We start from the raw sequence: 274,493 nt of genomic DNA on the forward strand, positions 1-274,493 counted from the left end.
ATTCACATTACTTTTTGCTAGCAGGAGGTCCTGGCCCGTTCTCGCTTTTACCAATGAAACAATATAAAGTGGTGGTATAATGATGAACATGGGAGTCGGGGTTCAAGTGAAGATAATAATTTATGTTTAAATTTAATCAAACAGATTGATCAAAACGCTGATGGGGGAAATTGTTTTCTCAGTTCCTTTTTATTATTATTTACATTTCCATGCTATTTGCTTGCATTACATGTTTTCAAAAACCCATAAAAATACTGCCTCCCAAAAAGGCAACTAACTCTTATATAAGTGTGCCAAAGGTTGGGCTGTAAAGATGGCTTCATTTAAGTCAAGGCAATTTTAAATCACTGGTCTAACTCACCATTAAATTAAATGAGACCAATTTCAATAATTGATTTCAACCAAAGTTTCCCATTTCAGTGCACTGAGAAAACATGCCTACTAATTTGTTGCTATAATAATGAACACATATTGGTCTGCAACATATTTCGAAAGCTGTGATTCAGCAGCCCACATGACGTTTGCACTGTGGGGACTAATATATAATATTTGGTTAGAGTCACAGGGAGGCGGGAGTACAAATGCAAAATGACGTCAACAACGGAGCCCAATTTTGCTTTCTCTGTGAACCAAGACCACTTTGGGTGAAAGTGAAACCACCAAGTTACATGTTTGGGGGGGACTTCCCTCCCTTTTGCTACATTTGAAACACCAGCTCAGAATAAATATTTTAAACTTTTCCTGCAATAGCTTCACCTTTCTGTCATCTATGGTTATGTTGTGCACAGACATCAAACACAGATTTAGGTTAGAGTGGGGCCCTGGATTGAAAACACACTCTTTTGCCTGACTTTAACAACACAGGTTTCTATAGGGTGGTCTTTCACCTAAAGTCACTTGAACTGATTAATCAAATCAATATGCATACATTTGCATGAGACTATAAAACAATATATTCCAACAAGGGGGGACGGAGCCCAGGCTTTTGTGTGTGTTCTGAAATGTCGAATGCCATCCTAGAGGAAGCCTCCAAAATAAGGACAAAAGTGGGCTGCCTCTTCTACGACAGTAATTGGCACCTGCAGTTATTATAATTTCATGATCAATACCTATATTAATCTGCATTATTTGGGAATGTATTTTTAGTCAGTCAGAGAGGGTTTCAGTGGATTAATTGAGCCAACTAATCAATTAAAGGTGCATGTGTTTTTTGAGAGGCAGGGCAATGCCTCCGTTTAACATCGAGAGCCTGCCCTCCTCAATGCTTTCCTGTATTTTTGCTCCACTCTTTGGGCAGGCTCACTTTGAAGCCACCTCCAGCTTCCCCGTGGCTTCTGATGGGCAAAGTTCTGGGAATCAACAGGTCTCAAGCTCTGTCTCCTTCCTTTCCAAACCAGCTTCTGGAGCCCTTCAGGTCAGAACTGGGCAGGCCAGGAGGGGGGAGGCATTAGCAGGAGACCTGCTGTGGCCTCAGAAGCCTGGCCAGCTGGTTTGCTTCATGCCAGCACCCAGATCCCATCAAATGCAGGCTGTCACCAGAGCTGTGATCCTCAGCAAGCACTCAGCACTGTGATCACAGCATCCCCTCACACCCCAGTAAGAGCTCTGCGACGGGAGGGTGTGGAGCCAGCGCTTTAGCAACAAGATACGGCAAGAGAACCGGAATGTCTACAAATACTGACGACTTCCCAGGCTGGGTTCTTCAAGCACCCACTTCCTAAGCCACAGGATGTGGGAAGCTTCACAGCTTTGTCTTTGACTCAACGTTGATCCTCCACACACACCCTCTTGAGCAAGAGGCTGTCTGTTTCTTAAAGAGAAGGGAGCTCCCCGTGTGACTGGGAGCCAACAATAACTGAGCAATTGCATTGTCGTGTGGAGCTCCCATGGTCACCTGCTGAAACTAAGGTAGGTCTTCCCCTGAAAGTTACCTCCTGCATGGGAAACATGCCCAGGGAGCTGTGCAAAAGCCGCTCTCAGCAATTCAGGTAGGAGTATAGGAAGTATGAGGAATAAGCGGTGCTATTTTTCTAGAAAAAGAGGTGCTAGAATTCACCCTTGCACTCTTATAATGGCAACGGCGCCCACCTGAGAGGTGCCAGAACTGAGTTCCAGCTGAAGAAAAGGCCCTGGAAATAAATAATAACAACTCTTAACTTCACATACTTGCTTGTTGTTGTTTCTTCCAGTTATACATGTGTAATTAGTCCTCCAATACCTAGCATGTTAACAATTCTAGTCAATGGACATGTGTGTGAAAGAGCAGGACTATTTGGGCCCAGGCCACAAAAAACTTCCCTCCGATCTCTTCTTTCACCACTCTTACTTTCAACAGAAACTTCATTGCCACGTTGGCAGTAGCAGAGGTGGCTAAAGCGAAATTGCCAGAAGGAGCCAAATTAACGCAACTTAAATGAAATTAACACACACTCTGACAAGCCAGCAACATGACACACTGATTATTGCATCCCAATAGCAATTAACACTTAATAAAGCATCTCCCATCTAGAAGCAGCCATGTAATTTTCAGAGGGGGAAGGGAAGCACTTCCCTGAGCAAATAATTAATCTGCTGAGAGGAGAAAGCACAGTATACGGTAGCAACCTTGTTTGTACCTTTCTGGGAGCAAGCCCCCTTGGAAAAAGTGGGGCTTGCTTCTGAGGAATCACACCACAAATGAATTATGGCCCCTAAATCTGAACACACACAAATAAATACCATTTGAAATCATGAAGTGGCAATAATAAATCAAGGGACACAAGTAGTGCATTGTTATTAGAGAACTTCAGTTTCCCCAGTTCTGTTTTATGGAGCCAGTGTTCTCTTCTGAGTTTTCATTTCAACACTTACTGAAGAAGCAAGCTGGACCAGGTTTGAGAGCTACTGCTTCAGTTAAAAAAAAAACATGAGGAGGGGGGATTGCTGTGGAAGTAGCATCCGGTGGTGGCCCATGCTCTGAGCACGTTCCTGGTTTTATTGCACACACCTCCTCAATAGCTCATTCAAACATTTTAAAGGGTTATTTCAACCTTGCTCTTCTTCTAATAGTTTGCACCAGGGGGCGCTAGACTCAGGCGGAACAGAGAAAGTACGGTGCTGTTATTCTTTAAAGCAAAAACCTCATCCGTCAGTCACAATGGTCCCTGGGAAAAAGCCTCCTTCAAGGGAGGCCTGTTTTGTTGTAAGATAGGAATACAGTAATGTGACACTAGTTTGATTGTCCCCTAGAAGTGATTTGCTCCTGAGATGGCATGACTGTTGGTCCTGCCAACAAGGAAACCAGTGCCTTCTCTATGTGCACAGAGCGGGTGCCACTACTGAGAAGGTCCTCTGCCTGGTCCCCTGTGTAACCTCACTTCTTGCAGTGAGGGTGTGGGAATGCCCAGAGGGAACCACCAGAACCACGGGAAGGCCCTCAGAGCTGGATCTCAGTGTCTGGGCTGAACGATGGGGGTGGTGATGCTTCTTCAGGTATACAAGGCCGAAGCCTTTTAGTCAGTACAGTACTGAGCTTGATGGACTGATGGTCTGACTTAGTATAAGGCAGCTTCCTGTGTTCCTGTGTAAATCAAGGGTGGCCAATGTGTGGCACTCAAAATCTTGTTGGACTCCAACTCCTACCAACCACAGGCAGCATGGCTGATGATCAGGGAAGATAGGAATTGTAGTGCAGCAGGATCTGAAGCGCCACAACTTCCCAATCATAGCTGTCAACTTTTCCCTTTTCTCGCGAGGAATCCTATTCGGCATAAGGGAATTTCCCTTTAAAATTAGGGGATAACTTGACAGCTATGTTCCCAATTCTTGTTGTATATGCTCCCCAGCACCACATTCCCATTATCCTGGCAAATGGAGGCTTAGGTGTATGCCTTTGCTGCGATAACATCTAGCTCAGCCTACACAATCTCACCTACCATAATTGCTTTTTTAAGTGTTCTGTTACAGAGGCTGCATAGGTAAAGCCAGATTATAAATCAATTGCATGCTTGAGCAATGTACTGTGAAGGCAAATCCTCACAACACAGGCGACAGAGAGTTGATGCAGAGAACTTCAGGTGCTCTACTTGCTTTCAGGAGCTCACAAACTGTGCTCAGAGTGGGTATGTCTGAACAGTTTGTGGTGACATCGCTACTGACACAAGCAGCCCATGACAAACTCATTTGAGCCTGGATTTCAGGTAAGCAGATGCCAAGTGCATCTGTCAGGAACACAATGTTCTGTTGCAGCTTTCCTCGGGGGGGGGGGGGGACGACATACTGTATTTTTCACTCCATAGGACGTACCTGACCATAGGACGCACCTAGTTTTTAGAGGAGGAAAACAAGAAAAAAAAATATTTTGCTTTCTTGAATTGTCCTAGGCATAGCAGCCAACTCCTAGAGGCCTAGGTGCCTTTGCCCCCCCCCCCATTAAATATTTGAGGAAGCTTATTTTGCAAAGGGGGAAAGCTTCATTTTTTTTAGGATCAGTTCAAAGTTGTGCAGCTTTTTTGCACATGGGAAAAGCCCCGTTTTTTGGGGGGGGGTCAGCTCAGAGTTGTGCATCTTTTTTGCAAAGGGGGAAAGCTCCATTTTTTTAGGATCAGCTCAAAGTTGCTGAGTTTCCTTACAAAGGGGAAAAATCCTGTTTTTATGGGGTTCAACTCACAGCTTCTCTGCAGCTTCTCTAGGAAAGGAAAGGGACCCGTTTCTACAGTTTCCAGACAGATAATCTACAGCAATCAGCCAGTCACATGTCTTCCTCTGCATACAACAATTGAGGCCTAGGCAAGGGGCCGCGAAGGGAGCTAGCTCTCTTATCTCCCTCCCTGATCTCTTGCAATCAGCTGCTGAGCTGGTTCCTTTCAGCTCATTCCCTCTTGTTAGCCTTTAGCTCTTAAAAAAAAAAAAGCACGATCTGCCTTTAGCCCCAGGGCAATTCGGCTCCAGGGACCACACATTCGCTCCATAAGACGCACAGGCATTTCCTCTTAATTTTTTAGGAGGGAAAAAGTGTGTCTTATGGAACGAAAAATACAGTAAATCCCTCTCCAAGTCTTTTTTTTTTTTTTTTAAAAAGGCAGCATTTCTCAACCTGTGGGGCAAAGCCTGCGAAAGTGGGGTGCAGGGTTTATAAGTAAACTCCAAATAATAATTGCTTGTAATCCATTACTGGTATGAGCTATACCTCCGATTTGTTGGCATAGTGTAATGTTTAATTGACACTTGTAACTGAATGTCAAGAAGGCTCGAGTCTTATATTCTGACCCTGGGGAACTGTTGTCTGGGGGCAGAGAAGACCTATGATCCAAAATTCATGTGACAATAAAGCAGTAGGTCATCATACCAAGTAAATTTGGGGTTGTGGGTTACCACACCAACAAAGTTGGGAACCTCTGCCTTAAGCAATGGAAGCAGCTATTGCACAAGTTTCATAATGGCAAAATTCCACGTACCTTCATGCTACTTGTATGGTTAGGAAATGATGCCATCTGCTGGCAAATAATCTGAATTGAAGCGGGACCAAGCCCTCGCTCTCCATTCTTCTCAGATGGTGCTTATCAACACTGATGTCGTTTCTTTCATTATCATTACTTCATCTGGCTTCGGGGTTGCTAGGGCTTCTCAGGTTTATCTTGTCTCCCTTCTCCTGCTCAGTCTTCATTGAACCTGGCTGAAGTTTCAAGCAAGGGCATGTCCTACCTATCAGCCTAAAGTGTAGCAAATGAAGCAAGGAAGGTAGACGTACAAAATACCGGTATTGGTCTCCACTTCTTCCTCCACCCACCACATCCTTACTAAATTTCAGTGAGAATAAAGCACACACAGGCTACTAGTCCCTGACATTTCTCCTTAACCTGTGGGCTGAGTCTCAGCTCCTATTGCTTATTACAACACAGAAGGTGTTTCTTATTTGATCTGCCATCTTAAGGGGAACTGAGAACAAACAGAAATGTGGTCACAATACTACCAGGACCATCCCAGTTCATTCCCCTGAAGGAGAGTTGCTTCCTGCTGAATTTAGTCCCCTTATTTCATCACCAAACTTGCACCCTGCGTGACATGATAGAACTGGAAACATTTCCTGCCCCCCCCCCCCCAGTGTCAGAGGTGGAGGGGTGTCGGTGTTGTTGAGAGGGTGATAGCCCTCAATGGCTTCTCCATCTGTTGATTTAAAGGGTCAAAAGTCAACACCTAGTAACATCCTGAACGGAAACAGAAATAAAAACAAGGACTGAACTTGGTGCGTGGGGTCAGTGGGGTCAGGGCTACAAATAATAACTTCCTGCACCCAGCGCATGGTCAGAGAAAGTGCTTGCCAACAGATTAATGGCCAATGACATCTGCCTTTGTCCCTCCTGCTGCAAATATTAGTGCCAATAACTCTGGGAATAAGTCTCACCTCTCTCTCCTGGGCATTGCCATTGCCCATTTGATGGAACACCAAACCTTTCCACCATTGGATACATGAAAAATATTTTGTTTCTCCATACCCAATAACATAGGAAACTGACTTTTACCCAGGCAAATGAAATAGGCCTTTTAGATCAGTGTTCTGTGGCAGAGGCTTTTTTCAAGATTTCAGCCTACTTGGAGACACCAGGATTTTAACCTGGAACCAGAGGCAGATTTAGGGCAGCGCAACCAGTTTCCTCGCACTGGGTGCTGAGCCTTGGGGGCACCGCAGGGCATCACAATTATAACAGTAGTGAAATGAGCAGAAAGGAAGGTGAGAGGCAGGGCAGGGGCACCAAATTTTGGCCTTGCCACAGGGTACTACTGAAATTTGAAATACCAGAACCGCCCCCTGCCCCCTCCCCCCCGCTGGGACCTTTTGCATGTAAAAAATGAGCACTACCACTAAGTTGTAGCCATTCCCAATTTTAAGTCAGGGACACTTACTGTTGACTTGTTTCCCCAACCACATGAGACATGCTCTTCTCTCGAGTGAATATAGTTTGCAATAATGAGTTGTGTGTGTAAAGGGATTGTATCACTGATGCCGGTTAGATAGTGATCAGCAACCCAGTTTGTTGCTCTCAATCCCCAGACCATTTTATCTGGGGGTGCACAGGATAAATATTTAAATTCTTTACAGAAAAAGTGTCCATTGTTGAGGCTGAGCTGTTGGCATTAGATCAGGGTTTAGCTTATCATGATATGAGAGAGAGAGAGAGAGAGAGTTTAATTAGTTGAGAACTGAAAGATTATTTGGATGTCCATGAGAAAAGCTTTTCTTTACCCACTTTCTCCATGCTAAGAGTGCGCTTCTGAAAACGATGCGCTCTAGGGTACATTTCTACAAAGAATTGCTTTAGCTTGTCTTGCAAAAACAAAACTCCACCAAAAAAAATTGACAAGGAAGAAAAAAACAGAGTTCCTGGAGCCTCAAATATGCTAAGGAGGAAGGAGACAACATTCAAAGCAAATTCCAAGCTAGGAAATGAGTGGTATTCTTACGGTAGTGTCTTTAGCATGTGTGTGTGACGAACTGGCGGGGGATGAGACCCAGCATCAAAGGAGAAGGGTCGTAGTTCAGTAACAGAGAACATGCAAAAGATCCCAGGTTTGAAGCCTGGCATCTCCAAGTAGGCTCTCTAGAAAACACTCCTTGGCCTGAGACCCTGAAGAACCACTGCCAATCAGTGTCAATACTGGGCTAGAGGGAGTGGCTCAGCATAAGGCAGCTTTCTTTGTTCCTGGGGACAGCAATGGAACACTGCCCTCTGCTGGAGACTGTTCAATTCAACAATGCTTTCCATATGATGCTGGTGCTACCAGAGCATAAGAAAATGGCTATTGGCAACTTTCTTTCTTTATTTTCTTTCTTTCTTTCTTTCTTTCTTTCTTTCTTTCTTTCTTTCTTTCTTTCTTTCTTTCTTTCTTTCTTTCTGGCATTTATACCTTACATCCCCCTCCCCAAGGGACACAGGTGGTGCTGTGGGTTAAACCACAGAGCCTAGGGCTTGCCAATCAGAAGGTTGGCGGTTCGAATCCCCGTGAGCTCCCGTTGCTCAATCCCAGCTCCTGCCAACCTAGTAGTTCAAAAGCACGTCAAAGTGCAAGTACCGTGTTTCCCCTTTTTTAAGACACCGTCTTATAACTTTTTTCCTCAAAAAAACACACGGTGTCTTATTTTCAGGGGATGTCTTATTGTTATTATGTTTTTATGGTATCTATGGTTCCCGGCGGTGGGGCGGCAGGCCTCCTCGGCCGGGCCATGAAGAGGCCAGGCCGCTGGCTAGGCGCTCCGCCCGGCGATGCCTTTGTCTCAGTTTTTTAATTCTGTCTTCCATTTCCCCCCTGCCAACCGCTCCAAGGTTCCTGCTACTATATTTGGGGGGGGGTGTTTCGCGAAATAAACGCATGAGGATGAGCAGGGCTGAGCGATCCCGCCCGGCCTGAGACAGGCCACCCGCACGCCTTCCGAGCTTGGCCAGTCGAGCTTGGTGAGGCGAAAGGCCTCCGGGGAATGTGGGGCCCGGGCAAGGCAGCACTGAGAGCCCCCACAGCCGCGCAGCCATCACCCTCGTTACCGCATCCCTTTCAAGGCTCTCGCTCAAAGCGAGGCGCTCACTGCGCTTGGAAGGAGCCGCGCGCCCACGGCTCATGCAGCAAGGGCCCTCCCGACTCCTTCCCAGCCGCCCCTTTCCCCTCCTCCTTGCCGGCTCCGGGCGGCGGGCTGCAGGCAGGAAGAGGCCAGGTTGCTGGCTCAGTGCTCCGCCCGATCGGCGCTGTGGAGCGATCGGTGCTGTGGAGCGATCGGCGCTGCGGAGCGCTGCGCTCTGCCGCCGCCGGTTCTGGGCGCCGGGGCGGCAGGCCTCCTCGCCGGGCGCTCTGGCAGCGCAGAAGGGGCCAGCAGCGCTCCCGCCGTGTGTCACCCCGGTGGTGCGGAAGGGCCTGCGGGCCTCCCGTCACCACTCTGCCTTGGGCCATGCAGCCCACAACACTCCGGCGTCGCGGAAGGGGCCAGCAGCGCTCCCGCTGCCGTCCGTCACTCCAGCGGTGTGGAAGCGCCCACGGGCCTCCCGCCGCCGCTCAGCCTTGGGCCATGCAGCCCCCAGGGGCAAGCAGCGGCCTCGCCTCTGCCTGGCCCGGCAGCAGCAGCAGCAACAGCAGCGGGAGGGCAAGGACGGCGCTGCTGCTGGGTCCCGCTGCCTCTAGGCGAGCGGCGCTGCTGCGCGGAGGTATGGCTTATTTTCAGGGGGTGTTTAATATTGCACAAATGCTTAAAAAGCCTGCTATGGCTTACTTTCTGACCGTATTAAAAAGGGGGAAACATGGTAGATACGGTGTTTCTGGTTCACCAGAAGCAACTTAGTCATGCTGGCCACATGACCCAGAAGCTGTACGCCGGCTCCCTCGGCCAATAACGCAAGATGAGCGCCGCAACCCCAGAGTCGGGCATGACTGGACCAAATGGTCAGGGGTCCCCTTACCTTTACCTCCCCCCCCCAAAGAGCTCTGAGTGACGCAAGTGGTTATTATTCCTTTCTCCCATACTTCATCCACACATCAACCCTGCGAGGCAGGTTAGGCTCAGAGCGAGTGATTGGCTGCCCTGGTTACTCTGTGATTTTCATGGCCAGAACCCTGGCCTCCCAGATTCTAGTCTGACACTCCATCCCCCCCTACACATCACATGGGCTCTCCAAACCACACTGGCTCTCTCATGGTTGCTGAGATCTGGTGTATTTTAGCAGCAAAGGACACAGAGCTAACAACCATGCAATACTTTTACTCTTAAAAAAAAAAAAACTACCACCATGCAATACTCATTTTGACTATCACCCCTACCCTGAATTTGCTAACTTGTGGGTGGAGGGCTATTGTTCATACTTTCTGTTTTCTTGTTTCCAGTTTGGCTACTTCATTGAAATGGGGGTGGGGGGGCTGGAATGGAGACACGCTTTGAGAGATGGGGTGTTTTACATAACATAGTGTTTTTGTGTGCCAGACCCCTATAATCCTAACAAGCGTTAAAAGCTAATCAAACCAGGCTAGCTTCCCGATGAGGCAATCTCTTGGGTGATGGGTCATTAAGAGAACAAAGAAAGGGGGGCTCTGTGCCAGGTGACAAATGGATATGGCCCCTCCTCCAGCTGGTTAGGACAAAGCCTTAGTTAGAACAGTGTTTCTCAACCAGTGTGCCTCCAGATGTTTTGGGACTACAACTCCCATCATCCCTAGCTAGCAAGACCAGTGGTCAGGAATGATGGAAGTTGTAGTCCCAAAACATCTGGAGGCACACTGGTTGAGAAACACTGAGTTAGAAGGCAGAGTTTGTTGTAATGTGACCTGGGGGATCTGTAGGCTGGAAAAGCGGGGAGAGAGAGCCATGGCTGATTTCTGCTTGAATCCAAAGCTGCAGCTATGGGAGAAAGAGGACTTTCATGGGGTGTTGATGCTGTGAAACCCGCCATTGTAGGCTCAGATTATATATATAAACCATATATCATAATGGCACCACTATGGCTCATTCCAAAATGAAACACAAACTCTGGGTAAGTGCTTGGAAGCCCTGGAATCTCATGCCGCTTGGAGATTGGGGTGTCATGCAACAATATTGCATCTGAAGTAGGGACAACAAACACATACAATGTTGTAACTCTACACTTTTAATATGGAACTATTTCTCAAAATGATGGTTTAAAATAGTAATGGCTGGATTGTGAATATGTTATTGGAATGTAAGAGGATAAGGAAAACCAATTAAAAGACAGAAAGCCTGGGATTCACCTTAAACAAAACAATATGACAAAAATTTCCAGCAAGAAATGCATCGCACCCCCTCCAAAAGAAAAAGAGGTCAGACCACTGTTCTATGCAGAAGGGAGAAATGGCACCCTGCCCCTAAATCAAAGAGGTATACATGAGATCATTTGAAATTTGAAGAGAATGTGGTTTTGGAAAAACCCAACAGAAGACTTACAATATTAAAGGAGATTCATCTTAAAGATGAAGTAATTTAAGATTTATGGGGGTGATAGCAGAGAATGCAAGCAAGTTGGGAAATATGGGACAGCAAGGGAAGGGACTTAAAAAATATGCTTCAAACATTTGGTATAGCAGATGTGTGGCAAGCAGTAAATCCCCCTCACTAAGACTTGTCTAGCACTTATACGTCAGAGCTCCTGCTTGGGCTCCCTGTTTAAAGCCTTAGCAAATAGGTTCTGTAGCAATTTCTGACTATGCCTCCATTATGGCTACATTCGAGTTTGCCAGCTGCAGCAACCCAGAGCCCTCCTTGCAGCATTTTTATTACAGGGTTGTTGCAGTATAAAAATAACAATGGACAAACCATTATGGAGATTTTGACTCCTCTGCATGGCTTTCTGTGGAAGGTGGTTCTGGGCTGACATATTGAGATGAACATTCCTGACACCCTAGTAGCAGAGGCTCCTAAATCATATTTCCTCACATCTCTTTTTTTCTCTGATCTTGCTAGGTTTCACTGCATAGTACAGGCACAACTGAATATTGTGTGTATTTACTGAGAATTTAAGTCCCACTGTGCCCAATGGAAACTTAACTCAAGTGCAGGGCCACCGGGTTATTTTGCTGCCCAAGGTGGCTGCTTCATGTCGCCTCATGGCTAGGCTGGGCTTGCCCAAGTGTGTGTTCATAAGACATGCCATATCTAGCAGGGTCTTTTGTCCCGGGCGAAGCCTCCAGAGGGGCGCCATTGAGACTCCCAGCCCGTGTGGGTGGGTGTGCTTGATTTGTGCTGGAATTCAAGGCCATGACTAAGGGAGAAGCAAGATCTGTTGTGGTGTTGATGCTGTGAACCCCCTCCATCTTAGGCTCAGCTTGTATACACAGTGGCACCTCGTGTTACTTACTTAATCCGTTCCGAAGGTCCATTCGTAACAGGAAACCGCTCATAACATGAGGCGCACTTTCGCTAATGGCACCTCCCGCTGCTGCTGCACCACCGGAGCGTGACTTCCGCTCCCATCCCGGGGCAAAGGTCGCAACAAGGGGCATCTACTTCCAGGTTAGCGGAGCGCGTAACACGAGGTACCACTGTATGCGTAAATAAACCATATATCCTAAAGCAGGGGTCAGCAAACTTTTTCAGCACAGGGCCGGTCCACCGTCCCTCAGACCTTGTGGGAGGCCGGACTATATTTTGAAGAAGAAAAAATATGAACAAATTCCTATGCCCCACAAATAACCCAGAGATGCATTTTAAATAAAAGGATTCTACTCATGTAAAAACATGCCGATTCCCGGACTGTCTGCGGGCCGGATTTAGAAGGCGATTGGGCCGCATCTGGCCCCCGGGCCTTAGTTTGGGAACCCCTGTCCTAAAGACACCACAGTCTCTGCTGACCCTCATTCCAAGGAAACCGATCCCTGGGTAAGCACCTGAAACCCCTGGAATCTCTTGCCACTTGGAGTTTGGGCTGTTGCATAACAATATCACCCTTCCAGCAATCCACCTTGTCTTCTCAGCTCAGGTAAGGGAGCAGATAAAAGACCAATATCCAGACCACAAATGCAGGCAATACAGTGGTACCTCGGGTTACAGATGCTTCAGGTTACAGACTCCGCTAACCCGGAAGTAGTACCTCAGGTTAAGAACTTTAGCTCAGGATGAGAACAGAAATCGCGCAGGGGCAGCCGGAGCCCCCATTAGCTAAAGTGGTATCTCAGGTTAAGAAAAGTTTCCAGTTAAGAACAGACCTCCAGAATGAATTAAGTTCTTAACCCAAGGTACCACTGTATTCAAGCATAGTAAGATTATGTTTGCAACATTGTGTAAATAGATGCACAATCATTTGCCTCAGTGTGCATTTTTCTCCACTGAATTCCAGCAGAAAGTGGTACTGGAAGTGTCCCAGTAATGCCAAAATTCTGACTCTGCATATCCTGCCATACCCCAGTTTTCAAGCGTTTCCTAGGATATGGGGGTGAGTGATGTCGATCTCATTATGTCAGAGAAATTGCCAGAGTGCTTTGTCAGAGATCTCTTTGGCACACTTAGAATCATAGAATCATAGAGTTGGAAGAGACCACAAGGGCCATCCAGTCCAACCCCCTGCCAAGCAGGAAACACCATCAAAGCATTCCTGACAGATGGCTGTCAAGCCTCTGCTTAAAGACCTCCAAAGAAGAAGACTCCACCACACTCCTTGGCAGCAAATTCCACTGCCGAACAGCTCTTACTGTCAGGAAGTTCTTCCTAATGTTTAGGTGGAATTTTCTTTCTTGTAGTTTGAATCCATTGCTCCGTGTCCGCTTCTCTGGAGCAGCAGAAAACAACCTTTCTCCCTCTTCTATATGACATCCTTTTATATATTTGAACATGGCTATCATATCACCCCTTAACCTTCTCTTCTCCAGGCTAAACATACCCAGCTCCCTAAGCCGTTCCTCATAAGGCATCGTTTCCAGGCCTTTGACCATTTTGGTTGCCCTCTTCTGGACACGTTCCAGCTTATCAGTATCCTTCTTGAACTGTGGTGCCCAGAACTGGGCACAGTACTCCAGGTGAGGTCTGACCAGAGCAGAATACAGTGGTACTATTACTTCCCTTGATCTAAATGCTATACTCCTATTGATGCAGCCCAGAATTGCATTGGCTTTTTTAGCTGCTGCATCACACTGCTGACTCATGTCTTTAACTTTCTGAAATATCCTCCCTCTCTCTGCTATAGCTGCTCAGGTTATGGGAGGAGTAGAGAAAGCTTATTGATTTGATGATTTATTCTGATTACATTGTTGCCTGCCACCCCAGGAGTGTAATACAGAGGAAATTTGTGGCCATCACAAAAGGAAGATACTTTTGCTAAGGTCAGGAAAGTAGCACACTACCTACCGTACCTGTAACTAGGAAAGTAGCACTATGCCACAGGTGGAATAAAACATTTTCAAACATTTGCGCATGCGTACACACAAATACAGTGGTATCTTGGTTTAAGAACAGTTTGGTTTATGAACAACTTGGATTCAGAATGCTGCAAACCCAGAAGTAGGTGTTTTGGTTTGTGAACTTCGCCTTGGAAGCAGAACATGTTGAGTGTGTTCCATTTGTAAATTGAGTCCCCCGCTGCTATGGGAAAGCACGCCTTGGTTTAAGAACGGACTTCCAAAATGGATTAAGTTTATAAACCAAAGTACCACTGGGACGCGGGTGGCGCTGTGGGTTAAACCACAGAGCCTAGGGCTTGCTGATCAGAAGGTCAGTGGTCCGAATTCCTGTGACGGGGTGAGCTCCCGTTGCTCGGTCCCTGCTCCTGCCAACCTAGCAGTTCGAAAGAACGTCAAAGTGCAAGTAGATAAATAGGTACCACTACAGCGGGAAGGTAAACGGCGTTTCCGTGTGCTGCTCTGGTTTGCCAGAGGCAGCTTAGTCATGCTGGCCACATGACCTGGAAGCTGTATGCCGGCTCCCTCAGCCAATAACGTGAGATGAGCGTCGCAACCCCAGAGTCGGTTACGACTGGACCTAATGGTCAGGGGTCCCTTTACCTTTACCTTACCATTGTACACACACATACGGTACAAACCCGTATCCTCAGAGATGCTGCCCTTCCACTTTGAGACACCAGAGGGCAGCAGCTTCAGATAGCAAAAGCAGCAAAATTGTGTGGTGTGTTCTGGTCTCAATAAAGAACTGCACACAGTAAGAAGCTGTCACAAAATCCAGGATGTGCCGTTTCCTCAGCTTCTGCCTGTGACCAAAACATTTATTCTTCCCCCATCATATGAGCAGCATAATATATGGGAATGGTTTCTGTTCTGGACAGCAATGCTAGATAAATTCCAAGGAAATACAGTGGGAGCTACAAAAAGCAATGAAGCGCATGCCGAAGAGACAAGATGCCGCACTCCCCCACAAGGCACATACAGAAACCAATTGCACTGGGAGCAGAATCTTACTCCAGAACCAGTGAAAGGACAGCATCTTCCACTGCACTTGAAGGCTAGCATAGGGGGCACAGGGCAAACCACATGGCACTCCCAGCTATGTCCACTCTCTGCTGCATGAGACACTGGCCTCACTCTGCCTCATCGTAAGGCCAACCCTGCAGTCAGGTAGCTTCTAAAGGCACAGGCACTATTCCAGCGGGTGTGCATGTATCCAGAGAGATGGCAACAGGGTTGCTGAACATTGCAACTATGTGGCGGTAGAAATATTTCTCCCTCTGTTTAAAATTAAGCGCTACAAATCACCCCTACGCTGTTGATGAAGATCAGCAGGTGCATTTCAAATTTGAGGATCACTAAGCGAGTGTGTGACTAGAAGCTGTGTAACGCCTTGAGGTGGTAAAACCATTTGTTGTGCTGCAAACTACACTTCCTACCCCATCATAACCTTTGCCCAGCAAACTGTGCCAGCTACATAACTTATTGTGTTCTCTTACATTCTTCAACCGTCTCACAATTTTTTTTAGCTTGTTAACTACCCAAACATGCTTGAGTCTAAGGCTGTGTAGCTATACTATTACCGGCTTGAAGCACAGAAAGGTTACTCCTTGCCTCCACCCCAGTTGTATTTAAAGTCACGCCCCCACCCCACCCCCCGCATTGCTGTACACACCAGAAAGAGGGAAGGGATGCTTTCACCAAGTGCCCAATACCCGATTTGTTCCCCCCCCTCCACCGCTGAACTCCAGTTCAGTGAAGCTGTCCTCTGTACAAGCTGTGCCATCTGGGCATGTGCAATGGGTGTCTGAAATGTGCACAACCTCAGCTTCACCGCGGCTTCCATCTCCTAATTGAATGGAAGGCGGTTTGAGGGAAAGCATACCAAAGCAAGTGTATTTCTCAAAAAACAAATGGACTGTGGTGAACATCATGTGTCCTCAGCTTCAAACACTAACTGTGGGAACATGCTGAAGCCAGGGTACAGTGGTACCTCGGGTTATGAACTTAATTCGCTCCGGAGGTTCGTTCTTAACCCGAGACCGTTCTTAACCTGAGGCACACTTTTGCTAATGGGGCCTCCCACTGCCGCTGCGGCGCCACGACACAATTTCCGTTTTCATCCTGAGGCAAAGTTCGCAACCCAAGGTACTACTTCTGGGTTAGCGGAGTTTGCAACCCGAAGTGTTTGTAACCCAAAGCATTTGTAACTCGAGGTACCACAGCCTAACTCTACAACCTCATGGGCTAGAAACTTGCTTTTGAAAGAACAAATGCTGACATCTTCAACACACTGAATGTATGTTTTTGTTGTTTGTTTAAAAATCTTTAATAAATACATTAAAAAACAACAACAACAACACGCTGAATTCTGTGATGATACCAAAATTATGCTGGGCCAGATTACCCAAGGGAACATACCCCTATCAGGTCACAACAGTCTTACAGAGTGTAGCTTGTGGCTTGACTTGCCTTTAAATGAAAGGGGGTCTTCAATGTACAGTGGTGTGTTTTGGGAAGTTACTTCTTTCAAAAGGAAGTAACTTCCAAAAACACACCACTACATGCACATGCAGAAAGTATATGCCTAGAGAAGGCACAATTTGTTTTTGCTTTTTAAGGCATTAAGTGTGCAGCCTCATCCTATGCATGTCTACATGGCTGCAAGTCCCAATTTATATATGCAGTGCAATTGTGTTTCCCACCCCACCCTGCCTGACCACATTTAGGTGCAAGGTAAACAGTTTTCTATTTGTCCAGGCCTTTAGGATGTAAGTAAAAAAATATATGCAGATTTTAATGTTCCTGCTTTATTCTGTTTTTATATTTGGATCTGATGCGATGTTTTAACGATATATTCCTGTATATAGGATGAGATTTGAGTAGGAGGAAACGAACAAAAGAACTAATCAAATCAGCCATCAGGATTAAATCAGCTGAGTTCCTAGGCAAGAGAGGTGAAAGAGAGGTTGAAGGGCATTTAAAATATTCTTAAGAACCATTGAAAGTTCTCAGAAGCATGACAACAGGTTGGGGTTGGCCTGGCATACAGAAGATGAGCATGTTTAAGGAAAGCATTCTGTAATTTGCATGCCATCACGGAAATGAAGATTTCCCTGGTAGCTACTTACCCGATTTCTGAACATGGGAACTTTCAGAAGGGCTTATGGCAATTATACGGTAATTCGTGAGCAGGTATGTGTGAGAAAGGGCTGTTGCTTACATAGATACTCAGTAGAGTATACTACTTTCCACATGTATTGGAGGGGGGGCAAGTATTGAAATATGGGTACACGTATAGGTATACCCAGTGCTTCCCCCCCCCTAAAAAATGTTTAGGGGTACTCTCATTTTGACTCAAGAAAATCACCATTTTATAGTTCAAATCAGGAAAAATAAATACAGTAAATGGACACAAGTACAAAGATTCACAAAATGTTTAGGGGTATGCGTACCCCTGCGTCCTAAGGAAAAGTGGGACATTCCAGGATCAACTCAGAAACTAAGATGGCTACTGTAAATCCAGGACTGTCCCTGGAAAAGAGGGACACTTGGAGCGTTGGTTGTGGAACTATATCAACCAACAGTGCCTTTTCCCATAGTCAGGATCCTGTATATGGCTTAGGTCCACACTATTTGAAAGAGCATATTCCCTCATACGAACCTGCCCTTGTTCTTTCTGACTGAGATCTTTGGGTGATGCACTTCTCTTGGTCCTGCCACCCTCATAGGCATGCTTGGTGGGGACACGGGGGAGGGCCTTCTTGGTGGCAGCTCCCAAACTCTAGAACTACCCCCCTGAGCAGTTAAACTGGCTCCCTCCTTCTTGTCCTTCCCCAGTTCCCCTGGTAAGTGAAAACTTTTTTGTTTCCATAGGCTTTGGGGAACAGATTGCTTTTAATGAAAAGGTTTGTGCTGTGCTCTTTATTGTAGTTATCTGTATATTTTTAATATGTCTCCCTCACTGAAGCTCCTTTCCTTTTCAGTAAAAAGCAATTGGTTGTGTGTATGTGTTTCAACAGATAAACATGACTAGCCCACTGGAAATTCCTTTCCAATGTTAATCGGAAAACCAGCAGTTAATTAAATTACAAATCCTGTTCATTTTACTGCTTCCTGTTGATCATGGTTGGGAGATGAGTTAATAGCCTCTATTAATGGCCAAATGTCACACACTATTTCCACAGCAGAAATAAAAAAAATAAATTATGTTTAAAAATGCAAGGAAAATGGCTAGTTTCCTTGCATTTTTATTAATAATAATAATAATAATAATAATAATATTTGCTAACAATTGAGAGCAAATAAGTAAATGATCTCCCCCACCCCACCCAGTAAAAATAAAAAAGGCAATTAAGAGAGTCTATTCATTGCAAATCTCTCAGCCACAACATGCTTGCTAGGATTCAACAGTATTGAAATCAGTGGGATCTACTTTTGGGTATTTGTGGATATCACTGGACTGCACAAGAGTGAGCTGTGAACCAGAAGGTCCCCAGGTCAGTTTTCACTTCTCTTAGCATCAACAGTTTGTGCCCTTAGACAAGCTACTATACAACAGACTTTTTCCAACCTGGGTCCCTCCATATTTTGTTGAACTACAACTACCGGTGGGACGCGGGTGGCGCTGTGGGTTAAACCATAGAGCCTAGGGCTTGCCGATCAGAAGGTCGGCGGTTCAAATCCCCGTGACGGGGTGAGCTCCCATTGCTCGGTCCCAGCTCCTGCCAACCTAGCAGTTCGGAAGCACGTCAAAGTGCAAGTAGATAAATAGGTACTACTACAGCGGGAAGGTAAACAGCATTTCTGTGCGCTGCTCTGGTTCGCCAGAAGCGGCTTTGTCATGCTGGCCACATGACCCAGAAGCTGCCAATAACGCAAGATGAGCGCCGCAACCCCAGAGTCAGTCACGACTGGACCTTTACCTTTACAACTACCGGTACTTATACTCAGAGCACTCTCCCTTGCTTCAAATACTTTTTCTCCACAGCCCAATTCACTTCTGGCATGGACCAGGAGAAAAGTACTTGGGGTAATGGTATGCAGTAAGATAAACCTGGGGAGCACAGAGGGTTGTTGTTATTACTATTGAATTAAATTTATAAACTGCCCATTTATTTATATCCTGCCCATCATCTGAAGATCACAGGACAGTTGGATTACTTTCTCTCACCAATGCACTTCTGTAAAAAGGGGGGGGGGAGGAAGGGGGAAAAATATTCTGTTTTATACACAAACTAGACAGACATAGGCATAAAAAATACCCATCGCTGCCCTGCTGTCACATTTCACTAGGCTGTTTCAGTATTATCTGCTTCCTGTCTACTCAACCACATCCCCAAGTAGAGAAGACAAAGTAACTAGTCTGTATTTTCCTGGATGTGTCATTTTTCAAAGCCGGGTATATTACTTATGCGTTTTTGCTCTCTTCTGGGATCATTCCAGGTTTCCATGAATTCTCAAATGCACGGCTTAGCTAAATAAAATAGTAATTTGGATTACTTGAGGAAAATCAGCAGCTGACACAGACAATCTGAATTAATTAAATCTATACAGAATAAAATATATCGAGTTGTATCCAGTAGCTTTCCCTCCACAGATGGAAGGCTCTTTGATCCACTGGAAACTTCTGTTAGTGGGATCTATATTTAGTGATTCCCCATTGCCCCTGCACCTCACCACAGCGCCACACATAGGAGATGGCATGAGGGGCTGGAGGGAAGAGAGGGAATTTACAAAGATCATCTTGATCCCTGTTAAAGAAGGCTCCACCAGATCAAAGAGCCTTCCCTCAGCAGAGGGATACCAATTGGCTACAACCCCAAGGGAGAAAAATAACAATCAATACCACAAAATTAGTTAAGGTGCTGTGTTTATAGGAGTTATCCATTTCTCCTCTTGTTGGTATCATCTGAGCAGTTTATGGCCAAGCAAGGCATTATCCCAACAGTTCTCTGTTGTTGGCATTTGTCCATCTCAGGAGACAATGGAAGAATGCGCCTTTGGGGGTGAAGTCAAACCGCTTGAGAGTTACAGTACCTACTGTGGCTGTAGAGACCAATATAGGAGAGACATGTTCTGTTGCAGCTGGGGCAGATGAAGGTGTCTGGTTGTGCTTTTGCAGGTATATCATGGCGTTTCTTCTCTCTGCTCTCCTCCTAGTGGTCATTTCTGCTCTGGTCACTGATGTGGATACAGCAACAGTTATATTTTAAACTGGACAGGCCACCACTACAGTGGTACCTCAGGTTAAGTACTTAATTGGTTCCAGAAGTCCATACTTAACCTGAAGTGAACTTTCCCATTGAAAGTAATGGGAAGTGGATTAATCCGTTCCAGACAATAAAAAACACCCCCTAAAACAGCCATTTAACACAAAGTTTACTATTGATCCATAAAATGAAGGCAATAATCAATGTACTGTACTATAAAATAAAAAAGACAGTATTGTAGATGAAAAAAAATAACATTTACAGTGGGTACCTCAGGTTAAGTACTTACCGGTAATTGGTTCTGGGGTGCCATTTGCACCCCAAAAAGTACTTAATCCGAGCATAGCTGCCAAGTTTTCCCTTTTCTCGCGAGGAAGCCTATTCAGCATAAGGGGAAATCCCTTTTAAAAAGGGATAACTTGGCAGCTATGAATCCGAGTGGCGATAGAGCGTGTGTGCGAAGCGCCGATAGAGCACTTCTGCGCATGCACGAACTGTGCAGATCGCTTCTGCGCATGTGTGCGCTACGGAACCCGGAAGTAAACACTTCCAGGTCCGCGGAGTACTTAAACTGAAAGTACTCAAACTGAAGCGTATTTAAACCGAGGTATGACTGTACTAGAGGGGCAAATGGGAGTGGAGATGCATGTGTGGGATGGGAGCCCTTAACCTTTCTCTGCGTTCTGTTTCCCTACTCAAAATTACCCACAGAAATCACTTCCTCCACCCCACCCACTAGGGAGACACTTAAAGGATTTGCAAGAGGCTAGTGAAATGTCAGGAAATGTTAAGGGTTTGTTTTTAAAATAAAAAAAGAACACAAACAAATATAAAAAAGCTTTTTTGGTTTTTTTTAAAAGGCTTTTAGGTGAACTTGATGCCATTTAGATAGTTCCTCATTGTCTGGGGACACCAATTTAAACCATAGCTGCTTACACCCATTTACACCTTCATACAATACCACAACACAGGCCAGAACAGATAAAGATCTTAAAGATCCTCCATCCTCTCTGCTTGATGCTTCCATTTGTTTTCAGTTACAAGGCAGTGTGTTTTGTGGAAGTTACATTGAGGAAAGGTTTAACCTCTCCCTCCTCTACAATAAAATAGTTCCAGTCAAGATTTTGGAGTCTGCAGGATTGACTTTAGATAAAATTGAAAACGCTGGGGGATCTGATCATGGATTTATTGTCTGTATTGGAAAATAGCATGTTATATTTAAACCACTTGCTCTAAAATCGCCATGCAGGGAAGTGACATTTACCCAGATTCCCCCCCCCTCCCGTTTATATATATATGATTTAACACTATTTTTAAAAGAGCTACACTGTTTAAAGACACAAAATTTAATACCCTTATTTTCTGCATATATGGATAAAAATGGATCCATAATTGGTCTTTCACAGCCTTTTATTGAAGGGAGGGGTGGCTTTGAAGAGATTGTTTCTATTCTACAGCTTAAAATGAGTGACATGAGGGTGTCATATGGGGATCCTAGAGGTCTTCTATCTTGGGGAGCCTTTCCCAACCTGGTGCTGTTCCGATTCTTTGAACTACAATTCACATCAGTCCCAGACTGATCTAAGCACTGATCAGGCCTACACCTTCTTTGGCTCAGTAAAGAGGTGACATGGGTGGGTCATTTTCTTTGCTGAAAACAGCCATGCTGGGATGAGGGAGGAATTTGGATTGAGGCCACAGCACTCAGTTTTAACTCTTTCCCCTGCGCGATTTAAAACCATTTCTGAATTTGCTACTATTCACGGCAAGCGGCATGTACAATGGGGACCTGTTCCCTCTGCCCCATGACTAATAATAATAATAATAATAATAATAATAATAATAATTTATTATTTATACCCCGCCAATCTGGCTGGGCGGCTTCCAAGAGAAAAATAAAACACAGTGATCTATTAAACATCAAAAGCCTCCCTAAACAGGGCTGCCTTCAGATGTCTTCTAAAAGTGTGGTACCCGTATATTCCGGCATATAAGACGGCTGGGTGTATAAGACGACCCCCCAACTTTCCCAGTCAAAATACAGAGTTTGGGATATACTCGCCGTATAAGAAATACGACCTGGCATATAAGACGACCCCCGACTTTTGAGACAATTTTCCTGGGTTAAAAAGTAGTCTTATACACAGGAATATACAGTAGTTGTTTTCCTCTTTGACATATGTTGGGAGGGCGTTCCACAGGGCAGGCACCACCACCGAGAAGGTCCTCTGCCTAGTTCCCTGCAACTTGGCTTCTCGCAACGAGGGAACTGCCATAAGGCCCTTGGTGCTGGACCTCAGTGTCCAGTCAGAATGATGGAGGTGGAGACGCTCCTTTAGGGCTTTAAAGCCATTTAGGGCTTTAAAGGTCAGCACCAACACTTTGAATTGTGCTCGGAAACTTACTGGGAGCCAATGTAGATCTTTCAAGACCGGTGTTATGTGGTCTTGGCGGCCGCTCCCAGTCACCAGTCTAGCTGCCGCATTCTGGATTTGTTGTAGTTTCTGAGTCACCTTCAAAGGTACCGGTAGCCCCACGTAGAGCGCATTGCAGTAGTCCAAGCGAGAGATAACTAGAGCATGCACCACTCTGGCTAGACAGTCTGCAGGCAAGTAGTGTCTCAGCCTGCGTACCAGATGGAGCTGGTAGACAGCTGCCCTGGACACAGAATTGACCTGTGCCTCCATGGACAGCTGTGAGTCCAAAATGACTCCCAGGCTGCGCACCTGGTCCTTCAGGGGCACAGCGGGTTGCAGGGGTTTGAAGTATTATTGTTCTTTTTATTTATGCCCCACCTTTTGGTCCAACAGGGGCTCAAGGTGGCTTTCAGATAAAAATAAGAAACTGCTAGAACTGTGCAGGGAATAAGAGTGAAAACAAAAACAAAAAAACTTTCATTCCTACACCATAGGCCCAATCCCTTCTCCTCCCCTCCCCTTGCTGCTTTAAAGCAAACAATAAATTGCAGAGAGTTTGAAGTCACGTGGGGCCTTCAGCAGAGTCACTGTTTTAGGACTGGTGCTCTCAGAGCTATCCCAGGGTCCTGGCTTACCTCTTTGTATATTACCTATCTTCAGAGTGATAAAGTTCCTAGCATTTCCAAAACTGGTTCCCCACCCCCAATAACAAAAAAGAATGAAGCTGCTCAGAGGATCCAGTAACGTAGACACTTGAAATAAGCTATTAGTAGCATCTTTTGGCATTATTGCAAAATTGGTAATGAGAAATGCCTTTCTTTTTAAAAAATAAATAAATAAAAGATTACAGTTACTGCTGGATGTATTCTAAATGCTGTGGCCACAGGCTGAAATATAATGTGTAAAAAATAACTCTATTGCATAGGTAACGTTGTGTCGACCACATCAAACTATGGCAAGTTCTTAAAGAAATGGGAGTGCAGCAATATTTCCAAGGATAGTTAGGAACCTGCCCAATTCAACCACCAGAGTTATCAGACCAAATATATCACTTTGCTTCTAAGACAACCTTCCTCAACCTAGTTTGTTCCAGGCGTTTTGGACTACAATTCCCATCAGCCACAGCTAGCATGCGCAATGGTCAGAAAGTTATAGTCCAAAACATCTGGAACACACCAGGTTGGAGAAAGCTGCCCTAAATCATGAAGGCATGTGTGTCCTGGGCATACACTAGGTTTGTGTCCTTTAATAATGAATCTGCAATATAAGTTAGTATAACTCACAGGTTCCTTATTTGCAAAGAACAGATTTAAACACTGAGAAATTTATTTACACAGGGGCTCACAAATGCCCTATTCTGCATTCTGTTATGTTGTGAAAGACTAATAAGCCTCAGAACCCAAGAAGGACTTAGATTTTAAACTATTTTGCAGTGGCATCTTGGTCGATGTGAGTGTAATACTATAATACACTTATTATTCATCACCTACTAAAACTAAGGCTAAATACATGAGACAGAATGGGACACACATTGTTCCCTCATTTACCCTCATTTCCACATTTCTCCCTTCTGCTGTTGTCAATGTCCAATTTCAGATTGCAGGCTCTTGAGGGCAGGAACCTGTCTTTTTGCTGGCACTCTAGAAATGAAGGGTGAATATTCTGTGACCATCCAAGACGTTTCTGGCCTACAACTCCCATCAACCCTGAGCACTGGTCATGCTGCAGGGAGTCCAACAACATCCAGAGAGCCCAAAGGTCAGCCACCCCTGCTATAAAACACTTGCCATCATAAACAAATAAATAGAGATCAGACCGCACAAGCAACCTCATTGGTTGCTAGAGCCAGCAGTGCTTTGGGGGGATTTCAATGAAGCAGTGTGCTTATGTGGAGGCATTCCCTAGCATTTATTGCAGTATTGCAGAGGGTAAAATTGCATGATTTGGGATTGCAGAGACACACAGAGGCACATCTCCCAGAAGGCACAATAATGCAGCTACTTTGGGCAGCAGAGTGTTAGGCCTGCACTGTTTGCACTAGAAACTTACAAGGCCATACTCCTTGCATATTCTTGTGGCATACACTGAAATATAAATTCTACTTTTCTTAAAGGTTTGTTCTCCTCATCTAGGGAAACAAAACATCTACAGCCCTAAAAGACAGGTCCCATCCAAATACCTCCATAATGTAATACAGGCATAGGCAAACTCGGCCCTCCAGATGTTTTGGGACTTCAACTCCCATCATCCCTGACCACTGGTTCTGTTAGCTAGGGATGATGGGAGTTGTAATCCTAAAACATCTGGAGGCCCGAGTTTGTTTGTTTGTTTGTTTGTTTGTTTGAAGTGGTGGAAGACAAAGGAAGTTTATTGGAAGGACTGAGGGTAGCTCATCATTTTTTGACTAGGCTTGTACAACACATCACACGGGAGAGTTTTGATCCAACTTGGCTGCAGCTCAGCGCAACCACCGGGCCTCGTGTTCAGACTCCAACAGCGTGAGCACATCCCCTTCCCGGACTGGGCCTTTTACGTTTCAGATAATCAAATTCCACACAGACCTGGGTGCACTGCCCCTGCGAGCCTGTCCAGCCCAGCACTTTGGTGACTCAGGCTAGCTTGATGGGCTGCGCACGGCTCATGTCCATGGCAGAGGCGAAGGCAGGAGGCAGAAAAGCCTGGAGGACTGAGTTTGCCTATGGCTGATGTTATATAAAACTACTATGGAGAAAACAGGCCAGTGCCTATTCTGTAAGCTACTGTTTGTATCTGTTTGCTGCGAAGTAGCTATGCCCTCTGTAACAAAAGCCTAGCTTGTCCACAAGAACACTGAACACTCACATTTTCCTGTTTGTATATTGGATAACTTCTGCACCTTTTCAAGTCTGCCATTAGGCCAGACTCTCTCCAAGAAAATCCTAGTATGTTAAATCAACCATATTTTTCTTTCACAACAACTCCTTCCTAAACCTTTCTCTCAGTTAACTTTACCAGAATGTCTTTGACTGATTCTAAATCATACAGCTTGTGATGTCATTCTAAATATGATACCTTAAATCTCAACAGGCCTTATTGTGTTAAAAAAGCCATACCTCTGGAGACACACACACATATTGCATAGAGCCTGTAGGAGTAGTACTATGACACAAACATGTGCAGGTGATATTCTGATATCTTCTAACTTGAACATCAGTTTTGATTTGGGCATTTCCCCAACTCACTGCAGCTAAGTTGGGACACATGTTAATGTTTCCTTTAATTCCTAAAGAAGAACCCTGAGAAGACACAAGTCCATGCCACAAGGCTCATGTTGGTGTCACCTCCTTCTTATACTGCAACCTCCTTCTTATACTGCAACCTGGCCTATCTCTGGTCCCAGTGCAGCCTGGGAGACAAGGCTGGCACAAAGAGAGAGATATGGAGACTTTATGGCTTTGCTTTGGATGGTGGCAGTAGCAGGTTCTGGCATAGTAGGCCTTCCTTCTCTTAATCATGACAGGCTTTTGCTGTGCATAGATCCCGCTGATGTACTGCACCAGAAACTAGTAGGAGTTGGGAACTGGAATGTGTGACAGACTCATATCAAGTGTTTGTTTTGAATCATTCAGAAGCCCTGGCTCTTGCATGGGTGAAAGCTGGTTTTACCTTGCTCTTCTCCTGGCATTTTAAAATAAGCCCTGGGCTGGGCCTGAGCACAAGAAGCACGATGGCTAAGCTGGATCAGTTCCTGAATCCTTGACAGTTACCAAAGCTCTGTACAAAATAAGGCACAACTAGTTTACTCATCTTACAAATAGAAAACTGAAACAAAGAGGAAATGAGGTCAGAGACAGGGGAGCTGCTACTGAGCACAGTTGCCTCACTTCATTATCTAAGGATTACCGAGGGTTTTAGAAACAATAATTTCCCTACTGTTTCTCAGTTACAAAGTGTTTTATGTTCCCCATCTAATTTATCACAGTGTGTTTGCCAGTCCCCAGCTCTCAGTGGCGCCTGATATTCATGGGATGGATGTCCACAAATATTCAAACTTCAGGGGAAGTTTCTGTGAGGAAAGTGAAAAGGCATTTTGGGCTGAAGGGACGACCTCACAAGGCTCAGAAACAGGAGGCCTGGATGTGGCCTAAATAGGGAAAGAACATGTAGAGACAAAAGTTGCTGCAGGTGGAGAAGTTGAGGTAAAAGTGGGCCCAACTGGAAGAATTAATGTATGGTTGGCGGTTCGAATCCCCGCAACAGGGTGAGCTCCCGTTGTTCAGTCCCAGCTCCTGCCCACCTAGCAGTTCGAAAGCACGTCAAAGTGTAAGTAGATAAATAGGTAAACTCCAGCGGGAAGGTAAACTGTGTTTCCGTGTGCTGCTCTGGTTCACCAGAAGCGGCTTAGTCATGCTGGCCACATGACCCGGAAGCTGTCTGCGGACAAACGCCAGCTACCTTGGCCAGTAAAGCGAGATGAGCGCCGCAACCTCCGAGTCGTCCGCGACTGGACCTAACGGTCAGGGGTCCCTTTACCTCTTTACCTTTAGGGCTGCCATACATGTCCTGGTTTACTTTTTGAAATATGGCAACCCTAACGTATGTGGAAGGACAGATCGTGAAGCTGAGGCTCCAATACTTTGGCCACCTCATGAGAAGAGAAGACTCCCTGTAAAAGACCCTGATGTTGGGAAAGATTGAGGGCACAAGGAGAAGGGGACGACAGAGGATGAGATGGTTGGACAGTGTTCTTGAAGCTACGAACATGAGTTTGACCAAACTGCAGGAGGCAGTGGAAGACAGGAGTGCCTGGCGTGCTATGGTCCATGGGGTCACAAAGATTCGGACATGACTAAACGACTAAACAATGTATGTGGGGCCCAGGCAGTAAAGGACAGGAGGCAGGCTGGATGAAGGAGGGAGTAAAGATCTGAGGGAAGAATGGGTAAATGAGGGAGAAAGAATAAGGGATTAAATCAGGATGGAGCTGAGGGAAGAAAAGACCAACAAGAGAAAGAGGAAGTGCAAATTCCTAGCATAGAGCTGAGGTGCAGAAATCTGAAAGTGAGGCAGGGACACTGAATTGGAGCAAAGTATTGGCCATGTTCCTGACATCCTCCATGAAAAATGAGAGAAGTAGGTATACGTGTGCTGCTCTGGTTTGCCAGAAGCGGCTTTGTCATGCTGGCCACATGACCTGGAAGCTATACGCCGGCTCCCTCGGCCAATAATGCGAGATGAGCGCCGCAACCCCAGAGTCGGTCACGACTAGACCTAATGGTCAGGGGTCCCTTTACCTTTAGGTATGCATCTGGACAAAGACAAATGCCAATTAGCTTCAGCAGTGGTTATGAAACTATGGCCCATGGCCAAGGGAGCCTGAGCAGGCCCAACTCCTTTTTTTGAAGCCACAAGACAACACCGCTTGGCCTTATCAGGCTTCTTGATTAGAAATAACCAGCTTCATTATTGGTTGTGTTTCTCATGAGCACTTAATATGAACAGAAGTGGGCAGAGTGGTCCCGTGCAGAGTTGCTCTGCTTTACACCAAAAGTTCTCAAATATACTTCTTTAGGGATGAATGGGCTGTTGCTGGAGAGCTGCTATCTCCCCTTCTCCTTCCAGTGTGGAAGGGTATGTGTGTTACTGAGGTGGTGATGTGAAGCAGTACGAGCATGTAAAAGCACTCTAAAAATATTATGTATGATTATCATTATCCAAAACAAAAATAAAAAAACCTTAGAGACCAACTAAGTTTGTCATAGGTATGAGCTTTCGTGCGCATGCACACTTCTTCACTGAAGAAGTGTGCATGCACACGAAAGCTCATACCTACCGGTATGGCAAACTTAGTTGGTCTCTAAGGTGCTACTGGAAGGATTTTTTAAATTTATTTTTTACTACCGTGTTTTTCCGAAAATAAGACAGAGTCTTATATTTATTTTTCCTCAAAAAAAAAACACTATGGCTTATTTTCCGGGGATGTCTTATTTTTTTATTAAGTATGGTAGAGTTTAACCTACAAAGGTTCAACTGCCTATCACTATGGCTTATTTTTGGGGTATGGCTTATATTCCTTGAATGCTTAAAAATCCTGCTATGGCTTATTTTATGGCTATAACTTATTTTCGGAGAAACAGGGTACGTCAGACCAACACGGCTACCTACCTGTAATTATCATTATCCAGTGTGTCAGGAAGCAGTGTGAAAACACACACACACACATCCAGCAATTCAAAAACAAGGAGTGTTCCTCCTTATTCCTGTTGTGTCTGCTATCTGTCCCTGAAAACAATGGAGCAGTTTTTCATTTCCTGCAAAAAAAAGAAAAGAAAAAGTTGAGGGGTGAGGAGCACTGACATAAGATCCATGTAGCTCCTGAGAACATAAGAAGAGCCCTACTGGATCATGACCCATCTAGTCCAATATCCTGTTCTCAGTAGTTGACTGCAGGAAGCCTGCAAGCTGGATATCAGTACAAATGCATTCTGCCCACCTGCGATTCCGTGCACCAGGCATTTGGAGGCATGATGCCTCTGTGAAGGTAGAACATAGTCCAAATTGTTGGCCATCACCAAATCTCCTAGGAGTGGATTCCATAGTTTAACTATGTGCTGTGTGAAAAAGTGCTTTCTTTTGTCTGTCCAGAGTCTTCCAACACCTCCCATTTCTCCTTTTTTGGTTAGCCACATTTGAACCCTGCCTAAGGTCACCAGGGAATGCTGCCCAGCAAATCATTGTAATTGCTTGTGCTTATAAGAAGCTACCTAACTGCACCAAACCACTGGTCCATTTACAACCCAGTATTGCCACCCTGAAAACTTTTGGAAGGGCAAGATAGAAATTCAATAAATAGATTAAAAAATACTCTGACCTAGAAACTCCAGAAGCTGTTTCCCTCAACTTAGGGGCACTCAGTGATTATCAAATTTGAGCACCTAATTGTGTAAGGGCTCAATGCAGCACTTTCTGTCTCTGATTTGGACTACACTATCCCACAGTAGTTTCAGAACTGATGTTTAAGTGACCTGCCCAGGCTTGTTCAAAAAGACTGTGGGCAAAGGAAGCCTGCAAGTGCACCTTTTCCTAGTTGCAGATTTGCTGTTAATATTTTAGCCTGCTTGGTCCAAGACGTTGCTATGCAGCAAGTTGGCCAGTTTCCTGTACACCCCCTCCCCGCATTTCCACTGTGCCTGCCTGTTCCTGGATGGCGAACTTCTCAACACACACACACACACACGACTCATTAGGACAGTTTTCTCCCTGCAAAACATCCTACACATTAGTAGCGCTATCCTAAACAGAAGACGGTGATGGCCTTGAGCCCCACAGCCCCCTTTCTCTCTCCCCCCACCTCTGCCTGACTAGATTCTTACGGAGGAGAGTTTTACTGAAGCCGAAGACGTGTTTTGTTTTTGTTTTTTCTAGAAAAAGGAAAGAAAAAGAAAATAATAATAAACTGGCGATCTCGGTTCCCTCAGCACAGGCTCCTTGAGGACAGATCTGTGGCGAGGATTGCAAGGTAGAATGAATGAACCAATCAACCACTCCCGTCTTCAGCCCTTCTGGCGGGGGCTCCCGCTGCACCGGGGAGGGTGGGTGCGTGGCGGGGGCTTGCCGTGCGAAAGGTTCGGTTTGCCTGGCGGCTCTAATGGCCGCTTGGCGAGGCAGGTAGCACGGAGGGAGGGGAAGCGCGCGGGGGTGGGGTAGGGGGTGACACAACTGCATTCTGCTCTCACAAGCCGTGCAGGGGCTGCAGCAGCAGCAGGAAGCGGGAGGGTGCACCGCACGGCTGAGGCCCGCCGCTCCTGACCGATGTCAAGGCACCCAGCCTCCTGTGGAGGAGCTGGCAACGGGGCGCGCACGGGCCCTCGTTCCGAGCTCGGGCCCCCCGGGATCGGGGATCGGCTCGCCTTCTATGGCTGATCTCGTTATGCTCCGGGCCGCGTTGCCACGCAAAAGACGGTGCGGTGGTGGCGGCGGTAGCAGCCCAAAGCAGCGCTTGATCTAGGGAAGAGCGCGGACGCCGTGTTCTCTAGCTGGCCCTGAAGACCGGCTAAGGGAGCCAGGAAGGTGGGGGCGTGTGGAGGGCCGGCCTTGCAGCGCCCGGGGAAAAGGGAACAGTGGGCTTCTTCCCTCCCTGGGCGAGAGCAGCTGCACCCAACCCGACGCGGGAGGAAGAGGAGCGTGTGCGAGGCTCCCTTCCAACCCCGCTGCTGGGCTAGTCAGTGGCAAGGGGCTGGACCCCAGCCTTCCCCGCTCTTGGAGGATCTGGGGGTGCGGCCTGGTTTCCCTCAGCGTCGAGGGGAATCGGCCTCGCCGGTGGCACCCGGGACGCGGGTCGGCCCTGCTGTCGCCCCTCACGCGCTGACACACACACACACACACACACGAGTTTGGCCCCCTTTCACTGCGGGGGCCACAGAGCAGCCATTTCTCCCTTCCCAGTCCAGCCGTTTGTTTTAGGAGTTCGGCCCCCCTCCCCTTAATCGGCGGTGCGAGCGGGGCGTGTGGGGGCGGGGGCGGAAGAAAGAGCGGACGGAGCTTTTCTTCCTTCGTTACCCCCATTGTTGGCTGGAGATAAGGGAACAAGCTGACCCGTCTAGTCTCCCCTGTTGTTTGGGCGGGAATATGGGGATGGCCTGGCTTCGTCCTTCTGGCTCCCAACTTCAGTGGCCGAGGAACCCTCCCAGTTTTCCTCTCCCCCGTTCGAGAGGGGGACAAGGTTTGCGAGGTCGCTTAGTCTCCCAGGACCCCACCGCGCCTGAGGTGAAAAGCAGCTTAGCCCCAGCCGCACCATGTGCCTCGGAGAGGACACCGAGGCAGGACTAAGCCCGGTTGGCTGCTGGTCACGGGGCGTCTGAGGGGCTCCCCCTCCCCTCTTTTGGGCTGGCAGAGAGAGCGGCGGCGGCGGCTGCCCAGCGGGTGGGTGGGCGAGCTCCACATCCACCATCTTTGCTCGCTCCTGCTCTCTGCTTGCAGCGCTTGGCGGGGGAGCTAGCAAAGGCCTGGCCTCGCAGGCGGCGTCCTGCCGGGGTGGTTTGGTACGAAGCAACTCGCTCAGGCTGAGGGGAAGGATGGTGCTGGGCGCTGGCAGCGAGAGAGGCAGGGCTTGTCCAGCGCGGGCAGAGAAGGGAGCTGCGGCGCCATGTGCAGTGGGAAGGGAGGGAGGCCGAGGGCAGGACGGCAAAGCCACGCCAGCCCTTTGGAACAGGCTGAGGAGCCCAGGGCAAGGAGCAATAGGTGGGGCAAGGGAAGGGCTTCCGCACTTGAGCTCTAGGGGGCGTCCGAAAGCGCAGGGGCCGCGTAAGTGCCCCAAGGAAGGGGGGGAGGCCATGCGCAGCGACGGGCAGACGCGCACGCGCGCGCTGATTGGACAGCGCAGCGTTCGCTGGCGGTGCTGCTGCTGAACCCCAAGAGTCAGTCAGGGGGCGCGCGCGAGCGCGCACAGGGGACAGCCGCGGGGGCGCGCGTGCAGCAGCGTCGCGCGGCCGCGCGCGGGCGAGGAAAGGAGCTAGCAAGCGAAAAGAAGCTGGCAGGCAGCTGGGCTGGAGACGGAGCTGGTAGGGACCGGAGGAGCCAAGTCGGCTCTTCCCTTTGGCCCTGTGCTAGGGTGGGGGAAACAGAGTCCGACAGGTAAATTGCAGGGAAGACTTCCCTGTTCTCCCCAGAGGCGGAAACTGGTGTCTGCGGGCAGATTCCACCCGGACATTGCAAGGGCGCCGCAACCCTCACCCGGAGGGCCTCTGGAAAACGGGGTGGGGGTGGGGCAATGCACGCCAGCCGGTGTGTCGGGCCTAGTGCAGAAGCCGGGTGGTGGCCAAAGGCGGCCGGGGTGGGGGTGGGGGCGGAAGAGGATGAAAGATCCAGAAGCCTTTGCTGAAACGATCCCTGCTCAGCAGCTGCAGATCTCTGAGAGGCGGGGGCGAGGAGGTAGGGGGAGAGTGCGAGGAGCCAGGCCAGGCCAGGCCTGCTCTGCTGCGCTCCCTGCAACCAGCAGCAGCAGGATGGATGCTGCGCTATTGTGAAAGGCGACGTTAGGCTGCGCCGATCAGGAGGCAGTGTTGCCTGGGTAGCTGTGGAAGAGGCATGCAGCCGGCTCGGTGCAGGCTCTCTGCGTCCCCAGAACCAGGAGCGGGAGGCGTTTGCTGGGCCTCTGCCGCCGCCGCCGCCGCCGCGGAGGAGGAGGAGCACCACCATAAGCAGCAGTAGAAGTGGCTGCCATTTTGGAGAACAAGGCCCTGGAGGGTTTGCCTGACCCCATTGTTGCTGTGTTTGCTTCACAGGTTGATGCCCGCCGCACAGGATGGATCAGGCCTGCGAAGTGAGCAGGAGGGGCTACCTGCCCCCCTTCGCCAGCCCTTTGGCGTTAGATGTGCCGGAGAACGGGGACGGCCCTTACGGGGGGGAGGGTCAGAGCCGAAGCCCCGAGCCACCTAATGGGTGCACCATGCAGTCAAAGGCTGCTGCTGCTGCCTATGGCCCAAACCCTTCTCCCTGCTACATCCCGCTGCGCAGGCTGCAGGATTTGGCCTCCATGTTCAGTGCCGAATATTTAAATGGCTCAAAAGATGGCTCTGATTGTTTGCAGGAAGTTGAAAGGAGCGACTCCAGCGCGGAGCTCTGCGATTCTTCAGTGTTAACCGACTCAGACGACTTCACCCGGCATGACTCGGCAAGACTCCTGGATTTTGATTCCCTCTCTCCTTGCTTGGAGGACGACCCGGAGGTGGATTCCGAAACATCATTCCTAAAAGCAGATGAAAGCCCAGAAGAGGAAACTGAGTTTATGATGGAGGACAGAGACACCATCACCTACAGTGAGGAGGTAGAGCCCGAGGATGGGATGGAAATGATTGAGGAGATCCAAGGAGGACGCTCCATAGAAATTAGACACAACGAGACAATGTCTACCCTGTTTCCAATAGGCTTTCCTCGAGAGCAAATACGAAGTAACACTTGCAAAGAGGCTGCAGTAGGAAATAGAACTGAAAAACTAAACCTGCGCCCAGTGTCTTATTTTCCTGGAGATACAGATTTAAAAACAGAAAAACAGTGCAGCATTATGAAGAAGGTATCTGAAAAAGAAAATCCAGCCCAGGGTCCCATCACACTAGGAAACTTGATAGAAAGGCTTGAAACTTCAATTACTGCAAAATCATCATCCTCAACAGCAGCAGCATTGCCACCTGTAAGCAGTCTTGGGGTACCCGTTAAGTTCTCTGCAAATTTATTTATGGGGAAATGTTCTACATGGTGTTCCTCTGGTCTGTTGCTGTTACAGAGAGAGGAAGAGTTGGAGGTGGGTGGAGTTAACAGGTTGTAGAGTTTCCATGTGTTTTGTTTCATTTGCAAAGCAAAGTGCAGATAATTTAAGCAAGGCAGTTTGAACAAGAGCTTTGAAAACAAAATGTTTTGTGGTCGTTCTGCCTGGCATACAATCCAAGAAGTTGACACAGTGAAAAAAAATTCCTTATCATAGAAGCTGAATTGAATATAATTTCCCTAACCACATGAATTGTCATCTTTCTCTGCTGGTTGTAACAAGATTTAAGATTTGGTAACTTTATAAAAGTGTTTGAAAACATGCACCCCTCACAAGCCCCTGCTCCTTATACTTAATTTTTGCACTGTTAGCTGAAATGAGGTATTTTTTTAAAAATTCTATGATAGCTGGAAAGCCAAAACGTTATTCAGACAGAAAATCCACTCTTCATTTTTCCTTTTCAGCTTATTCTTAGTGGTTTTCTTTTTAAAAAATAATACAGTTGCATCTGCTAAAAATGTTTAGTCTTTGATTTCTGGTTGTCTTTGTAAGGTTAATAGGGCTGTTTCCTACAGGGTAATGGTAAGAAAATTTGTATACTTCTGTGCATATATTTTTCTTGATGCATGTGCACTCTTTAGAAATTTGCTATCAGTTGTGGCTTTTTGGTGCATCTGTATTACACCCACCCACAAATATATAGAGAGAATAGCAGCCCTTAAAATGCACATGCATTACATTTTGCATGTAGTGTGGAATGCATATGATAATGCAAGCAAGTGTTTACATCTCATGTCCTGGTATACATTTGCAGTTAAGATAGCATGTGTGAAGTGGCCTCAGTTAAAACAAAACACTCCATTACTAAAATGAGATTTCATTTAATAGTTTAAGTGAAAAGTGCGAAGACTTGCATTGTTTTCTGTTTTGCAGAATGAACTGTTTGCATGCAGAGTAATTTTTAATGGTTCTGAATTCTTTTAAGAGGAGAATTGAGGTGTGTTTTTTGACTTTTAATGGTGGTGATAATGGCCTAGTTTATGCGTAAAGCTAAACAAAGCTATGGTGAAATTTCAATATGTTAGTTGTGAGTACTCACAGTAAAAAAAATGTGGCTAGTTCTCCCTTGGTCTTCCTGATGGTGTGCTACTGAAATTAAGCCATGGTTTGGCTCAGCATGACCGGTACATCTTAATCTTGGCTTGTGGTTTGTCTGAGGAAGAAAAACTATGAGTCTGAATTTGGAAATAATGGTAAATTAATCTGTACCGTAAGCTCCAGGTAGTGTGGCAGTAAGAAGGCCGTAATTATTATTGTAAGTGCTTGCACATTCACACTTAGCAATGATTTGGCTTAGAGTTACATGCAAACTGGGCCAACAGTAGTTTGAGAATACTTCAAGTCAAAAGACTTACATTCAGGTGTAACTTTGTAAATAGTGCATAAAGTTGCAGTCCTGTGTACATCTACCTGGGAATGAACACAGAGGAGCTGACTTCTAAGTAAATATGCATAGGATAGTGTTGTGAAACTAGTTTCAGTGGTTACTGTTGGGAAAGTCTACTAGAATATTTTGTACCATGGCAAAAATTTAGCATTCGGTGCAGTTACATTAGAATTTACGGTACCTGTTTCAGTTAGTGAGAGATCTCTTTCCAAAATAATGTCACTGCCAAATGCCTCATATCTGATATTATTTCTACTGATAGTTACTAATTCCAGAGTATTGCATAAATGTTTGCGGAGCAGATAGCACTGTGCAGGTGTTAACACACACATGTTCACCAGAATACAGAGCAGAAATGGGTTGTATCCAACTTAACATCTGCATGCATGGAACAGCTTCCAGAAGTGCAACAGAACTTTTACTTCTTTCTTCTCCCTTACTGCATCCTAAACCCTCTGGCATTTCCCCCAACACGGAGTAGATTTGGGGGTGGTGCAGGGGGAGGAGATGGAGGGGAAATTATGGTATGTTGCACTCACAGGAGTCATTCTGCATTTGGCCATTTGGTGATTAGATTTAGCTAAATGTAACCCAATGTTGTTGTTTTTTGAGGATATTGTCCCATTAAAGAAATCTTAATATGATCTGAGTTTAAACCTATTAATCTAGCAATTAAATTTGCATATATGTAAAACGAATGGTTCTGAGGCTAGCAATGTAAGCATTGGGTGATATCTAGCTAAGTCATACTCGATTAGTAGTCTCATGGAAATCAATGGACTGGTTTAAGTATGAGTAACGTTGGATATCCGCTTTTGGTTTTGGATATTGCATGCATGTGTCCTAGCAAGCATCTTCTTAGAAGAATCCCCTTCTCTGTGGGACTAAAGTGAGAATACCTCTTAAGTGGTGCTTTAAAAAAAATACCGTAGCTGCATGATTGATTGGGGCCCCAGTGAGACAATAAGTGATGTCACAACACTATGCAGATGTTGTTGTTGTTTAGTCGTTTAGCCGTGTCCGACTCTTCGTGACCCCGTGGACCATAGCATGCCAGGCACCCCTGTCTTCCACTGCCTCCCGCAGTTTGGTCAAACTCATGTTCGTAGCTTCTAGAACACTGTCCAACCATCTCGTCCTCTGTCGTCCCCTTCTTCTAGTGCCCTCAATCTTTCCCAACATCAGGGTCTTTTCCAGGGAGTCTTCTCTTCTCATGAGGTGGCCAAAGTATTGGAGCCTCAGCTTCACGATCTGTCCTTCCAGTGAGCACTCAGAGCTGATTTCCTTCAGAATGGAGAGGTTTGATCTTCTTGCAGTCCATGGGACTCTCAAGAGTCTCCTCCAGCACCATAATTCAAAAGCATCAATTCTTCGGCGATCAGCCTTCTTTATGGTCCAGCTGTCACTTCCATACATCACTACTGGGAAAACCATAGCTTTAACTATGGATCAATGCCTTGTCGTGGCAAAGGGGCTTGAATAACTCAGAGAAGCTATGAGCTATGCCATGCAGGGCCAACCAAGATGGACAGGTCATAGTGGAGAGTTTTGACTAAATGTGATCCACCTGGAGAAGGAACTGGAGAGCCACTCCAGTATCCTTGCCAAGAAAACTCCATAGACAAAGACAACAGGCATACAATGCAGATAGGTCTACTTAATAACAGAATAACAGAATCAATTTTACCTCCAAAATTTCTTATTACATTGAGTTACAGTTGAAATGGACATTTTAAAACATTTTTGAAGTGTATGGCATCTAGTTTCTGTTAGGAGTTTATTTGCTTTTGTTTTTAGTTGTGCAGAATTCTTGTGATTGTCTCATCGTATAATGGCTTTTTAATGCAAATATTTTTTAAAAAATAGAATGCTGGTGCATAAATATTGATGAGAAATGCCTTTCTTGAAAGGGGCTGTTTGGAAATCGGACCTTTTTTTTTGGTAAGGCATGTAAAGAAGGAAGAGAGCTTACCGAAAGAATGACATCAGAAAATCTCAGAAAATAATTTTGTTTGTGGTTATCTCATAGTTCTGGTCTTGCAACTGTCTCTGAGCAAGGGGTTCATTCAAGGTTTAAAAGCAAGCAAGAATATGCTGCTGGCTACTCTGGTGTCTGAGGCGCATGTGTCAGGGATGGTTTAAGCCAGGCATTGCCAAACTTATCACTCCAGATGTTTTGGGACTACAACTCCCATCATCCCTAGCTAACAGGACCAGTGGTCAGAGATGATGGGAATTGTAGTCCCAAAACATCTGGAGGGACAAGTTTGACCATGCCTGGTTTAAGCCAAGGGAGCTATTGCAGCAATACCTTCAGCAATAATTTTGTGACTAAGGTTTGAAATTGTTGTTCTTTGAAGTTAGCTCAAATAATCCAGTGATCCTATTATCACACATTATTTCATTATTGTAGCCATAACATTCATGTGAAGTTCTAATAGATGACCATTGCATCTTTGCAAGCTGCTAAAACCTGTATGCATTTTTGGGGTTAGGTTTCTCTCCCACCACAGTTGAATAGATCTTCAAGTCCCAACAGCATGAATCAGTATCTCTTGTGTCCTCAAGCACTCTTCTAGGGGTGAGAGCACACGACCATGGCTGTGATTATTGCAAGAATGTATGAGCTTCTATGCCCATCAGTTGGTGCTGCTTGCATGTGATGTAGTTAAAATGGATAAAAATTAATGAGCTAAGAATAGTAGTAAGTAAATACTGTATTGTTGCAAGGGCTCCCGCTAGCACTGTGGGGCTTTCGCTCTCCTCCCCCAACACTCCCTCTCCACTTCCTCCAGATCTGTTCTAGAGAGTCTGAAGAACCCTCAGAAACACCACATGGGAGAAGAGGGGTATTGTTTCATCTGACAAGTAAAGATACTTGTGCTGATGGAATGATCAGAAGTGTGGGACTTTGAATTGCTCCCTCCCTGTAAGTTTCTCTTTTTAGAAGTAGCCTAGTATAATCAGACTAAAAAGCATGTTAATCCTACAGTTATTGGCTCCATCCAGCTATCAGATCATACCATAGTTTGTTGTGACATGGGCGACTCTCATACATTTTTCTTCCTTTGGAGGGGTATGGAGGATTAAGGCTTCCATTGCCTTTTGAAACAAACTTTAGCTTCTCATTTCATCTGAATATGGAAAATAGGTTTGTATAATATAGCAGAATTGAACTCCAGTTTGCTATGATTTGTGCAAACCACACTCTCCCATATGCTTCAAAAACTGGGAAAATACAGCTTGCTTCAAAAAGCAAGAAAGCTTCAATTAGGCACGCGAGGAAAGGGAGGCTTGAAATGGTGCGTATGCATTTCCAAAAACTGTGGTTTCTTGCGGTTATTATTATTTATTAGATTTCCTCCTTGTTTTTCACCATGAGGTCCCATGGTGCGTTACAACAATTTTAAAAATACAATATTAAAATAATTTAAAACAAATTACAGTCAGTGGAATATATTGTCAAATTTCTGAGGTGTGAAAGGCCAGGGTTAAGAGGTGGATCTTCAGCATATGATGATAACCACAAAATTAAGGTGTCCGATGCACTTCTGTGGGGAGAGCCTTCCACAGTTTAGGGGTTGCCACAGTGAATGCCATCTTCTGGGCTGTCACTCCCCAAACTTGTGAGGGTGACGGAACCACCAAGAGGGCCTCCTCTGTCAATCTTAATACCCAAGGGGTCTGAATGCAAAACTGTCTCAAAATTGTATTGATGGGGCTTTATGAAAGACATTGAGTAAGAAAAGCAACACAAATGCAAATAAAGAATCACATAGAATATTGCTGTTAATGGCCTTGATGCTAGGGGCAAAGGACTAGCAGGTCATCACAGGTGATGATTGCCAACCTTTGACATTTGAAGATGCCATCCTGTATATGGCTAAGGTACTTCTGTATTCTGTAATTATCTGATACAGTATCTATATTTTCCCCCATACCAAATTATGCATATTTATAAACAAGGACATTCCCTTTTCATCTTATGGAAATGAACTGCTCTTCCCATAACTACCAGCACTTTACATATGAAATGGGGGGAGGGGTCAAATAAGTGGTGCATCATGTATCATTTTATAAAATTATGAAAAATATCAAGTGTATATATAATTATACAAAGTATATAATTAGAGTATTGATCCCAGTTGTAAGCCAACATGGACAAATTATTATACATTATTTTAAATATATATATGAAACACCAATGAGAAACTTCAATCAGAAATTGAAACTGGCCTTTCTGTGATTTAAATAACCTTTATTTAAATTAGTCCACCCTTGATGTAATGAAATAGCTGGAGGAATGCAGGCCAGATTGGGCACTAGTGTATCAACCCCAACTGGACTAAAACCACAAAAGGTAGCAGCAAAAGGAAGAGTTCTTGTTCTTTCTTGCTGTTATTTTTTTAGTGTGAAACACTTTTTTAAAAAATTGCCCGGCTAATGGAAGTTCCAAAGCAAGTTCCTGTATGGTAGTTTGGACAGAGTTGTTTATGACAGCCCTGTAGTGTAGTTCACAGTGAATAATGAAGGCTAGGCTCTGAGCCATTTACATCAACTTGCAGTGTAGTCCTGAGGTATTAGAACCCTAGCACCTCAGCGAAATCTGAAAGAGTAGCTTACAACAACCATGCAGTAAGGTATACCTCTGTTGCAAGCAGGGATAGACATTAGCCAGGCGTCAAACACATTTTGCAACTGACGTGGGTCCAATTGCGACCACTTGGAGATCTCTGGATGCCAGGTGGGCGACTAGGGAAAACAAAATGTCACTTAGAGAAAGATCTGAAATATTTTCCTTGAAGCTTGAATTTGTTTTATTCTGGATTGTTTTATTTTACGTTTTAATATGTTGTAAACCACTTTGAGATTTGTTTTTTAATTATAAAGTGATATAGAAATGAAGTGAATAATAATAATAATAATAATAATAATAATAATAATAATAATAATAATGGTGATGATAAACTGCATTGCAAAAAAGAAGAAAAGAGGCACCTAGACATTCCATTGTGGTGGCCGTCACCTAGGTTTAAGGTGCCATTTGGCGATTAGATTATAGATCTGAGTTTCTAACACTGGTTGCAAGTTGGAATGCTACGCTGAGAGAGAAAAGCTTGCAGCAGCTCTTCAATGTAGCCTGCTGTTAATATTGAAGGTCAGAAGTGAAGCTGAAGCTTGTTTGGATTACCCTCTAAAAGTCCCCTATACCTCTCTGGTTGCAGTAAAGGTTGATGCATTAAATTGCCCCCCCCTAGACCTCCTTCCAGTCAAATCAGCCACTTAGTTGCATTCAGAAGCCTCATTGGCTTGCATGAACACTGGCTGTACTTTTAAATGTTTAAAACCCAAAATCATGAATTTAAGTTTTGTGCATGAAGCAAGAGATTTAACACTAACTTTTCTTTTTCTGAGATCCCTCAGCCACATGCACATGTAAGAGATATACTGCAACATTTAGTCTGTAGTGACATATGGAAGTTCTGCTAAGCCCATTTTACTTTTTAGAGATTTGCTAATCTATCAAGGGTGCTATATATTTCCTTATCTCTCCCCCCCCCCCGTGAAACTGACAGTCTTCTCAGTAGTGTTCATTTATAGCAGAATTTATAGTCCTAATTTAACCCAAAAGCTTTAACCAAAATAGTCTGCCACATGCAGGAGGACATTTTGCAGTACAGTCCCAGGCATGTTTCCTCAGAAGTATCATTTAAGTTCAGTGGGATTTACTTCCTGGTAATTGATTTTAGCATCGCAGCCTTAATTCAATTTATTTCAATGAGCTTAGGCAGCCTAGCTGCATCTAGGATAGCAGCTGATTTATTGATGGGAGGCAATTTTAATTTTTGAAGACAAATGATGACCAGTGGATCAGAGAGTTTATCTTTATTTATTTTTTTGGAGGTTCCAATGTGTTACTGTCCATAGGAAATACTACAGTATATTCGTTTCTTTGTTTCTTTGTAACAATGAACAATGAACATTCAATAACAATGAAATAAGCTTTTGCTAACTTAAAAGTTGCCTCACATTTCTTTCAAAAGCTCAAATGGTATCTATCTCGAGGTTTTGCTTACACTCCAATATAACCAGCTGTAGAATTTTAACTGTCTGAAATTCAGTCAGTGGATTGCCTTAGTTCATACCCTTTAGAATCCCAGATCAGCAACAGATACTCCCAGAGCCAAATCCATTTCCCTACGGAATACTCTCTTGTCCCAGCCTGACCCCCCACTCAAGTTGCCCTTGGAAGCAATAGAAGATGTATGGAGCAAATTGCAGTTGTGGCTCTGGGTGTGAAGTAGGATTTATCCTCTGTCACTACATCCAAACTATATCATTATTACAAAATTTATTACCCTCCCTTTACCAGTAGGTCCCATGGAAGGTTGTAACAATTAAAATGAACTATGGTCAGAAGAATAGGATGAGTCCTGAAAAGATATACCTCAGATGTCAAAGGCCAGGATAAAGAGATGGGTCTTCAGCATGTCAAGTGACAATGCTGGATCCAGGAGTACACTACAAACCTGCCCCTTCTAAGGAAGTGCAAACCCATCAGAAAAGGTGGGCTTTCCACCTCCTGAACTTGAGAACACATAGCACTTTGTTTCACGGTTTAGTTTCACTTTGTTGGCCCACATGCAGCTCATCACTGCCTCCAAACACCTGTCTTGATGCCTCAGCCAGCTCTCCTGATACAGATGGGAGAAGGAGAGAGAGGACGCGCTGGGTGTCATTCATATATTAGTGACACATCACTCCAAAACAGCTGATGACTGGTTCTATTGGCTTCATATAGATGTTAAATTGCATGGGTGACAAGAAGTATAGTGCCCCAAAAACCACTTCCTTGAGCTATTCCAGAAGGATGCTATGGCCAATGGTATCAAAAGCCACCAAGAGGTCAAGAAGAATGAGCAGGGTTGCATTCTCCCAATCTCTCTCCCGACAAATGAGTCAGCCAGGGCAGTTTCAGTGCCCTGACCAAACGATGGCTAGTTGCTGATTAGGATTTAAAAATGGTGTTGTTAAAGCCATTAATTTGGGGGGAAACCATTTGAAATTATTTACAACAGGCAATCCCTGCTGCTGCGGATGGGCGAGTTTTACGTTAAACTTCTATGTCACATATAACCACAAACTGTAGCATAATTTGTGAACAAGTCCTGGGATGTACTTGACACATGCAGTCCTTGCTAGAGGCCAATTACTTTCCTTTTAGGGATATTTGTATTCAGGGAGAAATAAGCTTGGCTCTTGGAGGTGGTGCTGGTGTCTTTGTATGGGAAGATCCCCTGCTTGTAAAGAAGCAATAGAGTACATCATACTCAATCAGGATGAACACTTCTAAGGATGACCATGTTTTTTAAAAAAACTTATGACAGAACTTTTGTAAGTGGTAATTATACGAAGTAAACAAGCAGTCGTGAAGTATCGCATCATGTCTGCACTTGCTTTCAAAGGTTATTCAGAGGAGGCTCCTTTTCCAATAGATTAGTTATTACCAACACTACCACACAGTATTCATTAGTGTCATAAGTTTCTTCACGATGCTCTTATCTTGCAGTTGTGCAAAGGGAGATGTTATCAGTGAGTTGCTGCATCCTTTAAATTGGCTCTTGAATGCCTGTGTGCCTCACTGTTCAGAAATGTGATTGATTTCATAGTACAATTAGGTGGCAGGAATCTATACCTTTGAAGAGAAAGGAAACGTCTTGCAAAACCAGGAGTGAGGAACCTCAGGCCCAGGGACTCAATGCAGCCCTCCTGGCCTCTCTGTATGGCCTTTGAGACTCTTCCCAGGCTATGCCCCACCCTTGAGGCCCCACCTGCCCTGCCCCACAATTGCCTTACTCCTGGAATATGTTCTAGATAATGCAACTTGCTTGCTCGCTTGGATGGAGAGGTGGTTGTGGATGTGTAGAAATCCACAATTCTTGCTTGGCTGGAATGTAGCCTATTGAGTAAAGGTGTAAGAGTCATTGTTACACAGAGCAGATTTGGATAGGAGAGGGGGAAACCCCTGTAGCATACAAGGAAATTCTTGTACTGATGGAACATCGTAGTTGATTAACACCCATAGGGATTATTATTATTTATTTTTGTTTATTAAATTTGTCAGTTGCTTCATCTGGCCCAGTGTCTTACAACCCAACAAACGGACAGTAAATCACACATAGATACATTAACACCAAGATGAAAGAGAAATACAACACAAGCTTTTCACCCACTTTTTAAAGGCCACAGATAGTGTAAGGCCAAAGGCCTTGTTATAGAGGAAAGTGTTGGCCTAGTGCAGGGGTTGGCAACATGCGGCCCATGGGCCATAAGCAGCCCATGGGGGTCATTTAAATGGCCCACGAGCTGCCCATGAACCGAGCCGCCCGCTTGGCAAGTCTCCGCGCACTGCGCTAAAACAGCGCGGAGTGGGGACTCACTTTCGCAGTGCCGGAAATAGCATCTGCACAGATGCAGATGCCGGAAATCACGTCTGCGCAGACACAATCCGGCCCACGGAGCGATTTCCGCGGGAGTGAACTGGCTCAGGTGAGGTAAACTTTGCCAATCCCTGGCCTAGTGCATTAGTAACTGGTCATAGCTGGATGCCTTCTATTCCATTTTCAGACTTCAGTTGCAGTGAGAGAAGACCAGGTTGTGCCATAGCTCATCAAATAGCGATATAAGACTGGGCTACTCTGTTTAATATGTACTTTGATAAGGAATATAGTCAGCTAGATTGAAGCTGTAAATATTAGTAGTTGTGTGAGTTGAGAATTTCAGCTTATTTGAGAAATAAGGGTTCCGTATCTGAGAAAAAACCCTGAAAATTATTAAAACTACATTATGTACTGCTATTTAGGTACTGGAGCATATACTATACACTCCATGGAATGAAATCTCCTCAAGGCGATGCTTGTCATACAAACAGGTTTTGCATTTCCTGGTTTCTCTTGTGTTCTGGATAGAATTTACGATGGGCTAACACAAAGCACTACATCTTGGAGACTATCATGCTGATAACACTTGTCAATTGGATATTGTTGTGGAAAATAAGGAGGCAACTATTCAGGGACTAGTTGTGTTTCATGTTTGCAAAACAGTAAAATGTCATTTGAAAAAAAAATAAACGGGAGAACTTTGCTGCATTGAAAATATAGGAGGTGTGTCATAGAAAGTGCCTTAAAAATAAAGATACCAGATGCTGAATAAACTTAGTTGTTTTTTAAAAAAATATATATTTATTAAAGATTTTTCCAAACAACAAAAACATACAAAAATACACACCACATAAAAGAAATACAAAACACATAGAAACAAAAATACAAAATACAAAAATGCAATAAAAACAAAAATTCTAACTTATGAGCCTTGTTTCTAATCTAATGAATTCCTCTTTCCACCTCCTAATGCGGTTCTTTGCATTTCATAATTAGTAAATTCTAAATCTTATATAAACTCTAAATATTACTTCAGTATTACCTTATTGCTATGTCTTTAATATCTTCTCTTTATAAACTCAATCTATTTCTTACTTATTAATTCATTTATCCTTATCTTTTTTCAATACATGTTTCACACCCTTGTATTATCTACAACCTCTTTGTATCTCCCTCACTTCCATTGGCTCAATCTATCTGAATAAACTTATTTGTTAACCAAACAGATAAATATTTTAAATAATTAATAGTACACATTGATTGATACTGGGGAGAAACAACCCCATTTCCTAACTTCTATGATTGATGAGAATGTTTTGGAATTTATTTTATTAATTTTTATCTAACCAAATTTCTCATTTCATTTGGTTGCATTTAGTTACAATAAGCATGGCTTCTTTGTCTGGAGCTGGGGGGACTGGGGGGGGAGTTTAAAAAGAGATTTAACATCAATCACAATAGCCTGAACAATCTTTCTAAATTAACACAACCTTCTTTTGAGATGTTTTTAAATGAAAAAATTATATGCTATACAACAAAGGATAGGAGGAGGTTCTTTATTTAAAACGTAACACCATACTGAACTTCAGGGAAGCAGTAATTTCTTTATCAATACAATGTAAATGGAGACAGTGCTTCTAGAAATCTATTTTGTTCATATCCTGTTTCTTTTTATGTTAAATAACACCCCCATTTTGACATCATGGCTCATTCTCAAAGTTTATTTATCCAATATTTTGAGCAGACAAAATACTTGCTGTGACTATCATGTAAGAAGTTAATTTTCTATGTTCTCTGTTTATTGAGATGTATAATTTAACAACAGTAATAGGGAATCCGATGGTATTCATAGAGTAATGTTTTAGATATTACATCTTGTGCCTGTTTACTCATACAGTTGTTAACCTGTTCCAATTCATAATTATTATTCAATAACAAAAGATAAATTTTGGATAAATGATGTTTAACTTTATAAAAAGTCTTAAGTTCAGTGGTACCTCGGTTTATGAACACAATTGGTTCCGGAAGTCTGTTCATAAACTGAAGCGTTCATAAACTGAAGCGAACTTTCCCATTGAAAGTAATGGAAAGTGGATTAATCCGTTCCAGACGGTCCGCGGAGTAACCGTTCATAAATTGAAGCGAACTTTTCCATTGAAAGTAATGGAAAGTGGATTAATCCGTTCCAGACGGGTCCGCGAAGTACTTAAACTGAAGCGTTCATAAACTGAAACATGGGTGTAATTGGTTTCGGAAGTCTGTTCATAAACTGAAGCGTTCATAAACTGAAGCGAACTTTCCCATTAAAATAATAATAATAATAATAATAATAATAATTTATTATTTATATCCCGCCCATCTGGCCGGGTTCCCCCAGCCACTCTGGGCGGCTTCCAAAAAAACAGAAATTCTAAAATACAGAAATCCATCAAACATTAAAAGCTTCCCTAAACAGGGCTGCCTTGAGATGCCTTCTAAAGGTCTGGTAATTGTTCTCTTTGACCTCTAGTGGGAGGGCATTCCACAGGGTGGGTGCCACTACCGAGAAGGCCCTCTGCCTGGTTCCCTGTAACTTTGCTTCTCGTAATGAGGGAACCGCCAGAAGGCCCTCGGAGCTGGACCTCAGTGTCCGGGCAGAACGATGGGGGTGGAGACGCTCCTTCAGGTATACCGGACCGAGGCCGTCCTTTTTCCATTTAAAAGTAATGGAAAGTGAATTAATCCGTTCCAGATGGGTCCGCGGCGTTCATAAACTGAAAATTCATAAACCGAGGTGTTCATAAACCGAGGTTCCACTGTTTTGTTAAATTCCTTAACTTCCAAATTTCAAAACAACATGGTACAATTTTTTTTAAAAAAAGGTTTTGAAACAACACCTCTTTTTTGAAAAACATTGAACTGTGCCAAATCCTCTGGTTAATTTCAGGGTTGGATTACTGCAATTGCTGTGTTGGGCTACCCTTGAGGTTGATGTCAAGGCTTTAGTTGGTAGAGAACATGGTGATTGGGTTATTTGTGGGAACAAACTACTGCCAGATAACATAACACAATTCTCACCATGAAAATTCTTCCAGATTTGTCAGATCTTCTAATTCCTAATATAGAAAATAATAATAATTTATGTATAATTCATATAATTCATTAGTATCCTTACTACTGAGATATACAGATTTTTATTTGTAGCTTTATGCCAATTATTTTCTTACTTTTTTAAAATCTGTTTTATATCCTTTTGCTTTATCTTTATATCCAGCTAATGAGCTATAATCAGATGTTAGCCTTCTAGTCCTGTCAAAGATTGAACTGAGTTTGATGGGGATATTTCTGTCTCTTGTTCACGTGTTACACTATTCATAGGAACATAGGAAGTTGCCTTATACTGTACAATGTTAGACTACTTATTCCATCTCTTCCAGTGCACTGTCTATGACTGGCGGCAGCACTCCAGGGCTATCTTCCAGATGTTTTTGACTATAACTCCCATCAGCACAGCCATTCTAAGTGGGCCCAATGGGAGTTGTAGTCCAAAACACCTGTGAGGCAACAGGTTGGCAAATGAAAGAAAGGAATTCTGTCATAGGTGTGGGTCTTGGTTTCTTTATGGTAAAGAAATGGGAGGCTGTTTTACACATTGGTATCTGTGAGTATTCAAAAACTTGAACTGTGTTCACATACTGTACTGCATACAACACCAAATGGTTTTGTATGGAGAAACCATGTTGCTGAAATTTGGGTATGTATTTTTGGGAATGTGGGACAACAGAAGGTGTGTTGTTCATTGTCTCTACCCTTTATAAAAAGGGATATTTAATGCTGTGCAGGTACAGCAGGTAGCTTTATGTGCAGTATAGCAAACTGCATTTCGTTCTGCGTTAAGTAGGCTAGGTGAAGTCTTCTAATTACACGAATGCTGTTAAGATTTAACAGTAAATTAAATCACTTGTTCATACTTTTGCCATTACAACCCCCCCTCCGCCCAAACATACACTATTACATGGATTCATTACAAAATGATCGAAATCTTATCTTTTCGTTTTGCTTCAGAGAATGTTCTGTAATTGAAAGAATTGGATTGTACACATAATTCCAGTACTTTCCCCACAGGGCTGTTAATGAAGTCACATCTGCCTATAAAGGCAGCAAAGAACCACCATGGCTTTAGAGTGCTGTGAGAGTCAGGGCCTCATCCCTCTTACAACTGTGTTTTTTGTTTTAATAGGATGGTGCATAGTACTGCCCCATAGTGGGAGGGGTTAGAGTCTGACATCCTCTCAGATGGGAGCTGGAAAATTTTGACTAGGGGGAGAGCTGTGTAGATGATAACTCTGGTGGAGTCCTGGACTAAATTTGGTATTGGTATAGTATTAGGCTGCCAGTATTGTTGTGTGGTTTTTCCTGGGGACTTGTTGGAGTAGGTGAGTGTTGGAGATTGTGTTAGTGTTTTGTGTGTGAGAGAGAGTTTGGTTAAATGTGTGCAGATGTGGGATGATTGGGAAGATAGGGCTCTGTTAGTTAATGTGGAATTTGTGTGGGTATTTTAGTAAACAGGACCATATTTTATGGTTATTGATGTTTCATATGCTGTGTTATACCTTGTAATATTTTATATACTGTCTCTTCTGCTTATCAGTGAATGAACCAGGTGGTGGGGGGGAAGGGTTTCTGGATGTGGCAGAGCTCAGGTGGTGGTGCAGGAAAGGAACATTCTTCCTGCATTCTCTTGGATTTCTCATTGCGTGCTGAGAAAAGGGAGCCCCTTCAGCAGCACATGGCAAGGAAATGCAGAGACAGAGATGTGTGTGTGAATGGCTGCATGGATGGCATTGGCTCCACCCACTTTCAATTTGGTATCACGTAGTGTTGGCACATGACTTCCATGATGTTGCTCACACGGGAATACAGTCCAGCACTTGAGCTGGAAACTATTCCCCACCGGTAGGTGACCTAAAAGCAAGTCTCGCTATGTCAAATGGACCTTACACACAAGCATATGTGTGAAGGTTGCAGTCAATAAATCTTATTCCCATCCTTCATCTCCCAGCCCTATTCATTTACCATTGCTATGGGTTTTATTGACTTTGCCTATTTCCCCACCCTTTTGTCGTGTCCTCCGCTTCCCACTTTCTTCCTGCCTTCACCCCATCAGCATCCTCCATATTGACTTCCATTTGCTGTAAGGAAAATGTTAGTTCTGGGGGAACTAAATTGATAAGTGGACTTGTGAAATGCAGGCAGCCCTTTTCCCTAGAACATCCCATGTGAAACATTCCAATTTACACAGGCAGCCTTTCTGCCTAAACTGAGTGCCCTGTTTGCAGTCTGTGGTGTGCAGTCTGGTTTTTCCCTTCTGCTGTCTCCATACCCTGAGCACTTGGTATCTCACCATTGCCTGTGAAACATCCTTATGGTTCAGAGCCATAATGAGCTAAAATAAATACTTTTAATTTATTTTATATGGCTACAACATTAATTAAATACAACTACAGTCATACCTTAGTTGTCAAACGCCTCAGTACTCGGACGTTTTGGCTCCCGAACGCTGCAAACCCAGAAATGAGTGTTCGAACATTTTTTGGAAGCCGAATGTCTAACGTGACTTCTGCGGCTTCTGATTGAGTGCAGAAAGTTCCTTGGTTTTCAAACTGTTACAGGAGTCAAATGGACTCCCGGAATGTATTGAGTTTGACAACCAGGGTACAACTGTACTGTATTTCACAAACACACTACTAGGTGTGAACAGAACAGAGTTGCGTGCCCTCTGAAGCAGGGCTGGCAAACCTGCAGGCCATATATGCCCCTCCCCCAGACAGAGAGCTCTTGGCATTTGCCCTCCCTCTTAAATTTTTATATATTAAAATCACAAGTCAGTGCTGTTTGTGCTTAGCAGACCTTCCCTGCTGAATAGTGTTATAGTCACTGTAGCTTCTTGGATACCAAAATTTATTTGGGCAGGATGCAGTCCTCTTGACGTAGCACACCCATGGTTCAGCCCCTCTGCCTGAAATATGCAGTGGGAAATAGGACTGAGTTAAACTATTTTTATAAGGTAGTAGTGAAGATTGATGAGATAATGTGGATTAAGCACTTTAACAATTAAGGCACTATGCAAATGTTGTTATTGAGTGACCTGAAGAACACCTGAATCATAGCTACAGTTTCAAGTACAGTAGAATTAATCTCCTACTCAGCCAAAAACACCAAAGCAAAACTCTCACAAAAGGGGGTGGGGAGGTGCCAAGGCCATTTAAAGCCATTCTTGGATTGCTAGGGAACTAGAAAGCGCCTGTAATTTTCCCATCACTTCCTTAATGAGCAAGGAGTATCACAGTTGTTAATGAGATGGAGAAAAGCTACAGAAATAATATTTGCTGGAGAGAGAACCCTAGTGTTAATTTGTGCAAGCATGTGATATATTCTGCTGCTTCCAATGAGACCAGTGGAGCTGAAAACCGCTTTAAAGTTGCTTTATGAAAAAGGTAGTTATTGGACATGTGCAATAATTAAGACTATTAATAGTATGACTGTTTCAAAAGGGAGCCTTTGGCTGAGCTTGATATATCTCTGCTATGACTGAGGGCTTGTGAATTTAATTTAATTTGTTTAGCAATTTCTTCTCTTAGTGTGATCATCTCTATAAGCTACCTTACAAGGATAACTGAAAATTAGAAGAGAGGAGAAGGGGACGACAGAGGACAGGATGTGAAAAAGAATTTGAAATTAAGTGAAGAAAATTAATTAGATGCAAGGAAAATAAAAGGGAAACCGGGGGGGGGGGTCAATGTAAATTTGGAAATGATATGTTGTTTTTGTTTAGTCGTGTCTGACTCTTCGTGACCCCATGGACCAGAGCATGCCAGGCACTCCTGTCTTCAACTGCCTTCCGCAGTTTGGTCAGACTCATGTTGGTAGCTTCAAGAACACTGTCCAACCATCTCGTCCTCTGTCATCCCCTTCTCCTTGTGCCCTCCAGCTTTCCCAACATCAGGGTCTTTTCCAGGGAGTCTTCTCTTCTCATGAGGTGGCCAAAGTATTGGAGCCTCAACTTCACAATCTGTCCTTCCAGTGAGCACTCATGGCTGATTTCCTTCAGAATGGATAGGTTTCTTGAAGTCCATGGGACTCTCAAGAGTCTCCTCCAGGACCATAATTTGCTATGCTGAAGCATAGCGTTTGAGTAACACAGTTTGGATAAAAAATTCCTTCAGTAGCACCTTAAAGACCAACTAAGTTTTTATTTTGTTATGAGCTTTCATGGCTACTGAAGGAATTTATTTAATTTTTTTATTTTGCTTCGACTTTGGATAGTATGTGGTGATGGGGTGGCGAGATGTGGGAGATGGTGAAAAATGGATGTATTTTGTAGCATGCTTGCCCTGTCCCTTTACTTGTTTGTGTGGGGTGTTTTGTCCTGGTACCCCCAACTGTTAAGAGTGCTGTGAGGGAGTTGCTGCAAGGTTCCTGTGAGGGTTCAAGGAAAACAAATGTTCACACTGTGCTCCACTTCCTGGGAGGGTTCTGGGGACACACACTGTCTGTGCAAAGAGCTCCCTTTTTGAGCAGAGCACCGTTTCTTCTTTTGTATTGCTGGAGTCCCTTCTTGTGAGCCCTGTGTGGCCAGAGACGAGAAATAAAAGCCCCACGCTGCATGACTTGTCATCTTGAGTTATGACCTCCCTGTATGTGGTTTATATACTTGTGATGGTAGGCTGCATTTGGGCGTTGAGACTACACCATAGCCTATGTGTGAAAGGGGCTCAATGAGGTGGGGCAGCGGCTATTTTTTAATTTGTTTCCCTCCCACTGCTGTAAATGGGAGGAAATTTCTTGCATGTGGTCTGGGGCTGTTGTAAAGCTACGTTGTCACTGAGGATGTGGTAGTGGTCTGTGGGGAAGTGCTTCTTCCCTCTGGCATTTCTGTGCCAGTGGAACAGCTGCAGTTCCATGGTGCTTTGCTACCATATCTGTTATGGCACCAGTGTCTCTCCTTCCACAGAGTTCCATATAGCCCCCAGCCAGCATAACTCAAGCATAAGATTGTTCTCTTATGTGTAGTGTCTCTCCTAATGTTGTATTAAACTGTAAATCATAATTCATCATGTGTTTTTTTTAAATAAAAAAGTTAAATATTGCTTGCTGGACTAGAAAAGGTCAGCATTTGGGGGACTTAGATTATGGATTTATAACAATTTTAAAAAGATTGGTCTGTTTCAAAAAAAAGGCGTATCTTTCATTTTGAATCACACTTTAATTCTTAATTAACTTTGTGAGCATGAAGTCTTCCTAACTGCAGATATGTGCCCTTGGCGCTTCCTCTTTCTCTGTATTCTACCGCGTTTCTCCAAAAATAAGACACCGTCTTATATTTATTTTTCCTCAAAAAACAACAACACGGTGGCTTATTTTCAGGGAATGTCTTTTTTTAATTATTAAACTGCCTATCACTATGGCTTATTTTCGGGGTATGGCTTATTTTCGGAGAAACACTGTATGTAGTGGAAAATTGAAGTAGATGACTAGTACAATTGTGCTCTGGATCCAATAATTTAATGTTGAACTCGGAGCTAAATTTCTGTGAAAGATCTTTATCTGAGGACTTGGGTTTCTGCTAAAGAGTTAAAAGCAACATAGGAAGCAGCTTTATACCTTATAGGTCCACCTAGTTTAGTGTTTTGCTACTCTGACTAGCATCAGAGGTCCAGAGTTGTCCTTCTAAGTCCTACCTGGAGAGGCCATGGATTGAACAGGGGGCATTTTGTATGCAAAGCAATTGTTCTAAACATGTGTTCTACCACTTTGCTGTGGAGGGGGGACACAATTTGGAAGGGGAGAAGGAGATGCTTTTCTTCTGAACCTACTTTCCCCAGTTTATTTCCCCCCCACACCTTGGGTTTCCAGTTGAGTGGCTTTCCTGTATGCTAGAGAAACTGGTTAAGAATTAAGCACCCCACAGTACCTTCCACATCTCCATCAATCACTGCCTCTTCCATCTGCTTTTCAGCTGTTCATCCTCACATATTAAAATTTAGTTAAGATCAGCATCCAGCATTTTTAACTGGATTTAAGAAGCACAAATGTAGTCTGTAAATTATGGTTTCTTGATTCAGGCATCATGCTACACCACCATTGTTTTCAAACCATGGTTTCTGATTCTGCATTCCTGGTTGATTGCAAATCATGGCTTGGCAATCCGTACATCACAACAAGCATTGTTTTTAATATGTTTACAAATTCAGTTTCCCATTTTCTATTGCTTTTTCATACTTACATCTTTGCACTGCTCTTCTGGGGACTGAAAGATGCAATAAAGGCTCACCCATTCATTCTGTCTGATTTTGGATCGAGCTGAAATGAATCAATTTAGTGTTAATATCGGGAGATTTTAAATCCATCAAAGAAAGTGGGTGTGTCTGGATATATAGTTTGCAACTACAGTATCTCTGTGTCTTACCTAGAAAAGTTGATGCTGTTTTAATAAAGCTGTATTTAGTCTGAGGAACTAATTTTCAATAGTGGCTGCAAACCCTTAATAACTTTTGTGTAACAGTTACAGGTAGGTATAGTTGAAACAAAATATAAAAAGTTACTTCCAGTACCACCTTAGAGACCAACTAAGTTTGTCATTGGTATGAGCTTTCGTGTGTATGCACACTTCTTCAGATACTTGTGTAGCACTTAGTTTTAAAATTATAAATTTCCTCCTTCCATAATTTTACACGTAGAATCACGGCTAGAATGCAAAGAGGAACACACATTTTTGAGTGTTGATGTTTCTGTTTGGAAGGATCCCCTCACAGAATGCTGCTCTGGAAGATCCTCCAACCTTTAAGAGGGAGGTGGCCTTTCAGAGAGTGGAAGGAGAAGATAGCCCCATGAGTTCCACCTTAAAAGCAAGGCTAGAGCTTGATTCCTTGATCACATTTTGCAGTCACTAAGAAACATTAGAACTGGAAACTGCAAGGGTCTCCAAATCCTCAGTTTTAGCAATAACATCTCGGTCTCCCCCCCCCCTTTTTGGGAGGGTCTAGTACCGGTTTAGAGCTTTAGCTGTTTCCTTGACAGGAAAGGGCAGAGATTCTGTTTTTCCATTAGGAGAGGTGACTATTGTGTTCAACTCATCCACATTTAGAGTTCTCAAAACAGCTTATTTATTAGTGATATAAGTTTGCCCTTGGCAAATGTTTGGTTTGATGAGGAAAAGAGACAAGGTTGGCTGCTGGGCCTGCACAATGGGTAGATGGTTGATCTGTTAACTGGTTGAAGAATGTTAAGTTGACCTGCCTTTTAACCAGTTAGTTGATTAAACGTTTTTGTTTAGATACAAGCCACCGTAATCTCAATATTGGTGCCTTTGTTTCATTTCCAAAGGAAGTGTAAAATAACTTGTTTATAAATCTTCCACATTATAACATTGCTGTTTACAGTTCAGTACACAAGAGCATTGGTAGAATAAGAGAACATTTGTGATATTTTCTTTCTCAATCCTTATTTCATCAATACTTCAAAACCAAAAATAAACGAGTGTGCCCTTCCACTCTTACCCTCTTGCAATTAATCAACTGATTTAAGCCAACTGCAGCTTACAGTCCTGGTGGCTCAAGCAGCTTCCACTAGAGTGAATTATATATCTAATGCAGTTTATTGTTTTTTCTCCATAGGGTCAAAATAAGAAGAAACCTGCTCCGGTGAAGTATGAAACTGGAGATCTTGTATGGGCAAAGTTCAACAGACGTCCATGGTGGCCCTGTAAAATTTCCCACGATCCTGTGCTAGACACGCATTCAAAAATGAAAGGTAATAATATATTATTTGCATTACATGATCAGAGTTTTAGTGCTCTGTATTATCCATACACAACTCACTTTGCAGATTAACCTCCATAAGTGTGTATTGACCAGGATGGCTGGGTGAAGAAGATGATGTTGGGGGGGGGGCTGTGTATCTTTAATGTTTGTATAGAAGAGATACTTTCAGCTGTATAGCTTGTCAGGCAAGCTGCACCTGCTGAAGCTTCCCCTGTCAAAAGTTCTGGAGTCCTGTACTCTCTCTCCCTATTTTTTTTTTTTGCTTGGTCACCCTGCCATGAAAAAGTGAAAGGGTAGTAACAGGCACCACTGTTTTAGATTGCAAGCCCTTCATTTCTTATTTTAATGTGCATTGATGGCATTACATGAATGCTAATGATTACAATAAGGCCTGGGATAATTAGAATGTTTCATGGAAATCAGTGGAACTTGTTTGCTTAGTGGCTTGTTTAGGATTACAGGTAGGTAGCAGAAGCCTATGGCTCTCCACTTAGAAGCAAGCCCATTGAGTTAAGTTGGACTTACTGCTAGGTAATTGCACTTGGTCTCATCCTGTGCCCACTCTCCTCGGAGTAAGTCCAGTTAAACTCAAAGGGCTTATTTTTAAGTAGATGTGCATAATACCGTTCAAGTATTCGATACTGGGAGATTGTGAAGACGGGAGTTCTCAAAGTTCTGGAGTTTAGGAGGACAAGAGGGAGGCTTTGGTGGAAAGGGAATATAGTTCAGGGGGTGAGTTTGCTGAAGGAGTATGTCATGAAGTGAAATATTCAGTGGTGAGAGAAAAATGTGAAAATGTTAGAAATCAACCAAGAAGACAGGAGTAGGGAGAGTGGACCAAGTTCAAGGAGTGAGCAAGTGGAGGTGTTATGAAGAGCTGGGATCAAGGGCGGAAATTTATGCACATTTCTTCACAACAGGTAAATTATTGCCTCTTATTGAAATTTAAAATGTGTGTGCCACCATTGCAAAGTCTGTGATATTTTGTATTAAATCCACTGTCCTTCAGAACCCCATATTCCCCCCCCCAAAAAAAAACACTATGCTTGCCTCCCTGAGAACTTTACCCAGGAACCAATTTGAAGAGTAAAACTGTTCTTCTAAAAATGAAAATTTGAAGTAGAATAGGCAGTGGTTGAGAGAATGGTACCCAAAGATGCATTGACCTCCTTTCCCAGACTCTTGCCCCAACAGTATCTGAAAGATGTATGCTGAAGTAGGGAAGAAAAAGAAATTAAAACTCGTGCTATTTACTCATTCATAAGATTTTCTCTTTGGGGAAACAATTGCTTATCTATCCTATGACGACAGATTCTGAACTTCTTTTAACCCCTGATTCATTCAAAAAGTAAAACACAGGGAGCAGTGAATGCAGAGGGCCAACAACCTCTAGAAAAATTGGGAACTTTGGAGTTCTCTCCAGGATTTCAAGGAAAAGACTGATTAAATATTTAATATAATTCTCTCTGAAAAATGGGTTCTAAATTAAATCTGTATTAGTTTGCTTCAGTGAGCATGTGGATAGGACCAAAAAGCAAGAGCCACACCAAAAGAAATAGTAAAAATAACCAAAACATCATGAAAAATTGTGTATATTTATTTAAGACAGTGAAAGCATAATACAAAATGAACAGTAAATTATATTTTTAAAAATTACACTGCAGATGAAAGATTATAATGGGACAACTACTTGCACTATATGGGAATATGAAACAACTTGCACTGACTGCTTATAGTAAATAAGTTATTATAGGTTATCCTTCTAACACCCTCCCTCAAGTCCAGCTAACTTAAAAGCAAATGCAGTAAGAATGTTTCACTATACAGTGGTACCTCGGTTTATGAACACAATTGGTTCTGGAAGTCTGTTCATAAACTGAAGCATTCATAAACTGAAGCGAACTTTCCCATTGAAAGTAATGGAAAGTGAATAAATCCGTTCCAGATGGGTCCGCGGCGTTCGTAAACTGAAAATTCGTAAACCGAGGTGTTCATAAACCAAGGTTCCACTGTATTATAAAGGTCTGCTTAAGCAATATATGAAAATTACTCAAGATTTGGAAGAGAGTGAGATGTAGGGATATTCAGATAGACTTGAGAACTTAGAGGAATAATGAGCACGTAAATGATTTTACTAAAAGCTCCATATCTACCAGACTTGCTGTGATGAGGTCTGTTGGTTCCAGATGGAAGATTCCTGAGCAAAAAATGGAAGTACAAATCTCAGCAAACATACAAGCTTGCCCCAATAAATGCAAAATTCATGGACCTGTTCTACATTTCCCAACACCACCAAGCCAGCGTGCATTTCAGGGAATGTGCTGTTGGGGGAGGGAGAAAAAAAAGTAAACTAAAAGCTGTAAGGAAACACTGAGAGAAAAAGAGAAGAGCACCACCCCAGTCTTCTATGTTTTCCTAATTTTAAACACTTCCCATTTCAAATCTCTAGCCACACTCTGATTTTCTCTGGTAGCCCCCTTAAATAAGTTTACCTATTAAAAAAACAGTCCTTCATTAAATTATGACTTATACCAAAATTCTCAGACTTCATTACTCTTCCTTAATTGCAACCCTGAATCTCCCAGCTTTCTTTATCAAAACTAGAAGTCATTTCTGCCAAGCCAGGAAGAAGAACTTTGAAAGCACTTGGTTCTGCTTGCTTTCTTAAGCTAATTGTCTGAAACAAAGGCTTTGTCTGAAACAAAAGGAAATAAAATGTTGGTTGAAATAAGAATTATCTTCCAATGTAACACACATATAGAATAAAGGCACATATGCAGACAATTACCAGATAACAGGGGGAAACTTCACTCTCATTAAAATGCCACTTCTTATCCTAGACTCCTCTCCCTCTTCCACCCCATGGTTTATAATTGGGGTATTTTCCATTGAACAGCTGCTTCAAAGTCTAATCATACAGAGACATAACTGTAAAACCTGAACAAACAAAAAATTCACATCAAAAGGTACCTAGAGTTATTAGTGTATTCAAGTAATAAGATACTTCTTTCTTAATTCAACAAAAGTCTGTGGTCTTCCAGCTCAAGCTGGAATAGATTACAGGAATACATTTTTCCCTCCTCCTTGCTTTTCATTAGAATAGCAAGTAACCAGAATTCGGTCATCTAGGGGCACCTTTGGTGTTGCTATCAGAGAGAGGTTAACCCATCTTCATAGGTTCCATTGCCGTATTTATCACAAAGCTTTTGTCATAGGAAGAATGCTCCCTTTATTCAAGGATGCTTAGCCAGCATCTTTTCTGTTCCTGCAGCCATCGACCTAGGCATAGCGATCGTCATGGCTTCCTGAAACCAAAATTTGGTGCATACAATATGTGGATCTGCTCCTTCCGTACGGCACCCTGGAACCCAGAAAATAAGTCCAAAAGGGACTTGACTATCACCCTCTAATGGTGAACTCAGGTGGTGAGTGCCAATAGAAATAGAGCCAAATTAATGCATATGACAAACAAGAGGGCAGGAACCAGTGTGCTCTGGGGAACCCCGAGTGAAATGCAAAACATTTTTAATTAAAAAAAATCAAAGGGTGCAACACCCCCCCAATGTTGCATCATTTATTCCAGGTCCCATTTGTTAGATATGTTTTAGAAAATATTTTTGGGGCATTCCTACACCTTGACACAAAATGCTAATCTTACCAATTTTATCTTTGATAGTGTCCAATCGCAGACCACATCGAGAATACTATGTGGAAGCCTTGGGAGACCCATCTGAAAGAGCTTGGGTTGTGGGGAAAGCTATTGTAGTATTTGAAGGAAGACATCAGTTTGAAGAACTGCCTGTCCTTCGGAGAAGAGGGAAGCAAAAAGAGAAAGGTTACAAGCACAAGGTAAATCTCATGTTCTCATTTGGTTTGTACTTGAGTGTTCCCATCTGAGTGCAAAACCTAGGTGTCAGCTATGCAACATGATTGGGCACACAGGTGGAAGTGAAGTACTTCTTAAAGACCATGGATCTCAGTTGGAAAAATTTAAACTCATGCTCAACTCTCTCACTGAACTCCATCAGCTTACAAAAGTGCTCCATTTTTTGGGATTGTGTTTCTTATACTTTGAAGCTGCTTTAAAAATGACTGGTATGATTTGAGACTTTGAGGCTGCTGATAAAGGAATGTCTTTTGCATTGACTTGTCCATATAAGCTACCTGAGAATAAACTGGAAATATAATCATGTAAATCTGGCCATTATGTTAGATACAGGTATATAAAGAGAACTTTTGACAAAATGTTTCAATGTTATTAATGGAGAAAACATTGTATCTGAAGGGCAAATGTGGAGTAATATGGGGAGGAAGGAAAACCTACTGTATTTCAAAATCTTAGTCTACAGCTTGAATTCCTTCTGGAGCCAGCATCCCATTTTGAGGTCCTAGCTCTGTGTTAATATTTCCAAAATATTCTGGCATAAAATATCCAGACAGCCATTTTCTTGAGACTAGGATCAGAAGGATTCAGCTATATTCCAGTTTTGGAACTTGTTAAGCTCTCTGGGAGCCAGAATGGAACCAGAGTGTTGGCGCTTAAAATAAAAAAGGTGACAGAGCAGCTTTTAAATTGATTGTGTGGGGGAAGCTGAAAGCAGCTGCAGAGTCCTGTTCAGAACAAATCATGGCCCTGAGAGGAGGGGGGGGATTATTATTATAATTTAAATTGGGGAGAGGTTAGAATGTGTTGCTGAGAGTGCAGGGGCACATGATAGCAACTGAGAGGCAGGCAGGTGTCAGAGATATTTGGAGAGGAAGAGGGAGTAAAAAGCCTTTTGAGTTGATATATTTCCCAGTGTGCATATGTATTTCAATTGTTTTTAAGATGTGGAGTGTTTTATTCCTTGTTGTTTGCCACTTTGGACTCCTTTGGACAGTGTGTGTGTGTGTGTGTGTGTGTGTGTGTGTGTGTGTGTGTGTACACACACTGGTACTAGAAGCCTCTGAGCCAAGATGAGTGAGCTGGAGTGCTTGGTCTAAGATGAGAGCATTGATATAGTGGACATAATGGAAACCTGCTATAATTTAGAGAAAAACTAGGACACAGTTATCTCTGGGTACAAACTCTATAAGAAGGACCAAGAAGGGCATACTGGAGGCGATGCCACTCTGTGGGTAAAAGAAGACATAGAGTCCGACAAGCTAGAAATCCCCAAAGGAGCAGACTCTTCCTGGCCTTAAGTGGCATGCAGTACCTAGTGTGAGATGTAACTGCTATAGTACCTACTGGGAACAGTGACCATAGTGCTATCAAATTATATATACAGTGGTACCTCTAGTTATGAACTTAATTTATTCCAGAGGTCCGTTCTTAACCTGAAACTGTTCTTAACTAAAGGCATGCTTTCACTAATGGGGCCTCTTGCTGCCGTTGCGCCGCTGGCACACAATTTCCATTCTCATCCTGGGGCAAAGTTCTCAACTCGAGGTAACTCTTCCAGGATAGCAGAGTTTGTAACCTGAAGTGTTTGTAACCTGAGGTGTTTGTAACTCGAGGTACCACTGTGCTAACAAAAGAATGTTATTTAAATACAGTACATTAGTAGCAGAACATCATTTAGGCGCTTGTACCTTTAGCTGGGACGCGGGTGGCGCTGTGGGTTAAACCACTGAGCCTAGGGCTTGCCGATCAGAATGTTGGCAGTTCGAATCCCCGCGACGGGGTGAGCTCCCGTTGTTCACTCCCAGCTCCTGCCCACCTAGCAGTTTGAAAGCATCTCAAAGTGCAAGTAGATAAATAGGGAAGGTACAGCGGGAAGGTAAACGGCGTTTCTGTGTGCTGCTCTGGTTTGCCAGAAGCGGCTTTGTCATGCTGGCCGCATGACCTGGAAGCTGTACACCGGCTCCCTCGGCCAATAACGCGAGATGAGTGCCGCAACCCCAGAGTCGGGCATGACTGGACCTAATGGTCAGGGGTCCCCTTTACCTTTAACCTTTAGATGACAGGGGATTCAAAGGTATACTAAAGGAGGATAAAGAGATTACATAATAAATTATTTGCATCTGTTTCTTTGGTGGATTATATATAGCAGATCTCTGTGCCTGATTTAACTTTCACAGGAAGGGAGTCTGAGGAACTGATTCAGTTGTGACAAGAGATGATGTTCAATCTAGGCCTTGTTGACGAAATAAAAAATGACAAGTCACATTCATGTTCTGCATGAATCTAGCTTTGATCTGCGTACTTTAATTGGTTATGTGCTGCAGTTACATTTTGTGAAAGAAGATAATGTTCATATCTGTGTGTAATGTCATCTTTTTGTGTATTATAAATATTTTGTAACTTGTTTTTGTCTCTTCCTATACTTTCCAGGTTCCTAAGAGGTTTCTGGCAAAATGGGAGATCAGTGTTGGCCTTACAAAAGATTATCTAAAGCAGAACAGTGCTCAAAAATACATCCCGACTTCTAGCAAACTGGACAGTGAGAAGGATGTGCATTTAATGGGATCTTGTACAAAGGACTCCTCAAATGAACAGAGCAGACAACTAAATGGATGTTTGAAATCACTAACATTGGACTCCAAACATTTGACCCACGATAAGGGGAAAGTGTTCACCAAATCCCGAAACAAGAAGAGCTCTGACTCCCGGAGGAGAACTAGAGTAAGAAAAAGTAGCACCAAACTGGAGGCATCCAAGAGAGAAAGTGGGGGGAAAGGGCCAGTAAGCAAAGCTAAAAATACGGTTGCTGCAGATATGCCAGAGAAGCAGGCTTCTCATGAACTTTGCAGAATAGCAAAGAGCCTAATGGGATCCAAAGGCAGCATGGAAAACTACTTGCTCTCTTCTTTTGGAGAAAGACAATTCGAAAATAAATATAAGAAACCAGGGTTTGAAATATCTAATAGCAGCTGCCAGCAGGAAACATCCAAAGCGGACGTGAAGAAAAAGAGAAATCCAGCAGGCTTCACGTGCAGTTCAAAGCTACAGCAGCACTATTCCAGAACTGATGCTGGAGCAGAGAGGAAACCAATAGACTCTGATTCATCGGATAACGGTACCTGTGATCTAGACTCCCTTGACCAAAGTTTAGCAGCAGCAGCAGCAGCAGCTTATAGCGTCTTGAAGAATAGTGACTCTGTAAATAAGAGTGGAAAAGAACTGTCTTCAGGGCAAAGAGCTATTAAACATTCTGCACCTGTCTCAAAAAGCAGCAACCGAAGCCGCAAACCTCCAGAAGGTTCTCTAGACAGGAATATCAATGTTGAAGCAGGAGGTGAGGAATTCCGTGAGCCATCCCTTGCAGCTGAGGTGGCTTCAGTTTACAGGAATGACAATCTTATCAATGTAGATAAGCACACTACACTCCAAAGTAAGGGGTCTATAAGTCAAATGGATGCAAAACAGCCTCAGTTCAGAAGTATAAAATGCAAGCATAAAGAAACTGCTGCTGGGACAGACTCCTCTCTTAAGGAAGATGAATGTAGCCCCGACTGCTGCTTTTCTGCTACCAAAGGTTCTCCTGGGTCTCAGTTAGATATGCCTAACAAAAGTGGGAAGGCTGATGGCCCCAAACCGCTGAACAGCACAAATGAGAAACCTGGTGATTCTGCTGAAATAGAAACGGCAGTTGTGAAACATGTGCTTTCAGAACTGAAGGAGCTGTCGTATAGGTCCATGAATGTTGAAGCGAAAGACTGTGGGCCTCCTAAGACCACAGTGCCCTTACTCTTTTCATCTGTCTCTGGGCAGAACCATTTGCCTATTGAGCCCGATTATAAATTCAGCACCTTATTAATGTTGTTGAAAGATATGCATGATAGTAAGACGAAAGAGAAGCAGATCATGACTACTCAGAACATAGTCTCTTATAGGAGTTCTCACAGCGATGATAGTTCTGGAAGTAACACTCCAAGTGATTTGACATCTTTACCTACAATGGGAACCACTCATAAATTAGAAAAAAGCCAAGATAGTGTTCGAGAACCAGAGTGTCAGAAACCCAAAGAAGGTCAGTCCTCTTTTTCACATGGTATCGCAACCAAGTTGACCGATCCCGGTGCTAACAAAAGGGAACTCACAAACGCTACTGTTTCTGGTACAAACTGCACCGCAAGGCGCAGCTGTCCAAAATCTAAGCAGCTATCTAAACTAGTAGCTAATGCAACATCAAAGAGCAGAACACTAAAGCGGTTGTCTAATTCAGCTGAGAGTGTGCCCCGCCAGGATAGAGCTGCCCAAGGCTCAGTTACTAGTGCTCTAGACAATGCAAAGGAAGATGTTGCAAGGAAAGTGTCTTGGGAGTTGATGGGACACGCCCCTGACGAAGACTCTGCAAGTTCCTCTGATGACAGTTTAGTTCGTATAAGAATGAAGTCAGAATATGATAAAAAGAGAGAGAGCTGCAACTCCTTTGAAAACGGGGAGTTGGATTCAGGACTGAATAGAGAAGGCTCCTTGGGTGATGAGCCTAGAGATGTATGCCACGTAGCGCCCAAAAAGCGATGGCAGCGTTTTAACCAAAGCAGTGCTAAAGCTGGTAAGCACATCAGTAGATCTAGGGAAGCAGAACAGTTACGTGCATTTTGCCTCTACAGAATAAAAGCAAGCTTCAGAGTGTAGGCTTCTCCTCACTCTTTAAAAAGATAAGATTAAGAGAGGCATTATAGGCAAGAACTGTGAGAATCACTTAGTTAGTTGGGCAACATTTTGCAGAATAAGAGGGATGAAACAAAAATACAGCTCTTACAGAATTGAGAATTTTACAGTTTTGAGATCCTAGTTTGAGTTCTCTGTACAAGGTAAGGATTCCTTGTGCTGCACCACTGCAGATTGGGGGAGCTGGAACCATATGGTGAAATCTTCCACCCAATAAATAAATAAATAAATAAATAAATAAATAAATAAATAAATAAATAAGGAGTATTACTCGGTAATGTGCAAGATCCTACCTGAAGTCTATAAGTGGTACAGCTCATAAACTCTTCAGCTTACTTCATCTGCAGGTTGTGAGATCTAGCCCTTAAGAGTTTTGCGCCATGAGTTGCAGTGCATAAAAATCTTAAGGTTATCCAATTGAAATGCTGGTTGTTACTCTAGCTTTTCTCTTCCTCAGATTTTAATACAGGTTCACTTTAATCTTTTAAAACTAGAAACAGCGCTTATCAAGGCATAGTGCAATTTGGAAATAAATATATATTTGGTTTCTCTTACCTTGTGCAGAAGCTTTATTTATAAATTAAAACATGATGGTCCCAATTCTAGCATGAAAGTCTATAATATTTACTGCTCAGTATTACAGGAAACACATGAGAAGGAAAAATTGCAGCCCAAAAGGTAGATAAAAGTTTAATAGTACTGAATAATCTCTGTTTGTTTCTCCCTGTGGAAAGCAAGTGGTCTGCTAAACTGAGTGTATTGCCAACAACACAATCCTATACATGACTAACTCAGAAGTAAGTCTGTTGGCTTACTCTCAGCTACATAGGTGCAGAATTGCAGTCTAACACACCTTTACCTGAGAGTAAGCCCATTAGAACTAACTTGCAAGTAAGCATGTTTACGGTAGTGCTGCATGTTGGGTTAGGACTCAAGAAGTTACCACCATAAACTGCAGCAATTTAAATTTGAATCTTACATTCTATAAACTTTTCAATCTTGTATTGTTGTTTCCCATTAGTAGTTTTTGATCAGTGATTGTAAATTGTAAAATGTAGAGGGCTGGCCCTACCCTGTTTGCGAAGTGCAGATTGCCTGCTAAGTGAAATACAATATGAAGCAAAATGTGTGAGCCAAGTCCTTATCTCTGTGTACACTTACATAGCTTAAATTAACTGCACTCACATTTAACTTTGTGCTAGATCTGAGACACATACTCTTGAATGGTAATGGCTCCACCACATTTTGAAAATAGATTTTGCAACATACTGTGAAGAATAGGTATATTTGATAAAGGATTTCAGTAATGTTTGTGGATTGCAGTAAACCACAGGGAATGTTGCAAGATGAGCAATAAAGCATTCTTAACTAACTTTTATGAGGAAAGTATCTAGATCTTGCCTTCTGCAGAAGACAAAAGGTTAATTTGGCAAATACACAATTATAATTATTTTTATTCTGGCCAAGGGCCAAACACGCTGCATTCATTTTAGCTTCTCCTTACACCTTTACAAAGCATTTCAGCTTCCCCCTTCCAGAGGCAGCTATTCCCAAATATTTCCGGGGGTTGGGCGGCGGCAGCACTTTAGAGTAAGAATAGGTAAGATTATTCTGTTTCCATGTACTCACTCACAGGTCCATTCTTAAAATATGCACTTCCCTGTGCTATGCATTCTCTATGCATCTTTCCTATAAAACATATTTATATATGATTTACAATGCATTCCCCCACCCCCGCAATATGCAATTTTGTAAACATTTCCCCCATGAAACATGCATTTCTGCACGCACTTTTTTAAAACCCAAACTGCATCACTAAGTGGGCAATCTGATACTGTAACTGCATTCCAACCCACCCATAAATCCAGGGACAGCCAATCTGACACTAAAAAAACTCAAAGCAGTTTATAAAAAGAATAAAGAGGGGGGAAACAGTTTACTTTTAGCTTATTTAAAAAGTTAAAAACAGATTACAACACATGTAAACTTTCTACGTATCTGAGTAAGCATGTCCAAACAAACATGTTTTTTAGCAGATGCCAAAAGGAGTACAGCGAATATCCCTGCCTGATGTCAGTAGGCAGGGAGTTCCAAATTGTGGGTGCTGCTGCACTAAAAAAAAATTATTATGGAGGAAAGCGATTTCACAAGTAAACTGTGGTTCTAAGTTGTTAAGGGTTTTATATACTAATAGTAGCACATTGAACTTGGCCCAGTAGCAAACCTGCAGGCCTCTGAGCACAGGTGGTATATGTTGATGGAGTCTCACTTCTGTCAGTAATTGTGTTGCAGCATTCTGCACTAGCTGCAGCTTCCGGATCAAGTTCAAGGGACCCCCCCCCCAAAAAAAATAGAGCACATTGCAGTAATCCAAACTTTCTTACTGACATTGCTTCTGTTTTTCCCTATGCACCTCCTCCTTTTTTTCTTAATAATCTTTACGTATTATTGTAAGCAACCACAGTAACTCCAGTATTAGGAAATGCTTTGATTCACAATGATTCACGATGTGGCACTCCACCACAAAAACCATGAGATTGTAAAATTCAGTAATCCAAGTTACAGTCTCTCACATTGGTATCAAAATAATTTTTACTCAATAGCTACAGCCAAAACTAGGATGGGTACTATTTGTGTTACACCGTGAACCTTACTGAGATAGATAAGGGATAGCCAGCTTCCTACACCCAAGACCCTTGATGCTCTCTGTTCTTGTCATGGCCGGAGGAGGTTGATGCTAGAGGAAATGTCTATAGCTGCTCAATGACTTCATCAGGGTTCAGGAGGGGCCTCTACAGGTCCTCCTTTCCTCTACTTCCAGCCTGATGACTCATGCATGTTTATGGTAAAGACAGAAGGCAGTTTGGAAGAAGCAGCAGATGCGTTTTAGCCCTTACATCTTTCCTTCTACAGAGGGGAGAGTACTACTATTGTAAGGGATCGAGAGAACCAGACACCATTCTGTTGCTTATGGACTACCAGTTGCCCAGCTCAGAGATATTTACTCTTCGTTTACAACAGAGTAATCAAAGCTTAAAATGAGAACTTTGCACAATGCTATTCAGTTAAAAAAGAAAAAGTGGAAAGTCAACAGGTGTAGCAGACAAGTTTATTAGAATGAATGCATAAACCTCAATCTGCAAATATTTCAGGCACTTTACAGTTCTCTCTATAAAAATTAGTTACCCTTATGGAAGTTGGAGCTAAAGTTAGCTCTTTTATTACCCCCTGCTTAAACTATAGCTGGGTTGAGATTCATTCTTATACATTTGTCTGTGCCTGCAGGATTCTCATTTCCCCCCTGATGGTGCTTTAACCCTACCCAGTGTCTATGGCTAAACAGGGAACTCTGCTTTTCTGAGTTCCACTTATAAGCACTAGCTGCAGTGCTTCACTGTGAAGATGATATATCAGATTAGACATAGAGTCATCTTCTTTGGCGATCACCCATAGCCAAGTAAGATTGTCTTCCATAAACATGGTTTTAACAATGAGTCCGTAAGTGACTGTGGAGGCCAGTTCTGGATCCACACGTTCTTCCACAGTGGGGATATTGGTTTCCGGGCGGAAGTTGATCACAGTGTGGATTTGCCAAACATGCCTTCCTCCTAGCATGTTTCTCCCTTGCGTCCTGAGTTCGAGTGTCTTCAAAGACATACAGTGGTACCTCTACTTATTAATAACTCTACTTACGAATGTTTCTACTTACGAATGGAGCTCCGCCCGCCATCTTGGATGCGGTTTAGATAGGATTTTTTCCACTTACGAATTTTTAGATAGGGTTGCTTCTACTTACAAAATTTTTCTCCCAATGCATTCCTATGGGATTCGACTTACAATTTTTTTCGACTTGCCAATTTGCTTTCGGAACGCATTAAATTCGTAAGTAGAGGTACCACTGTAGAGTATAATACTGTGTTCCACATACTGATTTGGATCCAGCATTCTCATGAGCAGAACTCCACTCATGGAATGCTACTGCTAGAGGAGGAGCCCATTTTTTCCAGTTCCACCTTCCTTCCTCAACCCCCTGAAAAGCTGAACCTCCGGGACAGTATGGGAACTGCAAGGGGAAGGAAAGGGGAAATCAGGAAATATCATTTACCCAACTTCTTCCAGTGAGCCTTTGCATCTCAGTAGTCCCTCCCACAAATGGAAAAGCTTATCTATTAATGGAAAGGACACACTGGATTCAACATGTTGTAGAAATAATAATAATAATAATAATAATAATAATAATAATAATAATAATAATAATAGAAATGTACGGTGTAAATACTGTAATTCACATTTGCTGAACAGGAAAAGGGACTTCTAAGTTTTTTCTCTGGATATGTATCCACTCTTGTTTCAGGACTAGCTTTTATTTCAGAACTGCTTTCATACTGTATTAGGAGGAGCCACCTGTTTTGCTTGTTTGCAATATTGATGTTTATTGTTTTTCAACATAGGATTTCCTCGTGGGTTTGTTTTTTAGCAACAAGCAAAAACTTTTAAAAGAGGAGAGAAAAAGAGTTCCTAAGACACTTATAATGGACTCATTTGTACAATCCAGTTTGAGAGTAGGTTAAAAAAATGTTGATTTTTTAAAAAAGAGACAAAACTCAGAGGTTTAGGAGAGTATCCTATAAGAAAGTCATACTACTTTGTAAGTGCAAAAGCAGTTTTACAGATATGACTTAAATTCTGCTTCAACCACAATGTTTCATTCCTAGCGTCTCACCCTCAAAAGGGGTAATGCAGTTTCCCCTGCTTGACTTGCACATGGCACTGCTAGGCCAGACTGGGCACAATTTACTGCACAATTTACTGAGACCCAGGCTAGAATAGCCTGCTGACACTGGGGATAAGATGTTGATGGCAGTCGCTGCAGCTCACTTGCTTTCCATAATTGGGCAGGAACTGGGTGCTTTCCCTTTGTGGGGTGATGGTTGTGGGGTTTGCATGGATTAGGATCACTGTGGATTGCTATTGAATAATGAGAGGTGGCCCGATGGTCGGGGAAGAAGCTTTGTATGAAAGCCTGAAGGAAAGGGCTGCTTTTGAACTATTATGGCAGGAGAGGATTGATTAAAAATTGAAATGACATAGTCAAGGAGTCTCAAGCATCTGAACTATGCATGTGATCATCACTTTGTTGAGGACACTGGAAAATGGCACAGGAGCTTCAGCAGACCCTGGCCATAATGAAGGGTTCTAGCCCAGCATTTCTGATGTTCTTAGAAGACTAATCCTGAGGCTCTTTCTCCTTTTTTATTTTCTCAGTAGCTCATTCAGAGAAGAAACGCCTTAGGAAGCCAAGTAAGCGGCTTCTGGAATATGCAGAAGAATATGATCACATATTTGCACCGAAGAAAAAGAAGAGGAGCCAGGAGCCATTTCGGAAGGTGGGTATGAAGCAAAGAAACAGGTATAGGCACCTGCGAGAAATTGGGACACTGTCATCTAGGTAGTTTTCTTTTTTTTTAAAAAAATGGGTTTTTAAAACTAGAATTGGGATCCAACATGTGTGTATGCTTTGGGGCAAGGTAGTGGAGTTCCACTTCTGGCTGAGGCCCCTTCCATCACATGCAAATGCTACCTGAGAAATTGCCTCAAACTTTAGGAGTAGCTTATCAGAGGGCAGGTGGGTGATTAAAAAAAGGAACCCCAAAAGAACTCTGGTGCTTGTTTGGAATGCTGCAGGTGACTCTAAGGAAGGGCAGAAGCTTAGTGTTAAGAGACTCTTGCTTTCCATGCAGAAGGTCTGGCATCTGAGAACACCCTCTGTCTGAAACCCAGTCAGTGTAGACAAAATTGTGCTAGATCAGGCATCCCCAAACTGCGGCCCTCCAGATGTTTTGGCCTACAACTCCCATGATCCCTAGCTAACAGGACCAGTGGTCAGGGATGATGGGAATTGTAGTCCAAAACATTTGGAGGGCCGAAGTCTGGGGGTGCCTGTGCTAGATGAACCTATGGTCCAGTTCCATACAGAGCAGCTTCCTATGTTCCTTCCCAAGGATCCTAGCCATTATGAGCCAAGTTTTTTTGAAACAAAGTACAGACATCTCAACAATTCCACCCCACTTTTATATACCTTCATGTTGTCTCGGAATGAGCAAAGTTATTGAGGGAAAAACAGAAGTCCCTGGCTGGACCTTGGACTATGGCTTTGGCTCTTGCTTTTCTTTGACTTTCTTTTTTGCTCCAGATGGGTTGGCTCTGAAGCACACACACCAGTCAGGCTGTTGTTGCAAGTGTTGTAGTGGACCTTTGTTATCTGCCTCAAGAGCAGGCATAAGCAAACTCAGCCCTCCAGATGTTTTGGGACTGCAACTCCCACCATCCCTAGCTAACAGGACCAGTGGTCAGGGATGATGGGAGTTGTATTCCCAAAACATCTGGAGGGCCGAGTTTGCCTATGCCTGCTCAAGAGCATCATGCTTAACCTTTATGCTACAGATTCCTGTAGTACTTTGAATTACAAAGCATATATATATATGTGTGTGTGTGTGTGTGTGTGTGTGTGTGTTCCTGGTCATGACTGAAATAAGCAGGTTTTGCTTTATGATTTCAATTCATCAATGTTTCTTACTCCAGTTGTGAGAAGGGCTATACCTTGAATAGGTTTCTTTTTTAAATGAATGCTCAATAAATAAGTAACTATAGCATATTTTCAACATTAGAACCATTGTATTTCATCAATGCGCATACATAACTTAACTATGGGTTATGCAGCTGCCAATGAAAACAGCATCACTCCCCGGTGATGTCTAGTGATTCTCACTCAGTGGCATGAAATCCCCAGACTACTCATTTCCCCAACCTTGTCAAAATGTACCCAATGGCAGTCTGTTGGGCAAACACTGCATCTGATGGCCTGGGCTGGTGTTACTTGGGGTGAGGGAAGCTAGACAAAGGCAAGCCATTTTCAGCAGCAGCACCATCACTTACACTGTGTTTTTGTAAAATAAAAACTTGGTTGTGTGTGCTTGCGTAAAATGATGTCCGAGCACAGCCAAAGATGGTCAGTTTTCTTTCCCTTGTTTTTCACCTGCTGCAGAAATGTAGCCATATTTCCAAGTAGCTGTATACTCCCCATTAGCCTTTTCTTCACGTATTGGTTGGACCAGGATCTTGAGCATTTTCTGTTTATGTCTGGCTGCTCATAGGCAAGTTCTCTAGAGAAGGCTGAAATCAAACAAGATTGCAGCACTGGCAAGCAAGCTCATAGCAAACATCTAGAAAAGAAGCCTTTGGATTCAGTTTCATCTGCTTCTTCGTCTAAAGAGTCTCCTCCCGTTCTTGAAGCTGAGCAGTCTTTGTCAGATGAGCCCGACTCCCATGGCATGGAACTAAGATCAGAAATGCCAGTTTTGACATTGTCATCACCAAACGTTTCGGAAGTTGCTGCAGCTTCTCCTTTGCAGGGAGAGAGACAGTCAACGAAGTCAGGTAAGACATGTGTATCATTAGCATCTTCACCGCAACTCCAGAGTCACCCGCGACTGGACCTAACGGTCAGGGGTACCTTTACCTTTACTGGAAACAGAACAGGTGTCTTGTTCCTTGTTCCTTGTTCCTTGGCCCTTGATTCCTATTTTTAGTCTCAATTAACTTGATTACTCTACTCTACTGAAATGTTTAAATGTTTCTTTGATTGTCCTTGAATCTTGCCACCACACTTGCTATCCTCTCCTGCCACACACTTTGAGAACCACACACAATATGCCATTGCTCTTTGGTCTGGACCTGAAGCTTTTGGCCCTGTCTCTCACAAGGACGGGGGTGGGGGATAATAAATGATACTGAAGTTTTTGTTCCTCGTGAGATCTAAATAGCAAAAAGAAGGATATTTTTTATTAAATAAATAACTACAGGTCTTTAGACCTCCAAGCTCCTGATGTCTTAGATCTCAAAGTGGCTTATGACACTAAAAATATACAAAGCCCAAACGAAACCTCAAAATTTTAAACCTCAAAACTTTTTTAAGCTGCAAGAATTTTCAATCTCATAAAATTAAAACGAGTTGGCTATAGTTGGGGCTTGCTGGGTTCTACATCCTTCTTAAACTGTGGTGCCCAGAATTGGACACAGTATTCCATAGCTGCCAAGTTATCCCTTTTTTTAAGGGATTTTCCCTTATGCTGAATAGGCTTCCTCGCGAGAAAAGGGAAAACTTGGCAGCTATGGTATTCCAGGTGTGGTCTGACCAAGGCAGAATAGAGTGGTACTATTACTTCCCTTGACCGGACACTATACTTCTGTTGATGCAGCCTACAATAGCATTAGGTTTTTTTGCTGCTGCATCACATTGTTGACTCATGTTAAACTTGTGGTCCACCAAGACCCCTAGATCCTTTTCACATGTACTGCTAGTAAGCCAGGTGTCCCCCCCATCCTATATTTGTGCATCTGGTTCTTCTTACAAAACCTTACATTTGTCCCTACTGAAAATCATTTTGTTAGCTTGAGAACAGTTCTCCGATCTGTTAAGGTAATTTTGAATTCTGATTCTGTCTTCTGTGGCATTAGCTACCCCTCCCAGTTTTGTTATTTATTGGTTTTGGGCAGAGGAGGTACAACAAACAGTACTGGTGTTATTATACTGATTCTTACTTGGTGCTGATAAAACTAGTTTGTTTCTAGTGAGGAAAATTCATTTTTATTGTAGGGAGTTTTGAGAGTAAGCGCCAGAGGAAACCAACAAAAAAGCTGTTGGAATCCAATGATTTGGATACTGCATTTATACCAAAGAGAGAGTGGACTTCCATAAAGAAGGTAAGTTCCTTCCTTCTGCTTCAAATGTTACCAAAGATCTGCTATGCTCCTGAATGTAAAATAATTTCAACTGCACAGAGTTTTGATCGGCCTTCATTTGGTTAAGGGTACCTAATAGAAGCACTCAGTAAAAAATAATAGTAATAATCAGAGCTCAGCCTATAAAGTTCTTGTTGCACTTTCTTTTCATAAAGGTGTCATTGTCCAAACTGAGCGAACATTAGGCCTGCAAGCCTTTGAATCTTTTACAATGACCAAAGTCATGCTGTCAAACATATGCACATATCTCATTATTTTCAGTTGGGAGTCTGCATTCTTTTGACAAATTGATAGTGGATTGGCTGACTGTGAAGAGAAGAAAGCTTCTGATGTACAAAATATCTCTATGTGAGCATGCATGTGTTTTAAAGTAACGTAAGCACCTGCTGGAACTCCAAACCAGGACTCCTGTCCAAAAACTCTTCCTGTGCTAGAGATCAGACCTTTTCTATAGGAAATTATGGTTATGGTCCCCTTTGCTAAAATGTATCCAAACAGAGTCCTTCAAAGATTTTTTTCATTTACAGTCGTACCTTGGAAGTTGAACCGAAACCCTGCCGGAAGTCTGTTCGACTTCCAAAACATTCGAAAACCAAACCACGGCTTTTGATTGGCTGTAGGAAGCTCCTGCAGCCAATCAGAAGCCCCGTTGGATGTTGGCATTCCAAAAGAACGTTAGCAAACCAGAACAATCACTTCTGGGTTTGCGGCGTTGGTAATTCAGAACTCGGTTTCAGTTTGTTCTGTAACACCTGTTGTGATATGGACAACAATAGAATTCTACAGTTTATGAAAAATGAATTCAACTTGCTTTTGTTTTTGTAAAACTGTTAAAACAACCACATACTATATGAAAATGCAATAATCATTTGTTTATGTATTGAAGCATTTATGTCCTATCTTTCAGCGATTTCTGTCAGGGCAGCTCACAAAAACAAAAGTTAATCCATCTGTTGATAAAAATTAAACAGTAACAATTAAACAATAAAAACAGCCACACACACACACCAAAAAAAAAAAAGAAGAAGAAGAATTTTGCAGCAGAGCAGACATTAAGAGCAAAACCTGTTCGTTAAAGGAAAAAGCCAAATTTTGACCGCAAAAAAATCACAGAATTGTTGATTTGGAAGAAACAGCTGCCTAGTCCAAACCCTGACAGATGGCCATTCAACCTTTGTTTTAAAATCCTCCAATGCTTGTCTGCATGCAAGAAGCAAAGGACGTACAGTCAAACCTTGGTTTGTGACCGCCTCCGTTTGTGACCGCTTCGGTTTCCGACCACCGCGGACCCGGAAGCGTTTACATCTGGGTTCCGCGGCGCTCAAATGTGCAGAAGCGATCTGCACAGCGCGTGCGCAGAAGTGCTCTATCGGCACTTCGCACACACGCAGAAGCGTGCCTCGGGGAGCGACGAACATGGGGAGCAACTGGCTCCCCGGAACCAATTGTGGTCGTAAACGGAGGTATGACTGTATATGGAGCATGTGGAGCTCTTTAAGGAAGGGTACTCAATAACCTTGGTATTGCAGTCATGAAAGCCATCTCTCACGTTCTTATTCCTGATGTACCCAGCAATCTGTGGGGCCTCAGGTGTTGAGAAAAACTCCTGAAAAGGCTGATACTAAAGTAGGTGGTCCTTGGTATATTCCGGTTCCAAACCATTTGCAGTGGTACCTCTACTTACAAATAACTACTTACGAATGTTTCTACTTATGATGGAGCTCTGTCCGCCATCTTAGATGTGGTTTAGATAGGATTTTTTCCACTTACAAATTTTTAGATAGGGTTGCTTCTACTTACGAATTTTTTCTCCCAATGCATTCCTATGGGATTCGACTTACAAATTTTTTCGACTTACAAATGTGCGTTCAGAACGCATTAAATTCGTAAGTAGAGGTACCACTGTAGTTAAATTTATTTTTTTGAACTGCCCTGAGATCTACGGATGAAGGGCATTAGACAAAATTAAATATATATAAATAAATAAATATAAAGTGAAGCCACATGCATGTGGCATTACTATTACTATCATTATAGTAATAGTAATGCCATATGCCTGTGGCTTCACCTTATTTTCTTTTGCTGCTGCCTTCATGGTAATTCATTAAATATACAATTATATTGCCGTAAGCTGCCTTGTGAATTGTAAAAATGAAAAGGAAGGGTCTAAATATTTTGAACCGTGAAAACTGTATAATATGCTGCGCTTAGTGGAGGCCCCTCTAGATTTGTTAGTCTCTTACTGTTTTTGTGAAAGTTAAGATTTTTCTTCTGCTTCAGCTGTGCAGAAAGATTCTTCAGCAATTATAGTTAAGTAAATACGATTCTTCCTACTTCTTGCCACCCAGGGGTTCAGACACTGGGCAATCACCTCCCCATCCTTCTGATTATGGAAATTTGAGATGCTGCTTCTTGTTGTTGTTTGTCAATATGTTGAAGGTAGAATTGCCTTTGAGATGTGACCAGGGAAACACATCTCATTGTAGGTGTGCTAATTTGCTTGGTAAATTGTCCCTGTTGCTTGTTCGCAGTGTTCTGAGGCTGGTCCTTTGGATACTGAAATGTCAGAGTTGTACTCCACACCTCAGCTTCCGGACGCTGGTGAAGGTAGGTGGTGCTCCTGTTCTGTAGCATGAAGCTGCCAGTTTCCTGTGAGTGAACATTAATAATAAGCTAAGCAAGATTCTTCTGTCACGTTACATACAGGTGAAACTTGGAAAAGTGCAGTTATTTCAGTAATGCAACTTAAAAGGTGAAACCAATATATGAGATAGATGCAATGCATGCAAAGCAAGATATGTCAAGCCTTTATTTGTTGTAACTGTAATTATTTGTCATTAGGTGGGTCAATTATAAATTGAATGTAATTAATGAAATGTAATAGCGATGTTTATTTTTGTATTAATGTAACTATTTGTTTTATTACTGTGGAATTTCCAAAAGAAAGCATTTGTAAAAATTAAAATAAGTTGCATTACTGAAATAAATGCACTTTTCGACAATATTCTAATTTTCTGAGTTTCACCTGTAATCATCAGCCCACTGCAGTGTAAGCAGATATTTTCACATTGAGACCAAGTCATAAATGAACTGGGTCCAGATCAAAAAGAAGGAATTGCATCTTTGTCTTATTAGTCATAGTCAGTTTTAAAAGGAAAACATACTGGAATTCTTGGCAGCAGTGAGTGTAGTGATGGACTCAGGAGCACTCCAAAGATGAAGAAGATGTGGGGGGTGGATCTGGCCAGAAACCTGGTCAAACAACAGCAGAGTGATATAAAAACAACATGAGACTCAAAGGTGTCCTCTCTGAATTTTCAACTCACACCAACCACATTTTTCTTCATGATCATGAGGATGAGAAACTAGCTGTTAACCAAGGTGGCTTCTTAAACACCAGTAACTCTGCTGTATGGTGCTCAAAAGGATACCTGGAACCACCCTGCTCATCAACTCACTGGTACTTTCTTCCAACCTATGGTATTTGGGTAATATGGAACAAGGGTGACTTTGTCTTATTTTGGTGAAAATATACTCAACAACACAATATGAATTTTCATTCTAAACTGTGTAGTCCTCTTGAGAGGTTTGCAGACATTTATCTGAAATTGAATTAAGGGTTAAGAATGGTTATAATGTGTCCTACTCATCAGTGCTGGATTTTGGGGTTTAAAATTTGAAGGTCATAGTTGTCAGAATTACCTTAGGGTGCAGTTATTTGCTTACGGTCTTGAAACACCTCCCTTGCTGCAGCTCCTGAAAAGGTTCCAGGCAAACAGAGAAGGCGAAAGCGGCAACGACGTACTTTTGCCTCAGCTCCATACAAGAAGGAAAAGGGTGAAGATGTACTGGGAGAAAATGCAAACTCTGAGGTACTGCTGGGCTTTGGATTCTGTAAAAGGATACATGTATGACGTCTTTTTGAAGTAGCATAAAACTATTGACTGTGTTGCAAAAGAAGGTATAAAAGACTTAGCAGGAAACAAAGGCAGGGCTGCACAAGAGTATTGTGTACTGTATATCTAAACCAGGGGTCAGCAAACTTTTTCAGCAGGGGGCCAGTCCACTGTCCCTCAGACCTTGTGGGGGGCCAGACTATATTTTGGAAAAATAAATAAATGAACGAATTCCTATGCCCCACAAATAACCCAGAGATGCATTTTAAATAAAAGCACACATTCTACTCATGTGAGCGAGGAGGAGGAGCTGCTCTCAAGGAGAACGTGTGTCAGGTAAAAGTCTGAAGTGTGGTGTAGTGGTTAGCGTGTTGGAGCAAGACCTGGGAGACAGGCGTTCTAGTCCCCACCCATGAAGCTCACTGGGTGACTTTGGGCAAGTTGCTGTCTCTCAAATCTACCCAACCTCTCAGGGTTGTTGTGAGGATAAAATGGAGATGGGGGGAAAACCATGAATGCCAGCTCTTGAGCACCTTGGAGGAAAGGCAGGATATAAATGTAATGAATAAGTAAATAAATAATGGTTGTGGAGATTCCCAACATAGGTGTTTAGGAAGTATACTGCCACAGGGCAGCAATGTAGTCATAGTCATGTGTTTTATTAAAGTTCAGAATGTTTCTTTCCCTCAGCGAAACCTTAAAAGTGAAGAAGTGTGAGGAGAGTTAGCGCCACAGCATGAGGCACCTTCTGCAGGCAGAGTGATTAGGGCTAGAGGCGTTGCATGCAGCTCAGCAAGCAGGTTGGCAGAACATCCCTATGTATTGTACCCAAACTATAAGAGCAGCCCAGAGGAGGGGGTAAATGAAAGAAAGAATCTGACTGATCACAGTCTTTCCTTTTTTTTCCCCAAAAGGGAGATAGAACTAATCATGGAACAGCTGGAAGCCCCAAGGAGACTATCGAGGAAGGGTCTGAAAATGACCATGGAGTGCCTTCATCCAAACGGATGCAGGGGGAGCGAGGAGGAGGAGCTGCTCTCAAGGAGAACGTGTGTCAGGTAAAAGTCTGAAGTGCTTTGCTTGAATTGTGAAGATGACTTGAAGCAGCCAGACTACTTGCAGATAGGCCATGTTAGCAGGAACCAGATCTTTGCAGAGCTTGCATCCAATGCTTTTTTAAAAAGCTTCTGCAAACAAAACTTGAGGATTTTCTTTTTATTAATTTTGACATGAGGGCTTTCTGTCTGCAATTCTTATTTTGTGTGCAGTCCCAGAACCTTTTTGGGTGCGGTAGACAGGAAGTGTGTGGGGTACAGGATTGCAAAAATGTGTTTAAAGTGTGCCTTGTAAGAAGGCGCTTCTGAAGTAGTGTAAATGACTCAAAGTTCTAATGTTTGAGCCAAACAATTAGACCACAGCGGCTGTTACTGAAAAATACTTCCGAAAATGTGTTAGCTGTGGTTTAGTAGGTATGCATAAATTAGGATTCCCCACTCCCACCCCTTTAATTTCAGCCCGTGACCACACATTGTTTAATTCCTTTGCAGATCTGTGAAAAGCCAGGTGAATTGTTGCTCTGTGAAGCCCAGTGCTGTGGAGCTTTCCACCTGCAGTGCCTCGGGCTCTCAGAAATGCCGAAGGGCAAGTTTATCTGCACTGAGTGTTCCACAGGTACGAAACCGAACTCACTGATGGTGTGGCGAGCTCCAAGGTTGCTTTCAAATGTTGGAGTTTGTTGAAAACAAATGGCTTTGCAGCATGGAGCAGAGCGGCTCTGCTGTCTACTAGGCTGGAGCAATCCTGGTCTTGTATGTTGTTGCCTCCAGCCATGGTGACTGCTTGTAACTTTTTTTTCTCTGCTGTTGTTCAGGACTCTTGCACCTTCCGTTCTTTGATTGTGTTTCTTCTACTTTGCTGCCCTCTCCTATTAGGAGTCCACACGTGTTTTGTATGCAAGAACAGTGGAGAAAACGTCAAGCGGTGCTTGCTTCCCTTGTGTGGGAAGTACTATCATGAAGAGTGCATACAGAAGTACCCTCCCACAGTCATGCAGAACAAGGGCTTTCGCTGCTCACTGCACATCTGCATGACTTGCCATGCAGCCAACCCAGCAAATATCTCTGCATCTAAAGGTACAGTAACCCTTTCTTGTGCCCAGAATGGAAGTGCATTTCTGCATTCATTTTAACTGTGCTTACAATTCATTGGTGTTTCCCCCCCTATTCTTGGATATTTTAAAGGTGGGGTTGGTGCCTAAAACTCGAATCTTAATAAATGATTTTTTTTCAGATTTTATTATTATTAAGCAAATGTAATGCCAATATATTTCTCTGCTAGGTCGCTTGATGCGCTGTGTCCGGTGTCCTGTTGCATACCACTCGAATGATTTCTGCCTCGCTGCTGGGACTGTGATCCTTGCTTCCAACAGCATGATTTGCCCAAATCATTTTAGCCCTCGAAGGGGCTGCAGAAACCATGAGCATGTAAATGTCAGCTGGTGCTTTGTTTGTTCAGAAGGTAAGGCGCTTTGTGCTGGGCCTGATACATTATGAGTGTTGCCATACTTTGAATGAATATGAGCATAGGAGGATGTTGTTGAAGAAGTGAGGGGGCAGCCTAATTATCAGCTCTTCACCCCAACATGATACAAATGGTCACGATGGTGTCCTTTGTCTAAGTGAAACATATTGCTGGACTGAGGTATAAAGTCAGGATCATCTCTGGGGGTCCCTACTTTGGGCCTAAAGGAGAGGGAAGCAGCCGAAAGAAGGCAATGGGCCTTCCATAGAATGCAGTACCTAAAGGCCCTCTAAAAGCAGTGGCCATGTTAGTGGGATGGGCCACAGTGATAAAGCCACTAAAACAAAATATAATATATAAGCTTGCTGACATAGCAGGGACAGCAAATGAGACATCGAATATGGGGCTTACAGTAAGCTCTTCTTCCATAGAGCTTAGGGCAGTATACATGGTTGACTTACCCCTTTTCACCATCCCCCTTTCTGTGAGTGAAGACTGGCCTAACTGCCTCCTTGTCATATGGTATATAACACCTCAGAAGACGAAGTAGTGGAAAAAGTAAATGTTGTGGTCCACAGGTGCTTCACAATGCAAATAGATATGATTGGGTTTAGCACTGGCATATTGTATTGGCTTTGGCACAGTTGAGACCTTTACAATAAAATGGATACCTGGTGGGTGAAGTTAACCTAATTCTGGAGACCAGCACAACCCTCTTTCGACCCATTTTCCATTTAAAGAACTGAAGTGGGATTCGAGGTCTGGATAGGATGAACTCCCCTTTTAATGTGATGCTGTGCATGGGTGTTCCTGTGGTTCTGTCCCTGACATACCTGCCTTTCTTTCTCACAGGTGGAAGCCTTCTGTGCTGTGAATCCTGCCCTGCCGCTTTCCACAGGGAGTGTCTGAACATTGACATGCCAGAGGGGAGCTGGTACTGTAACGACTGCAAAGCTGGCAAGAAGCCACACTACAAGGAGGTGGTCTGGGTTAAAGTGGGACGATACAGGTGAGAGTGAAAGAAGGCAAATTCTGTTATATTTAAAAGATTTCAGTTGTCTCTTGTGAAAGCTTGTTGCTACAGTTCATTTCTGCTTTGCTAATGTTATTAACATTCGCAATGTCAGGAGGGGACCTCTCCTCACCTTTATGTGTGTTCTTACTAGCATGGCTGCTGCCGCCGCCCTTACAGTTGTTTCCACAATGTTAATAGAACACATAAAGTCTTCTACTAATGTGGGTTCTTGTTATGCCATGGTTAGGTTAGCAAACACACACGCGCGCGCACACACACACACACAAAATGATGCATCTCCGAAGGAGTGGATCTAGGAAACAGACATTCCAGAAATTTATCCATGGGCTTATCTGTTTTTCTTGCCTTTGTTCATTTCCAGGTGGTGGCCAGCTGAGATTTGCCACCCTAGGACCATCCCTGTCAACATCCAGAAAATGAAGCATGTCATCGGTGAATTTCCTGTGCTTTTTTTTGGATCAAATGATTACCTTTGGACCCACCAAGCTCGAGTATTTCCCTATATGGAAGGAGATGTGAGCAGCAAGGACAAGATGGCAAAGGGAGTTGATGGCATTTACAAGAAGGGTAACCCATTTTCTTTTAATGTAACCATGAAAGTTAGCAATGAATCCCATCTTTTTCTGTGTTCTCAGGAAAATAAGATGCTGCTTTAGGGAAAAAAAGAATAGATTCTGGCATCATTATACTTCAGAAATAGCCCTGGCTAGAATTATAGATTGAGCAACTTTGGTTTGTCATGATGTCTGAATTGATGAACAGTGGTTTGTGAGTGGTCGGCACACCAGAATTGGAAGCTGTGGTTTGAAATAGGTTTGCAAACCATAGTTTCTGCTAAGCAAACAAACTATAGTTATAACTATTGCTTTGCCTCCAAAGGCCACTGGGCCTAGACACAGAAATACTAAGCAGGCAAGTAGTTCTAAACTATACTTTGTCCATCCAGAACCTCAAACTGTGAGTGCATTTGCATGTCATGGTAAACAATGGTTAATTCTTTACCATGAGAGTGCAGCTTGCTCCCCATTTCCCCCCTTCTGCTAGTGAGCAGGAGCACCAAACCACAACTCTTGGCGTATATGGTTGAAACACAACACTAAATCAGGGATTATAGTTTGTTGTTCTACTTGCTACTGGATGGAATAAAGTGGGAGCGATTTTCATATTCCTGGTGAACTATTAACTGTGGTTTACTGTGACATACAAATTCAGCTAAAGTGTGTTGAGAGGTCGGAACTGAGTCTCTGTTGCTATTGTTTTTAATCTTTCCTGAAGTGGAATTTCTTCATGTAAGAACTCGGCATGGAGTAGATGGGGATTGGTATCTGTCTAGCTTTAAGATGTAGGGATAAAATAAATTATTTAAAGAAAATTGAGTTACACAATGTCTTTACTTTTTACAATCCTGAAACAAAGGTGTGCTAAAGTTTTCTGGCTACTTCCTGGGAGTATGGAAATCTCAGTACTGTCCTCAGTTTTGCTACAGACTGTGAATCCTAGAGAATCCTCTTTGTGGCTGCTGTTTCCTGTCCCATCTGTTACTGGTGGCTCCCTTCAGCACATTTTCATGTAAGTGCATATATAAAAGTGGCTGAATGTCTGTTCATATATAATGAGAAAGTTTTCTTAATTTAGCTCTGCAGGAAGCTGCTGTGAGGTTTGAAGAGCTAAAAACACAGAAGGAACTGAGGCAGCTACAGGAAGACAAAAAGAATGATAAGAAGCCCCCTCCTTACAAACATATCAAGGTGAGGATGCAGGACATGATAGCAGAGGGTGGGCCTTGTGCACATGTGTTGCCCCCAATCCCTTGAAGGTGGTTGGGCTATGGGACTGTGTGCTCCATCCTTAGCCATATTGAAGGCACAAGTCTTAACCAGGACATGCTCTTAACTATACACTCCTCTTGCCAATCTTTTTTTCATATCTTGCCACTTGCTACTACACTGCAAAAGCTGAAACCTGTACAGTCTGTCCACTGTGAAACATTTCCTTCAGACTTTAAAGGAAGCACACAAGCTGTTTTTGGTGGTACCACAGATTCTCATGGCAGGATTCACCTAACAAGTCTTGTCAGTGCAAGCCCTGTGCAAGGATTTCCACTTGCACAAGGGGGCTTTCCCCTCCTCTCCTCCCCCTCCACACCCACTGAATTGGGTTTAAGGGGCTTGGGAGAACCCCCAGAAGTGCTGGGGAATCATTCTGTCTGGCAAGGTGCAATGCTTGTGTGGATGGGGTGTTCACTGTAGTGCAACATTGAGTTCTACCTATGTTTTAATCCCAGTGTATGAGGTCAGCTATTGGCCGCATGAACTTCAACTCTTTGCTGACCTGCAGTAAATCTTTGGTGTATAAAATCCTGTTGAAAGGAAGGGAGTCTCCTTGCTGTGTGAACGTGTATGTTCTTTCTGTCCCACCCTGGGAAAGGATCACCTCACACTATTGAACACCATTATAATAGCTGATTAAAGTGGAAGGTGCATTTTCTATGCTGGTAGAAGAGATGCAGCTGAAACAATAATAAAGATTAACAATATACATGAAAGTGCAGTATTGACCCATTTCAACAAGTATTGCTGTAGCAAAAGTTGTTTCTGATTTCCATGTACTGTATATAGTCTACATTTCTGCATTCCAGTGATGTACAATTTAGCTAGGCCAGCCGATGTACTTAGTGGCTTATATCTGTATTTAAAGGTGAACCGGCCTGTAGGCAAAGTGCAGATCTTCACTGCAGACTTGTCTGAGATCCCACGTTGCAATTGCAAGACAGCTGATGAAAACCCCTGTGGCCTAGACTCCGAGTGTATTAATCGCATGCTACTCTATGAGTGTCACCCTGCTGTCTGCCCTGCTGGGGAACGTTGCCAAAACCAGTGTTTTACCAAAAGGCAGTATCCTGAAGTGGAAATATTCCGCACACTGGCAAGAGGCTGGGGCTTGCAAGCCAAAAGAGACATTAAAAAGGTATGTTTGTTTTTTGCTGTCTTAATTTTTCCCCAAGTTTAGTTTCAGCATCCCACACTTTCTATAACTGAATTTAGTTTTCCTTTCTTAAAGCGTAAAATTTACAAAGACAAGAAATGACTCATTATTCCTGCCTGAGACATACATAGACATGTGGTGGGAGTTTGTTTCCCATGGTTACCTAAATATATAGTCAGTCTTTGCCTTCCCATATATGTTGGGTTCTGTGCTAATGGAACCTTGAAACAATCTGAACTAGATTTAGCAGAAATCAATATATGCCAGGATTTCCCCAGATGAGTAGTATTGCTTACCTCTCTCCTTTTCACCCTACACCACAAATTCTTGAGTGCCCAGTGTGAGTGCCCATCACACATTCTGTGTTTTAAGAAACAGATGGAAAGGACTGCTCATTAGATTGTTTCTAACCCCCACATTTTCTTACACCAAAATCATCCTTAATTAATACCCATCTAGGTAAAGGGATCTTAAACCCCATATTTGAACTGAGTGGATTACTAAACAAAAGTTCTATCAAGGCAATGTCTGCATTTGCAATTTTTACTGTTTATAAAAGGTAGCTATTATAAATGCTTGAATTGCTGAATTTCAGCTCTCTAGGCAAACCATGAGCCCTAAACCTTGGCTACTTCTCGTGGTTAATTATGATTTAGCTCAGCATAGCAGTAGAAGGATTAGGGAGGCACTAAGCACTTACAGTTTTCTTTTTCTTTCTTTCTTTCTTTCTTTTTTTTGAGGCCATGGGTTGGCATAGTGTGACAGGCGTACCAGACTACAAAGAGCAGTGGTCTAGGTCAAAAGAAACCAGTTTGTAATAAAACTCTATTAAGGAATGCAGTTCTGTACCTAAAATAGAGATGGTTGCCTCCTCAGGCTCGCCTTCCAAAAAGCACTAAAGATTTTGGTTTCCATGAAAAGCTATGAATGAGTAACCCATTAGTTTTAATGGGTGTGTGTTTTGTTCGTTTGTTTCCTACCGTATGCGTATCTCTTCCCATCCCCAAACCCCCCGAGTTTGGTTGGTCTTGGCTTTGTATTCAGAGTACTATTTGTTGTTCTCTCATTTCTTCCCACTTCCACACTTTCAGGGTGAGTTTGTCAACGAATATGTGGGAGAGCTGATAGATGAGGAGGAATGCCGGGCCAGAATCCGCTATGCCCAAGAGCATGATATCACCAACTTTTATATGCTAACTTTGGACAAGGTGTGTGAAAACATTCCTGTTTTCTATATCTGAAGTAAGACACTGCTAGTTCATGTACGTTTGAAACAATAAATTAAGATACTGTGCCTTCTGTTGGCATTGGTTTTAGATTGCACTCCACCTGATTGGTGTGTGTTCTTTCTTGGAAAGACCTCTCCCCCAACCTTCTAATTTCTTAGAGCACTCCATATCTGTATTGCACTGCTTATAGCTAAGAAGAAAGTTCTGGCTGTGTTTTGAAAGGCTGAGTTCTTCCCTGTCCTTTTTAGGATCGAATAATTGATGCTGGACCAAAAGGCAATTATGCTCGATTTATGAACCATTGCTGCCAGCCAAATTGTGAGACACAGAAGTGGTCAGTGAATGGAGATACTCGGGTTGGCCTTTTTGCGCTCATAAATATCAAAGCAGGTAAGGAGCCCTAATAATTAGTAGCCTTGTTTCTGATATTTTGGCGTCTGCATCAAGAAATGAAAGTCTGCAGCCTGAGGGCAGGTTTAACTAATGAGTTCCGCTAATGGAACTCTGTTCAAGGACTTATTGGCACTTCCCCTTCTTTTCCCACCCTCTCACTGAAATTGGCTTTGTGGTGGGGAGTCAAGAAAACCCCCAGAACTGCATGCTGGGGGAGCAGAGGAGGGGATCATTTTGTCTCACAATCTGAAAAGCTTGCGCTGATGGAACGATTGCCATAGCACTATGTCGGATTCCTCCCTGAGTTTTTGCATGTAAGAGGTTGAGATACTTCTTCATAGTAAGTGACAAATATCTCTTTGTTCACCATACATTACATATAACAGAAAGCATTAATAGGCAGCAGCTGTCATAGAATCAAAAGAGATGGGAGTAGTATTTTGAAGTCATTTCCCAACCTCCTGCTCAGTGCAAGATACAATACAGCATCCCTGACAGGTGGCTATCTTCTATCTGTGCATGTATACTATATTCACAATGTAGGAAATTTCGTCCTGCTTGTTGAAATTTCATCCTGCATGGCCCTCAGGAGGTAAGGTAATGCGATTGTACTAAGTCATATAGACCTTTGTTGCTAGCCAGCACTGGATACTGTACAAGGGAAAGTAGAAGCAGCAGATTCTCCTCGGCATTTGCACATCTTTTTTTCTGGTGGTTGGTTTTATTTGTTCATTTTTAATCTTTCATTCCAGTTCTAGAACTTCAGGTTTAGCAAAGCCTCTTACAATCCAAATGGGTCTCATTAATTTCTCTGATTACCAGGGACTGAGCTGACTTTCAACTACAACCTGGAGTGTTTGGGGAATGGGAAGACAGTTTGCAAATGTGGTGCTCCAAACTGCAGTGGTTTCCTTGGAGTAAGACCAAAGGTATTGCAAACCCTTATTTAGATTTCTTCCTGCTTGGGGTTCATTTTTTACTTAATTTAAAGGAATCTTATTCTCTTCAATATACTCCTCTCCAAGTTACTGTGTGATGGCTACTCCTGTTGATAAAAATGGCACCCCTTTAAAGCCTACTCTGCATTGCTTAAATCAGATGAAAATTAAGACGAAGAAGAAATGGGAAAAAAGCCAATGCCAGGAGAGATCTGTGCTAATAACATTAATCACTGTATAGGGAAGTTTTTAATGTTTGATATTTTACTTTGTTGGATGCTTTAATTTGTTGGAATCCACCCAGAGTGACTGAGGCAACCCTGTTAGATGGGCAGCATATTGTTGTTTTCCTGACACAATGGTCAGGATGAATGTAAAACTTCCAATGTGTTCAAAATGAATATACTTTTGTTAGGAACTTCCATAGTTGGGGAAACTCTGGGTTTATTCATACTAGGAAAACAATCTTATCATATGGCCTATTCAGGATTGAACTGTTTACTTACTCCTAAAGAATTGTTATTGCAGTTTTTCTCCTTGTGGTCTTTCATCAAGTCAGCTAAAGAAGTTTAACAGGAAAGAGGTATGAGGACAGGGATTTTTTTCCTTTGAGCATTTACGGTACTCAGTAGCATTGTTTTGTCTCTAGAACCAGCCACCTGCCTCTGAAGAGAAGTCCAAGAAGTTCAAGAGGCGGCATGGGAAGCGCAAATCCCAAGCAGAGATTATGAAGGAGCGCGAGGATGAATGTTTCAGCTGCGGGGATGGAGGGCAGCTGGTTTCCTGTAAGAGGCCAGGCTGCCCAAAGGTGTACCATGCTGACTGCCTCAATCTGACCAGGCGTCCTGCAGGTTAGTCGCGTATTCTCACTATTGTTCATAGAAACTTAAGTATAACAGCTGCACCGATAGCACTAGCCTCGAGCGAGAAATGATGCCTCCCAAACTTAGCAGCTGGTGACAGTTCATATAATAAAAACAGGAGGAAAACCCAGTTGCATCAGAACGAAGGCCTATCTAGCCCAGCATCTTGTTCTCACAGTGGAAGCCCAGAAGCAGCACCTGAGTGTAACAACACTCTCCCCATTCATGTTCCCCAGCAACTGGCATTCAGAAGCATACCATCTCCGAGTGGGGTGCTTGTTTGGTGTGGACAAAAGACCAAATAAAAGGAAGTTCCACCAGCTCAGTTTGCTAAGTTTGAAAACTTGATTTAAATCATTACTTTTTGTTGTTGTTGTTGCTTGAACCAAAACTAACTTGAAACACAGTGGTTAGAACTGAATGAACAAACCAGCTTGCTGAGTGGGGTTCCTGCATTTTACATAACTGCAAAGTAATTTATAATGGCAAATGGATGCCTGGTAAACTAGAGCTGTTTTTTGAATGATATTTCCTGAGCAACCTCCAGGGGTAGTCCAGGCTTGCTTTCTTGTTAATATCAGCCATTCGCCGATCTGATTTTCGCACCTCCTCTTAAGCTGCACCTTTCCCCCCCCCTGTGCTGCAGGGAAATGGGAATGCCCTTGGCACCAGTGTGACGTGTGCAGCAAAGAGGCAGCTTCCTTCTGCGAGATGTGTCCCAGGTCCTTTTGCAAGCAGCACCGAGAGGGCATGCTCTTCATCTCTAAACTGGATGGACGCCTGTCCTGCACAGAACATGATCCATGCGGACCTAACCCTCTAGAGCCGGGAGAGATTCGTGAGTATGCGCCTTCCACAGAATCGGCAGCTGGCTGCCAAAACACTCAGCCATCAGACGAGCAGCCTGCGGTTACAGGCCCGAAATCTCAGCCGTCAGAGAGGCTACCTCTGACTGTGGCCCTGAGGCTGCAACCCTCAGATAAGCCACCTTCCTCTTCAATGGCTCTGAGGCTAAAGTCCTCAGACAAGCCACCTTCCTCTGTCGCGCTGAAGCTGCAGTCCTCAGATAAAGCACCCTCCACCGTGGCACTGAGGCTACAACCATCAGACAAGCTGCCCTCCTCCCTGTCCCTGAGTTTAAAACCCTCAGACAAATTGCCCTCCACCCTGTCCCTGAGGTTAAAGCCCTCAGACAAATTATCCTCAGCCCTTGCCCTTAGGTTGCAGTCGTCAGATAAGCCGCTCTCTGCCGTGGCGCTCAGGCTACATCCCTCAGAAAAATCGCCCTCCACTGTGGCCCTGAGGTTACAGCCCTCTGAAAAACAGGCTTCTGCTGTTGCCCAGAAGTCACAATCATCAGAAAAGCTATCCTCCACAGTAGCTCATGAGTTACAGCTATCAGACAAGCCGGTCACTGGAGAGGCACCAGGACCTCAGGACAAGCCACCTGCTCCGGAGGCATTGGGACCTCAGACAACAGACAAAAACTCCACAGTGAAACCACCAGGATCCGAGAAGTCAGAACCGTCACCCACTGCAGGCACACCCAGGTCTCAGAATTCGGAGGAACCTCCTGCTGCAGAGATACCAAAGCTCCAGGCGTTGGACAAGCCTGCTGATCCTGAATCTCCAAGGCCTCAGCCACTGGACAGGCCCATTTCTCTTGGCCCAACACCGAAGCCCTCGGGCAAGTCTGTTGCTCCACTGAGCCTACGATCTCAGCCAGTGGTCAGACCAGTCACCCCCATAGCCCTGAGGTCTAAATCATCAGAAAAGCCAGCCACTCCTGTAGTCCCACAGGCACAGCTGCCCAACAGGGTTTCTACCCCAGCAGATGCTCGGCCCATGCCATCAGACAAGCCTTCTACTACCACAGGCCTGAGGCCTCAGCTTCCTTCCCCACTAAGCCTGAGGCCTTTGCTTTCAGAGAAAGCACTGAGGCCTGTTGACCAGAATGCTCAGCCAAAAGAAAGAAGCTCTGTGACCGTGGAGCAGACTCCTCAGCAGAAAGAGCGGACATCTGTATCTGAGGAGCAGCCTTGCAGGCCTACAGGGAAATTTTCGGGCTATGTTGGGCAAGCAGCCTGCCCTCTAGAGAATTTTCAAATACATGAACAGACCCCTTGGCATAGTGCAAAAGGACTGCAATCGGTGGAGCAATCGCTTTGGACAGCTGAGAAACTGCAGTCTCCTGAGCACAGTCTTTGCTCAGGCCAAGAAGCCGCATCTGCACCTTCCACGGAGCAGCCATTTTGGCCCACAGATAGATTGTGTGCATTTGAACAACCCCTTTGGCCCGCAAGAGAAGCCCCACTGCCTTCTGGACAAGCGTCGTGGCTGCCCAGAAACATTCAAACATTGGAGCAGATCTCTTGGCTCTCTGGGAAAGCACAAACACCTGTGGGGCAGGACATTTTGCCTTTGTCTGAACAAAACGTGGTGCTAGTACTGAACCAGGATTCCCCTGGCCATGAACCTACTGAGTCTAAACCTAAGTGAAGCCAGTTCGAGGCCAGGCGGGTCACTATTTTTGTTTTGTTTGTTTTTTTATTGTATGGGGAAGGGTATTTTGTTTCTTGGGTTGTTGTTTTTTTAAAAAAATTCACTTCCCCAGATCCTCGACCTTCAACAACATCCCACCCAAACTACCCACCTACATTTACCTAAATCCGAACGATGCCCAGCCAAGCAGCAAGAATGTAGATGGCCTGTTCCGTCTTCATTTTGGAAACAATAAAGCTGAAACAAAGGAATCCATTTTGGATAATAATCTCTAATTCCATTGAAATAATCAAAATTACTAATCTTGCATGTCTGAGTGACAGGCGTGCATTAATGGTGTGTCTCCTAGATTTGCTCCTACACAGTTCCAAAGAAGTAGCTTCATTCCATCTGTTCTCACTAGTTGCAAGCCAGCCATTCTGTACTGGCACCTTACATTTCCAAAACAATTCAAAGGATGGAATCCCGTCATTGGAGAAGCGAAGCAAAGGGACCTGACAGTTTCCTCCCTAGTTTTCATTTTTTAGAGTTCTGTTTTAGGAGAGAATATGCTGCCAGGGCACAACAAATACAGGTGCTTTTTGAAGAAACATTACTTGAAGTTAGCTGAGAAGCCCAGTTCCACTAGGTGGAACTGTCTGCTCCTCTGTGAACAGCTGAAGCTCCTTCACGGACCTTATAATTGGAGGTGGGGATAAAAGAAATTCAGAGATACCATCTGCTAGCATTTTTATTCTGGGACTTAGATCTCTAGCACAGTAAAGTCAGAGTCCCCACATAGGCAGAATTTTGACCACTAAAGGCAACAGCGGGTTAAACAAATGAGTCAATCTCTCTTCTGGATTTTTGTGGTGCATCATTGCTGTTACCTAACTTTTTTCAGTCTCTGCAACAAGAATTATTAGTGTTTCTGGACAAATGAAACTACCCCCCCCCCAACTACAAGCAGTTGCTTAGGAATCATGTTTGCATTGTTTACAGTAGTCCTAACTATTTGGGGTGCATTCCTCTGGCTAAAGTATCTCACCTAACTCAGATTGTGGAACAGAACTAATAGCCCATTTGAGAATAAATGTTTCCATGATAGAAGGTGTATTTTATTAATCTTACCTTGATTAGTCTCCAGCTTAAAGTATTTCCCATCTTACCAAAAAATACTGAAACAAAAACTTGAATTTAACTGGGCTACACTGAAGAATATCTGCATGTCAGAAACAGAGGTAGCTGAGTTCATAGTTCTCACACTGGAACACTAAGGGCTGCAGCAGCTGGCTTAGATCTCTCTTCTTTTCTTCATCTCTCTTTCCCAGTCAGTGCAGCGCTTTATGCCTGGTGCATAGCCAGGCTGGTAATATGCATAACTCTGGTGGAAGCGGTTATTGTTACCCAACCAGACATAAATGCAGCTTGCTATGGTACTGGTTAGCTATTGTCAATGAAGTATATTGAGGATCAGAGAAATTACTTCTTACCTGGCCCTGAATATGTCTAGGTTTCTTCTTATCTTGGCTGTAGGAGAGACAAGCAAGCATACCATGCCAATATTTCACATGGTGGTTTCAGTTAGGCACTGATGTCTGGAAGAAGCTTAACCATCTCTCTCTCTCTCTCTCTCTCTCTCTCTCTCTCTCTCTCTCTCACACACACACACACACACACACACACACACACACACACAGCCCTTTCCTGCTAATGTTTGCCTCCTTTTCATGTTCTTCAGCTTCAAGCAGCAAATTTGGCCAGCTCCTAATTTGCCCTTTTTAGATTTCCAGGTTGTTGTTTTTTTTGCACAAAGCAGAAATTCTGGTTTCTATGTAAACCCTGATCCTCTTACTTTGAAGCATATATCATTGGGGTATTCAGATCCTCTGTAGAATTGCAATAGTACTATAGCTGATCCTATACAGTGGCACTTCAAATTCTGACCCAATATTTTTTTCAATGCTGGCTTTCCACATTGATGGTACCTGCTGGGCACTACGAAACATTCCCCCATACCACTATGCATCTCATCCTCTCCCTTGAATCATTTCCCTCTCTCTCCAAAGCTAGTGACTTTGCAAAGCGTTATAGCTAATGGAATCTTAGTTCTTAACATTGGTTTTCCTCGAAGACCTGCAGGCTCAGCAGTTTTTTATTGCTGGAAATGGGGAAATGCAAGTACATTTTGGTTTCTGCGTGACTCCTGCACAAAGGGAAACAGGACAACTCTTCTGAACGAGACAGAAACAAGAAGCCAAGGGCATTTTAGTAAAACCTTTTTTAAAACGAAAAGATCATCTTTTTAAACAAGCAAGCCAAACCAATCACGAGGTTCAGTATGTTAAATATTTCTCATGTGTGGAAAATAATAATAATAAAGCTCTAAATTTTACATATTTAGGCCTTCCTGTGAGCTGGACTTTGTCATGTAGATTGTGTGTTTAGGGCTTCCTTTGTGCCACACCCCACCCCAAGCCAGCTGTACCTGTAACAAGAAAGATACCTGCACTGCTTTGTCCAACTCTGTTCTTGCAATGTCATGTGTTTTTAACTAGCTATTTGTTTCATGGGGGGGGAAACACAATAAACTGTGAATATTTTTGGTGGAGGCTGTTTTAAATCTTTAAAACAGAGAAAAGTCCATTTTGCATTAATTCTCCTGAGTGTAGGTGCTAGGGGTCAAGAATGCGTGACACGGTAGGGGACCTGTGCAGCAGTATATTCAGAATCTTTATCTAGGAACTCCTGCTTAAAGTCAATTGGATTTTTGCATGGCATTTCAGCCCGTTGTCTGCCGCCGCCCTGCCTTCTCCTTTTCCCTCAAGAGCCTCTCTGTACAGGTTCAGTTTTGCCACCGCCTCCCTCCCTGAAGGACTTGTTTTGTAGAAACAAGAAGCTGATCAATTAAACTGGGCATCTGAAGTAGAAAGTGTCACAGGTGTATGTGTGGAGTGTGTGTACCTGCATGCCTGTAGCACAACTTTATACTGATAGCATCTCTCCAAGTCTGGTTTGTTATGGTAAGTAAGGAGAAAATCCCAAGGTGCAAATTAGAGAAGTGCTACGCAGGAACCTCACCTAATCGGCACCTTCAACCCAAAGCAGGGGTTGTTTCCTATGTGAAATGGGAAGAGCCAGTCACTCCCGTAAGACACAACATTGGATTAGGAAGGGACACTGGCCAAGTGCTGTTGGATTCTGAGGGATCCTGAATGCAAACAGACACAAGCTAGGAGAGTGCTGGGAGAGATATTTGACCTGAGCACTTCCCGTGTTGTGTCCCCTTTTACCTAGTGTGAATCAGCTACCTTTCCAAGAGCTGGGCTGCCAGAAACAAAATTTGATCCTGCTTCTTAAAATGGTCCAGGCATGTTCTAGTCTGCTGTTGCTTATGTGGTACTTTGCTAGGGGTGTGAGCATGGCAAGCGGCTTCTGGCGTGCAAATCTTACACACTCCCCATCATGTTTCTATATTTCATGCAGAAAATAAGGTGCTATAATGCTGGGGTCTAGTGGGACATAGAGCTTTGCACATTCTGTGCTTGAAAATCTGCGCCAAAAGTGGCCAGATCTGTGGCAAGAAAAGCTTAATTGAATACTGTGACATTTGGATCATGCAAAAAAAAACAGATTTGTGTATATTTGCTTATTTCATAACTTACTTTGTTTCTGTTAATCATGGGAAGGGGCAAAGAACTAGGTATGACAACAAATTTTGCCCAGCAACTCTCCTCCACCCATGAGTATCTGAAATTAAACCAGGAATCCCCCACCCCACCCCACCTTTTATTTTGCAGCCTAAGGAACTTTAAAAAAAAGACAAAACAGTTGAAAGATGATTCAGCAGCATCCTGAGCTTCTCAAGTGCCAGATTCTACACTAGCTCCATAGTTTCACAGAATAATAGACTATAGTGGAGCTAGGTAGTTGTACTTGCACCCTTAAGTGGCATTGTTTACAGTGAAACTAACAAAATACAATTTCCACCCCATTTATAAAATATTCACAGGTAATTAAAATTTTGCCACATGAAAAATATGGTGTTGCTGTACAGAATGGTGCAAGTCATTCTCCAGAAATCAGGTGTTCTGCCTCTGTGCTTTTCCCCATTCGATGTTTCTCCCAAAAGTTAGGGCGCCAACGGGACTGGGATTAGATCTACTGCAAGTGCCTAGATCTGTTAAAAAGATGTTCATATTTATTTTTGAGCAATTGGGGTATTTATAGCAGCTCAACAGGGTATACCTCTATTCATTGCTCCCCTCTGCCCCTCTCACTTTAATGTTTCAAGAATTACTTCCCTTTTCCGACCCCAGGGTTGTGGCCTGAAGAGTGTTCTCTTTATGTTAAAATATTTGGAAACTCCCCGTCTGTGCAATTGACTAACATGCTGTTTAGAGCACCTGTGATGAGACTTTCCTAGAATGCATCACCTTTTGCATTATCCTGTGGCTACTAAGGTGGTTATTTGATTAGTTTAGGGCAGTGGTGAAGAGCAGACGTTGAACTCCCAACCCCCTCACCCTGACCTTGCTAGCTTGGGCTGATAGGAATTGTACACCAATGTCTAGAGGGGACACAGGATCCCCACTCCTGGTTTAGGATGAATACTTTGGAATGGAGGAGCTGAGCTGTAGGCTTTTGAAATAATAATAATAATAATAATAATAATAATAATAATAATAATGGCAACAACATTTGGAATAGATTTTAAATATTCTGCAGCCTACGTAATTGTGCTGAAATGGAATAAAGCCTGTCCCCTTTCCCTCAAATCTGCATGGCTGGTAACATACAAGAGTTTGTTAACAAATGCATTGAGTGTGTGACATTTTGCAGTATTGATAGATTCCCTTCTGTGGGAGTCAGAGGGCTAGGGATGCTGGGAATGTGATGATTTTAACAAGTATTAGATTTCATGTCTGAAAGCAAGAGATTTCAGAATACATTTCTCAAGTACTGACGGCAGGCAGGAATAGAAGTTATATTTTAAAATGGCCACATTTTTGCCTCCCATGCTCTCTAATTTTCTGGAAGATGGGATCAGTGTGTACATACAACACTTTGTTCCTATTCTTCCTACGAGTCAATGTGGTCTTCTGAAAATTGAGTGCTTGCATCGGTATTCGTGCATAGGAAACCACTTCTCAGCCTACACAGAGCATCATCTTGGAAACATCTGGAATTTCACTAACCCTATTCCATTGAGTGGGTTCTGAGCAGATGTGGCAAGGGGCAGCTAAGCGCCATTCCTTCCATTTCTTCTCAGCAGCATCACAGGGCATATTCCTTTGCTGTAGCAGCATATTTCAATAATGTAGGGTGTGGTGCTTTTGAATTGTTCAGGTCTGTAATATGTTGGGAGAGAGAAACTCTACTCTAATTGCTTGACAGCCCCACCCACCCCCATATTTGTTCCAAAGGGGTTTGGGCAGGGCTAAGACTGGAGAGCTCTTCCCACTCATTTAGCTGCTGGTGCAGAAATGGAGTAGTGTGTAGTGCTAACATGAGCTGGAGATGGAATATTACATTTCTCCAAGCTGTATTGCTTTGCCCTCATGCAATATGCTGCTTGCTGACTCTCCCAGACTCTCTGCTGGGAGTTGTGACTGAACAGAGCAATTGCAGGAGAAGGCCTCTGGGAAAAGAATGCTTTGATTGTGTTTCCTGCTTGGCAGGGGGTTGGACTGGATGGCCCTTGTGGTCTCTTCCAACTCTATGATTCTAAAAGTCCTGTTCTGCAATGACACTCCAGTGCATAATTGCAGTATTTCTGCATGAATAATGGGGAAGGAATTCTTTTCGGTGCATATATTGTGGTTACCAACAGTCAAGCATAATGTCTTTTTACAGAGCTATCCTATTCTCATCTACGTTCTCTACAAATGGCCGGCAAGGGAAATGCTTAACAGTATCTACATTAGAAGAAGAGGAAGAGTTTTGGCTCGTGGATTCTTATTTTTCCTCCCCTTACTCATTTAACTGTGTGTGTGTAAAAACTATGACAATGAAAAACAAAGTTGTCCTACCCAAATGTTCCCAAAATATGTACTGTAATTCTTTGTATATAAAAGAAAGCAATTACTGTAAAGTAAAGTTTAACTTTGCTCTTGACTGTGTGTGCTATTTTATTGAGCCTAGATATGGCAGATTCTCATCTGCTTTTTAATCTAAAAAACAAATCGGAATCTCTGTAAATTGGTATAGAGATACAGCTGCCAGGAATAGTAGGGACCTTGAATTCGTGGTCTTCTGTGCGTCACAGCTGGGGGAATGGAGATGGGGCTGCTCAGCTTGTACCAGATCAAAACAGTAGTTTATAGCTCAGAGATAAGTGGTTTTTCAGAATGAGACAAAGTTTATGAGATATTGCTCTCAATTATAACTTGTGAGGTACATCCAACCATTTAGCAACTACTTATGAAAAACCAGCTTCCATAGAGACTTAAAGGTTTGGTAAATCAACTTGAGAATGGACCTTTATTACCAATGTAGCAAATAACTCTTAGGAAGCTTTTGGGTTCTTGCTGCTTGCATAGCTGTCAACTTTCGGATTTGAACATAAGGGATCAGCAGCAGCCTCGCCTGTCCAGGGGACAGTCTACGGCATATCTACCGGTAACAATCCAGGATAGCAGTGGGAAATGGCACGGGAATAAGGGAATTTCCAGCAAAAAGGGGAAGGCTGACGGCTGTGGCTTGGAATAAGGGATTTTCCCACAAAAAAAGGGAGGGTTGACAGCTATGGCTGCTTGTGTAAAGCCTTTGAAATTTAACACACAGGTGGATATCAATGGAACTACAGCCTGAATAGCACTTTGAATACTTTTGTAGTGAAAGTGCCTCTGCCCCCAAATTTTAGTGCACTGAGTGAAGGGGTCCACCTTGTGCCTACCAATTGCTTCTCCCCCAGCCACAGGCCACTATATTAGCCAAGACCAGAGTTGCACTATGGCAGTTACCTGTAACAATATAGTAAAAAGAGATCCAGGTATATATATTTAAAGCACAAAACATCTAAGGGAAGAGCATATGTTGGAGAAAAACCATTGGTATGTTCCATTCCACAGATCATCCATTCTGAGATGATCATGTAAAGGAAAACTGATAGAAATAGCCCACTCCGTCAAATGGCAGAGTATTGTGCAGCTCTGTAACCTTTTCCATTCAGCTGCCATGTCATGCTTCAACTTCCACACTACAGGCCAGCACCGTCCTTGGCACAGAGATCCCCAGCTGCATCTGCCTTCATGCTTTCCCTGGAAAGAGGAGGGCCTGCTTGTGTAGATCAGCACCCCTGGTGCTCCAGCCAACTATAGCCTAGCCCAGTTTCCCCCTCATTTTCTAGCCACCTTATAACTGCTGCAAAGCCCATCACTGCTTGTATCTACAACTGTTCTGGGATGCTGCTTGATGCTTTTACAGTATTGGAGCATCTGGGCCTGCTTATCACACACATACACATCTATTAAATTGCCCGATTAAAAAAACCGCAGCAAATTCCTAAGCCTCCTCAGATGCTTGTTTTGTCTCCCTGTACCAATGCATGTTTCAACTGCTGGAACGTTGCAGAGAACCGTCAACCATTAGAAACTGGTGGTCAGCCATACATGCCAAGTTCCCCTCTGAAAAATAAGGGACCGGACCGGAAGTAGCATACCGGAAGTAGCGCTGCCGCCATTTTGGAACTGGGCGGAGCATGCTCAGAAGTGACTTTTGATGCTGCTGTGCCCAGTTCCAAAATGGCCGCCGCACCAGAAGTCGCGCTGCAGCCATTTTGGAACTGGGCAGAGCAGCATCAAAAGTCGCTTCTGAGCATGCTCCGCCCAGTTCCAAAATGGCCACCGCGCCAGAATAAACCGGGGAAAAACAAATCCGTTTTTTCGGCTGGGGGCAGCTGGAAAAACGGGGATTTCCCAGGGAATATGGGAGACTTGGCAGCTATGGGTCAGCTCATGTAGTAGGAGAGGCACCCATGTTTCTTCCCATCTCTAGGAGTTTAGTCTGGAAACAAGTTTGAGCAACTTCAATAAGAACACAAACCTAGCTGCGTTTCTCAACAACACAGGACCACAATGCACTTTTATTTACATTTATATAGCTTATTAGAAGCCATTTAAATAATAAAGCAAAAAAATCAGGCGCAACACCGTCAAAACAGCAGAACCAACCACTGGCAGAACAAGGTGTCTTCAGCGTTGGAGAGCCAGTTGTGAAAAAGCAATTCCTGAAGCGCGTCAAGAATTTTAAGTCAGCCTCTGGAAGGGATGGGAGCACAAGGCAGTCAAGGTCTCTGGTCAACAAGGCAGCAGAAAATCTCGCAACGTGTGCTGTGTTCTCCCCCCTCCCATCGTTCCAAGGAGAAGTGCCAGCAAGTGATGCTCCACAGGTCCGATAGGGCAAGACATTCCATACAGCATGGAAACAGTGTGAACCATCCAAAGACAGCATGAACTGCTATCCCAGGAGGGGAGCACTGCTGCTTGGCAAAACAAGGAAAGAACTCAGTGATGGCAACAGCTATAAAAGTAGGTGGTAGTGTTCTTTTGGCTCAGATCAACTCCTTTCTCCTCTGAAAGCAGAACATATACAAGGGTTAGGGCAAGTGGGGCAGATTTGTAGCAGCATAATATTTCATGGCTCTGTTGAGAGGATTTCTTTCTCCCAGGGAAAAGTCCTGCCCTGTCCAGATCAAGTTTGCATAGGGGGTAGGGACCAATGCCCAATAGACTCTCCCCCACTCCCAACCCAACCCTCCTATGTTATCAACAATTCTTACTAATGTGTATACAGTCCTTCATCCGAAGATCCTAGTGTGCATCACAACAGAAAAATACAAAATACATAATAAAAGCAAACCAATAACCTCCCTCCTCCCACAAACACACCTAAAAAGCCATGGACTGTTAACCAGCCAAATGCCTGGTTGAAGAGAAACATTTTCACCTTTTGTCTAAAGATATGCAATGAAGGTGCCAGGCATGCCTTCCTGGGGAGAACATTCCCCAGATGAAGCCACCACAGAAAATGCCCATTCTTGTGTTGCCACCCTCTGGACCTCTCATGGAGGAGGCATACGAATCAGGGCCTCAGATGATCACAGGGCCCAGGCTGGTTCATATGGGGAGAGTTTACAGACTACCACAACTCCCCCCTCCCTGACCCTCAAGTTTGTCCTGATGCCACACCAAGTACCCAGGTGGGCACAGACCAACTCCACCCTGCTCATCCAGCCAGGTCTCAGAGATAAAGACCAGAAGACCCTCTTCATCCACAACCAGATTATGGAGGAGGGAGGTCTTACTCAAGAGCAAATCTGGCATTCAGCAACAGCAGCAGCAAATCCAAGGGCTGGCTGATAGGACAACTGCAATTCCCCAGACGGAGGGAGGGGCTGGCACACTGCAGTGTCACTAACTGCCTGTGTGCCATATGCCCCTTACCCAGTCTGCCCCACCTTCCACACCATACCGCCCCCTACCCTGAACCATTGCAATTAGGTCTCCCCCTGCTTTCCTCAGTTTCTCTCTTCCCAGAGACAATAGAGTTTGTTTGGAAATAAAGTTCATGAGTCTCTGCTTTCACTTGTAAACAATCATGGGCATTCTTAGAACACTTTTTTTTCTTATTCAGCGTGTCCCCAAGTCCCACTTTCATGTCCAGGAAATATATTTGCACCAGAGGTTCTATGCATGTTCGGAAGAACATGTGAGCACACACACACAGTGGAAGTATCCTGTTCAGAAACTCACCTGTCATCTCCTGAAAGGCAGTAAGCTGCGCATAATCCTCAGCCACCTTCATGAAGAGCTCATCTGTAAACAAAACACAGCAACACAGGATTGGTGTCTCACCCACAGCTGACTTCAGTAGGAACACCTGAAATGACCTGAACTTGGGAGGCAGCAAATGGCCACTGGCTACAAAATTATGACTGAATGATAAAAGGGAACAAAACTCAGAAATAAGCATCCTGGGTATCCTTTGGTAAACACAGTGATACCTTGAGACCTACAGCCCCGCCCCACTTGCCCACTCTCATCAGGTTGCAGCCATATTCTTGAACCTAGTGGAATTTGAAATTGTGGTGCAGTTCCACCTGGCAGGAAAGCATGGGCAAGGTACTCAGCATCACCCTTAATTATCAGGAGCCACAGTGACGCTGTATGCAAACTGTCCCCAACCAAAAGGAGAACAACCAAAAATCATGTTTTTATTTCAGGTGTTACCAATTGTGGGGGGGAAAGAAACATTTGAAGATTGGAGAAGAAATTTGAGTAAATTTATTTGGTGGGGGGGAGGAGGCAAGAATTCAATATAGATTATTAACAGATGCAAAAGAAAGGGGAGGTTGGGGGGTCCCAGATCTCAAATTGTATTGTGTAGCTGCAGGATTTTGTTGGATCAAAGAGTGGATATTATTGGAAAATAGTGAGTTATTGGAATTGGAGGGATTCAGAAATGTAAAAGGATGGCATGCTTATTTATTATTGAAGAGGAAGGGTAATTATAATGAATTTACGGACCATACAATTTAAAAAATCGTTACTCCAAATTTGGGTAGATTATAAGGATTTAATAGAACTGAAGAGCCCATGGTGGGCATCACCAGTAGAAATGACAGCTTTGAATAGTAAAAGTTCAAATGGGAAATGGCCAACATATCAAGAATTAATAGTGAAGGAAAAGGATCAAATTAGATTAAAATCATACCAAGAAATAAAAAAATATTGCACAAGTTGGTTACAGTATTGCCAGATTCAGAGTGTATTTAAAAAACATAAAGAAGTAGGTTTCCCCAAATATAAATCCAAATTGCAAGAATTATTAGTTTATAATTATAATAAACCATTGGCAAAGCTATATAAATTTCTATTAGAATGGGAACTCAAAGATGAACAGACAAAGTGTACAATGATAAAGTGGGCCCAAGACATCGGCAGGCCAATATTAATGGTACAATGGGAGAAGTTATGGAAAATAAATAAGAGGTTCACGGCATGTACTAGAATAAGAGAAAATATTTTTAAAATGGTATATACAGTAGATGGTATCTGACGCCAGAAAAAATTGCAAAAATTTACACCACCAGTTCGGATAAGTGTTGGAGATGTCAAGATAAAATCGGGAATTTTTACCATTGTTGGTGGAAATGTATTAAAGTGGCTGAATTTTGGAACAAAATCTATGAAAAATTGAAAAAAAATGTTGAAGATTACTTTTGAGAAAAAACCAGAAGCTTTCCTGCTAAGTATGACCCCTGAAAATATCCTGAAGGATAGAGAGAATATTTTTTTGTATGCATGTGCGGCAGCTAGGATACTGTTAGCACAGAAGTGGAAAGGGGAACAGCTCCCAACAATCCAGGAATAGCAAGTTAAATTGGTAGAATTTATGAATTTGGCAAAATTAACGGCAGCAATTAGAAATATACCGAAGCAAAAAGTAAAGGCTGAGTGGAGATTTGGGGAAGAATTTTTTGAAAAAGAGAATATAAAACAGTTCTAGTGATATGTTTAGATTAAGTTATATAAGAGGAAATATAAATGTATATAGGTTTAAGATAGTAATGTTAAAAGAGGAATAGCAAGTTAAAGAGGCTATATAAATGGAAGCGATATATAAATGATTGGAAGTGAATTTTTAAATGAATTTCTTTTATGTATGTCCCCCCTCCCCATTTCTTCTTTTTTTCTGACCTTTTTTCCCTGTTGCTCTTTTTTTTTTGGTTCCTTTTTTCCATGGTATGTAAGTTGTGTAATCTTCTTTGCTTTTAAAAATTTGAACAAAAAATATTTTAAACACAAAAGGAGAACAGCAGTCTTCTGACTCTGGGCATGACTGTCCAAAGGCATTAGTCACACTTAAACCCCATAAAGCCTTGCAATGCACCCTGGAAGCAATACTCACCCACATTCTGTCCGGTCTTACTGGAGGTTTCAAACAGCTCGGCTTTGATCTCTGAAATGACAGTATGTCAGACGGAAAGTTTTAGCACTTTTTCCCTGCAATGGGGACCGCCATTGTAGATGCACCAATGTGAAAGAGCTCCTGGTGCACTCTGATTCCCTTCCTCTCCTCCCAACAAGCGAAGAAGGAAAGCCTAACCATCCGCATAGTCCTGCACATCATGGAAGTCAATTCCTCGCCTTCTCCTGTCCTCGTCCAACAAATCACACTTGGTGCCACACAAATAGATCCTGCAGTTCTGCAGAGAAAGAGAACAAGGCAAGTACTTCCATAGAAGGTCAGCCTGGCAAGCAAGTATTGCCAAGAATCCGTGTAGCCAAACCAAAAGGACCCACCCTATTGTTTTGTGACTCTTGTTTGTTTGTTTTTAATTGTAAGTTTTGAAACGGTTTCATACTGTATTTCAAATGGTTGGAAGCTGCCCTGGGACCTTAGGGCGAAGGACAGGTAATAAATTAAAATATAGTAATAATTTGACATGCCCAAAACGCAATCCTAAGGTGCACACAATTAACAGAGCTCAGGGAATGGTTACACACAATGCTGTTGCACTGCTAAATCCACCTGGGAGACAGTCTGGAAGCTTCATACTTTTGACCTTCCCAAAAACATGAGATACAAGTCAAGCAACCATGTAACCAATTGACAATTGGCCAGACACCCTCCCTCCGTCCCCGAGGCACTGCCCTCCAGTATACATATTATAGGATGATGCTCCTCTGTAAGACCAACATTCCCTGTGGCTCTCCCAGTGAGGCAAATACTTCTTTTCTCCCTGCCTGGAAATGGAGATCTACTCACCTCCTCAAAGTTCTGCAGCTCGTTCACCCAGAATTTTGCTCTCTGGAAACTGCTGCTATCAGTAAGATCTGTGGAAGTGGGGAGGTGTCAAGACTAAATCCCACCCAAAAAGTTCAAAAAGCAGATCCACTGACCCCTGTATATATAGGCAGAGTAACTGAGGTACTGAAATGAACAGGTTGGCTAGGAAAGGATTGCTCTTTTTCCCTGAATGGCTCATAATAGAGCCACTGTTCAAGCATCTTGAGTTCTTTTGTGGCACATAACTGAAATGTGTATACAGTGGTGCCTCGCTTAACGAATGCCCTGCTTAACGAAATTTCCGCTTAACGAAAGGATTTTTCGAGCGGAGGTTGCCTCGCTAGACGAATTCGTTTTATGAAAAATTCATCTAGCGAATCACGGTTTCCCATAGGAATGCATTGAAATTCAATTAATGTGTTCCTATAGGCAAATAAATAAATAAATAAAAATTCAATGCATTCCTATGGGATTCGCTACAAATTAAACAAATTAAATTCATCTAGCGAGGCACCACTGTAATAAGATAAGGTAAAGGGTAAAGGGACCCCTGACCATTAGGTACAGTCGTAGATGACTGAGGTTGCGGCGCTCATCTCACTTTACTGGCCAAGGGAGCCAGTGTACAGCTTCTGGGTCATGTGGCCAGCATGACTAAGCCACTTCTGGTGAACCAGAGCAGCGCACCAAAACGCCGTTTACCTTCCCGCTGTAGCGGTTCCTACTTATCTACTTGCATTTTGACGTGCTTTTGAACTGCTAGGTTGGCAGGAGCTAGGACCGAGCAAAGGGAGCTCACCCCGTCGCGGGGATTCGAACCGCTGACCTTCTGATCGGCAAGCCCTAGGTTCTGTGGTTTAACCCACAGCACCACCCACGTCCCATAATGAGATAAACACACACACAAATCCCCTTCCAAGAAGAGTTAAAGGGAAGGCTAATGGGAACTGCCCAGCTTTCTTGACTTAGGCACCAGGGCTGGCACAATACATTCTTTTGCCTGAGGCAAAGGGCAAAATGGCACCCTCTTTTCATGTACAAAAGCTGACTGGACTGGTACCGTGTTTCTCACATTTTAAGACATGTCTTATATTTATTTTTCTTCCAAAAAAACATGCCACGGCTTATTTTCAGGGGATGTCTTATTTTTTTTTGTTAAGCTTTTTAATTTTTTACTGGTATTAAGCTTTCAGAGAGTTTTGCTGGGTTTGGCTCAGTGCGGCGCGCGCTGCTGTCTTTGCCAGGTCCCGCTCAGTCGGGACTCGGCACTGTGCTACACGGGAAAAGTGGAGAAGAGAGCAAAGGCTACAAAAGTTCGGCAATAACACGAACAGGGCTAACACCACCACCGGGAAGTCATCCAACATGCCTTGCTTGAGCCGGCAGCTACGGGAAGCTTTATTGTTTGGCCGGGAGGGGCGGGGAGAAGGAACTTGGGCTGGGCTTGCAAGCTGTTCCTCAGCTCTCACCTTCTAGAGCTTCCCGAGGACTCGGGAGCTGAAGGGTCCCGGGCGACCTGCACTGTGACAGGACCCTGGGGGAGGGCGGCCCGTTTCCCCTTTCCCACATTTCTTTGTTCCGGGGAGGGCGCTAGTGGAAGGGAAGGAGGGAGCCAGACGAGGAAAGAGGAACCAACCCTCCCCCCCCCGCCCCGGGCTTCTCCTGTCGGGTCTGCGACACAGGCACTGCCGGTGTTCGTGAAGGAGACCCGCTCCTGTTACACACAGGCGGAGGATAGCAAAGCGGGTAAAATATCCCACCACCACAACCCCCGCGCCGCAAAAAAAACCCAACCCGAATTTGCTCCCCGCCTTCCTAGACCAGGGCAGGGCCCAGTCAGCCGCTCCTCGACGCTCCAAATCCCTCAGCAAACGCAGAACCCAGTGAAGAGGCGAGCGGAAGGAGAAGCAGCCGCTCAGGCGCCGTTAACGGAGCCGCACCCAGCCTCCTCTCCTTCAGTCCCGGTGAGCGAGCCGAGACCGCCGCACCCGGGGCCTCGCACCCAGCGGCCGTAGATCCGGAACAACCTCCGCCCCCGCCCTCTCTGTGTCTCTCGCTCTCCCACCCTCCGCCCCACAGCACCGTCCCCTCAGCCTTCACCTTATACGAAAAGCTCGGCCACCGCGCTGACTCGCCCCTCCGCTACGTTCGGCTCCCTCTATTAATGGGGCCAAACACCCTCCCCGCTTTCACTTCCGCCTCAGCGCGCACCGCGCGGAGTCCCAACTGAGCGGGACCCGGGAGAGACAGCAGCGCTCGGTGAGGCGCGCGCTGCAGAAGCGCCATGCAGACCTGCTCCCACCACTAACAATACACCAGCATGTCTTATTTAGGGGGGATGCCTTATATTTTATTGCCTCCAGAAAATCGTGCCATGGCTTATTTTATAGGCACGTCTTAAAATGTGAGAAACACGGTAGTTGAATGTTGTCTCAACAGTGGCAAGAGGACAGTGTCATTCTAGCTTAGAGCACACAAGACAGGCCATTTGGCACACACAGCTCTGCCCTCCAACATCTCACTGCGTCTCTCTTACCACCACCACCACCCAACAACTGCCTGAGGCTCCTGTCTCACTTCACCTAACTGTAGAGCCAGTCCTGTTGAGCAGCCATAGTTTGACAGCCTTGGTCTGCCAAACCACAGCATAGTATGACTGGGTAGAGACGTTTCCCCTCCTATTAAGGTAATACCCATGCACTTTTGTGTTTAGGCAAAGAAACACCAGGAAACCTCCAATGATAAGGAATCTCCCATGGCCAACACAAATCATGCAATTTATCCCAGACTAGTGGTAGACTAAAGATTTCAGCAACTCTGCTGCCATCATAATAGCTATTGGGGAGGAGATAAACCTACACATGCAGCTTTCACAGAGCTGTCCTCTTAAAGACAGGAGCACTATAGAGGCAGCTCCTTGCCTGCCTTCTGGGCTTTACAGGGCAGTCTTAAATTGGCACCATGGAGAGGGAAAAGGGGGATGGACACAGATGAAGACAGGAATTGGTGTCTGAATGGGGCAAGGTAAGTGTTGCCCCTGACAGAAGTGGCAGGCTGCCATGTGGGCTCTATTTGAGGGCATAAAATGTATTTGGCAGGTGCTAGCTCTTTTCACAAACACAAGCACAATGATACAACCCCTAAACGCATGAGAATCTCTCACTGCTGCTAGTTCTGAGGCAGAGCAAACTGTCCTCTATTGTGGAAGTGAAACTGCTAATAGACACAGCTGAGGAAATAGTAAAAGAGGCAGTAAAGCAGCGGCTAAGTGACCACATCCCAAGGAACTGGTATTTCCATGGTGTTCTTAACTGGACACCTGCACATCTGCAGAGGAACCAACCCTGTGCATCGAGAGGGCAGTCTGTCACCGTAAGAAAGTGATGGCAATGGAGAGATCAAGGGAACCTCAACTAACATACTGATGGAAGGAGGGTCTGAGTATGTAGCAAGCAATAATCCCCAAACAACATCCCAATTATACTCTCTCTGTATTCGTTTGATACTATCCCCAAATATTTGCATACAAATCTCCTTCAAAACAATGGATTGGCTAGCGTAGCCCTTTCCAAGTTTGTAAAAATGTTCTCCTAGCATTGGTAGTCCAGAACTACATGGGTACCTGAGTTGGCATGCAAGTGAATTCTTACCATAACATACTATGGCAGCTTTTGCCCCACGGTAGTATATCCGGCTCATGGCCTCATAACGCTCTGAGCCAGCTGTATCCTAGGAAAGGGAGAAACAGTAAGATTTTGTATCCAGCAGCTTAGAATCCTAGTGGAATTCAACATAGCACTAAGGAGCAAGTCTGCCTGTCTGTCAAATGATTTCACTTCCCTGTACAGTAGTACCTCGGTTTTCGAACATCTCCATTAACAAGCATTTCAGTTTTCGAGCACCGTAAACCCAGAAGAAAATACTTCAGTTTTCAAACACGCCTCGGAAGTAGAACATGCCACACGGCTTCTGCTGAGTGCCGGATCCTGAGGCCTGGCTGTTGGCTATTGAGTTTTTGGTTTTCAAAAGTTTCAGAACTCAAACAGTCTTCTGGAACGGATTATGTTTGAATACTGAGGTACCACTGTATATTGTTCTGGGGATTCACCCAACCCTCCAGAGCAGCTTTAGGGGATACACATGAGAACGGGGAAAGCCCAACCGAACTAGCGGAAGGCCTTGCGCTGGCGTCTGCTAACAGAACTGGACAGTGAAGCCTGGCATATAGCCCTTTTTCAATGCAACGCAAAACAGGTGAAGGATCAAAGTGAAGGAACGAAAAGAAATACTGTCAGTGTTGTGGAGTAAATAGAACATTTGCTGGGCAGCTCAAAAGAAATAAAAGAAAAAATACATTGATTCAGCTGCAAGTGCAAAACAATTAAATAGCAGCATTAAACACAGAGAAAACCTGTGTACAACAATAAACACCAGACATTAAGAGCCGGGATTTGAAGACCACAAATTGTTTCAAAGGCCCAACTAAATAGAGAGGTGCCAGAAAGGTGCCAAGCAAGCATCTCTGGGGAGGCCGTTCTACAGTTGGGGTGCCACCACCGAGAAAGCTCTAAAGTTCCCAAACGGTGCTCCACAAACCTAACTCCACCTGAGTCTGCAGCATGTCTGTGAACAACAGGAGCAGTGGCAGAAGGAAACGACTTGAAAGGAGTGAAGACCAGAAGCCAGAAACATATTGTCTTTTATTGCATTACCATTTGTATTACAATTGGAATTGATGTATTACGAAAATCACGCCGCATCTAGCATAGTGCATTACAACAGGAAGAAAAATAGTTAAGTAGTCCACCAAGACCCTTAGCAATTTTCAAGTTGTCCATGGAGGTAACGTTTGGGAACCCCTGTTCTAGAAGCCTCCTCACACTTGGTCCCCCCTCCCCTGTACAACCAAAGCATGCCCCATTAGTTCTCTGGTACTTTATGTTTGCCACACACAGTCAGTGTCATTTCCATCTTAAGACTTACCCAGATTCCCAAGGTTACGGTCCGACCTCCCACTGGCATCACTTTGGCTACAAACGCAGCACCTATTGTCTAAAATAAGAAGAATATATATGAATGCAGCTGCACCACCTCACCAGCTCTTTGAAAGTAGCCACTAGTGGCAAACAGGTATTTCTTCCAGACGGCCAAACCAGGAAGTTTTTACAAATGGGAAAAGAATTGCTGCCCCCCCCCCCAGCCCCATTCCTTTTAGGCTGTCAGAGCATCACAAACAAATGACTAACACAGGTACATACTGACAGCAAGCTAGTAAATATTTCTGTAGATCAGTAACATCAGTGAATCTCTTTGCAAGGATACCTTTAACAGATAGCAGATATTAGCAGTTTCTTTCTTTTCCCTAGCCAACATGGCCCTTTCTGATATGGCACGTAGTCTTATGGGCTTCCTTAGTTTCACTTTCTTTTAGGCTTCAAAGTTCCTTTGTGGTTACAAACCGCTCACCAAATGTCCATTTCACTGATTCACTGATAAAGATTTCAGAAGTGGAGGGGTGGGAGCAGAAGAGGACTACAGATTGCTCAACCCAGTTGCCACTTGAAAGGCTCTCCACATCTGCCCCCCCCCCCAAGAATACACTCACGTTCTGGTAAGGTCCCACAAGGAAGCGGTTGTGAACATATCGCTCCACCAAGCTGGTCTTCCCCACGTACTCTTTGCCCAGCATCACAACTTTGGCATCCACACGCTGCCCACTCATCCTCTTGCCCTAGCAGCCGTGTGTTCCTCTCCAGGTGGTCCAGAGGGATCCCCAAGGCCCCCACCTGAGTGAGTCGGCTGGCACGGCCTACGAGAGATACAGCTCAGGTGGAGAGGCTCACCTGCAGTAAGCAGAGGAGGAAGTACAGCAAGTGATTCAGGAGCAGCACCTCCCCGTTCCCACGTCACCCCAAGAGCTAAGAGGGCTCCAGTAGGCATAAGCCAGAAGGCCTGGCACTACCCAGAATGCAGGTGTGCCCTGCATCCTCCACAGCAGTTGCATGAAACTACTGGCACGCAGTAGCAGCACTTCAAAAAACGCGGAGAGGGAGGCAAAAAAGGGCAATACTATTCACAAGGACAACAAGAAACGTATTTCTCCAGCACTACCCATTTCTGCGGCAGCTGTCCACCGGGGTGCTGCCCTTCGCTCTAAGGGGCTGGACTAGATGATCCTCAGGGTCCCCTGCGACTCTACCATTCCACGATTCTACGCTGCTCTGTCTCCAGGGGAGGGGCGCATGGGCTTCCCTTGGCCTCCACGAACTCCACCCATGTGGGCACACAGGGGCTTAAGGACTGGCACCACCAGGTCTGGCAGGACCCTGGATCCGATGACGCGGCAAGGGTGATCCTAACAAGAGGCTCCCCGGACTCCGGAGGCTCCGGGACAGCGCTCAGCGCCAAGCCACGGTTGCCAGGGAGGCTAATCCAGGGCCGGGCTGGGGAGGGAGATAGCAGCGGCACTCACCCCGGTCTCATGGCGGTGGAGCCAGTCGCCGCTGGCGGAAGCGGGAGGGAGTCGGGACGCGGCGGCGGGGAAACGAGCCGCCGACAGACCAGTTCCCAGCCAGCGCTGTTGCTGCTGCGGAGCAGCCCGGGGAAGGGGGCGGGGCTTCGCGGCGGGGCCGGAAGCGTGCGGCCTCGGCGGGGCGGGGCTTGCGTCCCTGAGCGCGCGAGGAGGGAGGAAGAAGGAGATCGCGGAGCGGAGGAGGCGGAAGCGCCTGGGCTGCTCCTCGCGGAAGTCGCTGCTGCTGCCCTGCCCTCGCATGGCGGCCGCTGGGCGCCGCTGGCCGCGATCTTCGGGACTGGCCGTGACGCCGGAGAGAGGCATCCGCGAGGGAGAGCCCCGGGAGGCGTAAGGTGGGCCAGGCCGCCGCTTCCCGTCGCGTTTCCTCTCCGTCTTCTGCTGGATCGGTGACCGCGGAGCTGATGGGGAAATACTTCCTGACCCTGAGCGTCCTCAAGGGGCCTTGGGACCAAGTCTTCGCCGCCTTCTGGCAGCGCTATCCGAACCCCTACAGGTGAGCGCGGGCCATGGGGTCTCCTTTCTCTCTCCCCCCCCCAGTCCTTTCACTGGAGGAAGTGAAAAGGGCTGGGGGAGCCACAGTGTTTTCCTCGTGGGGGATGCCGGGCGACAGCCTGACAGAGCGATGCTTTCTCCCTCCCGTGATCCCTGCTCCCGTGATTGGCTCCGGAGCAAGCACCATACATTTCGGGTGGTCCCGCACTCGGGGCAGAACCGGCATTCATAGTCCGAGCCTGTTCACGTACGTACAGGCTGCTCTGTTCGCTGGTGCTTGCCGCTAGGGGAGCATGCGTCGGGCTGCTCGCAGCCCCGACTTGCTGGCCTCAACCTGGCGACCTGTGCTGCCCCCAGCGGCGGTCTCAAGACGGGGTAATGCAGTGGGGAAAAGTCTGGCGGAAGACGTACGTGCTGATGAAGCAGTTGCCTTTCTTCTCTGCTTTGGCCAAGGCCGCTGCATGAACCTTTCACCTAGTGCGCCGGGAGAAGCTTTGTGGCCATCTGGGTGTAATCTTTGATAGCCTCTTCTTTGAGGCTAAGCCGTCGGAGCTTGCTGTTTACCGATCATTTGGATTTGGGGAGGTGGGGCAGGACAGGGATTTCTATAAACAGGAGTAAATAAGATAAAAAAGATTTGCTAGATCAGGCATAGGCAACCTTGGCTCTTCAGATGTTTTGGAACTACAACTCCCATGATCAGTTGTGTGGTCAGGGATCATGGGAGTTGTAGTTCCAAAACATCTGGAGAGCCGAGTTTGAGGAAGCCTGCTCTTAACATTGCTGTAAAAGTGCACATGCACAGATTTGCGTTTTTATTAGGGATCAGTTGATTAAAGCCAACTACTAGTTTCTGGTGGTGATTGACTCCCCTGTCAATCACCTGACATCACTGGGACCTCAGGTAATCCTTTTTTCCTTTGCAGAGTGACTTGAACTCAAGCTGAGCTACAAAGGAAAATCCCAGCCAAATCTAAGCAGGCTTGAAGTCAGCACTGATTAGCTGAGTGGCACTGTCATTAAGCCTCAATTTTGGCCAGGGTCAGCTACACTTGGGAGCTCTGCAGCTCCCTAAGCCACATGTTAACATCGTACATGCCAACTAGTGGGAGTGGCTTGGGAAAAACAGCCAAACTGAAGCCTAAGTGGGACAGAGGGAAGCAGTCGAGCTAGGAATGGCATTCTCCTTTGCTGAGTGACTGGATAGGAGGCAATGTACTCTTGTCACATGATTATACATATAGGAAAGCTTACAACAGCCTTCCCCCAATCTGGTGCCCTCTGGGACTACCAACTCATATCTGCCCCAACCAACATACACAACAGCCAGAGATGATCAGAGTTGTACTCCAAAAAAACAACTAGAGGGCACCAATTGAGGAAGCACAGCTTAAAATGAACTTGTCAGATGCTCCTCTCTCCTCCCCAGCAAACATGTCCTGACAGAAGACATTTTACACCGAGAGGTGACAGAAGACCAGAAGCTGCTTTCCAGGCGGCTCCTCACCAAGACCAACAGGATGCCTCGCTGGGCAGAGCGCTTCTTTCCATCCAATGTTTCCCACTCTGTCTACATCCTCGAAGATTCCATTGTGGACCCACAGAACCGAACCATGACCACATTCACCTGGAACATTAATCACGCGCGTCTTATGGTGAGCAGGCTTTGAGCAGGGCTAGCGCTGCAGCATAAACTCCCTGCTGTGTTTCGTCCTATGGGGGGGGGGGAGTTGATGGTCATTTTGTTGTGCTATCTTTTGTGCCTTGCAGGTGGTGGAGGAGCGGTGTGTTTACAGAGAGAACCCTGAAAACAGTAGCTGGACAGAAGTCCAGCGGGAAGCTTGGGTTTCCTCCACTCTGTTTGGTGTCTCGCGTGCTGTCCAGGTGAGTGGGTCAGTGACCCGTGGCTCTTGATATGCTTCAGCTGCAAAGAGGCAGTGTTAGAAGAGCTCAACATGACGGGTACCTTTGGATAGTTTTGTAACTGGAAACTAGAGCTGGGCGATATCAGCTTTTCAACATTGTGATGTATCACCAGCCAAACATCAGTTTGGTGATATACTGCAATGTTGAAAAAACAAGATGCATTGGCCTCTGCCCGCGAGACACCAGGTGAAACTGCCCCAGCTCTCGCCTCGGGCGCAATGGGGCTCCTTTGACTGCTTGCTTACGGGGAGGAAATCAGGAGTGGTGCAGTTTCATCAGTGATATACTGAGTTAAACTGACATCACGGTCTGCTCCTCATACTGCTCCTGGCCGATATATTAATATATCACCCAGTAGTATATATGACCTAGTAGACCCAGGTCTACTAGGAACATAGCTGATGGGTCAGACCAGGCATCCCCAAACTGCGACCCTCCAGATGTTTTGGCCTACAACTCCCATGATCCCTAGCTAACAGGACCAGTGGTCAGGGATGATGGGAATTGTAGTCCAAAACATCTGGAGGGCCAAAGTTTGGGGATGCCTGGGCCAGACTGATTCCTCTGAGTTCAGATAGTGTAAATGAGTGGACTCCGGGGTGGGTGGGGGTGGCATTCATTATTCTTTTCTCTGCTCACTCCCCCTGTATTCTTGTTTTAGGAGTTTGGCTTGGCCAGGTTCAAAAGCAATGTGACCAAAAGTACCAAAGGATTTGAGTACGTGCTGGCCAAAATGCAAGGTGAGTACTGCGGTGGTAATAAAGGAAAGTGTTTGAGAATATGCCACTAGTGAACAGTGGGATGGAGTTCCTAAGCATCCAGCATTGTTAGCACATTCAGGTTCTAAAAAGCACACAGCTCCCTTTCACCAGTGCCAAAATTTTCCCCCTTTAGTTAACTGCACCCATGGAAGCACGTAAATTTTGTTGGGAGAGCAGCAAATTTGCTGCATCAACCTGACCTTGGGCTAACACCGAATAGGGTAGAGCTTGTTCCATTTTCTGCAGGAAGTTCCAAGAGAATTTTGGGTTGCTAATTTCACCAGCCCTGCTCCAGAGTAGTTTCTAAACCAGAGAGTGGGGTGAAGACAGAAAATACAGTTTTAGAATGTCTGGAGCTACCTTTTGGGGCAGGGGCAGGTGTCTTCTGTGCTTGTTCTAGGTAAACCTGTAGAGTTCAGTGGCAATATGGACTATTGAGAAAACAGGAGAGTTGTTAAGAGCCATGACAAACAGCTGGGAGATACATAAAACTCCAGTTTGTTGTTCAGAAACTGAGATGGTAGAACCGATAAGTACGGAGCTGGTAGTAAGTTTCCCTTTGGCTCCGTTTCTCTTTTTCCAACTGGTGTTTCTTGTGAACATGAGGGCTAGATAAAATAACACTTCCTTAACTATGTGGAAGGAGAAGCCCACTGACTGTAGAATGATACCTAAACAAATAGCAGCAGCAAACTAGAATGCTTACACTGAATTTTTGTTCAGACCTTCAGGCAGTTCAGTGGACATACTTAAGAGCTTTTGGCTTTATTACAGGTGAAGCACCATCCAAAACCTTGGTGGAAACTGCAAAGGAGGCAACCGAGAAGGCCAAGGAGACTGCCTTGGCAGCAACTGAGAAAGCAAAGGACTTGGCTAGCAAGGCAGCTACTAAAAAGAAGCAGCAATATGTTTGAAAAACAACAATAGTTTTCCTGCTGTGGGGAATAGAATGCAACAAAATAATACTGGAAGGCTTACCTGTCTGTAACTAAGCTTCTCTTCCCTTGGGAAGCATGTCTCTGGCTTTTGTGTTTTTTTAAATTGCAACTATACAAATCTGACAATCATCTTCTTTCTAAAAGGTGTAATTATCATTAAAAGAATAGACTTCAAGTTAATCCAGTGCCAGGGCCTGTTTCTCAGGTGGGCACCAATTTTCAAAGCTGTGACTAAGCCAATAGAAGTCTTCCTGTTTACATTTACCTTCTATGCAACTTGGAGGTCTTTGTATATTAAGATGCAGGTGTGGGCGTGGGTGGCTGCTGGTTAGCAAGTATGCTATAAACAGCCTCACCCATGTTTTGCATTCTTAGGAGAAAACCAGATGAATAGGATACAAGAAATTAAAAACCTTTACTAGAATACTGCTGAGTACATAAGCGGATGGGTCACAAAACGGAAGCAATGTTTGTTCCAGGGAAAATCAGGATGCTTCAATTGGGTGGAATGTGCCATGGAATGAGAGCCCACTAGGCATTGTCCTAGCTGTTCCCAGCTCCCCTTGGTGCAACCCATTCCGTGTTGAGAACTTAGAGATAAGAGCAACCCAGTTTTGCTAGCTTGTTCATCCTGCAGTCCTGGAACTAAGTGCATCTCTGCTATAAAGTTGGAATGATTCAGTATGTCATGGTCTACTGTTGCCCTTGTTGAAGCTTGCTTCTAGTCCTTAACAGGCCAACTCTACCTCCTCTTTCTGACTAGGAGATGAGACACACAAGCTTTCACAGCGGGTGGGGCACACAGAACCATATAGCTACCCCATGCATAGTGTAAGCTGCCTGGTACACATTAAGTGCTGTGGGGATCTCACCCTTCTTTCAGCCCTGCCCGATTATTGAGTAATCCAAGTCTTTTATCAAAGTCTCTAGAAAATATTCCGGCTTGGTCTAGCAGGAAGGTAGAGGTACGACGTGGGTAGCACTGTCCTTTGCGCCATGCAGAGTCTTGTTCAGAGCCAAATTCAATTCATGAAATCCTGGCTTTGCTGCTGGAAATCCATCTGGGTGAGAGCTGCCCTTATAACTAGGCTTCTGTCCATCATAACCAAAAGTTGCTGGCACTGGAATAACTGTGTTCCTGCCCAGTGCTGAAGGCAGCCACAACATCCTCTTCAACGCTGCTGAATGCCAGACCTTCCACGTCCACCTCTGCATCTTCTGTAGCAGAAAAAAAAATACATCAGAGTTCTTTACCCATGCAGGATTTAGTATCTTTTAGACACTCCAGAAGGCAAGGGATACACCTCCAGATGCTGCTGAACAGCAACCCCCGTCATCCTTGGTCATACTTGCAGAGGGCTGATAGGAGTTACAGTCTGGCAACATTTGGAGCTGTCACAGGTTCCCCACCCCTGCCTTCCACATCCTGGTGCTCTCCATGTTTTGGACTATAGCTCCCATCAACCTGAGCCAGCACAATTCTGCTGGCTGAGAATGATGGTGCTTACAGTCCAAAACGTATGGAAGGCACCGGGGTTGAGGAAGGCTGTAGTAGGAAATGTCCAACACACCCTGCTCTTACAGTTATGCCTTCAATAGAACTCATCCAGCCATGGGGACCGCAGCACAAGCCATCGGATTGTACGGCAACACCCACCTGAATCGGAGCGTTCGGAGGAGAACCGAGAAGAGTCCAGGCTATCTGTTCGCAGCCTCTCCACACTGGAATGAGCCAGCAACTCTTCCAGCCGCTGGTGCAGGTTCTGCTGCTCACAGCGTAGCCTCTCCTTCAGTTGCTGTGCTCTCTGCTCCTGCTCTTCCAGCTTCTGGAAGGGGAAAAGGGGTCAAGGACAATATCCAATAACTATAGCAGATGCTTCGGCTCCTTCCAGGTTCACCAGCTTTTGTGAGTTTTTGGGAAGCAACATTGCACTTCCATCACAGCTGTCCAGGAGGACTTTGATGTCTGGCTTATAAATTCCCCGGAAACATTTGGGTGGCCACAGCTGCTGGAAAGATGAGAGATCACAGGGGTATGATCCAGCAGGGGCAAATGAAGCACCCAACGTGAATTAGTTCATATGTGGTAGAGTAAAAAGGTACACCCCTTAGCAACGCAACACACTGCTAAAACAAGAGGTTTAATAGTCACACTCATGTGATCCCCTCCCCCCCCCTCTGGAGGTTGGAAGCTGTTTGGTCCATTTTCAGCCCTACTCAGTAAGTCTGCAGGATCCTGCTCATACACCTTCTGTCTCGTGTGTTCCAAGTTTAAAGTACAAGGCTGGCAAGGCAACATTGAAACACAGCCAGTAAGCAGGGAACTGTGTCGCTTACCTTAATATGCAGCCTGGCTCTGTGCAAAAGACTAAGGGTTGTATAACGAGAGCACTCCGTGTTCATGGGGACCTGTTGCTTTAGCTGATCCAAACAATGACGCAGCTGAGCCCTCCTGCCAGAGAAAAAGAGATCACAATGTGGGTTCGATTCATGAGATGGCACGGGAGCTCACCATGTCTCTGGGTAAGGCCTTGAGGCAACTTCCAGGCCCTTGCAAAATTGGAAAATGTGTGTCTAAGTCACCTCTAGGGACCCAGGTGGCGCTGTGGGTTAAACCACAGAGTCTAGGGCTTGCTGATCAGAAGGTTGGCGGTTTGAATCCCTGCAACGGGGTGAGCTCCCGTTGCTCGGTCCCAGCTCCTGCCCACCTAGCAGTTCGAAAGCACGTCAAAGTGCAAGTAGATAAATAGGGACCGCTCCGGCGGGAAGGTAAACGGTGTTTCTGTGCGCTGCTCTGATTCGCCAGAAGCAGCTTTGTCATGCTGGCCACATGACCCGGAAGCTGTCTGCGGACAAGTGCCGGCTCCCTCGGCCTATAGAGCGAGATGAGCGCCGCAACCCCAGAGTCGGACACGACTGGACCTGATGGTCAGGGGCCCCTTTACCTTTACCTTTAAGTCTCCTCTAGCTAGAGAGCTATAGTCATCCACGTAGGCCAGGTCTCAGATTTAATTGTAATTAATTAACTTTATGTACAGAGGTGGAAACGGAACCAGATCTCGTCATCTGCCTGCAACTCTTACATGCCTGTCTTCCTGAATCCAAGCAAGCTGATATGGGTAGATGTATACAAATTGGGATGGTTATAATAAGTAGCTTGAGCAGAATTACAGACACCCAGATCCAACCAACATGGCTTTCTTCCCATCTCTCATTGTATAGGAATCCTGGTAGAGTGATCCGTGGCTACTGCATGCAGGATCTTAACAGTTGGAAAGCCCTACCATAAGAACACAGAACTAAAAACTGGCCCAAATGAGTTGTGCCAGAAGATCCGTAACACGGTCTTCGTCTATTTATCAGAGGTCTCTTTCTCTCTGTGTGTATATATATAAGATCGAAGTGATTTGTGTGTGGAGGTGGTTAACTCCTTCAGACGTCTTTTAACTTATTTAAAAAACCACAGGAGTTCCAATCATGGCCTTCCTGACATCTCATGTATTGAGTTTTATGGTCTAAGTTGAACATCTTGTGATCCTCTATCCCAATGGAAATCACATGTGAGCATTTAATTAAGCCAGGAACTAAAAAAAAAGGCATTTTGGCAAGATATGATATACTGTACAGGGATTGACAATTATGCAACATTAATCAGGAGTGACAATTTTATCACTTGGCACCTTCATCACAGGAGGTGCCAGGATCTCAATGCTTGGGGAGCCAAGACACTTTATTTACTTAGCTGCGGTAAGTACATGTTAAATTTATCACCATTTGATTGGAAAGTATGTATAGTCCTCCAAATATTTCACACACTTCTTCCCTTACATCTCCCTCCATGGACATTCTCCTATGTGCATCTCCATTTAAAAATCAAATCATATTGAAAACTAGTGGTCAACAGCATGCTAACTCCTTATACAAAAATCTGGTGCACATCTCCTAAGTTTGGCAAGGTAGAAGCGGCCTGGGGCAGCCGTCTTACTTACTCAGCTGTAAAATGCTTTTGCTACTTCATGAATTCCATCTCTCTACTTAGACAGGAAGTGCTCTTATAAAGAGGAGCTGGTATGTTCAGTTCTGTCAACTCCCGCTTCCTACTGAACATGAGAAATGAGAAACCACCCCTCTTCTCCCCGCAACCCCAGCCCTTCCTATATGAAAATTTACCTGTGCTTCTCCAGCTCATTGTGCACAGTTCTGAAACGAAAGAAGAATAGGAAATAAGGTTAATGGATCACATTTAGATTTACAGAAAAATGATAGTTGGTTTTGTTCACATTGTCCACTGAGGCAGAAAGTTCTCATTCAACCCGTTAAACCCTACCTTGCCCAAAGCTCAATGTCTACTATCCACATTGTGAATATGCAGGACAGGAGAGGAAGAAGAACCATTTCATTCCCTAAAGTAGTTTATGGAGAAGCCCAGTAACTGGCACTGGACTTGACCAGTCAAGGTCCTCTTTGCTACGTCATTAGAAATCCCCACATCCAAGGACCCAGGAAACATGTAATACTGTAAATAGCACAAATCCCGAAGTCTGGGGTGGCAGGGACAAGCTTGAGGTAATGTAAAACTAAATGCCTATTTGAGAAGAGTCAGATTTCACAGAGAAAATGACAAGTGCAACAGCACACTGCAAGGAGGTAGCATGGGTGGGTGTAACTATTTATGCAGTAAGAAAGCCAAGGGGTGGTACGCAGCTCAGGGAAGAAGCATGTGGTTTGTATGCAGAAGGTTCCAGTTTCAATCCTTAACATCTCCAGGTAGGGCCACAAAAGACCACTGCCAGTCAGTATAGACCAGGTCAGGCAATGTTGTGCTCTGAAAATGTTGTTGGATGGCAACATAGCTGCATGGCTAATTTGCAGGGATGATGGGAGATGCAGTGCAACATCACATTGGCTACACCTGGCATATAGACAGCAATAGGTGGACCAATGCTCTGACTCAGGATAAGGCTGTTTCCTATGTTCTCATGCTTGTGGGTGAGTGACAGTGGGACAACTGGTTTCAAAGAACCAGATGTCAGGAATAGTCATAACTGCTAATCTCTATGCTAGGAATGCAGCTCCTCGGAGCTTGCACAATGTCACAGGAAATATGCAACCATCAATTAAAGCATTTTGTTTCCTGCAATTAGGACTTCTGTCTCCTATTGGACAGTAACACAGTAGAGTACAGCATATGAACCTCGGGGTCCATGTATTGAAATGTGAGCCTTACCCCAGAGGAAAATGTAAAAGCAAAACGAAACACCTAGTCCAATTCCTGAGCAAGGTAAAACCAATGAAGGAGGAGGTTTTGATTTTCTTAAACCACAAAGCCAAAAACTGATGTCCAGGAGAGAGAAACAACTCCACTGGTGGCTATGGCTTGTATCCAACTAATTTAATTCAGAGCAGACCCACTGAAATTCATGGATCAGAACGAGTCAAACCCATTAATTTTAGCAGGTCTACTGTCCATACAACTAATGCTGCATTCAAACCTGGTTGCCTCATGTCATATACAAGCATTTTGTTTCTGGTGGCGAGCCCATCACTTTGAAGAAGCGCTTTGCCAGCCTTGCTGAGATTTCACAGCCACATCTTCTTTATCCAGCCCCCCCCCCCCAGCTATATAGACTTCTGTTTTCAGTAAGTCCATCATCAGATGTCCCACTGCAATACCAATACCAATTCCAATGGCAATAGTAGAACAAAACCCGGGGTCTTCTTACCTGAGGTTTTGCAGGGCATTCCGAGGCTTGGACCTCTTCCGGGGCTGCAACGAGTCTTTCCCGGAGTAAGGAGACAGCGAAGCGTAGCCATGTTCGGCTTCTGCGAGACAAAATCCGAGGCTCGGAACGATTTCGCCTCCGCACCATTTAATAACCCCCAGCCCACTTCTTTTCTAAGGAAACAACCCACCACCCCATTCCTCCGTCCCACTCACGCGGAGGACAGCCACTCCTGCCTGTCTCCGATCGAGGCAGCCACAGTATGGCCCTCATATAGCCAAACCACCGCCCCCGCCCCTGAGATAGGCAGGTGGTACCTCTCTCCCTGCGCTCCAGGTACTCCGCCGCTTGCAGCAGCACCTGAATGTTGCTAGCCACGAGCTCCATGACAACAGACTCGGACCGAGTGAAGACTTTGTTGCACTGTAACCGACCCACTGCCTTCGGGAGCCAACCCGACTCCGCCCCTTCGAACGCTCCGAGGTTCTAACCCCGCCCCTTCGAACCCTGGCGGCAGCTGCGGCAGGCCTCGGAACCGGGTCCAGTTTTGGCGCGGGCCGAAAGCTTCGCTCCAGGAGCCGAGAGCTGCTTTTCGAACTGCCCGGAACTCCCAACACCCGTGACCCTCTGAAGCTCCGCGAGCCCACCCAGCTGACTTGTTTTGAATCTCATCCTTCGGCGGACGTGGCCTGGGAAACTAGCGCTCTCATTGGCTGAAAGGCTTGACCAGGCGTGGCTACGTCGATGCAGTTTCAAAACAAATTCGGGCGGGAAAAGGACGGGGCTTCAAATTTGAATTGGAGGCGGGGCCATCGCTCTCCAGCGGGAGTACAGTATTTTGACGTGAGGGATTTTTAAAAATAAGGTTTCTAGGAGCACGTCAGGCTTCGAACACCTCAGAATTCAGAGTAGTTCCATCGTTCGTAGGTACTGTCGACAACAGACTAGAACTCCTCGCTTCATGTGTCGCTCAGTAGTAGAGCAGGTGCTTTGCATGCAGAAGGTCTCAGGTGCAATCTCCAGGCAAGACTAGCAAAGACCCCTTGTCTGACCCATTGCAGAGAGTAGCTGTCAGTCAGTGGGCAACACTGAGGCAGATGGCCCATCCAGTGCCCTACCTTGGGGAAGCTTCCTATGTATATGTATGCATGGGAAAGGTGCAAGAGAGAATTTAGGGCAGGCATCCCCAAACTGCGGCCCTCCAGATGTTTTGGCCTACAACTCCCATGATCCCTAGCTAACTGGACCAGTGGTCGGGGAAGATGGGAATTGTAGTCCAAAACATCTGGAGGGCCGAAGTTTGGGGATGCCTCATTTAGGGCCTCCTCTTGTCACCACAACTCATGTGGTTGGTGAGAGTAAGAAGAGTGCTCTGTGAAAGAAGTAACCTGGGCTCACTATTATAGTGCAACAAGATAATTCCTCAAAGGGAAAGCAAAGTTTGTCAGTCACATACTGCTATTTAATACAATAGTTTACATCAACAAGCATAATTTAAAGTGTGTGTGTGTGTGTTTAACATGCATACCCTGACTGTTTTCCAGTCACATAAGATACCCATTTTCTTTATGGAGTTGGGCATGTGAATGTATACTCTTCACCACATCCATACTGTTATAATTAACAGACACAGTGGGGTTGATTCACGGGTAGCTGCAGGGGAACATTGCAGTAATGGAAAAGCAGAATTGGAAACACAATTATATCCTCTGCTATTTTGCAGAGTAAAACAGGAGGCCTGTAATGTAACCCTATTGGTGCCGGCCGCAAGTAATCCCTGCCAAGTTCAAAAGGGCTTATTCCTAGGCAGGTGTGTACAGAACTGTAGGCCTACCATATACTGTACCTTAAATTATGCCAAGACCTAATCCCCTGCTGCCCTCACCCTAACTGATGGAAGCTGTTGTCTGCCCTGCTCCTACACTAGCTCCTAAAGCAAATGTGAGAGGAAGCTGACAATTGTATTATAATGAAAATTCATAATAAATCTTACAAGTGGAGCTTACTATGCTTCTTTTAGAATAGTCACCACTCCAAATTCAGCTGGGGAAATGGTCATATGAGTGACAGAGGAAAGTTCTGCACTGGCATCTTAGTTTATCCTGACAACCAAGACAGTGAGAGTGAAGGGGGTCAGTGTCTCTTTAAAGGTAAACTAGAAAAACTTAAGCTCTTTTAAAATATGTTTAACACTTATACAATAAACGTCCTGGTGTGGGAGCTGCTGGCTTCTGTTCCTAGATGTACAAATCGCCCTCCACCCATATACGTACATGGCTACTTTTCAGACCTCCCTCCTCCCCCTGCCATTAATCAGAATTTTTAAATTCCTTCTTGCACTCATTCAGGGCCTATCATTGGTACCAGCTAAAAGCACTGCAGTGGGTTTCTGGGATGAAAATCAAGGTGTTTGGTAGAGGCGGAATTACAACCAAAGTGTTGGCAGCATTAACTGTTGAAGGTGGATACCCATGTGCAAGGCTGAAAGAACAAATGAATCCCTGTACACACTTTCAATGTAACCCACCATTCCATTTATATCAAAGAGGTTATCTGTTGCTGGAAGGCAGGTGATGCAGCTAATCAAACCTGCACAGAGAGGAGTGGAGGTGGCAGGAGTGTGAGCTGAAGGAGGGGGGGGGGAGACTCCACACACAAACACAGCAGGAAGGTTTAGAGTTTGTACTGTATTTGCATTTTCCTGGGGGAAGAACTGTAGCAGTAGATTCTGCCTCTCAACACCCAACAGCTAAATTCAGCAAAAGCGTTTATTTTTTAACCCAGAGAAGACAAATTGGCAACAGTAACAGACAGCATTTATTCAAGTATTCAGGAGAAGAACCAGCTCGGCCTGGTTTCAAAAAGGAGCTATACATCTCCTGGAGATGCTTCAGAAGCGTCTTCTACACAACAGTGTGGCAGGAGAGTCTTACAAGAAAATACATTGCATATGAAGATTGTTGAAGCCCTTAGCTGTATCAGAAGCTGGTGGGCAAAATGTCATGGCTATCCTCCGCAAGGCTGCTGTTGGACTAGAGATCCTGCCTTTCAGTTCCAGTGAAAGGCTCCACAAAGCCCTTATTGCACATACACCCAAATCTAGTAATGCAACCTCAGAGATTTGTCAAAAATAAATCCACAGGACCGACGGCTATCATGGGGCTCCCCCAAAAGCCAGGCAACCAGCACCAGGCAATCCCTACATGGGCCACAATTTACTCTAAGGAAAGAGTAATGGGGGAAAGATGCTTTTACTGTCATTTACAAGAGCTTGCCGAAACATCTTCTACAGCAAGCTCTAGCTCCAGCCCAAGGAATCCCACTGGGAGTTATTTATATTAAACAGCAAAGATTCAATCCCCAGCTATAAAAGCCTGGCGTTCCCATCTCTTGCCCTGACCACCAAGGCCTTTGGAAAGTTCCCAGGAGCATCCTAATAAGACAAGTGTGGTTGTTCCCACAGTCCTTTGCTGACGGCACAGGCTGTTGCCACCTCCCAAGTCTTTGGTGTTTCCACAGGCACAGAAGGTGATTGAGGCAGCTCCAATCAACTGGTATTTTTGCTAGTGGAAGGCAAGTGGGTGGTGTAGCAGTGTGTACAAATGCGGACTGGCTTCAGCTGCTTGAAGTGGGGCAGAGGCGCCAAGTGTGACGAGCAGCGAGAGCAGAAGATCTGGGGAGGAAATAAGATTGTGCATCAAATAGAGCCGAGGGCCACGTGGTACTGCAAGCCCCACTCCACATGGAAGAGATGCGGCTGCCCTAATCCTTTGGCCAAGAAACAATCAAAAACATGACTGACCCAGTTGAGGTCCCAACACAGACTTAGATTGCAGGCTAGTTCAATTATTGCAGCCTCTGTCCATCCCTCCCATCTGGAGAGGCCATCCTTTCAGGGACAACCCTTACTCACAATATTTGTTTAAAGGCATCTTTCCAGGAAACATGTAAGCCAGGCTTGCCCAACCAGGGACCCCCTATATGCTTTGAACTATAACTTCCCTCATTCCTGACCACTGGGCCATGCTGGCTGGGGCTTATGAGGTTGCAGCCCAAAAGATATGGAGGACACAAAGCCCAAGCCCAAGCCCAAGCCCTGGCCCATGACAAGATACGCTATAGTTAAAGTGTTCACAGGCATGGTCTGCCTGGTCCTTTTGCAGCTGCTGCTTCCACTAGAATGAAAGTCCCAGGTGGTCCTTATGTAGCCCCATCGCCTACCTTGCCACAACTTCGGCAGTGGTGCCGTCGGCGAAGAAAGGTGAAAGGCACACGGCAAGCCATGCAGTGACTGCAAGTGCTGTCTGGCACCCAGTCTGGTGGTGCTAAGGCATCTGTAAAAGAACAGAAGGGCAGTTGCGGACATGGCCACGTGTCTTCTAAAGTCCGCCAGAGCCATAAAACTTCCCCCAGCCAAAATGTGTTAAGAGAACTCCGATTACGGAGAGATATATGTTTATTCAGTGACAAAGCAGAAAGTAGTTCACGAGGAGTCACAAGTCATCTGCCCAGGCACAAAACCTCAGGAAAAGCCATGAGGCTCTAGAGTGGGGCACGGTTTGGACAACACAGCCCCTAAAATATAAGGCAAGAGGGGGACTGTACAGGATCTTATGCTTACTGCAAACCAAAGAGAAAATTTCCCTTTGTCAGCAAGGCCAGCCCAGGGTGCCTGCCTGTGCATAACAGATCCTTGAACATGGGATCAACCTTTCTTGAAGGCTTGGCCAAGTGAGAGAGAGAAGCTCAGACCGAATTCCCTGGGATAATAGGAGATGCTCAGGAAGAGGCCTGTTTCACATTCTGGGCTCTCACCTTCTCTCCCAGTGCCTCCCCTGCTTCTGGAGCAGAGAGCACAGTCTGCCAGGTGAGAAGCTGTTGGTAGCACATGGACCTCCACCTCTGAAAAGGAAAAAATAAAAGCTATAAGCAGGCAAGTTGCTATTGCTCAAGGGAAATACATCCATGCCAGGGCAAAGATACAACTGGCTGGATGTTCACCTCAGCTGTATGTTTCCATAAATGTTCCATTCATTATCCTTAAAAAGGGGGTCCAACTACATGTTACGAGGCAGACACATAATCAGACATACCCAACTTTGTTTTAAAGCGGGGAGGGGAAAAGAGGGAAGATGATGCCTAAGCACCAGCCACAATGTGGTGCTTAGAGTGTTTCTTTTCTATGCTTATATGAAGAACTAAAAAGTACTCCATGTTCTTCACCTCAATATGCATCCCCATGCTCACTGGTCTAATGCACAACGGAAAGGCGAAGGGGCAGGAACCTGAATTGAGCAAAGTCACGCTGCAATTAGCAGCAATCCTTTGAGCAAGGAGAATGTTTTATTGGGCTTGGAGCAAGGGTGTCACTAACAAACTCAGTTCCAGGGACTATCACACAGTACCAACATGTAGCTAAAGGAGCTCTGCTCTCATTCTGAGGTCCATTAGTCAACAGAAGTAATTAGCACAAGATGAGATATTCTTTTCAGTTGTGGTGCCGAAAATAAAATTACTTCTCAACAGACTTTCATTTGGTCGCCTTTTTGCCCACAAACCCTTAAGAGCAGGCATCCCCAAACTGCGGCCCTCCAGATGTTTTGGCCTACAACTCCCATGATCCCTAGCTAACAGGACCAGTGGTCAGGGTTGATGGGAATTGTAGTCCCAAAACATCTGGAGGGCCGAGTTTGGGGGTGCCTGCTTAAGAGTGTACTATTGATTATGGTAGGCATTCCCCCCAGTGCAGCCTCTCATGAAGTTTTTTCTTTGTGGTTGCTGATATGGTTTCCACTACGCTGTTTTTGCTGCTGTTATTATTTTGCTTTTATTTTGTTTGTGAATTCTGTGTGGGGTTTTTTTTGTAAGCCACCTTAAGTCTGATTTTAGCAGAGCAAGATAAGATATATATGTTGAGATAAATAAATAGAAAAGAATGAAACAGCCCCAGAGTCCTTGAAACTTAAGTATGATTGATTTAAGTATTACAAACAGCCAGCCGGTCCAGTAAGTTTTGGAATACAATTCCCATCTGTGACCATTAGTCATACTAATTTGGAAGGCCTTAGGTTGGGGAAGGCTGCATGACAGTATACATGACTCAGTATGTGTCACTAACATGAGTGCCCAGCACTTTTAGTGGAGCAGCATTACATGTCCATGCCATGCTGCACATGCAAACACTAAGGAAATGCTATGGAACCATGCACGAGTCAAGGAGTGTCACTCACGGCCAGTGTCTGTCACCTCCTGTTCCTCTGCCCGGGATGTCACAATTTTAAATACAGTCTTCAGGATGGCACGCAGATCACTTGCAAAGTTGGTTTGTAGCTGGTCTGCCACTCCTACCCGAACACAACACAGCAATTTGTGTAATATCCATTGCACAATGACACAAGGGCAAGAGATAAACACGTAGATTTTAGCCAAATAACACAAAAGTCCTTCCTTAGAGGAAAACAATAGTCAACAGCTTCTAACCAAGCAATTCTTTCCATCTCAATTCTGAACCAACGGGATACTATTTTTTCACTACTCTCTCCTGCTGAAGAGACTAATTCTCAATTTAGGTGCTAAACCTTCAGGATTAAGGCTAGGCAAGAGAGCTCATGCAATATCTGAGCTGAACCAAAATTTACAGTTCAAAATCCTTAGGCAACGTGGGGGCAATACTTGCCTGCTTTACAGGCAACTTATTGGGCTTCTTAGCTAATGTCTGTGAAGCACTTTCAGCTGAGTCATGCAAAATGTAAGTACTTGCCCCAATGAATAAATATTTTATTAAAATGGATGCTATTCCCTAATCATGTACTGTAATAAGACAATAGCTGCCATCTTCTGAGCTATTTTTAATGGCATGTGGAACAACTTGTTCTAACTTGCCATCATATCCAGATTGGTGTATTACCGCTTGTAGTCATTGTGATGCTTAACAAAGGAGTACCCAACCTTTTGTGTGCTAGGCGGTACATTTGGAATTTTGATAAAGTGCCATGAGCAGCGGTCACAAAATGGCCGCAAAATAGCTGTCACAGCTAAATGATCAGGAGAGGCGGGAGTTCAAAGTGGTGTGGGCAAGCCCCTCCATCAGCCATCCTACCAATGTCGTAGCAGGAAGGCACTTAACATTATCTATTGCTCAGGAAGAGAATATCTTTGCACCTCTCTGTTCAGAACAGATGGGAGTATGGGCCTCCATTGCTGGCTTCCAAGGAAATATGGGCATGTTAAAGGGGGAGTGTTGAAGAGGAACTGTGCAGGAAAAGCAAACAGTCTCTTGTCAGTTGTGGATTTTTGAAGGGATGCTTTACCAAGACATTTTGCATGTTGCATAAGCAGTATTGGTGGGGACTTTTATCTCAAGCCCTGCTCCCCCTAATAACTCATCTAATTCTAGAAAACCAACCACTTCCTGCCAGGATCTCTTCCCCAACAGGGCAACAAGAAGCTTATCAGCTGGTTTGGAGGTATGATCAGGTACGCCGTCCTTCCACTTGGACATATCTGCTCTTTTCCAAAATCTTGACCAGCAGAAAACTCTCTAATTTTTTCATATGATAGGAATACATTCCAAACATAAGGAGCACCAGTTCACTTGTCCAGTTTGTCCAAATCGGGGAATCTACGGAGACTCATCTGCTTTTTTTTTTTAAACTCCCTTCTGCTGCCAACCATACACCTGCCAGCCAATGCCCCAGTTGCATTATGGGATATTGGATGATGGAGACCTCCCTTATCCAGCAAAAACAAGGTACTCACCAGAGATGCAGACAAACAGTGTGTGGATCATGTCCTCTGTAGTGGTATAACGGGCTCGCAGTTCTGCCCAACGAGCTGTTTGTGGAGCTTGTGTGGTCACTCCTGCCTTGGTGCTACTAGACCTCTGCCCACGCTGCCTGTTAAGAAGAGAACAAGCAGCATTAGAATGGGTATTAAGGGGTTACTCTCTCACCTTCTGCACTCCTGTTCTTTCAAAGTTCTTCCCCCTCAAAAAACAACAACAACCCAAAGGCATCATCTTCCCTAAATATATGAATGCCAGGTAAGCAAATGCCAAGGAAATGGTAAGCAATATATACAGTAAATGTTCCCACATGAGTTTTGGGCCTGCTAAGATTTATGCACCCCTTCTTTACATTTCCAAGAGACAAGAGCCACTGACTCCTCAAACGCTGAAAAGGGTAGTGCTCAGACAGGGTTTGTCAACTACCTTGGTTCTCTCCGAAAACGTTCGAAAACCAAGGTGTGGCTTCTGATTGGCTGCAGGAGCTTCCTGCACTCAATCGGGAGCTGCGTCGGACGTTCGGCTTCCAAAAAACATTCTCAGACCAGAGCACTTACTTCTGGGTTTGCAGCCTTCGGGAGCCAAAACATTCAAGTCACAAGGGGTTCAAGAACCAAGGTACGACTGTACTGCCACCTAGCTGCAAAGTTTCAATTACTCCTTTACCTCTCATGTAGTCCACACTCTGCTCAAAAGCTACAAGCACTTCTGATTTCTGCAGAAGTACTGAGGAACCCTTTCCATTGTCTTTTGATGCTGCCATGGATAGCACTTTCAGTGGCTTCCACATTAAGGATTTACTGTCACTTTTACAGAGCACCTACATGACACTGTCAACAAAACAAACCTTTCTTATGCTTTCCCTGTTTAGCTTCGTTCCCCCCAGAGCTTAAAAACAAACAAACAGAAATCCAACTTTGTTTTAACTCGGTAGAAAAGCTGCAAAATTTCCTCAGGTGTATAGAATAGATGGCCTATCACAGTGCTATTCTGATTGTATTGCTCTAGCCATTTCCTAGATTGTGTTCTAGCATTTCCTTCTCTATGGTATGTCTCTCTAGGAATCAACTCAACCAATTTAACCCTCCTATTTCCAAAAATATTATTGTCATTATATCAGTCTCCCCACACCACACCTAAATTGTGATCCAGGGTGGTGGTGCACAATCATGATCTGGTGCGCAGTAAAGGGGAATGGACATGGACAATGGGCCCAATGAAATCAGCACACAACCTCAGATTCCAACGTTTTGGGCTGAGGGCGGGTGGGTGAAGAGAAGTGATTCTTGGTCATACCTTGAGGCACCCGAAAAGCCATGTGGTGTTGCAGCGCCTCGGAAGTCAGGAGAATCTATATCCTTGAAGGGCTGTGAATCTGTAGTGCTCTCATTCAGTACACGCTTCTCCAACATGTAAAGTTCTTCCTTGGACAACACACGCAGCAAATCCCTATAAGGGAGAAGGCTCATAAAGGAGGCATCTAGGAAAACAAGACACTGGAATTGCCCTAAAGGAATAGACTGGATAACCCAGCTCTCACGTAGTACCCTGGAAGGAAGGTCAGATCTACTCTCGTTATGGTAGGGCTTCAGTGCAATGTGGAAACCAAGCTCACAAAAAGGAGCTCATGCCCAACACACCATGTGCAAATGCATATAATTTGTACCCCCTGATGAGGCAACCTGCTGCTGCATCACACACAAACTCTGATCGTGTATCCAGAACATCTTGCTTCATCCTCTGTTAACTGCATGTCTGCTTGCAGGAGAAAGACACCACTAACATTTATACAATAATTTCCATTTAACTGAGGGTTGATCAAACATCAGCAAAATTATGTGGTAGAATACTTCTGGGATTGCACAGCTTCAGACTGCAGGGTGGGAGGGATTGCATTTTTCAAATGAGCTGTATTAGCCCTTCCTGTGACTGCACTAAAACACCACAGTCAGGTGATTTTGCTGAACATGTAGCTTGGGTTCTTAACACAAACCCCTCCACAAAGACCCAGACTCTTCTTAACCTGATGAAGTTCCAGTTGAGTTCCTGTGCGACAGCTGCTTTTATAGTCACTCACCTGATTTTTCTAAGCAAGACGTAAAAGGGGCTAAAGACTCTGGATATCTCCTCGGGCCTCCGCTCCAAATTGAGGGGTCCATCTGGGTAGATCAGAAGACCACTGTGTACAGGACAAAGAAATAAAACACACAGGTAGGATTGGATTTCCTGATCTACTGCTGCTATGTATGTTTTCCCTAATACATTAATTATTATTGGAGGGTTTTTTTCCAAAATGCAAGAACTTTCAAAATAATAATGGGGAAAAATTAATGGGAATTGCTCTTTCCTCGTATCGTTTGGGCAGAGAATTCTCAAAATGAAAGCTGGGACACTGTAGTAAACCTTGTCCAAGTTTCCTTTTCCAAGATAGCAAAATTTCCCTAACTTTACTTCTTCGGTTAGTTAGCAGATGCACATTATTCAGCTCTGATGCCACTGCTCTGCCTATATTTTGTGCCCACCACTCTCTAAATTCCAACTAGCAGCTATGTTTTCCAAGGAGCTTTCAGTGTGCTACCCATTTTGAAGGGGAAACTCAAAAGTAGCACAGCCACTTACTGCTGAGATGGGGACATAGTACTGTACTTTGAAGAACCACCATGAGTGGAATTTGACAAGACAAAAGCTGGTGGGAAAGAGCCGCTTGCAAATAACTGTGTGCTGGGACCTCAGGCAGTAGCTGCCCCAATCAGGATCTAAAGGAGCAACAGCTGGCTTTGGGAAAGGCATTCCAGCTATAAAGTAGTCACACACACCCAGAATAGGCAGGGAGGATGGCCATTTGGAGAAAGGGACAGCTCGGAAGTTTTAAATACAGCAAAAGCAAGCAATCTTCCCAACTGCATGAGCCAGAGCAGTGGTGGGCAACTTTTTGGGGCCTCTGGGACTCATCCTCCCCACCTCCATGCAGACACACATGAGAGACGGGGAGAGGAATATGCTTGGACTGCCAAGATGCCATTGCACACCTTCCTGCTGCCCAGAAGATTGGCAGGAGCAGAGGAACTTATAGACGAGTAGCTGATTTATGTACCATGAAGGAAGAAGTAAAATGAGAGACCTCCTTTTAGACAAATGTGACTTGCCCCAGTTTCTTCTGTTAAGAATGCACACCTGTCTCGCCAGCTTTGACAGCTATAATTGCCAGATTGAACATTCCACATATCTTGAGTTTATGGAGCTACTGGGCTCTATACTCAACCAAAAGATGACAGGTAAAACCACATACCTGATAATGGCCAGGCGGGGAATAGTGAACATCAGCTGCGGTTCATACCCATCAATCGTCTCCTGAGTCAAGTAGCCAAGTTTCAGAGCTCTAGATGAGTGAGGGAGAGAAGGGGCAGGAAATGAGGAAGGAAGGCGTGGGCAGAAGTCAAAATCCCTAGTCCAAGTAGATAATTATCCTAGACCTCAATTGAGCCAAGCTTCCCACATCAAAAAGGAGCATTGGCTGGTTTGCGTCATAAGGTTTTGTAAAGACCCATCTTTGTGCCCAGGTTTTCTCTGATCCATAAAACAAGACCCTGCTTATTATGCTCTAATCTCTTGATTTTTAAAATATGTTTTTATTCTACTGCTTTGTTGGTTCTGGAAAATGATTGCCTTTTTAAAAAAAATGATACTGTTTGTATTTTATGTTGTATTGTTTCCAAGAAATTTAAAAAACATGAAGTACAGTGAGGGGAAAAAGTATTTGATCCCCTGCTAAATTTTGCCCGTTTGCCTTCTGACGAAGAAATGACCAGTCCATAATTTTAATGGTAGGTTTATTTTGGCTGTGAGAGACAGAATAACAACAGGGAAAACCCCAGAAGACAAAAGTCAGAGATTGATGTGCATTATAATGAGTGAAATAAGTATTTGATCCCCTAGCAACCAGCCAGATGTCAGGCTATTGGTATCTTCACTGTATGTAATGAGCTGAGATAAGAAGCACCTGCTGTAAGGGAGAGGTCTTACCTGTAATCCCAGCTCGTTACAGTACCTGTACAAAAGACACCTGTCAACAGAAGCAATCAATCCAGCAGATTCCAAAGTGGTAACCATGACCAAGGATCTTTCCAAGCCACAGAGCACTGGGGACATCCTGGCAAAATCCTCACCTAGCCACAGTTTCACAGAAGAGCACAACAATCTCCTGCTGCCTATAGATTTCTTCGGGCGACTTCACCGAGACTAAAGATGACACGTAACTGGAAAAGAGAAAAAAGCTTTGAAACCCAGCTTAGCCACCACTCCCAGCACCTACCTTGCATATAAGCCCAACACATAGCCCTAATTTTCTGGTCTCCCTTTGCAACTCACAATTTGGCAGCATAAACTTCAGAAGGCAACAGTGGTCCTTTCCAGAGATGCCTCTTGCTGCCCAATCACTACTTTTATTGGTTCAGGCCAGGTTGGTTTTTTAAGCTTCTTTTCGTTTTCATATTTAAAAAGCAGCTGTTAGAAGTTTCATCCTCTTCTGCCCACATTGAACCACTTTCTGCCCCTTACCGGTAGCTTAACCCAGTGCATTGCCTAAAAAGAAGGTCAGCCTTTGGACATGCCCAATTCCTTAAAGCAGAACATGTACACATAACATGAACACCATTGTTGAAACATCTGCAATGGCTGCCCATCTACTACTGAAACAAGCCTAAAGTCCTTGTGATAACTCACAAAGCCCCAAACAACTTAGGTCCAGGGCACATTTGGGACCACCTAAACCCTTATATCCCAACTTGATCACTGAGATCACCTGCAGGAGTGTTGCTGGTTGTTCCCCCACGTTGGTGACACACATTTGACATCGACACAAAAGAGAGACTTTAGTGTGATCTGCCTAGTCCTGTGGAATGCTCTGCCAGCACCTTCTGTTTCAACCTTTAAATGCCTGCTGAAAACTCTCTTATTCCACCAGGCTTATGCAGACAATCAAGAATGCAAATTTCCATAATTGTCAGTTGGTGCTCTCTGATTTTAATTTATTAATGAGTTTTTATTATGTATCAATATTATTGTACACTGCCTTGAACCTTTGCATGATAGAGTGGTATATAAATATTTGTTATAAAGAAAAAAATAGTCTGAATGTAAGAGCCGTACTGGATCAGCCTAGAGCAGTGTTTCTCAACCAGTGTGCCTCCAGATGTTTTGGGACTACAACTCCCATCATTCCTGACCACTGGTCTTGCTAGCTAGGGATGATGGGAGTTGTAGTCCCAAAACATCTGGAGCCACACTGGTTGAGAAACACTGGCCTAGAGACCTATCTAGTTCTACAGCTGCCAATCAGATGCCTCTGAGAAGCAGGTCTGCTCAGCACCCACCTCAGCTCAAACTCAGCAAAGAGCATATCAAAACGAATCAATGCCCTGCGGATAGGCTCTGAATAGGGTCCAGGTTGGTTCAGGCTTTGTTCCCGGAGCACCGTCCGCACCAACTCCAAGCTGCACAGTAGATCCTTGGCCAGAGGTCGCAGCCGTATCCCATCTGCTTCGTCCACATCAATGTAGGTGCGTGCCATCAAACACTGGAGGGAAGGAATAGTGACAGCTCAGGAACACTCTATGTCCTTTGACTGCCTCTCCCCGCCATATCACACAAGCTATTTCAGGGCAGGGATGAGCCCCCCAGCAACTGCCAAAGCCTAACTCCAGGAACGGAACCACATTACATCCCAATGAAGCAAGCAAAATTCCCAAGCGCTCAGCAATCATCTACTCAGGTGAGCCCGAGAAATCACAGCTAAAGGAATCCAGGCTGTGAGTAATGAAAGAGGAAAAGGAGAAGATGATGACACTAGATGCACAAGGCATTAGGAGTATCCCCTAATCCAGCTGTTCATGCTTGTAGCCTAAAATGGAGCTATACTCAAGAACAGAACATACAAAGAGTGGTTGAATGTTCTAGTCCGCCAAATCAGGTGGCACAGTGGGTGCGGCTGTTAACCAGAAGGTTGGTGGTTTGAGCCCACCCAAGGATGGCTAGGGGCAGGATTCCTGCATTGCACAGGGTTGGACTAGATGGCCCCCATGGTCCCATCCAACTCTACAGCTCAATGATTGCATGAAATCCCTCCCGCACGGCTCACCTCAGCAGCAAACAGCATGTGGTTCCGGAGATTGTCCACGAGGAGGTCTTCAGGGAATTTGATGACGTAGTCACGGCCATGACGCTCCTTGGGGATACACTCATCCATAATTCGCTCTATGATGGACAGCAGTTCGGTCTAGGAGAATGGGTAGAACGGTTGTTACCTTCAACACAAGGACATTCTGGAGACACCAAATGAGCTGATAAGGCAGAAAGCCAGGTCTTCCCAGAAAATTACTGATGGGCCAGGGTAGATTTTGGCATTTCCATTGCCAAACATCTCAGCCAGAAATGGAACTCAGCAACGAGGATTTAGCAAGAGAAAACACACTGTTCTGTATTCTGTGTTGATGGGAGGAGGTGAAAATTGGGGGAGAGGGGGACCTCAGTCTGCAGCTGCTCCATATTCCAAGAGTGTCCCACATTATTTTTCCTGCCACAGGAAACTTACTCTTAAAATAGGAGGAGGAAATCATTTTCCTTTAAAAAACAACAACAACAATAGCCCACACCAAATGCACACAAGCACTGAGGGAGCACTGCGCTCTGGAAGACAGCGGTGTATAATCTCCATCTTGATCCTTGCCAGTCAGAGGCCTGCCATTGGCCCTGCTCCACTGAAGCAGCCAGGGACTGTAGACCAGGCATCCCCAAACTTCGGCCCTCCAGATGTTTTGGACTACAATTCCCATCATCCCTGACCACTGGTCCTGTTAGCTAGGGATCATGGGAGTTGTAGGCCAAAACATCTGGAGGGTCGCAGTTTGGGGATGCCTGCTGTAGATCATGTACTTTGGAAAGAATCTCCAAAGGAGGGTGCAATGAGACCAATGCCTGTCTTACCATCTCCTAACTGTGCACATTTCTGAATGTGATTTAAAGTGAGATGACGAGTAGGAAGGGGAAGCAAAATCCCTCGCCGCACTTCCCCATTGGAAATCTCTTATTTTGAGTTATGTGCTGGGTTTCCCCAAGCAAACAGCTAAAAGTGTGTCTGTCTGTCTGTCTGTCTGTCTGTCTGTCTGTGTGTCAGCTACTGCCACCCTCCCTCCCCTTCTGATCATCGTGTCTAGTTTGGCCCTTAGAGAGAATGCCTTACCTGACTAAGGTGCAGCTGATTTAATAGAACCAGGTATTGCTGAGGATCTGTCTCTACATCCAGACAGTTGATCTCCGTCACCACTTGGGTCACTCGCTCATCAGCATAGAAAAATTGTGACAGTAACCTCGGATCGGAGCGCTGAATAGACATAAGAAAGCATGGTTTATTCACAGCTCATCCTTATGAGGCAATGCTGGTACTCATGAAAGGAGTTGTTTCTGAATGATACTTGTTTCTGAATGATACCATTTCAGACTGCAGGTGGGGGAAATTACATGACTGAATGTGCTTCACTGAGAGAGGAAGGGGAGAGAGAAAACTCTGATGATGATACCCCTACCATCTGACTGGGTTGCAACCACTCTGGGTTTAGTCTAGCTTTTTCCCTGATGTACGCTTTAAATAAACAGTAAATGCAAGATTATTTTTGCAATGGAGAAACGTTCAGTCATGTGAGGTGCTACCTGCATTCCAAAATGGTACAGCCCCAAAACAGGTTTACTACAGTACTACATTTCTGTGCATGAAAATTAGGTCTCAGCTTTGATGCAACTTCCTGTGATCCCTTTCAGAAACTGCTTTGAATAGCTCTAAGGAAATAAATACATAAAGATTTTGAAGATGAGTATCTATTGGCAGAAGACATAGTAAGGATTACCATAAGTCCCTATTCTCTACAAGATTTATATCAGTGGAAAGATATGAACTAAAAAGAGCGACGCTAGATCAGACCAAGGGCCCATCACCCAGTAGCCTGCCAGTTTTCAACAGACGCTTCTGAGAAGCCCAGGCATAGTGCCTCTGGTTTAACTTACCCTACCAGTCATAGTTAACACCCATTTATAAACTCGTCCTCCACACATTTACCTAATCCGCTTTAAAGCCATCTAAGCCTGCAGCCATCACCACACCTTGTGGCAGCATGTTCCATAAGTTAATTGTATGTTGTGTTACGTGAAGCTTTCAAGTTCCTAGACACCACCAGAATCACATTTCAGGCACCTGGGGGGGGGGAAGCAACTTTGCATCCAGTCATTACACACATGCAACCATATGCCATTAAGTAACATCTTTTGCAGAGTTTGGGCGCGAAAGGCAGTACTTGAATGGTTGTATCCAGCCAGATAGCAAGAATTTAGGTCAAGAATAAAACAAACAAACAAAGGGCCTTCCACTTCACCAAAGCGCTCAGGCACACACCCCATGCCTGTTCTATGCTATTTGTTTTTGGGAACAATGATAAATCTTATGGAAGAGGAATGACCCTCCAGGCTTAAGATGCCAATTCCTAACAGGTGGATTCTAAGCCTCATTGTGGCAAATAACAAATGAGAAAAATGGTATCTAGAAGATGGGAGGGTGGGGGCAAAGCAAGAAAAACCAAGGAGAGTTCACAGGGTTCCCACAATTGTAACTTTGTCTATTCATAGGTAAGTCCTACTGAATTCAATATGATTTACTCCCAGGTTAGGACTGCAGCCTTAGGGCTTATCCACACTTACCTTTCCTCTGCTCTTTCCAGGATGGTCCATGCTTTAAAACTTTGTGTATGAGCACCCTTTCCTCCCAACTCCTCTGGATCTTTAGCTACAGAAACCTGCTCTTTAAAGCTATATTTGAGCAAATGGCAATCTGCAGAAAACCCAAACTGACAGTTGTTCTGATTGGGCACTAAAGCGCGGGGAAAGCTATGGGGCAACTATCATCACCACCACCACGCTCAGACATGGACCTGTGTCTGGAAAGAGTGGGGCAAAAGGTACTGTAGTTTTCCATGTATAAGGCGATGGCTTTTTTATTATTAAAAATGATAAAAATTGGGGGTCGTCTTATACACGGATAGTGCAGAGGGGGGACGGGCGATTTGATGGCAGCCGTGAGCAGGAGATTGTGTGCGGCGGTCAGTTGGGTGAGCAATTGTCGGCAATCCCCCACCCAAAAGCTCAATAACTGTGGGCAATCCCCCCCCAAAAAAGCTCAACAACTGTGGGCAATCTCCCCCCATTTCCTTAATTTGGAGTCCCAAAAAATAGGGGTCGTCTTATACACAGAAAAATGCGGTAAGTGTAGATGAGCCTTAAGTCCACAACATGGTCCACAGGTCCTTTGCAATGGGACTCTCTGTATCCTCCTCTCAAGCCGTTTTTAACCCCTCAAGGATGCCCTGGGACTCTGACAATAACATGGCATAGACCTGCCCCTTTCAGTGGGAAGAAAGCACCAGATGACCTTGGAACAAACAAGGGATGTCTGTATTATAAACCCAAACCAATTTTAAATGGGATCACCTGTCTTGGTTTCTTCTGATGAAACTATGATTCTATTGGGGATGCTGAAGCTTCTCGATCCCTTATGTTCTTTCAGACGGCATGCGAACGGCTAAGCTAGGCAGAGTGGAAATCTGTGTAGGCTAATTACTGAAGTCCAGGAAACTTATTTGCAGGACTGTCCTTCAGATCAATGCCATGCAATTGCATACTCTGCCAAGTAGAAACCGGCAAAGGCAACAGTAACATGCCCAAGATTATCCTCGCTCAATGCAGCCTAGTCAGCACATTTGAGTAAATTAACCTTGGGACCAAGCCAGAAGTCTCAAGCTATTGCTTTGAAACTGCTAGAGACAAGCAACTTGTGCTAAACAGAAGTGCCTCTGCATTTGCCTCCCCCTTTTTGACAATTTAGAGAGGGAGAGGGAGAGGGAGAGGGAGAGGGAGAGGGAGACTTTGGCTAAAGGCCTTTCAGCAGAGGCTGGACAGGGATGCTTCAGCTGCACCCTGCATTGAGCAGGGGGCTCGACTACTTGACTTCAAAGCTCCCTTTCAACTCATAAGAACATCAGACGAGCCTGCTGGATCAGCCAGTGGCCCATCTAGTCCAGCATCCTGTTCCCACGCTGGCCAGCCAGATGCCTGTGCGAAGGATGCAATCAGGATCCAAGTACAAGAGCACTCTTCCCTCCTGCGGTTTCCAGCAACTGGTCTTCAGAAGCATTGCTGATTCTGACTAGGGAGGCAGAGTATAGCCATCATTGCTAGTAGCCCTTGAGAGCCTTGTCCTCCATGAATTTGTCCAACCTTCCTTTAAAGCCATCCAATATGGTTGCCATCAACACCTCCTGCCATAGTAAATTCCATTTTTTAATTATGCATTGTGTGTATAAATACTTTTCTCTATGCTGTTCTAGCACCATGCCATTCGCAAATTTATAAGCTTTTATTATGTTCTCTCTCACACACACCTTTTCTCTAACCCAAATGCGGCAACCTTTCCACTTAAGGAGTTGCTCCACCCCCCACCCCGATCATTATGGTTGCCCTTTTCTGAAATAAAAATAATCCTCCTTCTGTGACTGAATCACTGTGCAGGCTGTCCTAACTGTCCATCCTTGGCTCCACTGAGTGGGAGGATTACTAACGGGTCACATTCAAAGGCTCATGATCTCCACCTTTGTGGCAAACAGGATAATGACAGAGTTTGGAAAGGTTTCCGGAAGCACTGGCTCCCAAAGCCCCTCGAGTCACGAGCAAGCATCTTTCTCCAACTACTTCCGGCATATAATGACAGAGGCTCTTGCCCGAGCAAGTCCATGCCACAAATGAACCTTTGGGGAAGGGTGAGGTACGGTGGATCAATTGCTTATTGCTGCTGCTGTTGTATTCCTATAGAAAATGCATTGGCCTGTTCTAATATTATTTTCTAATGTTGGCTTTCAGTTTATGCACTTCTGTCTTGGGATCCTCAGGCCTATAAATATGATACATAAATAAAAAAAATAGGTAAGTCAAGAGTAGTGGTTCCCAATTAGCTAAGTACTGCAGACCCCATTTTTCAAAAGTCGAGCCGTGAACCTCCTACTTCTGAAAATGTTGATATCTCTATGGTAGTTTCTGTTATGTGAATGGTGCCACGGATCCCCTGGGTGGGTGTGCAGACCTCCTGGGATCTGCAGATTATCAACTGGGAAGCACTGGTTTAGAGAAGTGTCACATCACTGTCACTTGGCTGCTTTTGACTAACCCAACTACTCTGGAACTGTCACCCTTTAAGCATGTACTGGAACTAGTTCATGAACTGAACCCAGCTCAGGCCTTCAGACTGACCAAGGGGCAGACAGAATGCCAAGGGCAGACCATTTATTGTCAGTCAGAAACTGGTATGATGCTGTGGTTAGATTTTCTGCTCTGTAAATGAGGCAGCACACTCCTATGCACATACAGTACAGAGCTGGGCTCATGGATTACCAAGTGACGGAGTCCTCTGTAAAGATCTTCACCCCTAGTGGGAACAAAAGCCATGCCAGGACACAAAAGCCAGGATAGAGGGGCCAAAGGACTGTAGGAGCAGTAGATTATCTGTCAGAATCTCTAGCAGGCAGGCTGTTTCCCACTTGGTGCAAGCATATCACCAGAACCAGGCAATCACAGCCAACAGGCCAGCCAACCAACTCCTCTCCTCGTGAAAGAGTTATGTGGGGACTTGGAGAGAGGGTCTCACCCAGCAACAGTTAAAAGAATAAAACTCACATCCTCAGAGTACAACAAGGCCAGTTCAGTGGCATTTAACAACAGAACCTTTTCTGCAGTAAGCCCTTGGCTAGAGAATTTTGCCTGGTGCCTAACATGCGGTCTTTTAACACCAAGTAAGGACCCTCTCCCTGCCCCTGCCCCCGCCACCCCTGCCCCTTCAGTTTTTAAAACATGGTCGAGCACTTTCTAGACCTTGTTGCTGGTTTTATTTGGATGCTATTTCTGATTTTATGTTCATATTACATTGTTATATTTTATGGGCTTGGAATATTGTAAACCACAAACAGAACTTAGCATTGATGAGTGGTATAAAAATCCTGCAAATCAGGGGGTGGGGAAGACCTTTGGACCTCCAGAAGTTGCTCCAATCAGCCTTGTCAAGTATGCTTAATAGCCAGGGGTGATGGGAGTTGCAGTTCAGCAACACCTGCTGATTTTTTTTTTTAATGAAGCTTTCTTGCAAGTTGTATGCCACTTTCCTCCAGCCCTGCCCCCATGTGCAAAACCAATAGTGAAACACTAGCTGTTGTATGCCCACCACAGAAAGGCTATCTTCTGCCCCACAGTGCAATGCTGTACAACTGACAATGGATGAAGACATTCCTCAATATGGTACCCTTCAGAATTGCCACCATTCCTTACCATTCACCATGCCAGCTAGGGCTAATAGGAGTTGTCATCCCAAACATCTTGGAGGGACTCTAGTTGGGAAAGGCTGTTCTAGAGATAACATTAAAATCACTGTTTTTTTAAAAAAAAATTCTTTTTTTCTCTGGAAAGGCCTTCTGAGGTTGCCACATAGGTATATTAGCAGACTTGTCCACCACGAATCTCCTTTTCTGTCTCCAATCTGTTGTTGTTGTTGTTGTTGTTGTTGTTGGCATTTGACACAAACAAATACTGCATGGCCAGATGGGAAAGGCCATAAGAAACCAACTTCAAGCTGGGTCAGAGATTCTCATAAACAGGTGTGACGTGGAAACGCTCCGAAACAGCTGACTCTGTGCAGTGGCTTTTGTGCAGAATTAACACAAGATGAAATCATGCAGCCGTCTCAGGATGTGCACAGCCTTGCGGCATGAAGTCATATACACACACCTCTCTCAGGTATGCTGGGAGGGCAGGAAGCTCTCACAAAGAAGACGTTAATCTCGGGAGCACAAACATCGCTATGCTGCACCTCCACCAATCACACCGTCAGCTGCCTCCACCCAAGTCAAGCCATAATTTGCTGGGTGAAGCAGCTGAGGCATAGCAGTTTACACCAAGAACCAAAGAAACAGCATGTTCTAAAGCGGGTGGGGGAGACATGAGCCAGCCCTGACTGGGCTCCCATTAGGATTCTTACGCAGGTTTTTCTTCCTGAGACCCTAGCTAGGCCTGCCATTAGCTCACTTGGTGCCTCAGTTCCTCAAAAGTTGCAAGGTTTTGGTGAGCAGAAACTTACCTCCAAAAACCACTGTTGGAAGGAAGGAAGGAATGGAAGGATTGGAAGGAATAATTTTCTGGGCCAAATCCTCCAGTTGAGGAGAGCAACGGAAGGCAGAAGCCACTGCCATGCCCCAAGAGGCATGACACCTTCACAATACTGCCCAGCAGAGCTTCTCTGGGTGGTGTGTGGCATCCAGCCAGACCAGCAATGCATATGTCGAAAACCTTTGGAGGCCTGCAAAGACTTGTTTGCAAAGCATTATTAAAATAGCTCTGATCGGCATCAACTTAGATGCTGCGTTGACCACAGTGCCCATGACTATGTTCTGAGCACTGTCAACTCAGGTGCTTGGAGGGACTAGCTCTACCTGCAGTTCCTGCCCCTCCTCTACCTCATTACATCAGGCAGGAGTGGGCTGACTGGCTAGATTCAGGGGAAGTGCCTCTTGGGGAGAGGTGGCGGTTGCGTCTGAAAAGGCTATCTGAACTCTTGACGATTAAGCTGGTCACATACACATGAGTAGGTGGTTGTTATGCAACTCCAAACACTCTCGGATGACCTCAATTTTCCAGATTAATTAGTTTGGTTTCCAGTCTGGTTTTGGAAAGGAAAGTGCTTTGGTGACCCTGATTGGTGACCTATACCAGGAGAAGGACAGGATGAGACCTTGCTCCCTGTAGTTCTGTTTTCCCCACTGCCTCCGCTGCTTCTGGCTGCATGGATGAGCAGCACAGGGGGGACTGAGGGAGATGCGTGCACTAGGTTTCAACCTCTGCTCCTTGTGAACTCTCTCCCCAGCTGCTGATCTGGTCTGTGGAAAACAGCTGAGGAGCAGAGAAGGAGGAGGCATGGCTGAAGGATCCTACTGCTGACAGCTTGCTGGGTTTTCATACTGAGAGAGGTGAGCCCTTGTGCATGTGAATGGGGAATGTCATGTGAGTTTGGCCTCATTCACTGCAGCCAGAAGTACCCCGGAGGTAAAGTGGTCCTTAGGTTGAAAGCAAATCCTCACCCCTGCTATACAGCAGTGTTCTTCAAGGACCACTTGCTCCCATGTGAACATGCATGCATGCATGCGTGCATGCAGAGATGACCTCCTGAGCCACTTTTCTGAAGGGTGACCCAATAAAGGGTTCCTTTGGTGTTCGTGGCGCTCCAGTTTTGGAATTCCCTCCCCATGGACATTTGTCTGGTATCAGGAGAACAGGTGAGGTTAGACTGGCACCACATGGAAATATTGTTATTTATACAGGTCTTTTAGATGCTTGTATTAATAGCCTGTTTCTTCCCAGCTCAAACAAAATAAAAAAATTCCTTCCAGCAGCACCTTAGAGACCAACTAAGTTTGTCATTGGTATGAGCTTTCGTGTGCATGCACACTTCTTCAGATACCAGCTTCCCAGCTCAGTTATGGATGTATCTTGATTTAATAACTATTTGTTGTTTGCTCATTTTTAACATACAGTAATATGTTGAAACTATTACTTTTACTGTGAGTCCCTCCATGAAACTGAGGGGGGTTGGAGAGCATATTTAAAGTGTAAAGGCAAAGGGACCCCTGACCATTAGGTCCAGTCCTGACCGACTCTGGGGTTGCGGCGCTCATCTCGCATTATTGGCTGAGGGAGCCGGTGTACAGCTTCCAGGTCATGTGGCCAGCATGACAAAGCCACTTCTGGTGAACCAGAGCAGCACACGGAAATGCCGTTTACCTTCCCGCCGGAGCGGTACCTATCTATCTACTTGCACTTTGACATGCTTCCGAACTGCTAGGTTGGCAGGAGCTGGGACCGAGCAACAGGAGCTCACCCCGTCACGGGGATTTGAACCGCCGACCTTCTGATTGGCAAGCCCTAGGCTTTGTGGTTTAACCCACAGCGCCACCCGCATCCCTTATTTTATTTAAAGCGTAAGAATAAGTAAATAAGAAAGGCAAATAAAAATGATTTCTTCCCCTCCCCTGATCTTTCTGGATCTCTCTTGGCCAACACTTACTCCAAATCCTTCTTGCCATCAAAATGTAAGACACAGAATAATGCAGCCGTTTAGGACTTCTCCAGAGATTACTACTGTCGGGTGGTCAGCTCTGCTTCTCTCTTTGACCACCAATCCCTCTAGTTGGAGCTCATCTCAACCGCAGGACAGACACACCCATAGCCTGTTTCGCCAAGCACTGGACTCGCAATGACCTGTACAACCAGACCATCAATTTTAGCCAACACAGTCTCTTCCCAGTCATCCACAGAATCTCTTCTTCAAACATTGTCCTACTTCCTGTGCCAGTCACAGAAATGGGTGAGAGCATGACACAAGGAAAGTTGGTTGTCTAGGCTATGAAAACTTGGAAAAAACCCAGCAGCATTACCGTAATCATCTCTTTCTCTTGCCTCCTCCAATTCTGAACCACCAAGAGACAGAATTCAAACCCGTAATGAGCAGGTTCCGAGTAACAAGAACTACTTGCAAAACGCTGAAAATTGTATCATATGCCAACATGGCTCAATGGTATAGCACATACTCTGCATACAAAAAGTCCCAGATTCCAATCTCTGGCATCTCCAGTCAGGGTTGAGAAAGACCTGTGCTCAATACCTTGGGAAGTCAGTACGTAGGCCATGTGCAGGGTGGGGCTAATCCTATGGCCCTCCCAATGTTGTTGATCTACAACTCTTATTACCCCTAACCATTGGCCATGCTGGCTGGAGCTGATGGCAAGTAGATCCATCAACATCTGGAGTTCTACAGTTTAGTCAGCCCTGGTGTAGACAATCCTGGGCCAGAGAACCAATGGTCTGAGTCACAGTGTAAAGCAGTTCCTACACACCTATACAGCAGCAAGACTCATATGGATAACAGTAGTACCATGTGCAATTCATTACCAGAGTAATTAGGGTGAAAATCCAACACACACCCCAAATTCAATAGGACTCACTTCTAAATAGACTTGGTTAGGATTGCATTATAAATTACATGTTTATTCCACAGTAGCAACGGGGCCATATTGTATTAGCAAACACAAAGCACATTACTGGAGAACATGGTGGAAGACTTAAAAACCAAAGTGAAGGCAGATGTACTTAGCAATATGTGAGTAATCTTGCTTCCATGCAAACATCACAATGACAACCTGTTTTCTCTTCCTGATGGATTCTTACTAGACATAAATATACAGGCTTGTTTTATTCAAAATAAGTTGTATCCAATTAGTCTGTTCGGACAACACCTACAGATAATTATTACCAAATGTTGAAATACTGGAGAAAAGCCAAGAAACACTCATGCCAATGTTTGAAGAGGACAAGAGGAAGGGCAAGGATTACTATAACGTAATTATTTAGCTCAGTGCCAATCCAATGAAAAAGCAATCAAGGGAGCCAAATGATTTCAAAGAGCAAAAAGATCAGATCAATGTTTTGCAGGGAAAGGGTTCTTGTTAAACAAACCCTATTTTAACCTTTTGCTGATGTTAAACGTTTAATTGTAAAATGATACCAGATTAAATGGCCTTGCTGGAACCTCTGGAAGATATTGGCTCCCGAGGTTTTTACTGAAGCCCAAGCTCATGAAATGTCTCTCTTTGGAACGGACTTATAGCTCCAACCTAGAAGTGAAGCTGCAAGCTTCTGGGTAATGATGCTCTGCAACATCCAAACTCCCTCCCCCAAGTTCTCTGTAAATAGCATTGGACTCTGACACCATCTCTTACGTTGCACTGAGCTTTAGATCAGAGAGAACCTTCTCTGACCACTGATCTGTCTAGCTGCAGCTCATCACAATCACAAGATCAAAACACTCATTGGTGGTTTCAACACAAAACCTTTCCTCTGCTCTCCACCCTCAAGTTCTCTGGTATGGGCAAAAACCTTGAGAGGGCTGGAGGTGGTTCTCTTGTTTCATGATCAGCTTTAGAGTAGGCAGAAGCATCACAAATCTTAATTCTACTTCAACCTGCTCTGGAAACCAACTTGCTATGAGATAACACCCCCTTATACCTCTCCTTAAAGTGTTTTGTATGAACTCAAGATTTAGAGAAGGCCTTGCAGTGACCACAAGTAATGTGTGGCTAATGAGCAAAGCAAATACTTGTGGGACCCTGTAAACAGGACATTGTGATGCACCATCATACTGAATAGTAACAGACAGGCAATCGGCTCCACAAGATCTGTGCAACCCACAGCGTAAGCAGTCAGGATAGCAGAAAGTCGTGTTGATCCAAAGAGAGAGAGAGAGAGAGAGAGAGAGAGAGAGAGGTATGCTTAAGACATTTGACTTAAAAGTACATTGGAAGTTGCCTTGTATTAAGTCAGACCATCTGTCCATATAGCTCAGTGTTGCCTACACTGATTGGCAGTGGTTCTCCAAGGTTTCAGGCGGGAGGCATTTCTAGCCCAACGTGGAAACACCAGGGATTGAACCTGGGACTTTCTGTGTGCAAATCAAGGGGAAGCAAAGAGTATGTGGGGCAAGAAAGAATTTGTGGCTAGCCAATAAAGGTGGCTGACAGCTTTAAGGAGGAAATCACTATCAAAAGATAGTGTTCCTTGAAGAATCATCAGTTCAGGATCCAGCTTCCTGTTAATTTTTAAAGACATAACAAATGCAGCATAAAAATCATTAGTGAGGAAGTCTTTAGACTACACTAATTACAGCCTGATTCTCTCCACTGTGATCATATGTTAAAATAATATTTCATAGTTGTTTACTTATTATGTATTCATTAATTCACACCCAGCGCCATATCTTCTGATCCCATTTCCGTCCTATTTTTTTTCAAATAAATTCCTTCCACACTTTCCCCCATTCTTTTTCCAATAAAAGCTTTAATAAAACCTTATTTTTAAGAAGTAATTACACTGATTGTATGCAGATTCAGAAGTCTCTTTATGTTCAACAGGACTTGCTCCCAGGTAAGTGAGTATAGCGTTACAGAATTGCAGCAATGTGGCAAGTTAATGCAAGGAAACATTAGCAAATAATGAATATTCTGAGTATGTAACCGACTGGGCTTCTTCTACAATATAAGGGCAAGAAATCCAACACATAGAATCATGGAATTGTAGAGTTGGAAAGGACCCTAAGATTAAGAATTTCATGCTCTATTGACTGAGCTATCTGCTATCAACAACCAAATCCAAGTGACTATAAAAGGAGACGCTGCTTTTTAGGCCACCCTAAAATAAAGTTTTAGGTGCCTGGCGTGCTCTGGTCCATGGGGTCACGAAGAGTCGGACACGACTAAACGACTAAACAACAACAAAATGAAGTTGTGATATTTATTTGCATTGTTGATAACATGTTTGATTCATCTGCTCCTTCTGGGGCTTCTATACTAGAAGTGCATTTTGCTTTAGCATGCAATGGGCGATGGTGAGCCACCTGGGCTCTCTCTCCAGGGATGCTTAAACGCAGAGTTAGTTTTCAACAACAGTTCTGCAGTTGTGTACTTGGCTAGCTATCATGGCATACCCAGGTAGGCTATTGGAACTGCTCTCTTAAAGCACAGGTGGGCAGCCGCCCATGGCTCCTGTGTGAATTAGAGCAGGCATGGCTGGCTCTGGTCACCCCCACTGGCATTCAGCCTCCCCATCCCCCAGCAACTGTATGTGGCTGTTCAGGACAAAAAAATGTTGCTTATCCCTGAACTACAGAGCTGTGCAAGGATCAACAAGATGCAAGCTTTATCTTTCGAACCAGGGGAGTTCAACTGTCAATCACAAGTGACAATTATGCCCCACTTGTTATTCCCCCTCACATACCCCGTTTTGCAAGGAAGCACGCTCCTTTTCAAAATGCCAGCAATACGCTATTCCCTGAATTCTATTAAGACAGATTGGTCAAGGATAGATGTACGTAACAGAAGTTGAATAAACTGGCCTGTGGCCTTCACATTCACTGTCCGCAGAGTTGAACAAATAAATATGACCCCATCACGAGAGAATCAAAGTTCTCTTGGCTCTCCCACAGCTGACAAGCAGGTGAACTGAAGCTTCTCTGTAATGCTACAATGAAGTCAACAAATGACCACACACACAAAGATTTTATACTGATTTGCCTTTTCATCAATTCTTTATGATACATTTTTCATTCACTCTTGAGAATGTGGATAAGGCCAAGCAAGAGGGGGTGATTCATTGCTGTTTAGGGAAAAAAAGTTCGCCAATAAGAAAGTTACCCAATGTCTGAAATGGAACAGAAAAGCAATAATAGGAATCATGAGCAACTATTGTCACTGGTAAACAGCTAACTGCTATATTTGGTTCCTTCTGGATAAACAGCCAACAATAAAAAAACAAGAACTGGATTTTCAAGAGTTCATAGCTACTGGGTGTATGAGTCTTGCCAGCCACAGGAATGTTCTCTTTCAAAAAAAATTCCAAATAATCAGTTTTTTCAAACATGAGCAGTTGGGTCACAAAAATCTTTGTTTGTTTGAATTATGGCTTCGTTCTTACCAATGTGTTAACATGGAACACATCGTGATTGAATGTTCCTCACCAAAAATAAAAATCCCTGCATATAGAAAACTAAGAATTCAGTGTGGTTCCCCCCCCCCCAAGTTGAGGAACATTCACAGCATAATTCTATGCATATCTACTCAGAAGTAAGTCCCACTGAATTCATTGGGACTTACTCCCAGGTAAGGGTGTACAGGAATATAGTAAGGGCAAAATGGCTTTTTAAAAATAAGTATGTCCTTAATCTCAGCCCCAGCAATTGAACAGCAAGGCCTTAAAATCAGCTTCATATTAGTAGCATAAGAGGAAACTAAGCACCTTGTACTAAAAGCAAGACCAACAGGTTTTCTCTTCTCAATGCTTAATTTGAACCCATATGCACTATATCCTTTGTACATCACATTGTTGCAACATTATTTATTTCACAATATTTATATCCCACTTGACTGTAATAAAACCTCACAGCAATTTACAACATACTGTACTGTTCATAGAGTATGACGAATGGCTCAGAAAGTCCTTTCACCTACCTAGCTTAGTATGCAATCTCTGACTTTAAGTATCATAATAATAATAATAATAATAATAATAATAATAATAATAATAAACCCATGAAGTATATAAAATAGTCTCTTCTTCTCTCCCTGAACCATGCCAGTCACTTCACCCCCACATTAGAGGGTGGATTAATTCCCAAAGTAGCCTTCACAACTATTCCCCAAATCTGCTGGCATTTTATTATTCCAGCTCCAAGCAATCTAGTCTCACACATAACTATCAAGATCAATTTGAATGCTGCTCTGCTTTGGGCCTCAAACAAGTTCTGAGGCAGAGAATTCCACAACACATTTTTACTTTTATCAGCAAATTGTAGGTTGTAATCCGTACCCCTTTGCTCCTATTCCCAATTATTGTTTTACTTACATAAAAAAACTCTCTCAATCATAAAGTGGGTTTTTTTTAGCTCTGCCCTAAAAAATTGGTGGAGAAACAGTGACTTTTTCTTCCTAGATTACAAGGTGGTTTAGAAAATTAAAGCTCATCCAGCACAGTAAGTTTATTGTCAAACAGCAATTTCAGCTGAGCTATCTAGCACACAACATAAACCTAGGTTTATTCCATAGACTAGAGCTAGCAACCCCAGTTCTGTTTACTAATTACACCTTGGTATATACTTGGGTGAGTGAAATATGAGTCATAAACAAGTCAGGAGGAAGTCAACCCCCTGCCAGCCAATAGATGACACCGATCCCTGTAGAGCCAGTTGCATCCACCCACAAACTTCAGTTTCACCCTTGCAAAGAAGTGATGGCACAACACCTATTTACACACAAACTTCAGGCTCTCAGTTCCATCCACAACTGGCCCAGATCTCCCTCTCCTAAACAAGTGGTATGGGGCAGCTGTGTTTGGCCACAAGCCCCCTCCCCCATGGACTAAAATAAAGTGAGACTAAAATACTTTCATTTTAGCACAGGGTTTGGCTAACTCCTAAAACCTGCTATCAGTTACCACACAGCTGGTTATTCACAGCGCTTATTGGTCTGTTTTGGCTTCAATCTCTCCTGTTGCTGGCTGTTTTGAGCAGCTTTTTAATGTGTTAGAAAGGCAGGAGACGAGTGTTTTCAGCAATACATACCTTGATCTGTCACATACACCCTTACACCCTTTTCTTTACCCATTTGAAATGTATGTCTCCATTACGGTTTTGTAGTCACAGACCGGGATGAAAACTCTAGAAGAAATCCTTAGACCAAACCTAACCAGTACAGATGCCCTTTTTGCTGCGGGGGGGGGGGGGGGGGGCTTCTAGTGCCACTACTGGCAGAAGGTGACAGGCAGGAAAAAAAGGTAGAACATCACAAACTCACATGCTTATTACCCTGGAGCTTAGAAACAGCATGCCATCTACAGAAGAAGGTGAATTATTTGAAGGGCTGACACACAGAATGGAGCAAATTTGATTTGTTGCTTGGTTTGAGGAGGACCCAAAGCAATGGGTTCAAGTTACAAGGAAGGGGATTTCTCAACTAAACATTAGGAAGAAGTGCTTGATGGTACGGGCAGTTCTCTAGCAGAACAGGCTGCCTTAGAAGGTGGTGGGCTTTCCTTATGAGGTGTTTAAGCAGAGGCTGAATAAAGGATGCTATTGAACTGGATTTCCTGCTTGGGAAGGAAGGGGTTGGACTAGATGATATCGGAGATCCCCTCTTGCAAGACTGGGATTCCAGGAAAGTCGAGAAAGAAGCCACCCTGCACCACAGAGCTCTGGACTGCCAGAGACAACAGCCACTGAAGGGAGCAAGGTCTCCACACCTCTAAGGTCTTAAGGATCCAGGTTTACCAGCAGGCGAGAGGACAAAGTGGCGGTAGACGAATGAAGAAACAAATACAAAGGCGTACACAGACACACCTGTGTACACTTATGTCAATCCCGAAGAGCTACAACATCAAAGGCTCCTACGGTATACTCGGCAAATCACTACCACGGATTGAAACTTTCATTTCACCCCCCCAGCGGGCATTGGAAAGGGGGGGCGGGGGGCTCATTCGTGACACCCTTTAACTACCCGGTTTGGGAAGGCAGCCGGGAGAGGGACGTTTTAAGAAGTTGGAGGCTAACTCGGCTGTAATCCTCGACCCTGATTTGGCAGCCTCCGCGCGATCAGGATCGCTGCCGCGAAAGAGAAGCAATTCCCAAGAAGTCCGAATTTAAACGGAGGATTCCTTTCAGAGCCTTAGCGAAAAGCGAGGTGGATCGCGGACGGGACGCGGGGAGCGAACACCGAGGCGCTAGAAGTGTCCCCCCCCCCCCGGCGAAACATGCCGAGAAGAGAAAAAGGAGCCCTCGCCGGGCCTAGCCCAGAGACAGCGAGAAAGAAACCGAGAGAGAGCCCGTCGGGGAGCCCGTCCCGGGCTGGGAAGAACCCCTTCTCGGAGCCCCGCTCCTCACCTTGGGTCTATGCAGCCATCTGCGGACAGCGGCGGGCAGCATGGCTCGAGCTCGGCGCGCGGCGGCGGGAGAAAGCGCTCTGGCTCCAGCAGACTCAGACACACCTGAGCCGTCTGCTCTCCGCCGCCTCCGCCTGGGGCTGCCGCTTGGCACCTCCCCGGGGCGGGCCGAGGCGGGACTTCGGGCTCCAGGAGCGGGACATGGAGCGCCCGCACGCCTTTCTCTCCGCCCTGCTCTGGCGCTCGCTTGGCGGACGAGGCCGACGCCCCCTAGCGCGCGCGAATTGGCGGCCTCGAAGGGGCGGCGTGGGGTCTCCGCCCACCTCGCAGAGCTGGAGGACACCAGCGGCTCCCTGCAAAACGTGCGGAACAGCACTAGTCTCCGGGGGGGGGGGCGAGCGAGCGGGGAGTGGGCTCGGTTCTATCGGGAATAACTTTCCGCTTTCCAAGGGGGCCATAGGAGCCAATCCCCCCGAAAATATTTTGATGGGGGCCGGCGCCGGACCACCCCAAAGTTTATGGGCATTGCCATTCATAGTGTTCTTGCACCTCATCATGTGATCGGTTATGCGGGGCGGGGCTTACCTGCCCCCCCTATATTTTATTCAAGTTGGCACCCCTAGAGGGGGCCCTCAGAGTTTGGAAAAAGATATCCTATTGTGATGATGATCGAGCTCCAAAGTCCTTTCTGTCCGCCCTCGGGGGGGTGAGGGGCTGCCTTTTCAGGGGTGTTGTTTGGAGGGGCTGGTACCCCAGCTGGGTGCGGGGCACTTGGGGTAGCTAGATATGAGAGGACGCGCCGATGTGCCCGGCTTAGGTGCACCATTTCGGAAGGGGGGCACGCACGATATATTATTTCATTTGCTACCTTTCTGTGTCCTGCTTTTTCTTCCACTCCAGAGGGTTTTTCCCAAGCGGGCTCCCGTCCCATCCAGGCACCGACAGACTCAGTCTAGACTTGCTGAATGTTCACTTTACTGCATCTTGTCCCTTCACAACATGCCCTGAGGTCTGATTCCAGCTTCAAACTTCAGTTGCATGTTTTAAAAACAGGATTTGTTGTTTCCTAGCTATCTGATCCTTTGTTCTTTCTTTATTATCCTTTATGATGGCCACAACAACCTTATTAACACAGAATAAACAACCAGGCATACACACGAGAGAGGAGAATGTGAGCACACAAACAGTTAGCATTTCATTTCACTTTATTTTGCCAATAGTTGGCATATAAATTAGAGGGAATCAGCCAGAAACAAGTGTGTTTCTTAATATAGGAACTGGATATAAGAACAGTACCCCCAGTTACCTTCTCTCTTAATTGGAGATGCAGCAACAGGAAAAGCTGCCCCAGGATTTCAGCTTTTCTTACAGAGGACTGCCAGTGAAAAGGCAGGAATGGATGAGGTTAGATATCTGATGCCTTGTTGGCTCCCTAAACCAGCATCAGAGGAAGATATGCAGGTGGGAGGGAGAGCCTACAGGTTTGCCAGGGCTCATGTTTCCCTGGAAATGCTTGCCTCCTAATGCTAGCTCTATGGGGACCAGCTGTGGATATTCAGGTGGGTGCTGGGGGGGGTGCATCTTCTACGGTAAAACACTGTATTATTAACCCACATGCTGTGCCTTGGCCTTTAAAACAGACTCTATAGAGACCTAGTTTAACAAACACACATTGCAGAAGATTCCCCACCCCATTCAGTAAGTTGTTACTGTATCTTTAAGAGGAATATACTCTTAAGAACAAGCCAGCTAAATCACCACACTGAATTTAGAGCTTCATGTTGAAGACATGGTACCACCAGGAGTGAAATACATGGTTGTGGGAAGGCACTTTGGAATATTTGAAGCTAACACAACAGAGCCTTTCCTTTCTTGCTGTACTCAAACCTGTTTTAAAGTGCCACTCTCTGTTCTTCCCTGCTCACTCTCCTGATGCCTCGGCCATTGTTTATTATCACATTTTATCTGTTTCCTTTATTTAAGCCTCTGTTGATGTTTTAAACCCCAGTTTTTAAACCTGTCTTGTTCCCTCCCCTCCCCTGACTTCATGCAATTCCAGGATTGTGATGTGGCACAATAAATCCTCCAAAGAGGGCTGATAGTGATGACAGCCTTACATTTTTATGTATATAGGAAGAAGATATACATATATATACACACAGAGAGAATTATACATTGAACTATGGCTTTTGGTGTGGTGAGCAACTATAAAATACGTATTTGAACAATGCCAGCTAGGGTTATGTGGTTCCAAACTACCTGCTGCTATTAAACACTAAAACATAATGTAGCATTTCCTGAAGTAGTTACGCAAGTTCTGCTCCGGGGGCTTTGCTGGCAATGGGAGTTTATTGACCAATTGGATGTTTTACAGATAAGACAGGTGGAAGGAAGAGCTGCTGCCACTACTGTGTGGTGTTATAAACCTCACCACTTTCACTTCCTCTCTAAATTGCCAGACAGCTGTTCTTGGGGGGTTCCTGCCCTCCATGACCAGAGACTGGATCTACAATGCATTGATGGCACAGCAAGTATGACTGTTACTGCAAGTATGACTGTTACTGAAGATGTCACTTGATATTTTTATGGTATTTTTATGTAAGATATCTGTATACTACAATTCCATCAAGTATATCTGGAGTAGTTTAGTATTAAGATGATCCTGCTTGCTTGCCATGGTATCTAAGATGGTAAGGTGCTACAAGCAAAAACCCCAGCTCACTGAGCACCAGCTGGAGGAAAAGGCCCATGAGAAAAAAGCTGGCCATAAACATTGTATGTCCCCTCTCTGCACATGTATTAATCAGAGCTAAGGGAAAATAGGTTGTCACAAAACAAATCTGAGTGTTTCTTTCCCTTACCAGACACTCCTTCTGTTCTTTGGGACATTAATAATTGCTTCAAGTGAGAGCTGGACCATAAAGAAGGCTGATCACTGAAGAATTTATGAGGAATTTATGCTTTTGAATTACGGTGCTTTTGAGAGTCCCATGGACTGCAAGAAGATCAAACCTATCCATTCTGAAGGAAATCAACCCTGAGTGCTCACTGGAAGGACAGATCCTGAAGCTGAGGCTCTAATACTTCGGCTACCTCATGAGAAGACTCCCTGGAAAAGACCCTGATGTTGGGAAAGATTGAAGGCACAAGGAGAAGGGGACAACAGAGGACGAGATGGTTGGACAGTGTTCTAGAAGCTACGAACATGAGTTTGCCCAAACTGCGGGAGGCAGTGGAAGACAGGAGTGCCTGGCGTGTTCTGGTCCATGGGGTCCATGGACACAACTAAACGACTAAACAACAACAACAACCTTGGAGGGAGTAGCTTGAGGATGTTTCTACAAAGCAAGGGTGTTCTTTATCGCCCTTATTCTTCAGAATCCCTTTGCCATGGCTGTCAGAAAATATATACTGTATACATCATCAAGTGATAACTGTACAGGGGAAGGAACATCTTACCAATATTTTTGTGAATGATGTGGCAGTAATATTATCAAATGCCATACACACAACTTCATATATTAGGAAGTAACTCGATTTATAAGAGGTGGCAGGCCTAAAATTAAGTATAAAAATGCAGAACTATGTATCAATATTGCTACCAAAATTCAAACAAATCCAGCAAAGTCTAGATGTTCCAATTTGCCATAAACAATTTAAATATTTGTGAATAATCATTCTTTTTTAAAAAGTAAGTTTGTTTAACTCTACTATTGGGCACATCAAGGGGGGATTTTTTTAAATTGAGAAAGAAAATTAAAATATTGGGTGTCATCTCTGCTGTGAAAATGAAGTCTACCCAAACTTATTTCAATTCATGCTCATTTAGATTCCTGCAGGAAAAGCCAGTGGTGGGGCAGAGCTGCAGTACCCCCCCCCCCCCGCCCAACAGCAGCATCACTGCATTTTTCCGGGGGGTGAATAATGGGATTATAAATAACATGAAAATACCAGCATGTGTCCAGCACACTGTGGACGTGTGTGGTTCTTTTGGCTAGAAGCTGAATTCCAAGGAAAGCAATATTTGTCTCTGCTTCTCATATCCTGAGGGTGTGCTTGACAGGAAGTCAGCGTGGTTTATGGGAAATGGTGACACAGGTACTTGTCCAGAAATACAACTCAACGGCTGTGCAGGGAAGCAGGAATTAGTTTTCCGGTAGCTGGTTTCAGCTTCCTAATAGGATCTTTGAAGTACGGTATCTTTTCTCTACCAATCCCACCCTCCAACGGCTTTTAAGTCCCATTATGTTCTATCAGTGCACATCATTCCATTGGACTGCAGCTATTCTTTTAAGGAATGTGGTTAATTGATCAACTTTGAAGTTACAGGAGCCTGAGTTGACTTGCCCCACCCCTTAATCTCAGGTGTCAGTTTTCGAAATCCTGGCTCAATTTAAAACAGGTAATTTGGTTTCAAAGGAAGAATGGGAGCACATTCTGAAGCATGCTCCCGATCCTTCCTAGCCTGCCCAGTTTGAATTCAACTTTGACTGCAAAAGCAGAATCTTCCTTTGAACAAACCACACCTGTGAAAGAAGAATGGGAAGTGTGCAGTAATTTGACATGTTTCTCTCTCTTTGCAATTGTAACACCAGCTGGAAAGGAAGATTTGGGAGCACATTTAAGAGTGCACTGCTGGTCCTTCCTTTTCATATTTGCTCTGCAGGTTCGGTGAGGTTAGGTGATGCACAGGTGTGTGTGGTTTAGCCCAAACTACGGTATGCTGTGGGCCAAAGTGGGAGGCCTGGTGGACCAGAGGTTTCTCACTACCAATTTAAAATGACCCAAGGAATGGTGTTAGGAGGTGAGCAGCTGCTGTAACTGGTAAAATATTATTGATAAGGAGATTACTATTCACCATTTTAGAGGTTTATGTAAACACTACTAGACTGGATAGTACTTTTGTTTTCAGTTTCAATATTGTTAACTTAATATGAGTACACACTTATATATGCTTGGAGCATGATTACCTGTATTTCTCTTACTGCAATTTTATAAATGCATAGTATTTACACCAGCCTGTAAATCAGCCTTGACGCATCTAAGATGAGCAAAGAAACATCTCCAGTTAGCTCATCACATGGTTATGAACCATCCATAAGAAACAGCTACTCAGGGCAGGAATTCTTTAATCATTTGTGCATGGTGATGAAGGTTTGGAAAGTTTTCCATTTTTAGAAATGAATTTTCATAAAATTCATTAGCAATGGGCCAAGCACTCCCCAGGCAGGTTAAAGGCTATTCAATGTTGCCATGTGCTGTTCCCCTGTTGAAGAAGGCGGTTGCTAGTGGGCCAGCACTCATAATTTTGTTGTTGTTGTTTGGATTTTTCATCTAGTCCTTCCTTCAAAAGGTGGAGGTAAACAAATAATAATAACAACAACAATAGTTATTTATTTATACCCCATCAATCTGGGTGGGTTTCCCCAGCCACCCAACAGAATATGATCAAAACCATACAAAGCTTTTTGAAATTTTTAAAAACAAATAAATATTTTCACAAGTAAATAATTTCAGAGCTGTGGGCAGTGACATCCTGCTGTTGATGTTCCACCTGTGATATGTATGTAGATCTATTCTGGAAGATCTCCAGCACCATTGTTGCTCCCACCAACCTCAGCCTCCCTTCAATCAGCCTCCACCGACCTGCTTTTGTTACTTAAAACCAATACAGGGTGTAGCACTGCCTTATCAGCTTCCTCCTCCTTAGTCTCAGTGTTTCCCTTGTAGATCTCAGCAAAGGGGAAGACCTGCTGTTGGGCTCCACCTGCTGTTGGCCTTCTGCCCTACCAGTCTCAGTGGGCACCAGCCACCATTGTCTCACACCTCCAGGGAGGGCCAGAAACAACAGGAGCCCTGAGGCTGGCACAGTAATTTCTCTCCCACTGGATTCAACATGAGGCCAGGGAGGAGAAGGAAAATGATCACCCTCCCGCTCTGGCCACAGCCAGCCAGCAAGAAGCGTTCCGGATGTGGCAATTGCTCTACCATGGACTCAACCACAACCTCCCTTGGATTGATCTCATGATGAGTAAACAAATGCAATGGATATAGTACTAATCAAAAGTTTTCAAATCCGGCTGCAGAGTTTTCAGTGCCTTCATTTCCCCCCTCAAAATTCTAAATAATATAAAGGAAATATATGATGTTAGCAAGTCTTACAATCATCTGGTTAACTACAATAACAAGTCCCCCCCTCTTTTTTGTAATGAACACAATTATCTTGGTTGTTTTCTTCATGGGTACTATTTCTTATTTCTTCTTCTTTTTCGTGTCTTACCTTGCTCTGTGCACTTGTAATTTTGTACTTTTTATTTTTCAATAAAGAATAAAAAACCCCAATGATTTTCCAAGTGCTCCAATGAAAATCCAACCAACACTTTAAATCTGTTTGAATGTATCATTTAAACAACATGTAGTGCACTTTATTGATTTTATTTCCTATTCAATTATTTCAGTAAAAAACTTTTGGGTACTGGGGAAAAATCCAATCATATGGTGTACAAATTATTATCCTTTTTTTAAAGTGTGAAAAAATATATAGTAGTTCAGATCCCTTATCAGTTTAAGGAAGCAGAAAACTTTCACGAAAATTTTATTAAAAAATTCCTTCAGTAGCACCTTAAAGACCAACTAAGTTTTTATTTTTGTATGAGCTTTCGTGTGCATGCACACTTCATCAGATACACTGAAACAGAAGTCACCAGACCCTTCAGAGGGTGGGGGTGATGGGAATGGGTGATGGGCTGATAGGAGTGGTAAACCTGTTGATGACTGTTAACGACTGTTAATGACTGCAATTGGTCTTGCGGGGTGGGGGGGGGAAGCTTGCATGAAAGGCTGCTGCTTCCTTTCCTTCCCTATTCCTTCACCACCTCCTCTACCTGCAAGGGCAAATTTTATTTTTAATACAGCTGTTTTGTGCAAGATCTCTTCTGTGCAAAACAGCTGTTTTAAAATTTCCAAAACAATGATACTGGGAGCATGCATCATGGGCATAGGCAGGGGGCAGGGGGGGCAGTTGCCCCCCCCCAGAAGCAAAAGGCTGAGGGGTGCAGCGTAGCGGCCCCAGGCTTACGCTCCCCGTGCGCCTCTGGAGCTTCGCGTCGGGAGTGGGAGCCTGGGACCGTCTCCTCGGAAGAGCTGAAAGGCGCAGGCCATGTAGCCCCGCCCACATTCCCGCTGTGGCCCCTCCCCTCCCATGCCTTGGTCCCGCCCCTTGCCCCCCTAATTTTGATCCTGGGTACGCCCCTGGCATGCATCCTTCCCTATCAGCTGATGGAAGCAAAATGGAAGTGGGATGATGGTAATAGATGGCACCAGAGAAACATGTCGAAGGCCCATCCACACAATGTGCTCCAGGTGCATTCAGAATCAGGAAACAAACAATTTTATATTGAAATTACTTTCCCATTTTAGATTTCACCTTAATCATGAAAATCCAAGTTTAGTGTTGAAGAACCGTAGGCTGTCAGTTGAATGGGGAGAACATCATGTGGGCAACGCCCCAAAACCAAGGCACACGCAGCTTCAAATCCACACTAAATTCCCATGTGGATGAGCCCCTAGAGTTGCTCTTTCAGGGGATGGTGGATGCCTGGGCTAGCAGGAAGCACTGATGAGAAGCTGGTGATGAAGATCACATAGCCTGAAAGAATTTGAAGGCACTGGCAAAAAGCAGATATTGAAATAAAATCAATTAGGCCATTAGAAGGCATGTGTAGATCCAAAAATGTCTTTTGAAACACCTTTTGTACAAAATAGCTAATTTCTGCTCACTTTGTATGAAACAGTGCATTTCAAAATAGCCAGCTGCTTCCCAAAATGGAAGGGACAGGACTCTTATACTTCAGTCTGCATTTGGCCAATGTCCATAAAATTAATGAAGGCTGAAAGATACGCTAGTAAGGTAAGTTTTATTAATGTTGCCAGAAGTGAAGGGACAGTGCCCTCTGCTGTATACCAAAAGGCCAGCACACCCATGAAAATATGGCCCTTCCAGTCCATTCATAATTCCAAGAGTACAGCAGTTCTTTTGCTTTTCTTCCAGGTTCTTAATATATATTGCATTATTATTATTACAATGGGGGGAAATTACTTTAGCTTTTGGTTTTGGTTTTGGAGCTGCTGTTCAGGATAGTGATTGCTACTTCATTATAGACAACTATTTTCTCATTACTGTAGTGATGACTTTTCTGCTTTCACTCAATATCTCTTGTAAGACCCAATAGACGTCATTGCTCTTTTGCACTTCTAAATTGTAGATCTCAGTTACCTGAAGCGCTGGTTTGGGAGAATGGTTTTATTCTGTAAAGATCAGTGTGACATGGAACTACGTATTGTTCTTCCTAGTAAACACCTGCCGCTAGTTTGAGTTCACTTGGGGCTACTTCATATGTTGCAAGCATAATTTACAATTCTCCTTTATTGCTCTGATGCATGCAGTTCCTTCCAGTGTCAGATCAGGCAGCCAAACCCTTAGTAAATTTCAGGTGTCAAGATATCTCATGGCCCAGGGTTGAGTTACATAGGCAAGTGCTATGCAACAGAGTTATCAGTGGCATCCTATGTTTTTTAATTGTACATGTTAAAAAAGGCAGCACATGTTTTAAACACAAATTGGGCAGATACTTGCTGCCCAAATGGCACTTCCACTCCACACCACTAGGGCTACCAGTACACTTTCAAAACTCCATTCCAGCATTAATCTGTATTCCACACACCCCTCCCTCCTAGGTGCTTCCTGAAGAGGTTAACACTACCATGCTGCATGTCAGGACCAGATCATGGCTGCAAGGAAGTGACAGACTTCTCCTGCGATTTGCCAGTTCTTTGCCACTTGTTCAGAAGTCCCAAGTGTGGACTGCAGTTGTAGCCACATTTAGAACACCCAGTATACAAATTTCAACTTTTGGGGTTAAAAATAATTATTCCAACTAATCTGCCCGATAACTAACAACATTTAAAAATGTTTGAAAAAATTACCAAAGTGAGAGTTATTTCTAAATATATAATTTGATCGTTTCCATATATTCTTTTATTTCATGTTAAAATGCAACTTCACACACCTTTTAGATCTATAATGCTGCCCCTCCCTTATTAATTTTATACTGCAGTAGGTATATGATCCCCCCCCAAAAAAAACCTTTCGATTGTATTGTTGGCAATAGGTATTTTCAGATGCATGAAAACTTAATTTACAAGATGCTTACATATTATATAGAGATTTCACCATTCTACGGTATGTCGGAGCACCACAACACTCCGGTGTCAGTTGTTTAACATCCCCGCGTAGACGTGATCAGTTAAGGTTACCTGCTAAGGCTCAGAGGTTTTGACACACCCGGGGTAGCGGGGTACACCTGCACCTTGTGCCCTCCCTGCAATGCTGGTAGTGGGTGGGGGAGCCGCGAGAAGCAGAGACGGGCCTACAATGGGTGGCGGCACAGAGGAGGCTTGCAGCGAGCAGAAAGGCGAACTGCTCAAGTTTGCAGCACCGCCGCGCTCGTCGGAGATGCCATGGAAGAACGCCGAGGGCTCCGGCTGAGGCTTTGCTGGTGTTTCCCTTTAAATGGGCCTCGGTGACCCCAAATGACCACCTTACCCGCCCGTCGGAGTTGCAGGCTCTGGCTCCGCCCCGGGCCACCCCCCGCTCCCGCCTCCGGAGAGACCGGGCCCGCTTCGGCCCCTCCGCCAGCTCCGCGCCTCTCGCCGGGAACACGCGCTCTCTGCCAGGGACAGCGCCTCCTCCAGCCGCTGGGGGGCGCGCTGCCCAAGCGCTGCCCGCTCCGGCGATGGCGGCGGAGGCTTCCCCCCGCGGGCAGGGGCCGGACGGGCCGCGCCGCCATATTGGCTGTTGTCCTGTCTGAAAGCAGCAGCAGCGGCGGCGGCGGCGGCGGCGTTAGCGGCGGCGGCGGGAGCAACAGCGGCGTTAGCGGCGGCGGCGAGAGCGCGGCAGCGTGGGGCGCGGGACGAGCATGACTCGCAGGCGGAATAAGGCGGTGGGCGCGGCCGGGGCGCGGCGGGAGCGGGCGGGGGGAGCAGCCCCCCCAGAGCCGCCCGCGCCCCCCGCCGGGCCCGGCCTTCCAGAGACTCCCGAGGCGGCGGCGGCGGCGAGCAGCGCGGAGCAGGGCAGAGCCTCACAGGTACCGGGAGCGCGCGCCCACATCCCGCCCTGCATCCACACCCCTCTGCTGCCCTTAGACCGCTCGCCCCGCATCCATTTGCGGCGCGCGATCCACCCTTCACCCAGAAACCCCGACCGCACACGTCCTCCTGCACGCGGATCGCCCCGATCCACTCATCCACCCGAGGTGCCCCCCGTTCGCCTCCCCCCACTCCCCGCCCCCGCCGACTGGGATCGCCCTCCTGGATGCGGTTCCCGCAGCACATTGCACGAGTGCCACCAGACATCCAGCAGCAGCACCCAGTGTGCGCCGTGCAGTCACCTCAAGATCCACCTTGAATCCAAGCTGTCTAGATCATGACCTAGGCTGTGTGGGGTGTGTGTGTGGCTCGCTCTCTCCCTATCCCCCCCTTACACTGAAGCCACCTGCTTCCCCCACATCCAGCGTCCGTCAGGCCCAGATCCTCACCTCTGTTCATGTCAAGCCCTCTCTTCATCTGCCCACCCCCTTGTTACATCCAGCACTCAAATCTACTCTAGTCCAACCACAAATAGTCCCACATCCACAATCCTTATGTGCTCTACTTACCGATACCCCTTCAGTGTGCTGTGGCCACCTTTTTGCTTGCATGCAACAGTCATTGGACATTTATAGTCCACCCTAGCCTGCAGAAGGCTGCTAGACCAGGTCCCCTTCTCCTTTACTTAGGAAAGCACCATTCCATATGTTGGATGCACCACCAATTCTATAGCTTTTGGTGCTGGAGCACCCACACATTCTGTGCTTGCTGCATCTTTTCAGGCTTCTTGTTGCATCTTCCTCAGATGTAGAAAGACAGGCCTTCCCCTAAATACTAACCAGTATTTAGCATATACAGCTTTATCTTCTGTTTGCATTTTGAGCATTTCCATTTCATTTGCTCCCCTTGTCGGGCTGAAAACTGAGTGGGGCCTTGCCCTGCGACCATGCTGTATCTTGTCCTTCAGATTGTGCCTGGGCCTGTTTTCAGATATATGCATGTGTCCCTTCCCAGTAGTAGGTAGGGGGTGGCAGCCAACTGAATATTTGTGCAGTCTACATTTCTACTAAACAAGAAAGCAGAGTATGGAACTATTGCTGTTTGCTCAGATGAACTAGCACCATAGAATTGTAGAGTTGGAAGGGACCATGAGGGTCATCTAGTCCAACCCCGTGGAATGCAGGAATCAACACATGGCCCCCATCCAATGTGTCTTGCAAGAAGGCTGCCTTGGAAGGGTAAGGGCAGATGTGTGGACAGAGAACATATGAGACTAATGGCAGACAGCACTGCCCAGTGTACACCACAGAAGGTCGCTGTGTAAGTGATGCTCTGCCCTCCAAGAGGAACTGAGTTTCTCCAGCTGGGTGTTGGTATTTGGCTGAATTTGCAGAGCTTTGCTGAGTTACTGTGGGACAATTGGACAGGAGCTGTGCTGCAAGCAGAATACAGTTTGAGCCAAGGAAAGAGCTAGAACCTGGCATGGACAGAGGAGGATGTTCAAAATCCAGTCCAGTGTGCCTCTTGGTCCTGAGTCTGCATAGGTAACAGCTACCCTTATGGGAACTGGGGAAACTGTTCCTATCTCTGTACTGTTAGCCATGTACGCTGAGGTGGCAAATCCTCAGGACAGCTTTGTGTTAACTAAGGATTGTAGAATTAGCCTTCTGGGAAGCCAGGCTGCTGTTGGCAGACAGCAGACCTGCTGGAGACTCAGCCAGAGTTACACAGAATATGTGGAAGTGGGGGCTTGTCTACAGACTGTGCCAGTCGGCAAGGCATTTTCAGCCTTTTTCAGGGGGCGGGGCAGGGAGAGAGTGCTCTTCTTGTTTGCACACCTGTTTTTTAGCATGGCTAACAAGCCATTTGGTGGGTGAACCAGGCACAGTGGCAAATTTGTCCCTGGATAGGATACAGTGCACCTAGACTGGCATTTGTCTGGCCCAGGATAAAAGAATCCCAAACTATCGTCATACAGAGTTGCTAGCAAGCAAGCATGTCGCCAGTCGCAGGAGAGCAGTCAACGTTTTTTGTCTGATGGTGTCTCCTAGTCTTTTGCCTGCAGTGGGAATGATTAGAGGTAGTTTCCCTCCATGAAAGTTTGTGTCTCATCTGCCCCAGTCCTCAAGTTATGGACAAAAAGGTATGGGGTCCCTAGGGAAAGTCATAAGTCCGCACCCCCAACTTCCCCTGCTTTTAACCACACCACGCCTCTGTGTAGCCTTTCCCCCCCCTCTCGGTTTTTAAACTTAAATTGATAAAATTATATCATTACAGTTTTAACAAAATTCACCCAATTTGTCTGTTACATCATACTTTGAATCCCTTTTTAGTTGTGTAAAAACTGGCTGAGGGGGTTAGCATCAAATAAAGAGAACTGGGGCCCCTCTAGGCTCCCTGTAATTCAAGCATTGATCTGCCCCCTTCCCGCAAATATGCCAACTTCATTAGTCAGAGATGAGAGGATTAGAAATATCACATAAATGAGCACCACAATAGACTATGATGTGTTATAGCAGGGTTGGGAATTGGTTGGGAGTGCTTCCCTTGCTGCTTATTAGAGCATGTATTCTCTACGGAGAACTGGGTTTAAGAGGCTAGCACATAAGTGTGTAACAGATAAGTTAGTCAGGGTGCAACACAGCAGCTTTGAGAGTTGCCATCTGGGGAGAGGAGTGCTGTTTGTCTGTCTTGTCTATACCAAGGATGGCCAACATCCATGCCGTATGAGATGCACAGGGCAGAACTTCTTGCCTCATGGCACTCCTCTCACATGCCTCTGAGACAGTGTTTCTCAAACTTGGGTCCCCAGCTGTCGTTGGACTACAACTCCCAACATCCCTAGCTAGCAGGACCAGTGGTCAGGGCTGATGGGAGGTGTAGTCCAACATCAGCTGGGGACCCAAGTTTGTGAAACACAGCTCTAAGATAAGGTGTGCTAATATGCTAGGGAGTCACTCTCGGCTTCTTGGTTTCCTTTGGTAGACGGACCTGTCACACTGAAATAAAGAACTTGACTTTCCCAGCCTCACTTTTCATTTTGTTGATAGAAGAACAGCTCCCCTGGCCAAGATGCTGGGGTAAGGGACAATAAGGTCATGACTGGGGGCTGGGATCTGGTCCTTGAGCATCTCAGCCACTTCACCCCTTGAATCCACCCCTACCCCCACACTCAGTAACTTGCTCATATGTGTAGTTGCTCATCTTCCACAGTTGTGGAAGATGCACCTTGAAGCAGCCCTGTTATTTACACTTCCAAGGGTCTAATGCTAGCTATGACTTTCAAGGCAGAAAATGCTTCCAGGATCAACAGGTTCATGCAGAGGATATTTGAGCATCTTCAGGAGATAAGTTCAGCAGTAGAAGCCAGTGGAAAAGGCTTAGCGTTGGAACAGTCAGGTACTGGCTAATACAAAACTATTAGTTAAAACCCATTATGATTCACTGTAATCAGTTTTATAATTATGTGATTTCTATGTTTCCGGTATTTGGGACACAAAATAGTAACTGGAAAGACCAGCTTGTTGCTGGCTTAAGAGCAATTGCTATAGTGGCTTGGACAGAGCTGTTACTCTTACTGTCCCAGTGTAATGAAGTGTGATGCAAACTTGCAGTGGAAACTTAAGCACAGAGCAGGCTTCCAAATCCAGTTTAGAGAGGTAGTCTGGGAACAAAGACCGAAAGACCCTTTTAGTTACATGCAGTGTCTGAAGTACCTACCGGTATGTATTGCAAATAAATCAGAGAGCATTGTTGATAAATGAACAAAAAGCAGCAGCACCTGAATTCTGAGAGGAGTTACTGTTCAGTGATTCAGAGAATCACTGAATCAAAAGTTCCATACTTTCTGCTTCTTAACTAAATCTCACATATCCAGCCACGAAGCTTCAATCGGCTGATATGGGAAACCTTGATGGAAACTCCAGAAGAGCTTTCTGGTATGTGTAGTTCTACTGCAGGTTAACCTAAGCCCCAGAAAGGGAAGGCTGAGGTGCTGAGCGCATTAGCATAGATTTGTGCCTATGCTGTCCTTGCCCTGCCTGAATCACAGAGCCTTTGTTCCAAGCATTAAATGAGGGTACATAAATAGTTCCAATTGGATAGTATCCTAGCAAGTTTTGTTAGAAATATCATCTAGCTTTTATTTTGTGCTTTCAGGTGTTTAAATGACTTTACATTGTTTCATTTACTCTAACAAGTGCTTATTCATCTAATCAGAGTCTTAATGCTTGAAGCAAAGCAGAAATGTGGGGAGTTGGAGAAGACAAACAGTAGGCAGCCTATTACTTAAGGATGCTACAAGTGTTCTGCAAAAGGGACAGTGCAACTAGCTACATGTAAACTTTTCAGGATAGCTCTAGGGAGATTTTAGGATAGCTTTTCTGTTCTCTGTTGGTTCCTGCAGCACAGCTAAAACTTCAAGTATGTGCATATGAATTGGGCGTATGCAGCTGTACCTACATGTGCACACACTCTCCTTTACAGTTTGCAGGCTTCTGCAGCAAGTTGGAAACTGGCCAGCAGCAAACTGGAAGGCAATGGTTGCCATATACACCAAATGGGACAGAGCTGCTATGCCTTAAAAAAGCAGTGTGGCAAGGAGAATCCACAGGTGTATCTGCTTCCACTACCGCACTAAGAGAAACAGTACCTAGTGATCATCTCCCTTTTATATAGTTTTTCAAGGCACCAGAGCCTGGAGCCTGCAGTTAAACCAACAGCCCCACTTCAATACAATGAGGCAAGTTTCTCTTGTCCACTCATTTCTAAGCAATTAGGAATGTACTAGCGGAGCTGACCTTCACAGCACTTGTTCGGGAGCTGCATGGAGGGTAACTTACAATAGTCTAATTAAAGTAATTAAAAAGAAAGTTAGTCCTCCAAGCAAAAACGACAGGGATGCTGCCAGGCAGCGCACCAGAGCTAGTATTGTACAAGTTTTGCGAGACAGACTACTAGTAGTAACGCCTCGAGTTCACAAAGTGGGATTTAGACTTGCCACAAACACTTATGGCTGGGCTGGCATGCTGACATACCTGTCCATAAGTTGGTGTTGCTTAGCACAGCAGCCAGATTTCTTTAGTTTGACTATACAGAGTGCATTAAGATCTTCCCTGCCTTTGATGTTGACTTTCTGCACTTCTCAGTCACAACTGTCAGCAGTTAGATTCTATGATGCCACAAAAGATTGCCATAATAATCCAAGTGTATTGTTTAATGTTGTCTTTTTGCGGCTGGTTTTTATTAGCACTTGTCTAAACCACACAGCCTAGGGCTTGCTGATCAGAAGGTTGGCGGTTCGAATCCCCATGATGGGGTGAGCTCCCATTGCTCGGTCCCTGCTCCTGCCAACCTAGCAGTTTGAAAGCATGTCAAAGTGCAAGTAGGTAAATAGGCGGGAAGGTAAACGGCATTTCCGTGCGCTGCTCTGACTTGCCAGAAGCGGCTTAGTCATGCTGGCCACATGACGTAGAAGCTGTCTGTGGACAAACGCCGGCTCCCTCGGCCTATAGAGCAAGATGAGTGCCTTAACCCCAGAGTCATCTGCGACTGGACCTAATGGTCAGGGGTACCTTTACCCTTACCTTTACCTAGAGGCTCAAGGGATGCACGCGGGTGGCCCTGTGGGTTAAACCATAGAGCCTAGGGCAGGCATCCCCAAACTGCGGCCCTCCAGATGTTTTGGCCTACAACTCCCATGATCCCTAGCTAACAGGACCAGTGGTCGGGGAAGATGGGAATTGTAGTCCAAAACATCTGGAGTGCCGAAGTTTGGGGATGCCTGGTCTAGGGCTTGCCGATCGGAAGGTTAGCGGTTTGAATTCCCACGACAGGGTGAGCTCTCGTTGCTCGGTCCCTTCTCCTGCCAACCTAGCAGTTCGAAAGCACGCAGTGCAAGTAGATAAATAGGTACCGCTCCAGTGGGAAGGTAAATGGCGTTTCCGTGCGCTGCTCTGGTTTACCAGAAGCGTCTTAGTCATTCTGGCCACATGACTTGAAAGTTGTACGCCAGCTCCTTTGGCCAGTAAAGCAAGATGAGCACCGCAACCACAGAGTCGTCCGCGACTGGACCTAACGGTTAGGGGTCTCTTTACCTTTACCTAGAGGCTCATGGCAATTTCTGGAAAACTATGGAGTTGTCTTTATCCATCTCCTGGCTTCATTTCCCATTGTACCAAACCAGATCCTGTCCATCCCATCTTGAGATTGGGGCAGCCAGACAGTTTTTGAGAACGTGAACTAACAAAACTACTTAACAAACCACCTCCTCCTCCCCAGATTCAAGTATCAGTTGCAGTCTTGTTACCCAGGGCCATGATCCAGCGGTGCATTAACTGGAGTTATTTTTGTATGTTTCTTTTCAGCAGCTGTCACACTAAGTCAGTCTTGCAGTTTGCAACTGCCTCTTGGTGGACACCCAAATGGCCAACTGCACACTAGCCATAGCATACTGTACAAGATCACCACAGTGCTATGCTGAACCCAAAGCCACATGCTGGGAGCTGGATGTGTCTTTCTGCTCTTTCGCATTACGAACCCAGTGGTGCCAACACTAGAAGAACAAGTAGACATAATGTTTAAAGGCTTCACATTGTGACATTTTGTTTTGCAGAAGTTACGCCATGAAGGCGACACACTTACTCTTCCCCTTCCTAGTGTTAGGAAGCTGCTGGTGCTCCAGCAGGATTCTGGAGTGATCTTGCAATTGGATATCTAGGAGTGCAGGAAGGTGCTGTATACAGAAGCAGACCATTGTCCCACCCAGACTATTGTCCCATTGTCCATACTGACTGGCTCAGTTCTTCAGGGTTGCAGACAGCAGACACTTCCAGTCCTACCTGGAAATGTCAATGATTGAATCAGGGACCTTCTGCATGTAAACAGAAGCTCTACAACTGAGATACAATCCTTCTCAAAGTGTTGGTGCTGACCTTTAAAGCCCTAAACGGCCTTGGCCCAGTATATATGAAGGAGCATCTCTACCCCTATTGTTCACTGAGGTTCAGCTCCGAGGGCCTTCTGACAGTTCCCTCACTGCGAGAAGTGAGGTTACAGGGAACCAGACAGAGGGCCTTCTCAGTAGTGGCACCCTAACCCATCAGATGTCAAGGAAATAAACAACTATCTGACTTTTAGAAGGCATCTGAAGGCAGCCCTGTTTAGGGAAGTTTTTAATGTTTGAAGTTTTATCGTGTTTTTAATATTCTGTTGGGAGAGTGGCTGGGGAAACCCAGCCACATGGGTGGGGTATAAATAACAAATTATTATTATTATTATTATTATTATTATTATCATCATCATCCAGAAGTGGCAGAAGACACAAGAAGCCAGAGCAAACAGTGAAAGACCTCAGCGTTTCTTTTCTAGAAAAAGGTGCCAGAACTTGTTGAGCTTTTTTTAAGGGAGAAACCATCGAAAGTTGTTGAGCTTCTCACTCCAGTTGCCTTGCTGCCTGCAGCCTCCATCACTCAACACAGAGTGCCGTGCCGCGCGCCGCCCACAGCCTCTAGCACTCAGCCTCCAGTGACAGGTTGCCGGAACGCACCAAAGAAGTGCCAGAATTTGGTTCTGGTGAGTTCCGGCTGAAAAAAAGCCCTGCCCATAGCAGTCACCTTTGTGTAGCCAGCCACTTACGTGACTGGAAAAATATCCCCTCACCAGGTCCCCCATTTGTGGCTCAGGGAAGAGGATAGTTAGCTGCCTTTCCTGCCACTCAGTAGAAAAGGATATATTGGTAGTTTACATGGCTTTTTTTCAGCTGGAACTCACCAGAACTCAGTTTCAGCACCTCTCAGCACCATTGCCATTATAAGAGAATGAGGGAGGCATTTGTGGTGAGTTTAGGCACCTCTTTTTCTAGTAAAATACTAGTACTTTGGTACTAGTGCGGTGGTTCTCAAAGGGTGTGGCAGGAGAGGATGGCAAGTGTGGTGGGAAGATTCAAGGACAATCAAAGAAATGTTCAAGCATTTCAGTGTAGTATAGCATCAAAAAACAACAACAACCCACCCCACAATTTTTAAACCGTGGAATATGTAGCTGCATTGTTTTATATACTTTCCAGATTTCTTATGTTCATATTATAAAGTAGTTGTGTTCTGTGTTATAAATCAAGCATTGCTAGGAGTTGTTTCTTTTTGTTTTCTAATGTATTTTTTATCAGTAAAAAATTCAGTGTGGCCCAGAGAAAAAAGTTTGCAAACCTCTGTACTAGCAGATACCCTTGGCAGGGACAAGAAAGAGGGCTTTGATGCATGCTCACCTCGGGAGCGTGTGTGAGGAAGGACCAGGCCTTTTTGCTGCCACCTCTGCTTGTCTAGGCTGCAATGAGATGATGGCACGCTGCTGACTTACCTGCTGAGCAACTAAAAGGCGGTGACAGGGATAAGTCAAAATCCTTACTACCATCCTTACTGACACTCCTGACTACGGTACTGGAAATAGTTAGTGAAATCAATTATTATTATTATTATTATTATTATTATTATTATTATTATTATTATTACCCTGCCCATCTGGCTGAGTTTTCCCAGCCACTCTGGGCGGCTCCCAATCGAGTGTTAAAACCAATACAGCTTGTAGTAGTTGTAGTACCAGAAGTTTTAGTTTGAGGTGAGGGGGCTGAGGGATAAGAAGAGTAGACACCTCTGCTTTCCCTTCCCTTATGCATGTGGTCAACTCCCTCACCTTAGTAGGCCATGTGTACTTAGACGCCTAGTAGCAAAGTTGCAGAGTAAGATGCATGGACGCATCTCTCCTCCTGCCCAGTCGCCAGAACACACTTGCTCTTCTCTTTAGCATTGAGAGATTGTACCCAACATTTTCTCTTCTCAGATTAAACGGCCACAGCCAGTAGCCTTTTAATGCAGAGAAACTGGACCAGAAGGGAGTTGGGGCAGAGCCAAACTTCTAAACTACAGTCAAACCTCGGTTTTCAACCGCCTCCGTTTGCGACCGCTTCGGTTTCTGACCACCACGGACCCGGAAGTGTTTACATCTGGGTTCCACGGCGCTCAGATGCGCAGGAGCGACCTGTGCAGTGTGCGCATGCGCAGAAGCGATCTATTGGCGCTTCGTGCACACGCAGAAGCGTGCCTTCGGGGAGCGACTGATTCGGGGAGCGACCGGCTCCGCGGAACAGATTGTGGTCGCAAACTGAGGTACCACTGTACTTTCTAAATTCAGTTTCAAAGAGCAGGTCAGGTGCAAGAATTCCTAGAAGGGGGACTAGCTCAGATATGTATATACAAGTATCAGCAGCTCAGATACCAAGATGCTTTTGAAAGCTGTGGAAGTGTTTTGAAAGGTACAGCTCAGGTCCTCAGTTGATATACGACTGAAAGGGAGCCTCTCACACTTCTGGATTGAAGGCTACGTTGGAAGAAATGACCCAGCAACAAAGCCTTCAGAATTAGTACAAATATCTCTTCTCTGTCTACACTAAACATTCCATAGCAAGGTCTTAGCCCAGGCATGGCCAAATGTGGTCCTCCAGATGTTTTGGGACTACAGTTCCCATCATCCCTGACCACTGGTCCTGTTAGTTAGGGATGGTGGGAGTTGTAGTCCCAAAACAGCTGGAGGGCCAAGTTAGCCTTTTGCTCTTTACATTATTCCCATTCATTTCTCTTTAAAAAAATAAATCTGTTGATTGCTCACTTGTTTCAGAGGTCCTTTTGCAGAAAGGTGTGCAGAAGATATAGGGATAATAAGCTTTATTATCATTTCAGCGGCAAGGCAGTTTATCATGGACTAGTTACAAGCATTCTCCCAGAAGGGAGCTTTTACAGGATGTTCCTTCCTCCCCACCCCCCAAGTTAGTCCTTGCTTTGAGAGGGCACCAAGAGAGCAGTTTAGGGACAGAGAGCCAAAAAGGGAGAGACTTGAATATTGGCATTGGGAACAAACCAGTGAGTGCTGATTTGTTATCTGTGTTTGGACTGCTTGGATATTACACAGCAGGACTGGAACATATTATTTGTTAAATACAAGCTGGATTTCTTCCTGCATCTAACTCTTATCCTCTGTTTAGGCATTCCATACACTATGCTCAAATAAAGGCAAAAAGCTTACCTACTTCAGCAGCAAGCCACCCAACAGCTTGAGAGTCAGTTGGTCAGATTTTTAAAAACACGCAACCACCCCCATCCCAATATTTAGACATTATATAACAGCAGTTGCCCATGTGCCTATTGCTCTGACCCAAACAGATAGATATTGTTCCATGGCTTTGCTCCTGTTTTTTGAAAATGTATACTCTGCTTCCAGGCAAGAGCTCTTCAAGACATCACAATGAAAAGCTACAAGTTGTTTTTTTTTATAAAAAAAATCAAATAATTAATTGTGAAGGGAGGTAATCTGCCCTATTAACTTCTGTTACTCCATACTTCTTTCACTGTTCTGTTTAGAGCTGTCAGCTAAACCAAAATGAATTTGGTGTGTTTGCTGTTTGACAACTTACATTTACACCAATTTGCATATTACTAAAACTGCAACAGAACTGCTTTTTTGAGACCTTGCCATGCAAAATATCCTCCCATTTATTTCCTTGCTATACAGCGGAACCCAAATGCCAAACTTGCTTTTAAATCACAGCCCTACCAATTAAAACTTTCCCTTCATTAAAGTGGCTAAAAGTTTGGGCAATTGATTTATATATTTAAAAGTTGTTGCCCCAATTCAAACAGATAGCTTTCTATCATGGAGTTTACCGTAAGCCCCCGCCCCTCTTTTCAGTTCCTCATTTTTCAAAGAGCAAATAAATCATCAATATGTCTTAGAGGGCAGCGCTGGACTCACAGAAGTGACTTTAAAAGAGAGCTTCTAACAGGATATCTACAGGTGAGGAGGGGAATCACAATTAGTTCCAGCTTTAAGAACTGGAAAGATGAGATGCAGCTTCTGTATCTCATCTTGAACAAGTGACTCTTCCAACAAGAAAGTCCCTCCTCTCTGGGAAAACGAGTCCCTTACTAGTCAACCAAGGCTCCCTGGGGTAGCACATCTGAATATAAAAATATACTAACCAAGATGACCACAGTACAAGAAGATTTCAGTTACTAGCTGTCAGCACACAAGGAAAATTTAATTTTGAAGCCTATAGGAAATGTATATCTAAAAACAGAAGTCAGAACTACCTGTGTTATTTAGCACACTTTCACTCTCCAATTACCTGAGGAGGATTCTCTAAGGACTCACCTGCTTAATATAGTCCTGAATGTTAGCAGGAAGAATAGCATAGGCTGGAACATGCTATAGTCTGGATGCACTTAGAACTACGTTTATTTGAGCCATTTTCTAGTTAAGAAGCCTTATAGTAGACAGAGGGGAATCACAGACACATCTAAAATTTGAAACTATGGGGAGGGTGGTAGTGGTGTTACCATTCAACCAACCAGAAAGCACCCACCCTCTGTCTTTCCCTTCAGTATTATCCTAAAAGATGTTTGTCTGTTTCCCTTATAATGCACCTGAGGATCTATTACGCATGCTCAGTACTGTAATTGTTTGCTGGTTGGATGCATGACCAAGGAGTGGGTGGAATTGAAACTATAAATACAACACTTCCTGGTTGGGGCTTTGGTTTTTATATGGTATGGTCCAATTAGTTTGGTATGTTCTGGGGAAATGCATTAACTACTGGTAATGATTGAGTGGATCATTTTCTCTTAAACACTTTCCCTTGCTGTAGTTACTATTTTCTGAAAGTGCTTCTCCCCCTCCCTTAACATTTTTGGAAATACTTCTTTTCTGTTTTAACTTTAAAGCTGGTAAAAATAAGTCAAGGTGTGTCTTTACAAATGTGGTTCTCCTTATGGCTGAGGGCATCTCCTTTTCATACGTTGTTCAGGTAAAACTTAGCAGTCCCAAACCAAACAAGTTTTACAGTGGTATTTCGATGTTGTAGTTGTTGTAGGTGCGTGATGTTTTGATAAAAATGCTTCCCTTGGGGTGGCCTTGATTCCCTGTTAAAAACGTTTGTGGGTAGCGTTGCACTCTGGTTATTTTTCTAGCTGTCACGTTGTAAATTGGAGGCCTGCCTCAGAGTAGGCCAGGTCATTCCAAGGTAGCTATATCATGTCGCTCAACCCTTAATGTGCCATGTGGTGCAGGTAGGGTTGGAATCCTTTGCCAGAAAGGTTGAGGTAATGTGTGTGGACTAGTCAAAGATCTTGTTAGTGCAGCCTCACTCAGCCTGGTGGCCCCCAGATCTTTGGACTGCAACTCCTATCATCCCTGATGATTAGTTATTCTGGTTGGGGTGTGATGGGAATTATGCTTCAAACATCTGGAGCAGGGGCAGGGAATTACAGTAGATCTGGTTGGCAGGCCTGATCTTTTACTTCCCTCACCCCATGACCCAGCTTTGACAGGTGAATATGGCTGGCTGTATTTCAAGGCTATATTTCAAGTCCAGTCAAAAGGTGACTGGGGGTTGTGGCGCTCATCTCGCTTTCAGGCTGAGGGAATCGGTGTTTGTCCACAGACAGCTTTCTGGGTCATGTGGCCAGCATGACTAAACTGCTTCTGGCGCAACAGAACACCATAACGGAAACCAGAGCGCACGGAAACACCGTTTACCTTCCCGTCGCAGCGGTACCTATTTATCTTCTTGCACTGTTGTGCTTTCAAACTGCTAGGTTGGCAGGAGCTGGGACAGAGCCGCGGGAGCTCACCCCATTGCATGGATTAGCTGCTCAGTGGTTACAGCAAGCCTCTTTGAAGTCAGTTTCAATGTGTAGTTTGAATCAAAGTGATGCCTGCAAATGGAAAAATTCAGTGGTGCTCACGGGTCAGTACTGTCAGCAAGCCTTGCTTACCAAGGCACAATTGGGAGCACCCTTTAAGTCCCAGATTGTTCATTGGCTGTCGAGGCTTTACCTGGCCCACAACTGATGTCATATATGATGTTAGGTGGGTGTGGTTGGGGGGAAACTGCCTCACAGGCCAAACTAGAAACCCTGCCACGCCTAATTAGTGCTTGCAGGCCAGAAGGCCAAAGGTTCTCCACTACTGGTCTAGACTAGCCTATCACAACATTGCAGTGCCATATGTTGTTGGACTACAGCTCCCATCACCCCTAGCTAGCAGGACCAGTGGTCAGGGATGATGGGAGTTGTAGTCCAACAACATATGGTGACCCAAGGTTGAGAAAGGCTAGTCTAGAGGTTAATACATTGTAGATGAAATTTTAAAACTAGATTAGTATTACTGAGGCTGCAGTCTTATGCACACATACATGGGAGTAAGCTCCATTGAACTCAGTGGGTCTTCTAAATACTTGTATATAGTACTGTATATTATATTGGACAGCAGCATGGTAGTTGTTGACTGAAGATGTCTGGAGCATGAGCAGGAAAGATTCCTGGGTTCCTTCTCTGGATTCCTTCCTCTCCTCCCCTTGTGTGCTGTACTGGGGGTTCTCCTGAACCCCCCAGATCCAATTTTGGGGCTTGGGAAAGTGAGAAAGGCATTGTGCTAGTGGAAGTCCTTGCACAGGCTTCCACTAGCAAGACTCATTAGTTGAACCCCACCTTTAGCCTCTATTATTCCTGGTAATACCATTATCAAACTGAAACAGTAGCATGCTGTGATAGCATTTAATGCATGGTCTGAAAGAGAGACACTTGTAGATCAACCTAATTAGTAAAGAATAAATAAGAATTGTTTGTGATTGTTTTCAGCATGAGTAAATCTAGTCTTCCCTACTCTTTGATGTGATTAGTAATATAAGAAACTGCCTTTTACTGACTTGGCCTATTGGTTCATCTCTCAGTAGTGTCTACAGAGACTTGCAATAGCTTTCCAGGGTTTCAGTGATAGGGTACCCTCCACCAACAAATGATCAAATTGTGCATGGTAGTTAAAGATATGGCATCACTTCATTTAGCCAGGTTGAACTGGACTAGTGTGGAAGCAAGTACCCCATTCTGATGTAGCCAAGCCATCGGCACTGACAAGTCAGCTTTTCAGGGGAATAGGAGCAGAGAACAAGAAACTTGTCTTCTCTGACAATGCAGGGCACATGCTGCTTAGCCTATGGTCTGCAGGATGAGTATGACCTTAGCAGGCTTTTGTTAGTGATTCATATCCTGGAGTGTGGTGTCAGTCACGGCGAGGTCAGCTTTCAAACCTCCTATTAGCAATAAAGAAGATTTCCCACATGCCTTAAGAAATATGGATCGAATCTCTGAAGTCTGATCCAAAGACCATAGTTCTTAAACCTGCCACTATCCCTTTCTGCCCTCAGCAACTCTGTAAGGTACACGAGGCTGCTGGAGAGCATGTCAGTCAGATGAGCAGCGATTTGATTCTGGGGCTGTGTCCAGATGTATGTGACCTTTGTGGCGAGCTTGCAGGGAAAGAGCACTCGCTGTGGAGGGCGTCAAACAACTCATTCATACAAAGAATGCATGAGAGAGGTCACAGGGCTATGTGGGTTACACCTCCCCCTCTCCCACTGGTGTGTCCAGAAGGTGGCCTGCCCCACTACTCAAGTCTTCTATACATGTGGAAAGAGATTGACTCAGAATTCCCGCTCATCTGAAGTAGTTCTACCTGTGTACACACTATGTGTGGTGTATCTTTAAATGCCTGCCATTTGTCCAGCCAGTGACCTGCAGGCTGGTGGACAGGACCCTGCTTTCTCCCTCAGAACTTGAGGGTTTAACTTTTGAATGACTCTTAATGTATTGTGCCTTACATACAGACTTCTCTTCAAGAGCCATCTCTGGGAGACCAGCTTAACCTGTTTCTGCAGAAGCTGGCCATGGATATTGATTGACTGGTTCCTATGATAGCACTGCCATTTCTTTCATTCATTCTTCAGTTTTCTTTTTTTTAAAAAAACAAAACCAAAATTAATAGAATAAATAAATAAGGAATTGATTGTTTTTATTCAGATTGGGCTCTGAGTAAACATTTAAGTGACCGGACATAGTTAAGGTATAGGTTTTTAATATATATATATATATATATATATATAAAAGGCAGGCTGCCTGCCCGAAATGGGGAAGGGGCAAAATGGAGTAGTGAATCAGAATTGGATTCACTGGTAAATGCATGCTGAAAGGGTTGCAAAGGGGGGGGGGGTCATTTCAAGCCATGTGGAAAAGAGCAGCTCACCCTGATTTTGAAGTATGTCTGCCCACAGCCTGGGTTCCCCATACTTAAGAGAACTTCCTACCTACATATATTTCACTGGACCTCTGCCACCACCACAGGAAGACTCAGAAGTCAGTATTTGCTCTAGGTGATACATTTTTGACATAGGGTGCAATTTTCATGGGGGGGGGAGGACTCTTTATAAACACGTGACTTCCTGTGTGGAATAGCCTTGCAGGAGAATTAATCTGCACCAGACAGTTTGTATCTGGATCAGACGCAAGACAAAACAAAGAGATGAGTGTTTGGCTGGTAATGGTCTCATCCGAAACCTCAGAAGAGGCATAACGTTTAGAGTGAGGAATCTGTGGCTCTCTAGAATTGGAGTGCAACATTATCTGGAGGGCCACATGTTCCCCATCCCTTAGTTAAATTGACATGATGGGGCAGGGCCACATAGGCTCCCAGTGTGTTTTGACAGAGCAGCATGTTCACTAAAATGAGGATGGAGGACACTGTTGGATGGGTGTAAAGTATCGTCAGTGGGCAAAAGAGAAAAAAAAGAAGGGCACTCACACACTTGTTGTGTAGACTACTGATCAGAAGGAAGCAAGGAATGAGAGGGCAATGTACCTCCAACTCAACCTCAACACTCAAAACGAAGACTGGATAGGATGAGAGAGAAGCTCTTGCTTCTTTACAAAGGCCTACTTAAGTTTGTAGAACTACAAACTGTGGCTGTGGCACTTGTGGCTGGAAACTGAAGCAGGGATAGGTCAGGGTCAAGGCTGGCTCAAGACGTTTTGCTGTCTGAGGCGGAAGACCAGCTGGTGTCCTCCCCCAGCCAACCAGTCAGTCATTCATTTTATTCGTATGCCACCTTTTCAAGGTTAAAACCATGCTCAAGGCGACTTACAATTTATTTAAAAAATGACATAACTACAAATGTAATACAAGTAATCCTAAATAATAAAAATATCAAGAAGTTCACAACCAAATTGAACAATTTACACATAAATCATAAGATGCAAAATACAAGATACAAGAAGTTGACATCAACAACAGAAAAACAACAACCAACAAAACCCCCTAAACTATGCCCCAGTCCCAAGGCACGTACAGAAGCCAATTGGACTGGCATTTGAAATTTACTCCAATACTGATGAACAGGATCTTTCCACTGCACTTGAGAGCAGCAGGCTAGCAGGATGGGCCACATGGCATATACAGCTCTGCCCACTCCCTGTACCTCAGTATCTGCCGCCTGAGGCGGTTGCCTCTCTCTGCCTCATTGCAGGGCTGACCCTGGTGAGGGTTGCTGTAGGACGTGGTGGTGGTAGGGAGCTTATGACAAACTCAGGGATGTGTTTGCTAAATCCAGGAGCAGCAGCAACAGGCGAAATGGATACATTTTAGGGATCCCGGTAACAGATACTGCTTAAGCAGTAGATACATTTTTCATTAGGGTGTGGGTCGGATAGCTGAAAGTAAAGACCTTTGCTTGCATTTACTCTAAGTGACATCAGGAGTTGTGGAAATAACGAGTGCAGTTTCTTATACCCGAGGAGTTGCTCCTTCCATCAACAATATTAAAATTTGTTCCAGAAAGTTTGGAATTTCCAAACAGGCATGACAAGGATTGGAGGCCCGTGTTCTGAATCTGTCTCTTGCTGTGTCAGTCCTCCTTTTGAGAACCTCGCTCCTTGACAGGGATTTCCAGGGAACAAAGGTGTGGTGAGAAGAGGCTTGCCTAGGGAACAAAGATGAGTGTGTTTTAAGGAGATGTTTGTCTGCCTTGCAGTGTTTAATTTAGGAGGTGAAATCAACATCTGATTATTGTCGGTGATAGGTGCATATTCTAGGATTAAAACCAACAGCACTCATTCAAGAGAAGAGTTAAGGCATTTATGAATTCACTCAGGCACCAAAAAGCATGGAAACAGTAAGTTAAGGCAACAGCCTTAGCTTCTGTGCCATAGAAGTGGTAAAAAAACCTATGTATTTCTTTAGCCCTTGCCAACCCAATGCCTTCCAGATGTTTTGGATGGTAACTCTGGCTGAGGTTGATGGGAGCTGCAGTCTAAAACATAGGTAGGCACCGTCTGATCTATATGCTGTGCCCGCTTACAACTTGGCGTCTGTGCATACAAATTTTATTTTGGTTTTTCAACCCAAATCCTCTATTTGTATCGGTTGGGAGAACTCTGAAACTGGGAAGCTGGTCTTTAGTTAGATATATAGTTTTATATTCTAAGGGTTGTATCCAACGAAGTCAATGTGCAAGCAGAACAGATTTGGTAAACGCAATGAAATTCCCCCCCTTCTCCCCCCCCCCGACTGTCAGCTCCCTAAATCTGTTCTGGTTCTTCCCTCCAACTCTCCAGCGCAGATTTGGAGGAGAGTAGAGGAGTTCCATTGCACTTGCAGATGTCATCCCATGCATGTAATGATTTTTTTTTTTTGATACAACCCTAAACTTTTGATTTGCTTACCTTAAGCTGTAAAGTACAAACTGTACATGTTGAACTGAAAGCAAAACCTGCAGAGTAGCTATCAAAACTGATCAGGATATCAGACTTGCACTTTTGCTTTGCTCTTCTTCTGAATTCTAAAGACTTACAAAGCAATCCAAAGTGGGTGGGAGAGAGAAGATCAAAGGTGAAGGAACCGCTGGGCTTCTGCCAGCAGAGTGGAAGGGGTGGGGGCTGTGAGCTAAGCCCCAGGAGTGCAGTCTAATGGAGTTGTGGCACCTTTTCTCTTGCTCACATCTGCTGGGGAACATCATAATCAGACTTTCATAGCAACACACCACGCACAGGAATAAGCAGGAGCATGCCATGGGTAGGCATGTGCAAGGGTATGCCATATGCAGACATGCACAAACAGATGCAGTAGCCCATTTCACAAGCAGCACACCACTTTCAAACATGCACGGCAGCACAATGTCGCACACAGAGCAGCTAGAAATGCACACTGCTCCAACCTGTTCCCTCTGGCAGCAACCCTTTTCCTTTGGGGAAGCAGGTTCAACCAGGGGAACTTCAGTCTGTCCAACAGATCCATTTTGTCATACTTGCCCTTAGTTAAATTGTTTATTTAAAACAGGAACTTTGAACTGTCATAACTTTAGGAATACTTAAGAGACTTTCACCAAAACAGCAATTCGGTTTTCTCGCTTACGTGAAAGGGGAAATTTTAAGGTATGTCTTGAGAAAAGGGGGCTGCAAAAATGGGACGTTCTGATGAATAGCATTTTCTGGTTTTATGATGAAAGAAAGCAGAAAAAGAACCTCACCTTAAACTATAGAGCCATGGGATCGGTAATTAATATTCTCTCACATACGCTGAAAAGTTTTTGCTGATTGGACTCTCCCCCTCAGGGGTGTGTCTGATTTTCTGGACGTGCTCTGAGGCTGCCAGTCCACATCCTGCTGTGGAACTTCTCCTTTGTCACTTTCCTCCATCACCCCTGCCCCCAGCACACCTGTTCCTGCGGTGATTGTGAGAAGGGAAGGCCGGTTCTCCTTCTGTCTCCTCCTCATGCTGCACCCTTTGCCCCTTTGGGCTTTGTCTCACCTTGAGTCTGAGAGCGACCATCTGCTTTGCAGCAGCAGTCAAATGCACGGCCCATTGTCCCGGGCTCCTCAGTCGGTGGGGGAAACAGTGTGACCCTGCCCCTAACCCTTCGTGCCTGTCACTATCTCTAAGCAATGCCGAAGCCGATTTGTCGCCTGGCTTCCGCCCCGAGCCAGACAGGAAGCTAAAGGCCTTATGTGGGAAGAATGAAAGGAGCAGCCAGGAGAAGGTTTCTGCCTTACGTGTTGCAGCTGTTCCTCCGTCTTCAGCTGCACAGGAGCAAGGGGGAGCAGGCTTCCTGTCTTCTGGGCCCACAGGGCCTTGGGATAGTGCTGGAAGCATTGGGTTGGGGAAGCAGCGTCCTGTGCTGAGGCAGGAGTTGTAAGCCGGGGGACAACTGCGGGTGGGAGAATAAAAGGGACAGAGAGAACTGGGATACAAATCAGGCACCTTTGTGGCCAGGGGCGTACCCAGGATCAAAACTAGGGGGGGGCAAGGCATGGGAGGGGAGGGGCCACAAAGTGGGAACGTGGGCGGGGCTATGGAGAATGATGATGATGGTGATGATGACGTAAGAATAAAAATGAAAATAATAAAAATAACGTATCCTCGCAGCGCCTGGCTCTCCTTCTAGATCCCAGCCCGGCCTCCTCCTCCTCCTCCCTGCACGGCGCTTCCTCCTCAAGAGGAAGCCTTTCGGGGGGCGGCGGGCGGCCTTCTCCGCCGACAGAGGCGGCCTGGAAGTGATCGCTGAGGCAACTCTCTCTTCTCCCTCCGCCGGGGCGTCAGGCTTGGGGCCTCCTCTTCCGTGGGTGCCAGCGATCGCTAAAGATTGCGGCGGCGGCAGCAGCACTCCTGGCGGGCGCGGCGACATCACACCTGGCAGCCGCGGGTGAACCACGCGGTGGAGGGCAGGCGCCCAGGAGCACGGCCGCTGGCAATAACAGACAGCGCTGCAGTGCCGACGGCCCCGCCAGCAAGCCCGGGGCGGAAGCAGCCACGCTCCCTCCCAGCTCCTGCCGAGCTCCCAAGGAGTGCAGGAGCACCGGCAGCGCACCTGGCGGCCGCAGGTGAAGCATGCAGAGGAGGGAGGCCCAGGGCAGGCGCCCAGGAGCGCGGCCTCTGGCAACTACAGAGACGCCGCAGCGCCAACGGCCCCACCAGCAAGCCCGGGGCGGAAGCAGCCGCGCTCCCTCCCAGCTCCTGCCGAGCTCCCAAGGAGCGCGGCAGCGTCAGTGGCGCACCTGGCGGCCACGGTGCCCTCATCTGCCCCGTGCTGGGTACGCCCATATTTGTGGCTCACACACAAACACACATCCTTCTGCCATCACAGACTCTTTTCATTCCCTCTCCTCCTGCCCCGGGTCTGCCACTCAGCCGGTGTGCTTAGTTCTGAGGTGGCTTAGTTAGGCAGGGTTAGGCAGGAAGCACTAGAAAATCTTTTCTGGGAGCATCCAACTGGCGGCTGTCTGGATGGCCTGTTTGTCCACAGGTTTGCAAGAGCTCTGTGGAAAGAAGTATGAGAAAAGGTATTGCCCTAATCCGGATTTGGGGATTTTCCTAAGCATATCCTGTTGTCATAGCGCATGGCCCAGTGCTCCCCAGGCTTGTTTTCCCTGTGAGCAACCCTCGCTTTCTGTGTATTTGCCCTGCTGCAGGTGCTGCCCACCTCCAACCAGTCGGTGCAGACGTGCTGCTTGCTGTGCCACCGGGAGCGTAAAGATTGGGGAGGGCCATCCCACAATGGGCTGATATCTCCAGGTGAGCGGCTGCCTCCAGATTTTGTACCGACGCTGGTGCAGAACCTGCTGGGAGAAATGCCGCTGTGGATCTGCCAGAGCTGCAGGCAGAGCGTGGAAGAGGAAGAAAGGAGGGCAGTCCAGGAGCAGGCGCTGGCGGTAAGCATTTAACCCCACCAGAACGCACGCCATCACTCACTCTGGGAGAAATGTTCTTGGGTCATGGAGGGTTAACTGCTGTGAAGCCAGCAGTCTACATAAAAGGCCTTCCTGGATTGGTCAAGCTGCACACCCTTGACCACTGTCGGATGGCTGTATTATGTTCTGGGACCCTAACTGCTCCCAGCTCTATGCTGTGGAACTTGCCAGCTTTGGCTTGAGTTAATGCATTGCCTACAACAACAGGGCCTTGACTCTTTTCTTTCTTGTCACTGTCATCATTTGCGGTGGTGGGAAAGGGAATGAGAGTAGAGGTAAGACTAGACAAGCCTGTCTCCTCACCGAGAGTCTGCGTCCTCCTGGGCAAGTGCCATGGTGGGTCCAGGACAAGAATTGGTTGAAGCAAAGGTTAGTCCAATGTTACTATTCCTCACAGATCAGCCATGAGCTTACCCTTCCAAGCAGACGTGTTGCATTGGATTTGCGGTCTGAGCCGCCCGTTCTCTTCCCAGGTCTCGCTGTCGCATACGGCCTGCAAGTCACAGTCCTGCGGGGCAGGTTCCCACTCCTCTTCGTCTTCGTCATCTTCATCCTCGTGCCACGGGAACTCGGGAGACTGGGACCCCAGCTCCTTCCTGTCTGCACACAAGCTCTCGGGGCTCTGGAACTCCCAGCATGCCAATGGGGCAGCTCAAGGGAGCTCCCTGGGGGGAACACCTGCTGTACCAGGTAAGTTCATGTTGCCCCTGGGCCAGTGATGGTCTTCTCCCTTCTAGATGCGGGGTTCTCCCTGCAGCTTCTTTATGGAGGCTATGCCAGGAGTTATTGGGAGGGGGTATGGCAATTGCTTAACTGTGTTAGGAAGTGCTAGCATCTGGCAACCTATATAAATATATTTTGTCAGAGAAGGGATGGCCATGCACAAGCCTGTCTTGCTCTTCTCCTGAGGGAGAGTAATTCTTTATATGAAGGTCCCTGCTTACTGAGGTCTCCGCACCAGAGGCCTTTTGCAATCTCCATGGCCCAGATGAGGTGCCACAAGTGGGGAGGTGAGCGAGGGGCCTGGAGAGCAGCCAGCTCCATCTCTGACTCCCTTTCAGGTGACAAGCACCCCGGCCTCCCTCCGGAGTGTGCCAGCCAGGCCCCTGCTGTGGGAGGTGGGCTCAAAGCCTGCCCTTACAGCCACGCGCTCTCCCCAGCTCCCAGCGGCACCCCAGGCTCGCCTCTGCCTACCTCACTCGACTTCTGCAAAACTCTTCCCAAGCAGTTCAAGAGCATGTGCCGGAGACCCACCCCGCCAGGTCTGTATGGGCGGGGCCTGGGGAAGGCCAGCTGACCACATCCGCAGGGCAAAAAGTGGCACCACATTGCTGGGCTCACCACTGTGGAATCTTGCCTCCTCTCAGGGCCAGCCCCTTAGGGCCCATCATTGGGCTGTGTGGCCTTTTGCTGAGTGAGACCTTAGCACGACCCCAAAGGGCAAGGGTTGCTCCCCTTTCCCCTTCTGAGAGCTGTGGGTTTAAAATGTTAAACATGTCGTACGTGTGGCCAAACACCCTAGCATGTTTTGAGGAAACATGTTATGTTGCAAGCCCTGGTACGTTGGAAAGTGCTTTGGAAAGTACCACAGCTGCAGGGAAGCTTCTAGCTGAGAATCTGATCATCAGGTTGGGTTGGCTTGAGCGGCATGCCCTGGGTGTATGGCCGTAGAGCCTTGGAGGTATTATGGGAGGGGGAATACTTCTGGGGAAGAACCTTGTGGTGCAGAGGTCTCCATGGTAGGGAAGCTTAGCACCTGTGGAATGTTTTGCCCCTTGTAGTAGTGTGTGGAAAGTCTGCTGCCCAGGATTGGACCTAATAGCTCTCCCTTTCCCATCTGGCTGCAGGAGAGGCCTTCCACTCCTCGGAGCACCACCGGCATGTGGACCTCACTGCTCCACCCAACAGCCCCACAGGCCTCCCCTCGCAGCCGCCGGCACTCCTCCCAACAAAGCAGATGCCTGCCCACCCTGGGCCCTTCAACTCCCCTCCTCACGTCCACCTGAGCTCCTCACCGCAGGCGGCCCCCTTCCCTGCGCCAGCCCTCAGTCCACACACACCGGCGCCCAAGCCAGGAGCAGACTCCCCTCCCACTGGATCTTGCAAGAGCCCACACCTGCCCACTGCCAATGTGCCACTGCTGAAGATACCACCTCCCGTAGGCTGCACTCATCCATGCAACGGCCATTGCAGTGGCTCCTTGGGTCCTCCAACTGCCTCGCATCAACTGCCCAGCACCAACAGGTGAGTGGAGCCCTGGACTTGCTGATAGGGAGGTGCCCAGCACCTTTGTGGGGTAATTTGCCAGTTGGCAGAAGTCATCCATGCTACCATTGGCTGTAGGTTCTGTAGAACATGTGGTGTGCATTTTAGAAGAGCAGCCTAAGGACCATTATCTCCCATTTGAAACTCCAGGCAGGTGGATAGACTAGGGGTATCTCCACAGGGTCACTATTTTGCAGGGGGGATTTAAGTGCATACCAGAACTGCAGGATTGCACAATTAAAGTTGATTAAAGCTTTCTGTTGGTCTAGTCCAGGCATCCCCAAACTTCGGCCCTCCAGATGTTTTGGACTACAATTCCCATCATCCCTGACCACTGGTCCTGTTAGCTAGGGATCATGGGAGTTGTAGGCAAAAACATCTGGAGGGCCGCAGCTTGGGGATGCCTGGTCTAGTCCAAGGTTTCCTCTAAGTCCCTAGTTGGTGTTGGACTACAACTCCCATCATCACTAGCTAGCAGGACCATTTGCCAGGGATGATGGGAGTTGCAGTCCAACAACAGCTGGGGAGCCAAGTTTAGGAAATCCTGGACTAGTTAGTGTAGTAGATCCACCTTCAAAAAAGTGGACGTTTTGCGCCTTGGAAATGACAGGGAAATGTGAAAAGTATGAGATTATTGGGAGGATGTGTAGGCATCCTGCAAAGAAATTCAGGATGAATGCAGGACAATTGCTCATTGTCATGTAACTGCTCTGCAAATAAATAACGATGAGCCTAATTGCCCTGTATACTTCGTGCAAGCAAATGAAGGTGAATGCTGAATAAACAGGACTTCTAGAGAAGCCCTCTTTTCACCTGTGTTGTCTAGGCAGCTGAATGGGCAGCTTGGTCTTCTTTCCCTGCTGTGTTCTCTCCAGCTCCCAAAGGAGGCTTCTGTTCAATCCTGTCCTGAAAAAATTGAAACCAGAGGCAGTCTGTGACTTCTGCGCCTGAGGGGATTTCTGTCACAGTAGGGATGGCTTGATCATTTGCTCGTCTAGATTTAGTGATGCTTACCACGAACCATTTGGAGAGAGGGCCTGTCCAACCTGCTGCAACCAATGCATGAGGCAGAGTTTTATTTAAGCTCTTAGAAGAGAACATGAGGCCCACATGTTGGCTGAATAAGGTTTAGAACACATTGTACATGGCTAAATGGACTCACCTAGTATAATCCCAAGAAGGACAAAAACAGTTGCTTAATACGATAAAATTGGAATTCCAAACTATACATTTTCAGGAGAAGATACCCAGTGATAGTTCTGGGTTGTTTTTTTTCCGATGTAATAATGAAACCTGCTTATTATTGAGGGCTGAGTAATTTTACATATGCTATATATGTAAGATATACAACCTACATAGGTATAGACTCAGTAAACAGCTTTAAAACCTCCCCCCCCCCTCTTCAAAAAGGCAAACTGCAGACACATTCATAATCTGTCAGTAGATGCCCAGGAAAGAGAAGATTGCTTTCATTCCAATGTCAGGTGAAAACCCCTTGGGGGAGTGAGATCCAAAGATGGGGTGTTCCAACAACAGAAAACCCCCTTTCTCTAACAGTCTACCTGCCTGGTCCTCTTGAAGGCAGTGACGTATAGAACAGGGTCTGTACAGATGAACTCGGTCAGGCCTTTTGCTCACAGACCACCTAGGGCTTTGTAGATCAAAACCAGCGCTTTGAATCGAGCTTGGAGGCCAGTTCAGCCCATCCTCCTGGCCTGCCTCTCACCTGGCCTGCTCTTCCTTCCTCTTTCAGGGACCCTTCCTGTAAAGGTCACAAGTTCCCCAACGGTACAAGCTGCCACGCACCACAATCCTGCGAGGCGGACGAGGGGCTTGGCGAGGACGAGGACAGCAGCTCCGAGCGCAGCTCCTGCACCTCGTCCTCCACAACCCAGAAAGATGGGAAGTTCTGCGACTGCTGCTACTGTGAGTTCTTCGGCCACAACGCGGTAAGTAGAATCAGGGCCAGCAGCGTCCATGACCTTCACTCACAGACTTGTTTATATGTGGGCGGCTTGGAAAAACACCATGCTGACAACACATGCATGGCATGCTCATTTCTGTTGGCCTTTGTAGCCTTGAGATTAGCTTCTTTCTCAACCCCCAAACCCCGGTATTCTAGCCTTGGACTTCCACACAGTTCTCTCAACCCTGTCATTTCCTCTCGTTCCTGTCCCGAGCTGCTGAAATAAAGCCCTGTTGTTGCATCTTGCACTCAGCTTTTCCGGCTTTGGGGCCTCTGTAGTGTCAGTGGTTACTTGGATGGAACTAGCTGAGGATCTCCGCTCAGCCTCGGGCCTAGCAGAGGGGAGAGAGAGCAGGAAAGCGCCTGGCAGCGGTTTCTGTTGGTGGCAGTTGTAGAGCAGTAATCATCGGCTGCACCCACAGCAGACCAATAGCCCAACTCTGTCCGCAGCCTCCGGCCGCCCCCACGAGCCGGAACTACGCCGAGATCCGGGAGAAGCTGCGCTCTCGGCTGACCAAGAGAAAAGAGGAGCTCCCTCAAAAGCTGGGGCACAGCAGCAGCTCGGGAGAGCCAGCGGTTGATCACCGGGACGTGGATGAGCTCCTGGACTACATCAACAGCACAGAGCCGAAGCCCCTGAACAGTGCCAAGGCTGCCAAGCGTGCACGTCACAAGCAGAAGAAGAAGGTGGGCTGGGTGTGCGTGCGTGGATGAGTGTGCAAAAGAGAGCGTACGCTGGCCCACAGCTTCTTGGAGATTGAATGTGAAGGGGAAGAGGGTAAGGATCATTTCAGAATCCTGATAGAATGAATCCATAGATTAGGGGGAACAGTTTAAATCCTGGCCCTAGCTAGGGATGGAAATGGGCTAGAACTTGCTTAGAAACTAATCTGAATTTTTATAGCATGTCCTTTCTTCATAGAAGTGGGGCGGTTATGCCTCAGTCTCCAGTTGTGTATGCATTTGGGTGGGGAGATGACTGTAGATAAAAGAGTTAAACAGAAAGGAGGATGAACTATTTGACAAATATCTGTCGCCTTCCCATGTCGACTTTTGACATATTTTCATAATTGATACAGACGCAAAAATGCATAGTGGCATAATAAGATCACAAGCCGTTTTCTTTCTTTCTTGCAAATAGATACTGCAGTTTCACCTTCATCTAAGTATTGCTAATGAGTGTTGAGAGTACCTCTGGGCCTGATTTGAGCCATATGACACAGGCCTCGTACATCCATACGTGAACATGCCAAGCAGCTAGCTTGGGTTCTTTTGTGAAGGGATTCATTCTGGAGCTTGTCTATGCTGTAGGGGGATTCCTGAACATATGAAACTGTTATGCAGAATCAGACCACTGGTCCACCTTGCCCTGCAGTCACTGCTCTAACTTGCAGTGGTTTCCCAAAGTCTTATGCTGATGACTTTCCCATCCTTGTTACCTTTTAAAATGGACATTTCAGGGACATTCTGCATGCACAGCCTGTGCTGTGCATGCTACAAGAACACTTCATTGATGCTTACTCGAAGGGTGCCGACTTGGCTGTTAACCTGTACAAACACTATTTGACTACCTAGTATGCTTTAGTCATGCTGTTTTGCCTGGCATTTCATGTTATTCACAAGTTGCTATGTATCCGCGAAGATCTCAGTTTCCCTACTACCTTTGCAAACAGGAGATATGATCTCTTTCACAGAGAGATGAAAGAGGTGAATTTAAGCTCTCCTCAGATTCTCATGCACTTTTTATCACGCATGATTCTCATTCACACACACAAACGAGTGTAAACTAGTCAGAAGTTGAAGTGAATTAAGGTTGTTTATACAATTGTTGTTATTGTTATATCATATTATATTCCACCTTTTCCTCCAAGGAGCTCAAGGTGGCATGTACTTGGTCCTCCCACTTCCTCATTTAATCCCCACTATAACCCCGTAAAGTAGGTTAGACTGAGAGAAGGCAATGACTGGCCCATGGTCACCACCCAGTGAGAGCTTCATGGCCAAGTGGGGATTTGAACCCTGGTCTATCCCAGATCCTAACCATCATGCCACACTGGCTCTCTCACACTGGGTTATTAACTGAGGATGCCTGGTCAGTGAAATGGGCCCCTTCAGTCTTTCTCTCTTGTGTTCTTGAGTTGCTGCTGAGCCGGGGCAGGCAGAATGAAAATGTAACTGTGTTTCTCTGCTCGCAGCCTTCCTGCCCCACACCCGCCCCAAATGCTCCAGCGCCACATGAACTAAGTTTAGGGCCTGAGGTGTAACAACCTTTCTGGAGCTTGTACACACAGGGAAATTGCTGTGGGAAATTGCTGGCAGCGCATCTGTTCCTTAAGGTTTGTTACCATAGCACAGGCTTTGTGTATGCCAGTTCCCAGTGCCAATTCCCAAGTGCACGGTGGTTTGCCGTAGTCCCCATGCAGCTGCACAGAAGTAGTTACTGTCAGCAGCTGAGAAGCAGGGGCCTCTTCAGCCAGCCAGGCAGGCCTGAGTTTGGCTGCCATCCTCACCACCACAGTCCCTCTTCTTGGTTGCCAGTAGGAATACTAAAACGACTCAAGTTCATGTTGCTAACTTCTGGACTTTTAGGAGAAGGAGAAGGCCCAGCTGGAGGCGGAGGCCCAGAAGCGAGTGGACCGGACCCCGCCTACGGGTCAGGACCAGGAGCTGGCTGAAGAGAAGCTTCTGGAGTGGCCCCAGCTAGAACTGGAGCGAGTGAACAATTTCCTGAGCAGCCGACTTCAGGAGATCAAGAACACCATCAAGGACTCCATCCGTGCCAGCTTCAATGTCTACGACCTCAACCTGGACGTCAACGACTTCCCAAAGAAGGCAGCCGTGCTGGAGCAGAAGAACCTGCTCTCCCACCTCAACGGCTCGTCGGAGCTGCAGGAGATCGACCTCGACCTGTCTCCACTTAGCCTGGGCACACCACACAACCACACGTTGCTGCGGAGTGAGGTGGCCTCCCGATGGGTAGAGAGCCCAGGCGAGGTGCCGCCTCCGCCGCCCCCCGCTTGTGAGAATGGTGTGGTGAAGCGACTCAACGCCGTCCCCAACCTCTCGCGCATGATCTGGGTCCAGTCCCCCAAGCCAACAGACTCTCCCCTGGAGAGTGGGGCCGGCCACGAGTCCAAGGAGGCGGCCCCGGGCAGGGCAGCGGAGCCGCAGGAGCAAGTGCCCGCTACCGGAAAGCAGAGGAAGGGCAAGCGGCAGAGCTGCCCGGCCAAGAAAGGGGAGGCTCTCGCTCTGAGCAGTGAGGTTTCCGGCTCCAAGGGGGTGGGGCAGAAGAACCCCCTGAAGGGTACAGCTCCTGAAGCCCCGAGAGGAAGCAGCGTGGAGCACGGCGATGGGGCCAGAGGGCTGCGGCAGGGGCAGGGCTGGGGTTGCGGTGGCTCTAAGGTGGACAAAGAGAAGAGCGCAGAGGGCAGGAGCCGGAGAGGGGAAGGCAGAACCGACCAGGCCGAGCAGGAGCCCCTTTCCTTGGGGACTGGCGAGCGACATCTGCCCCATACAGCTGCGCAAGATGACTTGCCCCAGCCAAAGGGCAAAGGCAAGAAGAGTAGGAACAAAATGGAGAAAGCGAGCCCTTCCATTGGTGAGTGTGCGAAAGGCTTTTCCTGTATTTGGGCTGTTATTTCTGCTCTCTGGCTTTTTCTCAAAAATAGAGAGTTGGAAGGCACCATGAGGGTCCTCTAGTCAATCTGTTGCAATGCAGGGATCTTTTGCCTAATGTGGGGCTCGAACCCACGACCCTGAGATTAAGAGTCTCCTGCTCTACTGACTGAGCTATCCCAGCTTCCCATTAAGATTGGGGTGGGTCCCTTATGCACTCAGGACGTTGGCATTTCTGAGGCCCATTATACACTGGTAAGGCCCACCAAATGCATGATAGCTGCCAGTCCTGTTATGAAGACTAGTGAGAGGGCAGGTACTAGCGTACATCCTGAGGGCATGCATAACAGCCTAGAATCTGGGTATGTTTCGGACGAACACTTAAAAAAACTTCAAAAGTACCAGGGAGACTATCCCATCTGCATTATACATTCAAAGTAGTGTCACACCACTTTAAACAATCAAAGAATTCCGGGAAGTGTAGTTTAAGGGTTCTGACAGTTGTTAGGAGAATTCTCCTCATAGAACTACACTTCCCAGAGAGGCTGAACAATCAATGCCTCTTCCCAGGGAACTCTGGGGATTGTAGGTCTGTGCAGGGAATAGAGGTCTCCTAACAACACTCAACACCCATAACAAGCTACCGTTCTCAGGATTTTTGTGGGGAAGCCAGGGCTGTTTAAAGTGATATGATACTGCTTTAAATGAATAGTGCAGATGGGGCCCCATACTGTATCCTGAGCATGAGCTATGCACATTTTCTGGACCAAGTTTATTCTTCCATATAGGATTTTTAAAAAGAATTTGGAATATTGCGGCAAGAGTTGATGTTGTGAAGGTGCAGGAGAGACATGGATGTTAAAACGGCTATATGTAGGGCTAAGGTTTAATGGGGGTAAGGTGAGACAGCTTTTGTGGCCTGCTCAGCTCCCTAAGGCCCAGCTCAAAACTGTGTGTATTTTCAGACTTCTCCCCGCAATTATGAGAGCATGATTAAAATTGAGATTCTCATAAAGCCAGGCTCAGAAGTGTGGGATTTTGCATACCCCTTAACTGCACTTTCCTATATTCCCACTGAAATTTATTTTTACCCCACCAGTGCTTGCTGTACATCACAAACTTTGGGTAGAGTAGTCGCACTCTGTCACACATCTCGCTTTCTCTGCTTTGGCCCAGTGGTTGTGGACTTGGGCACCTTGAGCATCGCTACAGGGGAGTCTCCTGGCTTGGGCACCTAGTGATGTTTGAGTGGTGTGAGGCATGTACCTGGTTTGGAAGGGAAGGAGGAGATCCCAGTCGCTGACTATGAGCAGCTCTCGGGCCCAGCTAACTCTTTCTTCTTTTTCACTGTTGTTATTTGTTAGATGATGTGTTCCTGCCCAAAGACTTAGATGGTGTGGAAATGGATGAGACTGACAGAGAAGTGGAATACTTCAAGAGGTAAGACTTGGTCCTGATAAACTGTGGAGTCCTGGGATCAGGGCCTTGCAGATGAGAAATAAATCGATGCCATACATCAGGGATGTGGAATCTCAGGTCCGGGAACTACAGTAAATGCAGATACCGCCAGACCACACACACCCTCTCCCAAGGCAACATCCCTCCCTCAGTGTTTTTGTCTTGCTGGAATGTGCCTTGAACATTGATAGTGCCTCTTGCTTGCCTGCATGGAGGAAGGAGAGAGGTGTGTGCATGTGTGTAGAAATTGTACAGGGGCAAATTTCACCTCTGTTGCTTTCTCCACTTTTGCCTCTGGCACCACCCGCACTTGGTACGTGATGCCCAGAAAGTTGCCCGGAAGGGAATGAAGCCCTTGAGCTGAAGATGGTTCCCCATTTCAACCGCATATGGATGAGACTAGCTCAGGCACTCTTTCTATTTCTTCCCCATCATTCACAAATTTCCAGAGGTGTCTTGATGTAAATACAACATGGGCCCTGCAGTGCCACTTCGTTTGATATTGTAGTGAGAAGAGGTGCCATCCATCAACATGTTAGAGAGGAGAAGTCCTGACTCTGTGTATTATGGGGAGGGGAGGGTATTGGGCAGGCTGTTCTCATGGCAGTGATCAAGGCCAAGTTTAGCTATGTGAGAGAATGGGATCATCATTTCCACTTCACTCTTTCAGAGTCTTGAGAGATGTGCCACCTCAGCATTTTAACCTACTATTTAGGCAGGGCTAGAGACCTTTCTAAGTCAAGCTGTTGCTTAATCAATATTTCCATTAAATTGAAATTCCATGCATATCAACTGCTGGTGGTAAAAGGCATTTTGAGTCATTTGGGTGTCCATGGGTAAAGCTGGATCTAAAAGCGCCCATAAGCTGCAAAGTTAATTCTTCAGGGGGAATTTCGGCCCCTTCCCAGAAAAATTGAAGACCATCTCCATGAGCTAGCATATCCTCTGCTAACAGCAGTTCGGTTTTGTTGGATTGAATGTCAGTTTGTTGCCCCTCAGTAGACTCCTTACTAACTCCAGAAACCTGTTCTGGGTATCCAGTGCATCTGGATTAGATGAAAAACAGAATGAGAGCTGAAGTCACCTCACTCCAAGCTCAAGACCACCAGCTCAAGACCAAAAGGAGGAGATTGAAAACTGGCTGCTCCCTGGGAAAAGCATCTTAGGTCCAGAGAGGATTTTTTCAGGAGTGGTCTCCCATTTCCTTTCTTCAAGGAGACCAGAGTCACATCTTCTCTGAGCTTCCTATATCAAGTTGTTCATTCCTTTTTGGCTAAAAGGAATCACCAAATTCACCCATACCCTTTTTGATGAGCTACCTGCCCTAAAAATATTGGCTTCTGTGCTGCAAACAGCACACATTCGTATCTTCTTCCTCAGCTTTGTCCGGCATCCCTGCCTATGTTGCCTGTCTCTGCCAGTAGGGCCTAGCCCATCTTTGTGTTGTGCTGCAACATACTTTCCAAAGTATTTTCATCACAGAAGTGGTGCCGCCTGGTGCCATTGTGCTATTAACCCTTTGCCCCTTAAAATCATTAGGATGTTTGTGGACATTTCGTGTTGAACAATCTGAGCAACTCCATGAGGGAGTAGGGGGGAGTTCATAAGAGACAGGCAGCTATATTATATGTGTGAATAAAACAAGGGTCCCACAGCCCTGTCATTTCCTCTCACTAGTTTTTCTCTCCCCCCCCCCCCTGTACTTGCAGGTTTTGCCTGGACTCAGCCAAGCAGACCCGGCAGAAAGTGGCTGTGAACTGGACCAATTTCACCCTGAAGAAAACCACTTCGAGTGCAGCTCAGTGAGGTGTGCGGTGCACCCCTGGTATATGTGCAGGGCCCCACACCTCGCCTTCCCTCCCCCAAACCCATAGACAGACACTTGGCCTCACCAACCCTTGCTCTTCCCCCTCTCCCCTCCCCCTGGGGCTCCTATTCCTAGCCTATAGGCAAGGCCTGGACAGCCCTTGCGTCCTTCACCTCTAAGTGTTCGACGTTCGGGGAGATGCTGACTGAGCCGCCCCAAGCCCAGGGGCAGTCTTGATCGGCCAAGGCCCAGCGTGGCACAGGGACCAGGCTGCACCCAATAAAGGACTTTTTAATTTTTTATTTTATTTAAAAAACCCAACTTTTCTGTTGTTTGTTCTGGCTTTTCTGGTCCCTAGGGGAGGTGGGCAGGGCTCCCTTGGTAGTGGTGGGTGACCGCAGCAACCCAGCTACACTCGGCATAGAACCTCTTCCCTCCAGCGCTCAAATTGCACTCATGGCTGGTCGCATCAGGGCACACGGCGCACACGGAGCAGTCCAAGGGGTCTCGGCCTCCAATCTGAGAACCCTGCCATCTCCTTGCACGGTTTACAGTGGCAGATCTTATTGGTGGAAGACGCAGCTCTCTTCAATCTCCTGGAAACTGCACAGGTCATTCAATCCTTGGCTGCACTACCCCACTTCTCAGGGAACGTTCTCTCGGCTGAAATGTCATGCTGCAGCAGCATTGTCTTAAGGAGCCTGCTGTCAGGGGAAAGGCCTCCATGCCTTCTCAAGCAGGCAGCCTCTGCCACAAGGACAGCCAGCGTTTTCCTTTGCTTTCATAACAGTTGAGTTCAAGTCCAAGAATGGTCAATGTGCTCTGTGGTAGCTTATGGCCCTTCCGCTTTCCTGTACAGATATCACTTCCCTGTAGGTGGCTCCATCGACACTGACCATGTATGACAAGCGCACTCCTGTCTGTTTCACCATGATTGCTCCCAGCAGGACACCCCCAGTTTGGCTGCAGGCCCCTGCAACAAAATAAACATGTTTGTGCTCCTCACACATGGCCACAAATGTGTTATTTCCTACAGGGAAGTGATATCCACATGGGAAAGTCCTCTTGTGCAAAACAGCTGTTGTTGCAAGTAACGCTGCATGTTGGCTCTCGCATCAGGTGGGGAGCATGACTCCATTCCTCCTCCACCACCAAAAGCCTACTATTTTGGACTGCTCCCACTTCTGATTACCTGTCAACAGACTTAAGCCCTGCCCACAACGCCCTGTTTATTTCCCCCACTAGAGTGCCGCGCCCCATCAGCCCTGATGATGGTGGGGAGTGACAGCCCCAGCATTTCTGTGACTTCATAGCAAGTTGGTTGTGCTAGTAGAGGTGGACTCTCGAGTCTTATGATCCCACAGCTGCTCAACAAAGCCCTAGGACTGTGCTGGTGCTGGTAAAAGGACAGTAATAATCACAACGCATCTGAAGAAATTGTCTGTGGAAAACCATCATTCCATTTCAGGATGAGCAGAGCTATGGCTGTAGTCAGTGGTTGGCTGTTCCCGGGTAAAGGAGAAACTGCCCCATTGCCACTGAGCCGTTTAGTTTGACTTGCACCTTTTCCCTGACAACCAAGGCAAAAGTCAGGTTGCTGCTTGAACTCTACTGGCCTTAGCTGTGCCCATGTTACTCTGCCAGCCATTGATTCTGATATCCCCAGTAGCCCAGTTGGGATGATCTCTTCCCTCAAGTGATGCTGACCATCCTGTCAGTCCAACCAGTGTGTTTGCACTTTGCTTCCTGTTGCCTCAGCTAAATCTTGCCTGCACACATCCCTGTTCATTTGTCACATGCACGACAAACCTAACTGCAGCAGCGACTGAGCCCTGGTGGGTCTCTGGCCCCAAATTCTGGTGCTACCCAAGCTCTCCCTACTTCTGAGAGTGGTGCCCAACTGACATCTCAGATATTGGGCCATACCATGCCGCAGACCACAGGCAGATCAACTTTTTGGGTTTTTTATTAAATTACTTACTTTTTGATACTGTGAAATCTTTCATGCTGAAAGATAAACTGACATTTGGACACAGAGCGGCTATGTGTGCTGTGTAATTGCTGCCTATGGCTAGCACTGGGGTCTCACCTCTGGCTTGAAACTTATTTGAATCCGGAGTAGCTGCTGGTACCAAAAGTCAACATGGGCCACAACCCTTGCAATCCCCCTGGGTGCTTGATTCAAATTGCCCACCTCCATAAATTTCCACCCTGTCTTCATTTTGTCAGGAACATGCATCTACGCTGTTGAAACATGGTGGGCACCTTACAGCCTGTACTCCAACCCTAAATGCACATCAGGATTAAATCCTGTTGGTTTCTAGGCATGACACAGAGGGGCCTCTTTCATCTGTGATTCTTGTTTACTTCAACCAGCTGTATAACAGGAAATTATTTGTAGCGTTTTTTCAGGAAGGCAGGCTTAATGCATTCATCCTTACGATGCCTGGTAAAGCAAGTCATTCTGCCCATCAGTCCTACTGAAGAACTGAACAAATTGATTTAACTTGTCTAAGGCCACCTACCAGGTACATTGCTAGCTTGAGCTGGAGGGCAGGTCTCCCAGTACAATGTTACTAAGACTGTGTTGAGTGAGGAGTGATGGGTGAAAAGAAATAGGCACATTCCTCAGCACATTGACTGCCTTAAACCATGCAGGATGACAACAGAAGCCAGAATGCCCTTGGATTACCTTCTCTACCTGTATGGAAGATATCAGTGATTGGGAGACTCTGGCCCTGCAGATAGTGTTGCTTTCAACTCCCATCATCCCTGATTACTCACCATGTTGACTAGGGCTGGTTGGAGTTGTAGCCCAACATAATTTGGAGGGCTACCGGTTTCCAATCCATAAATGATCTCTACTAGCTCCTTCCCTATTGTAAGATCTGCTAGCTGCTAGCAATGGTATTGGTAGTTAAGCAAACTGATATTTGCCTCAGGTTGCCTAGGCTTGAGTCATAGTGATTCACCATGCCATAGCATTGTACAGGGGAAATTATCAATAGCTGACTAACGGCTACTAGCCATGGTGACTATGCTCGGCCTCTATGGATGGAGGCAATAATGCTTCTGAATGCCAGTTGTGAGAAACCACAAGGGAGAAGAGTGCTGTTATGCTTGGGTCCACCTGGGAGTTTCTCACGGGCATCTGATTGGCCACTGTGAGAACTGGCCATTGGCCTGATTCAGCTGGCTCTTCTTTTCTCTGAGGAAAGTATGTACTGATATATTTTGCATTCTTTTAGTCTAACCCTTTTATCTAAATGCTTATCGTGCTTGGACTCCCAGTGATGTGAAGACTGGAGGAGAGAAGTGAGTTAAGGAAACACAGCTGGAGCAATGAGAGATAAGTTGGCAGAAGAATTAACTTGCTAGTTTAAGCCAAACATGCACCAGCATTATTTGTCCAATCAGTCAGATGCCTCTGGGAAGCAACAAGTGGGGCATGAAAACAACAGCTGTACATTTTTTGTCTTCTGAAAGTTTATTACCCCTGAAGATCAGTAGTCTATTTTCTCTTAATTTGTCTAATCTTTTTTTAGGCTATCTAAACCAAGGTGAAGAGAATCCTATATTAATTCTACATGATGTGAAACTTACTTTCATCTTTCCTGAATATGTTGCCAGTCAGTTACCTGTGTGACCTCTGGAACTAGTTTTGTAGTAGAAGGTAGAGAATTATCGCTACTCTTTCAGTGACACTCACAGTCTTCTAAGCTTCTATTGTGTCACACCCCTGTTCTTTTTTTTCTGAACTAAAAAAATATCCAGTCACCTTGCCTTACCACATTGTTAAGGTGCTCCAACACTTTTCATATCCGTTGTACAAGGGGCTAGATTCAACTAGATAGTTGTCCTAGCAGGAGCCAGTGCAATAGGGCTTTCCTACTTCTGCCCCCAAATCGACTCTGGGGGATCAGGAGAATCCCCAAAACAAGGGAAGGAAAGGAGAGAGCATTCCATCTTGCAAGCGGAAATGCTTGAGCTGACAAGAATCATATTAGCATGACAATTCCACCTGTCAAGTGTCACCTGCCATTTTGTTGTCTATCCAGCGAGTTTGTTGAGCTCATCACAGTCTCCGAGGGAGTATACCACTCTGAAAAACTTACAGTGCAGTCCTAGGCACGTTTACTAATGGGTTCTCTTGTACCAAGTGGGGCTCACTCACTAGCAAGTCTGTTTAGAACGGCAGCTGCAAATCCTAGATCTAGGTCTCCAAAACTTCCTTGCCGGTCACAAGCATATATCTGGACCTGATGGCACAACCCTGAAACAGGATGGTACAGAAGGTGCTGATATATACCAGGTCAGGCAATCTGTACCTCTAGTTCAGTATTGTCGTAATTGGAATTAAAGTGGCCCCCCAGTATCTCAGGCAGAAGTGAATTACCACCTACCTCATAACTGTACCTCATACCTCATAACTAGGTGCCAGAGTTTAAACACAGGACCTTCTGCGTGCAAACAGTGTTTTCTACTGCTAAGCTGTGGTTCTCCCCACACCCCAAACAACCATCTGCTGTGTTTTTTTATTAAAAAAGGCACAATGCCAGAATGAGTTAAATAATGGAATTGAGCTGCATTCCCAATAATCCTTTACATTAGTGGCTAAGGTAATTTACCATGTGTCATCCACAATTATTTCCCCTCAAAGTAATTCAGAAACCCCATGCCAATTTTGCACGCCTTTGATTTTTGCTGACATATCAATACATGCACCTACTTGAATCTATTTTTGTGCCTAGTCAATCTATGTAAGATACAACATTGCTGAGTAAGGTATTTCATGTGCAAATATAGACTGATAAAATCAACCTGAGATTCAAGAGTCACAAGAAAGACATCTCAATATTTTTGTATTTGTGTGCTAACATATACAAGCACTTGTTTCAATCTCGTAAAATCAGGTGTTGAACACCAGAGAGAAGGGGAAACTGATCTATTTGCTGCCCTGTTTAAATCTACAGTGATAATTTATTCAGTCCTCAGTTACACAGAATTGGACCATTTCTTTATTTTACTTCTTATCCTTTTGAAAATGATGATATTTTAATGTTGTAGATTAGAAACTCCATTCCATTTTGCACTGTTACTGCACAACTAATGGTTCCATCTGTGCTTGAAAAAATCACCATCAGGAGATGTGATACTGGCACTGGAATGCCATTTTTTAAAATTACCAGTAAAGCATTTTTATGCTGCTGTTTAGTCTAAAGGGACACCAGAGTAGCTTACAAAAATCAATGGTAAAAATATGTGACATAAACACCATGGAGATAAGGAAGTGGTACTAAGTCAGTGGCGCAAACACCTCCACAGTAACAGTGATAAATACATACTCAATGGAAAGAGAAGGCACTCTGCACACGCTCAAGAGCAAATGACAATTACAGGAAAGACGCGTTGCTGCGTGTTAAAAACTACAATCTAGCAATCCCCAACAATGGCTCCCCTAAAACGCTGTCGCGGTCTTTGTGTACTAACAGCACTGCGAACATGTGGGATAGGGTAAAAGTCCAAGTCCTTTTAGCAGGAATTTCACCGATAATCACCCAGAATAAACCATTTATTTGAGGGGCGATTGTATGGGGGGGGCGGGGGGAGATCCCTGTAACCCGAAATCCGAAATGAATGCGATGAGAATTAAATGATCTCGTAAGGCGACTCCCACCCAAGTCAACCCCTCCTTCGACCCCCTTCCCAGCTGCTTCGACCCTGGGCGGTCCCTCCCATCGCAATCTCCAAACACGCTCCTCCGCTCACTCCCGGCCAGTTCCAGGAAAGGCGGGCGACTTCTCGCTCAGCTTCCATAGGAAACGGAAACGAAATGAGGAGGAGCATCAGCATCAGCAGCGCCTTCCTCCTCCTCCTCCTCCTCCCGTTATGTACGGAGCACGTAAAGCTCGTGAGCATCCCTAGCGATGCTCTGCACGCCTCTTCCGAAGGAAGCCTCCCCGCTGCCCCGGACGAAGCTTGTGGCGCGGTGGGCTTTGGGAACGCAGAGGAACTCCACGCTCTTTTCTCCCACCGAACAAACGACCAAGCAGGGAAGCCAGAGTCAGTTTTGTTTCATCAGGGACCCTGTCGTCGCACCGCCCTGCGATGTGCGGGCGTCTTCCGCGCTTTCCCCTGCCTAGTTTGTCCCTCGGCGCCTCCCGTCTTGCGCATGTCCTTCCCAAGGCCGCGTGGGGGCGCGGTTGCTTAGCGACGAATGCCCTTGTGCGCACGTGTCCCTAGCGCCGGTTCCCATTGGCTCTGCGCGTGTTGTCGTGCAGGAAGAGTCGGCGTGAGAGGACTGCGCTGAGAACATGGAGGCCGGAAGCGGCAGAAAGGTAACGAAAAAAAATAAGCTGGACTTGCGGCAGGTGCCTCCCCCCCTCCCGACCCCGTTCCCCACCCCCGAGACAACAAAGGCGGGGAATCCCCCCTACGCCATCCCAACACCCCTCCCCCGCGGTGGGACGGGAGCTTCTGTTCTTCTGAGTCGGATCTCTTGATTCCCGCAGAGGCAGCGCGAAGCGGAGTCGGAGGCGTCGGGCCAGTCCAGCGGAGGAGAGGAGGATGCCGAAGACGACGACTATGTGCCCTACGTGCCCGTCAAGCAGCGCAAGCAGCAGATGGTAAAGAGGGACGGGGTTGGGGGGGAATAGAGAGAGCGAGGAAGGGGCTTCTGGTGTTACCCTCCACGGTCCACCCCCATTACCCATTGGCCGCCCGCTGCGCTCCTCTGCCCACCCGGCCTGCAGGCAGGCCATGCGCACGGTTTACTGGAGAAGAAAGTCTCACTTGAGTTTGTTCCGGCAACTTTTAAGGATCGCAGGCTGAGCAGCTCCCCCCTGTGTCCCGTTTTCTATTTTGGCTGACCCCGATCTTCGGCCTGGTCTCTTAGCTGGTTTCCAGAAAGAAAGGAGGGATGCCACGGATCGGAACCATCTTTGCTATGCAAAGGCTGGAATCCTACTGTTGATACTTTTACTTATTTATTTGGCCTCTACCCAGTAGTCTTAAAATCCACATTCAATTAAAAAGAAAGATGAAAGGACAAGTCAGGGATTTCAAAATTAGCATGGAAATGGGTTATGAGTGGGAGGTGTATAGATACATGGAGAAAGTTGGGGTGGTGTGGTCCAATTTTTTATTTTTTATTTACTGAGGATTGTAAGTCTTGAGAGTTCTGAAGGGGATGTAAGAGGATTATATCTGTCTGAGGGCTTGCAGCTAAGGCCTTGGATCCAGTGGGTCATTCTAATTTCCTAACTCTACCTCTTTTCTATATATTCAGCTGCAGAAGTTGCTGCAGATGCGCCGCAAGGGGGCGTTGGAGGAGGATCAAAGGGACAGTGGCAGTGACTATCATGGAGATGAAGATGACATTCCTCTGGGTCCACAGTCCAACGTCAGCCTCCTTGACCAGCACCAGCACCTCAAAGAGAAAGCAGAAGGTAGAGTTGGCATTTTCTGATGACTCTGTAGTTAGGGAGGGGATGCTAGACTAAAGGGATATAACTGACAACTTTGGTTTTTTCCCCAGCACGTAAAGAGTCGGCTAAAGAGAAGCAACTGAAGGAGGAAGAGAAGATCCTGGAGAGTGTGGCAGAAGGACGAGGTGAGTGCCAGGGAATATTTTCCCAGTGATCTTTACAGTTCATTGATACTGGACAGAAGTGATGGTGATGTGGAGGAAGACTAAAGTGTTTCACCTGGGAATCAACAGTTAATGCCATTGCCTCCCATCAGTTGCTGTAATCATAAATAAAGCCAGTGTGACAGAGAAATCCCCTATAGATTCTTTGCTTTGCGCTCCATTTTACTCTGATGATGAGACCACCTGGTCCTTGACTTTGGACTCACTCATTGTTTTCTTTCTCTCATGCAGCTCTGATGTCTGTGAAGGAAATGGCAAAGGGCATTACATATGATGATCCCATTAAAACCAGGTAGGTTTTGCAGGCCATTCATTCGTACAATTTAAATGATGCTGTGTAGGTAATATTAGACCCTTCTGGAAACATGTGATCTTGCTAGGATCCTCAAGAAAAGGTATCAAGATGTGGAGTCACTTGTTTGCTGGGAAGCACTACCAAGGGTTTTTTTAAAAAATAAAAATTGATTTATATACCACCCTTTATTGAAAGACTTAAGGGGAGTATACAACATTAATGTCCTCCAGATGTTGTTGGAAAACAACGCCTACCATCCTTGACCACTGGCCATGGTGGCTGAGACAGATGGCAATTGTAGTCTAATGTGCTGCCCTCCATATGTTGTTGGACTATCTACATTGCAGATATTGGTGTTTGTGTGCAATTTTCTTAACTTTGTTAAACTGGGAGTACCTCTGGGCTGTTACACCATTCACACACTCACTCAGTAGAATGTGAAGTGGCTAAGATTTTCTAAAGGGAAAGGGGCTTTAGCACCTGCAATTATATTAGAAAGTTACAAGGTACAAGAATCATTACTTTTAAAAGGCTGTGAGTCTTTCATATTGCTTGAGCAGCTGATCTATATTTTGAAATCACTATTACATTGACATGGATAAGTATTCAAACAATGTCCAGCCTCGAGTAAAGTGGGACGCTTTTGTCAATGTAAAAATCAACAAATAATGCCACTGCTTCTCTGGGTACCATTTCTCATACTTTATTTTGTAACTGCCAAGCAGGAAGGCGGATTCACTCTGGACCTGAGCTGTGCTAATGGACTTACTAATTTCCTCCTTTGTGAAAAGCCCATGCAGTCTCAGTACTGTTGTCAGAATCACAATCACTTTTTGGAGAGTCCTGTTGAGGGTTCAGCACAGACATAGCTATCTCTGGCTGTATTTTATTTATTGTTCCATTTCAGTATGAGTGCCTTGCGCCTTGTATTCTTGTTCCCTGCTGAAATTTCAGTGTGTTCTTTTGCCAGCTGGAAGGCTCCTCGGTACATCCTCACTATGTCGGAGGCCCGACATGACCGTGTGCGTAAGAAGTATCATATCCTCGTGGAGGGGGAAGGCATTCCACCACCTATCAAAAGCTTCAAAGAGATGAAGTTCCCACCAGGTAAGTGACTACGGTGGTGATTGAAAAAACAAAGAAACTGTTTCTGAGGAGCATTGTTTCACATGGAGGAGTTAAAAGGATTGACCGTCCTTTGAACCTAGAGATCAGGGCTCTGAGCTGTCCCACTGCTCTCTTTACCCAGCTAAGATATTCTAAGGCAAGGATGGGGAGCCTGTTACCCTTTAGATGTTTCCCACCAGCAACACTTATCTTGGTCTGTAGTGAGGGATGCTGGGAGTTTTAGACTCCCCATCCCTACTCTATGGGCCGCTTCTCATGCTACCTTTTATGCTTGGGTGCACAAAGCAGAATCCAAAATACGCTTGCATCATTTCAAAAATTAATGACAAAGGCATGCATATACTTGCATTTAGCAAGAGGGATCTACTAATATGTGCACATAATTTACATTTGACACCATCTGTGTGAATGTATGTTCTGAGATACATAGCTAATAAAAATAAGCACCAGTAACTGCCCTAGGTGTTCACATTCTTGTTCTACAGGTATGATAGGAGATATTTCTGTTCTCTTGTCATCCTGGATAGCTCATTTGGTTAGAATGTGCTGCTGATTATGCCAAGGCTGCAGGTTCTCTCCCTGTATGGGATGGCTGCATATTCCTGCATTGCAGGTGGTTAGACGAGATGATCCTCAGGGTCCCTTCCGACTCTACAATTCTATGTTTCTTTAGCTTAACATGTGTCCAATTCTTTCTACAGGAATCCTGCGAGGTCTGAAGAAGAAGGGGATCCAGCAACCAACCCCCATCCAGATACAGGGTATTCCCACCATGTGAGTGCTGCTGGAGGTGTTTAAGCAGAAGCTCGATTTGCATCTGTCAGGGGTTCTCTTGTTGGGTCCTGCAGTGTAGAGATCTTTCATGGTGCAGCGGTTGGATTGGCTGACCTTCAAGGTCTTTACCAACTCTGTGAATCTAGATTTGCACAGTATTTTGGGTGCATATTTTCAGTTTTATGGGAATTCACTACATACCGAGCAGTAGTGACTGGTACCCATTGAGACTGGCAGGGCGGAAGGAAGAAGTGAACAGTGGGTGTCGCCAGAGCCAACACATTTCTAGTTCTGCCCCTAGCCTCCCTTCTCAGATATATAAGGGCAACACTGAGACTGTCAAAGGCACTGCCCAGCCAAGGAATCCACACAGCAGATAGTTAACTCTTTATTGTAAAGATAGCACAGTCGCTTCTACAGCTCTACACACACCAGTCTAATAGCTAGGCAACTATTCCCTGGTCCATGCAGTTGCAGCAGCGGGGGGCCACTCACCCTCTAGCAGTTTATGCACCTTCCCCCGACAGAGGCTGCATACACACAGCCTGAGACTGTGCTTGGGTGGAATCTTCCCCTGCTCATCCCCTCTTCAATCCCCTCCTGGTTCTGGGAGACAGTGGTGCAGGGGAGGGTGGGGAAGCACCTGGTCCCTCACGTGCCTAACCTGCCTCTTCCTCCTCATCTCCAGACCCACCATGTGCTCCACCCTCCAGATCTGAAGCTTTCCCTGTTTCTGATTCTTGCCTTCTGGCTGGTACAAGTCCCCACAAACCATTGCTCCCCTCTCCCAAGTCAGACTCCAGCCCCTCTGCTCTGGTGCACACTTGTCAGCAGCCTGCCAGTCCTTGACAGACACCAAGGAGGGAGGGAGCTGAGTGCCAGTGCCCCTCCTTGGGCAGCTTATATGTAAGAATGTAGGCAAGTGGAGTTGGTGGGGCAATGCCCCATTTGCCCAACAGACAATCTACTGATACTGAGGAATGTACGTCCTGAGCAAAAGCTGGTACCGAGGACCATAGTTGTTCATACATTTCCAGCCTTTTCTTTCTTACCATGAAGGCTAGAAATATGCTTTCTCTCAAACAAAGGCTGTACGTCTTTGCATGTTGTCATAGTTCATAGCTACTGAGTTCCCTTCTGGATGGATGCACTATTGAGGCACCTAAAAAGCAGCAGTTTGTAACCTGCAGTGATGGAGAGTCTCCTCCACACCCATCCCTTATCCTTCCTACTGTAGCCCCAACTCCTTCCAGCCCGAACAGGTCCCATTAACTTGCTCCTTTCTGCCCCCATAGCCTTTCCGGCAGAGACATGATTGGCATTGCGTTCACCGGCTCCGGCAAGACACTTGTGTTCACTCTCCCTGTTATCATGTTCTGCCTGGAGCAGGAGAAGAGGCTGCCGTTTTCCAAGAGAGAAGGGCCGTACGGGCTTATCATCTGCCCCTCAGTAAGTCTCCTGCCGTCCACTTAACTGGCCTTGTTCACATGCTTGGATATTGGGGGCAGAGGGGAGCAGAAGTGTGTAAAAGAGAGAGAGAGGGAGGGAGAGGGGGGGGAGAGAGAGAGAGAACAAATAGGAAGCACCTGGGGACTGCTAGCTGCTGGCTAATAGGACTTTTTGTTTCTGCAGAGGGAATTGGCTCGCCAAACCCATGGTATCCTTGAGTACTACTGCCGCCTGCTGCATGAGGATGGGATGCCTGCCCTGCGCTGTGCCCTTTGCATTGGAGGCATGTCTGTCAAGGAGCAAATGGAGACCATCAAACAGTAAGGCCAACATTGGGGGCAAATAAAGGAGCACTAGAATTGCAGCTAATGCATGTGTCTTCCCCCCCCAAAAAGCAGGGCCTCCCCACTCTTGTCAGTCACCTATATTTTATCCCAGCCTTCTCCTGCCTTGTATCTTATAGATGTTTTGGACCACAACTTCCAGCATCCCTGACCATTAGCTGGGGGTGATGGGAGTTGTAGTCCAAAACATCTGGAGGCCAAAAGGTTGAGGAAGGCTGGTTTATTCCAATCCATTTGGTATTTGCTGCTGCTTATTTCAGGACTTTGTTGTTCAAGCTTTATTTTAGTCACTAACACTAAAAATAAATAAATACCTTTTAAAAAACAAAATTGCTCTGACAACCAAACTGACTCTGAATGCACAACAAACACACATATCTGACTTGCTCTGCTTTACTGCCTTCCTGTTTCTCCTGGCAAAGCAGTGAGTCCAACATACAGGCCCTGCTCAGTCTAACCAGTTCTTAAGGCATTTTGAAGTGCTGGACTTGCAGAGGGAAGGGTTCAAAAGTGTGGAGGCAATGGGACATTGGTCCTTCAAAGGGGAATAGCCATACTCCCACTCCTGAACTCCTTGTTCTTGCGGATGCTACCAGAAGAGGGCCTTCTGCAGCTCTGACTCCTCCTCTTCCCACAGCGGTGTGCACATGATGGTGGCAACTCCAGGCCGGCTGATGGATCTCTTGCAAAAGAAGATGGTTAGCCTGGACGTCTGCCGCTACTTGGCACTGGATGAAGCAGACAGGATGATTGACATGGGCTTCGAGGGAGACATCCGCACCATCTTTTCCTACTTCAAGGTACCGGGCGAGACAGACTGTGCTTCTGCCTTTATCTCATTGAATTTGGCAGTTGCGCATTACCCTCCTCCTGGACCCATGTGCTTTCTGGTGCTAGAGGCATGGCTGGTGTGCTCTCGGGTAGCACTCCACTAGTTTACTTGAACTTTCCTCCTTGCTTTGGGCACTGCTGCTTCTGGCAACAGCGGTATTCTCCCTGTCAAGATGAAAACATGCAGACTGGTGCTGGGGACAGGACTTGACTGAGCTGAGGGGTTGTTTGGGTTATGCCTTTGAACTTGTTTTCAGAGCCAGTACTCTACCCTGGAGCTTGGAAAGAATAACAAAGAAGAGCATGCCTTTGCCCCTTCCTTGCTGCAAATTAGCCACAATTTGGCCTTGTACCTGGAATTGAGGGTAGGGTGGAAGGCTTTGAGGTTAGATGGTGTGGTTTCTAGTCAGGCTTGAGACCTGGCAAGTTTCTCCTTTGTAGAAATTACCCGCTGAGCTGAGAGTGGCATATCCCTCTTTTCTCATCCAAATTCAGCATGTTACTTGTTGCAGTGCAATTGGTTGGACTGGTTATATTCAGGATTGTGTATCTCTGCTGCAAAGTGGCACACACCCATGTCAAAGAAAACTGGATCCTGTGATTACTATACATAACATAAATGGAGCAGAGTTTGCATATATTATTTTTACATAATTTATTATACTTCTACTGATTATGGGAAAGGGCAAGAAGCTATGCAAGACACTAAAGCCCCTCTTTTGACCACTAGAAATTCTCCTGTCCTATTCTTCCCCTCCTACCCTTGCCCTCTAGCTTCTGAGACTTTGCCAACCATTGCTTTTACCTTTCATGTCTGCCTCTGCAGCCCATAAGGGCTAGTAACTTGCCTTTTAGAAATGAAAGCTGAGATTCTTAGCTAATTTTTTTGCCCAGTACAAAGCGAGGACCATTTTGAGAATCACATATGTGAATAAGATAGGCCCACCATCTTACCTTATGCATACAATTTCATTGACCCATTTTTTAGTGATCCCAGGGACTGCTTGGAAGTGGGATTCTGGGAAGTATAGCATATTAAAAGGGATGTCTCTAGTTGCCCATTTCCCTATCATGACTTTTTCCTGCCTTAGGGCCAGCGACAGACCCTTCTCTTCAGCGCCACCATGCCCAAGAAGATCCAGAACTTTGCCAAGAGTGCCCTTGTGAAGCCCATCACTATCAACGTGGGACGTGCAGGAGCTGCCAGCTTGGATGTTATTCAGGTGCATTGCGGCTCAGAGAGCCTTTCGCGTCACTCTTTCTGTCCCACCGTAAAGGGAGTACAAGTGATTATTTTGCTACAGCAATTTTGAGAGAAGTGTTTAACATTCTTACCTAATTTATGTGTATTTCATGCAGTGTTTTTCTAGCGGGTTAGCCTGAGAGGTGATAACCTGGCCGAAATAATGCACAGAGCTTTACAGCTGCCTATGAATTTTAACCTGTGTGTTTTCTGTGTCCAAACACAACATGACACTAGTTCATCTGAGCCCTGATCAGTTAGTCTGTAGCTTCTGCCTTTTCTCACACCGAAAATACTGGCACCGTGTGACCTTCGCCATTTTTCTCTTGTATCTAGGAAGTAGAGTATGTAAAGGAGGAAGCCAAGATGGTCTATCTGCTTGAGTGTCTACAGAAGACACCACCACCTGTGAGTACTTGTGCTCAGCCCTGTGTCTCAGTGTTAGTTGCATTAAAGGCAGCACCTGAAATTCTAAAGAAGCAACTGAGCGCTGTTCCAGAATTTTGTGGGGCATCCTGGTTCTGGAACCAAGGGTGGGAGCCTTGCTTAGGTGGAGGGAGTGAAGCATGTTCTTTGAGAGCCCTTACAGCTTGGCACTTTTGCTTTTTTGTGTGTGTGCAGGTTCTTATTTTTGCTGAGAAGAAAGCAGATGTAGATGCAATCCACGAATACTTGCTACTCAAGGGTGTAGAGGCTGTGGCCATACATGGTGGTAAAGGTCAGTAAGCGTCTTGATTCAAATCCGCTCTTTATCCAAGGGCAGCACGTCCAGGCCACAGATTTGTAGTCATCTGCTAACACAGTAGAAGGAAATTGAGAATATAACAGAACTACTGGCTTGTCATGGTTGTGCTTTTTTATGTCTGCCTTCCCCTTTCATTAATATATGGAACTGGTCAGTTGAGTGGAAATGTGCCCAATTTCAAACAGACCAAAAGGCAAGTGTTGTCTTTTGTTGTGGAATTTGCTTCCATTGGGTGTGAAGTGTCAAAAGATCTAGAACAGGCAGTCACAACAAGGCCAGAGTTTCTTATCAGCCCTTTAAAGCTCCTCTGTATTCACAGAAATCATTAAACTACCTTTGGAGCTAGGAAGCTGATGGTTCTAGACAGTGCAGCGTTGGATGAGTAATATGAGAACAGATGTGGAATTGAATGTATTGGTGAAGACTTGTGGGCATTGCTGCTGAGCATCTCTCCCTTCCAGTGGAGAATTTAGCCCTACATCCTTGGTATAGAGGCATATTTTAACACTGTTAAATTTGGGACAAACCCCTTCTTCCTTTTGATTTTTTAAACCCACTAAGGAGAAGCCTTCCTGGGGAAACAGCCCCCCATATCAGCCAGCTTCACAAGTTCCCGCCCTGTCCCTTCCTTGCACATTACAGCTGTCACTATGAGAGTTGAGTGGCTTGTGGAGCTGTTCACTCTGGCACTTCATAGATGTGTCTGTGGAGACAATGGTCCTTTTGTCATGGGATTGTGACTAATTCTCGGTAGAGTGTTTGAATGGAAACTCTTGTTGTCTTTGGGTTATGGGTGAATGGAAATCTCACTATTGCTGCCTCTAACACCCTCTGTGTCATCTTGCAGACCAAGAGGAACGGACAAAGGCCATTGAAGCCTTCCGGGATGGCAAGAAGGATGTCCTTGTCGCCACTGACGTTGCGTCCAAAGGCTTGGACTTCCCAGCCATCCAGCATGTCATCAACTATGACATGCCCGAGGAGATAGAAAACTACGGTACGAGGAGACAGGCTTGGCTTGGGATGGCTTTGGCTACCTGGTTGCATCTGCTCATATCCTTGCCTGCGTGAAGAGCTTCTGAGAAGGAGCTCAGGCATGTGGGGAAACTCTTGTAGGTGAACGAAACATAAACAAGTCAGATTTGGCTGACTGTTCTGTACATAGGCTGCGCGTGAGTCCTTGAATGTGCTGCCCCATAGAGAATAGGAATCAAAAAGAGTTAAAAGCTTCTCCCTTAGCTGACTTACATGTTAATATATATGTATGTATTTTTCCAGTTCATCGAATTGGACGTACAGGTCGCTCGGGGAATACTGGCATTGCCACCACCTTCATCAACAAAGCCTGTGGTGAGGAATTGAGAGGGGCTGCTATGGTGGGCAGGGGTGGAAGGTAGACTGCATGGGGGTGTAAAGGGGGTGGAGCTGAGGATCCGGGTCGGCAGGCCTGAGTCCTAGTAACATAAGGACTTACTGAACAGCGAGCCATAGCCATGCTTCCTTGTGAGTCACTGCTGAAAATAGAATCCTCCAGGGAGCCAAGACATCATGGGTGGGTGGTTTGGGTCTATTGCGAGTGCCTGCCTTATGGAGACAGCTAGTCACTTCTGCGTGGGCAATCTCCTTTGGCTTCCCACAATTGAAATCTGTTGCGCTTTCCCAGAGAAGCCAGCCTGTGTCCATTCTAACTTGCTTCTCTGTCCCCAGACGAGTCTGTGCTCATGGACCTGAAGGCGTTGCTGCTGGAGGCCAAGCAGAAGGTGCCTCCTGTGCTGCAGGTGTTGCATTGCGGCGACGAATCCATGCTGGATATTGGAGGTAAGCGATTGGGACAAGAGGCAACCATCCTGTTTGAGGCTGTAGAGTTGGTGGGGTTGACTTCACCGGAGAGACAGCTCACCTATAGCCAGATTGGGGCAATGGCCTCCTGAAAATAAATTGGGTCACGGTTTTTCAAAAGCCACAGAAGTCCTTATCTGGTCATTAGCCTCAAAAAGGAGAAGATCAAACAATAAAACCAGACCAAAGGGAAAGGTCTGAAATCGATTTCCAGGCAACCTGTGATTCTGCAGGTGGTGCTGCACTCCTGGTCCCATTACCTCTGACCATTGGCCATGCTGGCTGGGGCTTACGGGTGTTGGAGTCCAACAGCACTTGCAACTGAACCTGAGAGTGTTGCTTAGGTCTTTCTGTCTTCCCTCCTTTCCCCCGTCTTTCCCCCCTTTTGTGCCCCCACAGAGGGCCTGAGCTCTGACTGACGCTGTTCTTTTTTCTCTTCCAGGAGAGAGGGGCTGTGCTTTCTGTGGGGGCTTGGGCCACCGCATCACAGACTGCCCCAAGCTGGAAGCCATGCAGACCAAGCAAGTCAGCAACATTGGGCGCAAAGACTACCTGGCGCACAGCTCCATGGACTTCTAGAGATGCTGCCATTGGGCCCAGCAAAGAAATGGACTTTGCTGCTGCTTTGGAAGGGCAGCTCTGCTCAAATCCCGCTCTAGCATACTGTTGCCAGCTGGAGTGGGAAAAGGGCTTCACAGTGGACTTTCTGCATTTGGAAAGCCTAGTGCTTCTTTGTCACTGTGGCAGTTGCTGATCCTGCCACAGGTTGGAATGGGAGATGTATATAATAGGATGACTGATGCTTGTTTGGTGTAGGAGTTTCCTTTCGGCACTGCGGGATGGGAATAGATAGGTGGCGTGTCCTCTGTGTTTTAAGCAGGCTCGACACTTTTTTTTCTTGAAAGCAGCAGGGCAGTGATGCAATAGGCCATTGCGTCAGTAACTACGGTTAGGCTGTGTTGGGCAAGTGCTGCTGTGCTCGGCAAGTCCTGTGCTGCTCCATTCTCCAGCTCCGGTAGTTGTTTCCAAGACATTCCGCACCCCCTCTCAGAGAGGAACGTTCAGCCTTCTCTGTGTGACCCCACCTGTCTGTCCCCAGCCACGTCATGTGCCTCTGGCTGGCCCACTCTGCAGTTACCCTGCAGCTGCCGGAAGAGAAAGCTGTTAACCCACCAACGCTCATCAAGTCAGAAGTCCCCTGGGAGAGCCCGTGTCTCCTGGGACAGCTCTGCCTGTTGCAGCTCCCTATGTGCATGTAGGCCCCAAAGAGGAAGTTAGCAGGCAGAGGAAGTCGCCAGTGCTATCGTACATACTGACTCATCCCTGTGGCAGCCACAACGGCTTGCAGAGCCTGCAGACTGCCTCGCTCCTCACTGGGCTGCCCCTTCGGAGCCTGTCCCATGGAGTGTCCCGTGAAAGATGGGATCCTATACATCCAGCACCCCAAATTTGGGAAGGTAAATGGATGTGTGTGTGTCTGATTTGGTGGGTGGAGTGTCTGGCTCCAGGGAGCCTTTGCTTTATGTATGGGTGGGTGGCTTCAGTGGGAATTTTGAGTCTCGTCAAATGCAGGGGAGCATTTTTCCTAGCTTTGCCTTCTTTAGGGCCTGAGATTACATCCTCTGTAGTGCCAGAGGGTGGCTGCAGGAGCTGTCATTGCTCGGCATCTTTCCCACCTTCTGCTTTGTAATGTTACTGTATTGTGAATTTACAGCCAAACTGAACGTAAATAAACTCAATAACAAATTAAAATGCTATATGAAATAAGGGGTGTACCTGAAGCACGGTGTGTGGGAGAGAGAGGCGGGGAGAGCACATAAAATAAGTAGAATTGGCCTGAAACCGCCACTGAGCATGAGTGTGCAGGGGTGGTCCTATGGTGTTCTGCCTTTTAAAAGTGGGGCCCCCAGTGCCTGGTCTTTCTCTTGCTGCAGGAGCTCTCTAGAGAACTGGGTGCTTGTACTTTGGCCCATTTATAGTATGTTGTCAAGGGACTTGCTTGACCAAGGCAGCCATGTTTCTGTGTCCTATCTCTTGGGGTTGAGGATTGATCTGGATCTCCCTCCCCCCCCTCCCTCCCTCTCTCTCTGTCTTTCTAATCAAGTATCATGTTGCAGGTGTTAGTGAACTCAGCTGAAGCCTCAGGCTCCCCTATGGTGGAATTGACTGTGGTGCCAGAGCCCCCTTGGTGCCTGCCCATGTGCAGCGGATATGGCAAGGTGGCTGAAAAGAAATGGCTCAGTGGTTCTCTCATTTTCGGTCACCTGCCTTTTTTAACGTCCAGGGCTAGCAAATGACACCACCCACACCAAAAGGCAGTTACAATTAGATATTTTTGCATTCCTTGGAGGTGTTCAAATAGTATTTCTTAATATTTCCTCCATAAGTAGGTCAATATTCTCCCCCATATAACTCCCGAGGCCACACAACAAGCTAAAGTTTGAAATGAGGCCTTTCTGACTCTCGGCTTATGCTCTTAATCACTGTTCTACATCCATCACACATTGCTAGGAAACCTGGATCGCAAAAGTGGCTATATTGCTTTGTGGCAAATGGCTGCTGGCAAAGCGAGACTGAAAATGTCTGCAGCTGATACAGTATATGCTAAGGTCTCAAGGGTTCAGGCAGCATTGCTGACCTGCTATCTTGTTCTTATTACTCAGCAAACTTGACTTTACGGAAGTAGCCATAGTTAATCTCCATGGGCACTGGGAAGGTATCTTTCTTCCCCCTGTCTAAAATGAATACACTAGGGTAGAGGGAGGGAAAGAGGTTGTTTTCTGCTCTTCCAGAGAAGCAGACATGGAGCAGTGGATTCAAACTACAAGAAAGAAGATTCCACCTAAACATTAGGAAGAACTTCCTGACAGTAAAAGCTGTCCGGCAGTAGAATTTGCTACCAAGGAGCAGGGCCGTCTTAAGCATATCTGGCGCCGTGGTGCGACGATCCCTCCGGCGCCCCCCCCCCCGTTTCTCAGTGCGGCTGTCTGGCGGACGCGGCGCCCCCCTGGCGCCCTGCGCCACCCAGCCTGTCCATAGGGCCGGCCCTGCCAAGGAGTGTGGTGGAGTCTCCTTCTTTGAAGGTCTTTAAGCGGAGGCTTGGCGGCCATATGTCAGGAATGCTTTTGATGGTGTTTCCTGCTTGGCATGGCAGGGGGTTGGACTGGATGGCCCTTGTGGTCTCTTCCAACTCTATGATTCTATGAAACAGCTCTGTGGGTGTCTTCCATATTTGGTGCTGAAGTCCTTCTGAGTCCTCCTTGTCACAAGAGTAGGTTGGGAGATACAGCTTCCCCCGCTGATAATACCAGACCTGCCTTGTATTCTCGTGTACGGGTGAAAACTCCCTTCTTCTCCTGGCTATTAAGACTCTGTACTAGCCAACCACTTTAAACAACAAACAAGCCCAACCTACCACCATCCAAACCCTGACATGTGGTCACCAGAGGCACATAAACTTTGGCTGAGCTTGGGAGCCAAGCCAACCATTGTTTGTAGCCACTGCCAGAGTGACTTTCTTACTACTTGCTCCACAGAGACAAAATATGTTTTGGCACATCTCCACAGCTTGCTACTGGCATTGATTGACTGATTGATTGATTGTTAGACCAAAGTGGAGGTTTTTTTCCTCATGGGCCAGCCAGATTGGCATTTCTGGTCTCCACCAGCAACTTGGTGGCCACATTGGTAGACCACTGGTAGTTGGCATGCCATTTGTGCACTGGGAAGATTTCGTGCTTCCACTTGTCCTGCTGCAGAGTCCCAATCGTGAAAGAAATTGGACTGTTTTGAAAAGGAAGAGAGAGTGGGGTGGGGAAGGCAGAGTCTGGTGTATGGTGAACTGGAAGAGAAAAGGGCCACTATACCAACTGCGACTGGTTCGACAGCTATGACTATTCCTGCACTGGGAAAGACTTGCCACAGTGGTTCATGTGCTAGTTACTTCTAGACTGGATTGTGCTCCCTTGCGCTTGATCCAGAAGCTGCAGCACCATATAACACCTGTGCTCAGAGATCTGCTGTGGTTGCTGATTTGCTGCTGGGCCAGGTTCAAAGTGTTACTGTTTACCTACAAGATCACCTTACCCCACACTTGACCGCTTTAATTGGCAGAATCGGCACTATTGCAGGTGCCACATAATGCCTGTTCCACATTTGTAAGAATTTGATCATTTCAGGTGGGAATGTCTACACTTTGGATCGTCCTGCCACCTTCACTGCTCTCTTCAGTACCTGCTAAAAACATTATTGATTAGACAAGCCTGCCCAGATGCTTAGAAAGTGGACATCATTTGTTTTAGCGTTTTCACTTCTTTATGTTTTAAAGTAGGATTGTGAATTTTCCCGATTTTACTGTTTTATCTTTTGTAAACACCTTTAAGGGTGTTGGTTTTTTTTAACAATCAAAGCAGTGTATAAAATTTAGGAAATAATATAAAAATAAATATTATAGACAACAGCTCTGAAACCACTACTGGATGTCAGCTTTACACATGTCTCTTGGGCTTCTGAGGCTTCCGCCAGACACTTCACACACACATTTCCAGGCTTTCTTTTACTTCCATGAGGTTTAGACACTTGCTTTTTTTAAATAAATAAAAAAAGTATGATTTCAGCAGCTGGCTGCAGGAGGAGGAGATGCTAAATTCTTGCACAATAAGCCCACAACCTACACACATTTAACTTGTGTGCATTCAGCTCTACGCACTTGGCAAAAATAAAAATGGTTGGGGCACCCAGGGAAAAAAGACTTTCAGTTTCATCTCCCATTGTACCAATGTGTTTTGAGAATACACAACTTTGGCTTTTGGCACAATCCCTGGAATGTAGCCCCCTGTGTCAATTGAGAGCTTACGATATTTATCCCACTAATGCTTGCAGTGCATGCAGATTTGTGGGTCTATGCATCCAATTGCCTAAGAGGGGTAATCGCCAAAGAAATCTTCGTAACCTCTGATTCCATATTCTGTACTCCCACCTGCTCTTGGCAAGGACTCTACAGGGCAATAAATCCCCAGAGAGGATCACATTTCTGCTTGGGTAACGCGCCTTCCTGTAAGAATGATTCTGTTAAAGAGGCCTTTTTCTCCGTGTGTGGATTTCCTAGTGCAGACTGTTGTTAACCGGTGCCTGTCCTTGATTGTGTGCTGTCACCCCTTGCCCCCTGCTCACAGAAGGTCTGGCGGAAAGTGTGGGCCCAGCTCTTCGCCGACAGCCCCTCTGGCATCGCACGGCTCGAGTACTTTGAAGGGCGTGAAGGGGCCGCAGCGGAGAAGGCCACCCTGAGGAAGGGCGAGCGGAAGGTGATCCGCCTCTCGGACTGCGTCTCGGTGGAGCGGGCAGGCGAGCACAGCTCCCCAAAGGACACCACGGCCTTCTTCCTGAGCATGATGGAGCGCAACTGCTTGCTGGCAGCGGATCAAGCAGATGAGTGGATCGAATGTATCTGCCAGCTGGCTTTTCAGGTATTGACCTCTTCATATCTTCAGTGGGAAGGCCCTGTGTCTCGCTGAACCACAGGGAGATTCCTCCTGGCCACATGTCAGCTGTACGGAATCTCAGAGGGGTGCCAAGCTGCTTCCTCTAGAGGTGGCTTGCAGTTGCAAGTTTCTGGCCCTCAGCGAGGGTTGGACTTTATGACCTCCCAAGTCCTTTTTTACCTGCATTCCATTGACTGGAGAGGTCCTAAATTTGACTGCTATGGTGGCCGATCTTCCCTGCTCACTTGCTTAATGATAAGTACTTTTTGTGTCTTTTTTTGGTTAGGTTCTGAATGCAAGGGTTTATATATTCTTGCAAAAAATGGGGATGAAGCCCTGGAAATTCTGGACATGGCCTCTGGGTCTGAAATCTCTCTTGACGTGATGTATTGCAGCCTGTTCTCAACCCATGTTATTCAGAACATTGTCTCAGTGATTTTAATGGGGCATACGTTCAAGAAAGAATACATAAGAATTTAACCTTCCAGGACACTCCTATGTATATTTACTTGAATATACAGTGTTCAGTGAGGCTCACTCCCACATAGGTATACACAGAATTGCTGCCTTAATGTGCAAATAATTTGCGCAATCTCTGTTTTTCAATAAATTCTTGGTCATTCCTGTTTGTTGCCACTTAAAAAGTAGAAAATAGCAACCTAGTCTCCAAGGATGTTAGATGAGGAAGATAATAAGTTTGTGATGTTCTTTATACAGCCAGAATGCTCTGTTAATGATAGTGGGGCTTTAGTAATGGTGAAACTGAGATTGAGCGAGAAGAAGAATGGCTCACGGGGAAATAGTGTTTATGCAGAGCTGGCAACTAAGGTCTTTGCAAAAAAAAAAAAACAGATCCTTGGTGAGACACAAGAAGAAGGAAAAGGGAAGGTATTGAATGGGAGGATCCATGTTTTTAGTTGCTCATAAGAACAGTAAGGGATGTTTCTGGCCCGTAAGAATGGAACAAGGGTTGATGGGCACATGGTTGAAATTGGCTTTCTGTTCAGGTTGAGGTTCAGGGGGAATAATCCAAATGTTGGAACAAGGCACCCTGCCTTTCTCCGATTCTGTGATGGTTTTTTCATCTGAGAAATGCTCTCCTTGCTTCATTTCCCCTCTGCTGTGCTCCACACAGAAGATGCCTGCCCCCTCGTCCAGCTCAGTTGGAAACATACCCAGCCCACAGCCCCTCATGGAGGAGAACACCATCTACTCATCCTGGCAAGAAAGTATGTGCCTAAGGGGCAGGGTGGGTGTGGGGGTGAAGGACCTGGAACAAAACACCAGTTTCTTGTGCTACCAAGTGGCAGCTGATGGAAGGAGAGGCCTTCTGGGAAATTCAAGCTTTTAAGGAGCTTTGGTGCAGCTGCAGGTGCTATATGGTGGTGGCAGGGGGGAACATGCAACCCTCTTCTTGCTCCCAACTCCCATCAACCCCATTCAGCATGGGGGACCACAGATTTCCCATCTCTGGTGCACAGGCCCCAGTCCTCTGCTCAGACTTGACCTACAGCCTTTCTACAGCCTTTCTCAAACTTGGGTTCCCGGATGTTGTTGGACTACAACTCCCATCATCCCTAGCTACCAGGACCAGTGGTCAGGGGCGATGGGAGTTGTAGTCCAACAACATCCGGGAACCCAAGTTCGAGAAAGGCTAGGACATTTGTGAAAACCCAAACAGCCAACCCCCATGCTGGCAAAAATGTGATAAGTTATATCCGAAATGAGGAAACTATTTCAGCCTGAAGGCCAGATTTGAACTTAATCAACTGTCCGGAGGCCGTATTCCAATGGTGGATGGGGGCAAAAGTGGATGGAGCAAAACGACACAAGAAAAATTCCTCTGTTAGCACCTCCCCCTGCCCACCCCCACCTTGTCACCTGACACGCAGGCTAACAGCACCCACACATGCATGCATGCGGTCACATATACATGCACTTTCACACACCAGACATACTGGCATACAGGCATGTGTTTACATGCACACACACTCAGCATTTTTCCAGCCAGTGCTCTCTACCTAAGCACTAGGGTGGCTGGAAAGATCCATCTGCCTGCTCTTTAGATAGGATCTCTCAATCTTGACCTTAGCTCCTTTGCGCTAGGATGGGAGAATGAGAGTACAGTGATCCCTTGACTTACGAACTTAATCCGTTCCGAATGCACATTCGTAGGTCGAAAAGTTCGTAAGTCGAAAAGCGGTTTCCCATAGGGGAAAAAATATTCGGAAAAATTCGTAAGTCAAGGAAAGCGCATTTAAAATCCGTTAGTCGAGGAAACCACATTTTAAACCGCCAACGGTTTCCATTCGGATGTAGAAAAATTTGTAAGCGTGCGGCCATTTGTCCCGTTCGTAAGTCGAAAACTACGGATGTCGAGTAATTCGTAAGTCGAGGGACCACTGTATAAGGCAGCATTTCTTCCCACCCACCCCCTCCAGCACAGGGGGTGGGAGATGGAAACGCTGCCTTTTGCTCTTATCTCCCATCTAAGTGCGGTGATGTTCAGCACTAACACTGGAGATAAGGAGATCCCTCTGCCTGCTCTTCAGGCGCTTGTCGCCAATCTGTTCAGTTCATCTATTTTATTTAACAAACTCTATAGACCCCTAAGTGACTTACAAAACATAATGATTAGATTCTGATCCATAGAACGTGATAGATGTGCTGATTGAGCCAGTAGTCACGCTAAGTTGACTAATAGTAAAAGCCAGAAAATGATGAAATGGGCCAGAAAATGACATGAGATGAGAAGGGCTTGTTGGGACAGGCCTGATGGGGCAGATTAAACCCACAAGCTGAAGGTTCCCCACTGCAGAGCTGAATAATTGACAGCATGCCTCCCTTTACTGGTACCCTCTCCCCCAAACCTGCTATCTGAGGTATAGCTGCCAAGCCCCACCTGGAAAGTGAATCCATAGCTGAGCTGAAAAGATTTGAAACCAGGTCTCCAAAGTTCAAAGCTCTAAAACTGGAGTCACCCAGCTCTTTTGATCTGATAGCTTTACCCCACTGTTCTTCAAGAGTGTCATGCGCAGTGCTCGTTTGGGCAGCACATATACTAAAAATTTGAAATGATACAGAGAAGATTGGCATGGCCCCTGCACAAGGATGACACACAAATTTTTGAAGCGTTCCATAATAATAATAATAATAATAATAATAATAATAATAATAATAATGGAGTGTCATGTGTCCCTTTCAATGATTTTGGCATTAGAAACAAAGGACCCTCTAAAAAAGGGACAATTAGAGGCAAAGTGTTCTTGACAAGAAGCGTAAAACAAACAGCTTTGTGTGCTCCTATTATTAGACAGGAGTTTCTCCTTGGCTGTTCCCACACTGTTCTGTGCCCCAGTGACTCTATATTTACTGAGGCAGATGGGCAAGCTAAAAATGGAGTCTAATTTTGGAAGGATGTAAATTCACAAGCACCAGTGGATGTTCTGATGGAAGGGGGGAATATACAGTGGTACCTCAGTTTATGAACACAATTGGTTCCGGAAGTCTGTTCATAAACTGAAGCGTTCATAAACTGAAGCGAACTTTCCCATTGAAAGTAATGGAAAGTGAATTAATCCGTTCCAGACGGTCCGCGGAGTAAGCGTTCATAAACTGAAGCAAACTTTCCCATTGAAAGTAATGGAAAGTGGATTAATCCGTTCCAGACGGGTCCGCGGAGTACTTAAACTGAAGCGTTCATAAACTGAAGCATGGGTGTAATTGGTTCCGGAAGTCTGTTCATAAACTGAAGCGTTCATAAACTGAAGCATACTTTCCCATTGAAAGTAATGGGAAATGAATTAATCCGTTCCAGATGGGTCCGCGGCGTTCATAAACCAAAAATTCATAAACCGAGGTGTTCATAAACCGAGGTTCCACTGTATGTCTGAAGGGAACAGAGCAGTTCTGAAACAAAGTACCTGCTCCAACCATTGTGCACTCCACAACAAGGCAGTTAAGATAGCATGGGAGGAGGAGGGGAAGGGAAACAGCCCCTAAGATGTCTTCAGCCATCAAACATAAATGAGTCAGGGCTCTTTAGACAGAAGCACAACAAAAACATGGAGTCCTCTTCAGATTTCTGAAACGCTTTCCTACCAGAGTTCCACTTGGTCCTCCCCTATCAGTTTGCTTCTCCTGCTTGAGCAGAATTCAGTTTTCAAAATAAGCTAACACATGTGCCCAGCTACTTAATCTTATTTTTGCAACCTCCACTCATTTTGTGCAGTTTTGGTTACAGTCGTCCCTTGGAAGTTGAACGGAATCCATTCCGGAAGTCCGTTCAACTTCCAAAATGTCCGTAAACCAAAGCATGGCTTCTGATTGGCTGCAGGAAGCTCCTGCAGCCAATCGGAAGCCACGGCACCAGTCAGACATTCAGGTTCCAAAGAACGTTCGCAAACCAGAACACTCACTTCCGGGTTTGCGGCGTTTGAGAGCCAAAATGTTCGACTCGCAAGGCGTTCGACTTCTGAGGTACGACTGTACTTAGGTGGTGTGCAGTTTTGATATGTTTTTGTTTGCTTGTTTTTTGGGGTTTTTTTTTAAAGTGCGCACACAGAGAGTAGTCAGAGCCATGGCTGGGTTGGGGAGAATTAAAACTAAGACCACACATGACTTTTGAGGGATTTGTTGACCTTTTGCAATGCCTTCTCAACAGCCTGCGAATTCCCCGTGTCAGTATTCCCGACAGAGGCATCTGCAAGATGTCACTTGAAAGGGAACAACTACCTGATGACGACTTTACCTGAGCACCTGGTGCTGAAGGACGCTCACTCGGGGCAAGCCCTCTATACCTGGCCCTATGCCTTCCTCCGAAGATTTGGCCAGGAAAAGGTATGTTGTGTCTGTTTCCTCCTCCAGTGGCCCAGAAAACACCCATCCTCTACTGACTACCCTCAGGAACAGCAACAAAGGCAGGGAACATCCTGTCTTGTCCTGCAGCTTGAGGACAGGGATTGCCCTCATTCCCAGTGGGCTGTGTTAGCAGGCCCTGGTCACACCTTCAGCCCACAGGATGATTTCAAAATAAGCAGACCTGTACAGAGATAGCAGGTAAGTCTTCCTCACACTTCAGGTGATGCTTCTTTTAGTGTGTAGCTGCTGTTCTGGGAATGGTGGTATCTTTAGTAAATTCCCACACACCCTTTTCTGGCTTGGTGCATTGGGCTAGGAGTTGAAATGCTCACCCTCCCATTATTTCACCATTCACTTGAACACATAAAAAAATTGTCCACCCACTCTTCTGATTTGACAGTCCTGGAGGCTGCTCCACCCATTGCTGCTCCACCCACCTTCTTAAGTTTGCTGCCTGCTCCTGGGACTTTTTAAACCCACCCAGATTACACTCAGTTTGAGCTATTTCATATGCAGGGACCATAGATCAGCTGCTGAAAGCGTGCTGCCCATCTCGAAGGTGCAAAGGGATGTGGCACAGCATCCCTTCGTCCTTTGCATGCCGAAGGCCCCAGATTCGATCCCTGGCATCTCCAGTTAACAGAAACAGGTAGAAGGCCATGGGGAAGAGCCTCTGCCTGAGAGCTGTGGCAAGCTAGACTGGGCAATCCTGGGCTACATGGAGAAAATATAGTCCAAACAGATGGACCTTTTGCTGCTGGATGCCAAGGACAAGATGACGGCCTTCCATTCCATGCACAGAAGCTACCTGGGCTGACAGTCGAGTCTTAGCATTGGCAATGGCGCAGCACCCTCGACCACTCCTGGGGGCAGCAGGCTATCCTGGCAGGAGGGAGTCAGGTGCAGGGCAACCTAGCTTAAGGGACTTGGAGGACTTGGATGGTGGACTGCTGCCCTGCCCCCAGTGGTGAATGGTGCCCTTTGCGACTGGTCGGGAGGAAGGCAGAGAGACCGACAGCAGGTGGCACCAGAGCCAATGACAGTCAGAGCCACCTGTGACGGGTTGTAAGAAAGAAGGCAGGTTGGGGTTGGCTGAGTTTGGTGGGACAGGGCTCCCTTTGCCCTGAATGGACCAGCCTGTGTGGCCTGCCCTCCCCCAGCACCTGCCCCCCTGCTTGGTGCTAATGGTAGGGCTGCCCTTGACCCTAGCCTCTTCCAGGGTAAATCTCTGCCCTGTCCAGCTAAAAGGATTTTGGGTGGCAGACCAAGCATCTGGCTGAGATGGTGAAGAGCCACTCCCCATCATAATCCCGGGCTAAATCAGCAACTTCTATCTAGTCTGTTTTTCTTGGATCTGTCTCCAATGAGGCTCAGCACCAGCAGACAGCTATGGGCTGATCCACACCATACATGAAAAGCACATCCAATGTGTGTCCAAAGCGCATGGCTTTCCCCCAAAAGGAACCCTGGGAAACGGTAGTTTGTTGAGGCTGCTGGGCACTGTAGAACTACAGTTCCCAGGGTTCTTTGGAGTTCCTTAAATGTTTGTTGGGTGTGCTTTAAATGTTTGGTGCTGCTATGCTTTGCTTTGCCTTAGATGCTGCAGGAGAAACTTGAGCAGAGATATCAATGTATGAGAATCACCTTAAGAAAGCACCTTTGTGTTCCCCCACTCTCTCCCCAGACGGTGTTCTCCTTTGAGGCCGGGCGCCGCTGTGACTCCGGAGAGGGCCTCTTTATCTTCAACACCATACGGGCTGCGGAGATCTGCCGAGCTGTCTCGGCCTCCATAGACCGCCAGAAAGCTACTCTTCTGGAGAGAGACAAGAAAGCCAGCATCTCCCCAGGCCAGGACTGTATGCAGAAAGCAGGCGGCTGGTCCTGGCCCACCAGCACGGAGAACCCGGAGGGAGTGCAGCCGCTGTATGAAAGAACGCCAATGGGAAGTGTGGACATGGGGTTCCCAGCAGCGCCTCCTGGCGGCGGCCGCTCCATTTCCCCAGAGTTCAAGGCTTCCGACTCGCCCATCATCTACGCTTCCATTGGCAAGAGCTTCCCTCTCCCGTTCCAGCCCTCGGGCAAGGTAGAGGCAGAACCCAAAGCAGGAAGAGAACAGGGCTCGGACCACCTCTATGAGAACCTGCGCAGCCTGGAGCAGCAGGCCCTCTGCGCGGAGCCTCTGAGCCTCGGCTACAGAGACTCCCCTGAGGGCGGCGGCAGCAACGAGGCATCGCCCATCTACGACAACAGCCCCGTAGTGGCAAGGCGCTCCAGCAGTAACCCTGCCTTCAATCCCAGTGCTGTGGGGGCTGACCCTGCTCCAGACAGCCAGTGCCCTTCTCCCTTGCTGGATTGCCAGGGGCCCGAAAGCGAAGGTGAGGGCCGGGCCAGAGCCAAGGCAAGAGGGGCTGGGGCCTTCAAGCACAAGCTGGTCACTATGTTGAGCCGGGAAGGAGGAGCCGGCAAAGCAGCCGGCAAGAATGCAGGCTCAATGGACAAAGCATGATGGATCCCTCCAGCTGCCTGGGGTTTGGGGAGTCCTGTCCGCCAATTGAATCTCCTATTCCTCCTCTGCCTCCTCTTTATCAAGACTTTGGCAGGCAAGATCTATGTGACCTCAAGACGCAGCTTCTCAAATCATTTGATAGTGACAAGGCTGGTTAGATGCCCTCAACTCCATTGTGTCAGCCTTGGTTCCTCAGGTGAAGCATGTCAAGCTTGGGAACAAGGGGATCTGAGGGAGCAGGTGGATGAGGTGTACATTTTGGGTTTTCTTTTTTCCTTTCTGTCTCAATAAATAAATAAAACAACGTTTCTCAGGTTATCAAGTACCTCTGTTGACGCGGGCTCTGTTTGGCTCTTTCTCTCTTTGCTCTTTTGCTTTTGAGACCACCTGTCACTGCTGCACTTCCCAAGGAGGGGGTCTTCTCATTGAAACCCCCCCCCCCGGGAGCTTTGCTGATGTTATGAGGGCCAGCCTCACTTGGTGGTGAAGGGCATTCTTGCTTGGCAAGTGCTAAATCCCCGGGATCTCTGCATGCAGGGCTGGGGAAACATTCATGTGACATCTTGCAGAACCCCTGCCAGTCAGCACAGTATCACATACCCCTCAACTGTCCTGAAAAGACTGGGACATCCCACCGCCTAAGAGCATGGCAGCCATTTTGGGCGTCACAATCTCACCCTGGGAAAAAAGTGCTTTTGGGGGGCCGTGATCTTGCACATGTCACATGACTCATGCAGTAGTGCAGTCCCGGAAGATGCTGTCCTAGATTTTCATCATGACATGTTGGAGGGTATGGTATCAGACTCTCTAGATAGCCAATGGCCTGACGTAAGACAGCTTCCTCTGTTCTTATCCATTTAGGATCCTAGCACCGTCCTTTTATTGAAGTGATGGGGAACCTTTAGCCCTCTTGGACTCCATCAGTCCCACTAAGCATAGGCAATGGCAAGTTGTTGTAGTCCGACAACATATCAAAGACCATAGGTTCCTCTTTTCGCTTTTGCCCCCTCTTTTTTTTTGCATGCTATAGTATGATGAGCTTCAAGTAATTGCTCTATTCTTGCACTAGAGGGCAATATGCCCTCTGCATGTAACTGAGCTCCAGCTTGCTCCATATCAGCCCCATGGAGACAAAGGTGGACCCTGTGTGGCTTTTATGTTCTGCTGACCAGTCAGTTGTGAATGGAACGTGTGCTATTGTGAGGAGAGTTTCTTTAAAAAAATTATGTCTTGGAGTGGCCATTTCCTATTGTAAAAAGTAAATTCCTGAATTAGAATAATGGGGTGACCCTCAACAGAACTCTAGATTCCAACCTCCCTTTTCCTTCCAGGGCCAGCTCTAGGGGTAGGCTGGGTGGCGCAGGGTGCTAGGGCGCCGGCCCGGCAGGGGGGCCCACCAGCCGCGGCAAGAAACGGAGCGGGGCGGGGGCGGCCGAGCGTTCTCTGCACCACGGTGCCAGGGCGCCCGACATGTTTGAGACGGCCCTGTTTCCTTCTAATCTCTTCTTCAGTTATTTCTCTGGCATATCTGGGCATTAAGTTGCCCAGATTATGAATTCAGTGGTACTTAAGAGGCAGGGCCCAACCCAAGAGGTTTTGCTGTCTGGAACAAGAACCCCCACCCTGGCCCACCAGTCCAAATTGCATGTAACAGTACAGAAGACAACTGTTCTGGCATTTTCTTTCACTATGTATATATGCCACACATTTAAAGCACATTGCCTCACCCCGCTCTAGAAGGGGTCCTGGGAACTGTGGTTTGTTGAAGGTGCTGGGAATTGCAGCTCTACAAGGAGTAAACTGCAGTTCCCAGGATTCTCTTGTGTGGGTAGGTACTTTAAATGGTGTGTATGCAGCCAGCTACACACCAGAGGGCAGCAGGTGAGCTTAGAGGCTGTGGCACAGATCAGATGGTGGCACACCCCTTTCTGTCTGCTCTGCGGGCCCTCAATACCTGCCGCCTGAGGCAGTTGTCTCACTCTACCTAATGGTAGAGCCAGCCCTGAGAAGAGCAACAGTTGTCATCAGTGGGCTCCAAAGGTCACGACCCGGAAAGGGGAGCATTCGGAGTGCAGCCTCAAATACATATGAGAAGATGATACAGCACTGTGCCAGTAATATCTGAAGGAAAGTTCATGTAAAATAAGAGAGGGGACTGTGGCATTCTGAAACATGGGCCAAATCTTAAAATGCACGCAATGGCAGCTGCTTTCCAATAAGGAGATGAGGGAAGTGTGTGTGTCTCTTTCACAGCGAGGCAGAGAGTGGAAGAGGGATTTCCCTTTGGCGCCATCTGAGGATAATAACAGAGCCACTTCCTGCTCTGCTTTGCTAAGCAAATCCAGATGTGGGCCTTTTGAATAGAAGCCGTAAGCAGCTTGCTGTAAACAACTCCAGGCCTACCACTCTGCCAGCGCAGTAGCCTAACCCTGTGGTTCAAGGGGAAGCTCTGCCTCACGAATCCACCACAAAACAGATTGGGCAATGCCAAGCTCCTTATGAATGCATTTGTGTGAGGTAGGAGGGTGAGGGTCACAAAGATCTATTACTTTGGTGTGATCTTTAGGCAGGTAGCAATGGATCCCAGTTGCTTTAGGCTCTCTGAACTCAGATCCAGCAATTCAATCCAAGGCTGGTGGTGCGAGGAGGGAGGTTGGGGAGAGAGAAAGTTTTATTAGCAGGATGGTTTTCATTTGGGTAGCTCTGAAGCGTAAAATGAAGGCAGGGCCATATGGCTGCTGCAGTGCCAGTTTATGTCCAGCAGAGGGAGTTAGATTATCAGATTCCTCTGCTGGTACTTAATTGGACTGTAAGCAGAAGGAAAGTAGGCGGCATCCATTACTGCTTGCATTTTGGGGTAGCATTTTTCAAGGATGTAAATAAATCCAGGCTTCCAGTAGCATCTTTTTTAAAAAATGGGTCTGCTGACCGGCACCTAAGTGGGTGCTGTAGAGGGCAGAAAGTGGGTTTCTTCTGTTTCTCTGTGTTTAGGTCACTTTCTTGTAATCATAGAAATAAAGTATGGAAATAAAGGTCGACGAGGGTGGTTTGATTAATCAAAGCAACTGCTCCTGACCTGGACATATGAGCAGAGGCCAGGAGAGCTGTCTTGATCAGGCAATGCATGGTGTTCTGGGGAAACATGTCGCCGTCGTCTTTGGCGATCACTCGTAGCCAAGTAAGATTGTCTTCCATAAACACAGTTTTAACAATGAGTCCATAAGTGACTGTGGAGGCCAGTTCTGGATCCACACGTCCTTCCACAGTGGGGACATTGGTTTCTGGGAGGGAGTTGATCATGGTGAGGGTTTGCCAAGCGTGCCTTCCTCTTAGCACGTTTCTCCCTTTTGTCCTGAGTTCGAGCATCTTCAAAGTCCATGACACTTTTGGTAAAGGCTGTTCTCCAATTCGAGCGCCATCAACAGTGTCTCTGAAAATTTTTACATATCACTTGGGGACATGTGTGGTTATCACTAGGACTGTAATTGTAGGGGTACCTGTAGGAACTGTACTCGGTCCAGCTGTCAGCTGACCATTGCCCCAGTTGTCCTGCTACTGCAAAACCAATAACTTCTTGACAAATCCTCCATGTGCATAATTGCCAGCAATTGAAACTCCAAAAGAGGGAGCTCTAAATTCCACTCTTACCTTTAAAAAGCCCATACATGTTCTACCCATGCTGGCTGACCTCCGACCTATGTTGAAAGAAAAGCAAATAAACCTAGGTACTGAACTATTTGCATTCATTTCAGATTACATCCCTAAATCTTTGTTCTTTAAAGGAAAAAGACCAAGACCAGGTTAAAAATGAACACAGCTTAACCCTTCCTGTTTTGTTTTGCTCTGCTCTCATCCACCAGTTTGTTCCTCTCTCACCATGTTTCTGCTTTTGATGGCACAATAACTTAATAGTATGTGGGATTAAAGTGGCTTAAAGGAAAGGAAACTACTATGGTAGGTGTTTTATTGAAAGAGCACTGTGGTCAGTGGTCAGAGCAGCAGATTAAGAGCAGGGAGACGTGGGATCAAATCCCCAGTTGGCCATTATTCTCACTGGTTAACCTTGATTCACTCTCTCTGCCCCATCCTACCCCCACAGAGCTGTTGCGATGACAAACAGGGAAGGAAGAACCACTGAGCTCCTTGGAAGAGGAGTGGGATAAAAATGAAATAAATCTATTTGTTTACCTCCCGCAGAGAGAAACTTGGCAGCCTCCTCTGGCTGAAGCAGCAAAGCTAAACATTGCTTTCAACCTCCTCCACCTTGGTCTTTTATCCTGTGTGTAGAAATCATAGCTGATGCATAAAGACCGGGGAGCCCTCCTGATCCCAGCTCACCTTTTAACAGTGACAGTGCTAAGTAATGAGTACTTCGGAGACCTCACTGGGAAGGAACTGGCTCCTTTCCAGGTTAAAACGTTAAGTTTCACGACTTACAGAATCTGCAGTTTTGAGATTCGTCAGCCCGCATCTAACATGCGCTGAGTATGAATCACTGAATTCTGCCTTAAATAGAAGAGAAAGTGACTGGAGATTTCCAGAGAGGGAGAGGGGGGCTGAGAAGTTGCCTTATTCAGCTGCTATTTTGCTTTGGCTCAGAGGCTTCCCTTGGCTCTGTGCTGGGTTTATAGGCATCCTAAAGAGGCAAGTCACAGAACGCTTGTGAGATGTCCTCTGAGGGATTTCAGATGCTGTGAGCTTGTGTACTCGTTCACCACACAGAACTGTGGCTCCCTGCATTCTGTATAGTGATGTTTTATTTACAGCCTTGTGTGCCAACAAACAACAATATTCAAAACACGTGGCAGCAATTTTGCATGATCAGAATGCTCCCCCCCTCCATCTTTAATAATAATAATAATAATAATAATTTATTATTTATACCCCGCCCATCTGGCCGGGTTCCCCCAGCCACTCTGGGCGGCTTCCAACAAAACAGAAATTCTAAAGTACAGAGATCCATCAAACATTAAAATACAGAAATCCATCAAACATTAAAAGCTTCCCTAAACAGGGCTGCCTTGAGATGCCTTCTAAAGGTCTGGTAATTGTTGTTCTCTTTGACCTCTAGTGGGAGGGCATTCCACAGGGTGGGTGCCACTACCGAGAAGGCCCTCTGCCTGGTTCCCTGTAACTTGGCTTCTCGTAGTGAGGGAACCGCCAGAAGGCCCTCGGAGCTGGACCTCAGTGTCCGGGCAGAACGATGGGGGTGGAGACGCTCCTTCAGGTATACCGGACCGAGGCCGTTTAGGGCTTTAAAGGTCAACACCAACACTTTGAATTGTGCTCGGAAACGTACTGGGAGCCAATGTAGGTCTTTCAGGACCGGTGTTATGTGGTCTCGGCGGCCGCTCCCAGTCATCAGTCTAGCTGCCGCATTCTGGATTATTCAGGGACAGCCCCATGGTGGCCATGCTTTCCACGAAGTCCCGAGCGGCTCCTTGTAAGGTCGTGTCGGCATGGATGTTAAAATCCCCTAAGACAACCAAGCTAGGTGTCTCCAGGAGCACATCCGACACGACCTGAAGCAGCTCGGGCAGGGAATCCTTGGTGCAGCGGGGAGGTCGGTACACCAAAAGGAATCCTGTACTGCCCCTATTGCCCAACTTCCAGAACATGCACTTTAGTTTTGTTTTTTCCCCCAAATAGGCTACATGTCCTTATGCCAAGCACTTTTTATCCCATACTTTCCTGTCACTTTCCTTAGCTCCAATATCTGACTTTTTTTGTCTTATTGTTGCCCATTCTGGATGCCACTGCCTATACATACATAGCATGATGTCAGTTCTGTCGCCTGTGCACATTCTGGAACAGGAACTTCCTGTGCTCCTGGTCCTTTGTTTTTACAGAGTGCTTTCAGGGGCTGGCTTCACCCGCAGAAAGCTATGCAAATCTGAAAGTAAAACGAAAGGACTAGCTGTCATCAGAGCTATTGACTGTGGGTTTATGCTCCAGTAGACTTTGGACTAGCTGTGGTCAGCGTGTGACATCCGGCTTGTGGGTGTCCTACATTTTGGCATAGGAACATAGTGGTCACCCATGAAGAACTACGGTCACTGAAGAAAGCTGAGCTCCAGAGAGGGGCCATAACTCAAAAGGGCACTCTGTATGTATTGCATTTGCATGCAGGTTCAAATGTGAGGTGTCTCTATGTTAAAAGGGCCTTGGGTAGCAGAAATGGGAAAGGCTCCCCCTGAGCCCTTGGAGAGTCACATGGTGGACTGGGCCCACTGACCTTTCTAGCTCAGTAAAAGGAGCTTCATGTCTGCTTGACGGCTAGAAGCCTTATTTTCAGTGGGGAGAGGCTTGCTCTTCTCCCCCATGGTACCAATGTTAAAAGGGGAATTTATGCATCCTTTGCAGGTTCTGTTGTTCATCCTGCCTCCATAGTTGTGCTTGGCCTGCTATATAGTGAGACATTGGCAGGGTCTGTTAATACCTGTGTTGTGTTGCAGTTGCACAAAACACATTCCTGCACGCTGTAACGTGGAAAAGTTTGGGCACCCTGCGAAGAAGCATTTCAGAATCCTTCACCATGTTTTGGACAGGAGCTTTTCTCTGTTCTTCCCCTATTTAGGTACAAAAACCCATTTCTCTTTTTCCCCAAAGAGAAATTGTGTGTACACCAGGCATAGGCAAACTCGACCCTCCAGATGTTTTGGGACTACAATTCCCATCATCCCTGACCACTGGTCCTGTTAGCTAGAGATGATGGGAGTTGTAGTCCCAAAACATCTGGAGGGCCGAGTTTGCCTATGCCTGGTGTACACGTTTAAAGTTGCTCAGCCCTGCCACTAGCTTTCAAGCATCTTGGCCGTGTGAAGCAGCTGCAGTAAAAATAATAACCATGATGGTGGTGAAGGTGGGGGCTGGGAATGCCGCAGGGAATGCCCTCACCCGATTCATAAACCGCCTCTTCCGTTCCTGAGCATGTGCAGAATGCTGCGAGTGACCCACAAGCACCTCCCGCCTCACAAGCAAGAGCAAGGAGATCTTTCAGAGGCGAAACTAGGATTTCCAGAAGGAAGGACGGGGCTGTACCAATCCCATTTGGCGGGGCTTGGGCGGCAGCTACGCAAGGAGACGCTGCCCTCTTGGGCGTAACATCCGCGGAGGGCACGGCGATTTCGGCGCCGCGCTCCGCCCCTTCTCCTACTGCCAGGGGACGCGGGCGCAGCACACCTCCAACAGGGGGCGCCCTTACGCCGAGCAAGCGCCCCCTCGACGGCGCGCATGCGCTTCTACCTAGCAGGCGGCGCGCTTGTTGAATGGTGAGGCGCGCGGGGGGGGGGCAGCAGGGGGCGGGGCTGCGCTTGAACTGCTGAGCAGGCGGAGCCCCGCCGGAGAGAAAGATATATAAGGGCTCCGTGGGTGCCGGCGGCGCTGCGGCTGAGACGGGGTGGTGGAGGAGGCGGCAGCGGCAGCAGCAGCAGCAGCTCAGTAGCTCCGCCCTTCTCTGAGTAGGTCGCGCACGGGGACCTTGCAGGTATTGCATCCCATCCCTGGTAGGAGTTGGCGGGGGGGGGGGGAGGAGGAAAGGGAAAGTGATGTGGCTTTTCTGGGGACTCGTGTGGGCAGAGAAGGGCGTCGGGGTGACATGAGTACCTCTCTTTCCCCACATATCCCTCCTTCTCCATCCAAGTCATGCTTAGAAGATGTGAGCGAGAGTTTGTGCCTCTCTTCACTCGCCCTCCCCCCTTCGTACTTTCCCTTTCTGTGTTTTCCCACGCGCTTCTCTCCCCCCCCCTCACCGCGGCGCAGGAGTGCGTACTTTAGGAAGTCTCCTGGGTGCCCCCCCTCCTGTTCTTTTTCCATCGGGACGTCCTCTTGTCGTGGGGCTGGGGCGTGCCCACTAGCCATGCGTTAGCGGTGCCTCAGCGAGACTAGCGTGTTGCTCATGGCACCAGGATGCAACCGTCATCCTCGGTTTCCTGCGGCGGCTTGGAGCAGGGACGTCCCGTTTCGTGGGTGTGATGGCTGGTAGGGATCCTCTCTTGAGCCGAGGGAAGAGCTGTTGCAGGAGTGAGTCTTTCCCGGGGCTCCTCGCCGTCAAGGGTCTGAACCTGGGCATGCATGCGCTGGCACACGTCCCTCCTGGCTTCCCGCTTTTCTTCTGAACGTCTATTCTCGTCCTTCATCTAAAAGTGTCTCTGAGCTGTAACTTAATATTGCAGCATGTCCAGGAGGTCTGAATTCCAGAAGGGCTGTGAACAAGCTTTGTGCCTGCGGTGGTCAGTGTCGAGATGGCACAATTATGGCTGCTTCTTTAATGACTTTCATAGGCATTTTTCAAATTAAGGGTCGTGTTATTGATACACTTTTTGTTCTGTGTTATCAAGCGCAGCTTCAAAAAGCTCACACGAGGTGCAATTGGCCTGTAATGCACTAAGAACTTGGTGGCCTTGTTTGTGAAGATTTGTGGAAAGGATTCCACAATACAGTAGAGCAAAATGTTCACTGGGAGGGGCAGATTGTTCATGCTTTTTGGTCTTCCAAGTATATTGGCTGGCTGCTGTTAAAAGAGGATGGTGGCCTTGGTCTGATCCTGCAGGGCTGCTATCAGGACCACCTAAAAATTCTGTGAGAGTTTGCTATTAACCTCCAGACTTCTTCTGTGCATATATATTGAGCAAAAGTGTTTCATAATGAAGGGGGCAGACATAACCTGTCATATTTATCGCAAATCCTTGCCTGCTTTGGATCATGGAGTCGTCTTCTTCTTTGGCAATCACTCGTAGCCAAGTAAGGTTGTCTTCCATAAACATGGTCTTAACAATGAGTCTGTAAGTGACTGTGGAGGCCAATTCTGGACTCCACACGTCCTTCCACAGTGGGGACATTGGTTCCCGGGCGGGAGTTGATCACGGTGTGGATTTGCCAAGCATGCCTTCCTCCTAGCACGTTTCTCCCTTGCATCCTGAGTTTGAGTGTCTTCAAAGCCCATGACACCTTTGGTAAAGGCTGTTCTCCAACTGGAGTGCTCACAGGCCAGTGTTTTGCAGTTGTCAGTGTTTATACTGTACTACATTTTTAAAGATTTGCCTTGAGACAGTCTTCAAACCTCTTCTGTTGACCACCAGCATTGCGCTTTCCATTTTTAAGTTCAGAATAGAGTACAGTAGTTGCTTTGGAAGACGACCATCAGGCATCTGCACAACATGACCAGTCCTACGAAGTTGATGTTGAAGAATCATTGCTTCAACACTGGTGATCTTTGCTTCTTCCAGTACACTGATATTATGGAGTAAACACCCAGCAGCACCCATTACTGATGTGAAGGGATGCTTCACACAAGCAAAGGAGGCAGGCATCTGACTTTATTTCACTCAAGGCTTTTATTTGATGACCCTCTTTCATTGTGCAAAAGAAAAAAGTGGTGGCAAGGAGGGATGGAGGGAGAAGCAGGAGGACTGAGGGAAAAGAACTTTTCCAGGAGTTGAGGAGAGAGTGAGGGAGTGCAGCATTTTCCTGCTGGTCTATTTATTGCTCATCCAGCTCTTTCCTTCCTTGAGGGCTGCCAGCTGAATCCACAAAAACAAAAAATAAACTTGGTCATCATCTGGAGATATGCGCACAAGGGGCAAAAAGGGGAGAAATGGAGCCTGGTGCATTCTCCATTCCCAAGTGATGTTATCCAGAGAGGGTGAGGACAAATATCCCGAGGTTTGCCAGGTGCTGGAGGTTTTAATATGGCAGCCTCCTAGGGTGGAAGTTGCTTTCCCAAAGTCCAGGAAGAGCTGTTGTGCAAAGTGAAAAAAAGTTTCCGCTCTGTGTTTCTCAGCAGTGTGATGAAGTGTACTTCTGATTCCTTTTGTGCCTGGGACCAATATTTTTCTTTTAAAACGTGCTTGCTTGTGGATAAGTGTTCTTTTAGTATTTTAATTCTGCAAGAGAATTGGCAGCTGCTTGTTAAAAATGAGAATTTGGCAAAGCTTTAATTTAGTGCTGGCAAATGTGTAGAAATGTATCCAGATTTAAAACAACAACAACTGCAGCAGATATTCTTGCTGTGCCATTTTACCGTATATTCCGGCGTATAAGACTGGGTGTATAAGACGACCCCCCAACTTTTCCCGTTAAAATATAGAGTTTGGGATATACTCGCTGTATAAGAAATACGACCCGGCGTATAAGACGACCCCCGACTTTTGAGAAGATTTTCCTGGCTTAAAAACTAGTCTTATACGCAGGAATATACAGTATTTTATTTTGCAGGGTCATATTCGTTTCAAGAATGCATTTAATTATTCTTGCTGCCCTGGCTGTTTAGTTGTCTTGTAATGGGCTATCTCCTTTTCTTGGTTCTTCAACTTAATGCCCCTCAGCCCTGCCCTTCCCCTGTTATTCTTGCCTTCTGTCAGACACTTCCAGGAAGTGCTTTATCAGTGCATATAGACTTCTTATCCTGCCAGATGGGCTCCTTGCATTCTAGTCTGGTCCCTTATACCTGAGCAGGGTAGGGGGCATTAACTAGGCAGAAGCCTGCCTGCGTGAGCGTGCCACACAACCTGCCTCTGCTCACTAGTGATCTTCTGAATTCAGCTTGATTTCTGTTTCTTTTTCACCATGCCATGGCTTGTTCCAAACTTCATTTACTTATCCTGAGAGCAACTAGCTCGGGAGGGTTAGTGCTCTTGATGCCCCATTCATTTCACTGTTTTTCAGCCCAACGGGAATCCCTTGTGGGCCACCTTCTGAGGAGGGGGACGTGCCAGTGATGGTTAGGGCTGTGGGCAAAAGTGGGCAGAGCCCAATGGATGTTTCTCTACACTGTTCCAGCCATGCGAAAGACAGAGCAGTTTCTGCATTCCCACCCACACCATCTCTTCGTCCTGCTCCTGGGCAGCCAAGAGGCATTGCAGCTCAAGGAGGGTGTGGAGCAGGACCAATGGGGTGTGTGGTTTCAATGGGGGGGGAGGCATGGGTTGGAGAAAGTCCCAAGGGCTGGATAGAGAGCCATGCAGGATCGCATTGGGACCCTGGGACTCAGGCTTACAGGCCATGCAGCATGTAGCCTAAGCCTGGTTTGCTGTGTCCTCCCTGGAACTGCTTGGCTGAGGTTGCCACGGGTTTGTAGATGCTGTGTGGAAACTTCAAAGCAGGCAGAACAACTCCTGAGCAAGCTCTCACTGTGAGATCAGAGGCCCGAGGGACTGTTCCTGCAGCCCTGTGGCACAAGGCTCGGTCCAGGCATGTTTTGCCGACTCAGCCTTGGGAGGAGGAGGGAGAAATCAACGCTCCCTGCCTCTTCCTAGCCGAGCACATTCCTTTGCCATTCCCATGGAGAAGAAGGTATTAAGCTGCTGCTGAAACCCTCCAAGCTGAAGTGTCCCAGCCTGGCAGGGAGGGATGGTACAAGCTGGTACCCTGCCTGTGAGGGGCTCTACCTTTGTCTGTCTGGCAGAGGGAGCTCTCTGGGAAGGCCCTGCTGCAGCTCTTTCCTCTGGACTGGATGGGAAGGGGTGCCCTAGATCTCAGCCCAAAATAACACCGTCTTCCTGGGTTGTGTTTCTGTTTTCCTCTCTCCCTTCCCTTTCTCCTTTCCCCTCCTGGGTTGTCCTGATTTCCTCTGTTTAGACCCAGTCAGGAAGTTCCGTTTTCAGCACTCATTTGCATCTCTCCCAGTCTTGATGAGCAACCACTGGAATATGGCAGTTCTGTCTTGCATGCCTTATATAGACAACAAACTGCCTGGGGAGAATGGGAGGGGAGGGTGAAGGGAGTATTTTGTGTCCAGAAGGCAATTTTTGATTGCTTTTGCTATATAGCAGGGGTGCCTTGACTGGAAAACGCCAAAAGCAGTGAGGTGCTATAGATGCACCTAACAAAAGGCATCTCTTAGGTAATTAGGAACAAATTGAAGGCTTATCTTTTGGTGCCTTGATCAGCCAGCAGCTGCCTAAAACACAAGGCGTAGGAACAGAGCAATTATTCTGTCTTTCCATCCTAATCCCTGGATTCCCCCCCTCCCCATCCTTGAATGTTCACATTATCAAGTTGGAATCTCCTCTGTCAGCTGTGGGGAATGCAGTTCATTTTAAAAATGACGCTTGCAGACCCTACAAGCACTTTATGAGTTGGTACTGATTGATATGAGCAGGGTCAGACTCTGTTTTGTCCAGATTAAAATACAGTGGTGCCTCGCAAGATGAATTTAATTCGTTCCACGAGTCAATTCATTTTGCGACAAATTCATCTTGCGAATCGCGGTTTCCCATAGGAATGCATTGAAATTTCTTTTTTTTTGCCCGTAGGAACGCATTAATTAAATTTCAATGCATTCCTATGGGAAACCGCAATTCGCAAGACGAATCTTTTGCAAAACGAATTCGTCTTGCAAGTCACCATCAGATCACCACCAGATCGCAAAACGCATTTGTCTTGCGAAAAATTCGTCTTGCAGGGCATTCATTTTGCGAGGTACCACTGTAGTGCCATTCTAGTGGCTGGGCGTGTGGCAAGTGCATTTACACAACTACTTCAAATACCTATATTGACTTGAGCCAACCAAGTTCAAAACGAGCCCACCCAAAGACGAGGTGTGATTTGCGCAGAATATGCATTTCATATGTGATTCCTGCGTACAGAGGTTCTTGGTTTCACATATATTGTCAAAACGAGGAAAACACAACAAATGCTTCCTCAGTATCTTAGTGTGGTGCTTCTGCCTCTGCCAATAATTGCCTGATGCATCAGGACAGCCTTTGGGAGTTTGGACTAAAGACAGTGAAACATATTCTCTGACATCTTCAGGTAGGACTGGGAATCTGAAACCCAGTGGAGACCTGATTCCAGTCAGTGTAGACTAGTTGTGGCCCTCTGGATGTTGCTGAATTACAACTCCCATCATCCCTTGCTGGGGCTGAGAAGAGTTGCTGTTCAACAATGTGTGGAAGGCCAAAGGTTCCCCACACCTGGTGTAAACAATACTGAGCTAGATGGACCCAATGGTCTAATCTGGTATAAGGCCGCTTCCTTTGTCCCTAAGGGAAAAGCTGAAGAGCATTGCTGTGGGGAGGAGACAGGGATGAGCTGGGGTAGGATGAAGGGCACTGCTTTAGGCCTTCCGGGGAAGGAGCTTGCACTTCCCTTTGCCCACACTTGGGGCAGCCAAGGCTCTGTGTGAGGCAGATGTTTCCTGTTCTTCAGGTGTCCTCTCCCAGCTCTCCTGTCCCTCACTCGCTGCATCACTTTTAAAGCTAATCATCTCTTCTCCTCCCCAGAAATGAGTGACATGGACTCGTACAAGGTGCTGCTGGATGGGCCGGCACCGTGGGGCTTCAGGCTGCAGGGTGGCAGGGACTTCAACATGCCACTCTCCATCTCCAGGGTAAGTCATGAAGAAGCTGTTTCTCAGGGAACTGTCCTAGTCCTTGTTGGTCAGCCATGGGTGCTTTCTTCTTCCCATGCATTTCCGAGGCTCAAGCAAGCACTCTTTCACACCTCTGTTATGTGCTGGTCTCTTTATCACAAAGGAAAGGAAAGGCAAAAGGTCACCCCGCCCAGAGCTGCCAGCCTTCTTTGCACTCATGATGTAATGAGAAGGTCCTGTTACTTGATCTTGGGCTCCTTGGGGCTCCTGCGCTCTATTTTTGGATCTGTAGCAATGGCTCTTGCCTGTGGCTGGGTGGAGCTAACTTGGGGTTTGTGGTAATGTGAATACGATATTCCGGCTGTTCCAAGTGTGATGCCAAGGAGTGTAACTTAGTCAATGCCAGCTTCTAGGGGGCAGCAATCTGGCTTTGACTTGTAGTTGGCAGCTGATTCTGTTGGTACCTAATCAATCAAACCCCTCTGTCCAGATGATGCTTTCTTTAGGCTCCCCCCGCCCTTTTTTTGCATATTCATGAATCTCCTGTTTGGGTGAAGTGGGGCTGACTTCTTTAGGATGAGGAATAAGGCACACAGCCTCTCTCCTCTGGATGGCTTCTTGGGATCTCCACCCACTCTGTGCTGGAGCAGAAATGAAATTCAACCCCACACTCCTAGCCCAGGCACCAGGGGATGCCAGCAGTGTTTGTTTCATCTTCCAAATGCCTTCTGCCAGAAAGTCAAGAGCTGATCTCTAGCCCTGGATAGTGGAGGGCAGAGTACTGCCAAGCAGGGCCTACTTTTTCCTGTGCTGTAAATGAGGCTCAAGGTCATGATGGACCATGCTCTGGTTGACACGGGTTCAAATCTCGTCACGTCCATAAACACACTGAACAGTTTTATGGCTTGCAGCTGGATTAGAGCCTTGGCTTCCCGCCTGCTATATAGGAATCATAGGGGCCTACCTCACAGGGTTGCACTGAGGATGTGCGTGAAGTGCTTCCAGCACTTGAGCACCTTGTAGGCAAGTACTAAGTATTCTACTTCTGTTGTTTGAAATTGGCAGCGCCCTGCCGCTTAGTAATAATAAGGACTCCCCATTCTTCTTGGTACTGGTGTACCCCAAGGCTTTCCCTCTGGGTTTTGAAGGAGCCCCTGCTCACCCTGGACGGCCAACCCAGGAGAGCCACTCCTGACCTGAAAGTGCCTCTCTGGGCTGGCTTGGGTGCTCACACGCTGGGCGGCTTGCAGACAACTCCTGCTCTGCTCGCCTTTTGCCTTATAAGCCTTGGAATGCTGAGTGCAGCCGCTGCTGCTGTTGCTGACGCTTGCAGCCAGCTTGGCAAAGCGGAATGTTTCTCTATAAACGAGAAGCCCCAAGGGCTGGAGAAAGGCACCAGAAAGCCCCCTTTCCATTGCCCCACAGCCAGGCACTTTCCCCACGCACATGCTGCTTATAGTCCTCCACATCTTTTGCAGCACCATCTCTTCCCCACCCCCCTGCCCCACCACACACTTGCTGGTTTTCCCATCAGTTGTGTGCTGGAGGTTTTGTTTGTACTTTCTCTGCTGCTCTGTTCCTATAAAGCTATTCTTCCCAGCCCATCTCTGGGGACGCTCTGCTTTCCTGCTTGGAGGGCTTTGTGCTGAGGCAGCCTCCACTGTTTGTGTTCCCTCACTCTCTCTCCTTTTTTAAAAAAAGAGTTTCTCCTGGCTCGCGGCCAAGCCTTAGCAAAGCCCCTGCCTAGACAGGGGAGAGCCTCTCTGCAGAGAGACCCCAGCTAGCGCCTCCCGCAAACATACCAGAGGCTAGAGCAGCAGCAACAGCAGCACCCTTCCCCTGCTTTCCCCTGTGCTAGCATGCCACAGCCCATCCCTCTTGCAAGAAGTATGAGAGCTCCTTTGTGGCCAGGCCTTGAGAAAGACTTTCCTTCCTGTGCTCTTTGGGGAGGGTGGCTTGCTGCGTTTGGCTGTGGCTATCATAGCCAAGGATGGCCAGGGTTTCACTTGTTAGGCCATTGTGCTTCTGCTCAGGCAGCTACAGGTGGCTACAGTCAGCCGGTACTCCTGTGGTTTGGCTGTAGGTCCTCCCTTGGCAAGGCTCCTGGCATCTGTAGCAGCTTCAGAAGGAGGGTTGTGCAACGTTCCCTGTCCCACTAAGTGAACTGGAGCTTAGCTGTTCTGGGCTGTTGTGATGGCATTTTAGGCTCCAGCCACCACTGACTGTCATATTTAACCTCATTTTTCTTTTGCTCAGTCTTAAAAACTCATATAAGCTAGGGTGCCAAATGGTTCCTTAAACCAGGGTTGCAGTCACCAAAACGGAATGTCTTCTTGCCATTTTGGGGCAAGGCGGCTAAAGTCTTATTTTCTCAGTTAAACGTCTTTGCTAGATCAGATGACAACCTTGACCTAGGTTAAGAACTTTAAGAACTTAAAGAAGAAAAGTCACTTTATCCAGGGACAGTCCACAAATATACTGGCCTATTCCCACCTTTTTTTTTTAAAACAAAATGGGGACACAGACCATTCATAATGTAAGAATATTCTTCACAACAGTGAGCAGGGCAGTGGGGTAAGTGAAGATAAGCTACAACAATGAGCTATAACGTTGGTCTCTGGTCCTGCTCAGGTGGCACAGAAAAAGCATTTTGGTTCCTGAAATTCATTCCGCTTGTGCAGATGAAATATAACTGATAGAATTCTACAGGATGTGGTATTAGTGTGGGAAAACAGTACATATCCAATGATCTCCAGGTGTGCACCTCCAGATGGTAGAGATGTCAGGCATCATCCTGGCACCCAGGCATCTTCAGCAGCTAATAGCCAGGTGCAAAATGCACCGATCACCTGGCTAATTTCAAACACTGCTTTTGCCTTCCACTGTCCCAGACCTTTTTTTTGGGGGGGTAGTATTTTTTTACCGCACAATGCGCTTTTCTCTTCCTGGTTGAGAGATGTGGGATTTAGCATTCCCATTAATAAGAAATGCTAAACTTTTGGGAAAGTGCTTCCTGATTTGATGCTGCATGCCAGATGTCAGCATACAAGTGCGAGAGAAGAAGGCAGGGACTTGTAAAAGTAGTGAGAATTAGGTAGAAAGGTTTCTCTTCTGCTAAAATAATTTGCTAGGCCAAAAATAAAAATAAATAAAAATTAGTGAAGCATATGGTTGCAATTTATATGAGATATATAGGGTGGAAAGGCAAGGAGAGAAGCTCTGGTGGGGGGGGCTGTTGAGTAAAATGTAGGAAGCACAGCAGTATGAAATGTCTGTCTGGTGTCTGATGCAAATGCTTCTATCTCATGAGATGAAAGATCTTGCATGGAAAGTAAACAGGAAATAGGGTGAAAACAGATCCTGCATTTATTGGGACTGAGCCTCCCCCCAGTGCAAATATTAGTAACAGACATAGTGGAGCTGAATACACCTCGAATCTGACTGCCATCTTCAAAACTGCCAGCAGGGTTGACTCTTTAAAGGTAAAGGTAAAGGGACCCCTGACCCTTAGGTCCAGTCGTGACCAACTCTGGGGTTGCAGCGCTCATCTCGCGTTATTGGCCGAGGGAGCCGGTGTACAGTTTCCAGGTCATGTGGCCAGCATGACAAAGCCGCTTCTGGCGAACCAGAGCAGCACACGGAAATGCCGTTTACCTGGCCGCAGGAGTGGTCCCTATTTATCTACTTGCACTTTGATGTGCTTTCGAACTGCTAGGTGGGCAGGAGCTGGGACTGAGCAACGGCAGCTCACCCTATTGCAGGGATTCGAACCGCCAACCTTCTGATCAGCAAGCCCTAGACTCTGTGGTTTAACCCACAGCGCCAAAAGGTGGTACCTAAATAAGCATTTTGGAAACTCTTAATACAATCTAGACTACAATGGTACCTCGGGTTACAAACGCTTCAGGTTACAGACTCCGCTAACCTGGAAGTACCAGTAGTACCTCAGGTTAAGAACTTTACTTCAGGATGAGAACAGAAATCGCACGGCAGCGGGAGGCCCCATTAGCTAAAGTGGACCTCTGGAAAGAATTAAGTTCTTAACCAGAGGTACCCCTGTAGTTGATTTCATCCCCTAAAAATGGAAGATCAAATTTTTACAGCAGGATACCTAGAAGAATGTGAGCTTATGTGAGCTCATAACTCCTTTATGCTCGTTCCTGTTAAAACATTAGATTCCTTGCAACTTGGCAATCTTGGAAGGTGCAGGAGATAAAATGGCTTCACTGCTCCTCCAGAGTTGTCTGAAGACTGCCTGGGCTGTGTGACGAGGGTTGTCAACACTTGGCTTCTGTGCCAAGTCTGTTCCCTTGAGGGATGATACTTGGCTCCTGCAGTTGTGAACCCAGAAGCAAAGGAGGGATGTAGAAGAGGAGGCACAGCTGCAGCAGTGGGACTTGCCAGAAAGCCACTCTAGGGAGGTCGGGTTGGGCATTTGACCCACTGCACCCCTTGCTCAATGCAGGCTTCTGGCAAAGCTATTTGCTGTCCAGGGTTCTATGTTAAACGAATTGGTGGCGTAATCTGTAGGAGTGGCTTCCCCATACCATACAGTGCACCTCTTAATAAACAGGATATGGAACATATTTGCATGAATGGGTCACCTAGAGCTGGGGTGGCGAAACTGTGCCCCTCCAGAAGTTGCTGGACCACAGCTCCCATCATTCCTGACTTGGCCTTGCTGTCTGGGGCTGAAGGGAGCTGTGGTCTAATAATCAGGACGGCTGCAGGTTCCCCATCCTTCAACTGGAACACCCCCCCCCTTGGATCGAAGTGATGGAGGAAGTTATGGAACAGGAATAGAGAGCTTAACACTTGTCCAGCTTCAGCGCTGCAGGGTGGGTATTAAATGAATGTTGGCTAGTTGCGTTAGGAAGGAAGCTACTGGCTCATTAGCTCAATGCCTCTGAATTAACGGTTCATGGGCTGTGTGACTGCTCTGTGCTGCCAGGCTTCCTTGAGCTCATTGTGAACTTGTGACTTCTGCATACAAGAAAGATGTTCTGTGAGTCACACACTGGCAAGTAGGTGAAATATTCTGGGGTGGTGATGCAATTGGGAAACTGATGTGTCAGAGTGGTCTTCCAGCTCATGCACAGCCTTAGGAGACCACATTATTTTGGTTTTATTCCTGCATATTTGGGACAGGACAAGCTGTCAGGCCTCGATCAGCGCAGGGTGGCTGAGGACTGATGGGGAGAATCCAAGTCCTTTGCTCAGGTTCCTAGCTTGTGTCCATTACAGCTAGAAATGACCTGCTCCTTCTGTACCGAGCGCCTGTGTCTTTAACTTTTGGAAGGTCCTTTGAAGAGCCACCTAGAGACAAGCGACAGGGAGGAAGGTATTGCAATGGGCACACATTTCAGGTGCCTGCCGTGGTGGAAGGATGAGGCCATGATGGGTGATGGAAAAGAGCAGGTGCAGTGATTGATGCCTAGCTGGTTCAGCTGTCCCAAGGCTGAGTTCTGAAAACCAAGCAGAGCTGCTGAGGTCAGATGGAGAACAGGATAAAAATACACTCCTCGCTGTTGAAAGAGGGATGGAGCAAGGTGAGCGTTGTCCAAGGAAGCTCATTGGCTGGGCCAAGAGGGCTGTCTCCCCCATGTACTGCAGCTTGGCTGTACCTTCAGAGGCACTTGTGCTAACTTGCCAGGGAACTGAGTACAAGGCTGTAATTTTGTTGGGATTTTGACGTTTTCCCAAAGGCCCCAGTTTGCTAAGATAGATTCTGAACGCTCACATTTCATTTCAGTGCAGCTGTATGAAGAAGAAGAAAATGCAGGGTTCTATAATAGCTGCTGCAAAGCAGGGCTGTGTGTATTCTGTACTCAAACAGAGCAAAAATCCTTCACTTAAAAAGCAGAATTCTAAATCAGGGGTGGTGAAACTCTAGCTGCCCAGATGTTGTTGGTCTACAGCTCCCATCATCCCTGACCATTGGCCGTGTTGGCTGTGGCTGATGGGAGTTCGGAAGGCCACAGGTCTAAAATCATGCCAATCGTGCAATATTGCATTGTCTTTGCTGCTTTTGTTAGTCATGATGGGGCGTGAAGAAGTCCTTCCCGACCACTCTGCAGCTCTGCGGTAGAGCTCCTCCTTTGCATGCAGAAGGTCACAGGACCAGGTTCAGTCCCCAGCACCTCCAGTTTGGGCTTGGAAAGACTCCTGCCTGGATTGGAACCCTTGAAAGCTGCTGCCAGTCAGTGTAGACCAGGCACACCCAAACTTCGGCCCTCCTGATGTTTTGGACTACAATTCCCATCTTCCCCGACCACTGGTCCTGTTAGCTAGGGATCATGGGAGTTGTAGGCCAAAACATCCGGAGGGCCGCAGTTTGAGGATGCCTGGTGTAGACAATACTGAGCCAGATGGACCAATGACCTGACTCGGAATAAGGCAGCTTGCTATGTTGACTGCAGAACACAAACTACTTTGAAGCACCAGGGATTGAGAGTAGCCAGGCCTGTTCTTCTCTTGTTTTGAAAGAAACCGTTTTGCAAAAGTAAGTTGTCAGCTCTCCGTGCTTGAGAGCTAGTGGCTCTGTGATTGCTGAGCGGGGGAGTCTGTGGCTTCTTGTTCCCAGCAACAGAGCTGGTTATGTTTGCTGGGAGTGAGTTGGCTCAGGTTTCTAAAACTGAGCAGCAGCAAGCAGGTGTGGGCCGCCCCAGTGTGAAGGTCATTGAAATGGAGGCAAGAGGAAAGGCCAGAGGGGTGGAGATTGAAGGAAGGAAACTGCTTCCCCCCCTTTGGTGAAAACCAGACCCTTTTTGATGCAAGTTGGCTCCAGGATTGAAAACCCGCCACAGGCAGGAAGTGGGGAAGAAATGCCTGTTCCCGCTGTGACCAGCCACCCTCATATTTTTTCTGTACTGGTGGGGTGGGCATGGGGGTGGAGGAGGCCAGCTAAGCTTGCTGGCTGGGAATAGACTGGCTGTCCTCTGGGGCCAGGGAACTGCAGAGCCCCGAACTTCCTGCCCAGCCTGGATAAATGCACACACAGCGCCAAAGGGGTGGTCGTTTTTAGGCTTGCTCATGTGTAATAAGGCAGGAAGGAAGCAGGAAGGAGGGAGTGGATTTGACTGTGCCAGAAGATGGAAATCTAGTGCATTTCTGGATTAGCTGTACTGTCCAGCCTGACGTCTTGTGTTCTCTCTTTCTGACCATATAACTGCCATGGAATGACCTCTGCCTTTTTATCCCCTGTGATTTCAGATCTTGGGATTGTGGGGCTGTTGAAACTTGTCCTGATCTCTGGATGTGCTCTTTGTGTCATGACACTACCATGTTAAAAAGCAAATTAAAGATGCAGGATTTTGCAAAAAAAGAGAAAAGAATAGGAATGAAGTGTTACAGTGGTGAACCAGATTTAAAACAATAATAGTTTCAGTGTATGGGTGGAAACGAGGAAATCCTCCTTCTATTTGAATATAGCAGTTTGCCTTCCCCTGGCCTTGCATTGTTCAGCATTCTCCAACCTGGTGCCCCCAGGTGTTGTTGGACTCTGACTCCTATCAGTCCCAATCTGGGGGTGATGGGAGCTGTAGTCCCAAATGTCCAGAGGGCCCCAGGTTGGGGGTGGCCAGAGCAGCGGCTTCTTATCCTCCTTAGGGGGAGCCATTTGCATGCCGGGCCAGGCACCTTCTTCACCCCCAACAGTGAAATGACCTGATTTCTAGACTTCCCACTACCTTATGCCTGGGAAGCATTTTCCTCAAAGACTCCCAGGGAAAAGGATACATTGGCACCATACATAAAGTTGGCATTGTGCCTGCTGGGCATGGCCTGTCAGAATTGCCTGGTGGGGTGAACTGAACAGGTTGGGAGAAGGTATATCTTGGTGCACATCAACTCCAGCTGTCATTTCCCCCCATTTGAAAGATCAGACAAATTTATGATCTGGCTGCTCCATCCCTCGGGGAACTCGTGCATTCCACCTAAAGTTGCACACATTCTTCCACTTTCCCCCCTTGTGTATGGCTCTGTCCCTGGGATTCTTTCCATATAAAAATGAAAACACAGGAGCTGCCTGGAGCAATAGCCCTAGCACCATAAGCCTTTGGCCACAGCAAGTTCCTACATAAATGCCCCTTATAACATGGGAGCCATATATAGCAGCATGTGGTTTCCTTAGAAATTTATCTTTTGTTGCTGACAGTGAATTTGTACTGCTAGGGGCAAACAATTCGCTCTGTTCCTGCTTCACCAGGGGAAACACCTTGGCAGAGCTCCTTTCAAGTTCCACCCATTTAGGGTGCTTCTTTTCCAGCCCTCCTAGAGCATTCTGTCCTCAGTATTTCACACAGGTCTCTTGCGATGGGCTGTCATGGTGTTGGTACAAAGCCCGGATTTTTCATCTGGAGTCCTGGGTCAAGGAAGCAAGAAGTTGCTGCTGGGCTTTGCAGGAGGGTTTGCCAGCCCTCTGAGCTGCCTGGAGATCTAGCAGCAGACGCAGACTCTCCTTTTATGTTCATGTTGAGCTGGACTTGGAAGAATACTTGGGCTTCCTCCAAGTGCCAGCAGATCTTCATCCCAAGTGAGCAGGGATGGTTGAAAGCTGTATCACCCCTGGATGCTCTTAATCCCAGATGCAGTAGTTTCCTGCCCTTTCATACAACTAAGAGGATGTATTAGCTGAGTTGGCAAGAAGAGGGAGAAGTTGGCTGGAGTGATACTTGAGACATTTTAGTGATGTGCCTAAGTGGCTGGTCCTTATGGCTTAGCGACCTAACCTAACCCTGTTTATTTGCCACAACCCTCAAGTCAGGAGGCAGATGGTTAAGGGGGGATATTTAGAGGATGTTGCCCAGAGAAATGGTTGCACTGTCCTCAGGAATAACTGGCCCTGCCCCAGAGAAAGCTGGTAAAAAGGTAAAGGACCTGTGGCAGTTAAGTCCAGTCGTGAAGGATTCTGGGGTTGCGGCGTTCATCTTGCTTTACTGGCCGAGGGAGCCGACGTTTGTCCGCAGACAGTTTTTCTGGGTCATGTGGCCAGCATGACTAAGCTGCTTCTGGTGAACCAGAGCAGCGCACAGAAACGCCGTTAACCTTCCCGCCGGAGCAGTACCTATTTATCTACTTGCACTTTGACGTTGTTGTTTTTTTGGCTTTGAAATTCTTTATTGATATCTTAACATTGTACATAGTTATAGATACTTACAATAATAAATTTGTTGCGACCTATAATACGTATTTGTCATTTCTTTCTTCCAAAATTATTTTCATTCACTTAAACCTACAAAAGATACATAGAAAATACAAAATAGATCCTCACAAAAACCAACCACATACGGTACACTAAAAAAAACCAAAAACCCCTATCCCTAATGGCTTCCCACCACCTCCCGAAATGCATTACATTTATGGTATTGATGTACATTCGTTTTTCATGTTTTTGTGCTTCCCATAACATATCTTACCTTCCTTTTTTTCTATAAGTTGTTTCTTATTATATACATGAGTCATTCTGGTGCTGCCATGGAAATTACATCATTGTTATTGTTTTCCTGTAAATACCTTTTGAACATATCCCAATTTTTCACAAATACCTGTTTTGAATCTCCCCTCAATTCATTCGTTAGTTGAGCCAATTCCGCGTAATCCAAAAGTTTGTTTTGCCATTCCTTTACTGTTGGTATTTTATCCCCCTTCCAATTCATAGCTATTGGTACACGAGCTGCTGCTCAGGCTCAGCATCAGTGATCTACACCAAACCTCCAGTTGCATCGATATTGATATTGTAGCATCCGTCAGAACTGACTCATCCTCATCTCATGCACTTCAATAGAAAGCGAAGTCTCGCTGCCTACTGCAGTTCAGATCACGTTCTTGTACTTTGTAGCTCAGGGGGGTGGGGGAAACTTGGTGGCACCGTGTGAAGAATCCCATTTTGTTGCTAGCACACTGAGTGGGCGATATAACAACCAGGACTAAACTTTGAGTGATTGACAATACCCAGCCAAACAGAACCTCATGGTTTTGTAGTAGTAATCCCAGCACATCTCTCATTCTGCCTCCGTACAAGCCAGGCTGGAACCATCACATAAACTTGGCATCCTCTCAGCAAAGTCCACCACCACCAGCCATGGCGCTCTTCTAGAGTGGCTGTCTCTAGAGTGGCTGTAAAGGAACCCCTGAACACTTCTAGAGTGGCTGTAAAGGTACCCCTGAACATTAGGTCCAGTCACGGACGACTCTGGGGTTGCAGTGCTCATCTTGCTCTATAGGCCGAGGGAGCCGGCGTTTGTCCGCAGACAGCTTCTGGGTCTTGTGGCCAGCATGACTAAGCCGCTTCTGGCGAACCAGAGCAGCACACGGAAACGCCGTTTACCTTCCCGCTTGGAGCAGTACCTATTTATCCACCGGTACTTGCACTTTGACATGCTTTCGAACTGCTAGGTTGGCAGGAGCAGTGACCGAGCAACAGCAGCTCACCCCGTCGCGGGGATTTGAACCGCCGACCTTTCAATTGGCAAGCCCTAGGCTCAGTGGTTTAGACCACAGCGCCACCCACGTCCCTGAGAAAGCTGGTATTAAACCAATAAATCAGAAGTGGGAGCACATAATGCTTCTATTCCAAGCGGCTTCTTTTTGATTCTCGACAAAGTCAATTCCAGCTTTTAGGGGGTTAGGCAGGCACGCAGGAAAGCCCTTGGTGCAGCTTCTCCCTACACATTTGATCATGGTGTTCAATTGTCCAGTTATTGTTTTAAAACATTATTTCTTCATTTGTCATTTACTCCAAAAATGTATCTCAAATAGACTTACAATTTTTTAAAAAAGCTTAGAATACCAAATTTAAAATACCAAAAAAGAGATAAAACACCAAATTAAAAAAAATGATTTTTTAAAAAAATTATTCACTAAAAGTGCTCATCGTACAGCAAAACTAAAAGGACACATCCTGCTCCCCTCAACTGAAAAATTATTGGGTGAACAAGAGTACCTTCACCTCGTGCCTAAAGGCTGATGGTGATGGCACCAGACATATCTCTCTGGAGAGAGCATTGCACAGTCAAGGATGCCTGACAGATCATCCCTGAGGCCAGACACTGGTCTAGTGCATCCACTAGAGTACCACCCACTCCCAACCAGGACAGCCACTCTAGAAGAGCGCCATGGCTGATGGTATCAAAAGCTGCCAGGAGATCAAAGAGAATCAAGAGGGTTGCACTTCCCTGTCTCTGCTGACCAAACGTTATCATACTGGACAGCCAAGGCAGTTTCCAGCTCCCAAAACACTGTAGGAAGAGGGTCCTTGCCCTTAAGACGTACAATCTAAAAGAGAGCGGCATGGGAAGGAAGCGTTACTGTGGAGGGGAGCAAGCTCCAGCACCAGTTCTCATACAGTTACTGCTCTTATAATAACCAGCTGGGATGGAAGCTGTTCAGGTCACCTGATGGAAGGGTTGCCATTAGGTAGTAGCTGAGGGAGGGCCAGAGGCTGCTGGTTTCTTAGCAGACGCAATGGAAGTGTGTGTGTGTGTGTGTGTGTGTGTGAGAGAGAGAGAGAGAGAGAGAGAGGGGGAGCCCTTGCCTTTCTCACCAGCTGCATGCTGGCCCCTGACCCACCAATCACCGTCCCATGCATTCCTTCGGGCAGAAAGGCTGGCCCTCCCCTGCTTGAGCTTGTCCAACAATGACCATCTTTGGGGTGAGAAGATGATGTCGGTGGGGCCGAAAGGGTCATGTGAGCCATGCTCTGCTTCCTCTGGGGCCCCCCTTCCCACTCAAGAATTGCCCCAAGGGGTCCTGCATACCTGGGACAGTCTTCCATTTCCCAGTGGGGAGGGCCTCCCACGGCGGCAGGGGAAGGAAGAGCACCACTGCCTTTCGCATGCTAGCCAAGGCTTATCCTTGTCCCCTCTGGTGGTTTCCCCTCTGCCGATCCATGGGCTTCAGCATGCATCTGATGGTGCTGGCACCAGGCCCATGGGCGTAGCCAAGGGGGAGCTGCCCCCCATCATGTAAACAATAGAAATGCTTAACTAACTGACCAATCACGTTGGTTCTGGTCCCTCCTAACAAAAGTCCTGCCCCGCCCCCCCCCCAAACTGGCTACGCCAGTGATCCAGGCCTGTTCTGGAAAATTAGTTGAATTCTCCGTGGTTTCAACAGGCGCAAGTGGTTTTTCTGTTTTAAAAATCAACCCTAAGGAAGCCACATGGTAGCCTTCCAGTTGCCAGCATGGATTGCTGTAGCCAAGACCTCTAGCATAGCCTTCTGCTGACCCCTCCCACAGGCAGCCATGATTGCGGTTTGAGTTTCTTGGACACAGCTCCCTTTTGGCCAAGTGGTGCAATCATGCTCCGCTTTCCCCCTCTGCTTCTTTCTGCTTGGGACTTGTGGAACAGGAAGACTCTGGGTTAATTAATGCCTCACTGCCCCCAGGGTGGGTATTGCGTTGCTGCCGCTGAGCTAATGTCTCTGTCTGCTGACAGAGGGAGATGAATGAGATGGCTGGGAGAGGTGATCCTGCCGAGAGAGAGAGGTGGGCTCCTTGCCTGCCCCCATCTACTCTCTAAGCAGACATACAGGCTTGAGGAATTTCTGTGGCTTTGTAGCTCCGACAGGCCATGAGTGTGACACATGGATTGCGTTATGGGAAAGGCATTGATTCACTCCAGGCTCCCTTCTTCAGAGCCCTGCTCTCTAGTAAAGTCTGGAGAAACCCTTGGGGATGCTGGAGCCAGTCACCTCCTCCCTCCCTCCCTCCCTCACCCCCCCCCCCAGTCCAGAGATGGGCTTGGGATGAGGCTCCTCGGATTCCTCAAAACCTGCCTGCTTCTCTCCAGCAAAGCTCAACACTAGGTCCTTTCACCAGAAGCGCGACAGTTTTCTCTTGCCTTTGTGGGGGCTCAGCATGCTGTTGGTGCCCAGTGCAGGGGTGAGGGGCACACGGTGGCTCTTCACCTCTTTGCTGAGTGTCTCAGTTGGCTTACGAATAGAGAAAAGGAATGGGAGGCTGAACGGCGCTTTTGTAACGCTGGGAACAGGCTGGCCCTGTGCCACGGGGCTTTTGCAAAAGCACAACAGGATGACTGGATGGTGGGTGTGTATGGGTAGTTATTCCACAGTTAGCTCCAGTGCAAACTTGTTAAAATGGGGATCGGATGATCCAGCCCGTGCAGGAGACTCATGTCGTGAAAGCTGCATGCGCATAGACGTGTGTAGATGTTCAGCTGCATGGAGAGAGGAAAAGCTTTGGTAGCGTGGATCCTTCTTTGGTTGTTTGACCCAGGAAATGCCTTTTTGAACCGTGCAGAGTTGAGAAAGAGCCTGGGAAATCAAAGTTATTCGTGGGGGACATGGTCTCCTCTCCGTGAGTGGTAGGCAGGAAGGCAACATGCCTTGCATCTAGAGGACATATCCAGAGGATCAGTAAGTGCATGCAGCAACTCACAAGTAACCGTCCAGCACGATCACAAAATATCCAGGCCACTGATAAGGGAACTTATATGGAGGGTGGCGATACTGCTGTTTGTTTCTTCGGGGTGAGGGAATAGACAGGTGTATGTAAAAAAACAAACAAAATATGGAGCTGCATGCTGCACATGTAGTTTGGTTCTCAGCCGTAACTGAGTGGCAGAAACAAAACCTACAAGCCGCAAGAAGTGCATTGTGTCAGAAGATGAATCTGCAGAAAATCCCCTAAAACTGTATTCAGTTGCAGACCAGAGTTGTGCCCCTTGGGCTGAACTTTGGAAATCTCAGCGTGATGAACGATTTTGCTAAGAGTGGCCTTATGATAAGTTTATGAATAATTTGATTTCCCTATACAGTCTCGCACTCTTCTGTACTGTGTAAAGCAGGCTAGGCTAGAAAGACTTTTGTGTTATCTACAGACTCCTTTGTGTTTAAACTTGTAAATATTTGACCATCCAATACATACCTTCCCCCCCCCCCAGGTTCCTGAATGTACCAGCTCTCGGGTTGATTATCCAAACGACATTTGCATTAATGCAGTGTGGAGGTTACTCAGATAAGGGTTGGCTCGGACTTAGCTGCTTTCATCATAGGTAGTTTCATATTTGTCATTTCCTCTCCCCAACCCCCTTCTCCCTTCTTTCCAAGTAAAGAATAGCGCCATTTCCTATTAAGTTTCACAGGCTGTTTCATTAAGATGACAAATTGCCCTGTGGCATCTAAAATGCTAGCTAATGGCAGAATGATTATTAGTAAGTTGGAGCTTGCATAATCATCACCTTCGCAAAAAATGTGGCCCAGTGCAGACTTGCTGTTGCGCAGGGTTAAGGGGTCAGGATCATGTCTGCCTTCTCCTTGCACTTCCCATGGTGTGGATTGTTACACCTGCCTATTCCTACCTCTGTTTCAAAAGCCACTTGGCTGATCCTAAGCTCATTCCCGCAACAGCCTTGATCGCATGGCCCTCTTCCAGCCCATTGCATCTCAGGATCAATCCCCGGTTTCTTCAGGGCTGGGAGAGACCCCTGCCTGACACCCTGGAGAGCCACTGCCAGTCAGCCTAAGTCAGACATAGCCAATGTGATGCTATCTGGATCTTGCTGGGCTATAACTCCTATCACCCCTGACCATTGCAGATGCTGGTGAGGGCTGATGGGAGTTGGAGTCCCGACGACGACTGCAAGGCACTACATTGGCTACCCTGAGGTAGATGGACCATGGTCTGTATATGGCAGCCTCCTATGGTCCTACCCCTTTGAAGCATTTGCATCTATACACTGAGGCTATGTATATTGGGTGTCCTTTGCTTATCAGTGATTGGGGTAGGGGGAGAAGAGGTGTGCCATTTCCAAGTGGGATTTCTCGTTGCATATGGACTATACCAGTGTTTCCAAAACTTGGATCTCCAGCTGTTTTGGGGCTGCAGTTCCCATCATCCCTGACCACTGGTCCTGCTAGCTAGGGGTGATGGGAGACCCAAGTTTGGGAAACACAGGACTATAACATGGGCGTGAGAGTGGGTGGTTTCAGTAAGATTGCCTGTTGCGTGCTGCGGACTTCTAGAAGTTCACATTCGATTTAGGGTTGCCATATTTATTTATTTATTTCCTGGCAGGACTCCTGTGCTTTTTAGCAGCACAACAAAAAGGAACTCTGCAGATGAACTTCTGCCTGTTGCAGAGGATGGGTTTATCTGCTGTGTTTCTGCTGGTTTGCCTGGCAGTTATTTAAACACAGTCCAACAGGTGGAGGGGGAACACACACACACACACACACACACACACACACACACACACACACAAACCACCCATTGGTAACACTCTACTTCTGAACGAATGAATGTGGCCCTCTCCCGTACTTCCAGTTTTTCATAGAGGCTTCTAAACCCCGGGGAAAGGGAGCGCCTTTCTTCCGGTCGAGTTTTCAGTGTCTATGACTGCCTGCTGCAAGCAACATCGTTCTTCAAAGCATTGTTCATAACTTTCCCTTTTTCTGAGATACTCCCAAATAGTTTTGAAGTGGTGTGGTTTTGTGCGTGCTGTTCTGCTGTTCGCTTTGTGGGAGATTATGAGTGTCCTGCAGTCCTGAGTGTTTCTAAGAAGATTCCAACTAGTACTAAACATATCCAAATAGGGCAGAGACAGAGGTGGGTTTGTGTGCAACAGAGAAGCCGTTCCCTGCAAGCAGTTGGGGTGGGTGGGTGTTTGTTCAAGGCCTGTTAGTGCCTGGGCATCTGTAGACAGCACCAGGCAGCATGCCTGCAAGTGCCTATGGCATTAAACAGCCGCTCATGCCTGCTTCTGAAGCTTCTTCCCACCAGCTTGGGGTGGGCTGGGCAAGGACAGCCGGCATGCCCAATGCTGGGGGCAGGACCCAAAGCATGGCCTCAGTCCCCTCAGCAATGCCTGTGAGGGAACTACAGGGGAAACTTGGAAAATTAGAATATCATCGAAAAGTGCATTCATTTCAGTAACGCAACTTAAAAGGTGAAACCAATATATGAGATAGATGCATGACATGCAAAGCAAGATATGTCAAGCCTTTATTTGTTGTAATTGTAATTATTTGTCATTAGGCGGGTCAATTATAAATGGAATGCAATTAATGAAATGTATTATTATTTTTATTATTAGTACCCCGCCCATCTGGCTGAGTCTCCCCAGCCACTCGGGACGGCTCCCAATCAAGTATTAAAACAATACGGCATTAAATATTAAAACCTTCCCTAAACAGGGCTGCCTTCAGATGTCTTTTTAAAATTATTTCCTTGACATCTGATGGAAGGGCGTTCTACAGGGTGGGTGCCACTACCGAGAAGGCCCTCCGTCTGGTTCCCTGTAACCTCACTTCTCGCAATGAGGGAACCGCCAGAAGGCCCTCGGCGCTGGACCTCAGTGTCCGGGCTGAACGGTGGGGGTAGAGACACTCCTTTAGGTATACAGGACCGAGGCTGTTTAGGGCTTTAAAGGTCAACACCTTTAATAGCAATGTTTATTTTTGTTTATTTTTGTATTCTTGTAACTATTTGTTTTATTACTGTGGAATTTCCAAAAGAAAGCATTTGTAAAAGTTAAAAGAAAAATAAAAAATACTAAGTTGCATTACTGAAATAAATGCACTTTTCCACGATATTCTAATTTCCCGAGTTTCACCTGTAATATGCCAGGAGTCTACCCAGCAGTAATTGCATGATGCTCTGGACAAGTGGCCAATGTGTGAAAGGAGTTCTAGGAAAACACTGTCCCAGACTTCCCCTCTTCACTCTCAACCTTGTGGAGGGTTGTAGCTTAGCGGTAGGGTGCATGCTGCCCCAGGTTTAATCCCTAGCAACTCTGAGTAGGGCTGGGCATTGTCCCCTGTCTGAACCTCTGGAGAACTGCTACCAGTCAGTGACTGTAGTCAGTGACTGAGCCAGATAGACCAGTAAGTCTGAGGCAGTGCAAGCAAGGCAGCTTCCTTGGTTCCTAACCACCGCTCAGACTCCCCTTCCTTTCTTGTTCCACATATTAGTGCAAAGCAGCCCTGGGAAACTGCTGAAGGGCGTGGTATAATTCAAATAAATAAAAACGGGCTCCTTGTACTGCAAAGCTCTTCTCCCAAGGCTCAGCAGGCAAGATGGTGCAATCAGTTGCAATGCTGTGCCTCTCTCTCACACTCATTTTGGGGATCCCAGAATCCCCTTCATGCTGTGTTGTGTGTGTACTGTATATTACAGGTAGCCAGAAGGAGACAGTTGGGTTAAGACTGACAGTTTGGTGCCCTTTTGTAGAAGTTGATTCCTTGCCATAATCTAATGGTGAGAACCTGGGCTCAGAGTTCATTCAATCAGACTTTTAATCTTGCCTGCCCAGGGAGCACTGTGCGCTTCTGTGTCCACAAACTCAACAAACATGAGAGGAACGCCAATACAAGCAGTAGGAGGGAATTACAAAGCCAAAACACTGGGGGGTGGAGGGGGATGGTGGAGTGTTGCTAGACAGGGGATGTGTGTTGCCAGACAGGGCTTTTCACCACCTGCTTTTAAAAGCTAAACGACAAGAGTATCGGCAGGTGCAGCTTCACTGGCTACTTACAGCATCGTGGTGGGAATTGCCATATTCCAACTCAGAACCAAGGAGTGCACTTTGGGTCAGCAGCCAGGCAACTGCAAAGTTATGTTTGGGCTGTTTTGTCTGGTCTGCTGCATTCATCAGCAAGTCTAAACTCTCCCGTAGGCCCTGGGCTCTTCCAGATAATTTGTTTTTATTGCACAATAAATGTGCAGTCGTTGCTCAACTTCTCTGCAGCGGATCCAAATACGGTGACCGGACGCAAAGCAGGACAGGACTCTTGTATCGCCAAGCCAGGAGGGAAGGAATTTCTGCAAGATGCAGCTTGCCATGCATGGGTGAGAAAAGCTGCACCTCCCTGAAATTCCCACTTCTGTACAAGTCTTAAAGCTACAGGAGCCTGGTCATTCCGTGCTTTTTCTTCCCCTCACCCACGTAGCACATAAAATTCATTCTTAACCCCTTACTGAATTTGTTTTATGCTGTTTAGGAGCTAGCTTTTGTATTGCAGGTATCTATATTTCCCCCATAATGTATTTGTAAAGCTAACCTGGGAGTTTATTTTTTCCTTTTTCTGGGAGCACATATTATTCCTCCAGCTTTGCTTCCTTTTGCCCATACATGTGCAATGGGAGTTCAGTGTGGTTTTGCAACTTTTTGTGCCTCATTTTTTTTTGGTATTGCCCGCATAATGGCCTCCTCGCTCAACTGACAAGCCAGATGGGCAGGGTACAAATAATAAAATTACTGCTGATATCATTATTATTATTATGCTCCTGCCACCATAAAATTCTTATATATCCCAGCCTTGGGGATAATCTGATAATGAAAGTATACCCAATATGAAATTACATCTGGATATACTGAAGCGCATTGTGTGGGGGCGTATTTTTACATGTGTCATTACATCTCACTCATTGCTGTCTGTCACCACACCCCTACTCCCATTTTGCTTGTCAGCTCAAATGAAGGGGTGTTTTTTTTAAAAAATTTTTTAAAAAAACACTGCTATTTTTTATTTTGCAGAACAGCTATATCAAACATAAAAAGGAAATTTGTGTTGTACCTGAAAATGAGTGCCCATGGTGGTGGGCGATGAGCCATCTTCCCAGCAATGATTATGCAGGTTACAGAGATGTGACCAAATTCCAATTACCGTACTTGATTGGCAAGAGTGGCTGGGGAAACCCAGCCAGATGGGTGTGGGAATGAATAATAAAATTATTATCTAAAGATGAAGCAGAGCCCCTGCTTTCTTTGCAAACACACACACTTTCTCAATGGAAGCAGATTAGAGGCTCCTGTACCTGCCAGGCCATTCTATATTCTTGTGCTCTTCAGTAACCTACTGGCCATGACATATCATTTAAGAAAAAATATTTTTCACTTGCTATTTGTGCAAATCTGGCAGATCTCTCCTTCTGTAAAGTATGCTTTGGCAGAAGTTTGTTGTAACACCATTCCACAGATAATTCATTTTTCTTTTCTTTCTTTAAATGGTGCCCATTTGCCATTATGCAAACACATGGATGCATGCCCAGAATGGATGCCAGACCTCACAGAGGGTTGTGGGGTTATTATCTATATTTATGTCTCTGAATCGCTTTGCTCTCGACCATGACTCAGGGTTACTTACAGATACAGGTAGAGAGGAGGGAAGAACAACAACACACAGCAGAAATTGATCCCATCAGGCACCGCCCACTTTTGCGGGCAGGAAACATCAGCATGGGTTTTCAAGACATAACATTGAAAGCACTCTGATGTCAGCACACAAACACATGCCTGGCACCATTCATCCACAAACTCATCCATGCCCCAATGTGTGGACATAACCAATGCAAAACACGGGATGTGATCAATGTACCACTGGAGCTCAGTGAGTGATTGCAGTAATGCAGCACTAAGACTAAGAACTGGGGTTTGGAAAGGTTTTGGGTGTAAGCTAATCCTGCTTTGTTAAGGATGGCTGCAGGGCCTATGAGAGGAATTTTATCAGGGATCAAGCTTCCTCCTCTCCAGCGCCCTGGATGGCTGTGTTTGATTGTGGGGTGTTTTTTTGGGGGGGGGGGGCTTGAATGCTATGGGACAGTGTGAATCCAGAAAGATCATGCATACAATTGTTGGCAATTTAAGATGTGCAACTATATGGTTTTGTGGAGAAGCAGCTAAGGCATGTTTCAGAGGCCTCTTTATATTACCAGAAAATGATATGCTGATCAGTGTTCGAAATTCTCCAGGCCACTTGCGACCAAGCGAACATGATGTCTCCACCATCTGGAGATGGGGATCCTTGCATCTTGACTGCTTTTACACACTAACAACACATCCTGTAGAATTCTATCCGTGATATTTTATTTGTGCAATCAGAATGAATTTCAGGAACTAAAAGGTCGTATTGAAAAATACGACTTTCGAGCCGTCTGGCCCCTACATGGCAACTAGACATTTCGTTTTGACAACCGTAACCCTGGTTTAAGGAGCCATTTGGCGCCTAGCTTATATATCTGAGATTCTAATACTGATCATTCCTGATCAAAGCCAAAGACCATGAGTTAGGCATGAGGAGCCTCTTTGGGGGCCAGTATGTGTGGTGTTGGTGCAAGTCGGGATCTCCTTTTAATGGCAGGAGGAGAGATGCGACAGTGAAGTCTTATGCAGTGAAATAGGTCTCATTCATAAATTTGTACCTGTCTCTTCCTCTGAGTTTTGCATCATCCCTGGGAGGCAGGTTAGACTGGAAGATAGCTGGGTGGCCTTGCCGCGTTGCCCTACCTGCTGGGTTTGAATCTTGGTTTCCAACTTCCAGGCCCATTGATAAATCAGTTCCAGTCACTACCCCACACCACTTTGAGCATTGTTCTCTACAGTGCTACCACCTCTGGAGCATGCAACTTTTACACACTTTATTTAGCAGAAACTATGGGGGAAACACGGGGACCCAGGTGGCGCTGTGGTTAAACCACTGAGCCTAGGGCTTGCTGATCAGAAGGTCGGCGGTTCGAATCCCTGTGACGGGGTGAGCTCCCGTTGCTTGGTCCCAGCTCCTGCCAACCTAGCAGTTCGAAAGCACCTCAAAATGCAAGTAGATAAATAGGAACCGCTACAGCGGGAAGGTAAACGGCGTTTCCATGTGCTGCTCTGGTTTGCCAGAAGCGGCTTTGTCATGCTGGCCACATGACCTGGAAGCTATACGCTGGCTCCCTCGGCCAATAATGCAAGATGAGCGCGCAACCCCAGAGTTGGTCACGACTGGACCTAATGGTCATGGGTCCCTTTACCTTTACCTATGGGGGAAACACAGGAAGGCAGGATTGGATCTGATTCCACTACTCCAGATCTTGCTCCACTAGACATGGGGTAATGCTGAGAACCACATTGCTTGCTTCCTGCCTTTGTCTCTTCATGTGGGTAACTATTCTGTGTCACTGAGTCCTCTTCTTCCTGTCCTTGCAGCTCACCCCCGGGGGTAAGGCAGCCCAAGCAGGTGTGGGAGTAGGTGACTGGGTGCTAAGCATTGATGGAGAGAACACCAGCTCCTTGACCCACATTGAAGCACAGAACAAGATCCGTGCGTGCGGGGACAAGCTCTCGCTCAGCTTGAGCAGGTAAGAGGCTCTTGGTTTGAGTTAAGATTCTAGGAGCATGGCATGCATTTTAGGATCGAGAAGTGGTTATGGCCGACGTCGTCCTTGCACTCAAGCCCAGTCCTCGGGATAATCTAACTCACTGGTTCTCAAACTTTTTTCCTCTGGGCCACTCTTCCAGAATAAAAACTTGCTCACACCACACCAATTTTTTTTTTATAAGAAATGCATTGGAAAGCAAAAAAGAAACAACTAGCAGTGCTTGATCCAGAAAGTATAGAACAGGCATCCCCAAACTGCGGCCCTCCAGATGTTTTGGCCTACAACTCCCATGATCCCTAGCTAACAGGACCAGTGGTTGGGAAAGTTGGGAATTGTAGTCCAAAACATCTGGAGGGCCGGAGTTTGGGGATGCCTGGTATAGAACAATGCAGCTACATAATAACATGTATCATTCCCAAAATATAATGATCAACAAGCCTCTTACATATGTACTTTCAGCATGTATACAAACTGAATGAGAGGTGTGAGCTTGCTTTTGCTGGCAACTTCATTTATATTAGGTCTAACGAGTCAAACTCTCATCTCCTCATCAACACGAAGAAGCCTTTCTCTTTTCTGATCTTTTGCATTTGACAGAGTTGAATATCCCTATTCACAACAATGTGTCGTGGGATTGCAGAATAGCCAATGCTGTTCTCCAGCCCTCTGTTGAAATGGCAATCCTGGATCACAACCTGATGCTCAATATCACTTGATGCTCTTGCTCTTTTTGAAAAGATACTTATCCATATTCTGTAATATAGATACTACACTACACTGAAATGTTTAAAAGTTTCCTTGTGTCTTCCTGCTACGCTTGCCATCCTCTCCTGCCGCACCAATGTGGGGTCCCACACCCTTTGAGGAGCGCTGTCTTGACTCGTAAACATAGCAGTAGGCTAACTAGCTTTTTACTTTGGTGAACTGCCACCACTTCATAGCGTATTTATACCCACAGTGATCTTGGCTGCATCTGAATCACTGGAGAGTGGAAGAAAGCCTCTCTAACTCTCCAGGGGTCCTTATGCCTCAGGCAGCCAGAGTGATGCTTAAGTGAGTGTGTGAAAGAGTGGGTATTAACACTGAGAGAGGCTAAGGGTGTGCTCTTAGGACAAAGGGCTTTTAGAGTTTTCTGGAAGAGTTTTCTCCCAGGCGACCTAGGCAGGACCAATCCAGTCACTGGACCCTCCGTGGCTGAGCTGCCACCACTGCCTTCCCAATTCCTCATGGTGTGAAAGGGAACAGGCTGCTTTCCTCATGTTGCCGTGGCTCTGCTCTCCAAGCATTATGTCTGCTGTGAAGTGCAGCTCCGTTGCTGCAACTCAAAAGCACCTGCTGCCCCCCCCCTTGCCTGTTATTGCTGCCCCAGGAGAGTCCCTGCCCGGCAGTGCCTTTCTTCTCATTAACAGCAGCTTTTCTCTTGCAGAGTCCAGAATCTCCTTGGCAAGCCTCAGAAGGTACGTCTTCCTCCGCTTCTTCCGTGGTGGGTCTGCTCTCTCACAGACCTAGCTGGGCACCAGTTCTGCCACTGGTCTAGGGGAGCTGTGGGATAGTTGAGGAAACCCAAGTGCCCTAGCTTGTTTGAAACTCCTTGAGTTAGGTGCTCGACGTAAAAGCAAAAATAAATAAATGAGACAGCAGTGGGGTATGAAGAATCCATTCCAAAGCTCAGGCTAATAACAAATACCAATGTGTTTTAGGCTGCACAGCCCTTCTCCAGGGGTCTGTTTGAGCTACACTGATTGTGCTACATCTGCGGGCCAAACTCTGTGGCTATGTCTGCCGTGTGCTTATAAGGCTTGCAGAGAGCTCTTTGCTAAGTCAGACATTCCTACTGCATTCACCATGCCCTCAAATAAGTGATGTGCAGCTTGCAACTCCTTGGCATTTTGATTATTTGAAGTTTCCAAGCAAGCAACTTTTGTATGCATCCATTGCTGCCTTCTTCCTTTTTACACCTGGTTTTGGTGGAATCTTCCCCCCTTTGCAGCTCACTTTTGGAGCTAACCAGGCACTGTAGCCTGAACCTTGGTGTCCTGGCACTAAAGGAGCTAACCGCTGCCTTTTCCCCAGCCCTCCAAATCTATGGCAGTTTATTTTCTTGCTGTTCAGTGGAACTCCTCTTGATTGCACCCATAAACCTTCAGAAGCCAGAAACTCCAAATGGCCACCACAGTATTGAATTTGTTTGTGATCATCAGAGGCCAGGTGGAGGATGAACCGGGAGCTGTCTGCCTTAACTGGGCTGGAGCAGCAAATAGAGCCATTTGCAGCCCTTGCCCTCTATGTTCCCCGTATAGTCTGCCCTGTATGAATGTTTATCCTGGAGTCTGAGGCCTTGCCTCACAAAAGAAGGGCTGGGCGGGGGTGAGGGGACTTCCAGGCAGTCAGGGAGGGAAATAGCTTATCCAAGATTGTGGCCAGGGCTGTCTACTAGTTTCCCTCTCTGCTTGGGCGTATCCCTCCTCAGTTTCCCTTGTGGTTGGAGGAGACAGGGAACGGGATAGAGGGTGTAGAAATGGATATGTATGCATGGTTTAGTTTTGCTACGACACGTGCCCACGCTGAACCGCCTCACCTGCTCTCCAAGGCTCATCCCTGGGTCAGTTCTAGAGCGGCCACATTTGCCCACATAGGGTGCTCAACGAAGTCAGCTGGCAGTAGGCAACTGGGCACATAGAGGGCGTGTTTGCTTTTGTCTTGGCTACTGTCAGCCAGGAATGCGGACGGCTGGCTGGCTGGCTGTGGATATTGCCCTGGGACTTGAGGAATGCCCTTGTGGCCAGAATCTGGGGCATGGTGGCCTCTGGCATTGCCTGGCAGTGGGGGGTTGCACTTGCATGCTGCCTGGTGTGCCAGCTTGGGCGTCTGTGTGTTTTGTCTTCTGCTCAGGATGCGCCCCCTTCCTCCGAGCGCCCGAAATATAACTTCACTCCCAGCACTGCCCTCAACAAAACGGCCCGGCCCTTTGGAGTCAGCTCTGCTCCAAACTCCCAGCCCGGGCTGGTGACGAAATCGGTGCCATACACACCCTCTGCCTCCGTCTGCACCACACAGCACAATGGGTATGTTGCTGTGTTATTTAGACACCCTGGGGAGTCGGGTGCGGGGGGGGGGGGTCGAGTGGCCTCACTGTGGAGTTCTGCCCTGTGCTGTTCTGCCCACACACTCGCCTGTCTACCCGCCCTGTGCATGCCGGGCTCTGCCTGTGTGGCCTTTCTATGGGTGGGCAATGGCTGGGTGTATCAGAATCCGTGCTAGAACTTAAGACATCTGGTGTTGCAGTGACCCCTGGTGGCTGGAGCTAATATTACAATGCCTAGATCTGGCAGGTCTCTTGTGTATTGTTCATTCCGGAATGCCTAATTGAAAAAGCAAGACCATTTAGAGGCCTGCATTCCATCATCTTTCACTTCTTTCGAGTCCTGAAATCTTATCTCCAGCACAAATAATAATAATAATAATAATAATAATAATAATAATAATAATGATGATGCTATCGTAGGCGGCACTCAGGAGCATGGGGCTGCGTCCCAGGAACCCCAGCCTGTAGTTCTCTTGACTCACCAACACAAAGGAATCGCTAGATTCTTTGGTCTGAGCGGCAGTGTGCTATGGCGAGTGATCTGTATCCATAGGTATGGTGCTATCGGCTTGTGGTTTCTTCTCTGGCTGACTCACTGTGGCAGGAATGAATGTCGCTTATGGATCCCAATGTAACTTTCCATCCTCACCGCCTCCCTAGCAATCTAAGCTATAGTTAGTCTCCAAACTGTTCATTATTTACTTGGTCCCAGATCCAGTACAGTATCTTCATTTATAAGATTCCTTACTTCCCCTGCACCATAAGGTCTCCGCACTGGGCACAATAGTATGCAAACTCATAATTACTAAAACAATTGATGCTCAAAGCTGTCCACCCCAGACAAAATACTGAGTAGCTGACACCAAGCCATTTGGGTGAGTTTCCAATTCTGCTCAGCCCAGCATAAAAATCCCCTTATTAGGGTAGCAGTTCTCAGGCATCCCTTGGAAGGGAGCAGCACTATGGTAAATCCAGATTTCCACTTTATTAAGGAAATGACTTGGGTGAAATTGTACACCGAATAATCTATACTTGTGTCATGACTATTTCATTTTTCCAAGCCCGAAACTGGTATCTTCTGACTGCTATCTTCCATGTCTAGAAATGCAGCCCTAAATTATTCTGTTTATTTTGTTTATTAATCACCTCCCATGAAACATCCCGAAGTGATTTTAACAGTGCCTGGCTGCATGCAAATTGTGTCCTGCCACTCTAGGCTTTGGATGCTGCTGCTTTTGAGGTGATTCCTTTCTCGTTTGGTGCAATGATGTGTCACTGAGCCCCTTGGTTGGTGGGGATGGAAAAGCTTATATCTGTGCTAGATGCGGTCCTGTAAACCTCTGGCCACCCCTGTGTCTCTCATTGGCCTGTGCGGGGTCCCCTGCCAGTCAGGTGCCTTAGATGGGACCAGTTGTGGGATCATGGTGAGTGTAGTCTACATGCTGGCAGAAATGGTGCTGCCGCTCATTTCTTTCATCCTCCTGCATTCCTGATCCTATGACCTAGAGCACTGGACTTCAACTGGTGGGCCAGGACCTGCTAGGGGGCCGTGGCCTGATCCAAGGTGGGTCATAACAGGAGCACTACTACCATACAAATATATGGTGAAATATTAAGTGGGTCCCCAAGTGCGTGTTTGGGTGTTCAAAGTGGGTCCGAAAGGTTGAGGATCCATGACCTAGTTAGGTTAGCTGTGCATGGAATCTCGCCTCTATTCACCCACACGAGGCAGGAAGGGAAGCATGTTTTTTAAATAAACTTGGTTCTAACATGTCCTTTACTTTCCTGACTGTCTTTTTGCTCTTTTCCCTTCTCTTTCTCTCTCTTTCTCTTTTCTCTCTCTTTCTTTCTTTCTCTTGCAGGTGCAGAACTCTGACAAGTCAGTAAGCCTTTGCCTGCTCTGTAACTTTAAAGTGTATTATTGCTAACATGCATGACCTAAACATAATTCATTTTCAACACCTAAGAACCCTCCTCATTCCTTGCCAGTTTTTTGTTTTGTTTTGGTTTTTTGCTTCACTGACTTTTTTACTCCCTACCCTACCACAGGAGTGTGTGGTTATGGCGGGTTATATCGCCTCATAAAAAGAGACACTTGAGGGACATGTTTGGGAGTCGGGGAAGGGGGAGAACAGATAACTTTAGTGTGGGACTTGGGACGTGGAGGTCCCCTTTCTTACAATATGTGGGGCAACATTATTTGTGTCCTCTTGGCTTCCTGGGTTTGTGTTGGAGCCTGTCTGAATGACACGGTGGCCTGGATCCCATGTCATGCTAAGCTAAACCATGGCTTGGCCTGACTGTGTGGACTCCGGGAGAGGACATCACAGCCTCTTTGGTCCTTCCTGGTGGTTTTGCTGCTGAGCCAAGCCACACTTTGGCATAGTGTGTTAATTGAGCCGAGGCTCATAGTTCAGCTCTCTCTTGTACAAACCGTGAAGCGTAACCCACACAACAAACCTTGGTTACAGCTTGTGATTAGTCTGGAGGCAGCTAGCTTCAGGCAATATGCTAAACCAAATGATGGCTTAGTTCAGTATGACGCAGCAGCAAAAAAACCAAAGAGTCCAAGGTATTCTTTCCAGGAGGCCTCACATACGCACTAAACCTTGGTTTGGCTAAGCGTGTCATGTGAACCAGGCCTGAGGTGAAAGGGCCAGTTGGGGGGGCATGGTGGCTGCCCTGAGGCTTTAAAAGTTGGCAGTTTGGCTTCAGGAAAACTTCCTGATGCTTCCAAGGGAGTGGGTTGGCCTGCTGTGACTCTTCAGACAGCGTTGACAACTGTAGCAGTAACTGCCTGACCCAGATAAGGGGAAGGAAGTGGTGCTAAAACTGGCAGGGAGCAGTGTGTGTGTGTGTGTGTGTGTGTGTGTGTGTGTGTGTGTGTGTGTGTGTGTGTTTTCCACTGCACAGTCAAGCTGCTGTTACCTCCAGTGGCGCCGGCTGTTCCCTCAGGAGATGTGACCTGACCTGTTCCATCTTTTCTCTTCTTCTCTCACTTTGCGTGGCTTCAGGGTTAGCGCTCACCCCCCTGAGGTGAAGGCTCCACCCCAGAGCAACCCCCCACCTGATTATGGAGATTACTACCTGGAGGACCAGTAAGATCTGGGAGAGGTGTAGAGGGGGAGGGTAGAAACTTTCAGACAGATGTTATTGTGTCCCTCGTATGTTGTGTGCCACTGCTGCTGTCCTGTTATATATCCCTTTGTTGTGAATATCCCTTTGGTGAAGTTGGAGTAGCGCTAGAAGCAGTAACAGAGCTTCCCTCAACAAGGATTCGATTTTTTTTTTCATCCGTGAAAAATCTCCTTTGAGATTTTCACCAGAGCAGTGCTGAGGAACTGGGGGCCCTGCTTGACATAGGAGGCTTCAGGTTTAAAGATCTCACACAGAGCCAAGGCATCACTTCCATGCAGCCGTTTATGGTGGGCTTAGTGCTGCTCATTAATTCACAGGCTTTTTGCAGCATGCATACATCGTCCTTGTCAAAATGCTGTCTCGTGTGTGGTTTTAACTATCCAGGCAATTCAAATCGTAGAATTGTAGACTAGAGTTGTAAGGGACCACAAGGGTCATCTAGTCCATCGCCCCAAGATGCTGGAATCTTTTTCCCCAATATGGGGCTCGAACCCACGACCTTGAGATTAAGAGTCTCATGCACTACTGGCAGAGCTACCTCAGGCCTGGATAATTAATTGGCCTAGATGGGGGAGAGGGAATAAACAGTGTGTCTGCAGAGCAGGTTACCTACGATCTTCAGAATTATGAAACTATGGCCATGTCCTGATTTGTGCCTCAGGGTGGTTTATTTCCCTGCCCCCGCTTGGTGCAGTTTCTTGTGTTTGTGTGTGCCATGCATGCCTGGCAGATGCTCATCTCAGTGCAGCCCTGGCTGAGTGCCCTTGTCTATTCGTAGGCATTCTCTGCGGCTGGCAAGCCTGCCGGCCTTCCTCCCCAATGACTCCAGCAAAAAGAGGCTCATTGAGGACACAGAGGACTGGCGGCCGCGGACGGGCACGACCCAGTCCCGTTCTTTCCGTATCCTGGCCCATCTGACAGGCACGGAATTCAGTAAGTGCCTCCCTCCCAGGGGGAGCCACTCCAGGTTGGGAGTGTTGTTCCAAGGTTCCCTGCTGAGAGCTGGCTGGCTCCAGCCTGGGAAGTGGCAGCGAAGTGACGAGGCATTTGGTGCCACCGGTGACAAGGAAAAGGTTGCAGAGGCACCTGAGCTTGTTTTGGGGCAGCTCTGGCCACCTTCCACAAGCATTCTGGACCTGGGCCAGTTTGGGAGGGCTCTGCTGGCAGAATGTCCTACAGCAAGTCCCAGGAGGATCCCCCCCCCCGCTCTCTTCCCCTTGTGATGCTCTGCTGACCTCATTCAGTCTATCTCTGCTCTACAAAGAGCTCTGCAGGCACCTCATTCTGCTTCCCTCTCATTATTGTTGATGTCCAGGCCCTGTATCCTCCAGGGAATGTTCTTATTTTGTGCCTAGTCTCTCCCTGCCCACCCCACCCCCCTCCAAAAAAAATAAAATCAAAAAATTTCCACTTCTCTGCTCTGAAAACTAAAACAGCTTGACTGGCTCAGACCATGATATTCTCTCTTTCTCCTTTTCCCTGCTGCCAGTGCAAGACCCGGATGATGAGCATGTTAGGAAAGCCAGGTAAGAAGGTCCCTTTGATAGGGCCAGGAGAGTCAGGGGGTTTCTACTGACTTCTCCCCACTCCCAGAGTGCCAGGGGCTGGGAGCTGAAAGTGCAGAGCCCAGACCCGCTCCTAAGCTTTGGCAGATGCCCAGGGCCACTGTCCCTTTCCTATCTGTACAGGGCGGAGGGGATGAGAGCCTTCTTCCCACCTTGTTCTGGTTCCCTTGACCTTGTGCTGCAGAGCAGTGCATGCCTGGTATGCCCTTCTGGTTTTCTCCTTCTCGGTCTCTGCTTTCTCCTCCCATCTCTTCCTTGTGTCTCTTTCTTTCCCCTCCCAGAGAAAAGTTTGTCTCGGAGCTTCAGAGCCCCCGTTACACTCGCCTGCGCGACTGGCACCACCAGCGATCGGCTACCTCTCTGAACGTGCTCTCCTAGGCTGCCTGCGATGGGCTGGCCTTTCTCTTCTCGACTCCGCTCTTCTCTGTTGCATGCCAATGTGAATGGGAAGGGCGTGTTTCTGTCTGTCTCCTTCTAACTGGTTGAACAAAACTTTTAAAAAGCAATACAACCCTCCCCCCCAAAAAAACCCCCACTAGAAATCCACAGAAACTCCTGGAAATGTAGCAACTGAACTGTGTTGGGGAATGACTTGAGCAGAGGGGAACCTGAGAATAGTCAGGAGTCTTCTGCATTGGTGGCTGCTTCTCTTTGAGCTTCATGTCACACCTCCAGCTGTGGAGGGGCAAGAGGGTTCATGATATTGGGCAGGAGGCTTGACTCTCCCAAGTCTAAGCAAGATGCTCTGGTACTACCAGGAAGCTGTTTCTTAACTATGTTTTCTCTTCCCTGAATGAAGAGACGTTGGCTGTGGAGACCTCTGTATGCTCCTTTCTGGCCTTCATACCGAACCAAGGCAGGGGGTGAGGGTGGGGAAAGGTTCCACCCAATGCAATGTGGCATTGCACTGAGAAAGAGGCTTGCTATCTTTCCTTTGGGACCTGCTGCATTGAATGGGCTGCCAATGCTCTTCTTCCTGGCCAAGCATTTCAGAGAGAGGGCAATTGTTTCCTGAAATTCATATCTGGAAGGGCTCCTTTTCAACCCTCCTTGGCTGCATGGGATTTTAAAAAAACTCTGTTCTTGGTAGTGGTTGATCTTCCCCCTTCCTCATTTGTCCACTGTTGAGTGCTGTTTCTCAACCCATAAAACGCCTTCTCCTAACAGGCCTCTCCATTTTATTTTATTTTGCCAGTGAATGGTGACTGCATATGCCCTTAGCCCCTGTGTCCTTTCCCCATCATTGTTCTATGAGTGGCTGGTTGTGGCTACCACTTTGAGGAAATGGCAAGCATTGCTCTTCTAGATATCTGATAAGGTCATGAAGGCTTGCAGAACTTGCCCACTCGTAACGCTGTAATAGAGGGATTCCTTCTCTTCCCCAACCCCTCAACGGTTATTAGACTTGTCCTCCTTACACTTGATTAACTCCATTATACCTCAGTTTTTCCAAAGGCTCTCTGATTTGGACAACACTTAATATGGCTGCTTGTGTTGCGCTTGGGGGAAAAAAAAACTAGGGATGGGACTTCAGGGAACCTGCTTCCACAGCAGGCATGTCCTGTTGCTCAGTGGAGGAAATGCTGTGTGCCCCTTTCTCTAGAAAGAGTGTGTAATCATTGTTTTGACTGCAGGCATGACACTAATTCAGCTGCTATATCTGTATGGTGCTGTAATCCACCCACCCCCTGAGCTGCCTGCAGCCGATGCCCAGGAAGGAGTTTGCAATCTAGTTGGAGGCTGGCTTTACTACCTTTCATTTTGTAGTAAAATAAATGCTCCTATTCTCGTAACTGGCTCCTGTCTTTCTTTCCTTTCCTTTTAATCGATGCACACCTGAAGTAGGGAGGCTGTGCTCTTTCTTAGAGGGAAGACTTCTGAGCATAAACCCAGCTGTCCTCTGGGAAGCTGAGCAAAGATGCAATGCCTTTGCCCACCAATGACTTTGGTGTGTTTTTGTGCCCTGGCTTTCCTCTGGGAGCAGGAGCCTGAGTGGCAGGCCAGCACTGAGTTCTCTCTCCTTTTCTCAATACTTTTAATTCCTAGGGATAGATATGGGGGATTGTGAACTTATCATCCCAGGCCCACATAACAGGATAGCAGGCAAGGACCAGGGTGGTGAGACGGGAGACTGACAGGATCTCACCACCTCTGTAATTTACTATACTCTTCTTCTTTTGTTGAGTTGGATGAGATGTAACATGCACAATGGAATTAATGAACACACACACACACACACACACACACACACACACACACACACACACACACCTTTAGTCTGCAACAAGCCTTGTGTGCAGAATCTGTTTGCTCCTGTCTAGGATAATCACATAGCTCTTGATGAGCTGTATCCTTTCTCATTGCAGGTGAAGAATCTTAGGTTAGAATATTCTCCCTGCTACCCTTGTGTCAGACACTTAGAAAATGAGCACGATGAGAAGAGAGAGCCTAGTCTAGCCTTAATAATAATAATAATAATAATAATAATAATAATAATAATATTTATACCCCGCCCATCTGGCTGGGTTTCCCAGCCACTCTGGGCGGCTTCCAACAGAAACATTAAAATACACTAACTTTCCCTGCAAGATAGCTGCTTCCTATGTACAGAAAGGAGGTGGTGTGGGGGAATATGTGTACCCTTTACCCCTGCTTGGTCTCTTCTTCCAACCTCCCAACTGGTTGCCCAAGGGGACCTCAGAAGGGGGAAGGAAGGGGTTCAACAAGGGCAGGCTTTATTTCTCTTCCATTTTCAAGCTTGCTCTTGAAACAGTTCAAGACACTCTTCTTTATTTGCAGCTCCCCAAATCCCACACATCTCCCATTCTCCTCCCCGCCTCCTTCCTTCTCGTAGTTCTCTACTCCTGAACAGACTGTAGGTTCTTGCTCTTGGCTAGGAGTGTTTGAGTCTCCTCAAATGACTGCCTTCACATCACAAGGTTCTCCCTCCGATCTTCACACTCTTCCCCTGCCATGGATCTCATTCTTGGGTCATGTGACCTTGGAAGTCATCCTGAAGCCCACACTTCTTCTGGTGGTTCATCTTGAAGCCATAGGGCTCTCTCCCAAGTAAAAAGTCTTGAATATGTGGGGCGAGTAGCATCACAAGGTCCTGTTGCCCTGAGCTAGATGGCCTTGGAGCAATAGGCTCTCTCCCTGGGACCAAGTTGAGGTGTCATTTGTTGGAGCCCTATGTTAGGCGACCTGCCTGTGGGTGTGCTTCATGTCCCTAATATGACATTGTCTACACCGCGCACCCCAACACACCACATAAACCCTTCGAAATATTTAAAAGCATCTTGTAGAGAAGAGGACCTTCATGGTAACCCTCAGAGGAAAGAATGGGAAACAAAATGTTTACTGCAAGAAGGTAGGGTTGGGGTTAAACATGTGGAAAAGCTTCTACTGAAGCTTTAAGGAAGTGATTTAGCAGGCAGCACAAGATGGCTAAGGAGCGGATTGGGGCACCTTGACCTTTCCGTGCTTTCCAGCAAAGTTGGGGCAGGCCTCTTGACAGCCCAAAACTCTGGACTTACATTGGAACAGGTGATGCAATTTGGTGTATGTGTGAGAGAGAACAGCATGTCTTTCTAGTTTTGTGTGAATCTTATGCCAAGAGATGAGCACACAGCCCCTCAGGTTTCTGCGGATGCCAGCTACTAGTGCTGAGCTGTGTGTCCGATTGCAAAACAGGCGAATGGCTGTCACTGTTACTCCCTGGCCACAAGTGCATTTCGTGGTTGATAACGCCTTGTGTCCTTTTTCCGCGGCATCACCTGTCCCGCCACAGGAAGCTGATCATAGAATTGTAGAGTTGGAAGGGACCATGAATATTTTGCCCAATGCAGGAATATTTTGCCCCATGTCCACGACCCTGATATTCTTCTGCCCAATGTGGGGCTCCAACCCATGACCCCAAGCTTAAGAGTCTCATGCTGTACTGACTGAGCTATCTCAGCTGCCTTATACTGAGGTCTAACTCTTGGTCTATTGACCTCAGTATTATCTACGCTGACTGGCAGCAACCCTCCAGAAGATTCAGACAGGGAATCTTTTCTGCCCCTTGCCTGCAGATGCTGGTCAATTGAGCCTGGGACCTTGCTGCCTGCAACGCAGATATTGTACCCCTGAGCTAAGGCCAGTTCCTCTTATGCAGACCTGCCCTGCAGCCTGGGGCTGGGAGGCTTTGAAGGCTGTGCTGTTCCTTCCTGCTGATATTATCAGTGCTTGTCCTCGCACCATTGCCCAGTTTGGGAACATAGGAACTGCCCCAGGAGTGCTAGGAAAGCTGTCACTTGCTGTGCACAAGGAAAGGAACACTTCCTTAAACGAATCCTGCCTCTCATTTTCCATCTGCCTCTGACCTGGCGCTACTGTGCAGTTAACAGGAATGCTTTTGGTGCTCCTGTGCAGAACTTGCCCTGGTGTCCTACTTTTTTGTTAGAGCAAACCAGGCCTGGGATTCTTTGTTCTTTATCCTCCATCCATGCAGGTGGTGGCTGCGATCATTGTGCTTGAGAGGGCAGGATGATGCATGTCCTCTCCTCCTCCAGGACTTGTTTGAACTCTTCCTTTAGAGAAGGGAAGATGAATGCTCCCTCTGCACATAAACGAGGAGAATGTCTTTTGTGTTGGCTTGTCCTTGCATCCTCGGCAACAGGCTTCGTAGCCTGGGCTTAGCATAATAGGACCTGTTTCTTCTTAATGCTGGTCACTCTGGGCAGCAAAACCACCAGCCAATAGGGGTCACTGCTACACCGTGGGTATGGGCATATTTTGGCTGCACACAATCTGCTCCAGTGATGCTCTTGTGTGCCCCCCAACTTCATTCTTCCAGTGAGCCCCTTGAGGTCTGTGAAAATATTAAACACAGGTATCCCCCACTACATTGACTTGCCAGACCTGGGCCATGGTAGCAGTTTCTGCTGGAGTGGGTGGGTAATGGGCCCAGGTTGCCTGGAACTAATTGGTTATTCTGTAGCCAGGTCTCCATACCGGATCTGTCTTCTGCGCCAGCCTTGAAAGTGGAGCCTGGATATGGTAAGCTGGGAGTGCTGTGTATGCCATGAGACCTCTGGGCAGGGATGCTTGCTGGGGAAAGCTTTGCCGTACTGGCACCTGGTATCTTCCACAGTGTCTACAGCAAAACCTCTTGTAGCTTCTTGCTGTGAAGCTGTGTTAGCTTTAAAATTTTGAACGCATGCGTGCGTGGAAATGAGCAGCGGCCAGTGGCCTTCCTTTGGGAAGGAGGGTCTGTCCACCCAAGTCCAAGAGCAGAGATTATCCCCAGTGAATTGCTCAGACCCTAGATACAGTGCCAATGCATATGTCATGCAAGCTTCAGATCTTAAGTGGGTTGCTGTTGATAAAGTGCCATTGCCTTGTGTGTAACTGTTCCAGGCTCTGCTGCTCCGAAGCCTGCACCTGTCTCCGGCCCGGCCAGCCGCCCACCCTGGGCTGTGGATCCTTCCTTTGCTGAGCGGTATGCCCCAGATAAAACCAGCACGGTCCTGAGCAAGCACAGCCAGCCGGCTACACCAACACCGATGCAGAACCGCAACTCCATTGTGCAGGCTGCGCAGCAAGCCCCTGAGAGTGCCGACAAAACGCCCATCTGCTACCAGTGCAACAAGATAATCAGGTGAGAGTTGCAGCAGTGCAGAGGGATTGCTCTCCTCCTTTTCCTCCCCACCCCCCCAATTCTCGGAAGTGGTTCATACACACATACACCTGCACCTTGCTTAGTCTGTTGCAGCCTGGAATACTGGCTGCTGGATGGGTGCACTTATCCACCAATGGATATTGTGTGCAGAGGTGTCCTGGAAGTTTGGTGCCTATACTTGCAGTGGTTTGTTCGCAAATGCGAGTCCCTTGCTTGATGATGTTATCATAATGTACAGACCCAGTGGCATAGCGTGAGTTGCCAGTGCCCAGGGCTGTGTGGAGGGAGATGAACGGAGTACACACACACATTCAACTGCCTAATGGCGTCCGCATCACCCAGGAGTTTGCAGCCACAGAAATAAGAAAGGAAGAGTTGTTCTGTTGTGTGGAGAGATCATGTCCTGGTTTGCATGGGAAAGCTGTTTTCAACAGAGTGCAGCGACAGATGCACAAAGCTGTATTGAGGCAGCACCGGGTGCTGAAATTTTGCACCCTGGGCAACCATTCCCCATGCTACGCCACTGTGCAAACCAGCCCTTGGAAATGTGCCCTTCCATGTACTGTAGACTCATGCTTCATAACAACAGGTAGAATGGTCTTCTGGCAATGGAAGGGGAAAGACCCAGGTCGCCTGTCCTCTCCCCCAATAGGCAAGAGGCCAGGCTCATCACTCACCTCAAAGCTAACCCTCTTTTTGTTTTTCCACTAGAGGGCGCTACCTGGTGGCCCTGGGACGCTACTACCACCCTGAGGAGTTCACTTGCTCGCAGTGCAGGAAGGTGCTGGATGAGGGCGGGTTTTTTGAGGAGAAGGGCTCCATCTTCTGCCCCAAGTGCTACGACATACGCTATGCCCCCAACTGTGCCAAGTGCAAGAAGAAGATCACAGGGGTGAGTTCGGTTGGAGCGCAGCCTTCGGGGAAGCAGGCCTACTCTCAAGCATGCTGAGAGTCAGGAGGGGGGGGCAGAATCTGTGCACTCCAGGTGGTTCTGAACTCCGATTCCCATCGTCCTTCACTATTGGCTGTGTTGGCTGAGGCTGATGGGAGTTGGAATCAGGCAACCTCTAGAGAGTTGCAGGTCCCACATCCCTGATGTTGAGATTTCCCTTGCTTAGAAGGAGCCAGCCATTGCTGTTAGCCCTTTCCACTCAGGGGTGATCCTCTCTAGTTCCTTATGTAAACTCAAGGGCTGATGCTTTAAAGCTGGGCTGGGGAACCTCTGGCTGGCCTATGGGGCCATTTCTCCCCAACCATGCTTGTGGGTCCCCCATGTGTGGGGCTGGTCTCTGCACACAGCAGTTTTACCAGGCCTGCGGGTTCCTGAACTGCGACTCCCAAGTGGCAGACAAGCAGCTAGCTGTTAGGTGCTTGGGAAATGCTGCTCAAGGGACTTTGACAGGTGTGTGTGTCCTACTCACCTGTCACAGCTGACCCTTGGAGGTGAGGACAGGTAAGGATCCAGCCAACTGAGCCAAAAAGGTTCCCCACGCCTGCTCTTGCCGTATAGTACAAACCTGATAGACTTTCTTGCTACTATATTTGAGGCTGGGGACTCCCAGACTCTGGCCTGTTCCAGAGGGCAAACATAGCACAGCAATGAGCACGAGCTGGAACTCTGTTTCAAATCTGGAAATCTCTGTTTCAAATCTCTGTTTCAAAGCTGGAACTCTGATTCAAATTAGTCATGAACTCACTTGGCAGGCTAAAGCAACCTGCTCTGTATTCCGGCCTTCTTCATCCTCCCCAAATCTGTGGAGGCTAAATCCTGGCCTACCCTACCAGGTTGTTGGGATGGTTGAAATAACGTATGGCTGGCGTGTGGAAAGTTCAGCATTGCCTATGTAGTGTGCTGTCTAAATACCCTGCATTGTTGGCAAAGGGCAGCCCTACAGTGGAGTGATTCGTGTGCTTGTGTTTCTTTAGGAAATTATGCATGCCCTCAAGATGACCTGGCACGTACATTGCTTTATCTGTGCTGCCTGCAAAACGCCCATCCGCAATCGCGCCTTCTACATGGAGGAAGGGCAGCCCTACTGTGAGAGAGGTATGGATAATATTTGGCTATGGTACCCACAGAGTAGTAGGTCTTTCTTAGAAGTCTTTTAGCTAGCCTTTAATTAACATTCTGGATTTATAAAATTGGAAGCATGTGGGATGTCTCAAGCTCCCCCTGGAATGGGAGCAGCCAGCACCAAAGCAGCCTTCCTTGGAAGGGGTGGGGGGATACCCCACAGAAATTGTTCCTAGTACTGACCTTCAGTGGCAGGGAGAGCTTGGGCAACAAAACACTTGCAATGGCGTCCTCCTCTGACCCTGGTCTGGCTGCCCCTTGGTAATGGTTGCCGGGCAGCGCCCGTTCTGCAAGGTTGCTATGGAGATCGGTAGAGTAGTACCTGCATCACGTAAGCATGCCGCAAAGCATGCTGGGAAGTGTTGTTCTTTTCCTTTCATTCCAGTCCTGATAAACACAGCCCTCTCTTGGAATATTCCATTGGGAGGAGGTTTCTAGGGGGGGAGAAAGGCTTAACAAACGGAGTGGCCTCCCTCTCCACCCCCACATTATCTGATGCTGTGAAAGAATCTGGAATTCTCCCAGATGAACGAACAGCTGCCTTTCATCATAAGCCGGGTGGGGTGTGCAGGGTTCTTAACAGCATGTGCAGCCTTGCTTGACATGGCTGGGATGGTTGTCTGCCATCTCTTCACGGAGTCTTTGGTCTTCCAGCCAGCCCAACAGGCTCCAGGGCAGCATCAGAGCATCTGTTGCTTAGCTCAGGAAGGGCTCTGATCAGAGAAAAGCAAATACTGGGGAGAGGACAGGATTGTGGGACAGAAGCAGAGCTACAGAAACAGACGGGAACATAGAGCAGGAGCAGAGAACTGTGGACCAGAGGGGGAAGGCACTGGTAGCTGAGATCACTGGGGCGGTGATCCAGACACTAGCGCAACCCATTCTGTAGCTCTGTGGTAGAGAGCATGCTTTAAATGCGAAAGGTCCCTGGTTCAATTCCTGGCGTCTCCAGGTAGGGCCGGGGAGGACAGGACTCCTTGCCAGTTGATATGCAGACAGACTTGGTGTTAAGGCAAGTGCCTCCTAGCTGCTCTTTGAAATGTTGCTGCAATCAAAGCAGCCTCCCTTTGCCAAGCTGGTGAGTGGGACGCGTGGTGCTGTGGCAATGGCTCATGTAAGCAGCGGCGCTCTTCTTCTTAGCTCGGCCTCCAGATTCTGAGCACCTTGGCCTAATCTCTCCTCCCCCTTCTCCCCCTGCCTCAAGACTATGAGAAGATGTTTGGAACCAAATGCCGTGGCTGTGACTTCAAGATAGACGCTGGCGATCGATTCCTGGAGGCGCTGGGCTTCAGCTGGCATGACACTTGCTTCGTCTGTGCGGTGAGCACCTCTTTCCACCACCCTCCACTGATCTAGCCAACCCTTTCCAGCCTTTGCTCCAGGAGCATTCCGTGATAGAGGGACATCGCTGGCAGGCAGGGGCAGCAATTTGCTAGCATGAAGTTTGTCAGATGTGGCTTCTGAGCTTGGTTCTTTCCCTGGGGGTGGAGCTCTCTGGTTTAACCTTTCTTCCTTGCTTGCCTTTGTGGCAAGCACTCTCAGGTGCCTCCTGCTGACTGGCAATGCCTTAGTCTAGCAGGGCAATGACTGTTGGGGGTGAAGCTGGGCAGCAGTGCATTGGGTGATTCCTGTGGCTTTGCCCTTCCTCTTTTGTCCCTGTGGATGAGCTGAAGTGGGTGGTGGGCCTGTGAGCGTGGAACTGATGCTTGCCTCACTGAGTCCTTCCTCCCTTCCTTCCCCCCACAGATCTGCCAGATCAACTTGGAAGGAAAGACATTCTACTCTAAAAAGGATAAGCCCCTGTGCAAGAGCCATGCTTTCTCGCATGTGTGAGGAGGAGGAGGAAGCGGGTGGGGAAGACGAGATCTGACTGCCCAAGCTGCTGCTCGCCCAAGCCCTGCATTCCTCTTTCCCCCACATTTTGCCCTGTCCTGTCCTGAGAGAGCTGCCCCCACCATCACACCCCCAAACCCTTCACTTGACAATCATTCCCATTGGGGGAGCTGCAGTGCTCAGATTTCCCTTCAGTACTCTGCGAGGATTCAAGTACGTGGATTTAGAGTCTGAGCTTTAGGCTGCTGCTCTTTTTCAAATAGAATTCCATTCTGCACCAGCACTGAGTGACAGGGGCAGAATCACCACCACCCTTCTCCATGCTGTGAAGCCATAGTGTCGCCATATGTCCAAAGGATTTGCCTGTACCTCTTGTCACTTTTGTGCCAGCTGCAGCGAAAGAGGGGGAGCCCCAGAAATGTTACTTCCTAGCTGAAGGGTCCCATATGTTAGTGGCTGTTGCAAAGCAGGCAGAGTTGGCACTTGGTCTTACCTAGGAGGTCTGTTATCTGCCTCACGTGCATGTGGACGCTTACTGCCTCACCCTCTTGGGGCGACAGCTTTCCCCAATGCCAGGGTAGGGCTTGTTCTTGTGACTTCCTGCCTCCTTTGTGTTGTAACTACCAACTTTGGCTCCTGTCTGCCTTTCCTTCCTTGAGAAGGCATCGCAAGTGAATTCTGTGATCCAGGCCTGGCTCTGTCCTGCCTATTAGTATGTATTTCCACTTTCAGTGATGGAAACTCACCTCCAGGTAGACATGTGGCCCTAGTGAAATTGGGAAGAGCCAATTAAAAAGCTTTCTTTCCCCTCCCAAGACTTAGCCACTCATTTCCTAGAGCTGGAAACAGACTACCTCCAGGGTATGTAGAGCCTTGTGCTATAAAGTTGCAACAGACCTCAAGCAAAGTAATTTTAAAATGCCATGGAGAACAGAGTTGTCACAGGATCCAGCCCTCTTCTCCACACCAGCAGAAGTTGCTTCTCCTCACACCATGAGATGAACTTGTGATTCACTTCCCAGCCATACAACGCTGCGTCTGCTTGTAGCGCACAGCCCTGGGCTGGATGTGGCCCCAGAGCATCCCTACCAAAGAGTTATTATTTCTGATTTGCTGTAAGTGTGTTTCCCAGAACCGTGCTGTCCGGCTGGGAGTCTTCAATTCTTTGCCACCTTGGTGGTGCTTTGAATGCCTAATAAAATATGTCTTTAATTCTTTTGTCACACATGTGAGCTGTGCTGATTCATTTGTCTTTAAAAGGGCAGTGTGTGGTTCTACTGGAAGGGGGTGAAAAGTGGGTGAAAAATACAGGTGCGGGTTATATGATGTGACAGACACTCTAGAAACTAATATTAGTCCTACTTGGGAAGAAGCAACCGGAGCCTCCCTCTTACGCTCAGAGAGGAAAAGTAATAATAATAATAATAATAATAATAATAATAATAATAATAGTAAATTTTATTTATACCCCGCCCTCCCCAGTCAAAACCGGGCTCAGGGCAGCTAACACCAATAAAATTACAATAAGACATAAAATAAAACAATTAATTAAAATACAGATTAAAATACAATATTAAAATTTAAAATGCAGCCTCATTTTAAGAAGTCCATAAAAGCAAAAGGGAATAGTTTCATGGAAATACTGTGCATGCGACTAAGGAACTCAGCATTGCTGAAACTGAATACGGTCTCTCTGTTGAAAAGTGACAGCTGCAGAACAACTTTCAGCGGAGTGGTAACTTCATTTCAGAAAATGCTAGAACAGTGGTGCAGGGAAAGCTTAGCACTGCCCAACTTAGCAGGAACTGCCTGTGATATCCTGTTGGCCGGGAGTTTGATTTCATACCTGTATTGTTACTGTAAATGTTTTAATGGAAAATCAGCCAGTCCAGAAGCAGATTGAGCGGTGTGGTGTGCGAGGCTGCCTCCAGCATAAATAAGCAAAGCCCGTTTGCGGCAGTGGCTTTTTGCAGCTTAATGTGAGTGAAGGAGAGGATGGTCACAGTGGGCCTAAATGAAGGAAGGCATCTGCATTGGCAAAACCATATATATGAAGCTTCATTGGTCTCAGTTAATGACTGGTCCCAAAGAATACGGCACCTGCTTAGGGTAACATAAAGGATTCAATGACTCGTTTTCAGAGATAAACACAGTTGGCAACTTGGAGAAGTATTTCGTGCACTTCCTTATTTGCAGCCTTGATGCAGCTTATGTTTGCTGTGTGGCTGTTTCTGTTTGGCCGGCTATTCAGGGTCCCCCTCCCCCTTGCAGCTTGTAGCATTTGTGCTTTCATTTCAGCTTCTGCTTTGGTGGTTACTGATCCTATATTTGGCGAGAAACTTCCTTGATGCTTGCAGTTCTTGTTGTAGGGAACTTGGTTTCTGCTTCTTGCTAGCTTTGATTTGTGTCTTGCAAGGGGGGCCGTATGTTAGGGCGGGCGCTGTGGTTGTCCTGTCACACTGTCTTTGGGGTCGCTTGCTTTGTTTTAGGCAGGTAAAATGGTTTTTCTTCTTATGGGGATGTGGGTGTTTTTCCTTTTTTGCCTAAATGAAACAGATTTTCCCAGAGAGGCAAAGCATCGTCAAAGCCACAGGCTGGATGAATTCTTAAAGGCCATAATCACAAGGAACGTACCGTAATTAGCTGATAATCTATAAGCAGAGCTTTAGGACAGATGGAAACCCCAGCTAGACTCCATTCATAAATGGGTTCTTGAAAATAGGGAGGCCTTATGGCATGTCACGATCAGGATTTCTGTTTTGGGGAGAGGTTGCAGAGGCTTAAGCCTTTCCCATTGAATTTATTGAATTTTGGGAGTGCCAGGCAAGAACTGGTAAACAGTGACAAAAGCAACAGGGATTATTCTGTTGTTGTTCTAGAGAGGCTTCTCTATCACCTAGACTAGGTCACCTCCACAGCTGCTCAAGTCTGAATTGCATTTCTGCTAGAAACCACGTGGGCTTTGCCTTGAAGTGCCAGGTGACTGAGAAAAGAAATGCAGTGCTAAGAGGAAAAAAACACCTCACACTTGAAGAATGTTGGCACCTACTTCACAAGGTGCCATGGTGGCCCAGATGCTGTCCACACTCTATGGGAGCGAGATTGCTTTTCCAGGCAATTTTCAAGAGAAGACCTTGAAGTCAAGAGGCAAAATGGGATCCAGAAATCCTTAAAGAGCTCCTCCAGATTCCCAAAAGAGCCATTTGAGTAGGGCTATAACAAGTGGTGGTGGTGGGCTTTGCGGAGAGGATGCAAAGTTTACATGATGGTTCCAGTCTGGCTTGTACGGAGGCATCCTGGGTAGAATGAGAGATGTGCTGGGATTTCTACTACAAAACCATGAGGTTCTGTTTGGCTGGGTATTGTCAATCACTCAAAGTTTAGTCCTGGTTGTTATATCGCCCACTCAGTGTGCTAGCAACAAAATGGGATTCTTCACACGGTGCCACCAAGTTTCCCCCACCCCCCTGAGATACGAAGTACAAGAACGTGATCTGAACTGCAGTAGGCAGCGAGACTTCGCTTTCTATTGAAGTGCCTGAGATGAGGATGAGTCAGTTCTGACGGATGCTACAATATCAATATCGATGCAACTGGAGGTTTGGTGTAGATCACTGATGCTGAGCCTGAAGCTGCATCCCTGCTCAGTCGGCACCTTAGTCATTTGAATTGCCAGCTTCTGCTCTGGTGTGTCCTGCATGAAGTCTGGCCCTCCTTCCCAGACCTATAACACTTAACCGGGCAAGACTCAGCTGCCAACTGTGCAAAGTTGCGGTGAACGTGAGTTCCTCTGAGCTTGCGCAGAGTGCGCCTTTCTCTGGACCCCTCTGCTCTGCCGCAGCAACTGTAAGCTTTAAAAAGTGTGAGGGAACTTCTCCTCTATGCAGCTCAGGGTTTTGTTGCAAAAACTTGGGCCCGACGGCGCAGGTGTGCCTCAAGTTCTAACTTTCGGCTCTCCCCGTTCCCCTCGGGCCAAATGTAAGCAGGAG

General features: G+C 46.2%; 9 protein-coding genes, 1 non-coding gene and 1 pseudogene across 35 annotated transcripts; 7 read left to right on the forward strand and 4 right to left on the reverse strand.

The window, feature by feature from the left end:
- Nucleotides 1–24,869: 24,869 nt before the first annotated feature.
- LOC118076499 (small ribosomal subunit protein eS28 pseudogene) lies at nucleotides 24,870–25,131 on the reverse strand (annotated as a pseudogene).
- A 5,908-nt stretch (nucleotides 25,132–31,039) lies between these two features.
- On the forward strand, nucleotides 31,040–90,559 carry NSD1 (nuclear receptor binding SET domain protein 1). 10 transcript variants are annotated; one of them, XM_060271595.2, is made up of 24 exons: nucleotides 31,909–32,095; nucleotides 32,746–32,783; nucleotides 33,051–33,650; nucleotides 54,269–54,404; nucleotides 58,092–58,264; nucleotides 60,732–62,898; nucleotides 68,283–68,404; nucleotides 70,172–70,454; nucleotides 71,674–71,780; nucleotides 74,351–74,426; nucleotides 75,573–75,691; nucleotides 76,630–76,773; nucleotides 77,263–77,386; nucleotides 77,647–77,847; nucleotides 78,053–78,232; nucleotides 79,088–79,244; nucleotides 79,633–79,838; nucleotides 80,907–81,019; nucleotides 81,969–82,238; nucleotides 83,348–83,464; nucleotides 83,734–83,875; nucleotides 84,701–84,807; nucleotides 85,466–85,667; nucleotides 86,326–90,559. In XM_060271595.2, the coding sequence occupies exons 2-24, from the start codon at nucleotides 32,766–32,768 to the stop codon at nucleotides 88,176–88,178; spliced, it is 7,617 nt and encodes a 2,538-aa protein (XP_060127578.1). In that variant the 5' UTR covers nucleotides 31,909–32,095; nucleotides 32,746–32,765; the 3' UTR covers nucleotides 88,179–90,559. The 10 variants fall into 10 exon arrangements, with proteins under 10 accessions (XP_088518214.1, XP_088518217.1, XP_088518218.1 ...); XM_060271594.2 differs by having other exon boundaries at nucleotides 31,909–32,022; XM_088662088.1 differs by lacking the exons at nucleotides 31,909–32,095; nucleotides 32,746–32,783 and adding an exon at nucleotides 31,040–31,228.
- A 5,652-nt stretch (nucleotides 90,560–96,211) lies between these two features.
- On the reverse strand, nucleotides 96,212–107,555 carry RAB24 (RAB24, member RAS oncogene family). 5 transcript variants are annotated; one of them, XM_088662097.1, is made up of 10 exons: nucleotides 107,428–107,555; nucleotides 106,561–106,764; nucleotides 105,939–106,007; nucleotides 104,606–104,684; nucleotides 100,935–101,002; nucleotides 100,272–100,371; nucleotides 100,074–100,124; nucleotides 99,864–99,933; nucleotides 97,916–97,980; nucleotides 96,212–96,735 (listed from the first exon to the last, which is right to left on the reverse strand). In XM_088662097.1, exons 2-10 carry the CDS (start codon nucleotides 106,675–106,677, stop codon nucleotides 96,668–96,670), a joined length of 687 nt encoding a protein of 228 aa, XP_088518223.1. In that variant the 5' UTR covers nucleotides 106,678–106,764; nucleotides 107,428–107,555; the 3' UTR covers nucleotides 96,212–96,667. The 5 variants fall into 5 exon arrangements, with proteins under 5 accessions (XP_088518223.1, XP_088518225.1, XP_088518222.1 ...); XM_088662099.1 differs by having other exon boundaries at nucleotides 105,939–106,000; nucleotides 106,561–106,798; XM_088662096.1 differs by having other exon boundaries at nucleotides 106,561–106,798.
- Nucleotides 107,556–107,665: 110 nt separating this feature from the next.
- PRELID1 (PRELI domain containing 1) lies at nucleotides 107,666–111,784 on the forward strand. The gene is made up of 5 exons (XM_035105848.3): nucleotides 107,666–107,980; nucleotides 109,409–109,634; nucleotides 109,750–109,863; nucleotides 110,567–110,645; nucleotides 111,441–111,784. The coding sequence occupies exons 1-5, from the start codon at nucleotides 107,889–107,891 to the stop codon at nucleotides 111,578–111,580; spliced, it is 651 nt and encodes a 216-aa protein (XP_034961739.1). The 5' UTR covers nucleotides 107,666–107,888; the 3' UTR covers nucleotides 111,581–111,784.
- Nucleotides 111,785–112,000: 216 nt separating this feature from the next.
- MXD3 (MAX dimerization protein 3) lies at nucleotides 112,001–118,007 on the reverse strand. Its single transcript, XM_035105849.3, has 6 exons — nucleotides 117,645–118,007; nucleotides 117,328–117,427; nucleotides 115,775–115,804; nucleotides 113,942–114,056; nucleotides 113,262–113,430; nucleotides 112,001–112,822 (listed from the first exon to the last, which is right to left on the reverse strand). Exons 1-6 carry the CDS (start codon nucleotides 117,712–117,714, stop codon nucleotides 112,704–112,706), a joined length of 603 nt encoding a protein of 200 aa, XP_034961740.1. The 5' UTR covers nucleotides 117,715–118,007; the 3' UTR covers nucleotides 112,001–112,703.
- Nucleotides 118,008–120,126: 2,119 nt separating this feature from the next.
- On the reverse strand, nucleotides 120,127–147,948 carry ZFYVE28 (zinc finger FYVE-type containing 28). The gene is made up of 13 exons (XM_035105850.3): nucleotides 147,717–147,948; nucleotides 132,348–132,488; nucleotides 131,247–131,384; nucleotides 130,483–130,685; nucleotides 129,277–129,366; nucleotides 128,400–128,489; nucleotides 127,188–127,289; nucleotides 126,407–126,559; nucleotides 125,086–125,222; nucleotides 123,558–123,671; nucleotides 122,143–122,229; nucleotides 121,549–121,661; nucleotides 120,127–121,000 (listed from the first exon to the last, which is right to left on the reverse strand). Exons 1-13 carry the CDS (start codon nucleotides 147,756–147,758, stop codon nucleotides 120,875–120,877), a joined length of 1,536 nt encoding a protein of 511 aa, XP_034961741.1. The 5' UTR covers nucleotides 147,759–147,948; the 3' UTR covers nucleotides 120,127–120,874.
- An 8,791-nt stretch (nucleotides 147,949–156,739) lies between these two features.
- Nucleotides 156,740–189,911, forward strand: FAM193B (family with sequence similarity 193 member B). Of its 4 annotated transcripts, XM_035105854.3 has the most exons (10): nucleotides 156,740–157,860; nucleotides 178,201–178,440; nucleotides 178,953–179,169; nucleotides 179,541–179,741; nucleotides 180,327–180,723; nucleotides 182,498–182,693; nucleotides 183,161–183,397; nucleotides 185,300–186,308; nucleotides 187,690–187,765; nucleotides 189,493–189,911. In XM_035105854.3, exons 1-10 carry the CDS (start codon nucleotides 157,693–157,695, stop codon nucleotides 189,587–189,589), a joined length of 2,838 nt encoding a protein of 945 aa, XP_034961745.3. In that variant the 5' UTR covers nucleotides 156,740–157,692; the 3' UTR covers nucleotides 189,590–189,911. The 4 variants fall into 4 exon arrangements, with proteins under 4 accessions (XP_034961745.3, XP_060127576.2, XP_034961743.3 ...); XM_060271593.2 differs by lacking the exon at nucleotides 179,541–179,741; XM_035105852.3 differs by lacking the exons at nucleotides 156,740–157,860; nucleotides 178,201–178,440 and adding an exon at nucleotides 178,697–178,848.
- A 5,958-nt stretch (nucleotides 189,912–195,869) lies between these two features.
- DDX41 (DEAD-box helicase 41) lies at nucleotides 195,870–207,641 on the forward strand. The gene is made up of 17 exons (XM_035105855.3): nucleotides 195,870–195,928; nucleotides 196,103–196,216; nucleotides 196,879–197,038; nucleotides 197,128–197,202; nucleotides 197,473–197,533; nucleotides 198,507–198,643; nucleotides 199,366–199,438; nucleotides 200,734–200,887; nucleotides 201,071–201,207; nucleotides 201,869–202,031; nucleotides 203,154–203,285; nucleotides 203,642–203,713; nucleotides 203,927–204,023; nucleotides 204,898–205,047; nucleotides 205,329–205,400; nucleotides 205,758–205,868; nucleotides 206,332–207,641. The coding sequence occupies exons 1-17, from the start codon at nucleotides 195,905–195,907 to the stop codon at nucleotides 206,466–206,468; spliced, it is 1,869 nt and encodes a 622-aa protein (XP_034961746.1). The 5' UTR covers nucleotides 195,870–195,904; the 3' UTR covers nucleotides 206,469–207,641.
- Nucleotides 207,217–219,057, forward strand: DOK3 (docking protein 3). Of its 2 annotated transcripts, none has more exons than XM_035105856.3 (5): nucleotides 207,217–207,346; nucleotides 211,064–211,354; nucleotides 212,505–212,598; nucleotides 216,033–216,208; nucleotides 217,914–219,057. In XM_035105856.3, the coding sequence occupies exons 1-5, from the start codon at nucleotides 207,290–207,292 to the stop codon at nucleotides 218,733–218,735; spliced, it is 1,440 nt and encodes a 479-aa protein (XP_034961747.2). In that variant the 5' UTR covers nucleotides 207,217–207,289; the 3' UTR covers nucleotides 218,736–219,057. The 2 variants fall into 2 exon arrangements, with proteins under 2 accessions (XP_034961747.2, XP_088518220.1); XM_088662094.1 differs by having other exon boundaries at nucleotides 212,508–212,598.
- On the forward strand, nucleotides 214,407–214,515 carry LOC118081625 (U6 spliceosomal RNA). The gene has a single exon (XR_004692095.1). It is a non-coding gene; the product is annotated as a U6 spliceosomal RNA (small nuclear RNA).
- A 7,063-nt stretch (nucleotides 219,058–226,120) lies between the features above and the next one.
- PDLIM7 (PDZ and LIM domain 7) lies at nucleotides 226,121–271,731 on the forward strand. Of its 9 annotated transcripts, XM_088662107.1 has the most exons (15): nucleotides 226,121–226,221; nucleotides 231,959–232,065; nucleotides 252,975–253,126; nucleotides 254,574–254,604; nucleotides 256,040–256,212; nucleotides 258,095–258,115; nucleotides 259,247–259,330; nucleotides 260,149–260,303; nucleotides 260,860–260,896; nucleotides 265,917–265,975; nucleotides 266,336–266,576; nucleotides 267,309–267,489; nucleotides 268,524–268,644; nucleotides 269,876–269,991; nucleotides 270,418–271,731. In XM_088662107.1, exons 2-15 carry the CDS (start codon nucleotides 231,961–231,963, stop codon nucleotides 270,502–270,504), a joined length of 1,563 nt encoding a protein of 520 aa, XP_088518233.1. In that variant the 5' UTR covers nucleotides 226,121–226,221; nucleotides 231,959–231,960; the 3' UTR covers nucleotides 270,505–271,731. The 9 variants fall into 9 exon arrangements, with proteins under 9 accessions (XP_088518233.1, XP_088518234.1, XP_034961748.1 ...); XM_088662108.1 differs by lacking the exon at nucleotides 258,095–258,115; XM_035105857.3 differs by lacking the exon at nucleotides 256,040–256,212 and having other exon boundaries at nucleotides 258,095–258,111.
- Nucleotides 271,732–274,493: the final 2,762 nt, after the last annotated feature.

This window comes from Zootoca vivipara, chromosome 2, assembly GCF_965207765.1.
Source record: "Zootoca vivipara chromosome 2, rZooViv2.hap1.1, whole genome shotgun sequence".
NCBI lineage: Eukaryota > Metazoa > Chordata > Lepidosauria > Squamata > Lacertidae > Zootoca > Zootoca vivipara.

Excerpts from the sequence above, each read along its gene's own strand:
- NSD1 (XM_035105839.3), top strand. The coding sequence starts at position 32,766 with ATGGATCAGGCCTGCGAAGTGAGCAGGAGGGGCTACCTGCCCCCCTTC. Across the intron at positions 74,427-75,572 it reads GCTTCCGGACGCTGGTGAAG|CTCCTGAAAAGGTTCCAGGC; the intron begins GTAGGTGGTGCT and ends CCCTTGCTGCAG. Across the intron at positions 77,387-77,646 it reads CTGCACTGAGTGTTCCACAG|GAGTCCACACGTGTTTTGTA; the intron begins GTACGAAACCGA and ends CTCTCCTATTAG.
- RAB24 (XM_088662097.1), bottom strand. The coding sequence starts at position 106,677 with ATGAGTGGGCAGCGTGTGGATGCCAAAGTTGTGATGCTGGGCAAAGAG. Across the intron at positions 101,003-104,605 it reads AGCTGCCATAGTATGTTATG|ATCTTACTGATAGCAGCAGT; the intron begins GTAAGAATTCAC and ends CCACTTCCACAG. Across the intron at positions 100,372-100,934 it reads AGCTGCAGAACTTTGAGGAG|AACTGCAGGATCTATTTGTG; the intron begins GTGAGTAGATCT and ends CTTTCTCTGCAG.
- PRELID1 (XM_035105848.3), top strand. The coding sequence starts at position 107,889 with ATGGGGAAATACTTCCTGACCCTGAGCGTCCTCAAGGGGCCTTGGGAC. Across the intron at positions 107,981-109,408 it reads CGCTATCCGAACCCCTACAG|CAAACATGTCCTGACAGAAG; the intron begins GTGAGCGCGGGC and ends TCTCCTCCCCAG. Across the intron at positions 109,864-110,566 it reads GTGTCTCGCGTGCTGTCCAG|GAGTTTGGCTTGGCCAGGTT; the intron begins GTGAGTGGGTCA and ends TTCTTGTTTTAG.
- MXD3 (XM_035105849.3), bottom strand. The coding sequence starts at position 117,714 with ATGGAGCTCGTGGCTAGCAACATTCAGGTGCTGCTGCAAGCGGCGGAG. Across the intron at positions 117,428-117,644 it reads CCTGGAGCGCAGGGAGAGAG|AAGCCGAACATGGCTACGCT; the intron begins GTACCACCTGCC and ends TTTGTCTCGCAG. Across the intron at positions 115,805-117,327 it reads AATGCCCTGCAAAACCTCAG|AACTGTGCACAATGAGCTGG; the intron begins GTAAGAAGACCC and ends CTTTCGTTTCAG.
- ZFYVE28 (XM_035105850.3), bottom strand. The coding sequence starts at position 147,758 with ATGCTGCCCGCCGCTGTCCGCAGATGGCTGCATAGACCCAAG. Across the intron at positions 122,230-123,557 it reads GGAGGTGACAGACACTGGCC|AGGTGGAGGTCCATGTGCTA; the intron begins GTGAGTGACACT and ends TTTCCTTTTCAG. Across the intron at positions 121,001-121,548 it reads ACTGCCGAAGTTGTGGCAAG|ATCTTCTGCTCTCGCTGCTC; the intron begins GTAGGCGATGGG and ends TTTCCTCCCCAG.
- FAM193B (XM_035105854.3), top strand. The coding sequence starts at position 157,693 with ATGACTCGCAGGCGGAATAAGGCGGTGGGCGCGGCCGGGGCGCGGCGG. Across the intron at positions 182,694-183,160 it reads AGTTCTTCGGCCACAACGCG|CCTCCGGCCGCCCCCACGAG; the intron begins GTAAGTAGAATC and ends CTCTGTCCGCAG. Across the intron at positions 186,309-187,689 it reads GAAAGCGAGCCCTTCCATTG|ATGATGTGTTCCTGCCCAAA; the intron begins GTGAGTGTGCGA and ends GTTATTTGTTAG.
- DDX41 (XM_035105855.3), top strand. The coding sequence starts at position 195,905 with ATGGAGGCCGGAAGCGGCAGAAAG. Across the intron at positions 196,217-196,878 it reads AGCAGCGCAAGCAGCAGATG|CTGCAGAAGTTGCTGCAGAT; the intron begins GTAAAGAGGGAC and ends CTATATATTCAG. Across the intron at positions 197,203-197,472 it reads GAGTGTGGCAGAAGGACGAG|CTCTGATGTCTGTGAAGGAA; the intron begins GTGAGTGCCAGG and ends TCTCTCATGCAG.
- DOK3 (XM_035105856.3), top strand. The coding sequence starts at position 207,290 with ATGGAGTGTCCCGTGAAAGATGGGATCCTATACATCCAGCACCCCAAA. Across the intron at positions 207,347-211,063 it reads AGCACCCCAAATTTGGGAAG|AAGGTCTGGCGGAAAGTGTG; the intron begins GTAAATGGATGT and ends CCCTGCTCACAG. Across the intron at positions 212,599-216,032 it reads CTACTCATCCTGGCAAGAAA|CCTGCGAATTCCCCGTGTCA; the intron begins GTATGTGCCTAA and ends CCTTCTCAACAG.
- PDLIM7 (XM_088662107.1), top strand. The coding sequence starts at position 231,961 with ATGAGTGACATGGACTCGTACAAGGTGCTGCTGGATGGGCCGGCACCG. Across the intron at positions 253,127-254,573 it reads CTCTCGCTCAGCTTGAGCAG|AGTCCAGAATCTCCTTGGCA; the intron begins GTAAGAGGCTCT and ends TTTCTCTTGCAG. Across the intron at positions 259,331-260,148 it reads GATTACTACCTGGAGGACCA|GCATTCTCTGCGGCTGGCAA; the intron begins GTAAGATCTGGG and ends GTCTATTCGTAG.